This window comes from Mobula birostris, chromosome 13 (assembly GCF_030028105.1).
Source record: "Mobula birostris isolate sMobBir1 chromosome 13, sMobBir1.hap1, whole genome shotgun sequence".
Lineage (NCBI taxonomy): Eukaryota > Metazoa > Chordata > Chondrichthyes > Myliobatiformes > Myliobatidae > Mobula > Mobula birostris.
The window spans coordinates 110,755,784-111,009,692 of record NC_092382.1 but is presented as its reverse complement, the minus strand read 5'-3'; the positions used below and the strand labels follow the sequence as shown (position 1 = coordinate 111,009,692).

Sequence of the window (253,909 nt, the reverse complement as noted above, 5' to 3'; positions counted from 1 at the left end):
ATGGATAGATAGACAGATAGATAGATATTAGATAGATAGATAGATAGATAAAACAAAAGATAACAGGGACGTCAGCCCAAAAGACGTTCAGAAGCTCTTTCAAAAATCCTGCATCAACTTGTGAATACCCATTAGTCTCTCTGCGTCCCTAACTACTTCCCTCTTTGTCCCCCATGAATGCTTCTATCCCGTTTCAATTTTTACTCCTCCAGCTCTCTTACTCTCTCTATCCCTTCTCTCCTTATGTCTTACTATCTGATTGTCCTCCTCACAGAGCCTCCTCTTTTTGTCCACCCAAATTCCCACTCTCCCCGGCTCACAATGAACCTTCACCTGGCGGAAATTCGCCTGGGCCCATGTTCCGTTCCCAGGAAAGGCGCCGCCTGCTGGACCGCCGTTCGGCTTCATGCTCCACAATAAGTCAGGACGAAGGAGAAAGGAGCAGGGGAATTCGGGAATGGGGAAGGGTTGAGAGAGAGATACGGAGAGGGGGTAGAGAGAGAGCCCACAAATGCAGTGCAGGTCCAACCACACCGTCCCATTAACATTGACGGGGTACCAGCCACAGACTGAAGTTCCTTCCAAGCCATCCCGCAATAGTCCGGAGGTCAGACAGAGTGAATCTGCATCCGCACCGTCCCATCACACACTCCCGGGGTCAGACACAGAGTGAATCTCCCTCCACACCGTCCCATCACACACTCCCGGGGTCAGACACAGAGTGAATCTCTCTGCACACCGTCCCATCACACACTCCCTGGGTCAGACACAGAGTGAATCTCCCTGCACACCGTCCCATCACCCACTTCCGGCGTTAGACACAGAGTGAATCTCCCTCCACACCGTCCAATCACACACGCCCGTGTGTCGGACACATGGTGAAGCTCCTTCCATACCACCTCACCACACAGTTGGGAGACAGGCGCAGAGTGAAGCGCTCCAGACTGCGTCATCACACATCCCCAAGGTCACGTACCGTCCAATACCACTCTAGTGGAGTCTTAAACTGAGCAAATCACCCTGTCTGCCCACTCTCAGCTCTCAACAATCCCCAGCATGTGGGAGTTCCAGTCGTCTCGAATTCAGTCTGTTTCAAATCTAGTACGTGTGTGTGACTGGATGAAACAGAGAAGAAAGAGAAAGAGAGAGAGAGAGAGAGAGAGAGAGAGAGAGTGGGAGGGAGGGAGAGAGGGGGAGAGGGATAAAGGGATAGAGGCTAATAGCGGGGAGAGGGAGATTGAAGGTAGAAACGGAAGGAGAGGGCGGGATAGAGAGACAGTGGTTGTTGAGAGAGGAGTAGAGGGAGAGGGGGAGTGGTGGAGAGAGAGAGAATGGGTGTACAGAGAAAGAGAAGGATTAGAGAAAGTATGAGACGGAGAGATAAGGTAGAATGAAGTGTAGAGAGAGAGCATAGAGAGCGTGTGTGGGTCTAGAGAGACAGAGTGAGGCAGAAAGAGAGAGAGGGGTTGTAGAGCGGTAGAGAGGGGACAGCAGGACAGAGGAAGAGAGTGCCGGTGGAGCGAGAGGGAGAGTGGGATACAGAAAGATTCTGTGTGGGAGTAGAGAGAGAAAGAGAGAATATTCGAGAGAATATGTGTTTAGAGCGAGGGATATTGAGGGGAGAGAGAGAATGGGCAACGATAGAGAGAAAGGGAGAAAGTTTGGGTAGCGGGAGAGAGAGTGGCACAGGGAGAGAGAGAATGGGGATAGAGATAAAGGAAGAGAGGTGAGAGAGTTTAGAGAGAGACGTGGGAGTAGAGAGTGTGGGGCAGAGAGAGAAAGAGAGGTTAGTGTGGCGGGAAAAAAATAATGGGGGTACAGAGAGAGAAAATGAGGCGGGGTAGATAGAGACGGTAGAGTGAAAGTGAGAGTAGGTGTAGAGCAGGAGAGAGTGGGGCAGTCAGAGATAGTGGCGTAGAGAGACGGACTAGGGAGAGAGGGAGAGAGTGAGGATAGAGAGAGTGTGGTTGTAGAGAGAGAGTGAGTGGTACTGAGGGACATAGAGAGGAAGAGACAGGGGTAGACAGAAAGTGGGGTAGAGCAAGAGGAGGGATGGTAATTATGGAGACAGAGAGAGGGTTAGAGAGAGGGGGATAGAGGGATTGGGAGTAGAGAGAGGGTCAAAGAGAGAGACGGTGGAGATAAAGAGAGCGAGAGTTCGGGGAGAGAGGCAGTGTGTGGATAGAGAGAGATAGAGTGGGATTCGAGTGTGACAGAGAGGGGTACAGCGAAGGAGTACGCAGAGATAGAGAGAGAGTTAGAGACGTTACAGATAAAGGGAGAGTGGAGGAAAGAGAGGTAATATCTGGGTAGATAGAGAGTAAGGGATGAGAGAGAGAAAGTGGGGGTAGAGAGAGAGGGAGGGTAGAGAGGGAGAGGAAGGGTAGAGAGAGGGACAGAGAGTGTGTGTGGAAAGAGACAGTGGGGGTATAGCAACCTTGAGGGAGTAGAGAGAGTGAGAGAGACGGTAGAGTGAAAGAGAGAGAGAGTCAACGAACAACTGCAGAGAGAAAGGGAAAGAGTGCGGGTAGAGAAAAAGATGGATAGAGGAAGGGGGTTGACAGAAAGAGTGGAGCAAGGGAGAGCTAGATGGATTGTGTGGGGTGTAGAAACAGAGAGAGAGAGAGAGTTGTGGTCAAGAGAGCGACAGAGGTGAGTTAGAATGAGAGGGAGAGAGACGGTGTGCTTGGAGAGAGATTGAGGGTAGAGAGAGGGAAAGGAAAACGATAGGCAGGAAGGCACAGCTTGTGGTTAGAGAGGGAGAGATGCAGAGAGGTAGAGTGAGACAGAGAGATAGAGAGTGGGGATGAAAAGAGAGGGAGAAAGAGTGGGGGTAGAGAGAGTCGGCGTTGGGATAAGGTGGGTTATAGCTAGAGAGTGGGGTAGAACGAGTCGGGGTAGAGAGAGTGGGGATAGATAGAGAGTGTGTGGGATAGAGAGCCAGATGTTGCAGAGGGACAGAGGTAGAGCCGAGATACAGAGAGACAGATATACAGGCCGGGGAGAAATGGGAGTGAAAGAGAGAGAGAGTGGTATAGAGCGAGAAAAGATAAGGAGAGGGGGCAGAGCAAAGAAAAAGAAATAGAGGGGATAGAGTGAGAGTGACGGTAGTGAGGGAGAGGGTTCAGTGAGGTAGAGAGAGTGGGGGTAGTGAGGGAGAGGAGTTAGTGAGGAAGGGAGAGTGGGGTAGAGAGATAGGTTAGATATTGAGTGAGGTAGAGAGAGTGCGGGAAAGGAGAGAGAGTATGGGGAGTGGAGAGACAGAGAGGGTGGGGTCACAGCGAAATGGAGAGTATAGAGAGAGACGGTAGGCACAAAGAGATTGTGGTTAGACAGATATTAAGGGCAGGGTGATAGAAAATGAGCAAGCGTAGCACAGAGAGTTAGTGCGGGTAGAGAGGGAGAGATAGAGAGAGGTGGGGATAGAGATAAAGTAGGTGTAGAGAGAAAGGGAGTCAGGGGTGAAGGGGTAGAGGAGGAGAGGGAGGATGGTGGTAGAGGGAGAGAGAAAGAGGGAATAGAATAAGAGAGAGCGACGGTGTCGTTAGAAATAGAGTGAGAGTAGAGATAGGGAACTGGCAATAAGAGAGAGGAAGAGAGACGGTGTGGATAGAGAGGGTGAGAGAGTATGGTGGAAAGACAGAGATAGTGGAGTTAGAGAGAGATGGGGAGAGGGTAGGGCAGAGACAGAGTGGTGTAGAAAGAGAATGGTAGAGGAAGAGAGAATGAGTGGGAGTCCAGTTATAGCGAGAGAGGCGGGGTACGGAGGGCGGGAGGGAGAGAGGTGGGGGAGAGCGTGAGGCAGAGAGAGTGAGTGTGCTAGTACAGTGGGTGATCTGCGGAAAGGAGAGAAAGTTGGTTGTAGAAGGAGATAGAGGGAGAGGTGAGATAATCAGGGAGTGGGGTGTACAGAGATTGGGCAGAGAGAGAGAAAGTGTGGGATTAGACACTGGGAGAAACGTTAGAGAAAAGAAAGAATGGGGGCAGGAGAGAGAAGATGTGAGCGTAGAGAGGAGAGAGAACGAGGGCAGGTGGAGAGAGTGGGAACAGGAAGAGAGAGAGTGGGGGAGAGAAAGAGCAGGTAAATGGAGCGAGTTGGTGTACAGAGAGAGAGGGGGGAGAGAGGGAGTTAGAGAGATGGCAGAGAACGAATAAGCAAGAGTGCGGGAAGAGAGAGATAATGGGAGTAGAGCGAGAGAGAGAGAGACAGACAGACAGAGAGAAAGAGAGAGCAGGGTAGCGAGAGTGTGTGTGGATAGAGAGAGGAGGAGAGTGGGGTGAACAGACAGCGGGGGCACAGAGAAAGGGAGGGAGTAGAAATAGTGCCAGGATACGGTAGAGATAGAGGAAAATAGGGGATAGAAAGAGAGTGGAGAGGAATTAGTAGGGGCGGAGAGAGGAAGAGTGGTGGTAGAGGGAATGTGTGGGGGTAAATACTGAGACTGGGGTTAGGGAGACGGGGTCACAGACATAGTGGTGGCACAGTGTGTGAGGCAGAGTGAGAGCGCATGAGTGGGGGTTACAGAGAGTGCATGTGAGTGGCACAGAGAGAGTGACAGAGCGATAGATAGAGAGAGAAAGAGAGATAGAGATATAGAGGGGGTGCGGTTTACAGTAAGAGACAGATAGACTGGGATACTAGGAGACAAGAACTGTGCACAGTGCCTGAAATGGAGTCTGACCAGGGTCCAATAGAGCTACATCATTACATCTCGGCTACTAAAGTGAATCACACGGTTGGTGAAGGCCAATACATTGTATGGTTTCATAAGCAAGAGTCAACGCGTAGCTGCTTTAAGTGTCGTCTGCACTGGGACCTATGATCACTCTGATCCTCCACACTGCCAAGTCTTACCAGTAATACTATATTCTGCCATCATATTTGATCTACCAAAATGACCCACCTGAAAGTTAACTCGTTTCAACTCCATCAGCCAATTCTCAACCCAGTTAAGAGAGAGAGAGAGAGGCAGCGAGAGAGATTTAATAGGCATGGAAAGAGAGAGGAGAGAGAGAGCGATGGTGTGTGTTTTGCAAGAGCAAGTGAGTGGGGATAGAGTGAGAGGAAGTATGGTTTTAGACAGAGAGTACGTGTGAGAGCAGAGATAATGGGTGAAATAGAGGCCGTCGAGCAAAAGATTGGGAGGGTTTGAATAGATAGAGACGGTGTACTTGTGTTTAGAGAGAGACAGAGTGTATATGTGTCGGCGTAGGAAGAGAGGGACAGAACAAATGTAAAATATAGCCTCTGGACCCTCCAAACAAACACGACGGGGTCAGACACAGAGCAAAACACCCAACAGACTGTCCCAAAACAGAATCCCTGGGTCAGACACAGAGTGAATCTCCCTCCGCAGCGTCCCATCACACTTTCCCGGGGTCAGACACAGAATGAACCTCCCTCCACACCGTCCCATCACACACTCCCGTGGTCTGACACAGAGTGAACCTCCTTCCACACCGTCCCATCACACACTCCTGGGGTCAGACACAGAGTGAATCTCCCTCCACACCGTCCCATCACACACTCCCCTTGTCAGACACAGAGTGAATCTCCTTCCACACCGTCCCATCACTCTCCCCCGTGGTCAGACACAGACTGAATCTCCCTCCACACCATCCCATCACACACTGCCGGGGTCAGACACAGACTGAATCTCCCTCCACACCGTCCCATCACACACTCCCGTGGTCAGACGCAGAGAGAATCTCCCTCCACATCATCCCATCACACACTGCCGGCGTCAGACACAGAGTGCATCTCCCTCCACACCGTCCCATCATACCCTAAGAGAATCAGAAACTGAACGAAGCTTACTCTGTGCATATTCTCCCCTCTCACCAGTCCCCAGAACATCGGCTTTGCTCTGGTCTTTCATTGTGGGTCTGTCTCATAGATAGTAATGTGTGACCGGATGTAGTGTAGAGTTAAGAAGAGGGTAGGGGAGGATAGGGAGAGCTGGTGAGATTGCAGTGACTGGCAGGAAGTTGTGAGGAACCGCACGATCGGCCTGCCTGAACAAAGATGTAGAGAGGCTAAGATCTGAGAGATCAATATCTGGTGGAAAGCAGATGTAACACCAGACGTCAACTCTCCCCTCTCCCCCATTCTCCCGACAATTCCGTGTAAACACAGAGGGGGAGGAGCTTGCGGAGGGGTCGGAGACGTGGGGGCTCCAGTGTAATAGACTGCTCACGGGAAATGATCGTCGTGGAGGGAGGGGATGACGGAGAAGGGGAGGGGTGTGGGTGACGAGGGTGTTGACGGAGACGGGGAGGGTTGTCGATGAAGGATAAGGTGACAGAGGTGGGGGGGACTGTAGCTGACGTTCCAGTGTCCGGGGACATCTAGAATCTCTCACCGCTGCAGTAGGGATGTTTCACCTGCTTCTAAAGGGCGACAGTCACAACAGTGTCCGCGAAAGGTAGGGTGAGCTACCTCAACAACAATCACCCGAGACACTCATTATCATTCAGTGCTTTGAGAGACTGGTCCAATCCAAAGTCAAACCCTACTTTAGCGAAGACGTGGCCCCGCTGCAATTTTGTGAACTCCACAAAAGGTCGACAGCGGTTACCATCTCATTTACTCTCCACTAGACCCTGATCAGCTGGACAATACAACACCAACGAGCCAAGTTTCACTTTGTGTCTGACACCAGGTGTATGTGATCGGACGGTGTAGAGGGATCCTCAATCCGTGTCTGGTCCCGGAAGTGTGAGATGTAATGAAGTGGACGGAGTCACTGATCTGGATATATATTCTGTGTTTCTGACACATACCTCTTCCTGTTTTGGATTTATTTCAAGACGCATTGAATCATAATTGGAACAATGATGCTTCGCTGAATCGTAATATTTTGGAAATAGATATGAAATAACAACGGTCATCACTTCTGATCCAGACTTGGGGACACGCGTGCTCTGGAAATTAGAAAAAAAAGGTGCAGTGGGTCTCTCTCCGTGCCATTCATTATATCCGCCGGAAGTCAGACACAGAATGAATCTCCCTCCACACCGTCCCATCACACTGTCCCGGGGTCAGACACAGAGTGAAGCTCCCTCCACACCGTCCCATCACACACTTCTGGGTGGGTCAGACACAGAGTGTAGCTCCCTCCACAACGTCCCATCACACACTCCCTGAGGAGGGGGGGGGGACGGATGTGTCACACAGGGTCAAACTAAGTCCACAACTGCCCAGCATAAACTGCCTGTGTGGGACACAGAGTGAAGCTCCTTAAACAGTGCTCGATTCTAACCTTTAATCTCCTCCGCATGTGCCATCTGAAATGCCAGGTGTCAAAGGCCCTCTCTTCACGCTGCCAGGATCATACACTGTGAACACCATAGCATAGAAACTATTGAAAAACTACAGCACAGAAACAGGCCTTTTGGCCCTTCTTGGCTGTACCGAACCATTTTCTGCCTAGTCCCACTGACCTGCACACAGACCATATTCGTACCTATATATGGTGTCTATAACGACCGCATAGCATCGAGAAATCTTGTTCTCGTCCACAGTACATCTTTTCTGTTCCCCAGCTAAAGAAAACCCCATCAATACAGCTCGCCACATCTCACCCACTTTGCTTTTGAGCCACAAACCATGCTCAGTGCCAGAGACATGACCGATGAGACTTTGCTCTGCTTGGCCATTTGCACATCTCTCCTCCTAGCCAAAGTTGTATACCTGTTATTAAGCGGGTAGGCAACAAGAGATCTCTACACTGCCTCTACCTTGTTAGCCACTTCCACATTCTGAATGACACCCAATTCACTGTGTCCTGCACTTCGCGTGTAAATACTTCTTTGTATGTCATCCCTATAACCCCCTCTGTTACTCGAACGATCATAAGTTCATCTAGTTCCATTTCCAACTCTGTAAAGTAGAGTAAGGGGCAGCTCTATTGCCTTCTTACACGGGAAGTTGTCAGGAACCCTGAAGGACCCCCGCCTCCCCACATCCAGCAAGAGGAGCATTCAACTCTCCTGCCAGGCATTGCTACCGCTCCAACTGTGCAATTATAAAGAAAGAAATAACAAATAAACTGAAAACAAATAAACCAACAGTTTTGTGCCTTCTCTCACTCGGGACTCTCCTCCCTGAAGATTCAAAGTTGCAAACCGTGCAATTTCCACTCAAATCCGATTACACACCGCTCTTTCTCTCTACTCCGGCTCATCACACACACACATACAGATACAAAAACTCAGTGCGAATCTCTCCATATCGCCTCATCGTACACTCCAGGGGTCAGACGCAGAGTGCATTTTCCTCCACACAGTTATATCACATACTTGCGGGGTCAGAAAAGTACTGAAACTCCCTCCACACCGTCCCATCACATACTCATCGGGTTAGACATGGAGTGAATGTCCCTCCACACCGTCCCATCACACACTCCCCGGGTCAGATACAGAGTGAAGCCTCTTCCCCACCGTTCTAACGCGCAGTCCCGAAGTGTGACGCTTTCTCCGGACGATCCCATCGCACACTACCGAGGTCAGACACAGAGTTAAACTCTGTCCACACCGTCCCATCACACACTCCCGGCGTCAGACACACAATTAACCTCTCTCCACACCATCTGATGACGCAGTCCTGAAGTTAGACACTGTGTGACGCTATCTCCGGCCGATCCCATCGCACACTCCCGGGTTCAGACACAAACTGCAGCTTATTCCTCGGGTCCGTTCAGAAATTCCCAGGTTCAAAAGCTCCTTCCCTCTCACCAAACCCCAGCATTCCGCCGGTCCAGTAGTCCTAAATTGTGATTCTGTCTCGGAGAATGTGCGCATGTTTGTGTTCAGATGATGTACAGGGAAGAGCAGACAACTTTAAGGGGGATATGATGTCGGGAGAGCATGGACGTGGCCATGAGATAGCAGTCACTGGGAGGGAGTGTTGTCGAAACAAACAGTTGGCCTGTTCACACAGAATAGTGCAGAGGCTCTGAACCGAGAGATCGATATCCAGTGGTGGGGGCCGCGGTGGCGTAATACCAGACGTCACCGCTCCCCATTCCGCCCCACGGTTCCATATGAACAGACAACGGGAGACGGGGAAAGAAGAGATAATGGAGACGGCAAAGAGTGAAGGGGACGAAGTGCTGATGGAGACGGTGTGTGTAGAAGACGATGACGGTGGCGGAAACGGGTAGGGCTTTAGGGGAAGTCGTGGCTGACCGTGACGAGGATGGTTGCCTGGGAAGGAGAGTTGACGACGAAGTGGGTCGTAGGGGAGGAAGGAGAACAAGGAAGGCTGCAGGGACTGCTGTTGTTGGCAGAGACTGGCGGGGTGTAGAAGAGCGAAGGGATCATGAAGACGGGCAGGGGTGAAGGGAAGGGATAGAGTGACTAGACCGGGAGGTGGTACAGAGGATGCAGGGAGTCACGGAAACAGGGAGGATTTTATGGGAGGGTGTAAAGGACGCGCACGTTGAGTAGGTAGACGAGTTGGAAAGCCACGTTGCAGTTGAACAAGGCGTTTGAGAGGGGCACATTGCTCGACTCTGCTCGTCTCTTCTCTTCTATGACCAATGTCTCGACGGCCTCCGTATGAGTCATCTTTCAGATGGGTGAACCCTCGCAAGTCATGAGTTTCCGATGGTTCACCTGGAAGGACACTAAAAACCTTTGCCGAGAAACAGGCTGGATTGCCTAAGAAGTCGGTGATGTGGAAGGCAAATACAAGGTAGGCATTCATTTCCAGAGCAAGGATTTAATTTTAAGCCACTGTGAGGCCTTATTTGGTCTATTGTGAGCAGTTTTAGGCCTCTTACATAATTCAACCAGATGTCCTTACATTAGAGAGGGTTGAAAGAAGGTTCACGACAAGGATGTCCGCAGCTCAGTGGATGTATCCTAGGTCCAAAACATTCATGCAGACACTAAGGTGCCATGTTCCCGATTGAAGAGCGGGAGTCATCCAAGTTTTGGCACGGCCAATCCCTTGGGTGTGTTTAGCTGCCGCGTCCACTTTAAGCATTAGACTGCCAATTACTGCCTGTAACATGCCTTCACGGAATGTCTGCAGTTAAAGGCCTCGAGCTGACACTCTGTGCTCAACCGGAGGATTAGTTTCTTGTCCTGCAGCTTGTGATGTTACCACTGGATTTGGTTTGTGTCGTCTTGTTTATTTCCAGTCTGAGCCTCAGCAATTGTCTTCACCACCATTCCAACCATCCATACCTCTCTCGTTACGGAAGGGAGTACGACGTCAGGAGTTTGTGAAGATTTGGTCTTTCATTGAAGACCAGCAAATGATCGCTGGGAGCATTCCGACTTGTCGCATCGCCGCCTGGTGTGGAAGCAGCAACGCACAAAGTCGCCAGAGGCGGCAGTGGAGAGTAAACTCAACCAGCTCCATCACGTGAACAAAACTTCCCAGCATCGAGGACATCCTCAAGATGCGATACCAGGAGACGGCGGCGTCCATCACAGAGGCCACTCACCCCAGGACACACTCCCTGTTCATTGCTACCATCGTGGAGGAGGCACAAGTGTCTGAAAACTCAACGATTCAGGAAGACCTTCTCCCCCCCCCACCCCCCACATCATATTCCTGAAAGCATGAGCACCACCTCACATTTTGCGGTCTTTATTATCTTTTGGCATTTCACAATAATTTTACATATTTGCGACCTACCGATTCTTCAAAAGAACATATCGAGGATGCTGCCGGGACACGAGGGACTGAATTATGGAGCGAGGTCAGGAATTTTTAGGCTTTATTCTGTGACCTTACAGAGGTGAATAAAGCCTCGGGTGGCAAAGATAAGGCACTCTGTTTCTCCAAGGCTGGGGAATCGAGAACACTAAGACACATGATTTAGGTGATAGTGGTGAAAAGAGAAAAGACAAGTGGAGTGGGATTATATAAATGAAAGAGTGCGATGGGGAGAGAGGATAGAGAGGGAGTAGAGAATCGAGGGAGACAAGAGAGAGGAGTTGGGGAAGAAAGCGAGTGGAAGGGAAATATTGGCATGTAATAGGTGAGGTGGGAGGGGAGAAGGATGAGAGAGAGAGTAAGTTTGAAGGAGCGAGGGTAAAGAGAAGGCGAGATGGCAAGTAAGAGAGCGATATAAGGGGAGAGGAAAATAAGGCAGGGGGCTGGAGAACATGTGTTGGTCAGATGCGGGGGAGAAAGAGGGTGTTGTCATCTGATTCCAGTCTGCCCCGCGAGCTTTTGACACAGATCCTGGATCTTTTCACGAATACCTGGGCACGAAGGTGCTGACTTCTCACAGATGAAACGGTGCTGACCGTTTTCACAATTGCCACGTTTACATTCACTGCATTCGAACTTTCCAGCTTTCGTCTTGTGCACCACAGAAGAGGCCACTTGCCTGTCAAGGAGAAGTAAACAAGTTCAAAAGGCACAACGCTAATGCAACAGACAGCCCCGTGTCAGACCCCAAACTCACTGACACACTCCCTCACCATTGACCTGTGGCACACCGCAGAATTTCCCACAAACCCACTTTGCCAGCACATCCTTGTGTCAGGCTCCAGAATACTCCCACTGACACAGTCTGCCCTGCAGCCCTACGTCAGTCCGCAAAAGTAATCCCTTGCACGACCCTCTACCCAGAGACCGGTGTGAGACTCCAGAATAATCACAGTACACCACTGCACCCCACAGGCCTCAAAATACGTCCACTACTTCACTGTCTCCCCACAGGCCTGCTTTATAACTCAAAATACTCTCACTTCCCCTCTCACCGCACAGATCAGTGTCATTCCAAAGTCCACACTCTGCCTCACTCTATCCGCACGGCCCCGTGTCGGTCCCCAAAATACTCGCACTTCGCACTCTCTCCCTATAGCTCCGTGCCAGTCCCGGGTATAATCCGACTGCCCAACCTTCTTGTTCCAGACCTGTGTTAGTAACCAAAACACTTACACTTCCCACTATCTTCCCACAGACCTCTGTCAATGTCCAAACTAATCCCACTGACAAATTCTCTATCAACTGCTCTGTGTCATTCCCCAAAGAACTCCCACTGTCTCACTCTCTACCACAACCCGTATCAGTTCCCCAAAAAAAACACCACAACTCTACTCTCTTCCCACGCCTCGTGTCTGTCCCCAAAACACTTACATTTCCCATTCTCTCCTTACAGCCCCAAGTCGGTCTCCAAAATAATTCCACTGCCCAACCTGCTCCCTGCAGACCTGTGCCAATAATCAAAACACTCCCACTTCACACTCTCTTCCCACAATCCACGTTAGTCCCCAAATAAATTGAACGACACTCGTTCTACCAACAGCCCGTGTTGGTTCCCAGGCTAATCCAATTGCCCACTCTATCCACACAGATCTGTGTGTCCCAAATTAATCCCAGTGCCGCACTCCCTCCCCACAGTGTCCGTCCCCAAAATACTCCCACTGCAACATTTCCTTCCCACAGACCAGTGTCAGTCACTGAACAAATTCAAACGCCCAACTCTCTCCCCGCAGACCTTTCCTTGTCCCCAAAATGCTGCCAATCCTGCACTCTGCCCACCGAAATCATCAGTCCGCAAACTAATTCTCCTGCCCGCTCCCTCTCGCAACCCGTGTCAGTTCCCAAACTAATCCTACTGCCCATTCATTTCTCGCAGCCTGTGTCAATCCCCAGACTAATCCCACGGCAAACTCATCCTCAACAACATGCATATCCCAAATCTCACCCGGCTTTGCACTTTCCAATCCAGTATGAACTGCGCTGTTCGTTAACATCTTTCTCGACAAGATTCTGAAAAATTAAATTGCGCTCATTAATGATTGAATTTTAACACAATGTAAGCTTCGTCACGTTAATTCTGACCCGCGAGCGTCTGATGGGATGGTGTGGAGAGAGCTTCACTCTGCGTCTGACCCCGGGAGTGTGTGATGAGGCCGTGTGGTGGAAGCTTCGCTTATCTCACCCCGGTGATATGTGAAGGGATGGTGTCGAGGGATATCCACTCTCTCTGACTTCAGGAGTGTGTGATGGGATGGTGTCGAGATAGATTCACTCTGTGTCTGACCTCGGGAGTGTGTGATGGGACGGTGTGGAGGGAGATTCACTCTGTGTCTGACCCCGGGAGAGTGTGATGGGACGGTCGGGAGGGAGCTTCGCTCTGGTGTAGGTGCATCTTACATCGATCTGATACATACCTCTTCCGCTGCAGAATTTATTTCAAGAAGATTTGAAGCAGAATTCGCACAATGCAGCTTTGCTTCATCGTAGGATCTTTCAATCGTGGATATAAAATAACAGCCGTCTTCATTTCTGAACCAATCTTGGGAAACGCTTTCTCTGGAAATTCCGAACAAGTAACAGTGAATCTCCCTGCGTGCCCATTGCATTCGCCGGGAGACAAACATAGAATAGATATCTTTCCACACCGTCCTATCACAGACTCCCGGAGTCAGACACAAAATGATGCTTCCACCAGACCGTCCATTCACACTCTCCTGGGCCGGACACAGAGTGAAGCTCCCACCAGACCGTCCCATCACACATTTCTGGGGCCGGACACAGAGTGAAGCTCCCACCAGACTGTCCCATCACACATTTCTGGGATCAGTTGTAAAGTGAAGATCCCTCCGAACCGTCCAATCACACAGACTCGCCAGATCAAGGACAGAGTGAAGCTCCCGCTGCCATGTCCAATTCACTGGGAAGTTCCCAAAACCAACTCTGGGGATCAGACAGAGAGTGAAGATTGAAAAACACAGCCACAGCACATACACATTGCGTTAGAGTCAGAGTAAAGTTGCTTCCACATCGTCCCATCACACAATTCCGGGGTCAGACACAAAGTGATGCTCCCTCCACTCCGTCCCATCTCACACTTTCACTAGCAGTCAGGGAGTGATGCTCCTTGCACGACATCCCAACACACAACACCGTGTCAGACACAGAGTGAATCTCCCTCCACACCGTCCCATCACACACTCCAAAGATCATATATAGAGTGATGATCCCTCCGTTTGCATTCCATCACACGAACTCTGTGTCAGCCACATTGTGAAGCTCCTTCCATAACATCATTTCACAGCCTAAAGAGGTCAGATGCAGAGTGACACTCTGTCCATACAACCATATCACACTCCCAGGCGTTGAACACGTTGTGAGCATCGCATTGCACTGTCCCATCAGACACTCCCGGTATAAGACACAAAGTGAATCCCCTTCCGCACTCTCCCAAGACAGATTCCTGGGATCAGACACAGAGCATAGCATCCCATCGCAAATGCACTGTATCAGGCACCGAGTGAAGCTGCCTCCACACCTCACCTCATACAGGCTCTGGGTCAGAGAATAGAATATAGATCCCTCCACAAAGTCCAATCACACAGAGCCTTCGTCAGACACAGTGTGAATCTCTCTCGCCATGACTCCACCACACACTCGAACCGTCAGACACAGAAAGAAACTATTTTAGAACACGCGACAAATGTCAGAGGGAGACTGATTCTCCCTCTACAGCTTTTCAACACACCACAGAGCAAAGTGTCAGACACAGAAGGAGGCTGCCTCCACACCGTACCATCACACACTCCCGGGATCAGACACAGAATGAAGCTCCCTAGACTCCGTCCCATCACGCACTCCCGGGATCACACACAGAGTGAAGCTCCCTAGACTCCGTCCCATCACGCACTCCCGGGGTCAGACACAGAGTGAAGCTCCCTTCCCACCTCCCATCACACACTCCCGGGATCAGACACAGAGTGAAGCTCCCGACACACCGTCCCATCACACACACCCGTGGTCCGACACAGAGTGAATCTCCCTCCTTACGTTCCACCAGTCAATCTCGGGGTCACACACAGAATGAATCTCCCTGCTTACGTTCCATCACACGCTCCCGTGTCCAACACATTTTGAATCTCCCCCCCTTACGTCCCATCACACACTCCCTGGCTAGTCACAGAGTGAATCTGTCTCTGAACTGTCCCATCAAACCCCACTGTGTTCACACACAAACTGTAGCTCCGCCAGCACCCTACCATCGCACCCTCACGGTGTCAGACTCCCTCCACAACATCCAATCACGCAATCCGTTGTCACATACTGTGAACGCCCCTCTGCACTGTCCCATCACACTCTCTTGGAGTCAGACACAGACCGCTCTCCCTACGATGCCATTGCATACTCCGGGAGTCCGACACAGGAGCTGCCAGATGTTCTTTATACAGCAACTCTTTCATTCGGGGAATCATTCTCGTGAATCTTCTCTGAGTCTTCCCTTTGTTAGTGCATATAAGGCGCCCAAAACTGCACACAATACTCTAAGTGTGGTCTCACGTGTGCCTTTTGGTGCCTCAACATCACGTCCCTGCTCTTATATTCTATACCTCCAGAAATGAATGTCAACATTTCTTTCGCTTTCTTCACTGCCGACTGACCCTGGAGGTTAACCTTTAGAGTATCTTGCACAATTGCTCCCAATTCTCTTTGCATCTCTGCATTTTTAATTCTCTTATTTAAATAATAGTCTCTGTGCTTATTTCATCCACCAATGCATGACCATACACTTTACAACATTCCATTTAATTTGCCACTTCTTTGCCCATTCCCCTAAACTAACTAAGTCTCTCTGCAGGCTATCTTTTTCCTCAACACTGCCCGCTCCTCCACATTAACTTCGTATTATTCGTGACGCAGAGGCAGAAATAGACAGGAGTTTCAGGGAGGTAGTGACCCCTAAAAGTCAGGAGGCTGGTAGCTGGGTGACTGTCAGGAGAGGGAATGTCCTAGACAGAATGAGCAGAGCACACTCCTGTGTGTCCCCATCAATAATAAATATAACATTTTTGGAAACTGTTGGTGGGTCGACCTACCAGGGACAAGTTGCAGTGGTCGCGTCTCTGGTACCGAGACCGGACCATCAACTCAAAAGGGAAGGATGGAAAATTGGAGAGCAGTAGTATTAGGGGATTCGATATTTAGGGGGACAGTTAAGAGGTTCTGTGGGAGATATCGAGAATCCCGGATGGTTTGCTGCCTCCCTGGTGCCAGGGTCCGCGATATCTCCGATGGAGTTCTCAGTATTCTCAAGCGGGAGGTTGGGGAGCCAGATGCCGTGATCCATGTAGGGAGCAATGACGAGGATAGGAAGAAGGAAGAGCTCATGCAAAGAGATTTTAGGGAGTTAGGTGCAAAGATGAAGGACAGGACCTCTAGGGTTGCAATTTCAGGATTGCTACCCGTGTCACGTGCCAGTGAGGCTAGAAGTAGGAAGATGATGCAGCGAAATACGTGGCTAAGGAGATGGTGTACGAGGGAGGGCTTCATATTTCTGAACAATTGGGACCTGTTCTGACCGGACGGGTTGCACATGAACAGGAAGGGGACTGACATCTTTGCTTGAAGGTTTGCTAGTGCTGCTCCGGGGGGTGTAAAGTAGATTTGCGGGGTGGGGGAGACCAGAGTGTTAGAGCTGATAGTGGGGTGGAGGAGGATAAAAGTCATGCGAAAACAGCAAGTATAGTGCATGGTGTAATGCCAAATCTAACATATAAACGGGCTTTGAGGAAAGAGAAGCTGAATAAAGGGAGTAAAGGTAGTCAGGTAGAAGGGCTAAACAGCGTGTACTTCAATGCAAGAAGCATTAGGAACAATGGTTCCTCCCGCCGAGATTTAGGTGAGAGTAGCTGAAAAGATGACTCAAGGCAGTAAGATAAGATGAATGAAAGAGTGGGGTGGGGAGAGAGGGGTAGAACGGGAGTAGGTAATCAGGGGAAAGTGTGTGAAGAGAAGGGAGAAGAGTTGGGAGAGAAAGATGCAAGAAATCAAGGGGAAGACCGATGGGGATATAATAGGTGAGGTGGGAGGGGAGGCGGATGAGAGAGAGAGAGGGTAGAGGGACATGGGTAAAGAGAGGACGGAATGACGAGTATGACTGCGATAGAAAGAAAGAAGAGAATAGGGTAGGGGCGAGGGACGGAAACGATGGAGTACTGAGAGTCGAGAAGAGATACAGTCGACGTTTCGGGCCGAGACCGTTCGTCAGGACTAACTGAAGCCACAGGGCAGAAATGAACAAAAACTCAAATGTGAAAATAGTCACTGTAGAAGACACCAGCAGGATTCCTGATGCTATGATCTGTTGAAGCTCAGAAGTTACTGTTACAAGACAGAAGGTGCGCAAAAGGCAGAAAGATCTAAGGGTATATAGGTCGCCCGGACCCAAGGGCTCTGAAAGAGGGAGCGTTAGAGTTAGAAATAAACTTGGACTCTGGCATAGCATAGTGCCATAGGACTGGAAAACTGCAAATGATACCCCAGGATTTGAGAAAGGAGGCCGGCAGCACAAAGGAAATTATAGACCAGTTAGCCTGTCCTCAGTGGTTGGGAAGATATTGGAGTCAATTGTTAAGGATGAAGTGATGGAGTACTTGGTGACACATAACACGATATTACAAAGTCAGCATCGTTTCCTTCAGCGTAATCCTGCCTGGCGAACCTGCTGATATTCTTTGAGGAGTTTAAAAGTACGATAGATAAGGGGGATGCAGTGGATGTTGTATTTTTGGACTATCAGAAGGCCTTTGAAAAGGTGCCACACATGAGACTGTTTAGAAGTAGGATAGATAAGAGGGTTAAAATGCCTTTGACAAGGTGCCACACATGAGGTTGCGTATCAGGTTAAGAGCCCATGGAATTACTGGAACGTTAGATACGTGGATTGAGCGTTGGCTGTTTGGCAGGAGGCAACAAGTGGGAATAAAAAGATCCTTTTCTAGTTGGCTCCAAGTATATAGTGGTGTTCCGCAGGTGTCGGTCTTGGCTTTATGAAACACTTGTGGTGCCTCACCTTGAGAATTATGAGCATTGTTGGGCCCCTCATCTGAGAAAAAAGATATGCTCGCATTTGAGAGGGTCCAGAGGAGGTTCAGAAGGATGATTCCAGGAATGAAAGAAATATCATGCAAGGAACGTGTGATCGTTCTGCGTCTGTGCTCGCTGGAATTCGGAAGGATGAGGGGAGGTCTCATTAAAACTTTTCTAATATTGGAAGGGTCAGAGCCGTCTCTATTCCCTGAGGTGCCTGAGGTCCTTTAACATCCGTCGGACGATGCTGAGGCTGTTCTAGGAGTCTGTGGTGGCCAGTGCGATCATGTTTGCTGTTGTGTGCTGGGGCATCAGGCTGAGGGTAGCAGACACCAACAGGATCAACAAACTCAGTCGTAAGGCCAGTGAGGTTGTGGGGATGGGCTCTCTGACTGTGGCGTCTGAAAAGAGGATGCTGCCCAAGATGCATGCCATCTTGGACAATGTCTCCCATCCACTACATAATGTACTGGTTGGGCACAGGAGTACATTCAGCCGGAGACTCATTCCACCGAGAGGCAACACAGAGCGTCATAGGAAATCATTCCTGCCTGTGGCCATCAAACTTTACAACTCCTCCCTTGGAGGGTCAGACACCCGAGCCAATCGGATGGTCCTGGACTTATTTCCTGGCATAATTTACATATTACTATTTAATTATTTATGGTTTTATATTGCTCTATTTATACTCTATTCTTGGTTGGGGCAACTGTAACAAAAAAAATCCCTCGGGATCAGTAGAGTATGACTATGACTAGCGTGCGAGCTATCATATTGCAATGAGACAACACAGGGTAGGTCTTCCACAGAGTTCCGGACAAACACTGAGGAGTGTTGTAGAATAGACGGACACACGGTACAGGAACACGGTTCCTAGAAAGTGGATCAGAGGTAGACAGGGCGGTGAAGAAGGCATCTGATTCTCAGTCCTTCATCTGTCAATTCAGGGAGTACAGGAGTCGGGAGGTGACGTTGCAGTTGTACAGGACGGAGGCGAGGCCGCACTTGGAGAAGCGTGTGCAGTTCTGGTCGCCCGGCTCCGGGAAAGAGGCCACTCAAATGGAAAGAGTGCAGATGGAGATCTGCGAGGATGTTGCTGGGACGAGAGGGACTGAGTTATGGAGAGAGCGCTATTCCTTGGAGCATTAGGATGACCTTTCAGGGTTATTTCAAGACACGAGGTGCACAGACAGAATTAATGCACACAGATATTTCCTCTAGACTTGGAGAAGAGCGCAGAGGTCTAAGGTGAGAGGGGAAAGATATTTAATTGGAGAGCAGAGTAACAACATTTTGTTACCTAGACTGTTGTCCGTCTACGGATTGAGGAGCCAGAGACGTGGTCGGGGCAGTAGACATTAAGGCACTTCGGTATATGACACGTGACCCTTGCAGAATGACGCCATTGTCGCGAACTCTGACCTGTTTGTGCAGTGATTGGCAACTCGCCGGGTGCCGAGGCAATGGGAGGATCCTGATAGTCATCGAGTCGGGGTTCGTCTGTCCCAATGTTCAGCTCTGAGTGGATGGAGATCAGTCCCTCTGCAAGCGACAGCGAGAGAAATGAGAGAGAGTGTTAGAGAGTGGGGGGGGGGAGTGGGGTGCAGTGAGAGGGGAAGAGCGAGTACGGACAGAGAGATGAGAGATGAGAAGAGAGGAGATGAGAAGGGGCCAACGAGTAGTACAGGGGTTAACAGAGTGGGAAGTAAAAGAATAGAGTGGGTGATAGAAATCGAGAGAAGTGAGGAAGGAAGAGATAATACATGAGTGTGGAGAGAGAGAGGAGGGAAAGTTGAGAGAAGTGAGAGCGATTGTGGGGTTTGATACGGGAGAGAGTGGGATTTAAATGCAACACAACGCTCAATAATCTCCTCCTATCCACACAATTCCACCCCCCACCCCGCGTCACTTATTCACCTCCCGTACCACAGCGCTCCCACCGTTTGCCGCCTCAGTGACCCACCCGCACCACCGCCCTGACCACAACATCGCATGCAATTCCGTTCTCCCTCAGCACTCTCCACCCCATTCCACAGGGCTCCTTCTATAGCGCCCTCCCATGGCGCTGCCCAAGGTGCAACCTCCTCTCTGACGCCCCACCTCGACAAAGTGAACACAACCCTCCAGTCACCTATCCCACCAAATCCTTCTGAGGTATCCACCAGCAGGGAATCGTTCGGGTGAACTGTGCGCTTGCCCTGAGATCATTCGACAAGATTGGGCACATTACCTAAACACATTCAAACCAATAAAAATGAAACTGACCTCCATCTGTCCCGGGCACTTTAGGTTCCACGTCCGATGCAGCTGGTTCAGCTGGGAGAAAAACGGTGAGCGTCAGAAACTGGCTGGGGCTCCCTCCGCACCGTCGCATCATACACTCCCGGGGTCAGACACAGAGTGAACCTCCTTCCACACTGTCCCATCACACACTCCCGGGGTCAGACACAGACAGAATCTCTTTCCACACTGTCCCATCACACACTCCAAGGTCAGGCACAGAGTGATTCTGTTCTACACCGTTCCCATCATACAATCTCTGGGTCAGACACAGAGTGAAACTCCTTCCACAGCGTCACATCACAGACCCCCGGGGTCAGACACAGAGAGAATCTCCTTCCACAGTGTCCCATCACAGACTCCCGGGGTCAGGCACAGAGTGATTCTCACTCCAGACGTTCCCATCATAGAAACATAGAAACATAGAAAATGGGTGCAGGAGTAGGCCATTAGGAACAATCTTCCTGCATCTAGCCTGTCCAATCCCTTTAGGATCTTATACGTTTCAATCAGATCCCCCCTCAATCTTCTAAATTCCAACGAGTACAAGCCCAGTTCATCCAGTCTTTCTTCATATGAAAGTCCTGCCATCCCAGGAATCAATCTGGTGAACCTTCTTTGTACTTCCTCTATGGCAAGGATGTCTTTCCTCAGATTAGGGGACCAAAACTGCACACAAAACTCCAGGTGTGGTCTCACCAAGGACTTGTACAACTGCAGTAGTACCTCCCTGCTCCTGTACTCGAATCCTCTCGCTATAAATGCCAGCATACCATTCGCCTTTTTCACCGCCTGCTGTACCTGCATGCCCACTTTCAATGACTGGTGTATAATGACACCCAGGTCTCGTTGCACCTCCCCTTTTCCTAATCGGCCACCATTCAGATAATAATCTGTTTTCCTATTTTTGCCACCAAAGTGGATAATTTCACATTTATCCACATTAAATTGCATCTGCCATGAATTTGCCCACTCAGCCAACCTATCCAAGTCACCCTGCATCCTCTTAGCATCCTCCTCACAGCTAACACTGCCACCCAGCTTCGTGTCATCCGCAAACTTGGAGATGCTGCATTTAATTCCCTCATCCAAGTCATTAATATATATTGTAAACAACTGGGGTCCCAGCACTGAGCCTTGCGGTACCCCACTAGTCACCGCCTGCCATTCTGAAAAGGTCCCGTTTATTCCCACTCTTTGCTTCCTGTCTGCTAACCAACTCTCCACCCACACCAATACCTTACCACCAATACCGTGTGCTTTAAGTTTGCACACGAATCTCCTGTGTGGGACCTTGTCAAAAGCCTTCTGAAAATCCAAATATACCACATCTAATGGTTCTCTCCTATCCACTCTACTAGTTACATCCTCAAAAAATTCTATGAGATTCGTCAGACATGATTTTCCTTTCACAAATCCATGCTGACTTTGTCGGATCATTTCACCGCTTTCCAAATGTGCTGTTATCACATCCTTGATAACTGACTCCAGCAGTTTCCCCACCACCGACGTTAGGCTAACCGGTCTATAATTCCCCGGTTTCTCTCTCCCTCCTTTTTTAAAAAGTGGAGTTACATTAGCCACCCTCCAATCCTCAGGAACTAGTCCAGAATCTAACGAGTTTTGAAAAATTATCACTAATGCAACCACTATTTCTTGGGCTACTTCCTTAAGCACCCTGGGATGCAGACCATCTGGCCCTGGGGATTTATCTGCCTTCAATCCCTTCAATTTACCTAACACCACTTCCCTACTAACATGTATTTCGCTCCGTTCCTCCATCTCACTGGACCCTCTGTCACCTACTATTTCTGGAAGATTATTTATGTCCTCCTTAGTGAAGACAGAACAAAAGTAATTATTCAATTGGTCTGCCATGTCCTTGCTCCCCATAATCAATTCACCTGTTTCTGTCTGCAGCGGACCTACATTTGTCTTCACCAGTCTTTTCCTTTTTACATATCTGTAAAAGCTTTTACAGTCCATTTTTATGTTCCCTGCCAGTTTTCTCTCATAATCTTTTTTCCCCTTCCTAATTAAGCCCTTTGTCCTCCTCTGCTGAACTCTGAATTTCTCCCAGTCCTCAGGTGAGCCACTTTCTCTGGCTAATTTGTATGCTTCTTCTTTGGAATTGATACTATCCTTAATTTCTCTTGTCAGCCACGGGTGCACTACCTTCCTTGATTTATTCTTTTGCCAAACTGGGATGAACAATTGTTGTAGTTCATCCTTGCAACCTTTAAATGCTTGCCATTGCATATCCACCGTCAACCCTTTAAGTGTCATTTGCCAGTCTATCTTAGCTAATTCACGTCTCATACCTTCAAAGTTACCCCTCTTTAAGTTCAGAACCTTTGTTTCTGAATTAACTATGTCACTCTCCATCTTAATGAAGAATTCCACCATATTATGGTCACTCTTACCCAAGGGGCCTCTCACGATAAGATTGCTAATTAACCCTTCCTCAACTGTACACAACTCCCACCAGCGTCTTACACTCTCTGGGTCAGACACAGAAAGAATCTCCTTCCTCACTTTCCCATCACAGACTCCCGGGGTTAGGCACAGTGTGAATCTCACTCCAGACGTTCCCATCATACACTCCCTGGGTCAGACACAGAGTGGAGCTACCTCCACACCATCTCATCACACACTCCCGGTTTCAGACACAGAGTGAATCTCCTTCCACAGCGTCACATCACACACTCCCGGGGTCAGACACAGAGTGAATCTCCCTCCTCACCGTCCCATCACACACTCCCGGGGTCAGACACAGAGTGAATCTCCCTCCGCACCGTCCCATCACACACTCCCGGTTTCAGACACAGAGTGAATCTCCTTCCACAGCGTCACATCACAGACTCACGGGGTAAGACACAGGGTGAATCTCCCTCCACACCGTCCCATCTCAAACTCCCAGGGTCAGACACAGATTGAAGCTCCCTCCAAACCGCCCAATCACACATTCCTTGGGTCAGAAACACAGTGAATGTCCCTCCACACCGTCCCATCACAGACTGCCGCCGTCAGACTCAAAGTGAAGCTCCCTCTCCAGGGTCATATATATGCTGAAGCACCATTCACTCTCTGGTTCAGGAAAGTCTGAAGCTCCACGCAGACCGTCTCTTCACAGAATGCCGGAGTCAGATATGGAGTGAAGCTTCTCCGCACTGAACAAATGATAAGCCCCCAGGGTCAGACCCTGAGGGACACTACTTCCACATTTCCCCTCACAAGCCCTCGGGGTCAGAGATTGATTGAAACTCCCTCCCTCTGTTCCTCAGCCTCACTCACCTCGGGAAAGAGACCGGAGTCCGTTTTTGTGGATTTCATGTTCATGTAAGTACCGCTTTCGTCCATCGTGTCGCCGATTCTCTGTGTCTCTAAACACAGACAGGGGAAGCAACAGAGGTCAGAAGAACCCCGTGTTGACGAGTGAGTCAGACCGACACCAGCAAACAGGAGATGAACAGCTGATACAAAGAGGAACCGAGTGCAGGGTGTTGCGGGAAGTGTGGCTGGAGTTTGTGCGAGAGGGTTGTCGAGAAAGACAAGAGTGGCGGGGGTAACCGTAGTGAGAGTCGGGTGAAAGAGGGGGACATTGGGGATCGGTGGAGAGATTTAAGTTGGTGGCGGTGGACTGAGTAGGTAGAGGGCATGAGAGAAGAGGGAGTGTTGTGAGAGGGGTAGGGCAGAAGGGAGTGATGAAGATGGGAAATCGGGAGGGGCCGAGGGAGATGGACCGAACAATAGAGGGGGAGGATATTGGGAGAGAGAGCAAGAAAGGTGCGGCGTTGATAGGGAGGAGAGAACATGGGAGAGATATAGAATAGGAGGGAGCGGAGAGGAGGAGAGGGAGGATAGAGAGTGTGGTATGGAGAAGAAAGAGAAGTGCAGGAAGAAGGAGTGAGGGACAAGGAATGTAGACGTTGGAGGGAAGGTAGTCGGAAGAGGTTGAGATAGGAACCGATCGGAAGGAGGGAAGTACAGACGGAGGGCGGGGTAAGGAATATCGACGGGATTTGTGTCACTCACACAGAGCCTCTGTTGTCCTGGAGATTTGCATCCCCCTGGCCGGATTCTGTTTTGCGCGTCGGACGCTGAACACTGCTCTTGTTCATCACCGGGCTACAGACGCCTTGTTTGAGAGAAACCACGGTCCCAGAACAAACACTTAGCTCACCTAGTAGCGGGAGGGACCTCTCTACACGTAGATTCAAACTCGTTCCCTCCACTGGGTTTCCTCCTCCTCTTCTTCCAGTGACGCACTCTGTCTTCCTTTCTTTCTCCCACAGCTCTCTCTCTCTCTTTCTCACTGTACCTTCCCTGTTGCAGAGCAGCAATAGCGTGCGTTTCTGACACAGAAAATGAGGAAGGTGCAGGACACATGCAGTGGTATGCAAAAGTTTGGGCTCCCCTGGTCAAAATTTCTATTACTGAGAATAGTTAAGTGAGTAGAGGATTAAATTATCTCCAAAAGTCATACAGATAAAGATGCAACCTTCGTTACAACATTTTAAGCAAGATTAGCGTTGTATAATTTTTGTGTTGTACAATTTTAGAGCGAGAAAAGGAAAGGATCACCAAGCAAATTGATGGCACACTGAGAGAATTGAGCTCCCAGATAACTTTTACCAAGGTCTCAGACATTAAAAACTTGCTAGGGCTATGGCTTGTCACAGTCATCGTTAGGAAAGGCAAGGTGATGCAAATTTCAAAACTTTATAAATACCTTTACTTTGCATACTTTGTCCCAGCAATCAGCAGCCATGGGGTGTTGTAAGCAGCTGGCTTGCACACTGAAATTTAAAATAAACCATGCCCACACAGCAGGAGAAGGCTCTGAGTAGATAGCAAAGCGTTTTCAGGTAGCCATTTCCGCAGTTCGTAATGTAATTAAGAAATGACTGTTGATAGGAACGGTGGAGGTCAAGTTGAGGTCTGGAAGACGAAAAACACTTTCTGAGAGAACTGCACATAGGATTGCTAGGAAGGAAATCAAAACCCCTGTTTGACTGCAAAAGACCTTCGGGAAGATTTAGCAGACTCTGGAGTGGTGGTGCACTGTCCTATTGTGCAGCCACACCTGCCCAAATATGAACTTCATGGAAGAGTCATCAGAAGAGATTCTTTCCTGTGTCCTCACCACAAGATTTAGCGTCGGAAGTTTGCAAAGAATATCCAATCAAGCCTGATGCATTTTGGACACAAGTCCTGTGGACTGATAACGTTAAAATAGAACGTTTTGGGCGCGATGATCAAAGGTATGTTTGGAGGAAAAAAAAAAGTACAGAATTTCAGGAAAAAGAACACCTGCCCAGCTGCTAAGCACGGGGCTGCAACGATCATGATTTGGGCTTATTTTGCTCCCAGCAGCACAGGGAACATTTCACTGGTAGAAGGAACAATGAATTCAGTTAAATAGCAGCAGATTCTGGAAGCAAACATCACACCGTTTGTCAAAAAGCTGAAAGTGAATAGGAGATGGATTCTACGACAGGATAATAATCCAAAACATCCCTCAAAATACACAATGGGCTACCTCAGGAGGCGCAAGCTGAAGACCTTGCAATGGCCCTCGCAGTCCCCTGACCTAATGTGAAGTTATCCACTTTGGTAGAAAAATAGGAAAACAGATTATTATCTGAATGGTAGCCGATTGGGAAAAGGGGAGGTGCAACGAGACCTGGGTGTCATTATACACCAGTCATTGAAAGTGGGCATGCAGGTACAGCAGGCGGTGAAAAAGGCGAATGGTATGCTGGCATTTATAGCGAGAGGATTCGAGTACAGGAGCAGGGAGGTACTACTGCAGTTGTACAAGGCCTTGGTGAGACCACACCTGGAATATTGTGTGCAGTTTTGGTCCCCTAATCTGAGGAAAGACATCCTTACCATAGAGGGAGTACAAAGAAGGTTCACCAGATTGATTCCTGGGATGGCAGGACTTTCATATGAAGAAAGAGTGGATGAACTGGGCTTGTACTCGTTGGAATTTAGAAAATTGAGGGGGGATCTGATTGAAACGTATAAAATCCTAAAGGGATTGGACAGGCTAGATGCAGGAATATTGTTCCCGATGTTGGGGAAGTCCAGAACAAGGGGTCACAGTTTGAGGATAAAGGGGAAGCCTTTTAGGACCGAGATTAGGAAAAACTTCTTCACTCAGAGAGTGGTGAATCTGTGGAATTCTCTGCCACAGCAAGCAGTTGAGGCCAGTACATTGGCTACATTTAAGAGGGAGTTAGATATGGCCCTTGTGGCTACGGGGATCAGGGGGTATGGAGCGAAGGCTGGGGCGGGGTTCTGAGTTGGATGATCAGCCATGATCATAATAAATGGCGTTGCAGGCTCGAAGGGCCGAATGGCCTACTCCTGCACCTATTTTCTATGTTTCTATGTCTCTAATCATCATTGAAAATCTGTGGATAGATCTCAAAAGAGCAGTGCATGCAAGATGGATCTGACAGAACTAGATGCCTTTTGAAAGGAAGAATGGGCGAAAATCCAAAACACAAGAATTGAAAGACTCTTAGCTGGTTACAGAAAACGTTTAAAAGCTGTGATAATTGCCAATGCGGTTGTTACTAAGTACCGAACATGTAGGGTGCCCAAACTTTTGCTTCCGGCCCCTTTCGGTTTTTGTTATTTTGAAGCTGTAAAAGATGGTAATAAAAACGTAACCTTGCTTAAATTATTAAAGAAATGTGTCATCTTTAACTTTATGCCTTTTGTAAATCAGGTCATCTTTATTCGCTTAGCTATTCACAGTAACAGAGATTTTGTACAGGGCTGCCCAAACTTTTGCCTGCCACTCTATATTCGAAAAATGAACAAATTCTCAAATGTGCAATCAGTCACCGCGGAAGACACCAGGAGTATGCCTGATGCTGTAATGTGTAGAAGAAGATAACCTATTGTAACTGGAGAGAAGGTGCACGAAAGGCAGAAAGTCCTAAAGGTACATAATTCACACGAACCAGAGGAACCACACCCTATGGTGCTGATAGAGGGACAGTTAGAATTTGTGGTGGCACTGGATATAAACTTGGACTTTGGCGTGATGCCAGAGGACTGAAAATTTGCAAATGCTCCACGATTTGAGAAAGGAGGAAGACAGCATAAAGGAAATTATTTGACCAGTTATCCCGGCCTCAGTGGTTGCGAAGATGTTGGACTCAATTGTGAGAGGACGAGGTGATGGAGTACTTGGTGACACAGGACGAGATAGTGCAAAGTCAGTATTTCTACTTTCTGGGAAAATCCTTTCTGACGAACCTGTTGAAATTATTTGAGGAGATTACAATAGGACAGATAAAGGGCTGCAGTGGATGCTGCATTTTTGGACTTTCAGAAGTCATTTGACAAGGTGCCACACATGAAGCTGCTTACCAAGTTTAGAGCCAATGGTATTGCAGGAAAGGCATTAATATGGTTCGAGCTTCGGCTGATTGTTAGGACAGAGCGAGTGGGAATAAAAACGACCCTTTTCTGGCTGGTTGCCAGTGACTAGTGGTGTTCGGAAGTCGTCGGTCGTGGCTTTCTAAGCGATTGTGGCCCTTACCTTGAGAATTGTGAGCATTGTTGGGCCCCTCATCTGAGAAAAGATATGTTCGCATTTAAGACGGTCCAAAGGAGGTCCACAAGGATGATTCCAGTAATGAAAGGGTTATCATACGGGAAACGTTTCATGGCTCTGGGTCTGTACTCGCTGGAATTCAGAAGGATGAGGGGGGATCTAATTGAAACGTTTCGAATATTGAAAGGTCTAGAGAGAGTAGATGTGGAAAAGTTGTTTCCCATGGTGGGATAGTGTATGACAGTAGGCCACAGTCTTAGGACAGAGGAGCGCCATTTCAATACAGAGATGCAGAGAAATGTCTTTGGCCAGAGCGTGGTGAATTTGTGGAATTTGTTGCCACATGCAGCTTCGGAGGACAAATCGTTGGGTGTATTTGAGCAGAATTTAAAATGTTCTTGATTGGACATGGCATCAAACGTCACGGGGAGAAGGCCGGAAATCACTGTGCCTTACATCTGCCAATCGGAACAAATTAGTCAGTAAAATCCCCTTGGATCCCACGCTATTATACAGAGTAGCCGACAAAGTGGAAAAATGCTAATGAATTTCCCAATGCATCCCTTCGACTGTCCTGCTTGCATGAACCGTCTTGGTTCCTCACTGAAATGTTGAAGCTGCTCCGCCCTTGACCGCATGAAACTGCAAAATGTTGTGGAAAGAGCTGAGCTCATCTCTGAAACGAGCCTCCCCTCCATGAACTTTGTCTGCACTTCCTCATTCCTCGGTAAAGCAGTCATCATCATCAAACCAACCCGGACGTTCTCTCTTCTGCACCCCCCAATCGAAATGAAGAAGCGTACGGAGACCTATGCAAGGCTATTGACAAGGGCTCAGATGACGAACCTCTCTGGAGGGTGATGTGGAACCAAAGGAAATCTCCCCTGACTAAATTGACTGAGGCATGACGGATCCACGACCGTGCTTAACAGTTGGACAAGGATTTTTTAATGAAATTTTGCGCCCTTTTTTCTACTAACTTTCCTTTGCTCATTGCCACCAAAAGGTTCTATTCAAAAGTTTCAAAGTAACATCTAAGCAAGCCTGATGCATTTTGGAAACAATTCCTGTGGACTGATGAAGTTAAAATAAAAAAAAATTTGGGCCGCAATGAGCAAAGGCATGTTTGGAGAAAAAAAAGGTGCAGAATGTCATGAAAGGAATCCCTCCCCAGCTGTTAAGCACGGGGGTGTATTCATCATGCTTTGGGCTTGTGTTGTAGCCAGTAGCATGGGGGACATTTATTGGTCGAGGGAAGAATGAATTCAATTAAATACCAGCAAATTCTGGAAGCAAACATCACATCGTCTGTTAATCAGCCGAAGATGAAAAGAGGATGGCTTCTACAACACGATAATGAACCGAAACACACCTCAAAATCCAGAATGGACTATCAGAAGAGGCTCAAGATGATGATTTTGTTATGGTCCTCACAGTTCCCTTACCTAAACATCATCGAGAATCCGTGGATAAACCTCAAAATAGCAGAGCATGCAGCACGGCCCAAGAATCTCACAGAACTAGCAGCCTTTTGCAAGGAAGAATGGGCGAAAATCCCCCGAACACGAATTGAAAGACTCCCAGCTGGCTACAAAAAGCGTTTACAAGCTCTGATACTTACCAAAGGGGGTGTTGCTAAGTACTGACCATGCAGGGTGCCCACATTTTGCTTTCGGCTCTTTTCTTTTTTTGTTCTTTTGAAACTGTAAAAGATGAAAATGAAAAAAAGTTTTCTTGCTTAAAATATTAAAGCAATGTGTCATCTTTAACTTTCTGCCTTTTGTAAATCAGTTTCTCTTTGGCTCGCTTCGCTATTCACAGTAATAGAAACTTTAACCTGGGGTGCCCAGGCGTTTGCATGTCACTGTGTACAAGGCTGTTAACAAGGTGTCAGATGGTAGACTACACTGGAGGGTGATGTGGAACCCACGGAGATCTGTCTGACTAATTTTAGTGCGGCTCACTGATCAGATCGAGATGGTAGATGTAATGCAGATGTAATGTACACAGATTTTAACAAGGTCCCACAGGAATGAGTGACTGGATGTACAATTGGCTCGGCGTGAGGAGCTCACTTTCAGTGTTGAAGTTCTTTTCTCAGACTGGAAGCCCGTCACTAGCGGTGTTCACCAGGAGGTCGGCGGTGGGACCAATGATCCTTGTCAACTGTATCTACCATTTCTAGCAGATTATACAAAACATGGTTGGTCAGTTGCAGACGACAGTCACGTTGGCGGTGGGGTAAACAGTGTAGACAGTTTCCTCTTACAGTGGGATCTCGATGAGCTGCTGAAGTGGGCCGAATGCATTTTAGATCGATACATGCGAGCTATCGTATTGCAATAAGACAACCCAGGGTGGTCTTCCACAGCGATCCGGAGGAACACTGAGGAGTGTTGTAGAACAGACGGACACACGGTACAGGAACATGGTTCCCCAGAAAGTGGATCACAGGCAGACAGGGGGGTGAAGAAGGCGTCTGACGGTCAGGCCATCATCAGTCAGTTCACTGAGCGCAGGAGCTGGCAGGTGACGTTGCAGTTGTACAGGACGTAGGTGAGGCCGCACTTGGAGATGCGTGTGCCGTTCCGCTCGCCCTGCACGAGGAGAGATGCCACCCAAATGGAAAGAGCGAAGGTGGAGATTTGCGAGGCTGTTGCCGGGACGAGACGGACTGAAAAGGGAGACTCCGTCTGAAAATTTATTCCTTGGAGAATTGGGATGACCTTTCAGGGTATATAAATGCACCAGAGGCAGAAGCAGAATGAATGCACATAATTATTTCCCCTAGACTTGGAGAATTGAAGAAAAAGAGCGGAGAGGTCTAAGGTGAGAGGGGAAAGCCATTTAATTGGGGAGCTTCTACAACAGGATAATGAACCGAAACACACCTCAGTGTCCACAATGGACTGCCGGAAGAGGCGCAAGCTGAAGGATTTGCCATGGTCCTCACAGTTCCCCGACCTAAACAGTATCGAGAATCCGTGGATAGACCTGAATATGGCAGTGCATGCAAAACGGCCCAAGAATCTCACAGAACTAGAAGCCTCTTGATAGATAGATAGATAGATAGATATACTTTATTAATCCCGAGGGTAATTGGGTTTCGTTACCGCCGCAAGGAAGATTAGGCGAAAATCCCCCGAACAAGAATTGAAAGACTCCCAGCTGGCTACAAAAAACGTTTACAAGCTCCAGTACTTACCAAAGGGGGTGTAAATAAGTACTGACTATGCAGTGTGCCCAAATTTTGCTTTCGGCCCTTTACTTTTTTTGTTCTTTTGAAATTGTAAAAGATGGAAATAAAAAAAAGTTTTCTTGCTTGGAATATTAAAGTAATGTAAATTCATGGCAGATGCAATTTGATGCAATTCAATGTGGATAAATGTGAAGTTATCCACATTGGTGGCAAAAATAGGAAAACAGATTATTATCTGAATGGTGGCCGATTAGGAAAAGGGGAGGTGCAACGAGACCTGGGTGTCATTATACACCAGTCATTGAAAGTGGGCATGCAGGTACAGCAGGCGGTGAAAAAGGCGAATGGTATGCTGGAATTTATAGCAAGAGGATTCGAGTACAGGAGCAGGGAGGAACTACTGCAGTTGTACAAGGCCTTGGTGAGACCACACCTGGAGTATTGTGTGCAGTTTTGGTCCCCTAACCTGAGGAAAGACATCCTTGCCATAGAGGGAGTACAAAGAAGGTTCACCAGATTGATTCATGGGATGGCAGGACTTTCATATGAAGAAAGACTGGATGAACTGGGCTTGTACTCGTTGGAATTTAGAAGATTGAGGGGGGATCTGATTGAAACGTATAAAATCCTAAAGGGATTGGACGGGCTAGATGCAGGAAGATTGTTCCTGATGTTGGGGAAGTCCAGAACGAGGGGTCACAGTTTGAGGATAAAGGCGAAGCCTTTTAGGACTGAGATTAGGAAAGACTTCTTCAAACAGAAAGTGGTGAATCTGTGGAATTCTCTGCCACAGGAAACAGTTGAGGCCAGTTCATTGGCTATATTTAATAGAGAGTTAGATATGGCCCTTGTGGCTACGGGGATCAGGGGGTATGGAGGGAAGGCTGGTGCAGGGTTCTGAGTTGGATGATCAGCCATGATCATAATAAATGACGGTGCAGGCTCGAAGGGCCGAATGGCCTACTCCTGCACCTATTTTCTATGTTTCTATGTTTCTATGTTTAATGTGACATCTTTAACTTTATGCCTTTTGCAAATCAGTTTCTCTTGGACTCGCTTCGCTATTCACAGTAACAGAATCTTTGACCTGGGGTGCCCAGACGTTTGCATGCCACTGTGTACAAGGCTGTTAACAAGGTGTCAGATGGTAGACTATACTAGAGGGTGATGTGAAACCCACGGAGATCTCTCTGACTAATTTGAATGCGGCTCACTGATCAGGTCGAGATGGTAGATGTAATGCAAGTGTAGTGTACACAGATTTTAAGAAGGTCCGAGAGGAATGGCTGACTGGATGTACAATTGGCTCGGCGTGAAGAGCAACCTTTTAGGGTTGAAGTTTGTTTTTTTTCTCAGACTGGAAGCCCGTCACTAGCGGTGTTCACCAGGAGGTCGGCGGTGGGACCATTGATCCTTGTCAACTGTATCTACCATTTCTAGGAGATTATACAAAACATGGTTGGTCAGTTGCAGACGACAGTAACGTTAGTGACGTGGTAAACAATGAAGAAGGTTACCTCTTACAGTGGGATCTCGATGAGCTGCGGAAGTGGGCCGAATGCAGTTTAGATCGGATACGTGCGAGCTATCGTACTGTAGTAAGACAACCCAGGTTAGGTCTTCCACGGCGTTCCGGCGGAAAACTGAGGAGTGTTGTAGAACAGACGGACACACGGTACAGGAACATGGTTCCCCAGAAAGTGGATCACAGGTAGACAGGGGGGTGAAGAAGGCGTCTGACGGTCAGGCCATCATCTGTCAATTCACTGAGCGCAGGAGTCGCGAGGTGACGTTGCAGTTCTACAGGACGTAGGCGAGGCCGCACTTGGAGATGCGTGTGCGGTTCTGGTCGCCCTGCTCTAGGAGAGATACCACCCAAATGGAAAGAGTACAGATGGAGATTTGCGAGGATGTCACCGGGTCGAGACGGACTGAAAATGGAGAGTGGTTTATTCCTTGGAGCATTGAGATGACCTTTCAGAGTATATAAAGGCACGAGAGGCACAGATAGAATGGATTGCCACGATTATTTCCCCTAGTCTTGGACAATCGAGAAAAAAACAACGCAAAGGTCTAAGTTGAGAGGGGAAAGACATTTAATTGGGGAGCAGAGTGACAACCTTTTGTTACACAGACTGTTGTCCGTCTACGGATTGAGGACCCAGAGACGTGGTCGGGGCATTAGGCATTAAGGCACTTGGGAATATGGCGCGTGACCCCTGGCGAATGACGCCATTGTCGCGAACTCTGACCTGTTTGTGCAGTGATTTGCAACTCGCCGGGTCCCGAAGCAATGGGAGGATCCTGATAGTCATCGAGTCGGGGTTCGTCTGTCCCAATGTTCAGCTCTGAGTAGATGGAGATCAGACGGTCTGCGAGCGACAGCGACAGAAATGAGAGCGAGTGTAAGAGAATGGAGGATAGTGAGGTACAGTGAGAGGGGAAGAGGGAGTACGGAGAAAATGAGGTAAATGACGAGGTTGGAAGAAGAGGAGACGGTGAGGGGGTGAAGCGCGGGGAAATTGAGTGAATAGGGATGGACAGTTGAAGGACAGAGAGAGAGAGAAATAGAGGAATTAGCAAACAGAGTGGAAAAAAGAAAGGAAATGGATGCCATTTACTTGATTTACAGAAGGAATTTGATCAGGCGCAATATGTGAGACTCCTTAACAAGACAAAATCCCATGGCGTTCAAGGAAGGATACTGCAATGGATAGAGGAATATCTGGCAGGCAGGAGGCAGCGAGAGCGAATAACAATGGCCTTTTCTGCATGGCTGCCAGTGAGTAGTGGTGCTCCTGATTTGTCAGTATTTAGTCCTCTATTTCAGCATTGTTTGACGATTATCTGGCTAATGACTTCAACGATATCGTACCAAAATCTGCGGATGATACGAAGATAAGTGGAAGGGTTGGTCGTGCTGAGGAAGCAATGCGATTGCAACAGGAGTTAGACAAATTGGAAAATGGCAAGAAACTGCCATATTCAATACAGTGTTGTGAAATGTATGATAATGTGTTTCGGCAAAAAGGAACAATAGGGTAGACCATTATTTAAATGTGGAGAAATTTCAAACATCATAGGTGCAGAGGGACTTAGAATCCCTTGTGCAAGACTCCCAGAAGATTAATGTACAAGTTGAGTCTGGGGTTAATAATAAAATAAAAAGGAAACAATGGCGTGGCTTTATCAGGGGACAGCAGGTGTAAAATGGAATCTCATTCTGGCACGGCGAATTTCCTGTCTATTCCCCTATATAACGAATCCCTTATCACCACAGCGTGTCTTTTCCTCCCCGCTTCCCTTCTGAGTCAGGAGGCAGACCCACTGTCAAACAACCGACTACTGGGACTTTTCTCTGTTAGGTCGTCCCGCGACAGTATCTGAAGTGGTATCCCTGCTACTGAGGGAGATGTCCACAGAGGCACTGTCCACAAGCTCCTTAACCGATTTCCCATCCTGGCTTTCACCCAGTTTCCTGGAACAACAGCTCGAGTGTGACTACATCTCTATACGACTTATCTATCACCACGTAAGCCTCTCTAATTATTTGAGCTTCCCCGATGTTATCATCTCAGAGAATCTAGACTGGGGAAGAAGGGGTTAACATATAAGCAGCGTTCGCAGCCTTGTACCTGTACTCACTGGAATTTAGAATAACGCGTGGTGATCTTGCTGAACCTACTGAATGTTGAAACGACAAGATACGGTGGACGTGGAGAGGATGTTTGCGATGGTGGGGATATCCAGAACTAGAGGGCACAGCCTTAGAATCGCCTGGCGAGCTTTTCGATTAGAAGCAAAGAGGAGATTTTTGTTGCCAGAGCGAAACGAATATGCGGAATTCTCTGCCACAAACCATGATGGAGGCCAAGCCCGTGGGTACATTTAGGCGAAATTTGACAGTTTTATGATATGTCAGGGAATCAAATGATATGGCGAGAAGGCAGGAGTATGAGGTTTAGTGGGATCCGGCAGCAGCCATGAATGCAATGGCAAAGCAGTTTTGATGGGCTGAATGGTCTATTTCATCGCATGTGTTTTCTGGTCGTATAATCTCCCAAGTCAGCAAATCCATCTATATATTAGGGGACCAACATCGCTCATAATACTACAAATGAGACCTCGCCAGTGTCGTGTAAAGCCTAAAACTTAAACCTTTTCTCTTATATTCCAGTAATCTGGAAATGCATGCGAACATTGAATTTCTCTTCCTCAGCACCGAATCCACCTGTAAATTAATCCTGAGGGAATCCTGCACCAAGACTCCCAAATCCTGCTGCCCCGGTTATTATTATATTTTCTCTCGATTTGGAAAATAGTCTGCACTTTTATTTCTTCCAGCAAATTGCATGACCATACACTTCCCTGCACTGTATTTCCTCTGCCAGTACAAGACCCTCTGCAGCCTCTCTGCTACCGCAACACTACCTGTAGATCGGGAATGTCATCACCGGTCTACACTGACCGTGGTTTCCCGGATGAGGAAGACAAACGTGCTGTTGCAGAGGGAGATGCACCAGCCCAGGATCTGCAGTTTGCTGATTCGAACTGAGGAAACGATTGTGCTGAACGCTGAGCTGTTGCCAGGTAACCGCAGCCTGACGTAAGTTCTGCTATTGTCCAGATGGTCCCGGGCCCAGAGGAGAGCAAGTGAGATGACAACAGCAGTAGAACTATTGTGGAGACAGACACATCGCAGAGGGTCCTTCTGCATGGAGGCCAGAGACCTGCTGTACAACAGAGGGATCTGTTCTGGGACCCCTCGTCGCTGTGAAAGGTGGAAGGTGGCTTACTGTCTTTCTCAATGTCACAAAAGTTGCGGGTGTTGTGGATAGTGTGGAGGGCTGTCAGAGGTTACTGCGCGATATCGATAGGATGCAGAACTGGGCTGACAACTGGCGAAAGCAGTTCGACCCCTATAAGTGTGTAGTGGTTCATTTCGGCAGGTCACATCTGAAGACATAACTTAATATTATTAGCGATCCCTTGCAGTGTGGAGGATCATAGAGATCTTCGGGTCCGTGTTAAGAAGGCATATGGTGTATTGACCTTCATCAACCGTGGGAGGTAATGCTAAACCTATATAAGAACTTGGTCAGACCGCACTTGGAATAGTGTGTTCATTTCAGGTCACCTCAGTACAGGAAGTATGTGTATACTATAGAGAGGGTGCAGAGGATATTGACAATGAGGTTGCCTGGATTGGGGAGCAAGGCTTATGAGAATAATTTGAATGAACTTGGCCTTTTCTCCTGAGAGCGACGGAGGATGAGAGGTGACTTGATAGAGGTGTATCAGAGGCATTGGTCGTGTGGATAGTCAGAAGCTTTTATCCCCAGGACTGGAATGGCTAACACGGGAAGACACAGTTTTAAGGTGCTTGGAAGTAGGTACACAGGAGATGTCGGGGGCAAGGTTTTCACACAGGGAATGGTGAGTGCGGGGAACGCACTGACAGCGACGGTGGTGGAGGCCGATACAAACGGGTCTTTTAAAGACTCTTGGATAGTCCATGGAGCTCAGTAAAATAGAGGGCTATGTAATAGGGAAATTCTTGGCAGCTTCTGGAGAAGGTTACTTGGATGGCACAACGTTGTGGGCCGAAGGGCAGGCAATGTACTGCAGATTTCTATGTTCCAGCCAATAAACACTAACGCGTTATTTTACACTCCATAGTCGCCGAAGCAGCTCACCCCGCCCTCCCGGAATACTGGTATGATCGTCGCCCTTTTGAAGCGGATGGGATGCTTCCAATGCAGAAGTGAGAGACTAAGGAAGAGGCTCCGGCAATCCGGTCTGCTGGTCGACACAGGTCTGCAGGGCCCACTCCAGGTACACCATCGGGGCCCGACACCTGGTGAGCGTTCACCCACCTCAAGGGCGTTCTGACCCTGTGCCCCGAAACAGAGAGCGCAGAAAATCTCTCACCCTTCACCACTGACCAGCTCCATGCGCTCCTGACACCTCTGGAGTATCCGGCCCCTCCATTATCCCTTGCACCGACTCTCTGTCACCGACTACCCCTTTCTACCTCAGAGTAATCCCCCGTCTCCATCACCCCCTCCTTTCCCTAAACACCTATTAAATCCTTCACCTCCTTACTCGACTATACCGATCTCCCACATCCCAAACTCCCCGAAGCTACTCCCTGTTTACGTGGACCACTCCATCCCCAGCAGACCTCCAGATCTCTGGGTCCAACCCAAGCCCCTCCTCTACAATTCACCCTCTCTGTGTTCACCGGGATTTCTGAGAACGATAGGGTTTTACTCCCCTTATATCGTATACCGGTCTCTCGGTTCTGAGCATAGAACAAAACATAGAATAGTACAGCACAGAACAGGCCCATCGGTCAACAATGCAGTGCCGACCCTCAAACCCTGCCTCCCATATAAGCCCCACCTTAAATTCTTCCATATACCTGTCTAGTAGTCTCTTAAACTTCACTAGTGTATCTGCCTCCACCACTGACTCAGGCAGTGCATTCCACGCACCAACCACTCTCTGAGTAAAAAACCTTCCTCTAATATCCCCCTTGAACTTCCCACCCCTTACCTTAAAGCCATGTCCTCTTGTATTGAGCAGTGGTGCCTTGGTGAAGAGGCGCTGGCTATCCACTCTATCAATTCCTCTTACTATCTTGTACACCTCTATCATGTCTCCTCTCATCCTCCTTCTCTCCAAAGAGTAAAGCCCTAGCTCCCTAAGGCTTCCGAGCCTGTCCACAGTTCTGTGTGGATAAACCTACCATGTGATTCCTTTCCTATGTGCAATCTCACCACCCCGTCCCCGCCCACTCCACGCCTCCGCTTCCTTCCTCTTTCCTCTGCATCATAACGGCTCTCAGACACACACACACACGCAATCTTAGAGGCAGACACACAATTCAAGACTTCAGGAACGGCTGGAGGTAGGGAGGTGGTGGGGAAGGTGGAATGACGAGAGGGTGAAAAGGAGCGGGTGGGGGTGAGGGTGGGAGTGAGGGAGAGGGGTGGGGGAAGGGCACACGGAGGGACGAGTAGTGCAGAGGGAAAGAGGAACAGTGTGGGGGAGGGAAAGGAGAAGCGAAGGAGGATGTGGAAAGAAGGGACAGAAACAGGAAGAAGTGAGTCGGAGTGAACGAGGGGGGAGGGGGGAATTGGACTGGAGAATGTGAGAGAGGGATGGGTATCCCGAGGCAAAAATAACACCCAACGCCTTCCCCACCTTCGTCAAGTCGGAAGCGATAAATATGGTGGGAGATGTGGAAGGAGACAGAGAGGGAATGCAAGAGAAATGAGGAATGGGACATAGGAGAAAGAAGGGGAAGGAGGGAGAAAGAGAAAGAGAGAGAGAGAGAGAGGGAATGAGAGAGAGAGAGAGAGAGAGAGAGAGAGAGAGAGAGAGAGAGAGAGAGAGACTGCCGTGCGATAAGGAAGGGAAGACAGAAAAGACAGAGGACGAGGAAGAGAGAGAGTGGGTTGGGTTTGCGTCCTGTGTCCAGTCACTCTCCATATCACTCTTCTCCCTCTATTTCACACTACCCTGCCCCCACCACATTCATCCCACACACACTCAATCACTCTCCTATCCCTTTCAGGAGATCAAGAACTCGATACGATGGATGAGAGCGAGACCTACGCGAACATGCGTTTCACAGGAGCGGACACACAATCTCCTTCGAGAGGTGAGTGATGCAGAGAGAGGGAGAGAACTAAACACTGTGTCTGACACCCTGGAAATATGAGATGGGACAGCGTGTACGGAGCTCCACACTGTGCCTGACACCGGGGAGGAGGGTTGGTCGGTCAGTGCTGAGGGCGCTTTACTCGGTGCCTGACACCAGGAGCTTATGACGAGTCGCTGTGAAGGGAGATTTGCTCAGTGACTGACTCTGGAATCTGTGAAGGGACAGTGTGGAGAGAGATCACTGTGTTTCTCTCCAGGAAATAGGTGATTGGACTGCGTGGAGGAAGTTTTACTCTGTGCCTGCCCCAGGAGGGTGTTATGGACAGTGTGGAGGGAGCTTCAGTCTGTGTCTGACCCGGGGAGTGTGTCATGTGAAGTTGTGGAGGGAGTTTTACTCTGTGTCTGAACCCGGGAGTGTATCATGCGACGGTGCGGAGGGATCTTCAACCTGATTCTCACCCTTACTGTTGTGTTCCCAGCTGAACCTGATGTATCGTACGTGGAACTTAACGTCACGGCCCTCTCCGCTCCTCGGGTCCGGAGAGATGGAGGTCAGTATCATTTTTGTTGAATTGACTGTGTTTCGGTAACGTGTCCACTCCTGTCGAGAGATCTCAGCGCATGCGCACAGTTGACCCTAATGATAAGCTGCTGTAGAATAAGACGGAGGGAACCGGTGGCTTTGGCCATGATGTGGGAGGTCTGTGGGAGTGTCGGTGTGGAGGGTGCGCTCTGTGAGGTACGGTGGGTATTCAGCACCATGGCAGCAGGGAGCTGTGTTTGGTGGGGACGGTGCATTCTGCGAGGGGATGTGTGGACGGAGCGTTGTGGGATCGGGAACGGGGCAGTGCTGTGGAAGGCGTCGGAAAGGAGGGGTGCTCTGGGAGGCGTGGAGTGGTGGGTGTTACATGGAATTGGGTGAGGAGGGATTGCCGTGTGAATCATCGGTGAGGATAAAGAGAGATTGAGGATGGGGAGCTGTGTGGGGCACGGAGCAGAAGGAGCACCGTTGGAGCGGTCGGTGAGGAAAGGAGGGACATCTGTGGGAGGGGTTGGTAAGTCGGGAACACCATTGGAGGGGTGCTGAGGACGAGGGGGGACATGGAGGAGGCGGAGAGGAGACAGCGTTGCAGAATTTGAACGGTTCTCCGAAAATTCTAACCATCTTTCTCTCTCTTCTGATCACCCTGTCAACCTCTTTCTCTTCTCCTATACCTCCTCTCTCCCTACTTCCCCTCCCTTCTCCCCTCTCCTTTGCCCCCTGCTCCTCACACCTCATTCCCTCCACTCTCCCTTCCCTTCTAAACCGCTCCATCTTTTCTACCACTTTCTCCCACTACCCCTCTCTCCATTCCCCTTCTTTTGCCCACTCTCTCTAAACTCGCTCGTCTATCAACACCCTTCTCTCTCTCCCCATCCCTCTCTCCCTTCCCACTAAACTCTCCCCTCCTCTTTCCCGCCCTTCTTCCACCCACTCCCCCTTTTCCCCCAATATCAACCACTCTCCCTTCCCTCACTTGCCCGACTCTCCGTATTGGCCCCTCTATCACACTCCACCATTCTCCCTTCCTCACTCTCGCTCTCTCCTTCGCACTCTTTCCCTCATTCTGTGCTCATTCTCTGACCTTCTGCAATTTGCCCCGTTTCTCCTTCCTTCATTTTCTCCTTGTTCTCTCCCCTTCGCCCCATTTTCCGCTTATCTCCCGCTCCGCAACATCATCTCTTTGATGATCCCTTCCCCTTCTTCCCTCTCGCTCATGCTTTCCCTCCTCTCCCTTCCCCTCTCTCACATTCTCTCTCTTCTCCTGCCTCTTACCCCCTCGCACTCCCAATTTTCTCCTTCCATCTGTCTCCTATCTTCCTCCGCTCTCTTTGCTTTCTCTCGCCCCTCTCCCTCTCCCTTCCGTTCCTCCCTCTGCCACTCTCTCCGTATCTCATACCCATACTCTCTCCCCATTCACTCACTCCCAATTCGTCGTCCATTGCCCTTATCGTTCATCATTGTCTCCTCTTTTCCATCCATCTCTCATCCTTTTTCTCCCCCGTCTTCACCCGTTCCTTCAACTTCTTTCTCTTTGTTTTTCATCCTTTCTCCGCTTCACTTAACATACTCTCTCTCCCTGGTCTCCCTTCGCCTCTAACTGCTCGCTGTCGCTGTCCTCCCTCCTCTTTCTCTTCCCTTCTCTCTCATCCTCCCTCGCTCGACGCCCCAGCTGGTCTGAGCTCCACCTACGCAGAGGTGAACTGTCCGAAAGACGAGCCCGTCATCGATGAGGACGAGGCCCCTCCCATTGCCGCAGGATCCCGCAAGCAGACAACCAATGCCCAAACAGGTCAGAGTTCACCATTATGACGTCATTATGTCATATGCGGAAGTGTGTGTATTTTTAAGTGCTTAACATTTCTCTCCTTCAGCTACATTTCTTGCATCTCGTTCCACATACGGACCGCCAATTGGTTACAAACTTTTGTCACAAGGGTACCCAATTATTTTTTTACTCTCTCACTTTCTGCGTGTGCACTCTCTTCCGCGATTCTCCTTGATATGCGCATTCAGCCTGTCTGTGCCCCTCGTGGTTTTATACACCTCTGTAAGGTCACCAGTGCACTCCAAGGAAGAATGTCCCTCTGTAAGGTCAGTCCTACGCTCCAAGGATTAAAGTTCAGAACTGCACGACATCTCCTAACTAGGTCCCTCGAGTCCCCGCAACATCCTCGTAAATTTCCCTCTGCACTTTTTCCAGCTGAGTGACATTTTTCCTACAGCACGACCAACAAAGCTCAACACCCAGCTCCGATTCCGGCCTCACCGGCATCTTGTACAACTGCAAAGTGACCTCCCAACTCCCGAACTCAGTGCCCTGACTGGTGAACGCGAGCGCGCCAAACACCTTCTTCACCGCCCTGTCCACCTGTGACTCCTGTCCTTCTACGGCCCCTTCCTTCCTCAAGGCTGCCTGTCCTCCACCAATCTCCACACAGCGCATTAATTCAATCATCCAAGTCTTTGACATAAAATAAAAAGAATCGGTCACAACTCAGAAACCCTGTGGAACATCACAAGTCAGCGGCAGCCAACCAGGAAAAACACCTTTTATCCCCACACTTTGCCTCCTGTTCATTGCTGGTCGCCCCATTACAGAAAGGAGCCGAGGCTTTGGAGAGGCTGCAGAAGTGGTTCACCAGGATACTGCCTGGATGAGAGGGCACAAGCTGTGCGGAGAGGATGTACAGAATCGAGTTGTCATCACCGGCTCTGAGGATGACGAGAGGAGATCGGATAGAGTTTTGTTAGATTACGAGAGGAAGAGATAGACAGACAAACAGTATTTTTTTTTCCCTGGGGCTGAAATATCAGATCCCAGAGTGCATGCAACCGAAGTGAATTGGTGAGGTTTGAATAGAGGTGTAAAGAGGCTGTTGTTTGGACACAGAGAGTGGTGCCTGGATTTGCGCTTCCTGGGTTGGGGTTGGAGACAGACACAGTAGGGAGTTTCACGAGATATTTAGGTAAGCCAATGAATGTGAAGGAAACAGAAGAGATATGGATATTGTGTAGGCAAAAGAGATGAGGATGGTTATCCATTTGATGAGGAATTCATGTATCGGGGACAACTTTGTGGGCCGAGGGGCTGTGCTGGTCAGTCTGTGTTCTGTGTGTGCAAATACTTTACGGTATCTGCGAGGCAGCATGTCCTAAACGCACAAAGCCGTGTTGAACACGAAGCTTCCGTCCAAGTCTTTGCCACAGGCGGCACCGATCCGTGCGGAACACAACCAGTCACGGGCGGCCAACCTGCGACCACCGCCCACTCTGTTCGGTGGGCAAGTCAATTTCGAATCCAAATGGCCCATTCACCGTGAATCCCATGCATCGCAATCTTGTGAATGAAACTCCCACCAGAAGATTTATATAAAAGGCCCGTCTGCAGTCAACTCTGTAACACCCCATTGACCTGCGTAATAAAGCCCAAATCTCTTTCGAATGCACAGTTAAGCGCCTTGCCGTTACAGGTGTCCTGTCCCTATACAACTGAATTTCCAGAGCGCAAAACCTCACACTAACCCAGGATAAACTCATCTACCATTTTTGACTCAGATCTTTAACAGCTCAAACGGCACTGAATGTATTGGCGATCTTCTACACTGTCCACCATACCACGAATCTGCATGTCGTCTGCAATTTTACCAACCCACTCATATTCAGTTTCTCTGAAGTCGGTCCTAATGCATCATATACAACCTTGAGATTCAGAGCTTTAAAATTGTCCTTGGATTAACATATTTATTAAATAACTGGTGTGGGATCGGCTGTTCCGGCACTTCAAGCCGCGCTGCCCGGCAATTTCCCAAATTATTCCTAGCCTAATGACGGGACAATTGACATTGACCGATGTATGTCCCAGCTGGAGCGTCTTTGGAATGTGGGAGGAAACTGGGGCACCCTGAAAAATCCTACTGAGTCACGGGATAAGGTGCAAACTCAATGCTGGCGGCGGCGGGAGCTGAACCTGGCTCGCTGGTACTGTAAAGCGTTTGCTGACCACGACGTTAACATATCGCCCACAACATGTTAATCCCTACAAGACCGTTATATATCCCACGTGTAAGGAAAGAACAAAGCTGGCAAACAACAATTCAACGATGAAAAATAATAAACTCTGAATCTGGACGGCCAATTCCCCGTGGATCCCAGGTTTCCTAATCGCCTGGATAAGCCTCCCCTGAGGGTCCCAGTCAAATGCCCAATTGAAGTTCACGGTCACAACGTCCTCGACTCTAACTTCACAGTTCAGCTCAGATGCAGAAACAGAAACAGCCAGACATTAGACAGCCTTTGCCGAGTACAGGATTTAGCACTCTCAGCGATGATGGATAAAAATAGATGGGATTGAGAGAACGAAGGGATGACAGAACATAGTACATAGAATAGTACTTCATAGTTCAGGCCTTTCGGCCCACAATGACGTGCCGACCCTTAAACCCTGCCTCCCATTAAAAAAAAACATCTTAAACTCCACCATATACCTGTCTAGTAGTCTGTTAAATTTCACTAGTGTATCTCCTTCCACCACTGACTCAGGCAGTGAATTCCACGCACCAACCACTCTCTGAGTAAAAAAAAAACTTCCTCTAATATCCCCCTTGAAGTTCGCACCCCTTCCCTTAAAGCCATGTCCTCTTGTGTTGAGCAATGGTTTCCTGGGGAAGAGGCGCTGGCTGTCCGCTCTATCTATTCCTCTTAATACCTTGAACATCTATCATGCCTCCTCTCATCCTCCTTCTCTCCAAAGAGTAAATCCCTAGCTCCCTTAATCTCTGATCATAATGCATACTCTCTAAACCAGGCAGCATCCTGGTAAATTTCCTCTGTATCCTTTCTAATGCTTCCACATCCTTCCTATGGTGATGTGGCCATATCCTTCTTCTCGTGATCGTGGTGGAAGGAGAGAGCGTGAACGGTGGGTGGAAGGGAGTCGCAGTAGGGGACACGGCTGAACTCACACACACACACTAAATGGACTATCTACAGGTGCGCATGAACAGGAGCCGAAACAGAACATCGGAAATAGGCCATACAGGAAGATCTGCCTACTCTACCTATTGACGTCCGTCCTCATCGCTATAGTGGCCGGACTCTCGATCTATGGTGAGTCTGGATGGAGTCAGAAAGTGAACAAACTGAGTGGAATGAAATGTCCGCGTGAAATCTCACAGTGATGACGACACGCCCCTGAACATGACACCAACACACCCCTCACCGTAACACCGACACACCTCTCGCCGTAACACTGACACATTTCTCACTGTGCCAATGACACGGCCGTTACCGTTACATAATCAAAACTCAGCTTGACACCGACACGTCATTCACCATAACAGCAACAATCCTGTCAGCGCAGTACTGACACGCCCCTGTACGTGACAGGCTTATGTCCCTCACCGTGACGCAGACATAGCACTCACAGTGATTGCAACGTACTCCTCGCTGTGACATCGACATGCCTCGAACTGACACACTTCTCAAGGCGATAGCGAAACACATCTCAACGTGTCACCCACACGTCCCTCACTGCAACACCAACATGACCCTCACTGTACGCAGCCCCCATCGTTACCCCAACAAAACCCTTATCGCGACACTGATATACCCTGCAGCGTGACAAAGACAGCACCTCACGGTGGCACGGACGCCCCTCACTGTGAGTCCAACAAAACCATCTACTTGTCAGCAACACGCCGTTCACTCCTGGCATTAGCAAGGTCCACAATATGGCACATACACGATCTCCACCGCGATAGAAGTGCGCCTCTCGCCGTAGCACGAAACTAACACACCTTCACTTTAACACTCGTCACCATGACACTTCTAACCTGCTCAACATGAACCGCACCGCACCGTGACACTGACACACCGCCACTGCGTCCCGCCGAGACCCATGACGCCGACTCACATGATAGTGTAAACTCTAAACGTACTTCACCATCTCTCTCAGTATCACAGACTTGTCAGTCTCAGATCACCTCCGACATAAAGTACCAGCAACTTTGGGAACAGTATCAGGAGATGAACAGAACACAGATCCAATATCGACAACTGGTCTATGAGTTGAACTCAACTTTTGAATCCAAGACATCCGAGAATTTCCGCCTGAATCTCTCCCACAGCGCCTGTGTCCAGAACCTTTCTGTCCTCAACAACAGCATCTCCATCTTTAGAACGAAGATCAGTTCTTTCAAATGGACGAAGGCCGAAATTTGCCATTTTCTGACCAGTGTAAGAGGTGGGACGGCATCGCCATTAACCTTACTCCGTTCCTCATGTGTGAGAGAGAGAGAGAGAGAGCGAGAAAGAGAGAGAGAAGGGGAGAGAGAGAGAGAGAGAGAGAGGGGGAGAGAGAGAGACAGAGAGAGAGAGAGAGAAAGGGAGAGAGAGAGAGAGAGAGAGGGAGAGAGAGGGGGGGAGAGAGAGAGACAGAGAGAGAGAGAGAGAGAGAGAGACAGAGAGAGAGAGAGAGAGAGAGATGGAGAGAGAGAGAGGGTGGTTGTGGAACAGTCTGGAGGGAGATTCCGTTTGCATCTGACGATGAGAGAGTGCAAAGGGACAGTGCAATATTGCGACGGGAGTTTCCTTCTGTGTCAGACACCGAGATGTGTAATGGGTCGGTGTAGAATGAGCTTAATTCTGCGTCTCACCCTGGTGTGTGCCATGGGAGAGTGTGGAAAGAGATTCAGTACTCACTCTTCCTGGTTTCCAGAGCAAACCTGTCCCACGGACTGGATCACAAATAAAGAGCGGTGTTATTACGTATCCAGGTTTGAAACATCCTTCTACAGAGCGAAGCGAGAATGTTCAAACCGTGATTCAAGGCTGTTCGAAATCAATTCAGAAGCTGAAACGTTAGGAGTCATACCGTAACACAGGACTCATCACAAACCCCTGGTGTCAGACACAGAGAGATACACCGTCCACAACATCCCATCACACAATCCCGGGGTCAGACACAGAGTCAGCCTGCCTCCACAACGTCTCATCACACTGCTCCAGGGTCATACACAGTGAATCTCCCTCCACACCGTCCCATCACACACTCCCGGGGTCAGACACAGAGTGAATCTCCCTCCACACCGTCCCATCACACACTCCCGGGGTCAGACACAGAGTGAATCTCCCTCCACACTGTCCCATCACACACTCCCGGGGTCAGACACAGAGTGAATCTCCCTCCACACCGTCCCATCACACACTCCCGGGGTCAGACACTGAGTGAATCTCCCTCCGCACCGTCCCATCACGCACTCCCGGGGTCAGACACACAGTGAATCTCCCTCCACACCGTCCCATCACACACTCCCGGGGTCAGACACACAGTGAATCTCCGTCCACACCGTCCCATCACATACTCCCGGGGTCAGACACAGAGAGAATCTCCCTCCACACTGTCCCATCACGCACTCCCAGGCTCAGACACACAGTGGATCTCGCTCCACACCGTCCGATCACGCACTCGCAGGGTCAGGCACAGAGTGAACCTCCGTCTACACAGTCCCATCACACATTCCCTGGGTCAGACACAGAGTGAAACTTCGTCCACACCGTCCCATCACAATATCCCGGAGTCAGACACAGAGTGAATTTCCCTCCACCCGTCCCATCACACACTCCCGGGGTCAGACAGTGAGTGAACCTCCCTCCACACCGTCCCATTACGCACACCAGGCGTCAATCATAGTGAAATTCCCACCACGACGTCGCATTACACACCCCCGGGGTGAAAGGTGAGTGAATCTGCCTCGAAACCGTCCCAGCAGAACACCCTCCGCACCTTGGGCACAGAATGAAATTATCCTCAGCGTCCCGTTACACACTTACGGGGTTAGATACAGTTTGATGCTCCCTCCCAACGGTCCCATCAGGCACTTCTGTGGTCAGAGAAAGAGAGATTCTCCCTCCACACCGTCCTGTCGCACTCCCGTGTTCAGACACAGAGTGAATCTCCCACCACACCGTCCTGTCACACACACCCGTGGTTAGACACTGAGTGAAGATCCCTACACACCGTCCAATCACACACTCCCGGGGTCAGACACTGAGTGAAGATCCCTCCACGCCGTCTCATCGCACATTTCCGGTATCAGACAGAGAGTGAAGCTCCCTCCACACAGTTGTATTACACACTCCTGTTGTAATAAACTGAGAGATGCTAAGTAATTAGTTTTCGATTTCCGGCATTAAGTGAAGGAATTTAATTTTACAGAGCTTTGTTTCCCGAACTCTGTACTACCGAAACGGTGCATACTGGATTGGAAAATGCGAGGACGGGTGAGATTCGGAATGATGTGTTGGGTGAGATTTCGGGAATGAAATGCTCCACACCGGAGAAAATGGGATTAGTTTACGAATGAACTAGGTTTGTGGGAAGAGGGAGAGGGATTGGGATTTGTTTGAAGACTGTACGAGGTGGTCGGGAGGGTGTGGCACAATAGGAATATTTTCGGGAGCCATACTTGACTGCCGGGGAAGGACAGGGCAGTGAGAATATTTTGACGATGGGCAGTGGCCTCCCGCGATTATTTAACTGGGATTATTTTGGTGACTGGGGCAGAGCTGTGAGGAGTGCGAGATGCAGTGGAATTTGTTTGGAGTCAGACACGTATCTGGACGCAGAGTCGGAATAGTTTGGCGACAGGCGTTGCTCTGTGAGAAAAGAGCTATGCAGCAGGATTAGTTTGGGGGTAACACTGATCTGAGGGGTGAGAGTGGGGCAACTGGATTAGTTTGGAGACCGATACAAGGATGTCGGCACAGAGTCGGTCAGTGGGTCTAATTTGCAGTCTGACGCAGGGCTGAGGAAACAGTGAGGTGCAATGGGATTAACTTGGAGACTGACATGAACTGTGGGGATAAGGAGGAACAGTGGGATTGATTTGGCAACAGACACAGGGCTGCAGGAAGAAAGTGTGCATCTGGGTTTAACTTCGGGACTCCGTGAGTCGGTGGAAAGTGTGCGGGATAGTGGGATTTGTTTGGGGACTGAAATACATCTGAGGGGAAAAAGTGGGTGCGTTCGATTCGCCTTGGGACGGCCACAGGACTGTCGAGACAGCGGGACGACGGACCGGAGGCTGTGGGGGAGGTGGTGTAGTTGGAGTAATTTGGCGACTGGCACAAAGCACTGGCGAGACGTTGGGACAGTGGGATTATGTTGCGGACGTCACAGGGTTGCGGAGATGACGCGGGTTTAATGGGATTATTTTGGAGACGGTCTTGGGTTGTCTGCTGGATCTGTTTTGTCTCTGTTCAAACTTTTTAACCATTTTTGATAGGAATGCTGCGAATGGTCTCCTGTACAAGGTGTCCTCTGGAACGGCCACCTGCAGTGAATGCAAATGGAATAGAAGGCGTGACAATTGTATTTATGATAAACACCATTTCATCTGCGAGAAGTCTGCACCCTGCTGCCCGGATATTCCTGAAAGGATCCAGAATCTCTGTCAACAGCCCGAAGAGCCGATTTGAATCAAGTGATTACCCCGTCCTCCCTTTCCTTGCCTCTCCTCCACTCTTACTCACCCCATCCTCTGAAATTACTCCCCACACTCTCTGCCCCATACCTTCTACTGTATTCTTCTCTTCTTGCAACCCCATTCTCCCCACCACACATGGACAAACCCCTCTCTCCATCTCTCCCCGTCTTTCTCGCCTTCCCTTCCCCATCCCGCTCTTCCTCAATCACTCTAACTCTCTCTCTACCCCCTCTCCTCACCCTGTTTCCTCGACCTTTCACCGCCCGCTGTTGCTCCGCTCCCTCTTCCAACCTCTTTTCTCTTTTCCTCCCTTTTACCCTCTCTCTACCCCACTCTCTCCTTCCCCTCTCCGTTCTCTTTAACACCTCCGACTCCCTGATCTCTCCCTCTTTCTACGTCCCACCCACTCTCAGCACAATCCTGTGCCGTCTGGATCTCGATACCCCGACCCTCGGTAAATGTTTATGCGGATTCACTCTGTCTCTGCTCCTCATGAGGTTATGCAACTCTGTAAGGCTACAACTACACTCCAAGGAATAAAGACTCCTTCCCCCCCTCTCTCCATCTCAATCTCCTGAGTCCCGGCAGTATCCTTGGAAATCTCCCTGTACATTATATCCGGCTCAATGGCATTTGTCCCAGAGCGGGGCGACCAAAACTGTTCGGCCACACAGACGTCTTGTACCGCTGCCGCGAGACCACCCGACTCCTGTACTCAAGGGGGATAATAGAGGAAGTTTTATTTTTTTTTTTACTCACAGAGTGGTTTGTGCATGGAATGCACTGCCTTAGCCAGTTGTGGAGGCAGATACACTAGTGAAATTTAAGTAATTACTAGACAGATATATGGATGAATTTAAGTTGGGGCTATTATGGGAGGCAGGGTTTGAGGGTCGGCACAAAATTGTAGGCCGAAGGGCTGTACTGTTCTGTGCTATTCTATGTTCTATGTTCTGTCACCCGCCCTCCTTTAGAAGCTGCCACGATTCCGCGAGGAATTCCGTCATCCCCGACCTTCCCAACCCCATCCCCGTGTCCGTTAACGGCTCCATCGGCTAAATCCCTCCCAGACTCCGTCGCCGCCCCACAGGCCTCCCGCTCTGTATTCACTGAGAGTTGTGGACAACATGAGGGGGAAATGACGTCTGGTGCTCCACCTCCCCACTTCCGCTGGATATCTATCACCGGGATCGGAGCCTCTCCACAGCTCTGCATGTACAGGCCAGTCGAGCGGTTCCACACCGCTTGCATCAGTGTCTGCAATGTTATCACCCTTTCCCTGGCCTCCTCTCCCTTCCTCTTACTTCATTTCCTCGCAGCACACCATCCGGTATCACACACACACACACACACACACACACACACACACACACACACACACACACACACACACACACACACACAGAGCATCTCCGAGAGACACACACAATTCGAGACAACTTGAACGCCGAAGTGCTGCGTATTGGTGAGTGGGGAGACCGTAGGAGGGAGAGAGTTTCACACTTCTTCTGATTCCAGTTGAGTGTGCTGCGATGATGTGGGAGATACTTCACATGTCTGACCCCGGCAGTGTGATGGGATAATATTTAGGGAGCTTCGCTGGTTGTTTATGACGCCGAGAGTGTGTGATGGGACGGTGTGGACGGAGCTTCGTTCTGTGTATGACCCAAAGAGTGTGTGATGGGACGGTCCGGAGGCAGATTCACTCTGTGTCTGACTCCAGGAGTGTGTGATGGGACGTGCGGAGGGAGATTCACTCTGTGTCTGACCGCGGGAGTGTGTGATGGGATAGTGTGGAGGGAGATTCACTCTGTGTCTGACCCCGGGAGTGTGTGATGGGACGGTGTGGAGGGAGATTCACTCTGTGTCTGACCGCGGGAGTGTGTGATGGGATAGTGTGGAGGGAGATTCACTCTGTGTCTAACCCCGGGAGTGTGTGATGGGACGGTGCGGAGGGAGATTCACTCTGTGTCTGACCCCGGGAGTGTGTGATGGACAGTATGGAAGGATCTTCACTCTGTGTCTGGCCCCGGGAGTGTGTGATGGGTTGTATGAAGGGAGGTTCGCTCTGTCTGTGACTCACAGTTGTATGTCAGAGGATTTCGACGTTTAAACAGACTCCAATCAGAGATAACGAGCTGGAAAATGGCAACTCAAAAGTTCTGCTGCAAAGGCTTCAATATGAGCACCCTTTCTGTGGCCCCACACTCTCCTCGCCTTTCTTCCTCTTCTCTCAGCACACCATTCCTTCCGTATGATTCACAAGAGAGTGAGCGAACAGCCGGAGGTCCGGGTCTATGTAGGTAGGAATAACATCAGTATGAACAGGGAGGTTTTTCTGCAAAATGAGATCAGGGCTTTGGCTATTTAATTAAAGGACAGGACGGTTACGCGTCCCAGTGAGGCCAGACAGTAGAATATCCTGTTGTTTATATCCAGTAGAATATCCTGAGCACGAGGCTCAGGAGTTGGTGTAGGTGGGAGGGCTTCAACATTTGGAATCCTAGTGTTTTTTTTTCCAAGGAAGGTGGGATCTTTACTGAGGGGATGAAAGGATGTTTACTCCTAAACTAGAGGGGAATTATTATCTGAGCGGGATGGTTTACCAGGACTGTGCATGAGAGTTTGGTGCAGTGATGCTGAACTCAGAGATGCAGGGGTTGGTATTCAAAGTTTCAGAGCAGATAGCGAATGCGTGTGGAGACAGATGTTGTAAAGACTCAGTCAAAAGCCTGAATCAAAAGATTGAATAATGATATTGTAGCGATTGTTGAGACTTGGTTGCAAAAGGAGAAAGCAGGACAGCAAAATATTTCGGGCTTCCTTATTTTTTGACGTGATTAAACGCAAGAAATGAAAGGAGCAGGGGTGATATTACTAGGCAGAGTAAATACTACCGCAGTGCACAATCAGAATAGACATGGAACTGGTATAAGTGAGGCATTATGGTTGCAAATGATGAATAAGGAATGGATGATGTTACATGCTCAAGGAGATCTGTTTTTTTTTTGAATGATGTGAAGGTCTGTTGGAGGTCACCTGCTGTGATTTTCCCGCCGATGTGAGGTCACGTGGTGGCATGTGCACCATGGGTATGTAAGGGTCGACCCAGATGACGCAGTAGGTTTTTAGTTTGTAGATTTCCAGGTAGAATTTGCTGTGTCTCCGTTTCTGTTGCGTGTCTGTTTTTGTGACGCAGTTTCATTTTTAAAACGGAGTGTGCGTTCTGTTGCAAGATACAATATTACACGACTGGAAATTTTGCTAGATGTGTTTATTTACTCAATTCCAACAGTAGAAGGGAGAGTGAAGAATTTATCGAAGTACAGTATCGAAGGAGCGAAAGGAGTCGCCATCGTTCGGCAGTTTAACAAAGGATCGACCTCATTGAGTCTTCGTTGGCGAAGTACCGATCAGCATCGCGGATAATTCTTGCCAAAATCAGCAAGGTGTTCATACAAATGTTTGCTCTCTCTCTAAAAGAACTTAAGGTCATTTTTGTTTTAAACTGTTTATTTTTGGCATCGTGAATCCTGTGGACAGAACCAGCAGTAAAGTCGAGCCTGTGAAGAAATCCTTCTCCAGAGAAGTCTCTCCCAATTGAACGTATAAATCTGTTGGACTTTAGAAAATTTATCGCTTTAAGAACTACATTTGACTTTATCGCTTTTAGAACTACTTTCGCATTTAACCCTTTAAGAACCAGTGCCAAGTGTCGATTTGTTGAGCGGCTGCATATCGGTTAACTTCCGCTTAAAGCATCCGTTTGTATTTTTTTACCTTGTCGTTTATCCGTGTTTAATAAATGTTTGGTTCTTTTTATATAACCTGTCTCTGTTGATATTCATGTTGCCGGTTACGTAACATAATCTGTGGGGGCTCGGGGGTGATGTTCCTATTTTGAGTTTAAGTACAGGTAATTACAATTTTGATTTGGAAAAGGGAAATACCCGTTTTTTTTTTTTTTGTTGTTGTTGCTGTTTGATTGGTGTGTGTGTTGTACTCGGCACCAATGGATATTAACGGGTTTTTGGAGACCCCGGACTCGGCATCTTTAGAGAATGCAAGAAAACATGAGGAATAGGAGATTGCTAGGAATTTGGATATTAAAGGAATGACGAGGAATTCCACCAAGGCTTTCATACAAAGAAAAATTGCTGAACATTATATGACTTTGAATTTATTTGATGAGGAGATGTCAGATAAGTCTCCAATGAGTAATCTGGAAATGCAGTTACATCTTGAAGAAATAAAGTTAAAGCAATTAGAAGCTGATTTGGAAAAAAAAAGTCGGTTAGAAGCTGTAAATAAACAGAAGAAATTCGAGGCTATGGTAGCTATTAATTTAAGGGAATTTAAAGAAAGAGAAGCTGAAAACCAGAGGAAATTCGAGTTAGAGATGCACGAATTAAAGTCCGGGGGTCAGTCTTCTGGTTCTACGAAACAGTTTATTGCTGGTCGTGAGGTTATTTTGGCTCCTCCATTTAGTGAAGCTGATGTGGACAATATTTCCAACATTTCGAACCAGTTGTACTGAGTTTGAAGTGGCCGAAAGACCAGTGACCAGTGATGTTACAAAGTATAAATAAAGTCAAGGCACATCAAGTTTATACAGCTTTAGATGCTGAGCAAACACTGGATTATGATATTGCTCAGCAGCACATATTAAAAGCATATGAGATGGTTCTGGAAGCCTATAGAGAAAGATTCAGAAGTTTGAAGATATCAGTGGAAAAAATCGTATGTGGAATTTGCCTATGAGAAATCTGTGTGTTTTGAGGGATGGGTTCCCTCTAAAAATATGAATGGGGAGTATAATAAACTTAAAGAGTTGATTCTGCATGAACAATTTAAAAGAAGCATTCCTGTTGAAGTGAGAACATACTCAAATGAACGGGACACGGCTACATTGCAGGAGATTGCTAAAATGGCTGATGAGTATGTTTTAATTCCCAAGAATAAATTTTCTCCAGGTAATTTTTTTTAAACGAAAAACAGCACAGAGAGTCAAGGTATATCAGAAAGTAAATCTGAAGTTAGTGAGAGAAGTGAGGATGAAGGGAGACATGTGAAGGAAAGACATTTTGTTATTATTATTAATTATTGTAAGAAACATGGACATGCAGTAGCTAATTGCTTCCAATTGAAAAGCAATGAGAAAGAAGTTCTCCCAGATGCATGTGTGCAGAATATGGAAAGGCCTGTAAAGCTACAGGCTTTAGTTAGTATTAATGAAAATTTATCAGAGTCTAACCAAGTTAAGAAGGGATATGAAACTTTTATAACAGAAGGATTTGTATACTTGAAAGAAGGATGCAATTCAGTGCCAATAAGGATGCTTAGAGACACTGGACCTTCGCACTGTCTAATATTAGACAGTGTGCTAAAGTTTAGTGATGAGTCTGACATTGGTGAGGGAAATTATATAAGAGGATTCGGGAGTGTCCTTATGCCAGTACACTTACATCGAGTAAGTTTAGGTTCAGGATTAGTTACAGGGGTTGTCAAAGAAGCACTACAATCCAGTTTACCTGTGAATGATGTTTCTCTTTTGTTAGGGAATGATTTAGCAGGTGGACAAGTTTTTCCTGAAGTGCATTTGACAATAAATTCAAGTTCTTGGAAACCACAGAGGGATTCTAACATAGATTCTTCCTCTGTTGTAACAAGAGCTATGGCTAAAATGACTGAGGTATAGGATTAGATTGTTACCCATGACAGTTCAAGTCAAGATTCGATTTTTGAGGATGTATCAGAAACTTTCTTACCTACATTATTTGATCAGGATTTTGGTGGTAAGTCTGACCAGGAGGATTTGTCTTTATCTCGGAAGGAGATGATAGCAGAGCAAGTCAGAGATCCTGAGATAGTCAAATTAAAAGAACAAGCTCTTCCCGATAGTGAAATTGAAACGGTACCAGTGGGATATTATTTTGAAAAGGGAGTATATTGAAAAAGTGGAGATGGCCTACAATTCCTGCCAGTGAGGAATGGGACGTTAATCATCAGGCAGTAGTTCCTAAAATTTATCGAAATGAGATTTTAACTACGGCTCATAGTATTCCTTCGGGTGGTCATTTAGGTGTAAAGAAAACTATGAACAAAGTTTCTAAATATTTTTAGTGGCCTAGTTTAAGACAAGATGTGGCGACATTTTGTAGAACGTGTCATATGTGTCTTACTCTGGGCAAGCCTAATCAGATTACTCCAGCCAAAACTGTGACAAAGTCTCTTATAAAATGCTTTACTTATTTTGGGTTGCCTGAGGAAATACAATCGGATCAAGGTAGTGATTTTATTTCGGGATTGTTTCAGCAAATAGTTTATAAACTGGGAGCAAACAGATTATTTCATCGGCCTATCATCCAGAATCACAAGGAGCCTTGGAGAGATTTCTTTCTACATTATAAACTTTGATTAGGACATATTGTGTGGAAAATGAAAAGGACTGGGATGAAGGTATACATTTACTACTTTTTGCAGTAGGGAGGCGGTACAGGAATCATTAGATTTTAGCCCTTTTGAACTTGTGTGTGGGCACAGAGTTCGAGGACTTTTGACCTTGTTGAAGGAACAGTGGTTTAATAAGGAGGTACACCCTAATTTGCTAGAATAAGTTTTAAAATTTAAATAAATATTATGTAAAGCATGTAGCGTGGCAAAGGAAAATTTAAAATTAGCTCAAGAGAAGATGAAGACTTGCTATGATAAGGAAGCTAGGATGACGTCTTTAAGCCTGGAGATAAGGTGTTGGTTCTCTTCCCAGTGCAAAGGAACACATTACAAGCTACATTTCATGGTCCTTTAGATTAAATCTAAGGTAAATGATGTGGATAACGTGATAAAAACTCCAGATCAGGGAAAGACAACACAGCTGTGTCATATAAATATGATAAAACGGTATTATGAGAGAGAAGCTGTTACTATAACTGTTGAAATCAACAATGAGTCTGATCTTCATAAAAACTTAATGGATGATTCATCCGAAACTCATTTTAAACCCAACATTATTCAGCTAGGTTGCCAAATGCAAAAAATTCTAGAAAATATTGATGAAAAGTTAGCTCATTTACAGCCAGAGGAGAGAGAGCAGATGGAGCAGTATTTTTTTTTTTTGTATAGAGATTTATTTCCAGACTTTCCTTGAATAACCACCGTAGCTACACATGATGTAGATGATGGAGATGCAAAAGACATAAAACAACATCCGTATCGAATGAACAAGGAAAAGCGTGTACTTGCTGAATGATAGAGAGTGATATTATTAGACATTATAATTCGAATTGGAGTTCACGTGTGTTATGGGGCCTAAGACAGACAATAGTATTAGGTTTTGTCCAGATTACAGGAAGTTAAATGCTGTGACAAAAACTGATGCATATCCAATCCCTAGGGTAGATGATTGTGTGGATAAAGTTGGACAAGCCAAATTCCTGACAAAAATTGATTTGTTAAAAGGTTATTGGTGTGTTCCATTGACGGATAGAGGGAGAGAGATTTCAGCATTTGTAACCCCATCTGGGTTATATGAATATAATGTTCTTCCATTTGGGATGAGGAATGCACCAGGTAGTTTTCAGAGGATGATTAATAGCGTGATTCAGGGATTAAAAGATACTGATGCCTATATTGATGATTTAGTTGCAGGAAATGCTCCGTGTAAAGCACATATTACTGTGGTGGAAAATCTATTTGAGAGACTTTGAAAAGCTAACTTAACTATGAACTCAGCTAAAAGTGAATTTGGTCATGCCACTGTGACCGTTAAGGAAAACACTTCAGGAAACTAAACTCCAATTTAATAACACAGTTTAATGTTACAGGAGTACAATATTTTGCTCATTCATATTAAGGGTAAAGATAATGTGATCGCTGATTGTCTATCTAGATGTTAAATGTACATTTTTTTATGGAGTGGTATTTTAACATTTGCAACACTCCTGCTGTATATTATTTTGTAAAGTGCTTAAAATTAAAGACTGTACATATTGTGCATGTTGTAAATTTTATACCTTTGTGGTTTTATATTTGTTTATATTGTTAATTGTTAAAATTTTGTTCTTTAAGAGACCATTTTTTTGGAGGGAGGTGTTACATACCTCAAGGAGATCTGTGTTTTTTTTTTTGTTAGAATGATGTAGTGGTCTTTTGGAGGTCACCTGATGTAATTTTCCCGCCGTTGTGAGGTCACGTGATAGCCTGTGCACCACGGGTATACAAGGGAGACCTCAGATGACGTAGTTAGTTTTTAAGTTTTAGTTTGTAGTTTTCCAGCTGGAACGCGCGGCTGTGCCTCCGTTTCTGTTGCGTATTTGTTATTATGACGCAGTTTCATTTTTTTAAACGGACTGTACGTTCTGTTGCAAGGTACAAGAGTGCTGGACTGGCAAATTTTGCTAGATGTGTTGCTGTACCTTTTTCCAATAGTACTGGAGAGTGAAGACTGTATCGAAGAACAGGACACGAAAGATTAAGAGCAATTGCTACCGTTCGGCAGTTTAACAAATGACCGACTATATAGAGTCTTTATTGAAGCAGTAGCGACTTACATCGTGTATAACTCATGTCAAAACAGCTAGGAAGTTCATGCGGAATTTGCTCTCTGCAAACTAAGGTCAGCTCCTTTAAGCCATTTATTTCCTGCATCGTGAATCCTTTGGACAAAACCAGCAGGAAAGTCGTGTCTATGAAGAAATCCTTCTACACAGAAGGCTCTCCCAATTGAACGTATAAATCTGTTGGATTATCGAATTTACCACTTTAAGAACTGTATTTCACTTTACCACTTTAAGAACTGTTTTCGTATTTAACGCTTTAAGAATCAGTAGCGAGTGACTATGGTTGAACGGCCGCATAGCTGTTAACTTCCGGTTAAGGTTTTCGTTTGTTTTTTTTTTATTGTTTATCCGTGTTTAATAAATGTTTGGTTGTTTTTTATATAACCTGTCTCGATTGATATTCATTGTTGCCGGTTACGTAACACTTTAAGCAAGTGTTATTATTTTTCAGCAAGTATTATTTTGTTTCTTTTTGTAAATTTTTCGAGTGAAAATAAAAGGAAAGGAGCACCATGTAAAAGTTTGGGCACCCAAGAGATGTGAGCTCTCTGATAAATTTTACCAAGGTCTCAGACGTTAATTAGCTTGTTAGGGCTATGACTCGTTCATAGTCATCGTTAGGAAAGGCCAGGTGATGCAAATTTCAAAGCTTTATAAATGCCTTGACTTCGCAAACTTCGTCCTAACAATCTGCAGCCATTAACTCCTTTAAGCAGCTGCCTGCACATAAAAAAAAAAAAAAGAAATGATGACCACAAAGCAGGAGAAGGCTATCAGAAGACAGCAAAGCGTTTTTAGGTCGCCGTTTTCTAAATTTGTAATGTAATTAAGAAATGCAGTTGTTCGGAACCCACAGGTTTCGTTCACTGTGGACTGTCACTTTAAGAGCGGCTAAGTGAGGCGGGACTATGACGTCAGTCACAGGCTGACACTACAGACCGTCAGCTTAACCAGAGGGAGAGAGAGAGACATTTTTCTTTCTCGCAGTGCAACAGCAGCACAGAGAGAGACAGAGAGAGAGCAAGAGAGAGAGAGAGAGAATATTTTACTTGGGATAACTTTTGGAAAGCTCTGTTGTGCTAACCCTTGCCTGGGTATGTTGTGTGGCAACCACTTGAAGACGATAACCCTGTGACAGGTCACTTTCGGTGATAGCTCCTATGTGGATTTGGAACGATACGACAGACAAGATCTTCGATGACGATACTTTCGTTTACCTGTGAAATTGGACGTAATCAGCTTTTCTCTACGTTTCACCCTGGATTACAAATATGTCTCTCATATCATTCATCCCGTGGATGAACTGAACTTTCCTACTTTACCATCTCAAGACTCTAAGCCTCTGTTTCCCCAAGCTCCACTTAGTTTGGAAGCTATATTTACATATATATGCACATAACACCGTTAACATTTGTTAGATTGGTTAAGTTACGACATTATAAGTAGATGCTAATAAAGACAGTGGTTTTACATTGAAACAAGACAGTGTGAAATCTCTTGCTGCTGGTTTATCTCTAAAACGTTACAGTTCGTAACAAATTGAGTGCTCGTCCGCGAAATGAACAGAAATTGGAGCTTCTTGTTCGATTGATTACCGATCTTATTGGCTACTTCTCTTTTGATTTGCTCAATGGATATTAATACAAATTCTGGAAGCACCAACCCCTGCGGCATGAGAACAAGCCAAAAAAAAAAAGCCATATGCTAATCTCTCAGACTCCTGCAAAGTGACTGCATCCTTTTCATCTAAATATACCTTTTATGTTATGAGGGGCGCACCTCTTAAATTCTTCAGTTAAGAACAACTCTTTCAAGCTGTTAAAATCATCATTCAGATTTTTAGATGTGCACCACCAGTCAAAACACACACACTTTTCATAAGCAAATTGCATGTGAGTGTAGTTAACAGGTTTTCACAAATTTCTAAACTTTGCCTATAGGCTTCTGGAACCAATTCATAGACTTTAAGTACAGTCCGTTTCATTGTCTCATAAATAACTGCATCTCCCATTGCTAAGGCAGAGTAAACTTGTTGAGCCTTACCCCGTAATTGCACTCGGTAACAAAAGAGACCAGCTTTCTTTCGGCCAGTTTTGACTCTGAGCCACTTTCTCAAGATTATCCTGTCTATTCACCTGACTGACCTTCTTGTCATCTTTGCTGCACAGTATCTTCGACTTATTTCTATTTTCCTCTTCCTCGACCCTAACACCCTGGTTTCCTTCCCCCTGCCAACTTAGTTTAAACCCTCCCTGACAGATCTATTAAACAATCCTTCCAGGATTATGGTACCCTTTGAGTTCAGGTGTTACCCATCGTTTTTCTATAAGTCATACCTCCCCCAAAATAGATCCCAATGATCCAAGAATTTTAAGTCTTGCCCCCTGCACCAGTTACTTTGTCACACATTCATCTGCTTAATTCTGATACTCATACCTTCATTAGCGCGTGGCTCAGTCAGTAACCCTGAGATTATTACTCTGGAGGTCCGGCTTTTCAATTTTCTTTCTGTCTCCCAGTAGCCTAATGAAGCGGTGAGGTGTGTGGAGAGAGGGGGTAAGGTTGAGGAAAGGTGGAAGGTAGGAGGGAAAGGGAGAGTGGGATATTGGGGGAAATGGGAGAGTGGGGGGAGGATGGAGAAGGAGAACGAGAAAGTGTGAGAGAGAGAGAGAGATGAGATTGCCATGGAACTGCTCAATCTCTCTGCTCCCCGCACTTCCTCTACCTGCTCTCGGTTCCTCTCGTTACCAGCTGTCCATCTGGTGTTTTCTGTTAGCGGTCAAACTGCCTTCTCAGCACGGGCTTCCTCTGCCAACGGCTCCTTCCCCTTCCTCAGCTCAGAGACGCAGAGAGCCCTGAACAAGATGGACGAGGACAACATTTACGTGAATGCGAAGTTCGCAGAAACGGGCCCACAGTCTCCTTCCAACGGTGAGTGGGGCAGAAAAAACGGGGAGGGGGGGAGAGGGCTCCATTCTGTGTTTGATCCCGGCTGTGTGCGATCGGACGGGTGGAGGGAGCCTCACTGACTCTCACTGTTCTGTCCTCAGCTGAACGGATGGGAGAGACGATGAGGAGGGAGCTCTGTTGCAGGGCTGGTGAGGAGACTGCACTCGGGGAAGGGGCGCGGAGGCAGCGCCGGGGAGGGGCGGTATACCGGGAGATCTATGGAATAGGGCGAAGAGAGAGTGTTGTGGCAGGTGTCAGTGAAGAGAGAATGTCTAAAGCAGGGCAGCGTGGAGGTAGTACCGTGGGAGGGGTGTTGAGCAGGGGCATTGAGAAAGGAGCTCTGTGGGGATGGGCGGAGAGTAGGAAACACCGATGGAGGACTGATGAGGACAGAGGACAGTGGGAGGGGCGCTGTGTAAAATGTTAACCTCATTCTACTCTTTCTTACCCCATTCTCTATTCTCTCTCGCCCTCTCCGCCTCTCTCTTCCCCTCTTCTCGCTCCCCTCTTTCTCCCACTACCTCCCCCTCTCTCTCCCCCACGTTCTCGCCCCTCGCTCTCTTTCATCCTCTCTTTCCACTTTCTCTCACGCCTTCTCTCCCTCTTTTCCTCTTCTGTCTCGACGTTTTCATTTCTTCCTGTTGTCTCCGTCCATCTTTCAACCCTTTCTCTCCTGTCTCTTTCCCTCCTCTCCATCCTTCTCCCCACACTACCATTCATTCGCTTTCACTCTCTCACTGCCCAAACGCTCTACCCTCTCCCCCTATCACACCACCCCTCTTCCCGCGCCCGCTTTCCTTTTGTGTCCGCACACTATTTGCTTCCTCTCACCCTCTCGCTCCCTGCTGTCACTCTCCATCTATCTCCCTGTTCATCCCCTCTCGCTGCGCCCCACCCCCCTTTTTTCCACTCATTCCACACTCCACACACTCTCAGACGGGAAGTAGGGTGGGGAAGATGAGGCGAGCTGTCGTGAAAGGGGCTTCGGGTATTTGAATCAATGGGTTCTCTTCCAAAGAAGCGGCAATCGGTGCAGAAAAGACGGTTTCAATTCAATACAAGTTGCATTGCAATTCAACCATACATGAATACTCATCAATACAGTCAAACGAGTCTGTGTTACTCCCGGGCACAGATGCCCAACACAAAACCAACGGCCACACAACGGCACAAAACACACATGACATGTTGAGGATAGAGAGATAACAAGCGGATTTACGATATCAGTAAAATACATTGATGCAATATGTATGCATTTCATACATTATTTCATGAGTACCTCAGACTGAGGGGAGAGTTGATACAGAGCCATATCATTACAAGAGACAGAGATAGACGAGGCAACCGGCGGATTTCCACCCCGAAGAGAAATGTCTAAAAGCACGGAGTGGAAGCTGAGAGGGGACATCTTTACAGGAGATAAGATGGCACGTTTTGTTTACACAGAGAGCATGGGTGATTGGAATATGCTGTCCGGGGTGGTGGTGAAGGCAAATCGATAGAGGCGTTTAATTGGCTCTTTGACGGCCACGTGGATGTGCGGGGATTTTAGGGAGATGAACATTATGTAGGTAAAAATGATTTAGGTATAAAGTATAATAGGTCTAACAAATATTTTGTGCCGAAGGGTCCGTTATGTTCTGCGATTTTCGCTCACTGCTCTGCATACGCGAAAGAGGGAGATTTGAACTCAGATGGTGGGAAGAGCAGGGGTGGGGTAGATCAGGGAATATGATGATGGATTGACAAAGACACGTAACAATTTTTTCCACAGACGACATGGGCAGTGAACGACCCACAAGGAGAGGCAGATTAGATTCAAGCAAATGGCTAATCTGCGTTTTAACAGCGACCCTCGTTATCACGGGTATCTGCTGAAGGATTCATGGAGAGTTGAGCACCCGTCGGAACGATCAAACCGCAGGGAATAAAAATGGCCACTGTAACAGCGACATATCCCAACATTTCCCAAAAGCACCCTTTACGGTGATATCAACACACCCCTCACTATGGTGCTAACGGGTCTCTCAGCAAGACCACGACTCACCCCTCACCGTGACACCGACACAACCCCCACCAACACATCTCTCAACATTATACCGTTATATCTCTCAACCTGATGCCAACACACAATTGTAATAACAATTCACGGTAACACTGTCACGCCCCTCGCCGTGGAACCGACACGTCACGCACTGTAATGTGGACACCTCCCTCACTGTGACACAGACACGTCCGTAACTTTGAAGCCGCCTCATCGCCTATCATGACAGTAACAGCCGCTCCACAGAAACACCGACATAACAGTCACGGTCACAAAGACACATCCCTCACCGAGACACCGACAAGCCCCTCAATGCGTCACCCACTCAGTCGTCACAGTGACAACGACACTTCTCATACTGTGACACGGGCGCATCCACCGTGACCACAACAGGTCCTTCTCCGTGACACAGACATAACCCTTACCGTGACATTGACATTTTTCCCACTGCAGCACCCATCCACCGCACACTATGTCACAGACACTACTCTCACTGCAACACCGACACACCTCGCACCGTGACCCTGACATATCTCTTACTGTGACACAGAGATACATCGCGATGTGACCCGCTACACCTCTCACATGGACCCAGAAACGCCTATCACAGTGACAGCTACACATCTCTCACTGAAACACCGACTGGCTGTGACAGGGAATCGATTATCATCGCGATACTGACGCAGCCTCCATCGTGACACCAATAAAAATCTCGCTGGTACCTTGATATACCCCTCAGCGTGTCGCAGACACGTACCTCACGGTGGCGTCGACGCCCCTCACTGTGCCACCAGCACATCCCTCACTGTGACACCTTCACCACGTCACTGACACACCACCCCTACCTTCATTCCGCCGCTCCGTATCCGTGTGACCTACTCCGTCCCTTAAACCGCAGCTCGTCTTGGTCAACATCTCCTTCTCCTATATTACTCCCTTTCTCTGTCTCACACACACCTTACACAACACCCATGCCCTTTCCGTCAGTCCCCCCTCCCTTACAGGCGATCCCGGTCACCGTGACTCATCCTCTCCGCGACACACTTCCCTTCTCCCTTATCCCCTGCCATCCTTGCGCCTCTCCCCATCTCCGTTACCTGCTCAATGCCCTTAAAATTTTCCTCATCTGCATTTCCACCCCATTCGTCTCCCTTTCTGCGTTGAGAAGCAATTGTGGGGACTGTGAGTGAGAGATGGCGTCTGGTGTTACACCTCTCCCCTTCCACCGGATATCTATCACCAGGTTCTGAGCCTCGCCAAGCTCTGCACGCACAGGGCGGTCACGTGGTGGAACAACACTTACATCAGTGACTGCAGTTTCACCACCCTTTACCTGGCCTCCTCTCTCCTCCCCTTCCTTCCTCTTCTCGCAGCACACCACCCGGTCACACACACACACCATCTCCGAGAAACACACACAACTCGAGAGTACTGGAACGCCGCAGTGCTGGGTATTGGTGAGTGGGGAGATCGGGAGACGGAGGGAGCTGCGCACTTTTTCTGACTCCGGTGCAGTGTGCTGCGATGGTGGGGGAGGTACTTCACATGTCTGACACCGGGGTTCGATGGGGTAATAATTAGGGAGCTTTCCGATTGTCTGACCAAGGGAGTGTGTTTTGGGACGGCGTGGAGGGAGCTTCACTCCGTGTCTTAACAGGGAGGTCTGTGATAGGACAGTGTGAAGGGAGCTGCACTCTCTGTCTATCCCCGAGAGTGTGTGAGGGACGGTGTGGAGGGAGATTCACTATCTGTCTGTCCCCGAGGGTGTGTGAGGGACGGTGTGGAAGGAAATTCACTCTCTGTCTGTCCGCGGGAGTATGTGATTGTTCATTGCGTAGGGAGCGTCACTCAGTGTCTGATGCTAGGAGTGTGTGATGGGATTATAAGGGGGTGTATTGTTCTGCCTGTGTCTCATAGTCATAGGTCAGAGGATTTCGGCGGTTAAATAGACTCTAAACACCGATAGGGAGCAAAAAGATGGTAACACACTCGTTCTGCTCTAGAGGCTGCAATCTGAACACCTTTTCGGTGGCCTCCACTCTCCTCCCCTTCTTTCCTCTTCCCTCAGCACATCATTCCTTCCCTATATATGTTAAGTGGGCGAGTGAGCAGCCGGAGATCCTGGTCCGTATCGGTAACAATGACATCGGTTTGAATAGAGAGGTGGTTCTTCAAACTGAGGTCAGGAATTTAGCCAATAAATTAAATGACTTGGCCACTGCCCGTCCCAGTGAGGCCACACATGGGAATACAATATTATTTAGCACGTGTGTCCTTTGGTGTAGGTGAGAGGGCTTCAAAATTTTAATTCATGGTGGGTTTTTTTTTCCAAGGAAGGTGGGATCAGTACAGAAGAGATGGAAGCCAGTTTACAGATAAACTGGTGGTGAACTAATATCCAGCGGGAAAGTTTGCCAGGACTGCGCATGAAAGTTTTGTGGAGACTTGTTAAACTCGAGTTGCACTCGGAGTTTCAGAGCAGATAGCGGAGTCGGTGTGGAGATAGATGTTGTAAAGACCTCAGACAAAGGCAGGAAACACAAGATTGAGCATGAGGCCACGAGTGTGCTGAGCTGCGTACATTGTTCCGGAGCATTAGAGGATCAGAGGAGAGACATGATCAAGGTCGATATCATGCAGATAAACACAGATCGACCAAACACCCGGTGTGTTTCTCCCCCAGGACTGGGATGTCTAATAGCAGAGTGTTTAAGATGACAGGGGGCAGGTTTATAGGTGATTTGAGGGGCAAGTCTTTGTTTACATATAGAGCCTGTTTGACTGGAATGTGCTGTCAGGGCTAGCGGCGGAGGCAGGTCAATAGAGGCGTTTAACGGTTGTTTGAAAGACAGGTGGGAGTGCAGGCGATGGACGGAGACGGACATTGTCGTGGAAGAGACCATTTAGTTTGATTGGTATAGGACAAGAACGAGAGCTGAAGGGTCTGTATTCCTCTGTAATTAACGTTCACTGCTCTGCAGTAGGGGAAGAAAGTGACCTGAACTCAGATGGTGGGAAGAGCAGGGGTGGTGTAGATCAGGGAATGTGACGATGGATTGACAAAGACAAGGAATGATCTTTTCCACAGACAACACGTGCAAGGAGAGACAGATTCAGACTCAAGAATATGGCTAATCTGCGTTTTAACAGCGATCCTCATTATCACCGGCAACGGCTGGAGGCTTCATGGTGAGTTTAACACCGGTCGGAACGACCAAATCGCACACGATAAAAATGGCAACTGTAACAGGGACATATTCCCGACATTACCCCGAAACACACATCACCGTGATACCAACACACCGCTCACTGTGGCCGTGACGGGCCGCTAAGCATGAAGACGACACCCCTCAACGTCATCCGACACAACCCCCACCAATACATGATACAGACATATCCCTTAACCCGATTCCACCACACAACCCAATGAAATAATGATTCGCAGTAAATGTGATCCTCCCTCCACACCGTCCCATCACACACTCCCGGGGTCAGACACAGAGTGAATCTCCCTCCGCACCGTCCCATCACACCCTCCCGGGGTCAGACACAGAGTGAATCTCCCTCCACTCCGTCCCGTCACATACTCCTGGGGTCAGACACAGACTGAATCTTCCTCCACATCGTCCCATCACACACTCCCGGGTCAGACACAGAGTAAATCTTCCTCCACATCGTCCCATCGCACGCTCCCGGGGTCACACACAGAGTGAATTCCCTGCACACTGTCCCATCACACACTCCCAGAATCAGACACAGAGTGAATCCCCTCCATAATGTCCCATCACACACTTCAGGGGTCAGACACAGAGTGAATCTCCCTCTCCGCCGTCCCATCAGAGTGAATCTCCCTCCGCACCGTCCCAGCACACATTCCCGGGGTCAGACACAGAGTAAATCACCTTCCGCATGGTCCCATTACACACCCCGGGGTCAGACACAAAGTGAATCTCCTTCCACAACGTCCCATCACACACTACCGGGTCAGGCACAGAGTGAATCTCCCTCCAAACCGTCCCATCACACACTCCCGGGGTCAGGCACAGAGTGAATCCCCTGCACACTGTGCCATCACACACTCCGGGAGTCAGATACCGAGTGAATCCCCTCCATACTGTCCCGTCACACACTTCCGGGATCAGACACAGAGTGAATCTCCCTCCCCGCTGTCCCATCACACACTACCGGGTCAGGCACAGAGTGAATCTCCCTCCACACCGTCCCAGCACACATTCCCGGGGTCAGACACAGAGTAAATCACCTTCCGCATCGTCCCATTACACACCCCGGGGTCAGACACAAAGTGAATCTCCTTCCACAACGTCCCATCACACACTACCGGGTCAGGCACAGAGTGAATCTCCCTCCAAACCGTCCCATCACACACTCCCGGGGTCAGGCACAGAGTGAATCCCCTGCACACTGTGCCATCACACACTCCGGGAGTCAGATACCGAGTGAATCCCCTCCATACTGTCCCGTCACACACTTCCGGGATCAGACACAGAGTGAATTTCCCTCCACACCGTCCCATCAGACACTCCCGGGGTCAGACACAGAGTGAATCTCCCTCCCCGCTGTCCCATCACACACTACCGGGTCAGGCACAGAGTGAATCTCCCTCCACACCGTCCCATCACACATTCCCGGCGTCAAACACAGAATGGAGCGCCCTACACACCGTCCCAGCACACACTCCCGGGGTCAGACACAGTGTGAATCTCCGCCCAAACCGCCCGATCACACACTCCCGGGGTGAGACACAGAGTGATTCTCCCTCCATACCGTCCCATCACACACTCGCGGGGTCAAACGCAGAGTGGAGCTGCATCCACACCGTCCCATCACACACTCCCGAAGTCAGGCACAGAGTGAATCCCCTGCACACTGAGCCACCACACACTCCCGGAGTCAGACACAGAGTGAATCCCCTCCATACTGTCCCGCAACACACCTCCGGGGTCAGACACAGAGTGAATCTCCCTCCACACCGTCCCATCACACACTCCCGGGGCAGACACAGAGTGAATCTCCCTCCATACCGTCCGATCACACACTCCCGGGATGAGACACAGAGTGATTTTCGCTCCACACCATCCCATCACACACTCCCGGTGTCAGGCACAGAGTGAATCTCCCTCCATACCGTCCCGTCACACACTCGCGGGGTAAAACACAAAGTGGAGCTCCATTCACACCGTCCCATCACACACTCTCGGGGTCAAACACAGAGAGGAACTACTGCGCATCTTCCTATCACACTCACCCGAGGTCAGAACCAGACTGAAGTTCCCTCCATGCTGTCCCATCACACACTCCCGGGGTCAGACACAGAGAGAATGTCCATCCGCACCGTCCCATCACACAATTCTGGAGTCAGTCACAGAGTGAATCTCCCTTCACACCGTCCCATCAAACACTTCTGGGGTCAGACACAGAGTGAATATCCCTCCACACCATCCCATCGCACACTCCCGGGGTCAGTCACAGAGTGAATCTCCCTCCGCACCGTCCCATCATACCACCCCCCCCACCCCCCCCCGGATCAGACACAGAATGAAGTTCCCTCCAGAGCGTCCCTTCGCACACTCACGGAGTTAGTCACAGAATGAAGCCCCTTACACACCGTCCCATCACACACTCTCGGGGTCAGACACAAGTGAATCGTCCATCCGCACCGTCCCATCACACACTCCCGTGGTCAGACATATCGTGAAGCCCCCTCCACAGCGCTGGTGTTCGGTCTGCTAATTTCCACCGGATATCGATTTCTCGGTTCTGCGTTTCTCTACCGCCTCTGTGTGTGCAGGCCGGTCGTGTGGTTTCACACCACTTCCTCCCAGTGCTCCAAACTCACCACCCCTTCTCAGCACACCCTGTCCTCCCCCAACCTCCTCAGTATTACAGCTGGTCACAAACACATTTTATCTCTGAGACAGAAAAATAATTAGAGACTAAAGAAACGCTAAACTGATGGTGAGTGTTGAGAGGGGAGAGAGGGAGTAAAGAGGGAAATATGTTCTGTTTCTGAATCCGTTGGTGTGTGATGGGACGGTGTGGAGGGAGATTCACTCTGTGTCTGACCCCGGGAGTGGTTGTTCAGACAGTGCTGTGGCGCTCTCTCTCTCTCTCTCTCTCTCTCTCTCTCTCTCTCTCTCCCCCTCTCCCTCTCTCTCTCTCTCTCTCTGTCACACACACACACACACACACACAGAAAGCCTCTCCAGCACATCGCGTCCCGCACCACCACCACTTTAGCCACTACCATCCCCCCCCGCCCCCCCGCCATTTCCTTTCACCTTCCCCCTTACGATCTGTGCAGAATGTAACTAATCCGTTTGTAGAGTGCGCGGCACCTTTCCGGGGAACGATCGGGTCACATTTCAGTCCAGTGAACGTTCATTCTGAACGGGGGAGAGTGGGAAGGGAGATAGTACGGTAGAGAGGGTGGAGAGACAAAAGAGAAGGTTTCATGAGGAGGGCAGTGAGATGGAAAATCATTGGTGGGAGAGGGATTGGAGGAAAGAAAAGAGAGCTGGACAGAGGAGCGAAATTGAAGCGGGTTGTCCCGGGGACGTATTTTCTAGAGCACAGAGGGTCTGAAGCCCCGGCGACAAGCAGAGCAGTGGGAGCGCTGACGCTCAAACCAGGAACCACCTGGAATTTGGGGTTGATCTGTGTGGAGGGAGTTTCACTGTGTGTCTGGTCCTGAGGAATGCGTGTTGGGACAGCGTGCAGGGAACGCTGACCCCGGGAGTGCGAGAGAATGGGAAGGGAGAAAGGAGGGTAGAGAGTGTGGAGAGATGGAAAGAGAAGGCTCAGTGAAGAGGGCAGTAAGAATGCAAGGCAAACCGAGAGAGGGCAGAGTGAGGGAGGGAGCTGGAGAGAGGAGCGAAATTGAAGCGGAGAAGGTACATTCATCAAAGCGGCCGTTGTCAGAGCCGATAAGGAGAGGACTCGTGAGCTATTGCAGTTGTTTTTAAAGGGCCGAACAATTGGAATCGGAGGAGCTGACGACAGCCGGTCAGTTAGACCACCATTAAACCAGTTTCGTCTGGCGAAGTGGCCATCGTCGGAGCGGCCATCGTCGGAGTGGACTGAGTCAGAGTTGGACGGATTTGGCTCAACAGGCTTCGGCGTAAACAAGCAGAGGCGATGGTAGGTTCCGGTAAGCTGTTGTTGTTGTTGTTGTTTTCTCATTAGATTTCTTTTTTAACTAGTAAGTTTAGAGAGACTGTCAGGCAGGATGTTGGAATGCTCCTCTTGCAGGATGTGGGAAGTCAGGGAGACCTCTGGTGCCCCTGAAAACGACACCTGCAAGAGGTGCATCCAGCTACAGCTCCTAAACAAACCGAGTTAGGGGACTGCAACGGGAACTGGATGACCTCCGGATCATTCGGCAGAATGAGGTGTTTATAGACAGTAGGTTCAGGGCGGTAGTCACGCCAAAGGAGCAGTACACAGGTAATTGGGTTACCGTCTGGAGTGGGAAGGGGAAAAGCCTGGCAGAGCAGGGTTCCCCTGTGGCCATTTCCCTCAACAACAAGTAGAAACGTTTGTATACTGATTTGGTGACTTACCTGGGAGAAGCAGCGGCAGCCGGATCTCTGGCATTGAGTCTGGTTCTGCAGTGCAGAAGAAAGGCTGGAAGAAGAAGAGAGTGGTACTGATAGGGGACCCGATAGTTAGAGGTACAGATAGGAGATTCTGTGGTAGTGACAGAGACTCCCGGATGCTTTGTTGCCTCCTGGGTGCCATGGTCAGGAATGTCTCTGATCGCCTGCACAGCATTCTCAAGTGGGAGGGTGATCAGCCACATGTCATGGTACACATCGGTACCAATGACGTATGAGGAAAAAGTGAGAGGGTCCTGAAGAGTGAATATAGAGAGTTTGGTAGGAAGGTAAAAAGCAGGACCTCGAGGGTGGTAATCTCAGGATTGCTACCTGTGCCACGGGCCAGTGAGGGTAAGAATAGGATGCTCTGGAGGATGAACACGTGGCTGAGGAAGGTCCTAAGACAAAAAGAGCAAAAGTCGGCCATTCAGCCCATCGAGCCTGATCCGACATTTTATCATGAACTGATCCATTCTCCCATTTAGACCAACTCCCCCGCCTTCTCACCATAACCTTTGATGCCCTGGCTACTCAGATACCTATCAATCTCTGCCTTAAAAACACCCAATGACTTCGCTTCCACTGCCGCCCGTGGCAACAAATTCCATAGATTCACCACCCTCTGGCTAAATATATATATATATTCGCATCTCTCTTCTGAATGAGTGTCCTTCAATCCTTAAGTCATGCCCTCTCGTACTAGACTCCCCCATCATGGGAAGCAATTTTGCCATATTCAGTCTGTCAATGCCTTTTAGCATTCGAAATGTTTCTGTGAGGTCTCCCCTCATTCTTCTAAACTACAACGAGTACAGTCCGAGAGCGGACAAACGTTCCTCATATGTTAACCTTCTCATTCCCGGAACCATTCCAGTGAATCTTCTCTGAACTCTCTCAAACTTCAGCACATCGTTTCTTAAATAAGGAGTCCAAAACTGCTCACAATACTCCAAGTGAGGACTTACCAGTGTCTTATAAAGCCTAAATATCACATCCCTGCTCCTATACTCTATTCCTCCGGAAATGAATGCCAAAATTGCATCCATTTTTTTCAACACCGACTCAACCTGGAGGTTAGCCTTAGGGGTATCCTGCACGAGGACTCCCAAGAGGAGAGACGGGTTACATCTGAACCACAAGTTGACCAATATCCTTGCAGGGAGGTTTGTCAGTGCCACTGGGGCGGGGGGGGGGGATTTAAATTAGATTTGCAGGGGGGCGGGAACCAGAGTTGCAGAACAGATAGTGCAGCAGGGATGAAAAGAAATTATGTGAAAAATTCATGCAAGGTCACAAATAGAAGCGTTGTGTATGGTGGTAATGATCTTCTGAGGTGTGTCTATTTCAATGCAAGGTGTATTGTGGGGATGGCTGACGAGCCGAGGGCATGCATTGATACATGGAATTACGACATTATAGCCGGGCTGGACTCCAAATTTTGAAGAAATGAGAAGGGATATAAAAACCGTGGATTAGCACAGATTGTTCACTGGCAAGGATGTGATTGGTAAGTGGGAGGCCTTCAAAGGAGAAATTTGGAGAGTGCAGAGTTTGTATGCTCCTGTCAGGATTAAAGTCAAAGTGAGGAAGAGTAAGGAACTTTGATTCCAGAGGGATATTGGAACTCTGATTAAGAGAAACGGAGAGATGTCTGCATGTATAGCAGACAGGGAGTAAATAAGGTGCTTGAGGAGTATAAAAAGTGCAAAAAATACCGAAGATAGAAAACAGGAGGGCTAAAAGAAGACGTGAGTTTGCTTTGGCAGTCAAGGTGGAGGATAATCCAAGGAACTTCTCCAGGTATACTAAGAGCAAAATGATAGTAAGGGATAAAATCCGTCCTCTTAAAGATCAGTGTAGACGGTTACGTGTGGAACCAAAAGAAATGGGCGACATCTGAAATGTTTTTTGCATCTGCATTTACTAACAAGACTGGTATGGAGTCAAAGGTAATAATGTAAACAGTAATGAAGACATGTAACCTGTATTGATTGAAGAAGAGCAGGTGCTTGCTATCCTGAGACAAATCAGAGTAGATAAATCCCCAGGAACTGATGGAGTATTCCCTCGGACCTTGAAGGAGACTGGTGTTTGAAATTGCAGGGGCCCTGGCAGATATATTTAAAATGTCGGTATCTATGGGTGAGCTGCCGGAGGATTGGAGGGTGGCTCATGTTGTTCCGTTGTTTAAAAATGACTCCGAAAGCAATCCGGGAAATTATAGGCCGGTAAGTTTGACGTCGGTATGAAGTAAGTTATTGGAGGCAGTACTAAGGGACAGAATCTACAAGCATTTGGGTAGACAGGGACTCATTAGGGAGAGTCAACATGGCTTTCTGCGTGGTATCTCATATTTAACAAATCTATTCGAGTTTTATGAGGAGGTTACCAGGGAAACGGATGAAGAGAAGGCAGTCGAATTTGTCTACATGGACTTCAGTAAGGCTTTTGGCAAGGTCCCGTATAGGCGGTTAGTTCGGAAGATTCAGTCGTTCGGTATACATGGAGAGGTAGTAAATTGTATTAGACATTGGCTCAATGGAAGAAGCCAGAGAGTAATCGTGGAAGATTGCTTCACTGAGTGGAGGCCTGTGACTAGTGGTGTGCCTCAGGGATCAGTGCTGGGTCAATTGTTATTTGTCATCTATATCAGTGATCTGGATGATAATGTGGTAAATTGGATCAGCAAATTTGCTGATAATAGTAAGAGTGGAGGTGTAGTAGACAGTGAGGAAGAATTTCAAAGCTTGCAGATGTATTTAGACCAGCTGGGAGAAAAAAACGACTGTTTAATACAGACAGGTATGAGGTATTGTACTTTGGAAGGTGATACCAGGGTAGGAAATACAAGGTAAATAGTCGGGCTCTGAGGAGTGCAGTAGAACAGAGGGATCTGGGAATACAGATACAAGACAAAAAACAGAGGACATGGGTTAAGTGTGATGTGGGAAATGTTTAAAAGGAACGTGGGGTGGGGTCTTCACACAGAGAGTGGCGGGAGTGTGGATGAAGTGTTAAATGCGGGGTCACTTTAAACATTTAAGAAAGACTTGGACAGGTACATGGACCGGATGTGCATGGACAGATATGGTAGAGGTGCAGGTCAGAAGGACTAGGCAGAAAAATGGTTCGGCACAGACAAGAAGGGTCAAAAGGCCTGTTTCTGTGCTGTAATGTTCTATGGTTCTATGGAGGGAGCTTCACTCTGCTTATGACGCCAGGAGTGTGTGATGGTCGGTGTAGAGGGAGCTTCGCTCTGTGTCTGACCCTGGGAGAGTGTAATCGGACGGTGTGGAAGGAGCTTAACTCTGCGTCTGACCCTGGGAGTGTGTGATGGGACGGTGTAGAGGGAGCTTCACTATGTGGCTGACCCCGGGAGTGTGTGATGGGGAAGTGAGGAGGGAGTTTCACTCTGTGGCTGTCGCAGGGATTGTGTGATGAGACTGTGTGGCGTGAGCTACCTCTGTGTCTGTTTCTGGAAGTGCGTGATAGGACAGTGTGGCGGGAACTTTACTCTGTGTCGGATCCCGACAATGTGTGATCTGACGGTGTAGAGGGAGCTTCGCTCTGTGTCTGACCCTGGGAGAGTGTAATCGGACGGTGTAGAAGGAGCTTCACTCTGCGTCTGACCCTGGGAGTGTGTGATGGGACGGTGTAGAGGGAGCTTCACTCTGTGTCTGACCCCGGGACTGTGTGATGGGACGGTGCGGAGGGAGATTCACTTTGTGTCTGACCCCGGGAGTGTGTGATGGGACGGTGCGGAGGGAGATTCACTCTGTGTCTGACCCCGGGATTGTGTGATGGGACGGTGTGGAGGGAGATTCACTCTGTGTCTGACCCCGGGAGTGTGTTGGGACGTTGTGGATGGAGCTTCACTCTGTGTCTGACCCCGGGAGTGTGTGATGGGACGGTGCGGAGGGAGACTCACTCTGTGTCTGACCCCGGGAGTTTGTGATGGGACGGAGTGGAGGGAGATTCACTCTGTGTCTGACCCCGGGAGTGTGTTGGAACGTTGTGGATGGCGCTTCACTCGGTATCTGACTCCAGGAGAGTTTGTTCTGCCGATGCCGAGGCTCCCTCCCTCCCTTTCTCTCTCTTCTCTCCGTCTCTCTCCCTCTCCCTCTCTCTCTCTCTCTGTCTCCCTCCCAGAACACACAGATACACACACACACAGATACACACACACACACACACACACACACACACACGCACACACACACAGACACACACACACACACACACACACACACACACATACATACACACACACATACACACACACACATACACACACACACACACACACACATACACACACACACACACACACACACACACACACACACACACACACACACACACAGGCGCCCCAGCACATCGCCACGCAAGCCACCACCATCTTCTCCAACCTTCCACCGTCAGTTCCAAACCCCGCTTCTCCTGTTGCCTCCGCCCTTACTGACTGTGGGGAATGTAACCGATCCCCGCTGTTCAGCAGGCGGCAACTTTCCTGGAAACGACCCTGTCACAGTTCCGTGAGGTGAAAGCTCAGTTCGCGGCGCAGGGAATGGGCAGAGAGAAGGTGGTGTTCAGAGTGTTTGGGGACAGAAAGAGAAGGCTTAGTAAGGAAGGAAGTGAGATGGAAAGGCACACGGCGAGAGAGTGTCCAGAGAGAGAGAGAGAGAGAGAGAGTGAGTTGCGAACCTCAAGCGGGATAGGTACATTCATGGGGATAGATAGGGAGACAGTGAAAGGGATAGGCTGAAGGTAATGGAGGGTGTTTGAGAGAGCTCCTGAACTCCCTCTTATGGGCTGACGTCCCAGCTATTTTTGTTTTCTCTGTTTTGATCAGGAACCAGTCAGTTTGCCGCACGCTTTGAAGACTTCTCGGAAATACTGATAACCATCAAAATATGTTCTAATTGGAGATAAGAGTCAAACCTTAGATACCGATCAGCGTGCGTTGGTTTCCTGTAAACTTCAATATCCACATACCTACTTTCTTTGTTAAACACTGCGTAGTCTAAAAATGGCAATCTGTTTTTAGCGAATTCTTCTGGTGTAAATTTGGTGCAGATTTGGGAGAGAGAGGGAGAGAGAGAGAGAGAGAGAGAGCGAGGGGGGAGGGGAGACTGTGAGGAGTTGTTCATTTCACTCGGAGGGAGGGTGCTGACATGCTTCGGTGGGTGTTGGGTGTTTATCCTGGGTCCGTGGTTTCTCACACACAGAGTGTCTGAATCCCCGGCGATGAGCAGAGCAGTGGGAGGGTCCAACGATCAAACAGGTAACCAAACGCGGGTGGGGAGAGGCTGGGTGGAGGGAATACACTTCTAACGTCAATAGCGGCTCTGCATGAGTGACACATATCGCCCCTTCTTCCAACCCTTCTTCACTCATTGCATCCCTCTCTAAACCAATCTTCCACACCTTTCTCCCTCCCTTCTCTTTCTACCCCCTCCATCGTCCCTCCCCTGCATCCCTCCTCCCTCTCTGTAGCACTCTCTCTCCTCCCACTCATACTCTTCGCCCCCTCCATGTCCCTTTCTCTCTCTCTTTTTTCTTCCCCCGTCAGCTCGCCCTCTGCTTGCTCCCTCTCTTTCCGAAATTCTCTTCAAATATGCCCCGCTGTTTCCATCTCTCTATACCCACTCTTTCCTACATCTGCCCCCCCTCCGATCCCCTCTCTCTGTCCTCTGTCACCCATTTCTCTCTCTCCGACCTCCCACAACTTTCCCTCATTCTCTCCTCCCCCTCTTTCTCCCCACTTTCACACCTCCTCCACCCACCACTCTCACCTCTCGAAAACACGCATTCTCACACAGTCTCCGTCCGGCCCGGTACTTCCTCCACTGCTCTCGACCTTTCTCTTTAACAGCCATTCATCTGGTGTTTGCTCGTGTCGGTCTGACCCCGTGTCAACACGGGCTTCCTCTGACAGCAGTTGCTTCCCCTTCTGAACCCAGAATGCAGAGAATTCGCGACAGGATGGACGACAGCGAGACTCACAGCAATATAAATTTCACAAACAGGGACTCACGGTGTCCTTCTCGAGGTGAGTGGGGAACGGAGACGGAGGGAGCGAGTTTTACTCTGTGTCTGGCCCCGGGAGTGTGTGATGGGTCGGTGTGGAAGGAGATTAAATTTGTGTCTGACCCCTGATGTATGTGATGGGACGTTGTGGAGGGAGACTCACTCTGTGTCTGACCCCGGGAGTGTGTGACGGGACGGTGTAGAGGGAGACTCACTCTGTGTCTGACGCCGGGAGTGTGTAATGGGACGGTGTGGAGGGAGATTCACTCTGTCTCTGATCCCGGGAGTTTGTGATGAGACGGTGTGGAGGGAGCTTCACTCTGTGTCTGACCCCGGGAGTGTCTGATGGGACAGTCTGGAGGGAGATTCACTCTGTGTATTATCCCGGGAGTATGTGATGGGACGGCATGGTGGGAGGTTCACTCTCTGTCTGACCGCGGGAGAGTGTGATGGGACGCTGTGGAGGGAGCAAATCTCTGTGTATGACCCCGCAAGTGTGTGGTGGGACGGTGTGGAGGGAGATTAACTCTGTGCCTGACCCCGAGAGTGTGCTATGTGAGCTTGTGAGAAAGCTTTATTCTGTGCCTCACCCCGGGAGTGTGTGCTTGAATGGTGTGCAGGGAGCTTCAATATTTGTTTTCGATCCCGGAAGTGTGTTCTGTGAAGTTGTGGAGGTAGCTTTTCTCTGTGTCAGACCACCTGGAGTGTGTGTTGGGATTGTGTGGAGGGAGCATCGATCTGTGTCTGATCCCGGGAGTGCGTGATGTAAAGGTGTTTAGTGGTTGATCTTGGGAGTGTGTGCTTGGATTGTGTAGAGGAAGCTTCACTCTATGTGAGATCCCGGGAATGTGTGATGGGACAGTGTGGAGGGATTTTCACTCTGTGTCTGATCCCGGGAGTGTGTGATGGGACGGTATGGTGGGAGGTTCACTTTGTGTCTTAAACCGGGACTGTGTGATGGGACGGTCTGGAGGGAGTGTATCTCGGTGTCTGACCCCCGGAGTGTGTGATGGTGCGGTGTGAAGGAGCTTCGTTCTGTGCCTAATCCCGGTAATATGTGATAAGACGGTGTGGAGGGAGCTTCACTCTGTGTCTGACCCCGAGAGTGTGTGATGGGACGGTATAGAGCGAGCTTCATTATGTACCTGAACACGGGAGTGAGTGATGGGACGGTGTGGAGAGTGGCTCATTATATATTGGACCAGGGGTATGTGTGAATACACGATGAGGATGTGTCTGACTCCGGGAGTGTGAGAAGGGATGGTATGTGCCAGATTCACACACTGAAGACCGTGGAGTGTGTGATTAGATGGAGTGGAGGGAGCTTCGCTCTGTGTCTGATCCCGTTAGTGTGTGATGGGACGGTATGGAGGGATATTCACTCTGTGTCTGACCCTGGCAGAATGTGATGGGACTGTGTGGAGGGAGACCCACTCTGTGCATGACCCCAGGAGTGTGTGATGGACAGTGTGGAGGGAGATTCACTCTGAGTCTGACCCCGGGAGTGTGTGATGGGACGGTGTGGAGGGAGACGCTCTCTGTGTCTGACCCCGGTAGTGTGTGATGGGACGGTGTGGAGGGAGATTCACTCTGTGTCTGGCCCCGGGAGTGTGTGATGGGACGGTGTGAAGGGAGATTCACTCTGTGTCTGACCCCGGGAGTGTGTGATGGGACGGTGTGGAGGGAGATTCACTCAGTGTCTGACCCCGGGAGTGTGTGATGGGACGGTGTGGAGGGAGATTCACTCTGTGTCAGACCCCGGGAGTGTGTGATGGGACGGTGTGGAGGGAGATTCACTATGTGTCTGACCCCGGGAGTGTGTGATGGGACGGTGTGGAGGGAGACTCACTCTGTTTCTGACCACGGGAGCGTGTGATGGGATGGTGTGGAGGGAGACGCACTCTGTGTCTGACCCCGGGAGTGTGTGATTTGACGGTGCGGAGGGATTTCACTCTGTGTCTGACCCCGGTAGTGTGTGATGGGACGGTGTGGAGGGAGATTCACTCTGTGTCTGGCCCCGGGAGTGTGTGATGGGACGGTGTGAAGGGAGATTCACTCTGTGTCTGACCCCGGGAGTGTGTGATGGGACGGTGTGGAGGGAGATTCACTCAGTGTCTGACCCCGGGAGTGTGTGATGGGACGGTGTGGAGGGAGATTCACTCTGTGTCAGACCCCGGGAGTGTGTGATGGGACGGTGTGGAGGGAGATTCACTATGTGTCTGACCCCGGGAGTGTGTGATGGGACGGTGTGGAGGGAGACTCACTCTGTTTCTGACCACGGGAGCGTGTGATGGGATGGTGTGGAGGGAGACGCACTCTGTGTCTGACTCCGGGAGTGTGTGATTTGACGGTGCGGAGGGATTTCACTCTGTGTCTGACCCCGGGAGTGTGTGATGGGACGGTGTGGAGGGAGACTCACTCTGTTTCTGACCACGGGAGCGTGTGATGGGATGGTGTGGAGGGAGACGCACTCTGTGTCTGACCCCGGGAGTGTGTGAAGGGACGGTGTGGAGGGAGATTAACTCTGTGTCTGACCCCGGGAGTGTGTGATGGGACGGTGTGGAAGGAGCTTCACTCTGTGTCTGACCCCGGGAGTGTGTGATGGGACGGTGTGGAGGGAGATTCACTCTGTGTCTGACCCCGGGAGTGTGTGATGGGATGGTGTGGAGGGAGATTCACTCTGTGTCTGACCCCGGGAGTGTGTGACGGGACGGTGTGGAAGGAGACGCACTCTGTTTCTGACCACGGGAGTATGTGATGGGATGATGTGGAGGGAGATTCACTCTGTGTCTGACCCCGGGAGCGTGTGATGGGATGGTGCGGAGGGAGATACACTCTGTGTCTGACCCCGGGAGCGTGTGATGGGATGGTGCGGAGGGAGATTCACTCTGTGTCTGACCCCGGGAGTGTGTGATGGGACGGTGTGGAGGGATTTCACTCTGTGTTTGACCCCGGGAGTGTGTGTTTGTCAGACCCTCACTGTTCTGTTGCAGCTGAACCTGATGTATCGTACGCTGAAATTAATTTCAAGACCGTGTCTGAGCCCCGGATCCGGACAGATCGAGGTGAGTTTCACGTTTGTTGGTTGTTCCTGTTTGGCTGATGTTTCCACTCTGTCGAGACATCTCAGGGTAAGCGCACAGTTAACCCTTGTGATTCCGTGTTTGGGATTCACATGGAGGGAACGAGTCAGAGATTTGACGAGGAGAGAACGGTCTTTCATGGTGTGCGGTGTGTTGCGCCGTGGGGTGGGGGCGGAATAAAGGGAGCGTCCGGGGATGGGGTGAGTAGCGTGTGCTTTGGGACCGATTGGCGGGTACAGATGGCTTAGCATGAGCCGTGTGGAGGCACGGGCAATGAGGAGGTAGCGCTGTGGGGCGGGGGTGGTGGAGATGCGTTAACACCGTGTCGGGTTGACGAGGAGGAACACTTGGGAGAGACGGTGAGGAGGGTGCGCGGTATATATCCTTAACCACTCTCTCCCTTTTCTAACCCCACTCGCTTTTCCCTCTTTCCCGTTCTCTAACCACCCTCCCCTTCTCTTACCCCGTCTCCTCTCACCCTCTCTCCCATCACTCTCTAACTGTTTCCCCGACTGTCTCCCACCGACCCGTTCTCTTCGCCCTTTCTCATTGCCCCCTCTCTCTCCCGTCTTTCCTTTATCACAGTCACCGTCTCTACCACTCTCGGACTCTCGGTCTCCCCCTCGCACTCGTTCCCTCTCTCTCTGCTCACTCTCACCATCCCCCCCCGCCCTATCGTCGCCCACTCCCCTCACTGTTCTCCCATCCGTTCTTTCCACCTCTCCCTGCCCCTAAGTTTGCCGCTCATCTCCTGTTCCTCCTGTATATCCACCCCTCTCTCCCGCTCTCCGCCGCTCTTCCCCCTCGCTCTTTCCCCTCTCTCTGAATTTCTCTTGTTCTCTCTTCCCCATCCCTCTCCCACTCTTCTACCCACACTCCCTCACCCTTCTCTTTCCACTCTCTTTCATCTCTCAGACCTCTCACTCCGCTCTCCCCCGACACAGTCTTCCCCCTATCCCTCTCTCCCACTGTCTCCCTTTTCTCTCTCCGTTCTCTCTCCCCATTCTTTCTCTCGCATTTCCCTGCCCAATTCCCACATCGCGCTCTCCCCTCTCTGTCCATCGTTCTCCACTTCTCTCTGTCTCCCTCTCTCTGAGCATCGCTCTCCCTTTCTGCCTCCTGGTGTCTCTCCTCTCTCTGCCCCTTCTCCCTCACCCTCTCTCTCGCTGTCTCAGCCCTTTTCTCCTTCTTACTTATTCCACTCTCTATTCCCTCACCTCCTCTCACCCCCGTCTCTCCCCGACGCCCTCCCTATTCCCTACCGCTCTCACTCTCTTCTTTATTAGACCAGAAGACAAAGGAGCAGAAACCGGCCATTCGGCCCATTAGACTGTTCCGCCATTTTCTCATGAGCTGATCCATTCTCCCATTTAGTCCCACTCCCCTCGCCTTCTTACCGTAACCTTTGGTGCCCTGGCTACTCAGATACCTATGAATCTCTGCCTTAAATACACCCAATGACTTGGACTCCACTGCCGCCCATGGCAACAAATTCCACAGATTCAGCACCCTCTGGCTAAAAAAAAATCTTCGCATCTCTGTCCTGAATGGTCGCCCCTCAATCCTTAAGTCATGTCCCGTCGTACTAGACTCCCCCACCATGTGCAACAATTTTGCCACATCCACTCTGTCCGTGGTTTCAATTTTTAAATGTTTATATGAGGTCCCCCTTCATTCTTCTGAACTCCAAGGAATACAGTCCAAGAGCGGACAAACGCTCCTCATATCTTAACCTTCTCATTCCCGGAAACATTCTAGTGAATTTTATCTGTATCCTTTCCAACGTCAGCGCATCCTTTCTTAAATAAGGAGCCCGAAACTGCCCACAGTACTCCAAGTGAAGTCTGACCAGTGTCTTATAGAGCCTCAACATCACATCCTTGCTCCTATACTCTATTCCTCTAGAAATGAATGCCAACATTGCGTTCCCCTTCTTCACCACCTTTAAGCTTTTAAAAACTTCCCAATCCTCTGTCTTCCCACTATGTTTTGCTTCCTTGTATGCCTTCTCCTTTGCTTTAACTTTAGCTTTGACTTCTCTTGTCAGCCACGGTTGCATTTTTTTTTTCCATTCGAAAATTTTGTCTTCACTTCTCGCATAAACTCCACCCACTGCTGCTCTGCCGTCCTTCCCTCAAGTGTCACTTTCCAGTTTACTTTGGCCAGTTCCGCTCGCATGCCACTGTAATTTCCTTTACTCCACTGAAATACCGACACATCAGATTTCGGCTTCTCTTTCTCAAATCTCACAGTGAACTCAATCCTGTTATCATCACTGCCTCTTTAGGGTTCCTTCACCTCAATCTCTCTAATCACTTCCGGTTCATTACACACTACCCAGTCTGGTACAGCCGATCCCCTAGTGGGCTCAACAACAAGCTGTTCTAAAAAGCCATCTCACAGACATTCTACAAACTTTCTCTCTCGAGATCCAGTGAGGACCTGATTTTCCGAATCCACTCGCGTGTTAGAATGCCCCATAATTATCATTATACTTCCCTTCTGAAAAGCTATTTCCTGTTGTAATTTGTAGTCCACATCATTGCAGCTGTTTGGAGGCCCGTATATAACTGGAATGAGGAGCCTTTTTATCCCTGCAATTTCTTAGCTCAACCCATAAAGGTTCTGCACCATCCGATCCTATGTCACCTCTTTCTAATGATTTAATATCATTTCTTACCAATAAAGCCACGCCACCCATCTGCCTACCTTCCTATCCTTCCGATACACCGTCTATCCTTGGATGTTCAGCTCCCAGAGACATGCATCCTTTAGCCAGGTCTCAGTGATGGCCACAGTATCATACCTGCCAATCTGTAGCTGTACGACAAGATCATCCACCTTATTCCTTATGCTGCGTGCGTTTAAGTATAACACCTTATGACCAATATTTGGTACTTTTTGCTTTGATTGCACGCAACTTTATTGCACGGCCGTCATCCCAATGGCGGGAAATTAGTCCCATCACCTGCCTGTCCTTCCTGACATCTTTACTGTTCTCTATCTTAGATCTATTTCGGTTTATCTCTCCTCCGCTCGATCATTCCGGTTCCGGTCCCCCTGCCAAATTAGTTTAAACCCTCCCTAACAGCTCTATTGAACCTTCCCGCCTGGACACTGGTCCACTTCGGGATCACGTGTAACCCGTCCTTTTTGAACAGGTCATACTTCCCTCAAAAGAGATCCCGATGATCCAATATCTGAAGCTCTGCCCCTTGCACCAATCTATCAGCCACGCATTCATTTGACTGATCCTACTATTCTTGTTCTCGCTAGCACGTGGCACAGGTAGAAATACCGAGATTACTACCCTGGAGGTCCTGCTTCTCAGCTTCCTCCCTAACTCCCGGAAATCACTCTTCAGGACCTCCTCCTTTGTCCTATCTATGTCATTGGTACCAACATGTACCAAGACAACTGGCTGCTCACCCTCCCCCTTCAGAATATTCTGGACCCGATCCGAGACATCCCGTACCCTGGCACCTGGGAGGCAACACACCATGTGGGGATCTCTATCGGGCTCACAGTATCTCCTGTCTGTTCTCCTGACTAAGGAATCCCCTTTGACTACCGCGTTCATCTTTCCCCTCCCTCCCCCCTGCACAACAGCGCCAGACTCAGTGCCAGAGACCCGGTCACTGTGGCTGTTCCCTGTCAGGTCATCCCCCTCAACAGCATCCAAAAAAAAAATACCTGTTGCTGAAGTGGGAAGCCACAGGGGTGCTCTTCACTATCCGGGCATTTTCCTTCCCTCTCCTGACAGTCACCCAGTTTTCTGACCCCTGTAGCCTAGGGATGACTACCTCCCTATTGCTCCTGTTTATGACCTCTTCACTTTCCCTGATAAGCAGTAGGTCATCAAGCTGCAGCTCCAGATCCCTAACACGGTCTCTGAGGAGCTGCATCTCGGTGCACCTGGCGCAGATGTGACCATCAGGGAGGCTGGAGGTCTTCCAGGATTCCCACATCTGACACCCTGAGCAAAACACTAACCATGCAGGCATGCTACCTAATTCTACAGGAATGAAACAGGAAAAATAAGTCTACTCACCCACTTACCTCGCCAAACACACGAACTTTTTAAACCGTTAGCTGTGTGAGCCCTGCTGTCCCTAGGTCTGTCTGGGCCGATTCGCCAAGGGGGAAAAAAAAAAAAGTTGGCGCTCGCTGTAACCTGTTCCCGTTACCGCCTAAGCCCATTGAGCCAAAGCGCTACACTCTGCTACCTCTGACTCCGCTGCCCGCCCCTACTTCTGCCCACGGTATAGGGTGGTCTTTTGTTTTTTTTTTTTAACTATCCGCGTGTCCGGACCATGTCACACGCCTGAGCAGTATCGTCCTTCTTGCACACGAAGAAGTTTTTTTTTTTTAATATCATCTTTCAGAACTCAGCTCTCACGCCCTTCGTCTTGTCCCGATCGAAAAGACAATCGTTAGAAGTACCCTTCCTTTTTAAACTCTGACTGTCCGACTCTCTTTCCCAGACGGTCTGATCTGCACCTACTCAGAGCTGTACTTTCGGAAAGAGGAACCTCGCATCGATGAGGACGAAGATCCCCCCATTGCCTCGGGACCCGGCGGGCTGCCAACCACTGCACAAACAGGTCAGAGTTCGCAGAAATAACGTCATTTTGGGGGTGGGGGGTCACTTGGTCACTCACGTAACCAAGGTTCTAATGCATCTGCTTTGACCACTTTCTCTGTCAGCTCATTCCACAGACTGGTCACCACCTGGATAACAAAAGTTTCTTACTCGGCTTCCCAATTAAATCCCTTTCCCCTGTCACGTTAGACCTGTGCGCTCTGGTCCTCGATTCTCCAGGTCTAGGGAAAATAACAGTACGCATTCACCGCTCGTGATTTTACACGTCCCTGTAAGGTCACCCTTACGCTCCAAGAATTAAGGACCCAACCTGCACGCCCTCACTCCACCGAGTCCAACATTTCCGTAAGCCTTCCAGCTCTGTGGCCTTTCCGATATCCGGGTGACCATCACTGAACAAGTGCTGCGTCATCGTAAGTGTAGCGTGACCTCCCGACTCCCAGAATAGTGTACCATCTGAGACCTTATTAAAGTCTAGGTACATTACCTCTACTATCCGTGCCTGATCCGTCCTTCCCGATCAAATTCGACCGACAACTGTCCCTGAGCCTCAGGCTATCCAGTATCTCTCTCTCTCCTCTATTTTCCACCCCTATCTATCCCCTCCCCCCCTCTCTCACCAGTCCGTTCTTTCTCCAGCTCTCCATAGAAACATAGACACATAGCAAGCATACAGTATAATATAGGCCCTTCGGCCCACAAAGCTGTGTCGAACATCTCCCTACCTTAGAACTACCTCATCTATATCCTTAGCCCACAATTTTTCTAAGCTCCGTGTTGGCATCGAGGAGTCTCTTGAAATAACCTATCGTTTCCGCCTGCAGCACCGCCGCAGGCAGCCCATTCCACGAATTCACCACTCTCTGCGTAAAAAAAAAATCTTACACCTGACAGCTCATCTACCCGACTTCCAACCACCTTTAAACTATGCCCTCCCGTGCTAGCTAATTCATGAAGAAAAGCCTATAACTATCCAGACGATCAATGCTTCTCATCACCTTGTACACCTCTATTAAGTCAACTGTCATCCTCCGTCGCTTCAAGGAGAAAAGGCCGAGTTCACACAACCTATTCTGATTAGGCATGCTCTCCATTCCAATCAACATCCTTATAATTCTCTCTCCCTCTCTCCCCTCCTCTATCACCCTGTCCCTCTCTCAAAACCTTTCCTCTATTGTCTTCCACTTCCCTTGTCTTCGCCCTCTCCGCACACTGTCATCTCTTCACGACCCCCACCCGTTCTTCCCACCTCTCTTTGTCCCCACGTTTTCCGCTGATCTCCACTCCACGTTTTCCCCTCCTCCCTATCCACCTCTATCTCCTTCTGCCCGACACTCTCTCCTCAGGCCCTTTACCCTCAGTAAAATTCTCCTCTCTCTTCCCCATCCCTCTCCCACTGTTCTCCGCACACTCTCCTTTCTCAATCACCCTCTCTTTCGCTCTAACTCGCACCTTTCACTCCCGTCTCACTGTTCCCGTCTTTCTGCAATCTCCCACAGCACACTCCCCCCACCTCTGTTTCTCACTCTCTCTCCCTTTGCTCACCTCGTTCTCATTTCCGCACTGCTCTCGCATTTTCCCGCCCATTGCCCTATCGCTCTGTCCCCGTCCCTGTCCATCGCTTTCACCGTCTCTTCTCTCTCTACTCTCTCTCCTCACTCTCCCAAACCTTCTGCCTCGCCGTCTCTCGGGCACTTTCTCCCCCTCGCTTACACTTCTCTCTCTTCTGTTGTCTCTTCACACTCTCCACGACTCTCTCTCTCTAATTCTCTACGGCTGTCTCATTCTCTCCCAAATCTGCCTTTCCAACTGTCTCTCCCAGCCGGTTTCACCTGCACCTACTCAGAGCTGACATTCCAGAAAGACGAACCCCTCATCGATGAGGATGCGGATCCTCGCATTGCCTCCGGAACCGGAGTGATGTCAAATACTTCACAACCATGTCAGGGTTCACCGTAGCGACGCCATTCTGGAAGCGTCACGTGTCATTCGCCCAAGATTTTCAAATTTCTAATTCATCTGCCTCCACCACTTCTCTCGGAGCTCATTCCACCTCCTGTCTGTAATGTAATACAAAAAAAAAAAAACCTGGGTGGAATTGCGGATGGGTGCCTTATTGAGTTGCACATGATGCGAAGATGGGTGGTCCAGTGGAAAATGTTGAAAATTGGCAACAAAAAAAAAAGCTCTGCGACGCAGGGGTCTGTGTTGGGGCCGCTTATTTTTTACATTGTACATCAATGATTTGGATTATGGAATAGATGGCTTTGTGGCTAAGTTTGCTGGCGATAGGAAGATAGGTGGACAGGCCGGTAGTGGTGAGGAAACGGAGAGTTTGCAGAGAGACTTGGATAGATTGGACGAATGGGCAGAGAAGTGGCAAATGAAGTACAATGTTGGAAAGTGTATGGCTATGCACTTTGGCAGAAGTAATAAATGGACAGACTATTATTTAAATGGGGAAAGAATTCAAAGTTCTGAGATGCAACGGGACTTGGGAGCCCTTGTGCAGGATTCCCTTAACGTTAACCTCCAGGTTGAGTCAGTAGTGAAGAAGGCGAATGCAATGTTGGCATTCATTTCTAGAGGAATAGAGTATAGGAGCAGGGATGTGATGTTGAAGGTCTATAAGGCGCTGGTGAGACCTCACTTGGAGTACTGTGGGCATTTTTGGTCTCCTTATTTAAGAAAGGATGTGCTCACTTTGGAGAGGGTACAGAGAAGATTCACTAGAATGATTCCGGGAATGAGAGGGTTAACATATGAGGAACGTATTCCTTGGAGTTTCGAAGAATGAGGGGAGACCTCAGAGAAACATTTGGAATGTTGAAAGGCATGGACAGAGTGGATGTGGCAAAGTTGTTTCCCATGATGGGGCGGGGGGGGCTCTTGTACGAGAGGGCATGACTTAAGAATTGAAGTGCGCCCATTCAGCACAGTAATGCGAAGAAATCTTTTTAGTCAGAGGGTGGTGAATCTATGGAATTTGTTGCCACGGGTAGCAGTGGAGGCCAAGTCATTGGATGTATTTAAGGCACAGATTGATAGGTATCTGAGTAGCCAGGGCATCAAAGGTTATGGTGAGAAGGCGGGGGATTTGGACTAAATAGGAGAATGGATCAGCTCATGATAAAATGGCGGAGTGGACTCGATGGGCCGAATGGCCTACATCTTGTCTTTGTCTTATGGTCTTATGGTCTTATGAATATCATGGAAACTTTCCGAATGTTAAGAGGCGTGAACAGATTAGATATGGCAGAGTTGGTTCCCGTGTTTTGGGAGGGCCCGACTACAAGAAGGAAGATCGTCCATGTGGAACAACGATGCGGAGAAATTCCTTTAGTTAGAGGGTGGTGAATCTGTGGACTTTGTTGTGGAGGCCAACTTACTGGTGCATTTAAGGCAGAGATAGATAGGTTCTTCTTTTGCCAGGATATCAAAGGGTATTGGGAGCATGAAGGAGAGTGGGAATGGCTGGATGAGTTGGTTCAGCCCATGATTGAATAGCGGGGCAGACCCGAATGACCGAATGGCCAACTTCTGCTACTGTATATGATGGTGTTATGGTCTTGTGGTCTCTCCACAGATGCGCATGGACAGGAGTCGAAACTGAAGATAGGAAATAGATCCAAACGTCAGATCTGCATCCTCCGCCTAGTTACGTCCGCCCTCATCGTGACAGTGATCGGACTCTCGATCCATGGTGAGTGGAACGGTCTCCGGGTGGAGTCAGACCATAAATAAAGAGAGCGGAACACACTGTTATCGTGAAACCGCACCGTGACACCGACACGCTCCTTACCGTAACACCGATTAAAACCTATCACCATAACACGGAGACTTCCCTAACCGTGATAAAGACACGGCCTTCGCCGTACACAATCAAGACTCATCTTGACACCGACACGTCATTCCCCACAACATGAACAATGCTGTCACCGTAGAACAGTCACGACCATCCACGAGACACAGATACACTGCTAACCGTGACACGGGTAGTGTAGAGGATTGTCAAAGATTGCAGAGAGACATTGATAGGATGCAGAAGTTGGCTGAGAAGTGGCAGATGGAGTTCAACCTGGAGAAGTGTGAGGTGGTACACTTTGGAAGGACAAACTCCAAGGCAGAGTACAAAGTAAATGGCAGGATACTTGGTAGTGTGGAGGAGCAGAGGGATCTGGGGGTACATGTCCACACATCCCTGAAAGTTGCCTCACAGGGGGATAGGGTAGTTAAGAAAGCTTATGGGGTGTTAGCTTCCATAAGTCGAGGGATAGAGTTTAAGAGTCGTGATGTAACGAAGCTGCTCTATAAAACTCTGGTTGGGCCACACTTGGAGTACTGTGTCCAGTTCTGGTCGCCTCACTGTAGGAAGGAAGTGGGTGCATTGGAAAGGGTACAGAGGAAATTTACCAGGATGCTGCCTGGTTTAGAGAGCATGCATTATGATCAGAGATTAAGGGAGCTAGGGCTTTACTATTTGGAGAGAAGGACGATGAGAGGAGACATGATAGAGGTGTACAAGATAATAAGAGGAATAAATAGAGTGGATAGCCAGCGCCTCTTCCCCAGGGTACCACTGCTCAATACATGGCTTTAAGGTAATGGGTGGGAAGTTCAAGGGGGATATTAGAGGAAGGTTTTTTACTCAGAGAGTGGTTGGTGCGTGGAATGCACTGCCTGAGTCAATGGTGGAGGCAGATACACTAGTGAAGATTAAGAGACTACTAGATAGGTATATGGAGGAATCTAAAGTCGGGGCTTATGTGGGAGGCAGGGTTTGAGGGTCGGCACAGCATTGTGGGCTGAAGGGCCTGTACTGTGTTGTACTATTCTATGTTCTATGTTATACCAAAACACGTCAGCGTGACACTGTCTCACCCAATGTGGCAATGACATGCCTCTCACCGTGTCACAGACACACCCCTCTCTGTGCCACCAGCACACCCCACACGATGACACAGATAATCCACTCACCATGACACCACCATTTCCCTTACTCTGACATTTCCCTCGCCGTGACATCGGGATACACTTCATTGTGACACAGCACAACTCTCGCCGCGGCACAGAAACACCTATCACAGTGACACCGACACGACCCTCACAGCAACTCGAACAGGCCCCGCACGATACTGACGCAGACACCCATTGTGACAACAACAAAGCCTGCACCGGGTCATTGATATACCCCGCAGCGTGTCAGGACAAGCCGACGCCTCTCACTATGACACCCTTCACCGTGACACTGACACAACACTCTGTGTGACCCGCTCGTACGGTGATGCTGACTCAACTGTCACTGTAATCGCTCACCATCCTTTACCATCTCTCTCAGTGTCACAGATTGCCAAGTCTAAGTTCACCCTCGACCGAAACTACCGTGCGTTAAACTCAACCCTTCAATCCAAGATCAACGAGATCGAAACGAAGTTCAGATCTGTCAACAAAACCAAGTCTCAAATCTGTGAACTTCTGTCCAGCAGAAGAGGTGAGGCATTATCCCCCTCTTTAACCCGTTCCGCATCACAGGGCAGGCATATGAGAGGAAACGTCACACTGTGCTTGACATCGGGAATGTGTGAAGAGATGGTATGGAGGGAGATTCCCTCTGTGTTGGACCGGTGAGTCTGAGATGGTGTTGCGTGGAGGAAGTTTCACCTTATCCCTGAACCCACTAGTGTGCGACGGGATGTTGTGGTGGTGGATTCACTCCGTGTCTAACCACGGGATCGGAAGTCATAACATTACAGCTTCACCCTATTTCTGACTCCGGGAATCTCTGATGTGACAGTATGGATCCCGCTTCACTCCGTGTCTGACAGGCGTTTGTGTGACTGAGCAGGGGCCAGAGAGCTTCCCCCCATGCTTGACTCCTGAATAGTGGTATGGCACCGTGGAGAGAGAGTTTCAGTCTGAAACCTGGAGTGTGTGACGGGACGGTGAGGCGGGGGGCTCACTCTGTGTCTGAATCCTGGAGTGAGTGATGGAACGTTGCAGCGGGGGCTTCACTCTGTGACTAAATCCGAGAGTGTGTGATGGGATCCTGCAGAGGCAGCTTCAGTCTGTGTCTGACTCCGGGCGTGTGTGATGGGACGGTGCAGAGGGAGCTTCACTTTGTGTCTGAATCCGGTAGTGTGTGATGGGACAGTGCGGATGGAGCTTCCCTCTGTGTCTTGACTCCGGGAGTAAGTGATGAGACTGTGCAGAGGGACGGCCATTTTATGTGAACAGGAGGAATTCTGCAGATGCTGGAAATTCACGCAACACACGTCACAGTTGCTGGTGAACGCAGCAGGCCAGGCAGCATCTCTAGGAAGAGGTACAGTCGACGTTTCGGGCGAGACCGTTCGTCAGGACTAACTGAAGGAAAAGCTAGTTAGAGATCAGAAAGTGGGAGGGCGAGGGGGACACCTTCCTTCCCTTTCTAAATCTTTCTGTCTCTATCTTTGGAAACTGATGTCTACTATAAGAGTACTGACTCTCACAGCTATCTGGACTATTCTTCTTCTCACCCTGTATCTTGCAAAAATTCCATCCCATTCTCGCAATTCCTCCGTCTCCACCGCATCTGCTCTCGGGATGAGGCTTTTCATTCCAGGACGAGGGAGATGTCTTCCTTTTTTAAAGAAAGGGGCTTCCCTTCCTCCATCATCAACTCTGTTCTCAAACGCATCTCTCCCATTTCACACACATCTGCTCTCACTCCATCTTCCCGCCACCCGACTAGGAATAGGATTCCCCTGGTCCTCACCTACCAGCCCACCAGTCTCCGGGTCCAACATATAATTCCCTGTAACTTCCGCCACCTCCAACGGGATCCCACCACTAAGCAGATCTCCGCCCCACCCCCGCCCCACTCCTGCTTTCCGCAGGGACGCTCCCTACACGACTCCCTTGTCCATTCGTCCCCCCATCCCTCCCCACTGATCTCCCTCCTGGCACTTATCCTTGTAAGCGTAACAAGTGCTACACATGCCCTTACACTTCCTCCCTTACCACCATTCAGGGCCCCAGACAGTCCTTCCAGATGAAGCGACACTTCACCTGTGAGTCGGCTGGGGTAATATACTGATTCCGGTGCTCCCGATGTGGCCTTCTATCTATCTGCTTTTTCTCCCTCCCCCTTTTCCTTCTCCCTGGGCTTCCTGTCCCATGATCCTCTCATATCCCTTTTGCTAATCACCTGTCCAGCTCTTGGCTCCATCCCACCCCCTCCTGTCTTCTCCCATCATTTTGGATCCCCCCTCCCCCTCCCACTTTCAAATCTCCTACTAGCTCTTCTTTCAGTTAGTCCTGACGAAGGGTCGCGGCCCGAAACGTAGACAGTACCTCTTCCTAGAGATGCTGCCTGGCCTGCTGCGTTCACCATCAACGTTGCTGCGTGTTGCTTGATTCTATGTGACAAGGATTGTGCGATTGGATGTTGTGGAGGAAGTCTGACCCCGTGAGTGTGCCATGGGAGGATGAGGCCGGAGCTTCGATTTATGTATGAACACAGTAGTGTGTGATGGGACTATTCAGAGAATGCTGCGCTCTGTGAGCCGCCAGGGAGTTTGTGATGGGACATAAGGGGGTAGATTTACACGTTGATAGTCTCGGGGGTGTGTGATGTGCGTTTGCTAGGGGAGTCATGTGTGTGTCTGACAGCGGGAACAGTGACGCGTGCCTAGATGGTGTTCCACTCCACTCCAGGTCTGACACATGCAGAGAGTGTGTGTGTGATAGTGTGTTGGAGAGAAAACCTCTGTCTGAAGCTGAATCCGTGTGTTTTCGATGGGACAGTGTGGAAGGAGCCTCACTCTGTATGTACACCCGGAGGATATGATGCGAACTGGAGACAAGAGCTTCATTCTTCCTCTGTTCCCAAGAATGAGTGACGGGACATTGTGGACAGAACCCCAATTTGTTTCTGACCCGTCAGAAAATGTGTGATTGGATGGCGTGCAGGGAGTTCTATTCTTTCACTGGACCGGGTGCTTGTGATGACGAAGTAGTTTCACTCTGTATCTGATTTCGGGAAGGTATGAATGGACTGTATGGAGGGAGCTTCACCCTGTGTCAGTTCCCGGGTGTGTGTGATGGGAAGGAGTGGAGGGAGACTCACTCTGTGTCTGAGCTCTGGTGTGAGTGATGGGTCCGTAGAGAGACAGATTTATGCTGCCGGTTCGAATGAGGATCAGCTGCTTCAATCAAGGAGCCAGGCAAAACACGGGGAAAAGGAAATCAACAGAAGCACGGCGTCAGCGGACCGGTGCGTGACACTTCTCTCATGTCGGGTGTGTATGATGGGGTGATGGAACTATGTGTTTGACGCTGTGTGCGTGTGATGGTAAGCTATGGCGATGGAGGGTGGGAGGTGAGTGCGTGGGGGTGGGGGTGGGTGTGTCTGCCAACGGGAATGGTGACGCTTGCCAGGATAGAATTCCGCTCTGTGTCTGGTACCGGGAGTGTGTGATAGGACGGTGCGGAGGGAGCTTCTTGTGTATCTGACCCCTGTGTTGTGTGAGGTGACGGGGAAGAAGGAGCATCAGACTGTGTCTGACCACGGTGAGATGGGGTTGAAAGTGTTTTATTTCATTTTACATCGGAGAAGTCCCTCCTGGATCGCTCCCAGAGAACCTGTCTGAAGAATCTTTCCGTCTTCAACAGCATTCGCTCCATCCTCGAAAACAACATCTCCGTCCTCAACTCCGATCTCTGAACCCTGAATGAAATACACACCGATCTCCATCATCAATTCAATCAGCTCTAAACGAACAACAGAACCATCACCAAAACCAATGCTCAGATTTGCCAAAATCTCACCAGGAGAAGAGGTGAGATGACATCGCCCGTTTCCCCTGCTCCATATCACAGGGGGTGAGAGAGGGGCAGGGAAGTAGGGGAGAGATTCACTCCATCTCTTACCCCGGGAGTGTGAGATAGAACAGTGTGGTGTGAGTTTCATTCTGTGTCTGATCCTGGGACGGTGTGATGGACAGTGTGTAGGAAGCTCCACTATGTATCTGACACTGGAAAGTGTGATGGGACCATGTGGTAGGAGCGACATCTACTGATTGACCCCGGGAGTGTGTGACGGGACGGAGTGGAAATAGTTTCCCTTTGTGTCTGACTTTGGAAAGTGTGATGGGACATTGTGGAAACAGTGACACCTACTGTCTAACCCCGGGAGTGCATGAGACTGCATGATGCTGCAAGACGGGTATAACTTCTTCGTGCGTCTGACGCTGACTGAGTGAAGAGCTCATGCAAAATGAGCTTCACTCTGCGTTTGACATCGAATCTCTGTGATAGCTCAGAAGAAGAGAGCTTCGCTCTCTGTCTGATCCCAGAAGTGTGTGATGAGCCGGTGTGGAGGGAGATTCACTTTGCGTGTCTGACCCTGGGAGTGTGTGATGGGACGGTGTGGAGAGAACTTCACTCTGTGTCTGGACCCAAGTGTGTGTGATGGGACGGTGTGAAAGGAGCTTCACTCTATGGCTGACGCCGGGAGTGTGTGATGGGACGATAGGGAGGGATCTTCATTCTGGGTCTGAACACGGCAGTGTGTTATGGGACGGTGTGGAGAAGATTCACTCTGTGTCTGACCCAGGGAGTGTATGATGGGACGGTGTGGAGGGAGATTCACCCTGTGTCTGACCCAGGGAGTGTATGATGGGACGGTGTGGAGGGAGCTTCACTCTGTGTCTCATCCCGGGAGTGTGTGATGGGACGGTGTGGAGGGAGCTTCACTCTGTGTCTGACCCAGGGAGTGTGTGATGGGACGGTGTGGAGGGAGATTCACTCTGTGTCTGACCCAGGGAGTGTATGATGGGACGGTGTAGAGGGAGCTTCACTGTGTGTCTGACCCAGGGAGTGTATGATGGGACGGTGTGGAGGGAGCTTCACTCTGTGTCTCATCCCGGTAGTGTGTGATGGGACGGTGTGGAGGGAGCTTCACTCTGTGTCTCATCCCGGTAGTGTGTGATGGGACGGTGTGGAGGGAGCTTCACTCTGTGTCTCATCCCGGGAGTTTGCATTTGAACGGTGTGGAGAGGGGTTGACTTTTTCTTATCCCAGTCAATGCAACGGGATCTATGGAGGGAGATTCACGGTTTCTTGTTCCTGAGTTGCAGATCAAACGTGTCTTCAGGACTGGAGCAAAAGTGAAGATCGGTGTTATTTTATATCCACGTTTATAAAATCTTATGCTGGTGCGAAAAAACATTGTTCAGAATTTGATGCAAGTCTGCTCGAAATAAATTCAAACGAGGAAAAGGTATGTCTTATCATGAGAAGAAATTTCAATAATCAAGATCTCCCGGGGTGAGACACACAGTTGTCCTCCCTGTACACCATCCCACCACACAGTCCTGGTGTGAGACACAGTGTGAAACTCCTTCCACATCGTCCCATCAGACATTCCCAGAGTCACACACCGTGAAGAACCCTTAACGCCGTTCCTTCGCACACCCCCTGGCTCACACACAGTTTGAAGCTCACTCCGCACGGTCACATCACATACTCCCGTGGTCCGACACAGATTGAAACTCCTTCCATATCGTCCCATCCCACACTCATGGGTTCAGGCATTGTGAGAGGCTCCTTTACTAACATTAATTAATTAAGTTTAATTTCGCAGAATGCTGTTTCCAAAGCTCTCGTCCTTGAATACGAAACATACTGGACTGGAAATTGCGAGGCCGGGTGAGATTCAGGTCGTTACTGGCCTGTGACTTGGGAAGTGGGCAGTGGGATTAGTTTGGTGACGCACCGGTGATGTGGGGAGTGAGCGATAGTAGATTGGATTCTGTTACATGGCTGTGGGGGAGAGCGTGGGGAAATGACAACAATTTGGGGAGTGATACGGGTCTGTGGGGAGAAACTGGGTCATGGGGATTAGTCTCGGGATAGATGCGGGGCTGTGTGGAAAGTGGGTCAGAGGATTAATTTTGTGGCGGTTTCGGGTGGTCTGCTTGAGCTGTTTTGACCCTGTTGAAATTGTTTAACCTCCTTTGACAGGGAAGAGGCTTCTCGTTTTATGTACAAGGATTACAATGGGACGCTCTTCTGTCGTAGCTGCGACTCGGAAGAATGGAGGGTCTATTGCAATCGTCAACACCGTTTCATCTGTGAGAAGAGTGCACATTCGTGCACGGATATTTCTGAAAAGATCCAGAATCTCTGTGAACAGTCCGTAGGGCCAACTTGAAACACATTGCAATCCGTTTTTTTTTTCTCCCCCGTCTCTCTTCCCCTCTCTTATCCACCTAATCCTCAAATTCCATCTTCCCCTAATCTGTCCGTCCCCAACCATTCTCCTCCACTACTCGCATCTCATTCCCCCAACACTCTCCTACATTCCTCTTTCCCCATCAATCTCCTTCTTTCTCGACATCTCTCCCACTCTTCTCCCCTCCCTGCACCGCTCTCCACCCCTCCTTCAGAGTTATCTCTCCCCCTCCTCTCCACCCACTCTCACCTCACTCCTGTGCACTCTGATTCACAGATACCCGACCCTGGGGTAAAGGACTGTGCGCGCTCACTCTATCTATGCCCCTCGGGGTTTTATCCACCTCTATAATGTCATGCGTGCTCTCCAAAGAATAATCTCCTCACGCCAGCCCAGTCTCCACAACTCAGCCACTCGAATCCTGGCAACATCCTCGTAAGTCTCCCTCTGCACTCTTTCCGGTTCATCTATCCTACACCAGGGCGACCAGAAGCAAACGCAGTACTCCAAGTGTGGCCTCACCAATGTCTTGTACAACTGCAATGTGACCTCCCGAATCCTATACTCAGTGACGAGCAGCGTGCCACATGTCCTGTCTGTCTGCAGCGCATATTTGTAACCGCAATCACGATCTGATCTATTGTCTGTGACTGATACCACCTGAGAGTTGATCATTTGCACAACTAGTTGTGCGGAAATATTCAAATTTAATGTAAGTTCCAAAAATTAATAAAAACAGCAAATAGCTGAATATCGAGGGTGATCATGGATTCAGGAAGCGTTTAGTAATCTGATGGTGGAAGGGAAGTAACTTGTTTTAAACCGTTTAGTGCGGGCCATCAGGCTCCTGTAGCTCCTCCCCGATAGTACTGATGATGACAGGGCATTTCCCGGGTGGTGAGGGTCCTCAGTAATGGATGCGGTTCCTCTTGAACATGTCCCCGATGGAGGGGAGGGTTGTGCCCGTGATGGAGCTGATTGATCTAGAAACGTCTTCAGCCTCTGGCGACCCTCTGCGTTGCAGCCTCCACACCAGGCGGCCATGTGACTGACCAGAATGCTCACCGCCGTACAACCTGAGACATTCGCGAGTTTTCAATGACAGACAACTACTGCTCAAACTCCTAACGTTTTAATCCCCTCTATAACGACAGAGATATGGACGCTGGTGAAGGTACCTGCAGAGTCAGACTCAGACTAGAAATAACCAGAGGACAATAAGGATATCCTAGAGGAATAGATCTCCTGCGATTGAGCACTGAGAGTTCAACAGAAGTCTTTTAACTACAGACATTGCACGAAGGAATGAGGGAGGCAATAATTGTCAGGCTGAGTCTCAAATGGAAAGTACTTAGCTCTCCATACTCCGGGGAAAGGGAGTCACGAACCTGGATGAACGTGCCCTTGTAGGTTAAATAACATGCTGTTCTAGAAAGCCATCACGGCTGCAGTCTATGATGTCCTTTCAGGACTGCCTCGAACAAATTGATTGTGCGAATTAAAGTCCCCCATGACATCTGCTGCTCCATTCTTACATGCCTCAGATGTTCCCCTGTTTCTTGTTTGTGACACTGTAATAATTCCGTGACCAAGTGACTACTCACACCAGTGAGTTTTCCCTTTACTATTCGTTATCTCTACCCAGATGGATTCAATATCCTGCCCCTTGGACCTTACACCGTCTCTCACAATCGCCCCGATCTCATCATTAATGAAGTGTGCTACCCGACCACCTTGACCTTCCTGCCTATCCTTCTGTATTACCTGATATACTTGGATATGTAATTTTCAATCCTCTTCACCCTGCAAACACGTCTCCATAATGGCGACTTAATCGCACCCTTTGTACTGATTTGTACCGCAACTTCACTGACGTTATTTGGAAAACTGCGGGCATTCAGATAAAGTTTTCTTACACTCAATGTGCTTTTAAAATCATGTCAACTTTCTCTCTTTATATTTAAATTTTATTCGCTTCACTTCACTCCACTATTACTTTTCTCCTTTATATCTTTCGATGGCTAAGGAGTTGGTGCAGGAGGGAGGGCTCCAAGTTTCCGTACAATTGGGCCTTGTTCCAGGGAAGGTGGGACCTTTTCAAACGGGACAGGGTGCACCTGAATTGGAGGGGGACTAATATCGTTGCGGAACAGTTTGCAAGTGTTGCTCCGGGGACTTTCAACTGGATTTACAGGGGGAGAGGAACCAGAGTGTTAGAGCAGATAGTCAGAGGGAGGATGATAAAGGTCATGCGAGAACTGCAAGTACAGTGCATTGTGTAAATCCAGATCTAATGTATGAAGAGGCTTTGAGGAAAGAGAAACAGAATAAAGGGTGGAAAGGTAGAAAGGTAGAAAGGCTAAAGTGCGTGTACTTCAATGCAAAAAGCATCAGGAACAAAGCTAATTCGCTGTGAGCTTGGATACATACATGGAAATATGATGTAGTGGCCATGACAGAGACCAGGCTGGCACCAAGGTAGAATGGATTCTCAATATTCCTGGATTTCAATGCTTTTAAAAAGATGGGGAGGAGGAGGGGTTGTATTACCGGTCATGGATACCATTACAGCTACAAAAAGGGTGGGTAATGTAGCAGGATCCGCTTTTGAGGCAGTATGGGTGGAAGTCAGGAACAGGAAGGGAGCAGTTACTCTATTGGAGGATTCTCTAGGCCCCCTGGTAGCAGCAGAGATACCGAGAAGCAGATTGGGAGGCAGATTTTCGAATTGTGCAAAAATGACAGCGTTGTTATCTTGGGTGACTTTAACTTCCCTAATATTGATTGACACCTGGTCAGTTCCAATGGCTTAGACCGGGCACAGCTTGTTAAGTGTGACCAGGACGGATTTATGTTACAGAATGTCGACAGGCCGACTAGAGGAAATGCCATTCTGGATCTCGTATTAGGTAAAGAACAGGGTGTGGTTACAGATCTCATTGGGTGAGCATCTGGGGGACAGTGACCACCGCTCCCTGGCCTTTAATATTATCTTGGAAAAGAATAGCATCAGAACGGACTGGAAAACATGTAATTGGGGAAGGGCAAATTAGTTGTCCATAAGACTAGAACTTGCGGATGTGAATTGGGATGATGTTTTTGCAGGGAATGGTACCATGGTACGATGTTTAGGAATACCTTGCAAAATGTTAGGGATAATTTTGTCCCGGTGAGGAAGATAAAGAATGGTAAGGTGAAGGAACCATGGGTGACAAGTGAGATGGAGAATCTAGTTAGGTGGAAGAAGGCAACATACTTGAGGTTTAGGAAGCAAGGCTCAGATGGTTCTATTGAGGAATAGAGGTTAGCAAGAAAGGAGCTTAATAAATGATTCTCCACCTCATTTCCAGCCTTCACGACTCCATTTCTTTTCATAACTGTACTCACGGGTGCCATCCTATCAAGCAAGTATTTCATTTTAATTTGAATATTCTGCAAACTTTCTGGGTAACGTCATAAACCTTATTAAATCTTTTCCAGAATTTTAGAACATAATCTAACACGTTGACACACACTTTTGTGTTAGACCATTGTCCCCTGCGCAAGGTCAAAAGTCTTTTGGGCCTACGGCCGAAAATGAAATCAAATGGATTGAACCCCGGGATACTTGAATTAATATTCTAACAGTAAATAAGAGTACGGGAGCCCCCTTATCCCAGTTTTCTTTTTACTCCAATTTTTCACACAATATGTTTTAATCATAGTCTTAAGCGTGGAGCTGTACTGTTCCAAGTCTCCCGCGGACTCTGTGTGATATGCAGATGACCCAGTGTGCTTAGCTCCCAGTTCTGCAAACATCCCCAGGAATGTTCTCGAAGTGAAGTTACTATGCTGCTCAAATTCAATTCCTTTGGACAGACCTACCAGTGTGAAAACCTTACAGAGTGCTTTTACCACAGTCTAGGCCTTCATGTTTCCGAGAGGCACGGCTTCAGGGAATCTAGACACAGCACACATAACAGTTAGCACTTGCTGATGGCCAGATGCAGTCGTTGACAATGGGCCAACACACTCCACCACGTCCCTAGAAAAAGGTTCAATAAATGTAGGTTTTAGGTATCGGTTTAAGTGTTGTTATTTGAATAACGTGACTATGGTTCCCCCGACCTGGCAGGTATAGAAAGTTCTGCAAAAACTCACAGCACACTTTCTTAAAGTAGGCCAGTAGAATTCCTACATAATCCTGTTTACTGTCTTTCTCACTCCAAAATGTCCACCTGAAGGCATACGATGGGCGAGCTTTAAAATTTCAGCCCTGTAAACCTTTGGAACTACTACCCGATGCACAATAGCCCAATCCTCACTTGCTGGTCCCCACTTCCTCATTAACGCCCCATCTTTGAGGCAATATTCCACTGAATCTCTCTGAACCTTCTGTTCTGTGAGAGCTGTCTCCTTTAAAACTACCATTTGAAAATCTTTATTCTGTTCCTCCATAAATTCCTTCCTCGATTAGGACAAGCCTTTCTCATCAGCCTTACTCTCATCAGCTTTACTACCCTCTAAGTCCCGCTGGAATGCGGAAGGTAGAAAAGTCTGTGACACATCATCGTACTTTACACCCCTGGTGTTGCTATCATGGGCCTCAGCAGACTTTCTAAACATGCTTTGAGTTACCACACGGGCAGGGTAAACATCAGTCCCTCTGTCTGGATCATTAGCAGCAGCTTGATCATTAGTTGAACTGTTAAATCAACCTTGTCTTGGAGAGCTGTCAACTTCCCCCCACTCTTTACTAAACTTTGCACGATCACCAGACTTATAACTACCATGTTTATGTTATGGAAGAGAGCAAATAATCCATCTATCTTATTCCTACGACTTTTCTTCATACCTGTCTCCATAGCAACATCTACCGATTGTTCCTCCTCGTCACAAAAACACTTCAAAATGTGTCTTTCCACACCCCAAACTTGAACAACATCATAACCTTGAAGGTGTTTACCTCCAAAGGTCGAAACAAAATTCAACAGAGTGGCACATACTTCCTCAGCAGGCCTTTGTCCTGCAAGCAGGGTCAAAGTTCGCAAAACCAATCCAAACCTCAGGAGTGGTTCATTTAAAAGTCCAGGAACAAAACTTTTACCAATATTTTCAGTAACATTGACTTCACCAATTTTTATCTCATTACTATGTTTTGTCATTACTATGTCAATTGTCCTCCCTCCTCACCACCCCAGCATATACATCAGAGACAGGAGAGGTCCCAGTGTATTACCATGGAAACAGATCACGTCACTGGAGTAGAGCAGGGGAAAACAGTCACAGAATGCGGAGTGAAGTGTCACAGTTACAGAGAAAGTGCAGTTCATGCAGTTAATAAGGCGCAAGGGCGACGGCTCGGTAAACGTTGTGGTGAAGAGTACATCTTATCGGAATAGTGGACTGTTCAATTGTCTGATAAAATGGAGCAACTCCTGCTCCATTTTAGTTTTTCCAGCTAAAACTGAAGCTAAGCCTCAGTAAGTACTTTACCTTCAGCAAACATTTTCAACACATCCTCAGTAAATTGCTTCGTCGAAATATAATATACAACAATTTATCTTTGAATTTCTACCTTAGTCATACCCCTCTTTACTGTCTTAAGTTCCAATTCCTCAACAATTGTCCGCAGCTCATCCTTTTACAGTTCTCTTCAAAACCACAGGGTTTGCCGATGCCAGGTATTTCCTAACATCCAGTTCTGCTCTTTTTCCACACGACCAAATCAAAAGGGATTTTCTCCAATCAATTTAAACAAGCCCCGCAACCAATTTGTTCATGTCCCGGACGCAGGCCCAATTTTGACACATAGCCCGTGACCGGTTAAATAACCAGCAGGAATGGAAAACACTTTGGGGTCCTGCATTGCTATAAACTAATGGTATTTATTAGTACGACGCAATACAGTCATGTAAATGCAGATATATCAAACAGGTATATGGAAGGCTGAGATAACAGACCTGCCCCTCCTGCACCCAAATCTTACAAATGGCTGGAAGATCGAGCTTCCAGACGTTGAGCCCTGCCCTGAGCTCATCTGCCTTTCGTGCTATACTTCTTGTATTGAAATGTACGCGGCGCAGAACTCGAATACTAGCAGGCCCAACTTCTTGCTTCCTGACTTTGTTAAGTTCTTACCAACAACTGTCCCATCTGATTCCGCTATCTGTTATGCCATTCTGGTTTTCATCCCCTGCAACTCCACACTGAGAGAGTGTTTGCTGGATCAGGAAATGATAGAGCTGCATAACGCGGGGGTAGTGTGTCGCGGGCTCCAGACCTGAGTCTGTGCTGCCCCCCAGAGTTCGTTCGGCAGAAGACAAGCTCTTTTGTGTCAATTGTCGATTTCGGAGGCATTCAAAGTACGTAGGATCGCACTGTTTTTTTTTCTATATTATTTGTGCTTTGTGTCGTGTGCGACTCTTGGTATTGTGTTTTGCAGCTTGGTCCTGGGTGTATTCATGGTTATGCATGTATGACGAAATTACAATTAAACATAAACTGAATTGAATGAAACCGTCTCGTCCTGTAGAGGTCGCTCCTTCCAGTGCGGAGAGCCCAATGATCCACGTATCTGAAGCCCTCGTTCCGATACCAACTCTTTAGCCTCATGTTAATTTGATTTTCTTTCTAGTTCTGCAACACCTGCACATGCACAACTTTACAGAACTGCCTCCCTCTTCCTACCGATATTACTGGTACCAATAACGACCACTTACCAGCGAGTAATCTCGTTGTCGTTTACAGAACCACTTTTCTGTTCCTGCAACAAAGAAAACCCTATCGCTGCAGCTTGTCACCTTTCCATCATCTCACCCCCTATTCCCTACTGAGCGACAGAACCACACTCAGTGCCGGAGACACCAATCCCCAGCACTCAGCCGTTCTGATAGTCTTGAACTGTGTGCCGGACTCGGCGATTATGCGTGTGTTTGTGTTCCGATGATGTGCAGGGAAGAGGAGAGAATTGAAAAACGGGCAGGATGGTGTTGATGGGAGCAGGGACGTAGCGGTGAGACAGCAATCACTGGGAGAATGTTGTATCGAAACAAACGAGCGACCTGTCCACACCGATCAGTGAAGAGGCACAGAACCGAGAGATCGATATGCGGAGCTGGGGTCGGGTAGGGTGGGGGTGTTTGACGTCACCTGCCCCACTTCCTTCCCACAATCATACGTACACAGAGAGGGAGCAGTGTGGAAGACGGAGAGGGTTGATGGACCCCTGTATGGCTGTAGGGAATGCAGTGGGTCAGGGAGACGGGGAAAATACGTTTGGGAAGGACACGATAACGTAGACAACGAGGGGTGTAGGGGACGAATCGCTGATGGAGACGGGTTTTATAGAAGAGGAATTTGGTGACGGAAACGGGGCGGGGTTTAGGGGATGACGTAGCTGCCGGTGACGAGGTTGGCCGCTGGGGGAAGGATGATTGACGACAAGGGGAGTTGTCGGGGATGAAGAGGCCGATGGAGACAGGGAAGGGTGCAGTGACTCCTGGTGGTGACAGAGACTGGCGGTGTGGAGAAGAGCGAGGGTGTCATGGAGACGGGCAAGGGTGAGGGGAAGGGATAGGTTGACTAGACCGGGGAGTTGTGAAGAGAGAGATGGATTTATAGGGCGAGTGTAGGGGATAAAGCAGTGTCTGACATGGGTAGCGGTGCAGAGGAGGGAGCGAGTCACGGAGATGGGGAGAATTTTACGGCAGGGATGGGGTGTCGTAAAACGTTTAAGGTGTCGGCGAGGGAGGAGATGGCGGAGACGTGGAGGGGTGCAGCTGCTTTTGTACGCTAGTTGGGATTTCACCTTGCATTTGAACAAGATGTCGGAGAGGGGCATATTGTTCCGCCCTGCTTGCCTACTTCTCTTTTTTGACCTCTGTCTTGAAGGCTGAATTTTCCTTCAGGCGGGTGAACCCTCGCGAGGCATCGGGTTCCGATGGTGTACCCGGTAGGGCACTGAAAAACTTTGTTGACCAACAGGCTGGATTGTCCAAAGAGTCAGTAGTGAGGAAGGCGGCACCCATCACAGAGGCCACTCACCCCAGGACAAGCTCCCCGTTCATTTCTACCAACGGGGAAGAGGCACAGGAGTCTGAAAACTCAAAGATTCAGGAACACCTCCTTCTCCTCCGCCATCATATTTTTGTATGAATGAGCACCAACTCGACATTTTAGCGTTTTGTGTTATCATTGCGCATTTTACATATTTGCTCCCCACTGTTGGTTCAAAAGGTCAAATCTCAGGTGGTAGAAGTCACAGCTTACAAAGCAGACGCTGATTCAGTGGAAAACACGAGGGACTGAGTTCTGGTGCGACAGAAAGCGAATACATGCACTCTGTTTCCACGGGGCTGGCGTCTAGAGAAGACTGAGTTGAGAGTAGCTGAAAGGAGAAGAGGTAGTGGGAGTGGGGGTAGATGCATGAACGGGTGGGTTGGGGAGAGAGGGGTGGAGAGGGAGTAGGGAAACGGGGGGCAGAGATTGTGAAGAGAAGGGAGAAGAGCTGGGGAGAACGGAGGCAAGAGAGCGAGGAGAAGGAAAATGGGGATGTAGTAGATGATGTGGGAGGGGATCAGGATGAGAGAGAGCGAGTGTTTAGATGGACAACGGTAAAGAGAAGGCGGAATAGAGAGTAAGAGTGCGATAGAAAGAAATAAGAGAATAGCGTGGAGCGAGGGACAGAGGGGATGCAGTACTGAGAGTTGGGAAGAAAGATGGGGGAAAAAGTGGGTGTTGTCATTTGATTGAAGTCGGCCCCTTGGTCTGTGGTCAGAGATCCTGCATCTTTTCAAAAATATCCGAGTACAAAGGTGCAGGCTTCTCACAGATGAAACGGTGCTGATCGTTACTGCGACTCTGAAGCTATCCGGACTTACATTCACTGCATTCGAACTTCCCAGAGTTCATTTTGTACAGGACATCAGAGGCCACTTTCCTGTCAATGAGGGGTAAGCAACTTCATAAGGGACAACCCTGTGTCAGTCCCCAAAATCACTGACACGCTCCCTTACCATTGACCTGTGGCAGGCCCCAAAACCTCCCACTAGCCCAACGTCCCAGCACAGTCCTGTGTCAGTCTCCAGAAAACTCTCACTGACCCACTCTCTCCTTGCAGCCCACAACGCCCCAGCACAGTCCTGTGTCAGTCTCCAGAATACTCCCACTGACCCAATTTCTCCTTGCATCCCTGCATCAGTCCCCAAATTAATCCCTTGTACCACCCTCTTCGCACCAACCTATTATTCAGACAATAGAATAATCACAGTACCCCACTTTCTTTCCACAGTCCCCTGCCATTCCCCAGAATACCCCCATAGCGGCACTATCTCCCCAAGGCCCCATGTCAGTCGCCAAAATACTCCCACTGTTTCACTGTCTGAACAGGCCTGATTTATACCCTAAAATACTCACACCCGCCACTCTCACCCCACAGATCACTGTAAATCCGCAATGTACACCTACTGCCTCACTCTCTCCGCTCAGTCCCGCGTCGGGCCCCAAAATATTCGCACTTCCCACTCTCACCCCACAGCCTCGTTCCAGTCCCCGAAATAATCCCACTGCCCAGCCATCTCCCTACAGACCTGTCAGAAACCAAAACACTCCCACTTCCTACCTTTATCCCACAGACCTCTGTCAATGCCCAAATTATTCCCACCGATACATTCCCTCTCCGCAAATCTGTGTCAATCCCCAAATAATTCCCATTTCCTCACTCTCTCCCGTAACCTGTGTCAGTTCCCAAAAGTGCCACACAGCTCCACTCTCTACCCACGGCCCCGTGTCCGTCCCCAAAATAATCTCACATTCAACCTTCTCCCTATAGATCTGTGTCATCACCAGCACACTTTCACTTCCCACTCTCTTCCCAGACACATGTCACTACCCACATTTAATCAACCGCATACTCTCCACCAACAGCCCGTGTCGGTTGCCAAATTAATCCAATGTCCAACACTCTTCCCATAGAAATGTTTTCTCCAAATTAGTCCCAGTGCTTCACTCTCTCCACATGTTGTCGCAGTGACACATTTCCTCCCCACAGTCCTGTGTGAGTCCCTAAACAAATTTAACTGTCCCACTCTCTCTCCCCGCACTCCTTGCTCTGTCCCGCAAATCCTCCCAATTTCCCCACTCTCCCCACAAAACTTGTCAGTCCTCAAAATAATCCCCCTGCTCACTCCCTCTCGCAACAGGTATCAGTCTCTAAATTAATCCCACTGTACGCAACGTTCCTACATCCTGCGCCAGTCCCCAAAGTAAACTCATTGCCTATTCCCTTCTTGCAGCCTTTATCAATCCCCAAACTAATCCCCCAACCGATTCTCTCCTCAAAAACTTTCATGACCCCAAATCTCACCCGGTCTTCTATTTTCCAATCCATGCCACCCCGTCCCATCACACACTCACTGGGCCAGAAACAGTGCAAAACTCCCTGTACAGCCTCCCATTCCACAGTCCTAGGGTCAGAGAGAGACAGAGAGTGAACCTCCTCCACACAGACGTATCATTCATTCCCGGGGTCAAAAACACAGTGAAGCTCTTTCCACACCGTTCCATCACGCACTCGCGGGGCCAGGCACAGAGCGAAACTCCCTCCACACCCTCCCATTACACACTCCCGGGGTCAGACACAGAGTGAACCTCCCTCCACACCGTCCCATCACACACTCCCGGGTCAGACACAGAGTGAAGCTCCCCCCGCACCGTCCCATCACACACTCCCGGGTCAGACACAAAGTGAAGCTCCCTCCGCACCGTCCCATCACACACTCCCGGGTCAGACACAGAGTGAAGCACTTTCCACATCGTCCCATCACACACTCGCTGTTCAGACATTATGTGTAGTTCCTCTTCACCTATTAATTACAATACAATATTAATTCAGGGGTGTAATTGTAAGTTTAATAAGGAACTGCGCGGCCACATTTGGAGAGTTGTGAGCAGGTTGGGATCAAAGTATGTGTGAATATTGTAAAGGAGGTTCACTAAAATGATTCCAGGATTGAATGGATGGTCATATGAAGACCGTTTGAAGACTCTGGTCAGTACCGCTGGAATTCAAAATAAAGAGGGGTGACCTTTTGGAAAGTTTTCGGATGGTGAAAGGTCATGACAGAGTTGGTGAGAAGAGAATGTTTCCTAATTTAGGGGAGTCTAGGATCAGAGGCACAGCCTGAAAGAGAGGCTTGATTTATAAAGGCGACGAGGAGGTATTTTCTTCGCCAGAGCTTGGTGAATCTGCGGAATTCCTAGCTACAGGCAGACGTGAGGATCATCCATTCGGTGCATTTATATAACCATATAACCATATAACAATTACAGCACGCAAACAGACCATCTGGGCCCTTCGAGTCCGTACCGAACTCTTACACTCACCTCGTCCCACTGACCTGCAGTCAGCCCATAACCCGCCATTCCTTTCCTGTCCATATCGCTGTCCAATGTAACTTTAAACCACAACATCGAACCTGCTTCAACCACTTCTGCTGGAAGCTCGTTCCACACAGCTACCACGGTCTGAGTAAAGAAGCCCCCATTTATGTTACCCCTAAACGTTTGCCCTTTAATTCACAACTCATGTCCTCTTGTTTGAATCTCTCCCACTATCAATGGAAAAAGCCTATCTACGTCAACTCTATCTAACCCCCTCAAAATTTTAAAAACCTCTATCAAGTCTCCCTCAGCCTTCTACGTTCCAAAGAATAAAGACCCACTTTGTTCAACCTTTCTCTGTAACTTAGGTGACGAAAGCCAGGTAACATTCTGGTTAATGTTAATTTAATAAAATTCACTTAATTTACTCTAGTAAATTTAAGACAGTTTGAATAATTATTCATGATTGAAGGCATGAAGGTATGCCGGCAGACGGCGGGAGATGGAGCTGAGAGGACAATCGAACAGAGATAAAATGGCCAGCAGACTCGATGGCGTAATTATGCTCTTATGTCGTATGGTTTTAATTGAGGTTCCTCTGTTACTGGTTGACAGCAACTCAGTGGATCTACAGTGGCCCAACACATTCATGCAAACACAAAGATGGTGCCATGTGCCCGACTGACTAGGACAGGTGTCCACGTTTCCGCAAGTCCATTTCCCGGAGTACAGTTAACTGTCACTTTTCTTTTCAGATTCAGAGATATAATTGTTCAATGCCACATTCCTTCATGGAAAGTCTACCGTTAAAGGACTCCAGCTGAGCACTCAGTGCTCAACCGTAAGAGTTCCGTCTCCAGTAAAAGTGCGTGTGATGTCGTCATTGGTTAGAGTTAGTGCCGTCTTGTTTACTTCGAGTCTGATCTCAATCAATTCTAGACATTGCTCTGCATTTGGGTTCAAAGACATCCATAGCTCTCTCCTACAGAAGGGGTCACAGATTTAGGAGATTGAGGAGGTGTGCTCTCTCAGTGAAGATGAGGAAAGTTCTATGGATGTTCGGTGGAGAACATTCTGACAAGCCGCATCGCCTCCTGGAGTGGATGCTGCAACGTACAGAATAATAACAGGATACAGAGGGTTCCATCCTCAGCCACCACTCTGACGTCACATCCCTCCCTACCATCGAGGACATTTTCGAGAGGCGATGCCTCGAGAAGGCGCCGTCCATCACTGAGGACCCTCCCCACTCGGGGAAACTGTCTGCTCGTTTCTACAGTCACCGAGGGGTCGCATGAGTCTAAACACCCACACACAACGATTCAGGAACCAGCTTCTGCCCCTGCGCCGTCCCATCTTTGAACGCTCGGACACTAACACGACATTTTTGCTGGGTTTATTAATATTTGTAATTTACATTAATTGGACATGTTTGTGGGATACTGACGCTGCAAAAGAACATATTTCTGGCTCTAAATATTTCAGATAATAAATCAAATTGCGATTCCGGTGGAAAACATCCGACACGAGTAGACAGGACACTTGGCACGCTGGTCTTCGCCAGTCAAAACAAAAACAGTGAAATGGATAGAGTGTACAGGGAGTTCTACGAGGATATTGCCGGGACTTGAACGACTGAGTTCTGGAGAGAGTTCGGGAACGCTGGGACTTTATTCGGTGGAGCGTAGTTGTAAATTTACAATGTTCTATAAACACAAGAGGGGCACAGACAGAGGGAATACGCATAGACTTTTTCGCGGGGTTCGGTTATGGAGAACCAGACGGCACAGGATTGAGGTGAGTGTGGGTGCTAAGGAGAATGAGAGAGAGATCAGAGGGAACGGGGAGAGGAGGGAGAGAGTGCCATACGTGGGGGGTGGGTGGAGGTGAAGAGAGGTGAAAGAAGTTGTCAGAAGGGGCAGAGAAAAAGCGGGCGGGGAAAGCTCGGGGAAATAAGGGGAGGTGAGGGGTAGAGAGAAAGGTGGAGCAAGCGTGGAAGAACCGGACGGGGAAAATGGCGAGAAAGAAGGGGATAGACTGCGAGAGAGGTTTGACGGTGTTTCGCGGGGAGAATATGATGGCGACAAGATGAGGTGTATGAGGAGGAGGGAGAGGCAGAGAATGTGAGGAGGGAATTTGAAAGGATCACGGAGTGAAAGTGAAGAGGAGAGAAGGACGAGAATTTGGGGTTAATCACTTGATTCACGACGCCTCCAGTGGCTGTCGACAGAGACCCTGGATCTTTTCAGGAATATCCGGGAACAAAGGTGCCGACTTCTTGCAGATGAAACGCCGATCTCGATCGCAACGGTTATTCCATCCGTTTGTTTTGCACTGACTGCAGGCGGGCGTTGCAGATTGTACCTTGTACAGGAGACCCCAGTCAACATACCTACCCAAGAGTGTTAAACAATTTCAATAGAGACAAAGCAGCCCCAGCAGAGAACCCGAGCCGAGACTGTTCACAAGCTAATCCCATGAAATCGCTCCCTCCTAACAGCCTGAGTCAGTACGCAAAATCATCCCATTCATACACTCTCTTCGTATAGCCCCGTGCCAGTACCCAGACAGATACCACGGTCCCAATGTCTCCCCACGGCCCTGTGTCAGTCCCCAAACTAATCGTACTGACCCAACGATACCCTAGAGCCACGTGTCTCCCCAAACTAATCCCACAGAACCGCTTTCTCACCACAGTCCTCTGTCAGTCCCCATACGAATCGAACAGGCCCACCCTCTCCCCTCAGATCTGTTTCAGTCCCCAAACAAACCCCACTGTCCCACCGTCTCCCCACACACTAATGGCTGTCCTGAAATCAATGCAACTGGTCCACACTTTTCCCTCAGCCCTGTGTCGGTCCAAGATCAATCCCGTTGCCCCTCCCTCTACCCAGACTTCGTGTCAGTTACCTAACATACCCCACTGCACTGCGATCTCTCCATAGTCTCTGGTCCGCCTCCAAACTTCCACTGGCACCCTCCCTCCCACATCCGTGCGTCAGTTCGCAAACTAATCCATTAACCCACTGTGTGTCCACCGCCCTGTATCGGACTCCAAACTAATCCAGTTGCCCTACCTTCGCCCCTCAGATCTATGCTATTCATCAAACAAATCCTGCTTTTGCTGCCTCTCCTCACAGCCCGGCAACTATCTCCAAAATAATCCTACAATAATCCGACATGCGTCAGTATAGAAATAATCCCTATGTGCTGAACTCTCCCCACTGCCCTCTGGCTGTTTCCGAAGTATTCCCACTGCCCTGTCATTCTCGGACAGACAGATGTCGGCCCCAGATTGTACCCTTTCTACCACACTCTCCAGAAAACCTCGTACAGTCTTATCGTAAACTAATCTCATTTTCTCCCGTCAGGATTATGTCAATGTCCAACTCTCACCCCACAGATCAGTCCAAATCTCACCCTTCTTCGCATTTTCCAATCCAGTATGCACGGTCCCGATGCACAAGTTTGTGCGTTACAAAGCTCTGGAACATTAAATTTATTTGATTAATGCCAAGAATCGAAAACAATGTACAGAGCTTCTCTCAACAGGAATCTGTGATGGGATGTTGCGGACCTGCCTCTGTCTCTGACCCCGGGTGTGTGCGCTGAACGGTGTGGAGGGAGATTCACTCTGTGTCTGACCCCGGGTGTGTGTGATGGGACGGTGTGGAGGGAGATTCACTCTGTGTCTGACCCCGGGAGTGCTTGATGGGACGGTGTGGAGGGAGCTTCACTCTGTGTCCGAGCCTGGGAGTGTGTGATGGGACCGTGGGGAAGGGGGTTCACTCTGTTTCAAATCCCGGGAGTGTATGATGGAATGGTGTGTAGAGAGTTTCACTCTGTGTCTGACCTCTGGTGTGTGTGATGGTACGGTGTGGAGGGAGATTCAATCTATGTCTGACCCTGGAAGTGTGCGATGGCACGGTGTGAAGGGACATAACTGTTTGTCTGACCCCGGAAGTGTGTGATGGTATGGTGTGGAGGGAACTTCACCCTGCATCAGACCTCGTGATGCACTTGGAGTGTATTTTGAGTTTTCACTCTGTCTCTGACACCGGGCGTGTGGGATGGGACGGAGTGGAGGTAGCTTCACTCTGTGCCTGACTCCAGGAGTGCGAAATGGGGCTGTGTGGAGGGAGCATCACTATCTGTCCGACTCCGGGAGTGTGTGATGGGACTGTATTCTGGGTGTTCACCCTCTGTCTGATCTCGCGGGTGTGTGATGATTCCTGTGTTACGGTGGGACCTTCTCTTGCTGTGATACATACCGCTTCATCCCTTGAATCGATTTCCAGCAGCCTTGAATCAAGGTTTGAACATTCTTGCATCGCTTCGTGGAAAGATGTTTCAATCGTGGATACGTAATAACACCGGTCTGTATTTGTGATCCATTTCTCGGAACACGGTTGCCCTTGAAATCAGGAACAAGAAAGAGTGAAAAACAGAGTGAATCATCCTTCCTACTTTCCCATCACACACACGAGGGCTTGACACACAGAGCGAATTTCCCTTCTCGCGTCACACACACCCGATGTCAGACACATCCCCACACCGTCCCATCGCACATTAGCAGGATCACAGAGTGAATTTCCCTCCACATTATCCATCACACACTCCCGAGGTCAGACACGGAGTGAATCTCTTACACACTGGCCCAACGCACACACGCCGCAAAGACACAGAATGAAGTTTCCTCCACAACGTCCCATCACAAATTCACAGGATCAGGCACCGAGTGAAGTTCAATCCACATCATCCATCACAGACTCTCCGGTTAACCACAGATTGAGCTACCTCTACCCCCTCCCTGATACAATCACGGAGTCAGAGACAAAGTGATGCTTGTTCCACACCGTCCCATCACAGACTCGGGATGTCAGACACAGAATGATGCTCCCTCCACACCGTACCATAATAGACTCCACAGCGCCTCATCACACAGCCTCTCCGTCAGACCCAGAGTGAAGTTCCCTCCACACACTCCCACAGCAATGGTGTCAAGCACAGAGTGATGATCCCTCGAAGCGTCATATCGGACACATTCACCGGGTCAGAGGCGCAGTGTCCTATCTAGACACTCACGGAATCAGATAGTGACTGATGTTCTCGTCCCACCACACGTTCCCGGGGTCAGATACATAGTGAAGCTCCCACCACACCCTCCCTTCACAGCGCACACTCCCGGGGTCAGGCGTGGAGGGATGCTTCACCTCTGCTACTCGTCGGAAATTGGCAAATTTCACCCTTCGTCCATTCGAAAGGTCTGAGCTCGTTTCGAAGATGGAGGGGCTGTTTTTGAGGACAAAAAAAAAATCTGGAGATATTCGTAGTTGGAGAGATTCAGCTCATAAACCTGTTGTCGATATTTGGTCTGTGTCCTGATCATCTCCAAATACTGTTCCCAAAGCAGCTGGTATTTTATGTCAGAGGTGATCTGAGACGGACGAATCTGTGATACTGAGAGAGATGGTGAAGGATATTTTGCGTTTATAGTGCGGTGTGACACAGCGTTACGGTGCTGGGCGGTTCTCGGTAATCGGTGTGTTAGTGTCACCTTGTGGTGCGATGAGATTCATACTGAGGAGCGTGTAGCTGTCACGGTGCGCTGTGCTGCGGTGGACGTTGAGAAGCGTGCAGTTGTCACGGTGCGCTGCCGTGCAGTGCACATTGAGGAGCGTGCAGTGTCACGGTGACGAGAATTACAGTGAGAGGCGTGCTTTTGTTACGGTACAGATCATGTGTGGAATGCTGAGGGCCCTGTCAGTGTCAGGAGAGAGGGGCGTGTTGATGACAAGGGGACGGGTGTATTGGTGTCACAGTGAGGGCAACTTTGCCACCGTGAGGTGACTGTCTGTGTCAAGCTGACAAGTATATCAGTGTCCCGCGAGGTTTTCATAGAAACATAGAAGCATAGAAAATAGGTGCAGGAGTAGGCCATTCGGCCCTTCGAGCCTGCACCGCCATATATTATGATCATGGCTGATCATCCAACTCAGAACCCTGCACGAGCCTTCCCTCCATACCCACTGATCCCCGTAGCCACAAGGGCCATATCTAACTCCCTCTTAAATATAGCCAATGAACTGGCCTCAACTGTTTCCTGTGGCAGAGAATTCTCTGTGTGAAGAAGTTTTTCCTAATCTCGGTCCTAAAAGGCTTCCCCTTTATCCTCAAACTGTGACCCCTCGTTCTGGACTTCCCCAACATCGGGAACAATCTTCCTGCATCTAGCCTGCCCAATCCCTTTAGGATTTTATACTTTTCAATCAGATCCCCCCTCAATCTTCTAAATTCCAATGAGTACAAGCCTCGTTCATCCAGTCTTTCTTCGTATGAAAGTCCTGCCATCCCAGGAATCAATCTGGTGAACCTTCTTTGTACTCCCTCTATGGCAAAGGTGTCTTTCCTCAGATTAGGGGACCAAAACTGCACACAATAATCCAAGTGTGGTCTCACCAAGGCCTTGTACAACTGCAGTAGTACCTCCCTGCTCCTGTATTCGAATCATCTCGCTATAAATGCCAGCATACCATTCGCCTTTTTCACCGCCTGCTGTACCTGCATGCCCACTTTCAATGACTGGTGTATAATGACACCCAGGTCTCGTTGCACCTCCCCTTTTCCTAATCGGTCACCATAAAGATAATAATCTGTTTTCCTAGTTTTGCCACCAAAGTGGATAACTTCACATTTATCCGCATTAAATTACATCTGCCATGAATTTGCCCACTCACCCAACCTATCCAATTCACCCTGCATCCTCTTAGCATCCTCCTCACAGCTAACACTGCCGCCCAGCTTCGTGTCATCCGCAAACTTGGAGATGCTACATTTAATTCCCTCATCCAAGTCATTAATATATATTGTAAACAACTGGAGTCCCAGCACTGAGCCTTGCGGTACCCCACTAGTCACTGCCTGCCATTCTGAAAAGGTCTCGTTTATTCCCACTCTTTGCTTCCTGTCTGCTAACCAATTCTCTATCCACATCAATACCTTACCCCCAATACCGTGTGCTTTAAGTTTGCACACTAATCTCCTGTGTGGGACCTTGTCAAAAACCTTTTGAAAATCCAAATGTACCACATCCACTGGTTCTCCCCTATCCACTCTATTAGTTACATCCTCAAAAAATTCTATGAGATTCGTCAGACATGATTTTCCTTCCACAAATCCATGCTGACTCTGTCCGATGATTTCACCGCTTTCCAAATGTGCTGTTATCACATCTTTGATAACTGACTCCAGCAGTTTCCTCACCACTGACGTTAGACTAACCGGTCTATAATTCCCCGGTTTCTCTCTCCCTCCTTTTTTAAAAAGTGCATGTAAAAGTTACATTAGCCACCCTCCAATCCTCAGGAACTAGTCCAGAATCTAACGAGTTTTGAAAAAGTATCACTAATGCATCCACTATTTCTTGGGCTACTTCCTTAAGTGCTCTGGGATGCAGACCATCTGGCCCTGGGGATTTATCTGCCTTCAATTCCTTCAATTTACCTAACACCACTTCCCTACTAACAAGTATTTCGCTCAGTTCCTCCATCTCACTGGACCCTTTGTCCCCTACTATTTCTGGAAGATTATTTATGTCCTCTTTAGTGAAGACAGAACCAAAATAATTATTCAATTGATCTGCCATGTCCTTGCTCCCCATAATCAATTCACCTGTTTCTGTCTGCAGGGGACCTACATTTGTCTTTACCAGTCTTTTCCTTTTTACATATCTATAAAAGCTTTTACAGTCAGTTTTTATGTTCCCTGCCAGTTTTCTCTCATAATCTTTTTTCCCCTTCCTAATTAAGCCCTTTGTCCTCCTCTGCTTAACTCTGAGTTTCTCCCAGTCCTCAGGTGAGCCACTTTTTCTGGCTAATTTGTATGCTTCTTCTTTGGAATTGATACTATCCCTAATTTCTCTTGTCAGCCACGGGTGCACTACCTTCCTTGATTTATTCTTTTGCCAAACTGGGATGAACAATTGTTGTAGTTCATGCATGCAATTCTTAAATGCTTACCATTGCATATCCACTGCCAATCCTTTAATTGTCATTTGTCAGTCTATCTTAGCTAATTCACGTCTCATACCTTCAAAGTTACCCCTCTTTAAGTTCAGAACTTTTGTTTCTGAATTAACTATGTCACTCTCCATGTTAATGAAGAATTCCACCATATTATGGTCACTCTTACCCAAGGGGCCTCTCACGACAAGATTGCTAATTAACCCTTCCTCATTGCTGAAAACCCAGTCCAGAATAGCCTGCTCTCTAGTTGGTTCCTCGACATGTTGGTTCAAAAAACCATCCCGCATACATTCCAAGAAATTCTCTTCCTCAGCACCTTTACCAATTTGATTCACCCAATCTACATGTAGATTGAAGTCACCCATTATAACTGCTGTTCCTTTATTGCACACATTTCTAATTTCCTGTTTAATACCATCTCCGACCTCACTACTACTGTTAGGTGGCCTGTACACAACTCCCACCAGCGTTTTCTGCCCCTTAGTGTCATGCAGCTCTACCCATATCGATTCCACATCTTCCCGGCTTATGTCCTTCCTTTCTATTGCGTTAATCGCCTCTTTAACCAGCAACGCCACCCCACCTCCTTTTCTTTCATGTCTATCCTCCCTGAATATTGAATATCCCTGAACGTTGAGCCCCCATCCTTGGTCAGCCTGGAGCCACGTCTCTGTGATCCCAACTATATCATAATCATTAATAACAATCTGCACTTTCAATTCATCCACCTTGTTACGAATGCTCCTTGCATTGACACACAAAGCCTTCAGGCGCTCTTTTACAGCTCTCTTAGCCCTGATACATTTATGTTGAAAAGTGGCCCTTTTTGATGCTTGCCCTGGATTTGTCGGCCTGCCACTTTTACTTTTCTCCTTAGTACTTTTTGCTTCTACCCTCACTTTACACCCCTCTGTCTCTCTGCACGGGTTCCCATCCCCGTGTTGTGAACTAACCTCCTCTCGCCTAGCCTCTTTAATTTGATTCCCACCCCCCAACCATTCTCGTTTAAAGCCATCTCAGTGGCCCTCGCTAATCTCCCTGCCAGGATATTGGTCCCCCTAGGATAATTGGTGTTACGATGGGGGTTCCGTCAGTATCACGGTGATGACTGACTCCGTGACACAGTGATGGATATGACAGGGTTGCGGTGAGGTACGTGTCGTTGTCACTGTGATAGGTGGTTCTGTGTCTCCATGAGAGGTGTGCCGTGTCACTGTGAGGTTCACCTCGATGTCACGGTGAGGGATATGTCGCAATCACAGTGAGGGGTCTCTCGGTATCACGGTGAGTGGAGTGTCTGTGCCATCGTGTTTGGTGCGCTGGTGTCACAGATGAAGGTGTCGCCCCTAGGAGCGTAACAGTAACACGACCAGGGCCATGTCGATGTTACAGTGAGGGGTACACTGCTGCCATGTCTGTGTAACTGTGAGGGTCGTGTTCGTGTCACCGTTAGGAGCATTTCCAAGGGTTTAGATCGGGCAGAGTTTTTTTAGTGTGTCCAGGACGGATTACTGTCACAGTATGCTGACAGGCCGACCAGGGGGAATGCCATACTAGATCCATAACCAGGTAATGAACCGGGTCAGGTCACAGATCTCTCAGTGGGTGAGCATCTGGGGGACAGTGACCACCGCTCTGTGGCCTTTAGCATTATCATAGAAAAGGATAAAATCAGAGAGAACAAGAACATTTTTAATTGGGGAAAGGCAAATTATGAGGCAACTTGCGGGTATGAATTGGGATGATGTTTTTGCAGGGAAATGTACTATGGGCATGTGGTCGATGTTTAGAGATCTCTTGCGGGATGTTAGGGATAATTTTGTCCCGGTGAGGAAGATAAAGAATGGTAGGGTGAAGGAACCATGGGTGACAAGTGAGGTGGAAAATCTAGTCAGGTGGAAGAAGGCAGCATACATGAGGTTTAGGAAGCAAGGATCAGATGGATCTATTGAGGAATATAGGGAAGCAAGAAAGGAGCTTAATAAGGGGCTGAGAAGAGTAAGAACTGGACATGAGAAGGCCTTGGCGAGTAGGGTAAAGGAAAACCCCAAGGCATTTCTCAATTATGTGAAGATAAAAAAGATGACAGGAGTGGAGGGAGGACCGATTAATGATAAATGTGGGAAGATGTGCCTGGAGGCTGTGGAAGTGAGCGAGGTCCCAAATGAATACTTCTCCTCGGTATTCACCAACGAGAGGGAACTTGATGATGGTTAGGACAATATGACTGAGATTGATGTTCTGGAGCATGTTGATATTAAGGGAGAAGAGGTGTTGGAGTTGTTAAAATACATTAGGACAGATAAGTCCCCGGGGCTTGACGGAATATTCCATAGGCTGCTCCACGAGGCGAGAGAAGAGATTGCTGAGCTTCTGGCTGGGATATTTGTGTCCTCGTTGTCCACGAGAATGGTACTGGAGGACTGGAGGGAGGCGAATGTGGTCCCCTTGTTCAAAAAAGGTAGTAGGGATAGTCCGTGTAATTATAGACCGGTGAGCCTTACGTCTGTGGTGGGAAAGCTGTTGGAAAAGATTCTTAGAGAGAGGATCGATAGGCATTTAGAGAATCATGGTCTGATCAGGAACAGTCAGCATGGCTTTGTGAAGGGCAGATCGTGTCTAACAAGCCTGATAGATTTCTTTGAGGAGGTAACCAGGCAAATGGATGAGGATAGTGCAGTGGATGCGATCTATATGGATTTTAGTAAGGAATTTGACAAGGTTCCACACGGTAGGTTTATTCTGAAAGTCAGAAGGCATGGGGTCCAGGGAAGTTTGGCCAGGTGAATTCAGAATTGGCTTACCTGCAGAAGGCAGAAGGTGGTGGTGGAGGGAGTACATTCATATTGGAGGATTGTGACTACTGGTATCCCACAACGATCCGTTCTGGGACCTCTACTTTTCGTGATTTTTATTAACGACCTGGATATGGGGGTAGAAGGGTGGGTTGGGAAGTTTGCAGATGACACAAAGGTTGGTGGTGTTGTAGATAGTGTAGAGGATTGTCAAAGATTGCAGAGAGACAGTGACAGGATGCAGAAGTGGGCTGAGAAGTGGCAGATGCAGTTCAACCCGGAGAAGTGTGAGGTGGTACACTTTGGAAGGACAAACTCCAAGGCAGAGTATAAAGTAAATGGTAGGATACTTGGTAGTGTGGAGGAGCAGAGGGATCTCGGGGTACATGTCCACAGATCCCTGAAAGCTGCCTCACAGGTGGATAGGGTAGTTAAGAAATCCTTATGGGGTGTTAGCTTTCCTAAGTCGAGGGATAAAGTTTAGGCGTCTCGATGTACTGATGCAGTTCTATAAAACACACGTTAGGCCACACTTGAACTATTGTGTCCAGTTCTGATGACCTCACTATAGGAAGGATGTGGAAGCATTGGAAAGGGTACAGAGGAGATTTACCAGAATGCTGCCTGGTTTAGAAAGTATGCATTATGATCAGAGAATAAAGGAGCTTGGGCTTTACTCTTTGGTGAGAAAGAGGATGAGAGGAGACATGATAGAGGTGTACAAGATAATAAAAGGAATAGGTAGAGTGGATAGCTAACGCCTCTTCCCCAGGGCACCACTGCTCAATACAAGAGGACATAGCTTTAAGGTAAGGGGTGGGATTTTCAAGGGGGATATTAGAGGAAAGTTTTTTTTTTAATCAGAGAGTCAGTGGTGTGGGCAGTTACACTAGTGAAGTTTAAGAGGCTAGTAGACAGGTATATGAAGGAACTTAAGTTGGGGGCTTATATGGGAGCCAGGGTTTGAGGGTCGGCAAAACATTGTGGGCCGAAGGGCCTGTACTGTGCTATATTATTCTATGTTCTATTTCTGTGTAGTGTACAAACGTCTGTCGGTGCTATGGTGACAGGGTTGTTAGTGTTATGGTGAATGGCGAGTCGGTGTGAGAAGGAATTCGAAGAAGGAAGACTGAGAATCGGAGCGTGGGTGCGGGGGAAGCCATTTTTGAATTTTTCTTTTTTTTATTCTTTCGGAGTTCAGAGAGGCGGGACTGCGCAGGCGTGTGAGGTCGGGGACTGAAGCGCGGAAATTTTAAAAGGAACAGAGCCTCATACAGCGGGCAGCGTAGATTGCGGGCTGTGGGGTGAGCCGGGAGCAGAGTGGAGGCTTAAGGGCTTCGGCTCAACGGGCTCAGTAGGAAACTGGCGAGGCGAGGGAGGTTTGCTATTCATTTCTTGTTGTTTGCAGAGGGGCAGTATGAGTGTGAGGGCAGTTTGTTGTTCTCGGTGCCGGATTTGGGAGGCCCTGGAGTCTCCAAGCCTCCCGGACTTCCACATCTGCGCCAGGTGCGCCGAGATGCAGCTCCTAAGGGACCGCGTTAGGGAACTAGAGCTGCAGCTCGATGACCTTCGTCTGGTCAGGGAGAGTGAGGAGGTGATAGAGAGGAGTTACAGGCAGGTGGTCACACCGAGGCCACGGGAGGCAGACCAGTAGGTCACGGTTAGGAGGGGGAAGAGGAAGAGTCAGGTAATAGAGAGTACCCTGGTGGTTGTGCCTCTTGACAATAGGTACTCCTGTTTGAGTACAGTTGCGGGGGGGACGGCTTACCTGGGGGAAGCGACAGTGGCCGTGCGTCCGGCACAGAGTCCGGCCCTGTAGCTCAGAAGGGTAGGGAAAGGAAGAGGAGGACAGTTGTAATAGGGGACTCGATAGTAAGGGGGTCAGATAGGCGATTCTGTGGACGCAGTCCAGAGACCCGGATGGTAGTTTGCCTCCCTGGTGCCAGGGTTCGGGATATTTCTGATCGCGTCCAAGATATCCTGAAGTGGGAGGGTGGGGAGCCAGAGGTCGTGGTATATATAGGTACCAACGACATAGGTAGGAAAAGGGAAGAGGACCTGAAAGGAGAATATAGGTAGTTAGGAAGGGAGTTGAGAAAAAGGACCTCAAAGGCAGTAATCTTGGGATTACTGCCTGTGCCATGCAATAGTGAGAGTAGGAATGCAATGAAATGGTTGGTAAATGCATGGCTGAGGGATTGGATTAGGGCGCTGGGATTCAAGTTTTTGGATCATTGGGACCTGTTTTGGCGTTGGTATGACCTGTTCAAAAAGGACGGGTTGCACTTGAATCCTAGGAGGACCAATATACTGGCGGGGAAATTTGCGAGGTCTACTGAGGTGATTTAAACTAGAATGGTTGTGGGGTGGGAATCAAATTAAAGAGACTAGGAGGGAGGAGGTTAGTTCACAACAGGGGGATGGGAACAAGTGCAGAGAGACAGAGGGGTGTAAAATGAGGGTAGAAGCAAAAAGTAGTAAGGTGAAAATTAAAAGTGGCAGGCCGACAAATCCAGGGCAAAAATCAAAAAGGGCCATTTTTCCACATAACTTTATAGGGGCTAATAGTGTTGAAAAAGAGCGCCTGAAGGCGTTGTGTGTCAATGCAAGGAGTATTCGTAACAAGGTGGATGAATTAAAAGTGCAGATTGTTATTAATGAATATGATATAGTTGGGATCACAGAGACATGGCTCCAGGGTGACCAAGGATGGGAGCTCAACAGTCAGGGATATTCAATATTCAGGAAGGATAGACATGAAATAAAATGAGGTGGGGTACCAAAGCTGGTTAGAGAGGAGATTAACGCAATAGAAAGGAAGGACATTAGCCGGGAGGGTGTGGAATCGATATGGGTAGAGCTGCATAACACTAAGGGGCAGAAAACGCTGGTGGGAGTTGTGTACAGGCCACCTAACAGTAGTAGTGAGGTTGGGGATGACATTAAACAGGAAGTCAGAAATGCGTGCAATAAATGAACAGCAGTTATAATGGGTGACTTCAATGTGCATATAGATTGGGTGAAGCAAATTGGTAAGGGTGCTGAGGAAGAGGATTTTTTGGAATGTATACGGGATGTTTTTTTTGAACTATCATGTCGAGGAACCAACTACAGAACAGACTATTCTAGACTGGGTATTGAGCAGTGAGGAAGAATTAATTAGTAATCGATCGTGAGACGCCCCTTGGGTAAGAGTGGCCATAATATGGTAGAGTTCTTCATTTAGATGGAGAGTGACATAGTTAATTCAGAAATAAAAGGTTCTGAACTTAAAGAAGGGTAACTTTGAAGGTACGAGCCGTGAATTAGCTAAGGTAGACTGGCAAATGATACTTAAAGGGTTAACGGTGGATATGCAATGGCAAGCATTTAAAGATCGCATGGATGAACTACAACAATTGTTCATCCCAGTTTGGCAATAGAATAATTCAGGGAAGGCAGTTCACCCGTGGCTGACAAGGGAAATTAGGGATAGTATCAATTCCAAAGAAGGAATGTATACGGGAAGAAGATTATGAGAGAAAACTGGCAGGGAATATAAATACTGACTGTAAAAGCTTTTTAGAGATGTGTAAAGAAAACGGTTGGTTACGACAAATGTAGGTCCCTTACAGATAGAAACAGGTGAATTGATTCTGGGGAACAAGGACATGACAGAACAATTGAATAACTATTTTGGTTCTGTCTTCACTAAGGAGGACATAAATAATCTTACGGATATAGTAAGGGACAGAGGGTCTAGTGAGATGGAGGAACTGAGGGAAATGCATGTTAGTAGGGAAGTGGTACTAGGTAAATTTAGAGATTCAAGCAGACAAATACCCAGGGCCAGATGGTCAGCATCCCAGAGTGCTTAAGGAAGTAGCCCAAAAATAGTGTATGCATTAGAGATAACTTTTTCAAAACTAGAGAAACCGGGGAATTATAGACCGGTTCGCCTGACATCGGTGGGGGGGGAAATGCTGGAGTCAGTTATCAAAGATGTGATAACAGCACATTTGGAAAGCGGTGAAATCATCGGACAAAGTCAACATTGATTTGTGAAAGGAAAATCAGGTCTGACGAATCTCATAGAATTTTTTGAGAATGTAACTACTATAGTGGATAGGGGAGAACCAGTGGATGTGGTATATTTGGATTTTCAAAGGGCTTTTGACAAGGTCCCACACAGGAGATTAGTATGCAAACTTAAAGCACACGGTATTGGGGGTAAGGTATTGATCTGGATAGAGAATTGGTTAGCAGACAGGAATCAAAGAGTGGGAATAAACAGGACCTTTTCAGAATGGCAGGCAGTGACTAGTGGGGTACCGCAAGGCTCAGTGCTGGGACCTCAGTTGTTTACAATATATATTAATGACTTAGACCAGGGAATTCAATGCAGCATCTGCAAGTTTGCGGATGACACGAAGCTGGGCGGCAGTGTTAACTGTGAGGAGGATGCTAAGGGAATGCAGGGTGACTTGGATAGTTTAGGTGAGTGGGCATATTAATGACAGATGCAGTTTAATGTGGATAAATGTGAGGTTATCCACTTTGGCAGCCAAAATAGGAAAACAGATTATTATCTGAATGGTGGCCGATTAGGAAAAGGGGAGGTGCAACGAGACCTGGGTGTTATTAGACACCAGTCATTGAAAATGGGCATACAGGTACAGCATGCGGAGAAAAAGGCGAATGGTATGCTGGCATTTATAGCAAGATGATTCGAGTACAGGAGCAGCGAGGTACTACTGCATTGTACAAGTCCTTGGGAGACCACACCTGGAGTATTGTGTGCAGCTTTGGTACACTAATCCACGGGTCCCTAACGTTTTACGCACTGAGGACCGGTTTAATATTCAGAATATTGCTGCGGACCGGCCGACCCGGGGTGAGGGGTAGGGGTGTAGGGTTGCCGACGGACAAGAGTAGCAGTCAAATACATTGTGTTTACCAATATATAGACTACAATGACCATGACGTTTTGCGCGGACACCAGAGCGCATGCGTGACCTGCGCATGCGTGTACAGGCCGATTTTCTTTTCTGTAAATCGTTTTCGGCGATTCTGTTCGCAGGGAGGGGTTAATCACGACCGGAATATAGGGGCATATGTGGCTAGTACACTCTATTTCGTTTCTGAAACGATTTAACTAACAAATTTAATATTAAACACACTGCACATATTTTCCTCGCACGAATACAGCGATGAGTTCAATTATCAGTGGGGGACAGGGGAGCCTGAAGTAAGTGTTGAACGAACTAACAGTAGAAGTGGTAGAGCCAGGTTCGACGTTATCATTTAAGGAAGGATTGGACAGCTATATGCACAGGAAAGGAATGGAGGGTTATGGGCTGAGTGCAGGTCGGTTGGACTCGGTGAGAGTAGCGTTCGGCACGGACTAGAAGTGGCGAGATCGCCTGTTTCCGTGCTGTAATTGTTATATGGTTATATAAGTAAGTTAATAGCATCGTGACATATTAAGTAACGTTTGGATATTAAACACACAGCGGATATTTTCCCCAAATGAATATATAAAATCATTGCAACACACCAATATCGCGGAATCAGTGGGAGCCCTGGGCTTGTTTTCCTGCAACAAGACGGTCCGATGCATAAAAATGTTGGAAATGGAAGCAACGTTCTCAGTGCTTTCGTGTCTATGTCAGGATATTTAGCCTTGACGTTGATCCAGATTGCCGGCAGAGATGTTATATCAAACATACTTTTCGGCCTGCCGTCATTTGAAAGATCGAGGAGTTGATCTCCTTCCCGCGCTGACATAGATGATGCGCGGGTAATGACCTCGCGTGCGTTCAAGTTCAGCACTAAGCGTGACAGGGAATGAGGAAAGGTCAGCTGACCCCTATCGCAAAATCATATCGTTTCCTCGCGGCCAGGTAGCGCATACTTTGCGGCCCGGTCGTTGGGGACCGCTGCGAGGAAAGACATTCTTGCCATAGAGCGAGTACAAAGAAGGTTCACCAGATTGATTCCTGGGATGGCAGGACTTTCATAAGATGAACGACTGGATCGGCTGAGCTTATGCACTTTGGAATTTAGAAGATTGATGGGGGATCTTATTGAATCGTATAAAATCCCAAAGGGATTTCACAGGCTAGATGCAGGAAGATTGTTCCCGATGTTGGGGAAGTCCAGAACGCGGGGTCACAGTTTGAGGATAAAGGGGAAGCCTTTTAGGACGAAGATTAGGAAAAACGTCTTCACACAGAAAGAGGTGAATCTGTGGAATTCTCTGCCACAGAAAACAGTTGAGGCCAGTTCATTGGATCTATTTAAGAGGGAGTTAGATATGGCCCTTGTGGCTACGGGGATCAGGGGGTATGGAGGGAAGGCTGGGGCGGGGTTCTGAGTTGGATGATCAGTCATGATCATACTGAATGGCGGTGTACGCTCGATGGGCCGAATGGCCTACTCTTGCACCTATTTTCTATGTTTCTATGTTTCAGTCATTTCATCCATCTTTTGCTTCACATAATTGAAGAATGCCTTGGGGTTCTCCTTTACCCTACTCGCCAAGGCCTTCTCAGGCCCCTTTCTTGCTCTCTCCGCCCCTTCTTAATCTCTTTTCTTGCTTCCCTATATTCCTCAATTGACCCATCTGATCGTTGCTTCCTAAACCACATGTATGCTGCCTTCTTCCACCTGACTAGATTTTCCACCTCACTTGTGACGCATGCTTCCTTCACCCTACCATTCTTTATCTTCATCACCGGGACAAATTTAACCCGAACATCCTGCAGGAGATCTCTAAACATCGACCACATGTCCATAGTACATTTCCGTCTACTCTGCCCCATCCCACTCTCCCGTGATAAGACAGGAAATGAAACACTTTCAGCCCTATCTCACCGTGATCAGACACAGTCCGATGCTCTTCTTCCCCGTCACATCACACAACACAGGGTTCAGATATGCAAATAGCTCCCTCCACACCATCCTATCAGACACTCCCGGCTGGAGAACACAGAGACGTCTTTTCCACACCCTCCCAGCATAAAATCGTGCGATCAGGCTTAGGGTTAAGCGCCTTTCATACTGTCCATTTGCAGCTTCCAGGGATCAGGCACAGTGTCGCTGTTTCAGCACCGTTTGATTACTGACACCCGGAGAAAGACCTGGAGTGAAGCTCTTTCTCACTCTCCCATGCCACGCGAACATGATCATAAACAGTCCCATCACAGACACCCGGAGTCAGTTATATAGCGTAGGTCTCCGCACGCCATTCAGTCACAGACTTCCTGATGGGTCAGACACAAATTTACGTTCCAACCACAATGACCCGTCACACACTCCCGGGAACAGACGAAGAATGACGCTCTTGTCTCACGGGCCCATCATACTCCCCCCGGTGTCAGACACAGAGTGATGCTCCTTCCACAATATCCCGGGTTCAGCCTCAGACTGAAGGTTTCTCTCCACCACACTATCACACACTCCTTGGGTCAGACATGGAGTGAAGCTCCCTGCACACTGTCACATCACACAGTCCTGCGGGCACACACAGAGTCAACCTCCGCCCACACTGCCCCATTACTCCCGCCCGTGATTAGACAGGCAATGAAACGCTGTCGGCACCATCCCACCGCATACTCCTGTGGTCAGACACAGTATGATGCTCCTTCTACCCCGTCACATCACACAACACAGGGTCGGGAAACTGGAGATGCTCCCTCCGCACCGTTCTATCACTCACCCCTGGTAACAGGCACAGAGCGGAACACCATCCAGGCACGCTTCACTGTTCCCGATGTCAGACAGACACATGCCCCCCTCCCAAACGCATTCACCCACTCCCCACCTCGGCTATTCCTTCCCTCATCACTGTGTCACAAACAGAATCCAATCATACACACACGGGATGAGACACAGATTTAAGCTTCCTGCACAAGGTCAGATCACACAATAAAATGGTCACACGCAGATGGAATCTCTCTCTCCGCGGTCTCATCACACACTACAGGCGTCAGACGTGTAGTGAAGCTCCCTTCCACATTGTCCCATCATACACTCCCGGAGTCAGACACCGAGTTTAGCTCCCTCTACAAAGTCCCGTCACATACTGCCTGGGTCAGAAACAGAGTGAACCTCTCTCTCCATGGGCTCATTACACATTCCAATGATCAGACGTGGAGTGATGTTTCCTGTACACCGTCCAATTACACTCTTCCCATGTTAGATTCTGAATGTTACTCCTTCCACACCGTTTCATTACACACTCTAGGGGTCAGACACAGAGTGAATCTACCTCCACACCGCCCCTCATACACTCCCTGAGAAAAAGATCAGAATTTAGATCCTTCCCCAAAGTCCAATCTCACAGAGCCTTGGTGAGACACACTGTGAATCTCTCTCTCCACAAACCCATCACACACTCCAGCGGTTAGACACGGAAAGAAACTCCTTTCGCTCACACGACAAATATCAGAGGGAGACAGATTCTCCTCTTCGTCTTCTCAACACACCACAGAGCAAACTGTGTGACACAGGAGAAACCTGCCTTCTCACCGTCCCATCACACACTCCCGAGAATAACACAGTGCGAATCTCTCTCCTCACGTCCCATCACACACTCCCGTGGTCAGACACAGAATGAATCTCCCTCCACACGGCCACATGGCACACTACCGAGTCTAACAAAGTGTAAATCTCCCTCCTTACGTTTGATCACACACTCCCTGGCGACGCACAGAGTGAAGCTCTCTCTGAACCGTCCCATCACACCCCCACTGTGTTCACACACAAAGCGAAGTTCCGCCCTTACCCTCCCATGGCACACTCACGGGGTCAGACTACCTTCACAACATCCAGTAACACAATCCGGTGTCACATAGAGTGAACGCCCTCTGCACTGTCCCATTACACACTCCCGGAGTCAGACACAGACGCTCTCTCTCCCTACGATCCCATTACACACTCCGGGAATCAGATACAGTGTGATGCTCCCTCCACACCGTCCCATCACACAGTCGCGGATTCAGTCACAGAGTGAAGCCCCCTCTGCAACGTCCCATCACTCACTCCTGGATTCAGACACAGGATGAAGCCCCCTCTGCACCTTCGCGTCACACACTCCCGGATTCAGAGTGAAACTCTCTTTCCGCCATGTCATAACACCATTCAGGGGTTAGACCTTGAGTGAAGCTCTCTGGGCCCTGTCCGATCACACAAGCCGCCTGTCAGACACAGAGTGAAGCTGGATCCATACCGTCCCATCAGAGATTTCCGGATTCAGACATAGAGTGAAGCTGTAAAAATACGTCTCACAATCCTTTGGGCAGGCGCAGAGTGAATCCACCTCCACAACGTCCCGTCACACTCTCGTTGGTTCAGTGATAAAGTGCAGCTTCCTGCACGCAGCACCATGACACACTCACAGGTCAAACACAGAGAGGGAATCTCCCGCCATACCGTCTCTTCACTACTCCCGATGTCAAACACAGAGTGACGCTTCCTCTCTCTGTGTCTGCCCTGTGATGAGGAGCGGGTTAAAGATGAGAATGATGCCTCACCTCTTCTGCTGGTCAACAATTCACAGATTTGAGCCTTGGTTTCGTTCACAGCTTTGTACTTCGCTTCCATCTCGTTGATCTTGGATTGAAGGGTTGAGTTTAACTCATCGTAATTTCGGTCCACGGTGAACTTGGACTGACGAATCTGTGACACTGAGAGAGATGGTGAAGGATGATTAACGTTTACAGTGACACGTGATTCAGCAACACGCTACCGAGCGGGCCACAGAGAGTGTTGTGTCAGTGTCACGGTGAAAGTTGTCACAGTGAGAGGTGTCGGCCTGTCGTGTCACGCTGAGGGGTATATTAATGTGTCGGTGAAGGTTATGTTGTTGTCACAATGGGGTCTGCATCAATATCATGCGGGTCACGATCGAGTTGTTTTGAAGGACGTGGCGGTGTCACCGTGATAGCTGATTCTGTGCCCCGGTGAGAGTTGTGCCGGGTCGCATTGAAGTGTACCTCGATGTCACGGCGAGGGAAATGTCAGAGTAAGGAGCCTGGTGCTGTCAAGGTGAGTGGAGTATCTCTGTCATGGTGTGGGGTGTGTTTGTATCATAGAGAGGAATGTTTTTGTGTCACGGTGAGAGACATGTCATTGCCACGGTGGTTGTAACAGTGTCAGGCTGAGGTGTTTTGGTATCACGCTAAGAGGTTTGCCCGTGTCAGAATGAGGCGTGGGTAATTGCCTCTGTGAGCGGTGCATCGGCGTTATGTTGAGCGGTGATACTGTCTCGGTAAGGGGTGTTACAGTGACTTCTAAGTCTTTGTCACGAGGCGGTGAGGATCACGACGAGGAGCGTGAAGGTGTCACAGTGTACGGTGCCTCAGAGTCACAGTGAAAAAGCGTGTCGGAGTCATTTTGAGGTGTGTTTCGCTGCTGCCTTGAGGAGTTTATCAGTAATACAGTCAGTGGGAATGTCGATGTTACAGTGAGGGGTACGTTGCGGTCAGTGTGACTGCCACGGGTGTGTAACGTCCATGGTCCGTGTCTGTGTTGCGGTTAGGAGTGTATCTGTGTCTCGTTGAAGGTCGTGACCGTGATACGGTGACTGAATTGTTCATGTTCTGGTGAATGGCGTGCCGGTGTCCGGATGAGTCTTGATTGTGTTACGGTGAATGCCGTGTCTTTATCATGCTTATAAGCCATATGACCAGAAGACAAAGGAGCAGAAGTCGGACATTCGACCCGTCGAGTCTGCTCCACCATGTTATGATGAGCTTATCCATTCCCCCACTTAGTCCCTCTCCCCCGCCTTCTCACCATAACCTTTGATGCCCTGGCTACTCAGATACCTATCAATCTCTGCCTTAAATACACCCAGTGACTTGGCCTCCACTGCCGCCCGTGGCAACAAACCCTGTTCTGAATGGTCGCCCTTCAATCCTTCAGTCATGCGCTCTCATACTAGACTTCCCCAACATGGGACACAACTTTGCCACATCCGCTTTGTCCATGCCTTTCAACATTCAAAATGTTTCTATGAGGTCCCCCCTCATTCTTCTAAACTCCAAGGAATACAGTCCAAGAGCGGACAAGCGTTCCTCATATGTTAACCCTCTCATTCCCAGAGTTATTCTAGTGAATCTTCTCTGCACCTTCTCCAACGCCAGCACATCCTTTCTCAAATAAGGAGTCCACAACTGCCCACTGTACTCAAATTAAGGTCTCACCAGCGCCTTATAGAGCCTCGACATCACATCCCTGCTCCTATACTCTGTTCCTCCAGAAATCAATGCCAACATCGCATTCGCCTTTTACACCACCGACTCAACCTGGAGGTTAACCTTAAGGGTATCCTGTACGAGGGCTCCCAAGTCCCGTTGCATCGCAGAACTTTGAATTCTTTCCCCATTTAAATAATAGTCTGCTCGCTTATTTCTTCTGCCAAAGTCCATAACCATACACTTTCCAACATTGTATTTCATTCGCCACTTCTTTGCCCATTTTTCCAATCTATCCAAGTCTCTCTGCAGACTCTCCATTTCCTCAGCACTACTGGCCCCTCCACCTATTTTAGTTTCGACAGCAAACTTAGCCACAAAGTCGTATATTCCATAATCCAAATCGTCGATGTACAATGTAAAAAGAAGCGGCCCCATCCCGGACCCCTGTGAACACCACTCGTAACCGGCAGCCAACCAGAATAGGATCCCTTTACTCCCACTCTCTGTTTCCTGCCAATCAGCCAACGCTCTATCCACGTATATAACTTTCCCGTAATTCCATGGGCGCTCATCTTGTTAAGTAGCCTCATGTGTGGCACCTTGTCAAAAGCCTTCTGAAAATCCAAATATACAACTTTCTCTGCATCTCCCTTGTCTACACTACCTGTAATTTCCTCAAAATATTTGAAATAGGTTTGTCAGGCAGGATTTTCCTTGAAGGAATCCATGCTGAGTTCTGCCTATCTTGTCATATGCCTCCAGGCACTCTGTAACCTCATCCTTGACAATCGACTCCAACAACTTCCCAAACACCGATGTCAAGCTAACAGGTCTATAATTTCCTTTTTGCTTCCTTGCCTCCTCCTTGAATAGCGGGGTGACATTTGCTATCTTCCAGTCCTCCGGAAGCATGCCAGAATCTATCGAGTTTTGAAAGATCATCGCTAGTGCCTCCGCAATCTCCACAGCTGCTTCCTTCAGAACACAAGGGTGTATTCCATCTGCTCCGGGAGATTTATCTACCTTTGGACTATTCAGCTTCCTGAGTATGTTCTCTGTCGTAATTGTGACTGCGCACACTTCTCTTCCCTGCCAGCCTTGAGTGTCCGTTATACTGCTGGTGTCTTCCTCAGTGAACACTGATGCAAAATACTCGTTCAGCTCCTCCGCCATCTCCTTATCTCCCATTACAATTTCACCAGCATCATTTTCTATCGGTCCTATGTCTACTCTCACCCGTATTTTGCTCTTTATATACTTGAAAAAGCTTTTAGTATACTCTTTGATATTATTTCCGAGTGTCCTTTCAGAGTTAATCGTTTCCCTCTTAATGACCTACTTCGTTTCCTTTTGGAAGCTTTTAAACATTTCCCAACCCTCTATCTTCCCACTGTTTTTTGCTTCCTTGTATGCCGTCTCCTTTGTTTTAACTTTGGCTTTGACTTCTCTTGTCAACCACGGTTGCATTCTTTTTCCATTCGAAAATTTCTTCTTTTTTGGAATATCCCTGTCTTACCCCTTCCTCACTTCTCGCATAAACTCCAGCCACTGTTGCTCTGCCGTCTTTTCCGCCAGTGTCTCTTTCCAGTCAACTTTGGCTCGTTCCTCTCTCATGCCGCTGTCATTTCCTTTACTCCACTGAAATACTGACACATCGGATTTCGGCTTCTCTTTCTCAAATCTCACAGTGAACTCAATCATGTTATGATCACTGCCTCCTAAGGGTTCCCTCACCTCAATCTCTCTAATCACCTCTGGTTCATTACACAATACCCAATCCAGTACAGCCGATTCCCGAGTGGGCTCAACAACAAGCTGTTCTAAAAAGCCATCTCGCAGACATTCTACAAATTCTCTCTCTTGAGATCCAGTGCCGACCTGATTTTCCCAATCCACCAGCATGTTAAAATCCCCCACAATTATCATAACACTGCCGTTCTGACAAGCCTTTTCTATTTCCAGTTGTAATTTGTGGTCCACATCACTACAGCTGTTTGGAGGCCTATAAATAACTGCCATCAGGGTCCTTTTACCCCTGAAATTTCTTAGCTCAACCCAAAAAAATTCTACACCTTTCGATCCTATGTCACCTCTTTCTAATGATTTAATATCATGCCTTACCAAGAAAGACACGCCTCCCCTTCTGCCTACCTTCCTAAACTTCCAACACACCGTGTTTCTTTGGACGTTCAGCTCAGATTTTATTTCCTTTCTTATACAAGGCTGCTTCTTCCTATACGTTCTGTCCTTGCTTTTAGCCAGAATATACTATTGTTGGGGACTCTAATGAGTCTCTTGGAAAATCTTCCACTGTTACTTACCCGTCGCACTATATTATATGTGTTCCCAGTTTAAATTCTCTCACATCCCATTTTTGTTTTACGTTGTGGGGTTTATCGGTGTCACAGAGACAGGACGATTTGTGTCAGGTTGAGGGCGATGTCGGTGTCACGGTGTGGGGCTTATCGTTACCAGGGTTTTGAGAGCATCGGTGTCAGAGTGCGGGGCGGGCGCGGCGTCACGTGGCGTGTCCCTGTCAGTGTGAGGGGAGTGAAGGTTCTCGGTGAGTGTGTGTCGCTCTGTGTCACGGCGAAGAACGTGTCGTCACAGTGGATGGCTCGTGTCAAAGTGAGTGGTGTGCTGTTATCACGATGAGGGGTAAGTAGGCGTGCTGTGAGGGGCGTGTCGGTGTCACGATGGGGGATGTATTGTTTTGACGGCGACCCTTATGTAGGTGATGCAGTGCGGTGAGTGTTGGTGTCACGATAAGGGACGAGTCGGCTTGAAAATGAGGAACGTGACTCTGTCATAGTGAGGGATGTGTCTGTGTCACAGTGCGGGACTTGCCAGTGCCACGGCGAGGTGCGTGTCGGTGTTAGAGTGAATCGTTATTACAGTGGGGGGTGTGTCGGTATCAGGTTGAGGGATTTGTGGTATTATGTTGACGGATGTGTTGGTAGGGTCGTGTCAGGGTCACGGTGAAGGATGTGTGGTAGTCATGGTAAGGGGCCCGTCAGTACCGCAGTGAGGGGTGTGTTGGTACCGCAGTGAAGGGTGTTTCCCGGTAATGTTCGGAGTGTATCGCTGTTATAGTGGCCATTTTCATTTTCTGCGGTTTGGTCGTTACGACCGGTGTTAAACTCACCATGAATCCTCCAGCAGATACCCGTGATAATGAGGGTCGCTGTTAAAACGCAGATTAGCCATATGCTTGAGTCTGATCTGTCTCTCCCTGTGGGTCGTTCACTGACCATGTCGTCTGTGGAAAAATCGTTCCTCGACATTGTTAATTGTCATTTTCCCTGATCTATTCCACCCCTGATCTTCCCACTCTCTGAGTTCAAATCAGTCTCTCCCCTCCTGAAGAGCAGTGGACATAAATCACAGAAAAATACAGGCCCTTCGCTCACAATTCTGTGCTATACTAGTGAAATCCTTTCTGCCTTCGCAATCTCCATATCCCTCCAATCCAATTAGATTCTCCCAGTCTACCTCTTGCCGTGGAGATTGGCCACAAGAATATTCTGTTCTGGCTCCACAACTCTTTTCAGCTTCCTGACTTTCACACTGTTTCCCCTTTCCTACACGATGCATCTAACTTCATCCCAATATGTCCTCCCGATCACCCCTCAGCTTTCCAAATGATCCTGTGTTCATCCAGTTCCAGTTCCAGCTCCTTAACGCCGAGTGTTGGAAGCTGTATCTGGATGCACTTCTCACAGGTGAAGACGTCAGAGACACTGGAGGTCTCCCTGCATTCCCATGTCCTACAAGAGGAACATTCAATTCTGCAGCCAGGCATGCCTACTGTTCTAAAAGAGCAATTATAAAAAAGGAAACAGTAAAATAACGGAAAATACATCTATGTACTTTCTCTCAACCGAGACTCTCCTGGCTGAATCATCGAAGAGCTAAAACCTCAAATCCCCACGATAGCACTGCCCACACCAATTATTGGCTCTCGGCTTGCACCGGTCCTTTCTAATAAATTCCGGACCCTGATTGGTTGCTCTTCAAACGCTGATACTTCCTCTAATCGCTGTTTTTTAATGGCCACTCGCCGACCAGTGTGAGTGACACTTACTTGGCTCCTGATCTCTGCTTGGAGACACTGAAATCAGATATCTGTCTGACTCAGACACAGAGGGAGTCTCTCTCCATACCGTCCCATCTCCCTCACGGAGTCAGACACAGAGTGAGCCCCACTCCCCCCAACCCCCCACAACGATCCAGTGCAAAAGATCGTGGTTAGGCAAGTAATTAAGCTTCATCCACATTGTTCTATCACACACGTCCGGCTATAGACACAAAGAGAATCTCCCTCTTTCCCGTCCCTAATACATTCCCGGGGTCAGACAAAAATACTGCACAACGTCCTAACACACACACCCTGAGTTAGACACTGAGTAATGTTCTCTCCACACAGTCGCAACACGCACTGTCAGGGTTCAGCCACAAAGGGGAGCTGCATCCACCGCGTCTCATAACACGCTATTCGGTTCAGTTATTTTATGAATTCGCCCCCTTCCTCCTGCTCCATCGAGGCCCACGCTACCGGATTCAGAAAAAAAAAAGAGTCGAAGCTCCCTCCCTCCCCTCTGCTCTGTGTGAGTGTGTGTGTGTGTGTGTGTTTGGGTGTGTGTAGTGTGTGTGTACGTGTGTGTGGGGGGGCTGCGTGTGTGTGTGTGTGTGTGTGTGTGTGTGTGTGTGTGTGTGTGTGTGTTTGTGTGTGCATGTGTGCGTGTGTTTGTGTGTGTCTGTGTCTGTCTGTGTGAACGGATGGGGTGTGGAGAACTATAGTAACGGCGATATCGAGGAGCAGATCGGGAAATAGGTCCTCGAAAGGTGTAATAATAAATTTGTCGTAAAGGAGTTTTAATTTCCCAAATATCGATTGCCATCCCCTCAGAGCAAGCGGTTTAGAAGAGGGGTGGAGCTTGTTAGGTGTTTTAGGAAGTTTTCTTCACACAATACGGAGATAAGCCTACAAGAGGAGAGGCTGTACTTGTTTGGTATTGGGAAACTAACTTGGTCAGGTGTCAGATATCTCAGTGGGAGAGTATTTTGGAGAGAGTCATCATAATTCCATCTCCTTTGCAATAGCATTGGAGAGAGATAGGAACAGACAAGTTAGAAAAGCGTTTAAAAAGTGTACGGGTAATTATGAGGCTATCATGCAGGAAAATGGAGGCTTAAATTGGAAACCGATGTTCTCAGGGAAAAGTCGGAGGCAATGTGGCAAATATCCAGGTGATATTTGTCTAGAGTTCTGCATATCTACGTTGCATTGAAACAGTGAAGTTATGGTAGGGTACAGGAACAGTGGCGTACAAAGGGTGCAATAATTCTCGAAAGAAGAAAAAAAAAAGTTTCTCAAGGTTCACTGAGGTAGGAAATGTTAGAGATCCAGAAGATTACAAGGCTAATCTTGTAATCTTGAAGGCAGCATACATGAGGTTTAGGAAGCAGGGATCAGATGGGTTTATTGAGGAATATAGGGAAGCAAGAAAAGAGCTTATGAAGGGGATGAGAAGAGCAAGAAGGGGGCATGGGAAGGCCTTGGCTCGCAGGGTAAAGGAAAACCCCAAGACATTTTTCAACTATGTGAAGAAAAAAAGAATGACAGGAGTGAAGGTAGGACCAATTAGAGATACAGGTGGGAAAACGTGCCTGATGGGTGTGGAAGTGAGCGAGGTCCTCAATGAATACTTCTCTTCGGTATTCACCAATGAGAGGGATCTTGTTGATGGTGAGGAGAATATGAGTGAGTTTGATGTTCTGCAGCATGTTGATAATAAAGGAGAGGAGGTGTTGGAGTTGCTAAAATACATTAGGTTGGAAAAGTCCCCGGGGCCTGACGGAATATTCCCCAGGCTGCTGCACGAGACGAGGGAAGAGACTGCTGAGCCTCTGGCTAGGATCATTATGTCCTCGTTGTCCACCGGAATGGTACCGGAAGATTGGAGGCAGGCGAATGTTGTCCTTTTGTTCAAAAAACGGCATAAGGGATAGTCCAGTAATTATACACCAGTGAGTCTTACGTCTGTGGTGGGAAACCTGTGGAAAAGATTCTTAGATACGGGATCTTTGGGCATTTAGAGAATCATGGTCTGATCAGGGACAGTCATCATGGCTTTGTGAAGGGCAGATCGTGTCTAACAAGCCTGATAATGTTCTTTGAGGAGGAGACCAGGCATATAGATGAGGGTAGTGCAGTGGATGTGATCCATATGGATTTTAGTAAGGCATTTGACATGGTTCCACACGGTAGGCTTATTCAGAACATCAGAAGGCATAGGATCCAGGGAGGTTTGGCCAGGAGGATTTAGAATTGCCATGTCTGCAGAAGACAGAGCGCCGGGGTGTAGGGAGTACATTCAGCTTGGAGGATTGTGACCAGTGGTGTCTCACAAGGATCTGTTCTCGGACCTCTACCTTTCATGATGTTTATTAACGACCTGGATGTAGGGGTAGAAGGGTGGGTTGGCAAGTTTGCAGACGGCACAAAAGTTGGTGGTGTTGTAGAGAGTGTAGAGAGTGTAGAGGATTGTCGAAGATTGCAGAGAGACATTGATAGGATGCACAAGTGAGCCGAGAAGTGCCAGATGGTGTTCAAACCGGAGAAGTGTGAGGTGGTACCATTTGGAAGGGCAAACTCCAAGGCAGAGTGCAAAGTAAATGGCAGGATACTTGGTAGTGTGGAGGAGCAGAGGGATCTCGGGGTACATGTCCACAGATTCCTGAAAGTTGCCTCACAGGTGGATAGGATAGTTAAGGAAGCTTATGGAGTGTTAGCTTTCATAAGTCGAGGGATAGAGTTTAAGAGTCGCGATGTAATGATGCAGCTCTATAAAACTCTGATTAGGCCACACTTGGAGCACTGTGTACAGTTCTGGTTACCTCACTAGAGGAAGGATGTGGAAGCATTGGAAAGGGTACAGAAGAGATTTACTAGGATGCTGCCTGGTGTAGAGAGTATGCATTGTGACCAGAGATTAAGGGAGCTAGGGCTTTACTTTTTGGAGAGCAGGATGAGAGGAGACATGATAGAGGTGTACAAGATAATAAAAGGAATAGATAGAGTGGATAGCCAGAGCCTCTACCCCAGGGCACCACTGCTCAATACAAGAGGACATGGTTTTAAGGTAAGGTGTGGGAAGTTCAAGGAGGATATAACACGAACGTTTTTTACTCAGTGGTGGTTGGTGCGTGGAATGCACTGCCTGAGTCAGTGGTGGAGGCAGATACACTAGTGAAGTTTAAGAGACTACTCCTCAGGTATATGTAGGAATTTAAGGTGGGGGCTTATACTGGAGGCAGGGTTTGAGGGTCGGCACAACATTGTGTTCCGAAGTGCCTATAATGTGCTGTAGTGTTCCATGTTCTATGTTCTGATAGGAAGCAGCTTAAGAAGGAAATTAGGAGAGCCAGAAGGGGCCATGAGAAGGTCTTGGCCTTCACGACTCAGGAAAACCCCAGGGCAATTCTACAAGTAGGTGAAGAGCAAGAGGGTAAGACGTGGAAGAATGGGGCCTATCAAGTATGACAGTGGGAAAGTGTGTATGAAACCGGAGGAAATAGCATAGGTACTTAATGAATACTGTATTCAGTATTCACTGTGCTTAAGATCTTGGTGATTGTCGTGATAAGTTACAGCAAACCGAAAAGCTTGTGCATTTATATATTAAGAAAGAGCGTGTGCTGGCGCGTTTTGAAAGCATTAAGTTGGTTAAGTCGCCGGGACCGGATGGGATGTACCCCAGGCTACTGTGGGAAGCGAGGGGGGAGATTTCTGAGTCTGTGGCGATGATCTTTGCATTAGCAATGGGCACGCGAGAGTTTCCAGAGGATTGGAGGGTTACAGATGTTGTTCCTTTATTCAGAAAGGGAGTATAGATAGTTCAGGAAATTATAGACCAGTGAGTCTTATCTAAGTGGTTGGTAAGTTAATGGAGAAGATCCTGAGAGGCAGGTTTTATGAATATTTGGAGTGGAATAATGTGATTAGGAGTGGTCAGCATGGCTTCATCAAGGGCAGGTCATACCTTACGAGCCTGATTGAATATTATGAAGATGTGACTAAACACATTGATGAAAGAACAACAGTAGATTTAGAGTATCTGGATTTCGGAAAGGCATTTGATAAGGTACACCATGCAAGGCATATTGAGAATGTAAGGAGGCATGGGATGCAAGGGGTCATTGCTTTGTGTCTACAGAACTGGCTTGCCCACAGAAGGCAAAGAGTGGTTGTACTCGAGTCATATTCTGCATGGAGGTCGGTTACCAGTGGAGTGCGTCAGGGATCTGTTCTGTGACCCTCAGTCTTCGTGATTTTTATAAATGTCGTTGATGAGAAAGTGGAGTAATATATTGGTAGGTTTCCTGATGACACAAATGTTGTTCTCTGGCAGAGGAAATGAAGGAGCTGCACAACGTGAGGGCGGTGTGGCGCGGCCTGCAGTCTGTGCTGCCCCCTAGTGTTCACACGGCAGAAGTCAAGATCTGCTGCGGTCGATTGAACATTATGGTAAATTCCATTGTCGCAGGGCCTCAGGTAGATTGGAGGTGTTGTGGATAGTGTGGAGGGCTGTCAGGAGTTACAGCGGGACACTGATAGGATGCAAAGCCGGACTGAGGTGTGGCAGATGGAGTTCAACCCAGAAAAGTGTGAAGTGGTTAATTTTGGTAGGTCAAATATGTGGCAGAATGTAGTATTAATGGCAAGACTCTTGGAATTGAATGTAGGCCCGAGAAGTAATACTGCAGCTTCATAGGACCCTGATCAGACCACACCTGGATAACTCTGCTCAGTTCTGGTCGCCTCAATACAGGAAGATGTGGAAGCCATATAAAAGAAACAGAGGAGATTTACAAGGATGTTGCCTGGATTGGGAAGCATGCCTTATGAGAATAGGTTGAGTGGACTCGGCTTTTTCCCCTTGGAGCGCCGGAGAATGAGAGGTGACCTGATAGAGGCCTATAAGATGATGAGAGACATTGATCGTGTGGATAGTCAAAGGCTTTTTCCCAGGGCTGAAATGGTTGCCACAAGAGGACACAGGTTAAAGCTGCTGGGGAGCAGGTATAGCGGAGATGTCAGGTGTAAATGTTTTACTCAGAGAGTGGTGAGTGCGTGGAATGGCCTGCCCGCTACAGTGGTGTTGGCGGACACGATACACTATTTTAAGAGACCTTTAGATAGGTACATGGAGCTCGGTAAAATAGAAGGCTGTTGGTAAGACTAGTATTTTCTAAGGTAGGGGCGTGTCCGGCACAACTCTGTGGGCCGAAGGTCCTGTATTGTGCTGCAGTTTTTGTATGTTTCTGTGACGGAATGTGTGGAGCGGGCTTTGCGGTGAAGGCGTGCAAGCCACTGGAGTAAGTTGGGGTGAACCCACACAATCGGTTCAACCACACCGAGCATTGGAGAGTTTGAGAACCGAGAGATCGATATTCGGTTGGAAAGAGGGAGGTGTGGCCACAGACGTTAACTCTTCCACTCCCTCATCGCACTTCGCTCTGAACACAAAGAGGGAGGGGTGGAGTGGAGTGGATCACAGAGGGATGTAGGGGTGTAGGGGAGGTGTGGGATTACAGAAACAGGCCGGGGTGCAGGAGAGGTCTGTGTGACGCATGCGTGGAAGGATAAAGGGGTGGAATTCGGCACGCAGATATGGAGGTTTGTTAGCGAGGAGACAGGCGATGGAGACGGGGAGGAGTGTGTCAGCATTACAATGCAGGCTGTGGCGGTGTATCGGTGACGCAATGAAGGACGCGTCGTTGTCACGGTAAGGGGTGTGTCGGTGTCGAGGTGACGCGTGTGTCAGTCCCTTGGCACACCTCACTATTCACAGTGTTTATACCCCGGACTTGTACACCTCTGTCCCTCCCTCCTTCAACACTTCCCACTATTCACAGTATAGGTCATTGCATTCCACACTGAGATTAGACTGCGATTTGGATCCCAGTTACCAGGTACACCTTTGCAAGAAAACAACTTGTCCAAATTCACTTTATCCAAATTCATTTTGATCCAAGGTAAAATTGGACGTGCTCCAATTTAGAATCCAAACCCGAGGGCCGGACCTCTCCTCTTTCATAACTACCTTGAAACTGATGGTATTTTGATCACCAGATTAAAGGTGTTCCCCTGCACAAACCTCTGACACTTGGCTTCTCTCATTTTGCAGTAGGAGATCAAGTATTGTCTTCCCTCTCGCTGGGATTTCTCCGTACCGTGTAAGTAATCTTCCCTGAATATTTTTGACAAAATCTCTCGCACTGGTGCTCTTGCAGAATGGGACTCAGTTGAAAAGCTAAAATTGCCTGCTATATCAGTCTTGTATTTCAGCAACAGTCGGTGATCTCATGCAGTTTTGTTTCTCCTAATCGAGTGGACTGTTGTCTGGTGTATAATGTAGCCCCATGAACATGGTCATACAACCCGTATTCCTCGTTTGCACCCATAATGCCTCACTTAGACGAGTTCTCTTGTCTGTTCTGACTGTGCATTGCGGCGACATGTTCTCTGCTCAGTAATGTCACACCTCCTCCTGTAAGTCCTTGGCTTTCTCACGTCTGAAAATAGGGAAACCCAAAATATTCTGCTGTCCTGCTTGCTCCCCCTACAACCAATTCTCAATAATTGCTGCAAAATCATAATTCACTGTGTCTATTCATGCCCTGATCTCACTGCCTTTTTTTTAAAGCTTCCTGCATTAAAATATGCGGAGCCCAGGGCAGCAGACAGATCATGCACAACCTTTTGATTCCTGATTTTTTTTTTTTTTTTGAGGTCTTAACAACATCTGTATCCATATCGACTTCGCTATCTGCTCTGGAACCCTGAATCCCATCCCCCTGCAACTCGAGTTCAACAATTCTCCCAAAAACTCCCATGCACGGTACCGGAAAAAAATCATCCCTCTGGGATGTCAGTTTCCCTCCAGTTGAGGTGTAAGCCGTCGTCTATCTCTTCTGTATAGATCCCACCTTCCTTGGAAAAAAAAACACAATTTTCCCAAATTCTGAAGCCCTCCCACCGACACCACACTTGAGTCACGTGGTAAACTGTATGGTCTGCCTGTGTCTGACACGCCGGGACGGGTAATGGTCCTGTCCTTTAATTTAGTAGCTAAATCCCTGACCTCACTTTGCAGAACCACCTCCCCATTCATACCGATGTTATTGGTACCTATATGGACTAGGAGCTGCGGCTGCTCACTCACACACTTCAGAATCATAAGGAAGGACTGGTGTGCTGAGAGAAGAGGAAGGAAGGGGAGGAGAGTGGAGGCCACAGAAAGGGTGATCTGATCGCAGCCTTTGGAGCAGAACTTGCGAGTCACCATTTTCTTGCTCTCTGTCTCTGATTGGAGACTGTTTCATGGCCGAAATGCACTGGCCAATGAGTAGGAGTCACAAACAAGCGAGAATCCTTCCATATAATCCAATCACACACTTCTGGAAACAGATACTGAGTGACGCTCCCTCACAACGGTCCATCACACACACCCTCGATCCGGTACAGCGGGCAACTCCCTCAACCCTGTCCCGACAGACACTCCGGGGTCATACAGAGAGTGGAACTCCATCCACACCGTCCCATCACACACTTCCAGGATCAGACAAACAGCGCAGCTCCCTATATATTATCCTATCACATTCCCGGGTCAGATATGTGAAGTACCTCCCGCCCCACCGGAGCTAACTCCACTGGAATCAGAAAAAAACTGCACAACGCTCCCCCTCCTCCAGTCTCCCCACTCACCAATATCCAGTCCTTCCGCTTTCCAGTAATCTCAAATTGAGTGTGTGTCTCTCGGAGATGGTGTGTGTGTGTGTGTGAGAGCGGACGGTGTGCTGCTGGAAGAGGAAGGAAGGGGAGGAGAGAGGAGGCCAGGGAAAGGGTGATGAGACTGCAGACACTGATGCAAGTGGTGTGGAACTACTGTGCATTCAGAGCTGTGGACTGGCTCAGAACCTGGTGATAGATGTCCGGTGGAATGGGGGAGGTGCAACACCAGACGTCATCTCCCCCTCATACTTCCCACAATTGCCTGTGACACAGAGGGAGGAGAGTGGAGGGACACGTAGCTGGGGAGAGTTTAGCGGGTTCAGTGTATCACGGAGACGGGGAGGGGTGCATGGGTACGTACGGGATGATAGGACCGGCGAAGTGTGCAGGGGAGGGTGTGTCACAGAGACGGGGTTGCTTATCGGTGAGGGATGGGTGACGGAGACGCGACTGGTGTAGTGGAGACTCTGACGGTGACGGCGAGTAGTATAGGAGAGGGAGAGTTTGTCGGAGTGGGGGAAGGGTTTTGGAGAGGGTGGGTGTTATCCATACGGGTAAGGGTGTTTCACAGCTACAGTGCAGGGCGCGACTCTGTGTTGGTATCGCTGAGTGGTGAGTTTCTGCTACGGTGCAGAGCCTGTCAGTGTGTCACTGTCACGATAAGGGCGTGTTCGTGTCATCTGTGGTTCGTGTCGGTGACGCCGAAACTCTTTCAGTGTCCCTTTGAAGAACATCTCTGTGTGACAGTGAGGGTAGTGTGTCTCGTTCACAGCTGATGCAAACTGTACTGTACAAACTGCAATAAAGTCTCACGATAAATTCCTTGGCCCCCACCCCTTTATTTTCACCATGGATATCCAGTCCCTGTATACTTCCATCCTCCACCAGGAAGGTCTCAAAGCTCTCCGCTTCTTTTTGGATTCTAGACCTAACCAGTTCCCCTCTACTAACACTCTGCTCTGTCTAGCGTCCTTACTCTTCAGAATATCTCCTTTGGCTCCTCCCACTACCTCCAATCTAAAGGTGCAGCCATGGACACACGTATGGATCGCAGATATGCCTGCCTTTTTGTTGTGTTTCTGGACAGAGTGCAGAGGGAGATTTACGAGGATGTTTCCAGGGCTCGCGGTATGAACAGACGTTATTCCTTGGAGCGTAGGGGTGGGTGCATAAAACCACAAGGTGCACAGATAGGTTGGGCACGCACAGTCCCCAGGTTCGGGGAATCGAGAATAAGAGGGCACAGGTTTCTGCTGATACGTGAGAGAGAGCAGAGAGATTGATTAGATGAGATTGGGGAGTGAGACGTTGGAGGGACGCGGGAAGTGTGGGCAAGATTGGGGGAAAGAGAGTGATAGAGCGAGAGGCGTTTAAAGCAGGGGAGAGGGGCAGGTGGGGGCTGACAGTGAATTTGAAAGACTAAGGAGAAAGAGGAGGTTGTCACGTGATTCATATCTCCTGCACTGGCTGTTTCAAGAGATCGTGGATCACCTCAGGAATATCCAGGCACACAGATGCAGCCGTCTCGCAAATGAAATGGTGCTTATCACGATTGCAATGGGAACGCTTACTGGACGATTTGCATTCAGTGCATTGGAACTTTCCAGAGTTCCACGTCTGTCCCCAAACTGTCCAAACTACACCGCTCTCTCTCCACAGCCTGGTGACAGTCTCCATACTATCTATTCCTCTTATTATCTTGTAGACCTCTATCATGTCTCCTCTCATCCTCCTTCTCTCCAAAGAGTAAAGGCCTAGCTCCCTTAATCTCTGACCATAATGCATACTCTCTAAACCAGCAGCATCCTGGTAAATCTCCTCTGTACCCTTTCCAATGCTTCCACATCCTTAATATAGTGAAGTGACCAGAACTGGACACAGTACTCCAAGTGTGTCGTAACCAGAGTTTTATAAAGCTGCATCATTACATCGCAACTCTTAAACTCCATCCCTCGAATTATCATGGCGGTAGAGGAGGCCATGTATGGACATATCCGAATTGGAATGGGAAGCAGATTTGAAGTGGGTGGCCACCGGGAGATTGGTCTGTTGTGCCGTATCTGTAATTTAATGTTGAGGGAACCTGCACGAGGATAACTAAATCACGTTCCTCCGTAGATTGTTGAACTTTCTCTCCATTTGGTAACTGGTCTACACCTTTATTTCTGCTACCAAATTGTATAACCATGCACCTCTAGACACGGTATTACATCAACCATTAGTTTGCCCATTTTCCGAATCTGTATAAACCCTTCTGTTGCCGCTCTGCTGCTTCCACACTGTTTGTTGATCGGAATTGTTATGACGGAGCTCCATTGACTGTGGTTTCCCGACGAGGAAGCAAAACATTCTGTTGTAGAGGGAGATGCACTGCCCAGGATTTGGAGCTTGTTGATAAGAACTGCGGAAATGATTGTGCTGAACTCTGAGCTGTTGTCAATAAACCGCAGCGTGATGTAGGTATTGCAATTGTCGAGATGGTCCAAGGCCTAGTGGGGAGCGAGTCAGAGAGTGCTCCATTTCGCTACCAGCGGCCTGGGTAGGACGAGTGAGGAGGGGCTACGGGGCGTTATGTTAAAGGGCAGGATCTCCAGGGTAGTCATCTCAGTATTGCTGCCCGTGCCCCGTGCTTTTGAGGCAAGAACCGGGAAGATTATACCGTTTACACTCCTAGGTTTCAGATAGTTCCAGAGAGATGGGAGCCAGAGTGCCAGAACAGTTATTGGAGAGGTTGTGGAGGTGGATAGTTGTAAGAACTCATAGAAAGGTTATAAACAGATGGTTCAGATCGGCGCAACTATTGTCCTGTGCTGCAGGAATTTCAATGCAGAAAGTCCTGCATTGGCTGAAAATAGTGCTAACGTTGAGGTAACTGGTTTACAAACGGAAGCAATGTGTACTGAATAGAGCATTTTGTGGGGGCAACATTGCAGTCAATCGGCTGAGTTGCATCGTAAAAGGTGGACACCATAAAAACGGATGAATACAGGACTGAGGGTGTTGAATTTTAATGTGGCGAGTATAATGGATGAAGCGGTGTTTCGGTGGCAGGAGGCAAAGAGTGGGAATAAACGGAGACTTTACTGGTTGGCTGCCGGTGATCGATCATTTTCCACAGGGGTACTGTGAATGGTTGTGGGACCTTTATCTTACAAAGAATGTGCTGAAGCTGAAGAGGGCTCTAAGGGGAGTCAAGAATTTGATTCCGAAAAGAGAGTTTGATGAATCTGGGCCTACACCGGAATTCAGTAAATGAGGGGTGACTTCATCGAAAACTTTCGAATGGCGAAAGGATTTCCCTGAGTGGATATGGAGAGGATTTCCAAGCTGGTGGGAGAGTGAAACACCAGAGGATAAATCTCAAACTAGAGAGGCGACCTTTATGCCCCACTTCCCCTCTGATTTCCGTGCGTACTGGCCCAGAGCCGCGAAGGATTCCCCGTACAACAAGTTTTCCAATCCCCGAATAATTATTGTGCACCTCATGTGAACCTTCTCCAGTGAAAGCAACTACTTTCCTCGATCAGCGGCCAGCAAATGCTCACAGCACTTAAACTGAACCTCACCTGTGCCTTATAAAGTCTTAAAATTACATCCTTGCTGATATATTCTATTTCTCCGAAATGAAAACTAACATCACATTTGCCTACATCGGGACCGACCTAAACTGCAAATACACCCTAAAGGAATACTGGACGAAGTTCCTTTGCACAGTAGATATCTCTCCATTTAGAAAATAGTCAACGCTTATATGTTTTTCTACCAAAGTGTATGACCATACACTCTCCAACACTGCAATATATCTGCTGCACATTCGCCTATTTCCCTTATCTGTCTGAGTCCTTATGTAGCCTGTCTGTTACCTCAACACTACCTGTAGATCGATAATGTTGTTATTGCTCTGCACTGACTGCGCGTCCCCCATGAGGAAATCAAACATTCTGTTGCAGAGGGAGATACCCTCCCCGAGGATAGGGAGGTTGTTGATTTGAACGGAGGAAATGATTGTGCTGAACGTTGAGCTGTTGCCGACAAACCGCAGCCTGACGTAAGTATTGCTATTGTCCAGATGGTCCAGACCCAGTGGAGAGCAAATCAGATTGCACCCGTTGTGGACCTATCGTGGAGCGAGACAAAGTGCAGCTGGTCAAAGTTTTGGGCCCAGTACAGATCCTCTGAGATGCTGACATTCGGGAGATTCAGATAATTCCATTGGTTTAGCGGGTGAAAGATAGGCCTTATCGAGAGGTACTTATACCCACAGTGCAGGACACAGGAAACTGAGTGACAGCCGGGTAGAAGAAAGCGATTAACGATCCAGTGCAGAATACCCCTGTGGTCATTTTCACCTTGAGCAGTTATAACGCTTTAGATACAGTCGGGCATGCCAACTAATAGAGGGAGGTGCCAGTGATCCACCAGGAGTTAAGGGCGCACACACTCACACACACCAGAGATCGGCTGTTTGGCAGTGGGTCAGACTCTAGAATAAGAAGGGAAAGGGGAAGAATAGGTCTTTTAAGAGCCTTTTAGATAGGTAGATGGAGCTTGGAAAAATAGAGGGTTATAGGTAACCCTAGTAATTTCTAAGATAGGGACATGTTCGTCACAACTTTGTGGGCCGAAGGACCTTTATTGTGCTGTAGGTTTTCTATGATACTATGTTTCTAATAGACACGCTGTGGTGATAGGGAATTCGTTAGTTAGGGGACCTGACAGGAGGTGAGCTGTGCAAGAATGAGATTCCCAGATAATATGTTGCCTCCCTCGTGCCAGGGTCCGGGATATTTCAAACCGAATCCTCAGCATTCGTAATTGCTACGGTCAAAAAACAGAAGTCTGTTTTCTACTGAGGTATGAGTAAGTTCATACTGCAGTTTGTGAGGGAGAAGCATAGGTCACATGTCTCACTATCACAATGGAGAATGGGATTTACAGAGGCATCAGAGAGGAGCTTGCCCAGGTGGAACGGCTGGGATACTGGCGGGGATGACGGCAGAGCAGACATGGCTGAAGTATCTGGTCATTGTACATAATGAGCAGGATAGATTTGTCCCAAAGAAGAAGAAGTTCTCAAATGGCAGGGGTGGGCAACCGTGTTTGACAAAGGAAGTTAAGGACGGCAGTTAAACCACGGAAAGGGCATGTATGGTAGCAAAAGTGAGTTAGAAGGTGGATGATTTGAAAGATTTTAAAATGCAACAAAAGGTTGGAAATTTGGGAAAAAAAGGATATGATGGCAAACTAAACAATAATATAAAGCAGGATACCATAGTTTTTTTTTCTCAGTCATACGAAGGTTAATAGGATGTTGAGAGTTGGGATTGGGTCACTGTAAAATAACGCTGTTGCGGAGGAATGGGTGACAACAAATGGCAGATCCACCTAATTTGTACTTTAAATATGTCTTCAGTGTCGAAGAAGCTAGCAGAGTGGCAGAGATCGTTGAGTGTCAGAGAGCAGGAGTGAGTGCCTTTGCGATTACAAAGGGCAATGCTCGAGTAAAACTCAATGCTCTTAAGGTGGGCAAGTCACCTGGACCAGATGGACCACATCTCAAAGTCCTGAGAGGTTACCGAAAAGTAAACGTACGCATTGGTCATAATCTTCAAGAGCCACCCGTTTCCAGGAGGACTGGAAGATTGCAAATGTCGCTCCACTCTTTGAGAAGGAAGGAAGGCTAAATAACTGAAATTATAGGCCAGTCAGCCTAACCTCAGTGGTTGAGAAAGTATTGGAGTCTATTATAAAGGATGAGTTGTTGGGGTTCATGGAGAGGAACAATAAAATAGGTCAAAGACAACATGGTTTCTGATGAGGAAAATCTTGTCTGACAAATATGTAAGAGTTCTTAGAGGAAGTAACAAGCAGAATGGACAAAGGCGAGGCAATGAATGCCATTTACTTGGATTTTCAGAAGGAATTTGATAAGGTGCCACACAAAAGGCTCATTAACAAGACAAAATCTTGTGGCATTACGGGAAGGATACTGCCATGGATAGAGGAATGTCGGGCAGGCAGGAAGCAGAGAGGTGGAATAACAGTGGCCTTTTCTGTTTGGCTGCCGTTGACTAGTGTTGTCCCTTAGTTGTCAATATTCCGCCCTCGATTGTCACATTGTTTGACAATTATTTGAAGAATGATTTTGGATGGTTTTGTGGCAAAATGTTCGGATAATACGAAGAATGATGACGGGGCTGGTAGTGCTGAGGAAGCAATGCGATTGCAACAGGACTGAGACAAATTGGAAAAAATGGCAAGAAAGTGGCATATGGAATACAATGTTGGGAAATGTATGATAATGCCTTTCGGTAAAAGGAACAATAGGGCAGACAATTATCTAAATGTGGAGAAGTTTCAAACATCATAGGTGGAGTGGGACTTAGGATCCCCTGTGCAAGAGACCCAGAAACTTTAATGTGCAGGTTGGATCTGGGGTATGAAGGCAAATACAAATGTTGTCATTTATTTCCAACGGAAACGATTAAAAAAAAAATACAAGGAGATAATGGCGAGGCTTTATAGGGCAACAGCAAGTGAAATGGCAACAGATTTTGGCCCCATATCTCAGAAACGATGATCTGTCATTGGAGAGAGTCCAGACGAGGTTCACAAGGATAAAATTGGCTCACATTGGCTTAAAATAGTGCTAACGATGAGGTAACTAGTTTACAAACGGAGGCACTGTGTACTGAGGAGAGGATTTTGAGGGGGCAACATTGCAGTCAATCGGCTGTGTTGCATCGTAAAAGGTGGACACCATCAAAAAGGATGAATACGGGACTGAAGGTGTTGAATTTTAATGTGGCGAGTATAATGCATGAAGCGGTGTTTCGGTGGCAGGAGGCAAAGAGTGGGAATAAACGGAGACTTTACTGGTTGGCTGCCGGTGATCCATCATTTTCCACAGGGGTACTGTGAATGGTTGTGGAACCTTTATCTTACAAAGAATGTGCTGAAGCTGAAGAGGGCTCTAAGGAAAGTCAAGAATTTGATTCCAAAAAGAGTGTTTGATAAATCTGGGCCTACACCGGAATTCAGTAAATGAGGGGTGACTTCATCGAAAACTTTCGAATGGCGAAAGGATTTCCCTGAGTGGATGTGGAGAGGATTTCTAAGCTGGTGGGAGAGCGAAACACCAGAGGATAAATCTCAAACTAGAGAGGCGACCTTTATGCCCCACTTATTGTGTGATTCCCGTGCGTACTGGCCCGGAGCGGCGAAGGATTACCCGGACAAGAAGTTTTCCAATCCCCGAATAATTATTGTGCACCTCCTGTGAACCTTCTCCAATGTAAGCAAATCTTTTCCTCGATCAGCGGCCAGCAATTGCTCACAGCACTTAAACTGAGCCTCACCTGTGCCTTATAAAGTCTTAAAATTACATCCTTGCTGATATATTCTATTTCTCCGAAATGAAAACTAACATCACATTTGCCTACATCGGGACCGACCTAAACTGCAAATACACCCTAAAGGAATACTGGACGAAGTTCCTTTGCACAGTAGATATCTCTCCATTCAGAAAATAGTCAACGCTTATATGTTTTTCTACCAAAGTGTATGACCATACACTCTCCAACACTGTAATATATCTGCTGCACATTCGCCTATTTCCCTTATCTGTCTAAGTCCTTATGTAGCCTGTCTGTTACCTCAACACTACCTGTATATCGATAATGTTGTTATTGCTCTGCACTGACTGCGCGTCCCCCATGAGGAAATCAAACATTCTGTTGCAGAGGGAGATACCCTCCCCGAGGATAGGGAGGTTGTTGATTTGAACTGAGGAAATGATTGTGCTGAATGTTGAGCTGTTGTCGATAAACCGCAGCCTGACGTAAGTATTGCTATTGTCCAGATGGTCCAGGCCCAGTGGAGAGCAAATCAGATTGCACCCGTTGTGGACCTATCGTGGAGCGAGACAAAGTGCAGCTGGCCAAAGTTTTGGGCCCAGTACAGATCCTCTGAGATGCTGACATTCGGGAGATTCAGATAATTCCATTGGTTTAGCGGGTGAAAGATAGGCCTTATCGAGAGGTATTTATACCCACGGTGCAGGACACAGGAAACGGAGTGACAGCCAGGCAGGGGAAAGCGGTTAACGAGCCAGTGCAGAGTACCCCTGGGGTCATTTTCATCTTGAGCAGGTAAAACGCTTTAGATACAGTCGGGCATAAGAACTAATAGAGGGAGGTGCCAGTGATCCACCAGGAGTTAAGGGCGCACACACTCACACACACCAGAGATCGGCTGTTTGGCAGTATGTCTGGTTGTTGGATCAGAAGGGAAGAGGGAAGAATAGGGTCTTTAAAGAGACTTCTAGATAGGTAGATGGAACTGGGAAAAATAGAGGGTTATAGGTAAGCCTAGTAATTTCTAAGATAGGGACACGTTCGTCACAACATTGTGGGCCGAAGGGCCTGTATGCTGCTGTAGGTTTTCTATGATACTATGTTTCTAATAAACACGCTGTGGTGATAGGGGATTCGTTAGTGAGGGGAACTGACAGGAGGTGCGCTGTGCCAGAATGAGATTCCTGGATGATATGTTGCCTCCCTCGTGCCAGGGTCCGGGATATTTCAAATCGAATCCTCAGCATTCGTAATTGCTAGGGTCAAAAACCAGAAGTCTGTTTACTGATGCGGTATGACTAACTTCATGTTGCAGTTTGTGAGGGAGAAGCATAAGTCACATGTCTCATATCACAATGGATTAATGGGCTTTACAGAGGCATCAGAGCGGAGATTGCCCAGGTGGAGCGGATGGGGATTCTGGTGGTAATGAAATCAGAGCAGACACGGCTGAAATATCTGGTGATTGTACACAATGAGCAGCATAGATATGCCCCACAGAAGAAGAAGTTCTCAAAAAGCAGGAGTGGGCAACGTGGCTGACAAAGAAATTTAAAGACTGCAGTTAACCCAAGGAAAGGACATGTATGGTGGCAAAAGGGAGTGGGAAGGTGGATGATTTGAAATATTTTAAAATCCAACAAAAGGTTGGAAAATTGAATAATAAAGAGGATATTATAGCAAACTAGCCAATAATATAATGCAGGATATTGTAAGTTTTTTCTCAGTCATACGAAGGTTAACAGGAAGTTGAGAGTTGGGATTGGGTCACTATAAAATAACGCTGTTGCGGAGGAATGGGTGACAACAAATGGCAGATCCACCTAATTTGTACTTTGCATATGTCTTCAGGGTAGAAGAAGCTAGCAGAGTGGCAGAGATCGTTGAATGTCAGAGAGCAGGAGTGAGTGCCTTTGCGATTACAAAGGGCAATGCTCGAGTAAAACTCAATGCTCTTAAGGTGGGCAAGTCACCTGGACCAGATGGACCACATCTCAAAGTCCTGAGAGGTTACCGAAAAGTAAACGTATGCATTGGTCATAATCTTCAAGAGCCACCCGATTCCAGGAGGACTGGAAGATTGCAAATGTCGCTCCACTCTTTGAGAAGGAAGGAAGGCTAAATAACTGAAATTATAGGCCAGTCAGCCTAACCTCAGTGGTTGAGAAAGTATTGGAGTCTATTATAAAGGATGAGTTGTTGGGGTTCATGGAGAGGAACAATAAAATAGGTCAAAGACAACATGGTTTCTGATGAGGAAAATCTTGTCTGACAAATATGTAAGAGTTCTTAGAGGAAGTAACAAGCAGAATGGACAAAGGCGAGGCAATGAATGCCATTTACTTGGATTTTCAGAAGGAATTTGATAAGGTGCCACACAAAAGGCTCATTAACAAGACAAAATCTTGTGGCGTTACGGGAAGGATACTGCCATGGATAGAGGAATGTCGGGCAGGCAGGAAGCAGAGAGGTGGAATAACAGTGGCCTTTTCTGTTTGGCTGCCGTTGACTAGTGTTGTCCCTTAGTTGTCAGTATTCGGACCTCGATTGTCACATTGTTTGACAATTATGTGAATAATGATTTTGGATGGTTTTGTGGCAAAATGTTCGGATAATACGAAGAATGATGACGGGGCTGGTAGTGCTGAGGAAGCAATGCGATTGCAGCAGGACTTAGACAAATTGGGAAAAATGGCAAGAAAGTGGCATATGGAATACAATGTTGGGAAATGTATGATAATGCCTTTCGGTGAAAGGAACAACCGGGCGGACAATTATCTAAATGTGGAGAAGTTTCAAACATCATAGGTGGAGTGGGACTTAGGATCCCCTGTGCAAGAGACCCAGAAACTTTAATGTACAGGTTGAGTCTGGAGTAAGAAGGCAAATACAAATGTTGACATTTATTTCCAGTGGAAACGATTAAAAAAAATACAAGGAGATAATGGCGAGGCTTTATAGGGCAACAGCAAGTGGACTGGCAACAGATTTGGGGCCCATATCTCAGAGAGGATGATCTGTCATTGGAGAGAGTCCAGACGAGGTTCACAAGGACAATTTTGGGAATGAAGGGGTAACATTTAAGGACCCTTTTGGCTGCTTGGGGTCTGTACTGACTGGAATTCGGAAAGATGCGGCGGGGTGTTGGGAGGGTGGTGGAGTTGCTGGGGAGAGATGTCATTGAAAGCTACTGAATGGTGAAGGAACTAGACTGGGTGGATACGAAGAGCATGCTTTCTTCGGTGGGGATATTATGAACTAAAGTAAGCAGCATCAAAATTGAAGGGCGCACTTTCAGAACAGATGTAGGGAGGCTTTTTTTTTCTAATCCAGTGAGTAGTATATCTGTGGAATGTCCTACCACAGACTTCAGTGGAGACCAAGTCCGAGGGGATATTTAGGTCAGAAGTTGATTGTTGCTTTTATATTCTACTAATCTGGAAATGAATGCTGACGTTGTATTTGCCTTCCTCACCATCTACTCCTCCTGTAACTTAATTTTGAACGAATCCTGCACGAGGATCCCCAAAGCCCTTTGAGCCGTAGATTGTTTAATTCTCTCTCCATTTAGAAAATAGTCTACACTTTTATTTCTTCTAACAAATTGTATGACCATGCACCCCCAGCACAGTATTCCATCAGCCAGTAGTCTGTCCATTTTCCTAATCTGTATAAACCCCTCTGTAGCCTCTCTGTTACTTCAACACTGTCTGTAGATGGGAAATGTTATGACCGACTGTTGTTTCCCGATGAGGAAGTCAAATATTCTGCTGCTGAGGGAGATGCTCTGCCTGGGATTTGCAGCTTGCTGATAAGAACAGAGGAAATGATTGTGCTGAACTCTGAGCTGTTGCCAATAAACCGCAGCCTGACGTAAGTATTGCAATTGCCCAGATGGTCCAAGGGCCGGTGGGGAGCAAGTGAGGTCGTGTTACATTTGGCTACCAATGGCATGGGTAGGAAAGTGACAAGGGAGTTAGGTTTAAGGACAAGATCTCCAGGGTAGTGATCTCAGTATTGCTACCCGTGCCTCGTGCTACTCAGGCAGGAACCTGTAAGATTATACAGTTTACACTCGTGTTTCAACTCGTTACAGAGGGATGGGAGCTGGAGTGCCAGAACACTTAGTGGACAGGTTGTGGAGGCGGATGTCGGTAGGAACTCACACAAAGGTAGCAATCAACTGGATGATATCAACTATTGTCCTAAGCTCAAACAACAGGAATTCTGCAGATGCTGGAAATTCAAGCAACACACATCAAAGTTGCTGGTGAACGCAGCAGGCCAGGCAGCATCTGTAGGAAGAGGTGCAGTCGACGTTTCAGGCCGAGACCCTTCGTCAGGACTAACTCTTCCTTCACTTAGTCCTGACGAAGGGTCTCGGCCTGAAACGTCGACTGCTATTTTCCTAAGCTGCTTCCATTTCAATGCAGAAGGATCTGAGGAAAGGCTGAACATAGAGCTGACGGCGAGGTAACTGGTTGACAAGCAGAGGCAATGTGTTCTGAGCAGAGGCTGTTGAGGGGGCAGTATTGAAGTCAATCAGCTGAGTTGCATCGTAAAAGGTGGACACCATCGAAGAGGATGAATACAGGACTGAAGGTGTTGAATTTTAATGTGCGGAGTAAAATGGATAAACGGTGTTTCGTTGGCAGGAGGCAAAGAGTGGGGAAAAAACGGAGGTTTTATTGGTTGTCTGCCAGTGACTCATCATTTTCCACAGGGGTCCATGTTGGCTGCGTGGGCACGTGGCCAAATGGTTAAGGCATTGGGCTAGCGATCAATTTTGGGACCAATACTTTTTACCTTGTGTGCCAATCATGTAGATGATCGAACTGATTAAATTGTTGCGAACTTTGCAGAGCTGTTAGCGAGGGTTTAAGCTAATTTGGCAGGGTGGTGGGACCCGGAATGGTAGAGCGGAGGAAGGGGGAACCAGAAATAAATCTAAAATAGTGAGCAGTAAAGATGTCAGGAAAGACAGGCAGGTGATGGGGCAAATTTGTAGACATTGGGATGAGTTGAAGTGCAATAAAGTTGCAGTGAAATCAAAGCAAAAAATATCAAATACTGGTCTTAAGGAGTTGTACTTAAATGCACGCAGCATAAGGAATAAGGTGGATGATCTTGTTGTACAGCTACAGATAGGCAGGTATGATATTGTGGCCATCACTGAGACCTGGCTAAAGGATGCATGTCTCTGGGAGCTGAACGTCCAAGGATACACGGTGCATCGGAAGGATAGGAAGGTAGGCAGAGGGGGAGGCGTGGCTTTATTGGTAAGAAATGATATTAAATCGTTAGAAAAAGGTGATATAGGATCGGAAGGTGCAGAATCTTTATGGGTTGAGCTAAGGAATAGCAGGGATAAAAAGACCCCGATGGCAGTTATTTATAGGCCTCCAAACAGCTGCAGGGATGTGGACTACAAATTAGAACTGGAAATAGAAAAGGCTTGTCAGAAGGGCAGTGTTATGATAATTGTGGGGGATTTTAACATGCGAGTAGATTGGAAAAATCAGGTCGGCACTGGATCTCAAGAAAGAGAATTTGTAGAATGTCTGCGAGATGGCTTTTTAGAACAACTTGTTGTTGAGCCCACTAGGGGATCGGCTGTACTGGATTGGGTATTGTGTAATGAACCGGAGGTGATTGGAGAGATTGAGCTGAAGGAACCCTTAGGAGGCAGTGATCATAACATGATTGAGTTCACTGTGAAATTAGAAAAAGAGAAGCCGAAATTTGATGTGTCGGTGTTTCAGTGGAGTAAAGGAAATTACAGTGGCATGAGAGAGGAACTGGCCAAAGTTGACTGGAAAGAGACACTGGCGGGAAAGACGGTAGAGCAGCAGTGGCTGGGGTTTATGCGAAAAATGAGGAATGTGCAAGACAGGTATATTCCAAAAAAGAAAAAAATTTCGAGTGGAAAAAAGATGCAACCGTGGTTGACAAGAGAAGTCAAAGCCAAAGTTAAAGCAAAGGAGAGGGCATACAAGGAAGAAAAAATAGTGGGAAGACAGAGGATTGGGACGTTTTTAAAACCTTACAAAAGGAAACCAAGGAGGTCATTAAGACAGAAAAGATTAACTATGAAAGGAAACTAACAAATAATAATCAAAGAGGATACTAAAAGCTTTTTCAAGTATATAAAGAGTAAAAGACAGATGAGAGTAGATATAGGACCGATAGAGAATGATACTGGGGAAATTGTAAGGGAGATGAGGAGATGGCAGAGGAACTGAACAAGTATTTTGCATCAGTCTTCACTGAGGAAGACAGCAGGATTCCGGACACTGAAGGGTGGCAGCGAAGAGAAGTCTGCGCAGTCACAATTACGACAGAGAAAGTACTCAGGAAGCTGAATAGGCTAAAGGTCGATAAATTTCCTGGACCAGATGGAATGCACCCTCGTGTTCTGAAGGAAGTAGCTGTGGAGATTGCGGAGGCATTAGCGATGATCTTTCAAAAGTCGATAGATTCTGGCATGGTTCCGGAAGACTGGAAGATTGCAAATGTCACTCCGCTATTTAAGAAGGGGGCAATGAAGCAAAAAGGAAATTATAGACCTGTTAGCTTGACGTCGGTGGTTGGGAAGTTGTTGGAGTCGATTGTCAAGGATGAGGTTACAGAGTACCTGTAGGCATATGACAAGATAGGCAGAACTCAGCATGGATTCCTTAAAGGAAAATCCTGCCTGACAAACCTATTACAATTTTTTGAGGAAATTACCAGTAGGCTAGACAAGGGAGATGCAGTGGATGTTGTATATTTGGATTTTCAGAAGGCGTTTGGCAAGGTGCCACACATGAGGCTACTTATCAAGATAAGAGCCCATGGAATTACGGGAAAGTTACATACGTGAATAGAGCGTTGGCTGATTGGCAGGAAACAGAGAGTGGGAATAAAGGGATCCTATTCTGGTTGGCTGCCGGTTACCAGTGGTGTTCACAGGGGTCCGTGTTGGGGCCGCTTCTTTTTACATTGTACATCAACGATCTGGATTATAGAATAGATGGCTTTGTGGCTAAGTTTGCTGACTATACGAAGATAGGTGGAGGGGCCGGTAGTGCTGAGGAAACGGAGAGTCTGCAGAGAGATTTAGATAGATTGGAAGAATGGGCAGAGAAGTGGCAAATGAAGTACAATGTTGGAAAGTGTATGGTTATGCACTTTGGCAGAAAAAATAAACGGGCAGAATATTATTTAAATGGGGAAAGAATTCAAAGTTCTGAGATGCAACGGGACTTGGGAGTCCTCGTACAGGATACCCTTAAAGTTAACCTCCAGGTTGACTCGGTGGTGAAAAAGGCGAATGCAATGTTGGCATTCATTTCTAGAGGAATAGAATATAGGAGCAGGGATGTGATGTTGAGGCTCTATAAGGCGCTGGTGAGACCTCACTTGGAGTACTGTAAGCAGTTTTGGTCTCCTTATTTAATAAAGGATGTGCTGACGTTGGAGAGAGTACAGAGAAGATTCACGAGAATGATTCCGGGAATGAGAAGGTTAACATATGAGGAACGTCTGTCCGCTCTTGGACTGTATTCCTTGGAGTTTAGAAGAATGAGTGGAGTTCCCATAGAAACATTTCGAATGTTAAAAGGCATGGACAGAGTGAATGTGGCAAAGTTGTTCCCCATGATTGGGGAGTCTAGTACGAGAGGGCATGACTTCAGGATTGAGGGGCGCCCTTTCAGAACAGAAATGCTAAGAATTTTTTTTAGTCAGAGGGTGGTAAATCTGTGGAATTTGTTGCCACGGGCAGCAGTGGAGGCCAAGTCATTGGGCGTATTTGAGGCAGAGATTGATAGGTATCTGAGTAGCCAGGGCATCAAAGGTTATGGTGAGAAAGCGGGGCAGTGGGACTAAATAGGATAAAATGGATCAGCTCATGATAAAATGGCGGAGCAGACTCGATGGGCCGAATGGCCTACTTCTGCTCCTTTGTCTTATGGTCTTATGGAAATAAAAATGGGCGGAGGGTAGGCAATTTTGAGGAAGTAGAGTGGATATAGACTATGTTGTAAATGGAGAGAAAATTCGGAAAAATAACACGAAGGCTGAATGGGAGTCCCTGAAGGTTAATTTGCAAGTTGAGGAAGGTAAATACAACATTAACCTCCAATTCAAGAGGGCGAGAAACTAGAAGCAAAGATTTACAATGAATTGTTGAGGCCTCACATGGAGTTCTGTGAACAGTTGTGGCTCCCTTACCTTCCGAAGGTTGTGCTGAAGTTGACGTGAGTTCAACGGAGGTTCATGAAAATGACTCCATGAGGAGCGTTGTGACGGTGAGGCTGGATACATTAAATGAGGGGTGACTTCATCGAAACCTCTGGAATGGTGAGCAGCTTTGCTTGAGTTGATGTGGGGAGAATTTGTCCGATGGTGGGAGAGTGAGGGACAAGAGGACGCACCTCAGAATAGAGCGGCGCCCTTTATGCTCCATTACTCTCTGAATAACAGGATACCGACCGAGATCCGTGAAAGGTTCCCGGTTTAACAAGCAATTCAATCACTGAATAATTCTTGTGACCCTCCTGTGAACCCTCTCCAATGTAAGCTCGTCCTCTCATCGATCATGGGCCGGAACCTGCTCACAGCACTTCGAGTGAGGCCTCACCAGTGCCTTATAAAACTTAAAAATTATATCCTTACTTAATTATTCCAGTCCTCCCGAAATGAAACCTAACATCACATTTGCCTTCCGCCGCACCGACTCAAACTGCAAATTAACCTTCAAAGAATCCAGTACGAGGTCTCCCAAATCCCTTTGCGTCATAGATATTTTATTTTCTCTCCATTTATAAAATAGTCAACTTTTATATTGTTCTACCAAAGCGCATGACCATACACTCTCCAACATTGTAATCTATCTGCTGCACCTTTGCCCATTTCCCTTATCTGTCTAAGTCTACTGTAGCCTCTCTGCTACCTCAACACTACCTGTAGATCGGTAATGTTTTTATTGGTCCACACTGACTTCCCCGATGAGGAAGTGAAACATTCTGTTGCAGAGGGAGATGCCCTAGTCCAGGATTTGGAGCTGGTTGATTACAAGTGAGGAAATGATTGTGCTGAATGTTGAGCTGCTTCAATAAACCGCAGCCTGATGTAAGCATTGCTATTGTCCAGATCGTCCAGGGCCCAGTGGTGAGAGGGTCAACGTTTTGTGCCCAGTCTAGATTCTCCGAGGTGCTAACATCGGGGAAATTCCAATAATTCCAGAGACTCAGATAGGACGTAGAGAGATGTAGTTACTCCCGAGGTGGAGCGCACAGCAAACTAGGTGACAAACAGGAAGGGAAATCGGTTAAGGTGCTAGCGGAGAGTACGTCTGTGGACATCGCCCTCAGTAGCAGGTATATCACTTTAGATACTGTCGGACGACGAGCTAACAGAGGAAAGTCCCAGTGGTCGAGTGAGTCTGCCTCTTCACTCAGAAGGGAGGTGGGGAGAAGAGACACGCTGTGGTGATAGGGGATTATTTAGTTAGGGGAACAGACAGGAGTTTCGCTGTGCCAGACTAAGATTCCAGAATTATATTTTGCCTCCTATGTGCCAGGGTCCGGGATATCTCAAACCGAATCCCAAGCATTCAGAAGTGCGTGGCTCAAAAGCCTGACGTCTGTTTACTGAGGAAGTATGATTAAATTCATACTGCAATTTGTGAGGGAGTAGCATAAGTCACAGGTATCAGTACCACAATGGAGTAATGGGATTTGCAGAGGCATCAGAGAGGAGCTTGCCCAGGTGGAACGGCTGGGATACTGGCGGGCATGACGGCAGAACAGACATGGCTGAAACTTCTGGTAATTGTACACAATGAGCAAGATAGATTAGTCTCACAAATGAAGATGTTCCCAAATGGTAGGGGTAGGCAACCGTGGCTGACACAGGAAGTTGACGACTGCAGTTAAGCCAAGGGAGGGACATACTGTATAACGTAGCAAAAATGAGTGGGAAGACTGATGATTTGGAAGCTTTTAAAATCCAACAAAAGGCAACTAAAAAGGCTATAAATGGAAGAAAATGAACATGACAACAAACTAGCTAATAATATAAAGCAGGATAACAAAAGTATTTTTTCTTTCAGTGGTACAAAGGATAATGGAAAGGTGAGAGTTGATACTGGGCCACATGAAAATAATGCTAGTGAGGTAGTAACGGTGACAAAGAGGTGGCAGATGGACGTAAGTTGTACTTTGCATAATTCTTCTCTGTGGAAGAAACCAGCAGCGTGCCAGAGATACCTGAGTGTAAATGTGCAGGAGAGAGTGCTATTACCATTACAAAGGACAATAAATTGGCAAATAGGATACAGTATTGGGAAATGTATGATAATTCCTTTTAGTGGAAGGAACAATAGGGTAGTCTGTTATCTCAATGCGGAGACTTTTCAAACATCATTGTGTAGAGGGGCTTTGGTCCCTTGTGCAAGACTTCCAGAAGTTTAATTTACAGGTTGAGTCTGGGGTAAGAAGGCAAATGACATGTTGACATTTATTGCAAGGGGAACGAATGAAAAAAAAAAAACAAGCAGATAATGGCGAGGCTTTATAAGACAACAGCACAGCCGCACTTGGAGTATTGGCAACAGATCTGGGCCCCATATCTCAGAAAGGATGTGTGTCATTGGAGAGAGTCTAGATGAAGTTCACAAGGATAATTCTGCAAAAGAAGAGGTTAACGTATGAACAGCGTTAGGCATCTTTGGGTCTGTACTCACTGGAATTGAGAAGAATGGGTCACGATCTAGTTGAAACTACCGAATGTTGAAAGGATGAGATGGGATGGATGTGGAGGGATGTTTCCTCTGGTGGGGATATCAAGAACTAGAGGGCACATACTCAAAATTGCGCGGCGATCGTTTAGAACAGAAGCAAAGAAGAGTTTTTGTAGCTAGAGAGAAGCAAATATGCGGAATTTTCTGCCACAAACCGTTGTGGAAGCCAAGCCCGTGGGTATATTTCTGCGAAATTTGACAGTTTTCTGATTGTTGAGGACATCAAATTACATGGCGAGAGGGCAGGTGTATAGGGTTGAGTGGGATCCGGGATCAACTATGATGAGAGTAGCAAAGCAGTTTTGATCGTTTGAATGGCCTAATTATTTGCATAGGTCTTCTGGTAGTATGATCTCCAATTTCAGCAATTCCACTTATATCTCAGGGGAACAACATTGCTCATAATACTACAAATGAGCCCTCTCCAGTGCCTTGCAAAGCCTAAACATTAAATCTTTACTCTTATATTCTGGTCATCTGGATATGAATGCGAACATTGCAATTATCTTCCTCACCACCGACGACACCTGTAAATTAACCTTCAGGGAATCCTTCACCAGGACTCCCAAACCTCAGTACGCCGTAGATTATTGATCTTTTTTTAAAAAAAAAACAGTGTACACTTTTATTTCTTCTATAAGATTGCATGACCATACACCTTTGGCCATTGTATTCCATCTGCCAGTACTTTATCCATTCTCCTCATCTGTATAAGGCATGCAGCGTCTCTGCTTCAACACTACCTGTATATCGGAAACGTTATGACCGATCTGCACGGACTGTGGTTTCAGAATGAGGAAGTCAAACAATATTTTGCAGAGGGAGATGCAACGGCTCAGGATTTGGAGCTTGTTGACGAGAGATGAGGAAATGATGGTGCTGAACGCCGAGCTGTTGCCAGTCACACCGCAACTTGACATGAGTATTGCTGTTGTCCAGATGGTCCAGGGCCTAGTGCAGAGTAAGTGAAATGGTGTTCCTTGTGGGTACGGATGGCATGGATATGACGTATGGCGAGGGAGTACAGGGAGTTAGGTGCTAAGTTAAAGGGCAGGATGTCCAGGGTAGTGATCTCAGGATTGCTGATCACGCCGCGTGCTAGTGAGCCCAGAACCAGGAAAACGATACAGTTCACAGTTCAGGGTTCGGACTAGTTGCAGAGGGATGGGAGCCTGAACACCAGAACAGTTCATGGAGAATATTTGGAGCCAGATGGCGGTAAGACCTCAAACAATGTTCGGAATCATACGGTTCAGCTCAGGGCAACTCGTGCCCTGCGCTGCTTACATTTCAATGCAGAAGGATCGTCAGAAAGGCCGGTAATTGTGCTGACGATAAGGTGACTGGTTTACAAAAGAGGCGATGTGTACTGAGGAGAGGTTGTTGACTGAGGGAAATCGCAGTCAATCCGCTGAGTTGCAACTTACTTATACTTACTTTATATTTTATACGTTATTGTCGCCAAACAATTGATACTAGAACGTACAAACATCACAGCGATATTTGATTCTGCCCTTCCCGCTCCCTGGATTTCCAATATTAAATATTAAAAACAATATTCAAATTGTAAAAATTAGCAAATGTTAAAAAAAAATATATAAATCTTAAATAGAAAATAGAAAAAATGGAAAGTAAGGTTGTGCAAAAAAAAAACCGAGAGGCAGGTCCGGATATTTGGAGGGTACGGCCTGATCCGGGTCAGGATCCGTTCAGTGGTCTTATCACAGTTGGAAAGTAGCTGTTCCCAGATCTTGTCGCACGAGTCTAAACTCCTGAGCCTTCAACCGGATGGTACAGGGGCGAAAAGTGTGCTGGCAGGGTGGGTCGTGTCCTTGATATCCTGGAAGCACTGCTCCGACAGCGTGCGGTGTAAAGCGAGTCCAAGGACAGCAGATTGGTTTGTGTGACGTGCTGCGCCGTGTTCACTATCTGCTGCAGCTTCTTTCGGTCTTGGACAGGACAACTTCCATACCAAGTTCTGATGCACCCTAGGAGAATGCTTTCTACGGTGCTTCTACAAATAAATAAATAAATAAATAAAATAGTGAGGCTTTTAGGGGACAGGACAAATTTCTGTAGTTTTCTCCGGAAGTAAAGGCGCTGGTGGGCCTTCTTGGCAGTGAGCTCTGCTTGGTTGGACAAAGTCAGATCATTTGTCATATTGACCACGAGGAACTTAAAGCTTTTGACCTGTTCCCCTTGCGCACCACCGATGTAAATTGGGTCGTGCGTTCCGCTACTCCTTCTGAAGTCAATAACCAATTCCTTCGTCTTGCTGAGGTTGAGGGATAGGTTATTGTCTTCGCACCATGCCGCTAGGTTCTTAATTTCGTCTCTGTACTCAAACTCAACATTACCAAAAATACGGCCTACAATTGTTGTGTAATCAGCAAACTTATATATTGAGTTTGATGGAAACTTGGCTACACAATTATGGGTGTACTGTAGGTACAGGAGGGGGCTGAGTACACAGCCTTCCGGGGCACCGGTGCTCAGAGTGATTGTAGAGGAGAGCTTATCCCCTATGTTTACAGCCTGTATCCTGTCTGTGAGGAAGTTGAGATCCAGCTGCAGATCTGAGTGCTGAGGCCCAGGTTCCGGAGCTTAGGAATTAGTTTATTTGCGATGATGGTATTAAAGGCAGAGCTGCAGTCAATGAGAAGGAGCCTTACGCATGCGTCTTTATTCTCCAGGTGTTTCAAGTAGGAATGTAGGGCCAGAGAGATGGCATCTTCCGTTGACCTGTTGCTCCGGTAGGCGAATTGCAAAGCATCGAGGTTGACCGGTAGGCTGTGGTTGATGTGTGCCATAACCAATCTCTCGAAGCATTTCATAGCAAATGATTTCAGAGCCACAGGTCGATAGCCATTCAGCCATGCCACCTTGCTCTTTTTCGGCCCTGGGGTTATCGTTTCCTTCTGAAAACACGAGGGGATCTTAGACTGAAGCAAGGAGCAGTAGTTGATGTCAGCAAACACTCCAGCTAGCTCACTTGCACACGCCCTGAGAAACCGTCCTGGGACGCCGTCTGAGCCCGTCGCCTTCCTTGGATTTATCTTCAGGAAGGCCCATCTAACGTCCTCCTCGGTGACGATGAATCTCGATGCCACCAGGTCCGGTTCATCCGGAGGGAGCGTGACGCTCCTCTTCTGATCGACCCTTGAGTAAAATACGTTAACTTCGTCATGAAGAGAAACGCCACAGTCATTGATGTAAAGAAAAGTTGGACATCATCGGAAAGGATAAATGCAGGCCTGAAGGTGTTGAATTTGAACGCACGCGGTAACACAAAGATGAACTTGCAGCACAGTTGCAGATTGGCATGCGTGATGTTGTAGGCGTCACTGAATCATGGAGGAAAGATTGCTGTGGGAGCTTCATGCCCAAGGATACACATTCTGTTGAAGGAACGGGCGGGGATGCAGAGAGGGTGTTTTTGCTTTGATGGCAAAAATGAAATCAAGTCGTCATAAAGAGATGACATCCAAGCAACTGACACAAAATGCTGGAACAACTCAGCAGGCCGGCCGGCATCTCTGGGAAAGAATACAGACGACGTTTCGGGCCGAGTCCTTTCAGCAGTAACCTAGGGTCGCTGGGTGTTGAATCACTGAGGTTAGGAATAAAGTAACGCTACGATATGATCAACTGGTCGGAATTCTATACACACACCCAAACAGTAGTAACGATCTGGCCTATAATTTACAAAGGGACATAGAAAATGCATGCCAAAAGGACAATGTTGCTATCGTCATGGGGGACTACAGTGTGCAGGTAGATTGGGAAAATCATGTTGGTGCTGGATTCTAGGAGGGGTACTTCTCGAGTGCATACGATTGTCATTTTAGAGCAACTCTGGATTGGATGTTGTTCAGTCAACCATAACTGATTAGATAGCTTGAGGTAAAAAAAGAAAACAACACTCGGGGGCGAGTGACCATAACATGAAAAGTTTCATCCTTCAGTTTGAAGAGAAGAAGCTCAAATCAAATGTATCAGTATTACAATAGGGGAGAAAAGAACTACAGAGGTATGAGGGAAGAGTTGTCCAGAATCGAATGGAGAAGAACACTGGCAGGGATGACGGCAGAGCAGCAATGGCTGGAATTTCTGTGAAAAATTCGGAAGGAACAGAATATGTAGACCCCAAAGAGGAAGATCTATTCTAAAGGAAAGCTGACACAATCGCGGTTAACAGATGATGACAAAGACGACATAAAAGCTAAAAAGAGGGCATATGATAGAGCAAAGATTGGTGGGAAGATGGACGTTTGAGAAGTGTTTAAAAACAAACCTAAAGTAATTTAAAAAGTAACTAAGGAGGTAAAGATGGAATATGGAATTAAACTAGCCGATAATATTAAAGAGGATGCCTAAAGTTTCTTCAGATAGTTGAACCGGAAAGAGATGCGAAAGTGGATATAGGACCGATGGAAAATAATGCTCGACCGGTAGCAATGGGGAGAAAGAAATGGCAGATGGAAGGAATAAGTATTTTACACCAGTCGTCAACGTGGAAGACACTACCCGTATGGTGTAAGTTTCAGGAGTCCGGGTGCCTGAAGTGTGAGAAGTTACCATGACGAGAGAGAAGTTTCCTGGGATACGGAAAGGTCTAAAGGTAGATGAGCCAAATCGACTTGTTGGTCTACACGCCTAGGCTCTGAAAAAAAGTGGCTGAAGAGATGTGGAGCCATTGGGAATGATCTTTCAAGCAACACTAGATTATGGAATGGTTCCGGAAGACTGAAAATTGTAAATGCCACCGCTTATTTCAAGAACAGAGAAATACAGAAGAAAGGAAACTATAGGCCAATTAGTCTAACTTCAGTGGCTGGGAAGATAGTGGAGTCCATTATTAAAGATGAGGTCGCAGGTTACTAGAAGGCCCCTGATAAGATAGGCCGGAGTTCCTTTGAGGGAAAATCTTGCCTGACAAATCTGTTGCAATTTTTGATGAGAAAACACGGAGATTCACAAAGGAGAATCGGTTGATGTCGTGTTCTTTGGATGTCAGAAGGCCTTTGACAAGGGGCTACACATGAGACTGCTCACAAGCTCAGAGCTCATGGCATTGCAGGAAAGGTTCTGGTACCATGGCTGCCGGTGACTCATCGTGTTCCACAGGGGTCTACGTTTGGAGCGATACGTTTTACATTATATTTCCATAACGGATTTGAAGGACTTTTGGCAAAGTTTGCAAAACATATGAAGATAGGCGGAGGGGCAGGCAGTTTTGAGGAAGTAGAATGTGTAGAGGACGACTTAGACAAATTAGGTGAATAGTCAAAGAAATGTCAGATGAATACAGTGTCGGGAATGGGAATGCCCCGCACCTTGGCGGAAGAAATAGTAGCGTAGCCCATTTTCGAACTGGAGAGAAAATTAAAAAAAACAATCTGAGACTGACACTGACGGGGACGTGTGAGTCCTTGTGCAGGATTCCCTGAAGGTTAATTTGCATGTTGAGTCTGTGATCAGGAAGTCCAATGCCATGTGACCATTTATTTCCAGGGAATATAAACACACGGATTTTACGTTCTGAAATCATTATGCACTGGTGAAGCCTCTCGTGGAGTACTGTGACCTGTGTTGGGCCGCTTAGCTTACAAAGGCTGTGCGGAATCTGGACAGGGCTTAAAGGAGTTTCACGGAAATAATTTGGGGTTTAAAACGATTGTCATATGAAGAGCGTATTTTGGCTCTGGCACAGTATTGATTGGAATTCAGAAGGAAGAGAGGTGACTTCATGGAAATCTTTCGAATGGTAAAAGATCTTGCTAAAGTGGATGTAGCGATAATTTATCCTGTACTGAGCGAGGCAGAGACCAGAGTGTACAGCCGCGGAAGAGAGGGACGTCCTATTTTCACGTCTTATCCCTCTGAATTCCAGTGAGTACAGGAACAGACCCATGAAATGTTCCCCATATGACAAGCCATTCAATCCCAGAGTCATTCGTGTGAACCGTCTTTGAACCTTGTCCAATGTAAGCTCATACTCTCCTCGATAAAGGGCCAGAAACCGCCCTCGACGCTCCGAATGAGGCCTCGCCAGTGCCTTATAAAGTCTCAAAATTACATCTGTATTTATATATTCTGGACCACCCGCAATGAATGCTATCACCACATCTGCCTTCGTCACCACTAATTCAACCTAAAATTTACCCTTAAAGGAATCCTGCACGTGATCTCCCAAACCCCTTTGTAACAAAGACATTGTAATTTTCCCTCCGTTTATTCTCCATTTCCTCCACTCTCTGTGTTCACCGGGATTTGTGAGGGGGATGGGGGAAAGTTGGCAACGGGTTTTACTCCTTTTCCCACCGGCTATCGGTCCCTCGGTTCTGGGCCTGTGCGCAAATGTGTGTGGATAAGCCAGTCATGTAGTTCCTGTCGTGTGCAATCTCTCCACCCCGCCCCCGCCCACTCCTCGCCCTCGCTTCCTTCCTCTTCCCTCCTCAACACAACGGCTCTCAGACACGCAGGAGCAACCTCTGAGGCAGACACACAATTCAAGCTTCTGGAACTGAGAGAGGTAGGGAGGTGGTGGGGAGGGGAGGAATGGGGAGAGGGAGAGCAGGAACGGGTTACCAGTGAGGGTGGTAGGTGAGGGAGATGGAGGGAGAGGGAGGGAAGGAGTGATGAGGGTGGGGAGTGGGGGAGAGGGTTGCAGTGAAGGGGCAAAGGGAGGGAGGGAGGGAGGGAGAAAAAGATGAACAGTGCTGTGGTAAAGAATGAGAAGCGAGGGAGGGGTCGAAGGAAGGGACAGAGAAAGGAAGTAAGGAAACGGGACGAGGGGAGTGCGGGGAATGGGGGAGTCGGAGAATGCGAGAGACGGCTGGGTGTCCCGAGCCAAAAAGCTTCTAAACCCCTTCTCCACCGTAGAAAAGTCGGAATTGACGTGAACAGTGTTCGGAGAAAATAGGCGCAATAACACATGGTCACGGCGGAAGGTCTGTTGGTGGTAGAGAGGCAAAAAAGAACGGGGCAGGCAGATGCGGGAAAGAGAAGGTTCAGATAATAGGGAAGGTGATACTGAACGGGAAAGTGGGGGAAGTCGGACAAAGGTGTGGGAGAGAGTTGGAGGGGAAAAGGAAGAGAAGTGGAAGGAGAGAGAGGGGAGCAGAGAGAAAAGGGGAAAGGGAGGGAGACGGGGAAGAGGGGGAGAGAGGATGGGAGGGTAAAAGGAGAGAAAGAAGGGGAAAGAGGGGAGAGGTGAGAGGAAAAGGAAGTAGTGAAGAGGAGAGAAGGGAGGAGAAGAGAAGGGAGAATGAGACAGCGGAGAGAGAAAAAAGGGAGAGATGGAGAGAGAAAAAAAGAGAGGGAAGAGAACCAGAGAGAGAGAGAACAAAGCGAGACAGAGAGAAGGAGCAAGGGAGAGAGAGAGAGAGAGAGAGAGAGAGAGAGAGAGAGAGGGAGGGAGGGAGAGAGAAGGAGGGTGGGAGGTTGGGGAGAGGGAGTGATAGAAATGGGACAGTGCCAGAGAGTTTTGTATCTGAACCTGAAGTGTATAATGTTGCATGTTAGAGTGTGCGAAGGGATGGTGTGGAGTTGCTGAGAGCGTCCCCTAGTGTCTTATCTCGGGATTGTGTGATTTGGCCAACAAATCTAGCTTCACTGTGAGGACCAGGAGAGAAGACCTGAGGCCCTGGCGATAGGAGGAGAAGTGGGACCGTCCGATGCGAAATCAAGGATCCAACAGAGGATGAGGCAATGGTGGAAATGCAAATTTCCAAGAGAATAGAGAGTCTATATGAAAGACACAATTATCTCCGTATTTCCCTCGTCCTCTCTATGCACCTCCTTGCATTCTTTTCCTCTTTCTGCCGCCTTCGATTCCCCTCTCCCTCCATTGTGTATATTCCCTCTTTTTCAATTACTTTCCAAATCTCTCCTCCCCTTCTATTTCCACTTTCCCTTAACTGCACTCTCATTGCTGTCGACCACCCCGACGCACACCATCAATCCCTCCCCAACCCGCACACCCCACCCCTTTTCTCGGTTCTTCTCTTTATCGGTTGTTGGTGGGCGACGGCCTGGCAGCGCGGGTTTCCTCTATTGACGGTAGCATTCCTTTGTCAGGATCGGAGACTCGACAGGATGGCCGAGAGCGAGACCTACGCGAACATGCAGCTCACAAGAACGGACTCCCGGGCTCCTTTGACAGGTGAGTGGGCGGAGAAAGGGAGAGAGCTTCACTCTGTGTCTGACCCCGGGAGTGTGTAATGGGATGGTGTGGAGGGAGCTTCTCTCTGGGTCTGACCCCGGGAGTGTGTGATGGGACGATGTGGAGAGAGCTTCTCTCTGTGTCTGTCCGCGGGAGTGGGTGATGGGACGGTGTGGAGCGAGTTTCTCTCTGTGTCCGTCTGCGGGACTGTGTGATGGGATGGTGTGGAGAGAGATTCACCCTGTGTCTGACCCCGGGAGTGTGTGATGGGATGGTGTGGAGGGAGATACACTGTGTGTCTGACCCCGGGAGTGTGTGATGGGACGGTTTGGAGGGAGCTTCACTCTGTGTGTGACCCTGGGAATGTGTGATGGGACGGTGTGCAGGGAGAATCATTCTGTGTCTGACCCTGGGAATGTGTGATGGGACGGTGTGCAGGGAGAATCATTCTGTGTCTGACCCTGGGAATGTGTGATGGGACGGTTTGGAGGGAGATTCACTCTGTGTGTGACCCCGGGAGTGTGTGATGGGACGGTTTGGAGGGAGATACACTGTGTGTCTGACCCTGGGAGTATGTGATGTGACTGTGCGGAGGGAGATTCACTCTGTGTCTGACCCTGGGAATGTGTGATGGGACGGTGTGCAGGGAGAATCATTCTGTGTCTGACCGTGGGAATGTGTGATGGGACGGTGCGGAGGGAGATTCACTCTGTGTCTGACCCTGGGAATGTGTGATGGGACGGTTTGGAGGGAGAATCATTCTGTGTCTGACCCTGGGAATGTGTGATGGGACGGTTTGGAGGGAGATACACTGTGTGTCTGACCCCGGGAGTGTGTGATGGGACGATGGGGAGGAAGCCTCACCCTGATTCTCACCCTCACTGTTCTGTCACCAGCTGAACCTGATGTATCATACGTGCAACTAGATGTCACGGCCCTCTCAGCACCCCGGGTCCGGAGAGATGGAGGTCAGTTTCATCTTTGTTGGTTTGAATCTGTTTAGCTGATGTGTCCAGTCTTGTCGAGATATCTCAGGACAAGCGCACAGTTGACCCCTGTGATTCCCTCTTTGAGACTATGTCAGAGGGAACGCGTGAAGAGGCGATGAGGAAGGAACTCTGTGGGAAGTTCGGTGTAGAAGGTACCGTGAGGATTGAACACGGTGGAAGCGGGAGCCAGTGATTGATGGGGATGGTGCCCTCTGTGATGGGAAGAATAGTGAACGGAACGCTGTTGGACTGGGTAGAGGGATTGCTCAGAAGGAAAAAAAAAACATTGAGGAAGGAGTACTATGTAGTGGAGGGAATGCCGAGGGAAGGGTCCGTGAGGAGGCAACCCTGTGGGAGGGTAGGTAATTTGGGAACACCATGGTAGAGGTGGAGAGGAGGGTTGACAGTGGAATCGGCGGAGAGCAGCGACAGAGCTATAAATTTTGAACGACTGTCTACTTTCTAACCCACCTGCTCTCTCCTCTCATCTCCCTTTCTCTCCTTTCCGCCCCTCTCTCCTTCTCTCCTTCCACTCCCCGTCCCCTCACCCCCTCACTGCCCCATCCCTTCACACTCCGCTTTCCTTCCCCTCGGTCAATCACTCCATCTTTTTCACCACTCTTTCCCACTCTCCCCTTCTCTTCTCTGCCTACTGTCTCTAAACTCGCCCAATTATCAATGTCCTTCTCTCTTTCTCGCTTTTTTCCATTTCTCTGTCCCTTTCCCTCTCTCCAAACCTCTCCTGCTTTCCCCCACTCTCTCGCAGTCTCTCAATCCCTCACAAACCCAGGATTTCCGCATTCTTCAAACTCGCCCCTCTATCACACTACCCCCCCTCTCTCTCTTACGCTGTCTCCCCTTGTCTTTGCTCACTCTCTCTCTTCTCTCCCCGTCGCCGTATCTTCCGTTCATTTCCCACTCCGCACCCTATTCTCACTATCGTGCCTTCCCTCCCCCCCACCCCACCTCGCTGATGATCTTCTGCCTCTCGCTTCCCCACTTCGCACTTCCTCGATCTCTTTCCCCGGGCCCTCCCACTTTTCTCCTTCCCTCGCTCTCCCATCTCCCTTCCCTCTCTTTGCTATCTCGCTCAACCCTCTCACTCTCCCCTCACTCTTACCCTCTACCACGCACTCTCTCCCTCTGCCACCCTCGCCCCGTTCCCTCTCTCACGTTTTCCCACCCATCGCCCTTATCGCTCACCACACTCTCCTCCTTTCTGTCTCTTTCTTTCACTCTCTGTCTCCACACTCTCCCCGTTCCCTCACCTTCTGTCCCCCTGCCTGTAAACTTTCTCCCTACACTTCACTTTACCCTCTCTCCCGACTCTATCTCCGTCTCCCTCTGCTCCCTCTCTCTTTCCGCACTCCCCCCATACTAAAACCCATCTCTCCTCCTGTTATTTCTTTCTACCTCTCACATTCTCTACCTTTCTTTCCCAGACGGCCTGACTTCCACCTACGCAGAGGTGAACTTTCCGAAAGACCAGCGTGTCATCGGTGAGGATGATGCTCCTCCCATTGTCCCGGGGCCCAGAAAGCTGCCAACCAATGCCCAGACAGGTCAGAGTTCACAATAATGACGCCATTGTCGAGAAGGTCACTTGTCAGATGCAGACCTGTGTGTGTGTGTGTGTGTGTGTGTGTGTGTGTTTGTGTGTGTGTGTGTGTGTGTGTGTGTGTGTGTGTGTGTGTGTGTGTCTGTGTTTCTGTGTGTGTGTGTGTGTGTGTGTGTGTGTGTGTGTGTGTGTCTGTGTTTCTGTGTGTGTGTGTGTGTGTGTGTGTGTGTGTCTGTGTGTGTGTTTGTGTGTGTGTGTGTGTGTTTGTGTGTGTGTGTTTGTGTTTGTGTGTGTGTGTGTGTGTGTGTGTTTGTGTGTGTGTGTTTCAAATGCTTCAAACTTATCTCCCTCAACCACATTTCAGCCTGCTCCACATGCGGTCCACACCTTCTGGGTGCCAATATTTGTCACTAGCGTACCCAAATAAATTTATTTTCTCTCTCTCTTTACACCTGTGAGCTCTCGTCCTCGATTCTGCTTGATGTGCACATTTACCCTACCTGTGCCACTCAAGGTTGGATAGCCCTACTCTCCAAGGTATAAAGTCCCAACCTGCCCTACCTCTCTCCGTTACTCAGTCCCCCGAGTCGCGGCAACACCCTTGCAAATCTCCCTCTGCACTCTTTCCAACTCAGTGGCACCTCAAGGGTGGCGTTCTCAGGATTGCTGCCAGTGCTACGTGATAGTGATGGTATGAATTGGAGGAGATGGCAGTTGAATGTGTGGCTAAGGAGTTGGTGCAGGGAGCAGGGTTTCAGATTTTCAGATCATCAGGATCTCTTCTGGGGAGCATGGGACCTGTACAGATTGGATGGGTTGCACCTGAACTCGAGGGGGGGAGCAATATCCTTGTAGGTAGGTTTGCTAGCATGGTTCGGGAGGGTTTAAACTAATTTGCGAGTGGGATGGGACCCCGAGTGATAGAGCAGTGAAAGAAGTGCATGCAGTAAAGCCAAATCTAACATACAGACAGGCTTTGAGGAAAGAGAATCAAAATAAACCGTGTAAAGACAGTAAGGTAGACGGGCTGAAATGTGTGTACCTCAATGCAAGAAGCGTCAGGAACAAAGGTGATGAACTGAGAGCTTGGATACATACATGGAATTATGATGTAGTGGTCATTACAGAAACTTGGCTGGCACCAGGGCAGGAATGGATTCTCAATATTCCTGGATTTCAGTGCTTTGAAAGGGACAGAGAGGGCGGAAAAAGGGGAGGAGGGGCGGCATTACTGGTCAGAGATAGTATTACAGATACAGAAAGTGTGGTCAATGTAGCAAGATTCTCTTTTGAGTCAATATGTGTGGAAGTCAGGAACAGAAAGGGAGCAGTTACTCTACTGGGGGTATTCTATAGGCCCCCTGGTAGCAGCAGAGATACAGCGGAGCAGATTGGGGGGCAGATTTTGGAAAGCTGCAAAAATAACAGGGTTGTTATCATGGGTGACTTTAACTTCCCTAATATTGATTGGCACCTGATTAGTTCCAAGGGTTCAGATGGGGCAGAGTTTGTTAAGTGTGTCCAAGAGTGATTCCTGTCACAGTATGTGGACAGGCCGACCAGGGGGAATACCAGACTAGACTTAGTACTAGGTAATGAACCGGGTCAGGTCACAGATCTCTCAGTGGGTGAGCGTCTGGGGGACAGTGACCACCGCTCCCTGGCCTTTAACATTATTTGGAAAAGGATAGAATCAGAGAGGACGGGACATTTTTTTAATTGGGGAAAGGCAAATTATGAGGCTATAAACCTGGAACTTGTGGGTGTGAATTGGGATGATGCTTTTGCACGGAAATGTACTATAGACATGTGGTCGATGTTTAGAGGTTTCTTGCGGGATTTTAGGGATACCATTGTCCCGGTGACGAACATAAAGAATGGTAGGGTGAAGGAACCATGGGTGACCAGTGAGGTGGAAAATCTAGTCAGCTGGAAGGCAGCATACATGAGGTTTAGGAAGCAAGGATCAGATGAGTCTATTGAGGAATATATGTTTCCAACGTCTATACATCATATGTCTGGAACAAAAAAACAACAACAAAGCGGGCAAAGAATAATACAACTGTGAAGACTAATAAACTCTGAATCGAAACGGCAAATACCCCCGTGGATCCCATATATCATAATCCTCTGGATAAATCTCCCTGCGGGACCTAGTCAAAAGCCAAAATTATGTTCCCATAGTCAAGATCCACGACTGTAACTTCATCGATTACCTTAGAGAGAGAAACGAAAATCTATAGAATCAGGCAGACGCTTTCAGCAATTACCGAGACAAGGAATTTGAACTCACAGCAATGACGGATAAAAGTAGATGGGAGTGAGAGAGGGAGGGGTTGATCGTGGTGGAAGGAGAGAGTGCGGATGGTGGCTGGAAGGAAGTACCACTGGGGGAGACGGCTGAATTCACGCACACGCTGAATGGTCTCTTTACAGGTACGCATAAACAGCAGCCGAAAGAGAACATCGGAAATAGATCGTACCTTAATATCTGCCTACTCTGCCCCGTTACGACCATTCTTGTCGCGATAGTGACCGGGCTCTTGATCTACGGTGAGTCGAACGGGCTCCGGGTAGAGTCCGGCAGTAAACAAGCAGAGTGCAATAACATGTTAGCGTAAAATCTCACAGTGATGACGACACGCCCCTGAACGTAACACAGACACACCCCTCGCCGTAACACCGAAGCACCTCTCGCCGTAAACCTGACACACCTCGAATCGTGACAATGACACGGCCGTTACCGTTACACAATCAGGACTCATCCTGACACCGACACGCCATTCACCTTAACAGCAACGATCCTGTCACCGTAACACGGACACGCCCCTGTACCCGACACGCTTACGGCCCTCACCGTGACACAGACATAGCACTCACAGTGATAGCAACGTAACCCTCACTGTGACATCGACATGCCCCTGACTGACTCACTTCTCAAGGCGATACCGAAACACACGTCACAGTGACACCGACACGTCTCTCACCGCAACACGGACAAGTCCCCCACTGTGAGAGGAAATCCAGAATCACCGTGATACTTACACAGCCCCCATCGTAACGCCAACAAATCTCTTATCGGGATACTGACGTGCCGGTCAGTGTGACACAGACACGCACGTCACGGTAGCGCAGACGTCCCTCGCTGTAAGTCCAACACACCTGCAACTATGATATATACACGATCTCCACCGCGATAGAATCACGCCTCTCGCTGTGACACGAAAGTAACACACTTTCACTGCAACACTCGTCACCGTGACACTTATACGCTGCTGGACATGAATAGCACCGTACCGTGTCACTGACACACCACCACTGCGTCCCGCCCAACACCGTGACGCCGACTCACGGGTCAGTGTAAACTCTAACCGTCCTTCACCATCTCTCTCAGTGTCACAGATTCATCAGTCTCAGATCACCTCCTACCGAGATTACCAGCTACTTTGGGAGCAGTATCAGGAGATGAACAGGACACAGATCCAATATCGACATCAGGTCCATGAGCTGAAGTTAAGACTTGAATCCAAGACATTCGAGAACTCCCGTCTGAATCTCTCCCATGGCGCCTGTCTCCAGAATCTTTCTGTCCTCAACAACCAGCTCTCCATCTTCGAAAGGAAGCTCAGAACTGTCAGCGGAAACAAGGTTCAAATCTGCCAATTCCTGACCAGTAGCAGAGGTGAGGCAACATCATCGCCCTCTCACCACCTCCTCATGAGAGAGAGAGAGAGTGAGTGAGAGAGAGAGAGAGAGAGAGAGAGAGAGAGAGAGAGGAGGGAGGGAGATAAAGGGGGAGAGATTGGGGGTAAGAAACAGAGAAAGGAACACACACAAACACACACACACACACACACACACGCACACACACACACACACACACACACACACTCCACTCACAGCGATCACGACAAACTCCTCACTGAGATCCCAATATATCCCTCAACGTAACATCCAGGTACATCTCACCGAGACCCGGTACACATCTCATCAGGACACAGAAACATCTATCACAGTGTCACAGACACGCCCCTCAAAACAAAACCTACATTTACCGCACTGTGACACTGAATGAATCATCACTGTGCCACTGAGGCCGACTCGCAACTCACAGTGGCTCTGACATCACTGCCTGTGACAGCAGCACACCCGTCACATGGAAATCGACACGTCCCAAACCGTGGTACGCCTCGCACTGTGACACGAATCAAACACACCGTCTCTCTGTAACAATCGTCAACGTGACACGGACACACCACTCACCGTAACACTACACCCTTCTCAACATGAACCGCACAGTACCTCAGGGTAACACAGATAAACCAAAAACCGCACCGTGACGATGACTGATGCATCAGGGTTAACTATGAACATCCTTCACCGCCTCTCTCATATCACAGATTCGTCAAAGAGATAGACCAATAAATAGGACCCTGGGTGTGTGTGATAAAAGAGAGTGGAAGGATTTTTGTTCTGTATATCTGACCATTGAAGTGTGTGATAAGACGGCATGGTGGGTGCGTCGCTCTGCGTCTGACCTCTGTGTGACGGGTCTGTGTTGAGGGAGAGTCACCCGGTGTCTGACCCCAGGAATGTGTGATGGGCCGATGTGGAGAGAGATTCACTCTGTGTCTTACCCCGGGAGTGTGTGATGGGACGGTGCGGAGGGAGATTCACTCTGTGTCTGACCCCGGGAGTGTGTGATGGGACGGTGCGGAGGGAGATTCACTCTGTGTCTGACCCCGGGAGTGTGTGATGGGACGGTGTGGAGGAAGATTCACTCTGTCTCCGACCCCGGGAGTGTGTGATGGGACGGTGTGGACGGAGATTCACTCTGTGCCTGACCCCGGGAGTGTGTGATGGGACGGTGCGGATGGAGATTCACTCTGTGTCTGACCCCGGGAGTGTGTGATGGGATGGTGTGGAGGGAGATTCACTCTGTGCCTGACCCCGGGAGTGTGTGATGGGACGGTGTGGAGGGAGATTCACACTGTGTCTGACCCCGGGAGTGTGTGATGGGACGGTGCGGAGGGAGATTCACTCTGTGTCTGACCCCGGGAGTGTGTGACGGGACGGTGCGGAGGGAGATTCACTCTGTGTCTGACCCCGGGAGTGTGTGATGGGACGGTGCGGAGGGAGATTCACTCTGTGTGTGACCCCGGGAGTGTGTGATGGGACGGTGCGGAGGGAGATTCACTCTGTGTGTGACCCCGGGAGTGTGTGATGGGACGGTGCGGAGGGAGATTCACTCTGTGTGTGACCCCGGGAGTGTGTGATGGGACGGTGCGGAGGGAGATTCACTCTGTGTGTGACCCCGGGAGTGTGTGACGGGACGGTGCGGAGGGAGATTCACTCTGTGTGTGACCCCGGGAGTGTGTGATGAGACGGTGTGGAGGGAGATTCACTCTGTGTGTGACCCCGGGAGTGTGTGACGGGACGGTGCGGAGGGAGATTCACTCTGTGTGTGACCCCGGGAGTGTGTGATGGGACGGTGCGGAGGGAGATTCACTCTGTGTGTGACCCCGGGAGTGTGTGATGGGACGGTGTGGAGGGAGATTCACTCTGTGTGTGACCCCGGGAGTGTGTGATGGGACGGTGCGGAGGGAGATTCACTCTGTGTGTGACCCCGGGAGTGTGTGATGGGACGGTGTGGAGGGAGATTCACTCTGTGTGTGACCCCGGGAGTGTGTGATGGGACGGTGCGGAGGGAGATTCACTCTGTGTGTGACCCCGGGAGTGTGTGATGGGACGGTGCGGAGGGAGATTCGCTCTGTGTGTGACTCCGGGAGTGTGTGATGGGACGGTGCGGAGAGAGATTCACTCTGTGTGTGACCCCGGGAGTGTGTGATGGGACGGTGCGGAGGGAGATTCACTCTGTGTGTGACCCCGGGAGTGTGTGACGGGACGGTGCGGAGGGAGATTCACTCTGTGTGTGACCCCGGGAGTGTGTGATGAGACGGTGTGGAGGGAGATTCACTCTGTGTGTGACCCCGGGAGTGTGTGACGGGACGGTGCGGAGGGAGATTCACTCTGTGTGTGACCCCGGGAGTGTGTGATGGGACGGTGCGGAGGGAGATTCACTCTGTGTGTGACCCCGGGAGTGTGTGATGGGACGGTGTGGAGGGGGATTCACTCTGTGTTTGACCCCGGGAATGTGTGATGGGTCAGTATGGAGGGAGATTCACTCTGTGTGTGACCCCGGGAGTGTGTGATGTGCCGGTGCGGAGGGGAATTCACTCTGTGTCTGACCCCGGGAATGTGTGATGGGTCAGTATGGAGGGAGATTCACTTTGTGTGTGACCCCGGGAGTGTGTGTTGGGACCGTGTGGAGGGAGATTCACTCTGTGTGTGACCCCGGGAGTGTGTGATGGGACGGTGTGGGGGGAGATTGATTTTTCTTTATTCCTACATTTCAGTGGAAAAATGTTCGAAGTATTGGTTCAGACATGAAGAACGGTGTTATTTCTTCTCCACGTTTGAAACATCTTACGATGAAGCTAGGCAAGAGTGTTCAAACTTTGATTCAAGGCTTCTCGAAATCAATTCACAGGTTGAAGCGGTAAGTGTCACACCACGAGAAGAGATATTCACACAGCTCCCAACGTTTACCAGGATGAGAAGAACAGTGGTGGTCCCTGTAAATAGTGAAGCTTCCTCCACTCCGTCTCATCGCACACTCCCGGGGTCAGACACAGAGTGAATCCGCCTGCGCACCTTCCCATCACACACTCCCGGGGTCAGACACAGAGAGAACCTCCCTCCGCAGTCTCCCTTCACACACTCATGTTGTAATAATCCGAGAGAGGCTCCGTAAATAGTTTCCTATTCTAGGCATTAATCAAATGAATTTAATTTCACAGAGTTTTGTTTTCCGCGCTCTTGCCTCCCGTATCCCTGTATACTGGATTGGAAAATGCGAAGAAGGGTAAGATTTGGACTGATCTGCGGGGTGAGAGTTTGGGGATGACACGGTACTGACGGGAGAAAATTGGGTCAGTTTACGGACTGAAATAGGTTTGTTGGAAGAAGCGGTGCCACTGGGATTGTTTCAAGTCTGTCCGAGGTTGTCAGGTGAGGGAGGCACAATGGGAATATTTTGAGGAATGATTCGTGTCTGTCGAGGAAGGGTAGGGCACTGGGGACATCTTGAGGACTGGCAGGAACTCTAGGGAGAGATCAGTACCCTGGCATTATTTTGCTGACTGACGCAGGGCTGTGGGGAGTGCGAGATGCACCGTAATTAATTTAGAGAGTGACACGAAGTTATGGGGAGATGGAGGAAGCTTGGGACTGAGCTGATTTGTGAAAGAACAGTTGGGCAGCGGGATTACTTTAAGGACTGACAGAGATCTGAGGGGAGAGAGTGGGACAATTGAATTAGTCTGGAGACTGTGTGCAAAGAGTGGGTCAGTGGGATTTGTTTGTGGAATAAAGCAGGGCTTTGGGAGAGGGTTTGTCAGTGGTACAAATTTTGCGACGGACCCGTGTCTGTGGGTTGAGGGCGGTGCAGTGGGATTAGTTTGGATGCTGACACGAAGCTGTTGGGAGAGGAAGGGTCCATGGGATTAATTTGGGAAACGCCAAAGTTTTGCGGGAAGAAAGCAGGCCCCAGGGGTTCATTTCGGGACTGGCATAAGTCTGTGTGGAGAGGGTTGGGCAGAGGGATTTGTTTGGGGACGGAAATAGATTTGGGGGCAAGGTAGAGTTCGTCTGCTGGATTCGTATGGAGACTGATACAGCACTGTGAAGAGAAGGTGGGTCAGTGGGATTAGTCTGGCGACGGAACGCAGGCTGTGAGGAGTCCGCGGTGTTGTAACATTAGTTTGGAGACTGACACAGGGCTGTCCGGACCGATTGGGTCAGTGTGATTAGTTTGGGGACGGTCTCATGGCTGTGAGGAGAGCGCTGTTTAACAAGATTAGTTTCGCGAAGGTCGGGTTTACTGCTGCGCTATTTTGTCTGTGTTGAATTTTTTTAACCTTCATTGATAGAAAAGTGGCCTCTGGTTTGCTGTACTACGTGTCCTCTGGAACACCCGTCTGCATTCAGTGCCAACCGAGAGGAAGGAACTACCCTTGCAATCGTGATCGTCGTTTCATCTGCGAGAAGTCTACACCTTTATACCCAGCTATTCCTGAAAACATCCAGGATCTGTGTCAACAACCATTGGGGGCTTCATGAATCACGGGACTACCCCCTGTTTCTCCTCCTTCTCTCTTTTCTACTCTTCCTCCATCCATCATCCGAAATTCCCTCCCCACCCTCACTGCCGCTCCCTCCTACTCTGTTCTCCCACTCATTTCGCACTCCCATTCTCAGACACCGTGAAACCTCTCTACCCATCTATCCACTTATTTCTCATCATTTCCCCACCCCGTCCCGCTCTTCCCCAGTCACGCTTGCTCTCTCTCTTTCTCTCTCTGTCGGCACTCTCTCGCACTTTCTTCGCCCGCTCTTTCGCCGCTCCCGCTACCCAATTCTTTACCCTCTCTCCCTCTTTCTGCACCCCTCTACCCAATTCTCTCTCTCCCCCTCCCCGTTCTGTCCACACCCTCCGCCTCCCAGATCAGTTTTTCTTTCTCCTGTTCACCCACTCTCACTTCCACCCTGAGCCGTCTGGTTTTCGATACCCCGACCCAGGGTAAAAAAGTCTGTGCGCCTGCACTCTGTCTCTGCCCGTCTTGGGTTTATGCAACTCTGTAAGATTACAACTACGCTCCCGGGAATAAAGTACCGCCCTTCCCTCCCTCTCTCCATGACTCAGTCCCCCAAGTCCCTGAAATATCGCCGTAAATCTCCCTCTGGAGTCTTTCCAGCTCTATGGCATCTTTCCTGGAGCAGGGCGACCAAAACTGTGTGCGGCCTCACCGTCGTCTTGTACACTGCAATGTGACCTCCCGACTCCGGTACTCAGTGCCCCGACTGGTGAAGGCCAGCGTGCCAAGTGTCCTGCCCACTCGTATCGGATGTTTCCCACCGAAATCGTTATTTCATTTATTATCTGAAACTTATACGGCCTGGATTTCTTTTCTTTTGCAGTATCAGTACGGTGCAAATATGTTAAAATAATGTAAATTACAAATATTAATAAATACCGCAAACATGTCGCTCAGTCAAATATGGCAAGTAATGTGTAATGCAACATATTAATAAATGTAGCAAAAATGTCGATTTTGGTGCTCATGCATTCAAATATGTGACGGCTCAGAGGAAGGAGCTGCCCCTGAATCGTTGTGTGTGGGTGTTCAGGCTCCTGTGACTCCTCCTCGTTAGCAGTAACGGGCAGATCTTCTCCGGGGTGGTGAGGGTCCTGAGTGATGGATGCGGCCTTCTCGAGGCATCGCCTTACGAAAATGTCCTCGGTTGTGGGGAGGGGTGAGACTGCCAGAGTGTTGGCTGAGCTTGGAACCCTCTGGAGCCTCTTGCGATTCTGTGCGTTTCAGCCTCCACACCAGGAGGCGATCCGACAAGACAGAATGACCTCCAACGTACATCCATTGAAATTTCCTCATCGTCAATGAGACCCCACATCTGCTCACACTCCTAAAGCTGTGATCCCTTCTGTAAGGAGACAGCTATGGATGCTGTTGTACACAAATACAGAGTGAGGTCTGGAATTAATTCTAACTCGAAATAAAGGAGACAGCAAGAAATGAATCGGACGGCATCACAAACAGTAGGACTGGAAACGTAACTCTTACGATTGAGCACCGAGTGCTCAGCAAGAGGCCTTTAAGTACAGACTTCCCCTGTAGGAATGTGGCAGGAAATAATTGTAAGTCTGAGTCTCAAAAATAAAGAGACTTCACCAAACTCTGGGAAAAGGAATTGCGGAAACCTGCATGTTTGTCCTGTACTGTCGGATACATGACAACCTTCGTGGTTGCATGAACGTTTGGGACCCATTATAGATTCTCCTAGTTGCTGACAGCCAGGAACTCAGGAACTGCAAATAAGTCCATACGACATAGGAGCAGAATTAGGCCATCGAGTCTGCTCGCCATTTCATCACGGCTGATCGATTTCCCTCTCAGCCCCAAATCTCCCGCATTATCGCTTTCATGCCCTGCCTAATCAAGAATCTATCGAACTCTGCCTTAAATATATGCAAATGACTGGGCCTCCACGGTTGCCTGAGAATTTGAATTCCGCAGTTTTCCCACGCTCTGGCTGAGGAAACATAGAAACATAGAAACATACAAAATAAGTGCAGTAATAGACCATTCGACCCTTCGAGCCTGCACCGCCATTCAGTACGATCATTACTGATCATCTAACTCAGAACCCCGTATCTGCCTTCTCTACATACCCCCTGATCACTTTAGCCACAAGGGCCATATCTAACTCCCTCTTAAATATAGGCAATGAACTGGCCTCAACTGATTCCTGTGGCAGAGAATTCCACAGATTCACCACTCTCTGTGTGAAGAAGTTTTTCCTCATCTCGGTCCTAAAAGGCTTTTCCTTTATCCTCAAGCTGTGACCCATAGTTCTGGACTTCCCTAACATCGGGAACAATCTTCCTGCATTAGTCTCTCCAATCCCTTTAGAATTTTATACGTTTCAGTCAGATCCCCCTCAGTCTTCTAAATTCCAGGGAGTATACGCCTAGTCGGTCCAGTCCTTCAGCATATGAAAGTCCTGCCATCCGAGAAATGATTCACATTCACCCCTCATTACTCTCAATTGCAGCGAGGTCAGGTCACAGTACTTACAATACCGCAAATATGGCATTATATTTGTATTGCACAATTTGAGAGCGAAAAAATGGAAGGAGTTCCATGTAATATTTTGGCACAGCAATACATTTGAGATCTGAGATAACTTTTACTAAGGCCTCAGACCTTAATAAGCGTTTTAGGGCTATGGCTTCCTCACAATCACCGTTAGGAAGGGCCAGGTTACGCAACTTTCAAAGCTGTATAAATACCCTGAATTCTCAAACCTTGTACCAATAATCTGCAGCCATGGGCTCCTTCAGCAGCTGCCCAGCGCTCTGGAAATTAAAAGAATTGATGCCCACAAAGCAGGAGAAGCCTAGAAGAAGATAGCAAAGTGTTTTGACGTAGCCGTTTCCTCATTTCGTTATGTAATTAAGAAATGGCAGTTAACAGTAACGGTGCAGGTCAAGTTGAGGTCTGGAAGACCAAGACATTTTTTCCGAGAGATCTACTCATATGATCGCTGGTGAGGCAAATCAAGATCCCCTTTTGAATGCAAAAGACCTTCAGGAAGATTTAGCTGACTCTGAAGTGGTGGTGCACTGTTCTACTCTGCAGCGACACCTGCACAAGTATGACCTTCATTGAAGAGTCATCAGCAGAATATATTTCCTGCGTCCTCACCACAAAATTCAGCGTCAGAGGTTTGCAAAGGAACATCGAAACAAGCCTGATGCATTTTGGAAACAAGTTCTGTGGACTGATGAAGTTAAAATAGAACTTTTTGGTCGCAATCGGCAACGATAGGCTTACAGAAAAAAAGGTGCAGAATTTCAAGAAGATAATACTTCTCCAACTGTTAAACACGGGGCTAGATCCATCATGCTTTGGGATTGTATTATATCTAGTGGCACGGGGAAAAATTCATTGGTAGAGGGAAGAATGAATTCAATTAAATACCAGTAAATTCTGGAAGCAAACATGTAAAAAAGCTGAAGATGAAAAGAGGATAACGTATAACAGGATAATGACCCTCATCATACCTCAAAATTCACAATGGACTATCTCAGGAGGCGGAAGCTGAAGGTTTTGCCATGGCACTCACAGTCCCCCAACCGAAACATCATTGCAAATCTGTGGATAGCCCAAGAATGTCAGAGAACTAGAAACCTTCTGTAAGGAAGAATGAGTGAAAATCCCCCGATCAAGAATTGAAAGACTGTTCGGTGGCTATAAAAAGCGTTTACAAACTCTGATGCTTGCTAAAGGGGGTGTTACTAAGTACTGACCATGCAGGGTGCCTAAACTTTAGCTTCGGGCCCTTTTGCTTTTTTGTTATTTTTTAACCTGAAAAAGGTGAACACAAAACAATAAAAGTAATATTGCTTAAAACATTAAAGAAATGTGTCATCTTTAAGGTTATGTCTTTTGGAAATCAGGTCATCTTTTACTCGCTTAGATATTCACAATAACAGAATTTTTAACCAGCTGAGCCCAACCTTTTGCATGCCCGTGTATCTGCATTAAAAAGCAGCGCCTTGCGATTCTTTTGAACAACAACCAATCGGTGAAGCGGATTCATGAGCAAGGGCAAATAAAGATAAGACTGGACCAAATGTTGGTAGGTGTGTTTTTAGATTATTTATTGTTTCCTTTTTTATAATTGCACAGTGAGTGCAGTAGGCATGCCTGGAAGGAGAGTTGAATGCTTCTCCTGCAGGACGTGGGACGGCAGGGAGACCGAGATGAGGGATTCATTTTACGGGACAGAAAAGAGGTTCTGTGGGCCGGTAGGCGACAACGCAGCTTGGGCTGTTGGTCCACTGACTGCCACTGAAATCCGCAGATGACCAGAACAGAGCTTGTCATCTGCCGAGCGAACAATAGGGGGCAGCACACACTCCTGCCTGGAGACCACGTCACACCACCCCACATTGCGCAGTTCCTTCATTTTCTCTGCCCCGAGCACTCTCTCAGTTCAGACCTGAACTGGACGGGAACTAATATCCCAGCGGGAAGTTTTCATATAAGAGGGGGAGTGAAACTGTTTATACTCCAGATGCAGAGGGATGAAAAGCACAATGTCAAAACTCATCGTGGAGTGGTTATTTGCACAGATGTTGTTAAGATCTCAGACAAACTCAGGAATTAAAAGTTTCAGCTTGGGTCTCATGTTCTGAGCTGAGTGCGTTTCCATGCAGGAAGTATTGTACGGAAGGCAGATGAGCTCAGGGCAGGGGTCAACGATCGGAATTGTGATATTGCCGACCTTAATGAGGCGAGTTTGCAGCACCGGCGGGACACTCAACATTCCGGGTTTCGATTGTATTAGTCGTGATGAAGCGGAAAGAATTCAAGGTGAGGGCCGGCTTTTCCAGTCATATTCCATTCACTGACAAACACAGGGAGAGTGGTGTTCAAATGGCTCTTTTACAGGGACGTGGATGTACAGGGAATGCAGGGAGATGGATGTTGTACAGACAGAAGTGATTCAGTTTAATTGGTATATCACAACTTTGTGGGTCTATGAGTCTGTTCTGTTCGGTGATTTTCGTCCTCTGCTCTGTACGAGGGGCAAAGAGTGAGTTAAGCTCATCGCGCGGGAAGATCAAGGGATGGAGTAGATCAAGAATTTTTAGTCTGTATTGTAAAACACATGACCGGGTCACTTCACAAATTGGCTGTGAACGAGCCACACAGCCTTCACCGTGACACGGCCACAACCCTCAACGGGATACTGAGAGACCCCTTATTGTTACAGTGACACGCACCTCACCGTGACACCGACAACCCTCGCCGTGACAAGAACGCGCCCCTCATCGTGGCACGTCAACATGGACGCCCTGCACCGTGACACGGACACATTCCTCCCCGTCTCCATAACCCACTTCAGATCCCCTGCCAATTTCCGTCAAAACGTCACTCTGCTACACTCCTCCCCGTCTCTCTCACACACTCCCTCTTTTACACAACTCATGTCTCCGTCACCCCCTCTCCCTTCCAAACTGCCCGTCTCCGTGACTCATTCCCTCCCCTGTAGACTTGCCCGTTGCGGTCACCCCTTAACTCCCGGGCGACCATCCCGTCTCCATGACCCATAGCATTTCCAACAGGCCTCCACATCTCACTCGTTTTCCCCCACTGTCAAATCTCTCTCTTTGTGTTCACGGTTAATTGCAGGGTAAATGGGATCGGGTTTAAATCTGTCCCCTTCCAGAGGTTATTAAATCTTTCGCTTTGGGCCCCTGCAGAGCTCTGAACGCACAGCCAGATCGTCTGGACCCACACCAGTTGTTCCAATGGCTGTAATCGCACCAGCCTTTCCCTGGACACGACTCTCCTCCCCGTCCTTCCTCTTCCGTCAGCAGGCCACCTGGTCACACACCCAGACACCATCTCCGAGACACACACACAATTCGAGATTACAGGAACGCCAGAGTGCTGGGAATTGGTGAAATGAGGGTGAGTGGTGTTGGAGGGAGGGAGCTTCGTACTCCTGTAGAATGTGATACGATCCTGCAGGGGTTACTTTACATTTCTGACGGCAGGGGTGAATGAACGGTTAATATTTAATGATCGCCACTGGTTGTCTGACCTAAGCAGTGGATGGTATTTCACCCAGGGTTTGGCCCCGGGGTTGGGTGAAGAAATGGTGTGGAGTGATCTTTATTATTGCTCTGACACTGGTGTGTGTTATTGGACAGTACGGAGGGAGCTTCACTCTTGACTTCACAAGGAATGATATGATGGATCTTTGCGGGGGGATAGTCGCTAAGTGATTCCAGAAGTGTGTGATGGGATTGTATGGAGCAAGCTTCTCTCTGTGTTTGAATCATAACCATAGGTCAGACAATCTCGGCGTTTGAACAGACACAAGTTAGAGACAAGGAATGAAAAATAAATGGTCACTCACTCGTTTGGCGAGTGTGCATTAAAAGCAGTACTTCGCCGAAATTTCGGCGTTTGATCAGCAGCCAATCAGGGAACCGGATACATTAGCAACTGCAAACAAATGGAAATCTGTTGCAAGCGGAGCGGCCATTGTTGGAGTGGACACTCTCGAAATGGTCATTCGCTGATTGATCTTTCATACGAGAAAGCGAGGAGAGGTTTGAGTGAGGGAAGGCGCAGAGCCGCAGAGAGATTTTCTGTCGTGTATTCATTGTTTCCTTCTCTATGACTCTTCAGTGGGTGAGTGAGCAACCGCAGGTCATGTTCCATATAGGTCCCAATGAGATCAGTATGAATGGGGAGGTCGATCTGTAAAGTGAGGTCACGGATTTAGATATTAAGTTTAATTCCTGGACCACCACCCGTCCCAGTGAGGCCACAATTTGGAAGACCATACAGTTTAGCACGTGGTCAAGTAGTTATTGTAAGTGGGAGGTCTTCAGAATTTGGAATCATGGCGCGTTTTCCAGGGAAGTTGGGATATGCACAGAAGAGAAGATTTACACCTAAAATGGTTGTGAACTAACATCCCCAGCGGGAAGGTTTGCAAGAACTGCCCATGAGGGTTTTTTTGGGACAGTTGTAGAACTCGAGTTGCAGGGGGAGCGGATTCAGGGTCCCTGAGCAGTTAGCAGAGTCGATATGGAGACAGATGTTGTAAAGACCTCAGACAAAGGCAGGAATCAAAAGTTTGAGCATGATGCGGCTGGTATGCTGAGCTGCGCATATTTCAGGACTGCAAGCGTTAAATAAAGACACATTCATTTTCCTTTTAGACTCACAAAGCTACTCATAAAATCCGGCCAACAGACGCAAAAAATGCTGGTGAGCGCAACAGGCCAGGCAGCATCTATACGAAGAGGTCCAGTCCACGAACCACTTCCTATAGATGCTGCCTGGCTTGCTGCGTTCACCAGCAGTTTCTGTGTCAGTTGCTTGAATTTCCAGCATCTGCAGATTTTCTTGTGTCTGCAGAATATCCCCAATTAGGCCTCACCAAAGTCTTTTAAACTCTTAAAATTAAATCCTTGCATTTATATTCAAGCCCTCTGGAAATGAATATCGATATTCGATTTGCCTTCGCCAAGACCGACTCCACCTAATATTTAACGACCCGAGAATCGCGCAGGACGATTCGCCATTGCGCCGCAGCGACAAATTTGTCTTCCCATTTAGAAAGTCTTCTGTACTCTCATTTCCTCAGCCAAAGTACATAAAAATACACTTCCCCACACTGTACTCTATCCGTTCATTTCTGAGGCAGACAATAATTGACATTCGGAATCTAAAAGGGAAAGAGACAGCTAACCACTCACCGGGTAGTGGGAGTGCCGAAACCTGGAAACCTGTAGCTGTCAGTCGGGACCATGATACCTATGTGTCTGCCTGAATATGTTGGGCCCAGTGTAGATCCTCAGAGATGCTGAAACCCAGATTCCCAGAAACTTCAAATCTGAGGATGGTGACACAATTAAGCCATTTGGCCCATCGGGTCTGCACCAGCATTTCATCTTTGCTGATCCACTTCAGTCTGAATCCCAATCAAACTCTGACTTAAATATGCCAGTAACTTCCCCTCCAAGGGCGCCAGTGGCAACGAATTCCACAGATTCACCTCTCTCTGGCAAAATAATGAGAATAGGTTGAGTGAATTATGAGAGAAAACTGGCAGGGAACATAAAAACTGACTGTAAAAGCTTTTATAGGTATGTAAAAAGGAAAAGACTGGTAAAGACAAATGTAGGTCCCCTACAGACAGAAACAGGTGAATTGATTATGGGGAGCAAGGACATGGCTGACCAATTGAATAATTACTTTGGTCTGTCTTCACTAAGGAGGACATAAATAATCTTCCAGAAATAGTAGGGGACAGAGGGTCCAGTGAGATGGAGGAACTGAGCGAAATACTTGTTAGTAGGGAAGTGGTGTTAGGTAAATTGAAGGGATTGAAGGGAGATAAATCCCCAGGGCCAGATGGTCTGCATCCTAGAGTGCTTAAGGAAGTAGGCCAAGAAACAGTGGATGCATTAGTGATAATTTTTCAAAACTGGTTAGATTCTGGACAAGTTCCTGAGGATTGGAGGGTGGCGAATGTAACCCCACTTTTTTAAAAAAGGAGGGAGAGAGAAACCGGGGAATTATAGACCGGTTAGCCTAACGTCGGTGGTGGGGAAACTGCTGGAGTCAGTTATCAAAGATGTGATAAGAGCACATTTGGAAAGCGATGAAATCATCGGACAAAGTCAACATGGATTTGTGAAGGGAAAATCATGTCTGAGGAATCTCATTGAATTTTTTGAGGATGTAACTAGTAGAGTGGATAGGGGAGAACCAGTGGATGTGGTATATTTGGATTTTCAAAAGGCTTTTGACAAGGTCCACACAGGAGATTAGTGTGCAAACTTAAAACACATGGTATTGGGGGTAAGGTATTGATGTGGATGGAGAATTGGTTAGCAGACAGGAAGCAAAGAGTGGGAATAAACGGGACCTTTTCAGAATGGCAGGCAGTGACTAGTGGGGTACCGCAAGGCTCAGTGCTGGGACCCCAGTTGTTTACAATATATATTAATGACTTGGATGCGGGAATTAAATGCAGCATCTCCAAGTTTGCGGATGACACGAAGCTGGGTGGCAGTGTTAGCTGTGAGGAGGATGCTAAGAGGATGCAGAGTGACTTGGATAGGTTGGGTGAGTGGACAAATTCATGGCAGATGGAATTTAATGTGGATAAATGTGAAGTTATCCACTTTGGCAGCAAAAATAGGAAAACAGATTATTATCTGAATGGTGGCCGACTAGGAAAAGGGGAGGTGCAACGTGACCTGGGTGTCATTATACACCAGTCATTGAAAGTGGGCATGCAGGTACAGCAGGCGGTGAAAAAGGCGAATGGTATGCTGGCATTTATAGCGAGAGGATTTGAGTACAGGAGCGGAGAGGTACAACTGCAGTTGTACAAGGCCTTGGTGAGACCACACCTGGAGTATCGTGTGCAGTTTTGGTCCCCTAATCTGAGGAAAGACATCCTTGCCATTGAGGGAGTACAGAGAAGGTTCACCAGATTGATTCCTGGGATGGCAGGGCTTTCATATGAAGAAAGACTGGAGGAACTGGGCTTGTATGCGTTGGAACTTAGAAGATTGAGGGGGGATCTGATTGAAACGTATAAAATCCTAAAGGGATTGGACAGGCTAGATGCAGGAAGATTGTTCCCGATGTTGGGGTAGTCCAGAACAAGGGGTCACAGTTTGAGGATAAAGGGGAAGCCTTTTAGGACCGAGATTAGGAAAAACCTTTTCACTCAGAGAGTGGTGAATCTGTGGAATTCTCTGCCACAGGAAGCAGTTGAGGCCAGTACATTGGCTATATTTAAGAGGGAGTTAGATATGGCCCTTGTGGCTACGGGGATCAGGGGGTATGGAGGGAAGGCTGGGGCGGGGTTCTGAGTTGGATGATCAGCCATGATTATAATAAATGGCGGTGCAGGCTCGAAGGGCCGAATGGCCTACTTCTGCACCAATTTTCTATGTTTCTATGTTTCTATGAATTCGGCCTTTTCTCCTTGGAACGACAGAGATGAGAGGTGACCTGTTAGAGGTGTATAAGATGATGAGAAGCAATGATCACGTGGATAGTCGGAAACTTTTTCCCAGGGATGTAATGGTTGCCACAAGAGGACACCGGTTTAAGGTGCTAGGGAGTAGGTACAGAGGTGTTGTCAGGGGTACATTTTTTTCACTCAGAGAGTGGTGAGTGCGTGGAATCTGCTGCCAGCAACGGTGGTGGCGGCGTTTAAAATAGGGTCCTTTTAAAAAAACTTTCGTATAAGTACATGGAGCATAGAAAAATAGAGGACTATAGGTAAGCCTAATAATTTCTAAGGTAGGGACATGTCCGGCGCAACATTGTGGGCGAATGGACTGTATTGTTCTATAGGTTTTCTATGTTTCTATGTTTCCAATCATTTTCATTCACCTCCATGGAACACAGTCGAAAGTTAGCACATCCTTTTTATCTAAGGGGCACAAATCGACTCACTATATAACCCAAATTAGGCCTCACCAGTGTCTTTTAAAATCTTACAATCAAACCTATGCATTTATATTCTCGCCCTCTGGAAAGGAATGCGAACATTCGCTTTGCCTTTCTCACCACCGACTCCACCTGTAAGTGAACCAGCAGGGAATCGTGCCACGGGATCCACAGATCCCTTTGCGCCTCAGCTCTTTTATTTTTCTCTCCACATAGAAAACAAAAACGTTTATACTTTATCCTTACCATGAAAGTACGTGACAATAGACTTCCCCACACTGCACTCCATCTGCTACTGCTTTGCTGAGTTCCCTAATCTGTCTTCAACACCACCTGCAGATTGGAAATGCTACGAGCGACCTGCACTGACTGCGGTTTCCCGATGAGGAAGTCAAACGTTCTGTTGCAGAGGGAGATAGCCTGTCCCAGGCTTTGCAGCCTGTTGGATAGAACTGAGGACGTGACTGTGCTGAGCGCTGAGCTGTTGTCAATAAACCGCAGCGTGACGTAGGTATTGTTTTTTCCCAGTTGGTCCAAAGCCCGGTGGAGAGCGAGTGAGTTAGCAGCCGCTGTAGTCCTATTGTGGACAGAGACAGAGCGCAGAGGGTCAATGTGTTGTCCAGTATAAATCCTCAGAGATGCTATCACCCAGGAAATGTAAGATACTTTATTAGAGAGGCATACAGAATCATGGTGGTCAGAACTAAGACGCAGTTAGCAATAGAATGTTTAAACATGTTCTCAATAGTGTGCTGAGCTGCATATATTTCAATAAATGAAGGCGGCAGGAGAGGCGGATAATTGTGTTGAAGATGAGGCAACTGTTTACAAACAGAGGCTTTGTGTCGTGAGGAGAGGCTATTGACGGCAAATTTGCAGTCAGTAGGATGAGTTACAATGTAGAAGGTGGACACAATCGCGGATGATTTCAGGACTGAAGGTGTTATATTTGAATGCACACGGTACACGGAATAAGAAGATGAACTTCGCGCAGTTGCAGACTGGGAAATATGATGTTGCATGCATTACTGAATGATGGCTGCAGGAGCGATTCCCATGGGTATCGAATTGCTTAACCAATAGAAAACAGAGAATGGGATACATGGGCGTCACTCTGTTTCGCAATCAGTGATGAGCCGTGTGCGCGGGGGTCGGTGCTGCGTACGCGACTGTTCACGATATACATCAATAGTCTGGAAGAGGGGATCCAGTGTCGTGAATCTGGGTTTTCTGATGATACTAAATTGATTGGAAAAGCAACGTGTGTAGAAGATACTGAGAGTCTGCAGAGAGATATAGATAGGTTGACAATAGACAATAGACAATAGGTGCAGGAGTAGGCCATTCGGCCCTTCGAGCCAACACCGCCATTCACTGTGATCATGGCTGATCAATCACAATCAGTATCCAGTTCCTGCCCTATCCCCATATACTTCGCCTCCGCTATCTTTAAGAGCTCTATCCATCTCTTTCTTAAAAGCATCCAGAGACTTGGCCTCCACAGCCTTCTGGGGCAGAGCATTCCATACATCCACCACTCTCTGGGTGAAAAAGTTTTTTCCTCAACTCCGTTCTAAATGGCTTATCCCTAATTCTTAAACTGTGGCCTCTGGTTCTGGACTCACCCATCAGCGGGAACATGCTTCCTGCCTCCAGCGTGTCCCATCCCTTAATGAGCTTATATGTTTCAATAAGATCCCCTCTCAGCCTTCTGAATTCCAGAGTATACAAGCCCAGTAGCTCCAATCTTTCGGCATATGACAGTCCCGCCATGCCGGGAATTAACATTGTGAACCTACGCTGCACTCCCTCAATAGCAAGAATGTCCTTCCTCAAATTTGGAGACCAAAACTGCACACAGTACTCCAAGTGTGGTCTCACCAGGGCCCTGTACAGCTGCAGAAGGACCTCTTTGCTCTTGTACTCAATTCCCCTTGCTATGAAGGCCAGCATGCCATTAGCTTTCTTCACTGCCTGCTGTACTTACATGCTTGCTTTCAGTGACTGATGTACAAGAACACGTACATCTCGTTGTACTTCCCCTTTTCCTAACTTGACTCAATTTAGATAATAATCTGACTTCTTGTTCTTACCACCAAAGTGGATAACTACACATTTATCCACATTAAATTGCATCTGCCACGCACCTGCCCACTCACCCAGCCTGTCCAACTACCCTGCATTCTCAGAACATCCTCCTCATATTTCACACTGCCACCCAGCTTGTGTCATCAGCAATTTTGCTAATGTTACTTTTAATCCCTTCATCTAAATCATTAGTATATATTGTAAACAGCTGCATGCCCAGCACTGAACCCTGCAGTACCCCGCTGGTAACCGCCTGCCATTCCGAAAGGGACCCATTAATCGCTAAGCTGCGTGAGTGAGGGTCTGGCAGATGGAGTACAACGTTGGTAAAAGGGATGTCACCCACTTTGGAAGGAAAAATGGGAGAGCAGTTTATTATTTAAATGGTAAAAATTGCAGCTTGCTACTGTGCAGAGGGACTCACAAGCTCCTGTACATGAATCACAAAGGGCTGGTTTGCAGGTGCAGCAGGCTGTCAGGAAGGCAGATAACCATATATAGTTATATGGTTATATGGAATGCTGGCATTCATAGCGAGAGGGGCTGAATTTAAGAGCAGGGACGTTATGCCGCAACTGTTCACGATACTACTGAGGACACACCTGTAGTATGCGTGCAGTACCAGTCGCCGTACTTGGGGAACAATGTAGCGGATATGGAGGCGGTGCAGATGAAGCTCACCAGGTTAATTCCAGAGATGAGGGGATAAGACAATAAGGGGAGACTGAGTCACCTGGGACTGTATTCACTGGAATTCAGAAGAATTGGAGGAGATCTTAGAGAAACATTAAAAAAAAATGAAATGAATATATAAGATAGAGGCAGGAAAAATGTTTCCACTGGGAGGTGAAACTAGACCTGAGGTTCGTTGCCTCCAGTTTCGGGCTAGTTGATTTAGGACGGAGATGAGGAGGTACTGATTTCCCCAGAGTGTGGTGAACCTACGGAATTCTCTGCCCAGTGAAGCAGTGGAGACTACCTTAGTAAATAAGGAGATAAAAGGAAGTGGAAGAGAAGCGATGGAAAGAAGGAATGTGTGGTGGGAGAAAACGGGAAGTGACGGAGTGTGGATGGGAGGAAGAGGTGAAGGGACGGAGGGAGATGGGCCGAAGTAGTTGGGGCTGGCGTAAAGGGGCAATGGATGTGAGGAAGGGGAAGGAGAGAGGAAAAGTGAGAGACGGCTGGACATCCCAGGCCAAATGGCACCTCATCCAGAAACCCAACCCTCGACAGGTTTAATGTGCAGGGAGAATGCAGGGAACTCCGTGGTCTGGTTGCAAGTGTGGGTGGGTGAGGATATCTCCAGTTCAGGGCGCCAGGGCTGTTGGTGGTGGGACGGAGGAAGAGAGCGGGACTGATGGAGAGAGAGTGAAATAATACAATGGGGAGGAGGAGAAGTTTGAAGGAAAATAAATGTAGAGAGTGCGTACTGAGGGAGGGAGAATGTTTGAGGAGGGGAGAGAGGTAGGAGGGAAAGAGAGAGGGAGGAATGCTGGGAAGGAAAGCGGAGAGTGAGGAGATGTTGGAGAAGAACAAGAGTGAGATACAGGAGAAGGAGAGAGAGGACAGAAAAAGAAGAGAGAGAGAGAGAGGGAGTGAGAGAGAGTGAGAGAGAGAGAGAGAGAGAGAGAGAGAGAGAGAGAGAGAGAGAGAGAGAGAGAATGCCATGGTATAAAGTAGGAAAGAGAGAGTGCGCCATTGGACAAGGAGGCGGAGAAAGTCTGTGGAGGGAATTAATTTCGAGAGGAGATGTTATCCCACTCGGAGGAGGAGGGCTTATTCACCACGGTGGGGGTTTGTCCTGGGGCCGTGCTTTCTCGCAGACTGCAGATCTGAAGGTCCGGCGATTAGCAGGAGCAGTGGCTGCGTCGGACGCGTAAACCAGGAACCAACGGTGGATGCACATCTCCCCGAAAATACAGGTTCGATATGAGTGACACAAGTCTCTCCTTCATTTCCTACTGCCCTTATTATCTTATCCCTCCTTTCCATTTCTTTTCTCCTTCCCTCCCCATTTTTTTTCCTCTCAACGTCCTTCGTCTACATTTCTCTCCTTCAACCCTCCCCACGCATCTCTCTGCCCTCTCTTTAGTGCTCCATTTGTCCCTCCCTCTGCTCCTCCCCGCTCCCTCTCATTCCGTTTCTCTCTCTCCCTCTCGTTCTCCAGTTCACCGCCATCTTTTCTCTCTCTCTCTCACAATCTATCCAAATCTCCTCACCCTCTATTTCTCTACCTCACTCCGTCCTCCTCCCGTTTACCATCTTCTACACACTTACTTTCCCTTCTTTCCCATCTTTCACTCCACAGTCTCCCTCCTCTCAGCTCCTGTAGCATCTGTACACTGCCGCCCACTTCTCTCTGTCTCTGCAGATTCCCAATCGGTCTCCTCCCTTCCCTCCCCTTACTCCACACTTTCAACACTCCCCACTCCCCTCCAGTCTAATATCGCTCGGCCTCCCTCTCCAACATCCTCTTTCTCTGTGCTCCCCGCACTTCCTCTCCCTGCTCTGCCTTCATCTCTGTGTCAGCTGTCCATCTGGTGTTTGCTGGAGTCGGACCGCCTTATCGACACGGACTTCCTCTAATAACGGCTCCTTCCCCTTCGTGAGCTCAGAGACACAGAGAGTCCTGAACAAGATGGACGTGAATGTGGAGCTCGCCGAAATGGGCCCGCAGTCTCCTTCAAACGGTGAGTGGGGCAGAAAAACGGAGGCGGGGGGGGGGGGTGTGGAGAGATAGATCCATTCTGTATTCATAGAAACACAGAAACATAGAGAATAGGTGCAGAAGTAGGTCACTCGGCCCTTCGAGCCTCATCGGCATTCAGTATGATCATGGCTGATCATCCAACTCAGAACCATGTACCAGCCTTCCCTCCATACCCCCTGATCCGTTTAGCCACAAGGGCCATATCTAACTCCCTCTTAAATATAGCCAATGAACTGGCCTCAACTGTTTCCTGTGGCAGAGAATTCCACAGATTCACCACTCTCTGTGTGAAGAAGTTTTTTCCTCATCTCAGCCCTAAAAGGCTTCCCCTTTATCCTCAAACTGTGACCCCTCGATCTGGACACTTCCAACATCGGGAACAATCTTCTTGCATCTAGCCTATCCAATCCCTCTAGGATTTTATACGTTTCGATAAGATCCCTCCTCAATCTTCTAAATTCCAACGAATATAAGCCTAGTCGATCCGGTCTTTCATCATATGAAAGTCCTAACATCCCAGGAATCAATCTGCTGAACCTTCTTTGTCCTCCCTCTATGGCAAGGATGTCTTTCCTCAGATTAGGGGACCAAATCTGCACACAATACTCCAAGTGTGGTCTCACCAAGGCCTTGTACAACTGCAGTAGTACCTCCCTGCTCCTGTACTCGAATCCTCTTGCTATAAATGCCAGCATACCATACGCCTTTTTCACCGCCTGCTGTACCTGCATGCCCACTTTCAATGACTGGTGTATAATGACACCCTCGTCTCGTTGCACCTCCCCTTTTCCTAATCGGCCACCATTCAAATAATAAACTGTTTTCCTGTTTTTGCCACCAAAGTGGATAACCTCACATTTATCCACATTAAATTGCATCTGCCATAAATTTGCCCACTCACCCAACCTATCCAAGTCACTCTGCATCCACTTAGCATCCTCCTCACAGCTAACACTGCCGCCGAGCTTCGTGTCATCCGCAAACTTGGAGATGCTGCATTTAATTCCCTCATCTGAGACATTAATATATATTGTAAACAACTGGGATCCCAGCACTGAGCCTTGCGGTACCCCACTAGTCGCTGCCTGCCATTCTGAAAAGGTCCCTTTTGTTCCCACTCTTCGCTTCATGTCTGCCAACCAATTCTCTATCCACATCAATACCCTACCCCCAATACCGTGTGTTTTAAGTTTGCACACTAACCTCCTGTGTGGGACCTTGTCAAAAGCCTTTTGAAAATCCAAATATACCACATCCACTGCTTCTGCTCTATCCACTCTACTAGTTACATCCTCAAAAAAATTCTATAAATTCGTCAGACACGATTTTCCTTTCACAAATCAATGCTGACTTTGTCCGATGATTTCACCGCTTTCCAACTGTGTTGTTATCACATCCTTGATAACTGACTCTAGCATTTTCCCCACCATCAATGTTAGGCGAACCGGTCTATAATTCCCCGGTTTCGAGGATCCTCCCACCGCCCCGGGGCCCGGCGAACTGTCAATCACTGCACAGACAGGTCAGAGGTCGCAGTAATGACGTCATTCTGGAGCGTTTCACGAGTCATGCACCCAAGTCTCCAATACCTAATGCTTCTGAACAGAGCACTCGTTCCATAGACGGACCACCATCTGGGTAACAAAAGGTTGTCACTCGGCTGCCCAAGTAAATCTGTTTCCCCTCTCATCTTCGCCCTGGACGCTGTGGTCCTCGATTCTCCAGGCCTGGAGAATGTGATTGTGCTCATTTACTCGATCTGTGCCCCTCGTGCTTTGTACACCTCAGTAAGGTCATCCTTGAGCTCAACATAAAGACCCAACCTGCCCGACTTCTCTCAGTAATTCAGTCCCTGGCGTCCAGTCAATATCTGCAACTCTTTCCAGCTCAAAGTGTTGCAAGACTCAGCTAATAATGATCAGGGATGCACAGGGCGATCTGTATTTGCCGTCAAGTACCCGTATTGTCTAATCTGACGAATAGATAAAGTACGAAATATTGCCTCCGCACCAGCTTATTTTTCAGCCAGCCATTCTTGTTTGGCAGTCAGCCATTCTTGTTTGGCGTGGTGTCAGGATTGGTCTCCTTTCAGATTAACCAGGCCTCGAGCCTTTTTTTTTCACCCTCAACCCGGCACGGATGGAAAGCGTGTCCGGGGGGTGGGGTGTTGGTGGATGTGGCCCGTCTTGGATTCGAACTCGGGAACTTTCGCTCCGGATCCGGCGCTGATGCTATTGCGTCACTAGCCGGCCTCCGTACCAGCGAAGTTATCCTGACCTTTCATGCTCGGTCAAAGTACAGAAAAGTTATTACTAGGTACAAAGGAGTTTTTGCTGCTGGCCACATGTTCTTCGTAGGCGTTTTGACTTTCCACATGTCCAAGATTTAGTTGTTCTGTTTCTCAGTGACCTCTGGCAGCAAACTTGAAACGTCTTTTTTTTCCGAAATCATGAATTGCATTCCAGTGTCATTGGCTAGTGGTCACGTGTCTGACTTTAACACATTTCCATTGGCCCTACTCCATTTAATCTCCATTTAGCAGCAAGTCACAATCTGTAATTTATGGCTCGCAGACCAACATTCACAATTCCGCGTGTTCTACCCAATCAAATAACGCCTCACAAATGACGTCTTATTTGGAAATGATCCCTTAGTTCAGGAGATTGCCTGTGACATCACTGTGTCTACTTTAAATTTCGCATCAACCAAGCGACTAACACACAAAATGGAGAACACAATCTCTTCTTGAAATGGCAGCCTCCCTCTGCTCCCTCGCGGCAGGAGCAAAGCCATCTGCATCTATTGTCCCTGATTCATTTGATATCACCAATCTTCAACTGCATTTCTTTCTGGCCAGCAAATAATATCCTTCCGACAGCAGGGTGAGCAAAACTGGACCCCGTCCTCGAAGTGCAGCCTCGCCGACACCATGTTCATCTGCAACGGGGCCTCCCCATTCCTCTACTCGGTGTCCTTACTGATGAAGATCGGCGTGTCAGACGCCCCATTCACCGCCCTGTGTACCTGTGACTCCACTTTCAGAGATCCATGTACCTGCAGACCCGTGTCTCTTTGCTCCTCAACTCTCTCCAGGGACCCTCCAGTTCAGTGTGAACCTTTACCTTTGTTTGTCTTCCTGGAATATGAAAACAAATTAGTCAGTCAAATCTCCCTGGGCTCCACACCATTATACAGAATAGCCTATCAAGAGGAGGAATTAGTTAGACTTACTAGAGTCCCTATACTTTATCTCCTCTGCCCTGCCCTCGTCAGCCTTCTTGGCTCCTCAGTCAGCTTGGTATGTTCCTGTAGGACCTCGCCCATCTTTCTCGAGGCACCACCGAAAGCATCCAATCACAATGCAGCTCGACTTGAGGGAAACTACTCCGTCCGTGACCGCAACTAAACTGCAGAGAGTCCAGGAAACAGCTCAGCAGATCAGGGGCACCAGTTTCAGCTCCACGGACTCTCTCGGCACTTCCCGCTGCGTCGCTACAGCAGACAGCCGAATAAAGATTCCCATCCACCCTGGATAATTGTATTACCCTATATCACCACCTATCGGTGGAAGATAGTAAAGCACGTTTCACCAGCCTCAAAGACAGTTTCTAACCTGCTTCATCAGACAATTTAATAGACCACTATTCTGATAAGTTGTATTCTTGACTTCAAAGTTTACCTCGCCGTCGCCCTTGCACCTTATTGACTGCATGAACTGAACTTCCTCTGTAACTGTGACACTTTACTCTGCATTCTGTTACTCTTTTACCCTGTTCTACTCCAATGAAGGGATCTATATCTGTGGCATTCCGCTGGGACCTCTTCTGTCTGTGATGTATATGCCGGGGTGGTGAGGAGTGAGGACAGTGGGAGAAACGGTGAGGAGGGAGCACAGTATAAATTAAAACACTCTCTCCCTTTTCAAACCTCATTCTCTTTCTCTCCTTCACTTGCCACGGTCCCTTTCTCTCACTCTTCACCTCTCTCTCTCTCTACCCTCTCTCCCTCCCTCCCTCTCCTCCTCCTTTATCACCCCGTCCCTCTCTCAAACTCTTTCCCCTACTGTCTCACACTGTTCCCTTATCTTCACCCTCTCCGCTCACTGTCATCCCTTCCTGAACCACAGTCGTTCTGCCCACTTCTCTGTGTGCCTGTATTCCGCTCATCTCCCCTCCACGCTTTCCGCTCCTCCCTATCCAGCTCTATCTCCCTCTCCCCGATGGTTTCTCCTCTCGCTCTTTCCCCTCTCTAATACTATCTTCTCTCTCTTCTCCATCCTTCTCCCACAGATCTCCGCACACTCTCCCTTCTCAATCACCCTCTCTTTCAGCCCCCATCCTCCTCGCTTACCCCCTCTCTCTTCTGCTGTCTCTTCTCTCTCTCCGCGACTCTCTCCCCCATTTTCTACCCCTTTCTCAATCTCTCCCTAATCTGCCTGTCTGACTTTCTCTCCCAGACGGCCTGACCGCCACCAGCCCAGAGTTGAACATTGGGGAAGACATCGATGAGCGCGAGGATCCTCCCATTGCCTCGGGATCCGGAGGGATGCCAACCACTGCACAAACAGGTCAGAGTTCACAGTAGTGATGTCATTCGCTCAAAATATTCAAATTTCTAATTAGAAACATAGATACATAGAACACCTACAGCGCAATGCAGAGCCTTCGGCCTACAGAGTTGTGCCGAACATGTCTCTACCTTAGAAATTACTACGCTTACCTATACCCCTCTAATTGACTAAGCTCCATGTACCTATCCAAAAGTCTCTAAAAATACCCTGTCGTATACTCCTCCACCACCGTTGCCGGCAGCCCAATCCACGCACTCACCACTCTCTGAGTAAAGAAGTTACCCCTGGCATCTCCTCTGTACCTACTCCCCAACACCTTGAACATGTGTCCTCTTGTGGCAACGATTTCAGCCCTGGGAAAAAGCCTCTGACTATCCACACGATCAATGCCTCTCATCATCCTATACACCTCTCTCAGATCACCGCTCATCCTCCGTCACTCCAAGGAGAAAAGGTCGTGTTCACTCAACCTATTCTCATACGGCATGCTTCCCAATCCCGGCCACATCCTTGTAAATTTCCTCTGCACCCTTTCTAGGGCTTCCACATCCTTCCTGTATTGAGGCGACCAGAACTGAGCACAGTACTCCAAGTTTGACCGGGGTCCAATACATGCTTCAACAACTCCTCGCAGCTACTAAATTAAATTTCACTATTGATGAAGGCCGATCCACCATACGCCTTCTTAACGACAGGGTCAACCCGCGCAGCTCATTGGAGTTTGTTATGGACCCGGACCCCAAAATCCCTCCGATCCTCCACACTGCCAAGCGTCATAACATTAATATCATATTCTGCCATCATATTTGACCTACCACAATGAACCACATCACACTTACCTGGGTTGAACTCAATCTGCCACTTCTAAGCCCAGTTTTGCAGCATATCAATGCTTCGCAGTAACTTCTGACAGCCGTCCACACTATCCACAACACCTCCAACCTTTGTGACATCAGCAAACTTTCTAACCCTTCCCTCCATTTCCTGATCCAGGTCATTTATATAATTCACCAATAGCAGGGGACCCAACACAGATCCCTGAGGCACGCGGCTGGTGACCGACCTACGTGCAAAATGTGACCCGTCTACAACCTGACTTCTCCTTCTGTGGGCAAGCCAGTTCTGGATCCACAAAACAATGCCCCCTTGGATACAATGCCTCCATACTATCTCAATAAGCCTTGCATGCGGTACCTTATCAAAGGCCTTGCTGAAATCCATTTCCGCTGCACCTACTGCTGTTCCTTCATCAATGTGTTTAGTCTCATCCTCAAAAATTTCAATCAGGCTCGTAAGGTATGAACTGCCTATGACAAATCCATGCTGACTACATCTAATCATGTTGTACGTTTCCAAATGTTCATAATTCCTGACTCTCAAGATCTTATCCATCAACTTACCAACTACTGAGGTCAAACTCTGTGGTCTATAATTTTTTTGAGCTATCTCAACTCAATTTCTTGAATAAATGAGCAATATACGCAACGCTCCAGTGCTCCGGAATCTCTCCCTCACCATTGATGATGCAAAGATCATCGGCAGAGGCTCAGCAATCTTCTCCCCCGCCTCACAGTAGCCTGGGGTACATCTCATCGGGTCCCGGCGATTTATCCAACTTAGTGTTTTCCAAAAGCTCCAACACATCCTCTTTCTTAATGCCTACATTCTCAAGCCTTTCAGCCTGTTGCAAGTCATCACTACAATCACCGAGGTCATTTTCCGTAGTGAATATTGAAATAAAGTTTTCAGTAACTTCCTTTGCTATTTCCTCCGGTTCCATACTCACTTTCCCACTGTCACATTTGATAGGTCCTTTTCTTTCGCGTCTTACCCCTTGCTCTTCACATGCTTGGACAATGCCTTTGGCGTTTCCTTGATCCTGCCCGCCAGCGCCTTCTCATGCCCCCTTCTGGGTCTCCTAATTTCCTTCTTAAGATTCTTCCTATCAGACTTATAATCTTCTCGAGCTCTAACATTACCGAGCTCTCTGAACCTTTTGTAATCGTTCCCTTTATTATCTTGTATATAAGATGACGAGAGGCATTGATGGTGTGGACAGTCAGTGGCTTTTTCCCCCAGGGCTGAAATGGTCGCCACAAGAGGACACAGTTTTAAGGTGCTGGGGAGTAAGTACGGGGGAGATGTCAGGGCTATGTTTTTCACTCAGAGAGTGGTGAGTGCGTGGAATGGGCTGCCGGCAACAGTGGTGGAGGCGGATACGATAGAGTCTTTTAAGAGACCTTTGGATTGCGACATGGAGCTCAGTAACATAGAGGGGTATAGGTAAGCCCAGAAATTTCTAAGGGAGGACATGTACGTCACAACTTGTAGGCCGAAGGGCCTGTATTGTGCTGTAGGTTTTCTATTCTATTCTGTTCTATTCTTTTCCCTTTGACTGGAATAATTCATCTGCCTCGACCACTTTCCTGGGAGCTCATTGCACCTCCAGACTGTGCTGTTTATAAATAATCGGGATGAATTTGCAGATGGGTGCGTTGCTCAGTTTCATGAGTTGCACGATGCGACGATTCAGTGATATGAAGAACAACAGGATGACAGGACCGTTTAGAGATAAAGTTGGGAAGATGTTCCTGGAGTCTGTGGAAGCGAGAGAGGTCCTCAATGAATGTTTCTCGACGGTATTCGCCAATGAGAGGGAACCTGATGACGGTGCGGACAACATGAGGGAGGTTGATGCTCTGAAGTATGTAGATATCAAGGCATAGGAGGTGTTGGAGTTGTTAAAATCCATTAGGACGGATAAGTCCCTGGGGCCTGACAGAATATTCCCCAGGCTGCTTAACGAGGCGAGGGAAGGGATTGCTGAGCCTTTAGCGAGGAACATTATGTCCTCGTTGTCTAAGGGAATGGCACCGGAGGATTGGAGGCAATGAGGTTTGTCCCCTTGTACAAAAAAGGTTGTATGGATAGTCCGGTTAATTGTAGACCAGTGAGCCTCACGTTGGTGGTGGGAAAACGATTGGAAATGATTCTTAGAGAAAGGATCTATGGGCATTTAGAGAATCATGGAACAGTCAGCATGGCTTTGTGAAGGATAGATCGTGTCTAACAATCCTGATAGAGTTCTTTGAAGAGGTGACCAGGCATATAGATGAGGGTAGTGCAGTGGACGTGATCTATATGGATTTTAGTGAGGCACTTAACAAGGATCCACACGGTAGGCTTATTCAGAAAGTCAGAAGACATGGGATCCAAGGACGTTTTACCAGGTGGATTCAGAATTGGTTTGCCTGCAGAAGGCACAGTGTCATAATGGAAGGAATACATTCTGTTTGGAGGGTTGTGACTAGTGGTGTCCCACAAGGATCGGTTCTGGGATCTCTACTTTTCGTGATAACGATATGGATGTTGGGGTAGAAGGGTGTGTTGGCAAGTTTGCAAACAAGACAAAGGTTGGAGGTGCTGTAGATAGTGTAGAGGATTGTCGAAGATTGCAGAGAGACATTTATGGGATGCAGAAGTCGGCTGAGAAGAGGCAGATGGAGTTCAGCCCGCAGAAGTGTGAGGTGATACACTTTGGAAGGACAAACAGCAAGGCAGAGTGCAAAGTAAATGGCAGGAAACTTGATAGTGTGGAGGAGCAGAGGGCTCTGGGGGTGCATGTCCACACATCCCTGAAAGTTGCTTCACAGGTAGATAGGGTAGTTAGGAAAGCGTATGAGGTGTTAGCTTTCATCAGTCGAGGGATAGAGTTTTAAGAGTCGTAAGGTAACCATGCAGTTCTCTAAAAGTTTGGCTAAGCCACACTTGGGGTACTGTGTCCAATTTTGGTCGTCTCACTACTGCAAGGACGTGGAAGCATTGGAAAGGGTACGGGCAAGATTTACCAGGATGCTGCCTGGTTCAGAGAGTATGGATTATGATCAGATATGAAGGGAGCTAAGGCTTTACTCTTTGGAGAGAAGGACTATTAGAGGAGATATGAAAGACGTATACAAGATATCAAGAAGAATAGATGGAGTGCCTCTTCCCCAGGGCCTCACTGCTCAATTGTAGAGGTCATGGATTTAATGTAAGGGGTGGGAAGTTCAAGGGGGATATTAGAGGAAGTATTTTTACTCAGAGAGTGGTTGGTGCGTGGAATACACTGCCTGAGTCAATGGTGGAGGCAGACAGTAGTGAAATTTAAGAGACTAGTGGACATGTATATGGCGGAATTTAATGTTTAGCGTTATGTGGAAGGCAGGGTTTGAGAGTCGCACAACATTGTGGGCCGAAGGGCCTGTACTGTGCTGTATTATTCTATGTTCTATGGGTGTCATTGTGGATCGTGTTGAAAACTGGCAAAAATATTCAATGGGACATAAATCAGTCACAGATACGGTTGGAGAAATGACAGAGTTAAGTCCGTCATGTATCCAAAGTGTGAAAAAAAGAACAAAGCGGGCAAACAATTATAGAACCGTGAACAATTAATAATCTCTGAATCCAGACGGCCAATAGTCCGTAGATCGCATGTATCATAATCTTATGGTCTCCTGGACCTGATGGAATACACCCTCGGGCTGTGAAGGAATTGGGCGGAGAGATTGCCGAGGCATCAGGAGTTCCACAGGGGTCGGTGTTGGGACGGCTGATCTTTACGATGTTTGTCAATGATTTGGACGATAGGATTCATAGATTTCTTGCATAAATTTCCGATGATAAAAAGATATGTGGATGAGCAAGTGGTGTTGAGGAAACAGAGAGACTTAGACAGTTTAGGGGAATGGACAAAGACGTGCCAAATGAAATGCGATGCTGGAAATTGTATGATCATGCACTATTGTGGATGAAATAAGCACGCAGATTACTATTTGAATGATAAGAGAATTCAAAATGCCGAAATGCAAAGGGACTTGGAAGTACTGGTGCAAGGTACCCTAAAGGGTAATCTCCAGGTTCACTGGGTGGTGAAAAAAGCGAAAGAAATGTTGACATTCATTTCTAAAGGTCTAGAATGTAAGAACTGCAATGTGATGTTCAGGTATCAAAAAGCACCCCCGAGACCATAATTAGAGTATTGTGTGCAGTTTTGGGCTCCTGATATACATTGATATAAGACATGGTTCAGAGATGATTCACGAGAATGATTCCTGAAGTGTAAGGCTTGCTCGATGAGGAACATCCGGCAGCTCTTGGGCTGCCTTCCCTGGAGCTGAGTAGAATGAGGGGGGACCTCACTGAAACTTTTCCAATGTTGAAAGGCCTGAACAGATTAGATATGGAAATGTTATTTCCCATGGTAGCGGGGTCTAGGACAAGAGGGCACGACTTCAGGATTGAAGGGCGTCCTTTTAGAACTTAGATGCGGTGAAATTCGTTTCGTCAGAGGGTGGTAAATCTGTGGATTTTCTTTACCACAAGCAGCTGTGGAAACCAAGTCATTGGGTGCATTTAAGGTAGAGATAGATACGTTCTTGATTAGCTAACGTTTCAAAGGGTAAGGGGAGAAGGCAGGCGATTGGGAAAGACTGGTAGAATTAGATCAGCCCATGATTCAACAACCGAGAAGTCTCGAAGGTCCGAATGTCCTACGTCTGCTCCCATATCATATGTCCTATGGCCGTATGGTCTCTCCACAGGTGCGCATGAACAGGAGTCGAAACTGAAGATCGGAAATAGACCGTTCCGTCTGATCTGCCTACTCTGCCTAGTCACGTCCGCCCTCATCGTGATAGTGATCGGACTCTCGATCCATGGTGAGTGGAACAGTCTCCGTGTGGAGTCAGACCATAAATAAAGAGAGTGGAATAAATTGTTATTGTAAAACACCACAGCGACACCGACACGTCCCTTACTGTAACACCGATTAAAACCGACCACCATATCACGGACACATCCCTAACCGTGATAAAGACACGGTCTTCACCTGAACGCAATGAAGAAACATCCTGACACCGACACGCCATTCACCATAACATGAACAATGTTGTCACCGTAGCACTGTCACGACCATCCACGAGACACAGATACACTGCTGACCGCAGCACGGATGCGGAACATCGCCGTGACAACACGTGGCAGTCACACTGACCGCAGCGTAACACTCACTGTAACATCGACATACCCCTGACCGTATCACTGATAAACTCCTCAAGGCGACACCGAAACACACCTCACAATGACACCGAAACGTTCTTCACTCTGACACTGAGGTACCGTACACCGTGGCACCTTCACATTCCTCAACGTGATCCTCTCAGCACCGCCTCATGACAAAGGCCCACACTTCACTGTAACGCCCCTTACCGAGACAGTATCACCGCTCAACATAACACCGATGCACCGCTCACTGAGGCAATTACACAGAACATAGAACATAGAACACAGACTAGTACAGCACAGTACAGGCTCTTCGGCCCACAATGTTGTGCCGAACCTCAAACCCTGCCTCCCATATAAGCCCCCACTTTAAATTTCCTCCAGATGCCTGTCTAGTAGTCTCTTAAACTTCACTAGTGTATCTGCTTCCACCACTGACTCAGGCAGTGCATTCCACGCACCAACCACTCTCTGAGTAAAAAACCTTCCTCTAATATCCCCCTTGAACTTCCCACCCCTTACCTTAAAGCCATGTTCTCTTGTATTGAGCAGTGGTGCCCTGGGGAAGAGGCGCTGGCTATCCACTCTATCTATTCCTCTTATTATCTTGTACACCTCTATCATGTCTCCTCTCATCCTCCTTCTCTCCAAAGAGTAAAGCCCTAGCTCCCTTAATCTCTTATCATAATGCATACTCTCTAAACCAGGCAGCATCCTGGTAAATGTCCTCTGTACCCTTTCCAATGTTTCCACATCCTTCCTATAGTGAGGTGACCAGAACTGGACACAGTTCCCACACCTCATTCTGACACTGTCACACGCACCGTGGCCATGACATGCCTCTCACCGTGACACAGACACACCCCTCTCTGTGAGACTAGCACACCCCACACCATGACACAGTTACTCCACTCACCGTGACGTCACAAGGTCCCTCACTCTGACATTTCCCTCGCCGTGCCATCGGGATTCACTTCATTGTGACCCGGCACAACTCTCGCCGGGGCTCAGAAACACCTATCACAGTGACACCGACACGTCCCTCACTGCAACTCGAATATGCACCTCACGATACTGCCGCAGACACCCAATATAACAACAAAACCTTCACTGGGGCATTGATAAACCCCTCAGCGTGAAACGACACGCCGACTCCTCTCACTGTGACACCATTCACCGTGACACTGGCATAACACTCTCTGTGACCCGCTCGGTAGCATGATGCTGACTCACGTGTCACTGTAAACGCTAAACATCCTTCACCATCTCTCTCAGTATCACAGATTCGTCAGTCTCAGACCGCCCTCGACCAAAACTGCCATGAGTTAAACTCAACCCTTCAAACCAAGGTCTCTGAGATATCCCACCTGAATCACTCCGAGAAAACCTGTCTCAAGAATCTTACTGCGCTCAAAACCAATCTGTCCGTTCTTGTACGAATGCACAACGATCTCCGGCACCAGATCACTGAGATAAAAACGAAGCTCAGATCCGTCAAGAACAGCATGGCTCAAATCTGTGAATTCTTGATCAGCAGAAGAGGTGAGGCGTCATCCCCTTCATTAACCCGCTCTTCACCACAGACCAGGCATAGAGAGAGGAAGCGTCACTCTGTGCTTGACATCGGGAGTGAGTGAAGAGATGTTATGGAAGGGGATTCACTCTGTGTTTGACCGGTGAGTGTGTGATGGTGTTGCGTGGAGGAAGTTTCACTTTATTACTGAACCCAGGAGAGTATGATTGGACGTTGTGGAGGTGGTGTCACTCTGTGTCTCCCCACGGGATTGTGAGACGTAACATTACTGCTTCACGCTATGTCTGGCTCCGGGAATCACTGATGTGACGGTATAGATCCAGCTTCACCCTGTTTCTGACAGGCGGGTTGTATGATATGACAGGATCCAGAGAGCTTCACCCCATGTCTGATCAATGAATGGTGTTGTGACACCGTGGAAAGAGAGTTTTACTCTGAATCCGGGAGTGTGCGACGGGACGGTGCAGAGGGGGCTTCACTCTGTGTCTGACCCCAGGAGTGTGTGATGGGACGGTGCAGAGGGAGATTCACTCTGTGTCTGACCACGGGAGTGTGTGATGGGACGGTGCAGAGGGAGCATCACTCTGTGTCTGACACCGGGAGTGTGTGATGGGACGGTGTGGAGGGAGCTTCTCTCCATGTCTGATCCCGGAAGTGTGTGATGGAAAGGTGTGGAGGGATCTTAATCTATGTCTGACCACGGTGGTGAGTGATGGGACGCAGTGGAGGGAGCTTCACTCTGTGCCTGACCCTGGCTGGGTATGATGTAACAGTGTAAGGGAGTTCTACTCTGTGTTTGTCCACTGGATTCTGTGATGGGACAGTGCTGAAGGAGACTCCTTCGGTGTCTGGCAACGAGTTGCATGATTGGAAGTTGCGGAGGGAGCTAAAGTCTGCTCTCACTCCGAGTGTGTGTGACCGGACGCTGTGGATTCAAATTCGATTTGTGTCTATCCCTCAGGAAATCTGTGACAGCATGGCGGGAAGGAGCACGTAACTGACTCCTGAAGTTTGTGATGGGAAGCAGTTGAGGGACCGACACCCTGTGACGGGTTCCGAGAGTGTGTAATTGGGTGTCGTGTAGGGAGATTTAATTTGAGTCTGACACCAGGAGAGTGTAATGGGAGATTGCGCATGAGCTTCAATTTCAGTCCGACCACGGGAATGCGTGATAGGAGGCTGTGCGGGGAGTTTGTATCAGACCCCGGGCACGTGTACTGGGGCAGTTCACTGGGAGCCTCAATCTGTGTGTGATCCTGGGAGTCTGTAATGGACGGTGTGGAGGAAGCTTCACTCCACCTCTGACTCCGGGAGTGTGCGATGGGAGCAATGGAGGGAGATTCACTGTTCTTCGTTCCTGATTTGCAGAGGAAAGGTGTCCTGGGAACTGGACCGAAAGCGCAGATCGGTGTTATTTCATATCCACCTTGGAGAAATCTTATGATGCAGCGAGGAATCATTGTTCAAACGTTGATGCAAGTCTCCTCGAAATCAATTCAAACAAGGAAAAGGTATGTGTCACACCGTGAGAAGCGATATGGAGAACAATCATACACTCCCGGGGTTTAACAAAGATTCAATCATTGCACACCGTCACTCACACATCCCGGGGATAGACACGGAGTGGAACTCCCTCCAGAATCAGAATCAGAATCAGGTTTATTTTCACCGGCATGTGACGTGAAACTTAACTTAGCAGCAGCAGTTCAATGCAACACATAATCCAGCAGAGAGAGAGAGAGAGAATAATAAAAATATAAAACATAATGAAAAAAACAACAACAAATCAATCACGTATATTAATTATTTAAATTGTGTAGAAAAAATGTTGTAAAAAGTGAAGTAATGTCCAAATCCTCAAAGTCCATTCAGGAATCGGATCGTGGAGGGGAAGAAGTTGCTCCTGAATTATTGAGTGTGTGCCTTCCGGCCTCTGTACCTCCTACCTGATGGTAACAGCCCAGGGTGGTAGAGGTCCTTAATAATGGACGCTGCCTTTCTGAGACAGTGCTCCCTGAAGATGTCCTGAGTACTTTGCAGGCTAATTCCCAAGATGGAGCTGACTAGAATTACGGACTTCTGCAGCTCCTCTTGCTCCTGTGCAGTAGCCCCTCCATACCAGACAGTGATACAGCCTGTCAGAATGCTCTACACGGTACAAATATAGAGCTTTTTGAGTCTGACAGAATTAAGTCCCTCCACACCGCCCCATCACACAGTACCGGGGTCAGACACAGAGTGAAGCTCCCTCCACAAAGTCCCATCACGCAGTCCAAGGATCAGACGCTGGGTCATTCCATCTGTGTCCCATCTCTTCACTTTTTCCTGCCGTCAGGCATAGAGAGAGGATAATTGTTACCCTCAGGTTCGACCAGCATGCGTTTGTCTGGGGGTCGGGGGGAACACTGCCTCCGGCCCGGCCAAACTGAGAAATCTCGTTTGTGTGGATGTACCGTGATGTGTTGCCCGGTTACAAATCAATCCCACGAAATAGCGAGCAGTGTACCGTATGCAATTAAACGATAGAGCTTCAGGGTTCTTAATTTAACTGTAGGGTTAACATCGAAAACAAAGAGAAAAAGCGCACATTTTAACGAAACAGTCTAAAGCGCTCGCTGTAGCTCACTCTTTTCCCGTCCGTTCGTTCTCCATCGATTTCCCACGGGCGTCGTCACCTCTCGACGCCATTCCAAGTCCGCTCAAGCCTGCAGTCTCCGACTTCCCCGTTCTGGCATCGTCTCTCGGCATCTTTTCTCGAACAAAAGCCATCGAACCCAGGCTCCCGGACACACAAGAAATTAAACCATCCCCATCGTCGGAGGCCACACATTCCCAAGGGCCGATTATCTCTAGTCAGAACAGCTCGAGAGAATCTATCTGTCAGCAGCTTCCAGCACAGACGACAGCCTGCTGCAGCTACTGTGTTATACAAAATGCAGACCAGCCACAGCCCTGCAGAACCTCGCGTCATGCTGTCTTCAGCTTCTGAGAGACGGCGCACCGCACGATCTAGTTTATCTATGCATGCTCATGCTCTTTCTATGCCTGATGCGAGACACTGGATAGAAGCTTCCTTCACTGTGCGATCTGAATGTGGAACAGCCTTCCAGATGCTGTGGTTGGAAACAACTGCGACGATGGTCCAAGCCTTCAAGAGCCGGGTGCACAAACTCCTATCCTCTCTGGGAGGGAAGTCACATGCTTCTTCATAAGCGATCATGAAAGGGACCCGGATGGCAATGCTTGGTTTTTCGCAGGTAGGGTTAATACCTGACTTTCAAGAGCGCTTGTGAGTTATGTTCCGGCTGGACTTAATCCTTAAACTGCCGGAAAAAAGTGCGGGGAAAAAAAACAAAAAAACAGGTGCTGTTTTCTCCCGATAGGGATTAGTTGTTAGTTCCAAGTGCTCCCGTCACGTTTTGTCGCCCTAAAAACTTATCCTCCAATTTCTTTGAATTATGGACGTGTCGGGTTTCGGTGGGACTCAAGTGTAGACCAATGAATACTTTTTCACCAGGATTTATTAGCGACCACAAAGGCAACAGTCTTTCAAAAACAGAATGCAGACACGAATCCGAAACGGCAGGCAGAGGTCTTAACCAGAAAAGGTAGTCAGGCGAGAGCAGACAAATCCAGAGCGCACAGGCAAAAATCAGGTCCAAGAACGGGCAAAATCCAAGACTCAGAATCAGGCAAAATCGGTTGGCAGAGGCCGTGATGACAGGCTGGAACGACACAGGTCAGAACTGGGACGAACTGGCAGAGAATGCTAGTCAAGGCGGGGTTGAAATGGTCGGGATAATGAGTGAAAATTAGAAACAGGTGGGCGAAAATGAGGAGACGAGCAGGTAATTGGAGGAATTCCAAAAAAAAGGAAAGGGGCTGGGCCAGAACCCACATGGCCAGGTGAAAGATAACAGAAGTTAAAGACTGGCGTGATCCAGAGCTACCAGCAGAGGCCCTTCAACCCAGTGTCCAGGCTGGATCCTTAACAGGAGGACAACATAATTCTCTCTGTCCAGCGGAGGCGATCATAATCATCATGGCTCCAGTATTTCTACTACTTTTTAATGTTTCTTCAGAGTATAGATGATATTTTTATGTTTCATCGCTGTGCAGCAGTGAACCACCTGTTTGGCCTTTCCGAGTTCTCTCTGGGAACTAGTTGACTTGAGCAGCATTTCTGATCTGGCTATTGTTCACGATCGCACTAAACAACAATAAAACCCCAAAACACTGCTGCTGCAGAGAAACCATTACATCAGCAGTAACATTTCCCAGGGCGTTACATGCACAGTAATCGAAGGGATTTTATTTCACAGGATTTTGTTTCCAATTCTATCGACAATGAACACGGAACCTACTGGATTGGAAAATGCGCAGACGGGTGAGGTTTGGACTGTTACGGGTCGTTGGTGTGGGAGTGACACGAGGCCGTTGGGAAAGAGTCGGACAGTGGGGTTAGTTTTCAGACTGACACGAGGCCGTGGGGAGAGAGTGGGTCAGTGGGATAAGTTTCGAGACTGACACAGGTCCGTGGGGAGAGAGTCGGGCACTGATATTAGTTTGAGTACTGACACAGGTCCGTGGGGAGAGAGTGGGTCAGTGGGATAAGTTTCGAGACTGACACAGGTCCGTGGGGAGAGAGTCGGGCACTGATATTAGTTTGAGTACTGACACAGATCTGTGGGGAGAGAGTGGGTCAGTGAGAGAAGTTTGGAGACTGATGCAGGGTTTTAGGGAGAGTGCGACAGTGGGATTAGTCTGTTGACTGATGCAAGGTGGGCGGGAGAGGGTGGTAGAGTTGGATTAGTTTGGAAACTGACTCGGTGCTGTCGGAGAGAGTGATGCAGTGGAATTCGCACGGCGATGTAGTCGGGGCTGTGGGGAGAGCGCGGTGTTATGGAATTAGTTTAGAGACTGACATGGGGCAGTGGGGGTAGCGCAAATTAGTGGGATTAGTTTGGCGACGGTCTCCGGTTGTCTGCTAGATCTGTTTTGTCTCTGTTGAAACTGTCTAACTCTCTTTGATAGGAATGTGACCTCTTATCTTCTCTACGAGATGTCCCATGGATCGCCCAACTGCAGTAAGTCCCACTCGTACCAACAGAGTATCATTTTCGAAAGGAAACACAGATTCATCTGCGAGAAGTCTGCACTTTTCTACCCGGATATTCCTGAAGAGATCCAACGTCTCTGTCCAGAACCTGACTGGCCGACTTCAACCATGTGACGACACTCCACGTCTCCGCATTCAATCTACCCCATTCTCACTCCCCCATAATTCCATCCATTCCCTCCCTCTCTACCCTCCCTCCTATCCTATTCTCCTCCTCTACTCGCATCGCCATTCTCCCCCACTACTCACACTCTCCCCATCTACTCCACACTTCTCCCCTCCCTGTGCCGCTCTTCCCCGCTCCCGCCCAGTTACACCCCCTTTCTACTCCTCTTCTCTTCTTCCCCTTCTTCTCTCTAACTCATTCCCTTTCTCCCTCTTCCTCTCCTCCTCGGACCCCATTCTCCGCCTCTCCTCTCTCGGTTCCCTCCACCCGCTCTCGCCTCAATTCTGTGCGCACTGGCCCTCAGTTCACCAACACAAAGGAAAAAGACTGTGCACATTCACACTGTCTGTGCCTCTCCTGGCTTCATACCAACGCTTCAAGGAACGAAGTCCCATCCTTCTTGCTCTCTCTCCATAACTCAGACCCTGGAGTCCCGGCACCATCCTCGTAAATCTCCCTCTGCACTCTTTCCAGCTCAGTGACATCTTTCCTACAGCAGCGCGACCAGAACTGAACACCGTACTCCCAGCGCGGCCTCACCGACCTTTTGTACAACCACAACGTGGCTTCAGCGCGGTACAAAGATATAAAATTCACGACAATTGGGAAAATTAATAAATACTGCAAAAAGGTGAATACCGAGGGAGTGTTTAAGTGTTCAGGGAGCGTTCGCTATCTGATGTCGGAGGGGAAGCAACTGCTTGTAAATTGTTGAGTTTCCCGGCTCCTGTACCCCTCCCCGATGGTACCGATCAGCACAGGGCATTTCCCGGCGGGAGGTGGTCCTCGCTGATGGATGCGGTCTTCCCAAGTCATTCCTTCTTCAACATGTCCACGATGGAGGAGAGGGTTGTGTCCGTGATGGAGCTGGCTGAGTCTAGAACCTTCTATGGTCCATGGCGACCCTCTGCGTTGCAGCCTCCACACCAGGCGACCATGCGACAAGACAAAATGCTCGACACCGTACATCCCTAGAAATGTGCGAGTCCGGTTTTGATGTTAAAACCACTATCTTTATTAGTAGCTACCTATAATATAGTAACTTTAACAAGATGAACAAAAGTTAACGATGTTATGTGTAGGTGTGTGTGTAAATATAACTATTCAGCTTGGAAGGAGCGTGGGGCGTGGGAAGTCTTAATGTCTTGAGGTGTTAAAGTAGGAATGTTCAGTAATCTACGAAATAAATTATGGGAGAGAGTACAAAATATTCCACAGGGTTCACGCTGGTAAAACGAGATGACAGTCGCCGTAGGTCTTGTCTGACATGACGTTCCAAATGCACATACGAATTATCACCGAAAGTGACCTGTCAAGGGAATATCGTCTTCCAGAGGTTACCACACAGCATACCCAGGCAACCTAAAATCCACTCCTATGGATCCGACAAAGTGACGGTCACACATTCGTTGTGCACCGTGTTCCGATGTTTAACCCCCTCTTGTGGGCAGAGGAAAGTTCAAAGTCTTATCTGCGACAAGCTGAGGAATCGGCTTCCAGTGTTTCCCCCCGCCTCTCTCTCTCTCTCTCTCTCTCTCTCTCTCTCTCTCTCTCTCTCTCTCTCTCTCTCTCTCTCTCTCTCTCCCTCTTTCTCTCTCCCTCTCTCTCTCACTGTGTTTAATCTTCACAAACCACGGCAGCCAGTGACTGACGTCATTGCCCCGCCTCCCTCTGGCGCTCTTAAAGCGACAGTCCACAGTAAACGAAACCTGCGGGTTCGTAACAACACCGACCCACCACACACTCCCGTGGTCAGACACAGAGTGAATCTCCGCCCACAACGTCCCAGCACACACTCCCGGGGTCAGACATCGAGTGAAGCTGCCTCCGCACCTTCCCATCAAACACTACCGGAGTCAGACACAGAGTGAAGCTTCCTCCACCCCGTCTGAACACACAGTCCCGCCGTCAGACACAGAATGAAGCCCTCTCCAGACCGTCCTATCACAGAATTTGGTGGTCAGACAGAGAGTGCAGCTATCTCCGCACTCTGCCTTCACACATTCCTGTTGTAAATGTCCAACAGAGGCTCCGTAGATTGTTTTCCATTTTAGTCATTTAACAAAGGAATTTAACTTCACAGAATTTTGTTTACCACGCTCATGTCACGCATATCCCTGCATACTAGATATCTTGCGGGCTGGCAGGATCAGAGCCCAGGGATTATTTTACTGATGACACAGGCTGTGGGGAGAGTGCTGTTTAATGGGATTATTTTTGCGGATTGACTACTAGAGCTGTTTTGTCTCTGTTGAAATTAGTTAACACTCTTTGACAGGAAAGTGGCCTCTGGTCTCCCGGACGTGGTGTATGATCGAATGTACGCCTGCAGTGACTGCGGCTCGCACGTAGAGAATGACATTTGCAATCGATATCACGGTTTCATCTGCGAGAAGTCGGTATCTTTGTTCCCGAATGCTCCTGGAAAGATCCAGGGTCTCTGTCAACAGACAGTGGGGCCGATTTGAAACAGGAGACCACCCCTCTTTCTCCCCATTCTCCCTTCGTCCACTCTCACTCCTCCATCCTCTCAAATTCCATCCTCACCCTCTCTGACCCTCCTCCTACTCCATACCTCTCCTCCTGTTCACCCCAATACTCCCAACTACACATCTACAGAGCTCTCCCCAGCTACCAATTCTTTCTCGTCATTCCACCGACCCGGTCCCGCTCCTCTCCTCTCCCTCTACCTCTCTCTCCACACCTCTCCCACTGTTTCCTCGCCCTTTTTAATCCGGCTGTCTTTCTCCGTTCCCTCTGTCTAGCCCTTTCCCCTCTCTCCCCCTTTCTCCCCACTCTCTACCCCACTCTCTTACTCCGCTCTCCGTTTTCCTTCACCCCTCCGTCTCCCTGAATTCCCTATCTTTACGCAAATCTGTGAGGTTACAAATACGCTCCAGGTGTCGTTCTCGATCGGAGCCGATGCAATACCAATTGTACCACAAATACACTGACACACCTAATTCTTTTCAAACCTTCATTCTCTACTCATAACATGCCATAGGGCAAGTTGCAGACTGATCTCCCAAAAGAACCAGTCCAGACACTGCCCCCGAATTACACAATTCCCCACAATTTATAACACTGATCAGGTAGAAGAAAATCTTACGATTGCAAGATTAGACTATATTAGAATCATTTCAATCACATGCTAAGATACAACTAGATGTAAAATAATCATTGGTCAGTTAGTTATAATTATTCTAAGCCAAAGCTAGCTCATCAGTTCCTCATTCGGACCCTTCCCCTTTTCTCCAGAACATTCTAGCCCTTACAGTATACTTCCCATATTTAGCTACACCGTCAGCTGCTTCTGAAGAGAGGATAGTTCCTTATTTGAGCCCTTGCCGAGCTTTAGACAATAATGACTGGTACGTCACCCGTTGCAGAGTGAAGCTTCTTTCTGACTTGTCCAAACTTGTCCAAAGCAGTAAGCTAAGACGCTTACAAGTTGATCGATTATAAGTTAATCGTTGTCCTCTGTTTTTCCCCCCTATTTACTTATCCCTTCATTCCATCACAGGGGGTTCAGTCCCAAACTTCCTTCCCTCTCTTTATACCTCAGTCCCCGGAGTCCCGACAACATCCTCGTAAATCTCCCTCTGCACTCTTTCCAGCTCAGTGGCCTCTTTCACACAGCAGGGCGACCAAAACTGAACACCGTACTCCAAAGTGTGGCCGCACCGACGTCTCGTACAACTGCAACGTGACCTCCCGGCTCCCGTGCTGAGTGTCCTGACTGATGTAGGCCAGCGAGTCGATGTACGATCCCCCTTGTCGCATGTTTTCTACCGGAATCACGATCCGATTTATTATCCTTGATTTATACGGCCTGAAATGCTTTCTTTTACAGCATCAGTATGGCGCAAATATGTAAAATTAAGGTGCTTTACTAAAAATAATAAATAGCTAGAAATGTGTTGAAAGATGTGATATCCCAGGATTTGGAGTTGGTGATTAGGACTGACAGCATGTGTGTGCTGAGTCATCACATCCAGTCCACGCACACAAAATATTGAGGCAAAAATCGTGCTGAGGATTGGTGGAAGCGGAGAGCCGGGGAGGGAGAGGGTTTTGCTCTGATTTTGACGAGGGTAGCCTGTCATGCGCTTGGGCCTCGTGGTGGAAGGGGACGGGGTGTGGAGAATACAGATAATATCTGAACCGGGATTGTGTGATTGGACGGACAAGAGGGAATTCACTCCATGCCCGTCCCCAGGATTGTTTCATGGGACGGTGGGCAGGGAGGTTCACTCTGTGTCTGATCGCAGGAGTGTGTACTGAGACGGTGTTGAAGGAAGATTCACTCTGTGTCTGACCCCGAAAGTGTGTGATGGGACGGTGTGCAGGGAGGTTCACTCAGTGTCTGACCCTGGGTGTGTGTGATGGGACTTTGGGGAGGGAAATTCACTCTGTATTTGACTATGGGATTTTGTAATGGGACGGTCTGGAGGGAGCTTCACTCTGTGTCTGATCGCGGTATTGTGTGATGGGAAAATGTATTGGGAGCTTCAATCTCTATCTGACCGCGATAGCATGTGATGGGACAGTGTGAAGGGAGTTTCAGTCAGTGTCTTACTCCCGAAATGCGTGCCTAACACCTTCTGCGAAACTTACTGTGTGGGATGAGAGCGCGGAGGGAACTTCACACCTTTTCTTTCCCCGACTTTGCATGATTATCGTTGCTTAGGAAGTGTCACTCAGTGTCTCACTCCAGGAGCGTGCGATGGGATGGTTTGTATGTTGCCTCACTGTGTGGCTGACTGACGGAGTCATAGATCCATATAATTAAGGCTTTGGCACAACTTCCAATCAGAGATCGGGAGCGACATCCAATCAGCAAGGCTGGTTCATCAGCAAGGGAAAATTAAGATAAGACAGGGGTTACTGCTGGTGGATTTGTTTTCAGTTTATGTGTTGTTTTCTTCTTTACAATTGCACAGTTAGAGCAGTAGACATGCCTGGAAGGAGAGTTGAATGCTCCTCTTGGAGGACGTGGGACGGGAGGGAGTCCTCCAGAGTCTCTGACAACCTCACCTGTGAGAAGGTCATCCGGCTGCAGCTCCTAACACTGGGCATTAAGGAGTTGGAGCTGGAATTGGATCATTCGGGAAGCTGAGGGGTGATAGGGAAGACATATCGGGAGGAAGTTAGACCCAATGTGCAGTCTACAGCAAACTTGGTGACAGTCAGGGGGATCAAAGGGGTTAAACAGCCCAGCTCAGTGCAGAGTGCCCCCTGTGGCCAACCCCCTCAATAACAGGTACAACACTTTGCGTACGTCTGGGTGGGGTGGGGGAGGGTTTTAATGACCAAGAGGAGGACAATCTCCCAGGTCAGGTCTCTAGCAATGATTTCGGCTCTGTGGTTTCAGAAGGGGAGTGGAGGGCCAGCTGAGGCGAGCTGTGGTGATAGACGATTATTTATTCGGGGAACAGAAAAGAGTTTCTGTGAGCGAGAGATTCCAGGATGGTATTTTGCCTCCCGGGTGTCAGGGACGCTACCACTTGGATCGGATCCTCAGCAATCTTAAGTGGGAGGGTGAGCAGGCAAAGTGTGACACGTGCTGGTGTGGCCAGAAATAGATAGGCAGCACCCATTAAGAGGTGGTTAAGTGTTCGAGGTAGGATTGAGGGCTTCTGATAGTTAGAGCAGTAGACATGCCTGGCAGGAGAGTTGAGTGCTCCTCTTGCAGGACTCGGGACGGGAGGGAGTCCTCCAGGGTGTCTGACAACTTCACCTGTAAGTATGTCATCCGGCTGTAGCGTTTAACACCGGGCGTTCGGGAGTTGGAGCTGGAATTGGATCATTCGGTAAACTGAGGGGTGATAGGGAGGACATATTGGGAGGAGGCCTGGAGGCCGCGCCACACCGACCCACATTGCGCCGCCCTTTCATTTACTCCGTCACCGAGCAAATCTCACAGTTTCCACCTGAACTGGACTGGAACTAACATCCCAGCGGGTGGTTTTGGCATTAAAAAAGGAGGAGGGGTGGGGTTTGAACTAGAGATGGAGGGGGATGAAAAACAGAATGCCAAACAGATAGTGGAGCGGTTGTTGGGACAGATGTTGGGAAGACCAGAGACAAAGTCAGGAAGCAAAAGTTTGAGTCTGCTGGGACTTGTGTTCTGAGATGCCTACATTTCAATGCAGGAAGTATTGTACGAAAGACAGATGAGCTCAGAGCAGGGATCAAGGCTGGAATTATGATATTGTAGATATCAGTGAGACGTCGGCACAGGGCGAGCATGACCGTCAGCTCAACATTCCCGGTTTTGGGTTTATTCGTCGTGATGCAGCAGGAAGAATTCAAAGTTGAGAAGCTGCTCTGCTAGTCACTTTCGATTCATTGACAGACTCATGGAGAGAGAGATGCAAGTGGCTCTTTGCCAGGGATGTTAATGTGCAGGGAATACAGGGAGATGATTGCTGCGCAGTCAGAAGCGATTTAGCTCAATTGGTATATCACAACATTGTGGACCGAAGGGTCTGTTCGGTTTGGTGATTTACGTTCACTGCTCTGCAGTAGGTTCAAAAACACAGATTTGAACTCATCAGGTGGGAAGAGCAGGGATTGAGTAGATGAAGGAATGTAACGACGTTTTGTGAAACACAGGGAATGACACTGCAGACTGCATAGGCAGTGAGCGATCCACACAGCCCTCACCGTGACACCGACACACCACTCACCGTGACACCGACACAACCCTCACCGTGACACCGACACAACTCTCACCGTGACACCGACACACCCCTCACCGTGACACCGACACGACCCTCACCGTGACACCGACACACCACTCACCGTGACACCGACACACCCCTCACCGTGACACCGACACAACTCTCACCGTGACAACGACACACCCCTCACCATGACACCGACACACCCCTCACCGTGACACCGACACACCACTCACCGTGACACCGACACACCACTCACCATGACACCGACACACCACTCACCGTGACAACGACACACCCCTCACCGTGACACCGACACATTGTCACCATGACACTGACATAAGCCTCACCATTACACGACATAACTCTCGAACGGACACTGATCAACCAAGTACCGTGACACCGACAGGCATCTCACCGTGACCCCGACACATCGTCCGCCGTGACAAGAACGCGCCGTTCATCGTGGCGTCTGTACACCGACAGGAGCTGCACTGTAACAAAACCACACAGCTCAACAATAACAACATACCGACACGGCCTGCACAGTAACACGGACTCGCACCTCAACGATACCGACATAACGACACGCCTTGCTCTTTAATACGGACACGCTCCTCCTTGTCTCCATAACTTACCCCCACTCTAAAACACGTCCCCGTTTCCGCCAACCCGTCACTCTCCTGCAATCCGCCTTCTCTCTCCACTTCACCACTCCCGTCTCCGTCACCCCGTTCCCTTACAAGCTACCCCGTGTCCGTGACGCACTCCCTCTTCTACGCACTTCTCATCTCCGTCATCTTCACCTCCACCGCCCCTCTCTATTTCCGGGACCCGTTCGCTCCCATGCACACCTCACCGTATCCGTCATCTCCTGAACCCCCGAAGCCCCTCCCGGCTCCGTCAGCGTCTCGATCCCCGACGCACCTCCACCCCCACCCCCAACTTCTCCGTCGCTTCCCCGCACCCGTCAAATCTCTCTTCCGGTGTTCTGAGGGAATTGTGCAGAGAATGAGGTAGTGTTTACAACTGCCCCTTTCCACAAGTTATCCATCTTTCGCTTCAAAGCCTCTCCACAGCCGTGAGTTCTCAGGCCGGTTGTGTGAGGCCACAGCAGTTGCTCCCAATGGCTGCAACCGCCCCACCCGTTCCCTGGCCACGACTTTCCTCTTCTTCCTTCCTCTTCCCTCAGCACACCATCCGGTTGCACACACACCATCTCCGGGAGAAGCGCACGACCTGAGACTCCTGGGCACCGAAGTGCTCGGTATTGGTGAGAATGGGGAGTGGGGGACGGAAGGAGCTTCACACTCAGGTGGAGTGTCGTTCAGTACTGCGGGGCTGGGGATAATTCAGATAACAAACTCCGGGAATGAGTGATGGGATAACCTATAGTGAGCATCCTTGGTTGACTGACTAAGCGTGTGTGTTTTGAGGAGGTCTGGAGGTTGTTTCGCCCAGGGTTTCCCTCAGCGAGTGTGTGACGGGACGGTGTGGAAGGAGCTTCAATTAGTGTCTGACTCCGTGTAGGTATGATGCGACTGTGTGGAGGGAACTTGCTTCTGTGTCTGTTACCGGGAGTGTGTGATGGGACAGTGTGGGGGAGCGTTACTCTGTGCCCGACCCAGGGTGTTTGTGTGATGGGACGGCGTGGAGGGTGATTCACTCTGTGTGTGACCCCAGGTGTGTGTGATGGGACGGTGTGGAGGGAGATTCACTCTGTGTCTGACCCCGGGAGTCTGTGATGGTACGGTGTGGAGGGAGTTTCACTCTGTGCCTGACCCCGGGAGTGTGTGATGGGATGGTGTGGAGGAAAACCCACTCTGTGTCTGACCCCGAGTGTGTGTAATAGGACGGTGTGGAGGGAGATTCACTCTGTGTCTGACCCCGAGTGTGTGTGATAGGACGGTGAGGAGGGAGATTCACTCTGTGTGTGACCCCGGGTGTGTGTGATGGGACGGTGTGGAGGGAGATTCACTCTGTGTGTGACCCCGGGTGTGTGTGATGGGACGGTGTGGAGGGAGATTCACTCTGTGTCTGACCCCGGGAGTGTGTGATGGGACGGTGTGGAGGGAGTTTCACTCTGTGCCTGACCCCGGGAGTGTGTAATAGGACGGTGAGGAGGGACGTTCACTATGTGACTGACCCCGGGTGTGTGTGATGGGAAGGTGGGGAGGGAGCTTCACTCTGTGTCTGACCCCAGGAACGTGTGATGCGACTGTGCGGAGGGAGTTCAGTCTGCGTCCGACCCCGCGAGTTTGTGATGGGACGGTGACGAGGGAGTTTCACTGTGTATTGCCCTTATGGAGTGCATTATTCGATGATGTGTACGGAGCATCACTGATTGCGTGACCCTAGGTGTTTATTTTTGTTGCTGTTGTGTGTGTTTCACTCCTGATCTCACACTGGAGTGATCGATGTGCAGGAAGCTTCTCTCTTATCGAAACCTTAAATTATGTTTTGGATTGTTGTGGAGGGAGCGTCACTCAGTGTCTGTTTCCAGTAGTGCGAGATCGGATTACATGGAGCAAGCCTTGCTCTGTCTCTGACTCGCAGTCAGTGGTCAGATGATTTCGGGTTTTGAAAAGACTCCAATCAGAGGTCGGGAGAGAGAAAATGGTATTTCACACGTTTGGCGACTGTGCATTAAAATGCAATACTTCACTAAAGTTTCGGCGTTTGATCAGCAACCAATCACGGAGCCGGAATCATTAGCATGTTCAAAAAAACAAAGTAGTTGCAAGCGGAGCGGCCATTGTTGGACTGGGCACTGCCTGACTGGTCATTCGATGATTTATCGATTCCATACGTTAGCGAGGAGAGGTTTGAGTGTTTGTGCAGGGGACCGCGTTGCATCTAGTGATGGTAATACCATTGGATACGAGGTTATTACAGAAAAGCATAGGTATTACCTTGGGTTTAGTTTCTTACTGAGGTTTACATCACAATCGGATGCAAATAGACCAGAAGGCGTGTATCTCTTAACTCTAGGGTGGAAATGTCTAATGCCAGAGGGCCCGGGCTAAGGCGAGAGAGGGTATGCTCAATGGAGATGAGTTTGATAAGTTTTTTTTTTTTTTTTTTCGGAGAGATGGGTTGGTGATTGGAAAGTACTCCCAGCCCTGGTGGTGGAGGGAGATTCATAGAGGCGTTTAATTGGCTCTTTAACGGTCACGTTGGTATGCAGGGATTGGAGGGAGACGGACGTTGTGTCAACAGAAGGAATTCAGTTAAATTGGTATATCACAATCTTTGGGCCTAAGGTTCTGTTCTGTACTGCGATTAAGGTTTTCTGCTCTGCATAAAAGATCAGACAGAGATTTGCGCTCACCTGACGGGAAAAGCAGGCGGTTGGGGAGATCAGGGAAATTGACGATGCATTGTCAAGCAGAGGAAAGTACCACTTCACAGACGGCAAAGGCTGTGAATGAGACACACGGACCTCACTGTGGCACGGTCACCGACTTCAGGGTGATGCTGAAAGACCCCTCACAGTGTTTCGTTTTCATAGAGCATAGAACATGGAATAGTGCAGCACAGTACAGGCCCTTCGGACCACAATGTCGTGCCGACCCTTGAACCTTGCTTCCCATATACCCCGCCTCATCTTGAATTCCTCCATATACCGGTCTAATAGTCTCTTAATTTTCACTAGTGTATCCGCCTCCACCACTGACTCAGGCAGTGCATTCCACGCACCAACCACTCTCTGAGTAAAAAACCTTCCTCTAATATACCTCTTGAACTTCCCAGCCCTCACCTTAAAGCCATGTCCTCCTGTATTGAGCAGTGGTACCCTGGGGAAGAGGCGCTGGCTATCCACTCTATCTATTCCTCTTAACAGCTTGTATACATCGATCATATCTCCTGTCATCCTCCTTCTCTCCAAAGAGTAAAGCCCTCGCTCGCTTAATCTCTGATCATAATGCATATTGTCTAAACCAGGCAGCATCCTGGTAAATCTCCTCTGTTCCTTTTCCGATGCTTCCACATCCTTCCGATAGTGAGGCGACCAGAACTGGACACAGTACTCCAAGTGTGGCCTAACCTGAGATTTATAGAGCTGCATCATTACATCGCAACTCTTAAACTCTATCCCTCCACTTATGAAAGCTAACACGCCATAAGCTTTCTTAACTACCCTTTCCACCTGTGAGGCAACTTTCAGGGATCTGTGGACATGTACCCCGAGATCCCTCTGCTCCTCCACACTACCAAGTATCCTGTCATTTACTTTGTACTCTGCCTTGGAGTTTGTCTTTCCAAAGTGTACCACCTCACACTTCTCCGGGTTGAACTCCATCTGTCACTTCTCAGCCAAATTCTGCATTGTATTAATGTCGTTTGCAATGTTAGACAATCCTCTGCACTATCCACAGCACCACCAAACTTTGTGTAGTCTGTAAGCTTGCCAACCCACCTTCTACCGAGACATCCAGGTCATTAATAAAAATCACGAAAAGTAGAGGTCCCAAAAACTATCCTTGTGGGACAACACTAGTCATAATCCTCCAATCCAAATGCGCTTCCTCCACCATGACTCTCTGCTTTCTGCAGCTGAGCCAAATCTGAATTCATCTGGCCAAACAGCCCTGGAGCCCATGCCTTCTGACTTTCTGAATAAGCCTACTGTGTGGAAACCTGTCAAATGCTTTCCTAAAATCCATATATATCACATCCACAGCACTACGCTCATCTACATGCCTGGTCACCTCCTCAAAGAACTCTATCAGGCTTGTTAGACACGATCTGCCCTTCAGAAAGCCATGCTGACTGTCTCTGATCAGACCATGATTCTCTAAATGCCTATTGATCCTATTTCTAAGAATATTTTCCAACAGCTTTCCCACCACAGACGTAAGGCTCACTGGTCTATAATTACCCGTACTCTCCCTACTACCTTTTTTGAACAAGGGGACCATATTCGCCTCCCTCCAATCCTCCGGTATCATTCCCGTGGACAACGAGGACATGAAGATCCTAGGCTCAGCAATCTCCTCTCTCACCTCTTGGAGCAGACTGGGGAATATTCCGTCAGGCCCCGGGGACTTAGCTGTCCTAATGTATTTTAACAACTCCAACACCTCCTCTCCCTTAATATCAGCATGTTCCAGAACATAAACCTCAGTCATATTGTCCTCACCATCATCAACTTCCCTCTCGTTGGTGAATACCGAAGAGAAGTATTCATTGAGGACCTCGCTCACTTCCACAGCCTCCAGGCATATCTTCCCACTTTTATCTCTAATCGGTCCTGTCTGCACTGCTGTCATCCTATTGTTCTTCACATAATGGAAGAATGGCTTGGAGTTTTCCTTTACCTTACTCGCCAAGGCCTTTTCATGCCCCCTTCTTGCTCTCCTCAGCCCCTTCTGAAGCTCCGTTCTTGCTATCCCTATATTCCTCAATAGACCCATCTGCTCTTTGCTTCCTAAACCTCATGTATGCTGCCTTCTTCCACCTGACTAGATTCTCCATCTCACTTGTCACCCATGGTTCCTTCACCCTACCATTCTTTATCTTCCTCACCGGGACAAATTTGTCGCTAACATCCTGAAAGGTATCCCTAATCATCGACCAAATGTCCATAGTACATTTCCCAATTCACATCCACATCTCTAGCCTTATAGCCTCATATTTTGCCCTTCCCCAATTAAAAACATTTTTGTCCTCTCTGATTCTATCCCTTTCCACGATAACTTTAAAGGCCTCGGACCGATGGTCGCTGTCCGCCAGATGCACACCCACTGAGAGATCTGTGAGCAAATCCGGTTCGTCACTTACTTCTACATCTAATATGTCATTCACCCTCGTCGGCCGGTCGACATACTGTTACAGGAATCCGTCCTGGACACACTTAACAGACTCTGTCCCGTCTGAACCATTGGAACTTACCAGGTGCCAAACAATATTCGCGAATTTAAAGTCTCCCAAGGTAACAGCCTTATTATTTTTGCACCTTTCCAAAATATGCCTCCCAATCTGCTCCTCGGTATCTCTGCTGCGAGCAGAGGTGCTATAGAATTAACCAAATGGAGTAACTGCTCCCTTCCTGTTCCTGAATTCGTCCCATACTGACTCAAATGCTGATTCTGCTACATCACCAACCCTTTCTGTAGCTGTAATAGTATCCACAACCAGTAAAGCTACCCCTCTCCATCTTTTCCCACCCCCATTCTTTTTCGAGCACTGAAATCCTGGAATATTGAGAGTCCATTCCTGCCCTGGTGCCAGCCAAGTCTCGGTAATAGCCTCTAAATCACAATTCCATCTATGTATCCAAGCTCTGAGATCACTGACACAACCCCTGTCGTGACAGGAACACGCCCCGCATCGTGACACCGATACAACGAGACGTTGTTCCGTAGCAGAACCTCACCACCAAAAGATAGCGACGCAGAGTCAGGCCTTTCACAGTAACATGGAAACACCCCTTCCTGTATGCACTGTACCCTCCCTCGCTAAAATCCCTCCCCAAATCCGTCAAACTCTCCCTCTCCTGCACTACTCCTCGTCCCCGTCCCATACTCCCTCCACTACACCTCTTTCGTCTCCGTCACGCCTCCCTTCCTTTGATCCTACCATTCTTCGTGACCCATTGCCTCACCTGCACACATTCCCTAACTTCCTTACCGCCCAGCCCTTCACCGTGACAAGCTCCATCCAGTAAAACTCTTCAAATCTCGGCCACCGCCCCTCGCGCCTGCCTCTCTGTGCTCAGCGGCAATTGTGGGAAGTCTGAGGGAGAAATGATGTGTGTTGCTGCACCTACCCCTTCCACCGAATATCTATCGCCAGGCTCTGAGCCTCTCCAAGCTCTGCATGCACAGGCCGGTCAGGTGTTTCCACACCATTTGCATCAGTATGTGCAATCTCACAACCCCTTCCCTGGCCTCCTCTCTCCTCCCCTTCCTTCCCCTTCCCCTTCACGCAGCACACCATCCGGTCACACACACACAGACACCATCTCCGAGGCACACACAGTTCGAGACTACTGGAACGCCGAAGTGCTGGGTATTGGTGAGTGGGGAGAGCGGCAGAGGGTGGGGACTGTGCACATTTTCTAACTCCAGTAGAGTTTGCTGCGATGGTGCGGGTGTACTTCAAATATTTGACCGCGGGTGAAGGATGGGATAATATGTTGTGAGTTTCACAGTTTGTCTGAACAAGGGAGTGGGTTTTGGGATGGTGAGGAGGGAGCTGCATTCTGTGTCCGACCACTGGGAGTGTGTGATGGTACACTGTGGAGGGAGCTTCACACTGTGTCTGACCCCGGGAGTGTGTGATGGGACGGTGTGGAGGGAGCTTAATTCTGTGCCTTACCCCAGGTGTGTGCAATGGGTCGGTGTGGAGGGAGATATACTCTGTGTCTGATTCAAAGTCATAGTTAGGGGATTTTGGTGTTAAAACAGCTTCCAGTCAGAAACAGGGTGGAAGAAAATGGCGACTCACACGTTCTGCTCCAACGGCTGCAAGCTGAACACCCGTTCTGTCGCCTCCACTCTCCTCCCCTTCCTTCCTCTTCTCTCAGCACACCATTCCTTCTCAATGATTCTTAAGTGGGTGAGTGAGCAGCCGGAGGTCCTGATGCATATACAGCGGCATGCAAAAGTTTGGGCACCCCTGCTCAAAATTCCTGTTACTGTGAATAGATAAGCGAGTAAAAGATGACCTGATTTCCAAAAGGCATCATGTTAAAGATGCCACATTTCTTTAATATTTTAAGCAAGATTACTTTTTTAATTCCATATTTTAATGTTTCAAAATAACAGAAAGGAAGAGGGCCCGAAGCAAACGTTTGGGCACCCTGTATGGTCAGTACTTTGTAACAGGCGCTTTAGCGAGTGTGGTAGCGTGTAAACGCTTTCTGCAGGCAGCTAAACGTTTTTCAATTCTTGTTTGGGGGATTTTCGCCCATTCTACATTGCAAAATGTTTCTAGTTCTGTGACATCCTTGGGCCGTGTTGCATGCATTGCTCTTTTGAGGTCTATCCACATATTTTGGATGATGTTGAGTTCGGTGGACTGTGAAAGCCACGGTAAATCCTTCATCGTGCGCCTCTTGAAGTAGTCCGTTGCGGATTTTGAGGTGTGTTTAGGATCATCCTCCTGTTGTAGAACCCATTCTTTTTTCATCTTCAGCATTTTTTGTATTTTTTACAAAAGTTCATCATCAAACATTTCCATAAGATGTATTTCAAATACTGTATGCAAACCCTATCTCCAGAAAAGTTTGGATATTTTCCAAGATGCAATAACATTGAACATAGAACATAGAATAGTACAGCACAGTACAGGCCCTTCGTCCCACAATGTTGTGCCGACCCTCAAACTCTGCCTCCCATATAAGCCCCCACCATAGATTCCTCCATATACCTGTCTTGTAGTCTCTTAAACTTCGCTAGTGTATCTGCCTCCACCACTGATCAGGCAGTGTATTCCACGCACCAACCACTCTCTGAGTAAAAGACCTTCCTCTAATATCCCCCTTCAACTTCCCAGCCCTTACCTTAAAGCCATGTCCTCTTGTATTGAGCAGTGGTGCCCTGGGGAAGAGGCGCTGGCTATCCACTCTATCTATTCCTCTTATTATCTTGTACACCTCTATCATGTCTCCTCTCATCCTCCTTTTCTCCAAAGAGTAAAGCCCTAGCTCTCTTAATCTCTGATCATAATGCATACTTTCTAAACCAGGCAGCATCCTGGTAAATCTCCTCTGTACCCTTTCCAATGCTTCCACATCCTTCCTGCAGTGAGGCGACCAGAACTGGACACAGTACTCCAAGTGTGGATAAACCAGAGTTTTATAGAGCTGCATCATTACACCGCGACTCTTAAACTCTATCCCTCGACTTATGAAAGCTAACACTCCATAAGATTTCTTAACTAACCTATCCACCTGTGAGGCAACTTTCAGGGATCTGTGGACACGTACCCCGAGATCCCTCTGCTCCTCCACACTATGAAGTATCCTGCCTAAAAGCAAACATCTGTGATATGTTAATTCGCGTGAACCTTTATTTAACTGACAAAAGTACAAAGAAAATATTTTCAATAGTTTTACTGACGAAGTTAATTGTATTTTGTAAATATACACAGATTTAGAATTTGATGGTTGCAACACACTCAAAAGAAGTTGGGACAGAGTTAAAAAAAGATTGAAAAGTGCACAGACTATTCAAGTAACACCGGATTGGAGGACTCCGCATTAAGCAGGCTAATTGGTAGCAGGTGAGGTATCATGACTGGGTATAAAGGTAGCGTCCATCAAAGGCTCAGTCTTTGTAAGCAAGGATGGGTCGTGGCTCACCCCTTTGTGCCAAAATTCCCGAGTGAATGGTTATTTAGTTCAAAAGGAACATTTCTCAACGTATGCTTGCGGAGAATTTAGGTCTTTCAACATCTACAGTACATAATATTGTGAAAAGATGCAGAGAATTCAGAGACATCTCAGTGTGTAAGGGGCAAGGTCGGAAACCACTGTTGAATGCGCGTGATCTCCGAGCCCTCAGGCGGCACTGCCTAAGAAACCGTCATGCTACTGTGACAATTATAGCCACCTGGGCTCCGGAGTACTTCAGAAAACCATTGTCACTCAACACAGTCCGTCGCTGCACCCAGAAATACAACTTCAATCTGTATTACGCAAGGAGGAAGCCATACCTCGACTCTATGCAGAAACACCGGTGAGTTCTCTGGGCCGAGCTCATCTTAGATGGGCCGAAAGACTGTGGAACCGTGTGCTGTGGTCAGATGAGTCCACAATTCAGCTAGTTTTCAGGAAAAAAAAACGGGCGTCGAGTTCTCCGTGCCAAAGATGAAAACGACCATCCAGATTATTATCAGCGAAAGGTGCAAAAGCCAGCATCTGTGATGGTATGTGGTGTAACAGTGCCCAGGGCATGGGTGAGTTGCATGTATGTGAAGGTACCATCGAGTCTGAGGCGTATATTAGGATTTTAGAGACATATGTTGCCATCAAGGCGACGTATCATCCGGGACGTCCATGCTTATTTCACCAGGACAATGCCAGAGCACATTCGGCACGGGCTATAACAGCGTGGTTTTGTAGACAAGAGTGCGTGTGCTTGACCGGCCTGCTGTCAGTCCAGATCTATCTCCTCTTGAAAATGTATGGCGCATCATGAAGAGGAGAATCAGACAACGGAGACCACGGACTGTTGAGCTGCTGAAGTCTTATATCAAGCAAGAATGGACAAAATTTCCAATTGCAAATCTACTACAATTAGTATCATCAGTTCCAAAACGATTAAAAAGTGTTATTAAAAGGAAAATGATGTAACACAATGGTAAACATGCCTCTGTCCCAACTTTTGTTGAGTGTGTTGCAGCCATTAAATTCGAAATTTGTGTATGTTTATAAATTAAAAGTAAGTTGGTCAGTAAAACTATTGGAAATCTTTTCTTTGTACTTTTTTCAGTTAAATAAAGGTTCGCGTGAATTAACATATCACAGATTTTTTTTTAATTGCAGTTCGGAAAATACTCCAACTTTTCTGGAAATGGGGTTTGTATATCATGTAATCATATTTGTCACAAATCCCCGAATAATATTTATCTGAGTTATACACTTATCGAAATGAAAGGAGAGAAAGACGAAGCGAAAGAAGAAAACTAACTGCAAGTACGGAGTGATCTTTTTTATTCAAACATATTCATTGACTTGTGAGAATAAAATCAGGCTTATGCGGTGTTATTTGGTTAAACCATTTTCCCCAGTATGAATCAAAATGTTCCAGCTTATGATTAACAGATTCTGTTATCTTCTCCATTTTGTAAATGCCCATTGTAATTTCCATCCATGCATTTAAAGTTGGGCTTCCTGTGATAACCATTTCCTGGTAATGGTCTTCTGTCCCAGCCACCAGCAGTCTATTCATTAAATATTTATCTCTTTTCCCCTTCTTGAGGTACACACCCAAAATATATGCTCTTACTTTCTATGTATTTATTTATTTTAAGTCTTTTTATTAATTATTATTGAAAATCAATAAAAAACATTAATATAGTCAGATCAACATATCAAATAACTGATTAACCAAGCTAAACAGTGTACCATTAATAAGAGGAAAAAAGATGTTAAAAATATATTTTTTTTTGGAAAAAAGAAAGATGGTAAAAAGAACCTCTACTAACTAAACCAAATATAACAAAAAAACACTAACCGAAAAAAAAAAAAACCACACATTAAAAAAATCATTGGTAGCACAATCCCGGAGCTGTACGCCATACACGCTTCCATAAAAGAAAACAAAGAATCAATCCGCCAACAGAATCCGATTACACAAGAAACAGAAGGGTACCATCTTAATTAACTCAAATCAAATGATAGTAACGGGCCCCACCTTTTCTTACAGTCAAATTGTGGATCAAAAGTTCGAATTCTACTTTTCTCCAAACTAAGACAACCGGCAGTTGTCCATGCTGCAAGCCTCCCCTCTCCACGCCACCGATGTTGTCCAAGGGAAGGGCAATAGGGCCGATACAGCTTGGCAGCGGTGTTACCGCAGAGCACCGTGTGGTTAAGTGCCTTGCTCAAGGACACGACACGCTGCCACAGCTGAGGCTCGAACCAGCGACCTTCAGCTCACTAGACCGACACCTCAACCACTTGGCCACGCACTGACACATTAAGTAGTCTATTTTTGTATATACAGAAAGTGGGACAGAATAATGAATGTAATCCCTTTTGTCGGGGAAAAGGTCCCTCCATATATCTATTAAACTAACTTTCTCAAAAAGTGCATTAACTCTCTTATGTAACGATTTTGTTTCATAGAGTTTTCGATCGGAAGTGCTAACTTTGGTTGTAATTGTAGATTTAAGTCTCCTCCACATATTAGGAGACCCTCTGTTTCCGTTCCAATATATTAGTAATTTTATGAAAGAAATTAATTATAACTTCCTGGGTGCGCTTTATTTTCAACGGGGTATCTGAATTTCCATCTATATTCCCCCTTACCAGAATATATCTCACCTCCCTATCTCCCATTTCGAATACTTTTTCGAAATTTAGCTTGCTTCAGATAAGTATAACAACTCCTCTCTCATGTCCTGATTTATATGAGGAGAAAAACAAATTAGTGAAGCCCATTCTCTTTAGTTTTCCATGCTCTTTATTACTGATGTGAGTTTTCTGTAACGTATACTATATGGGCTTGTTTTTTTTTTGATTCATTTTACAGCGTTTGATTGGATTTAACAGCCTAGTGACTTTAAAACAAATGAATTTTACTTCGACCTTAGCCATGTGTATTTATCTGACAATATATCATTGAAATTAGCAGAATACAACTTAATCGATCTACTCCCTGAACAAATACAAACCAAGAATCGCGAATAACAAAAAAAAAAAAAAGCCAACGAAGGTGTGTTTCCAAGCTGGGGTCTCTAGATGAACCTGGGTTCAGTTAGAGGAAACACCAGGCCGTGGGGGATAGTCCCTCCTCCCTGTGAGTTGGTGGCCCCCATTACAGTACCCATAAAAATAAGTGGACATGTACCCCAGATCCCTCTGCTCCGAAGCTAAGCAGGGTCAGGCCTGGTCAGTACTTGGATGGGTGACCGCCTGAGACCTCGGCCTTCTTTACCTCCTTCATGATGGTTCAGAGGTAGGAACCGTTAATAAAAGTTGGATGTGTGAGTGCTGAGGCTCCTAGACTCCCATCCTGATGGTTGAGTGGTAATAATTTTCCTGAACCTGGTGGTGTGGGTCCTAAGGCTCCTGTACCTTCTTCCTGATATTGGGTGGGTAATAACTGTCCCTGAACTTGGGAGTGTGGGTCCTGAGGCTCCTGTACAGCCTTTCTGTTGGTTGAGGGTTAATAACTGTCCCTGATCACGGTGGTGTGGGTCCTGAAGCTCCTGTACCTCCTTCCTGCTGGTTGAGCATTAATGACTGTCCCTGAACCCGGTGGTGTGAGTCTTGAGGCTCCTGTACCTCCTTTCAGATCGTTGAGGAGTAGTATCTCTACTTGAACCTGGTTGTGAGACACGTGAGGCTCCTGGACCTTCTTGCTGATGGTTGAGGGGTAATAGCTGTCCCATAACATTGAGTGTAAATCATGAGGCCAGTTATCTACAGTGAGCCAGTCTGCGATAAAGGGATGGTTGCAGGGTAATTTGCCTTCAGCGAGTGCACTCGTGACTATTTATATCAGAAAAGACATGAAGTCTCCCTGTAGCTTCAGAGTTTCTCGGTCAGCAAAACCCAATACCGTCACTCGCTGTTCTCTGTTCCCCATTTACAGAACAGACGAGTTGCCAGGGATGGGTCAACAGGAGAGGAGCTTGTTATTTCATATCAACGGTGGCAAAATCTCACACTGGAGCGAAGCTAAACTGTTCAAACAGTGGTTGAAGGTTACTAGAAATGAGCTCACTCGAGGAAAAGGTATGTGCCAATTCATGTGAGGATGGCCACAAATTGCCCGGGGCCTGACAGAGCGAAACTCCCTCCAAAACGTCCCTTCACACGCTCCCGAGGCCAGACATAGAGCCCAGCTCCCTCAACACCCTCATATCACACACTCCCAGGGACAGACAAAGAGTGAAACTTTTTTCCACACAGTCCGATAGCACAATCACAGAATCAGACACCGAGTGAAGCTGCCCCCACACCAACTCATCACACACTCCGGGGGTCAGACAAATTGTGAAGCTCCCTTCACACAGTCCCACCACACCATCCCGGGTAAAAGACACGGAGTGGAAATCCCTCCATACTGTCCCATCACACACTTCCGTTATCAGACACAGAGTAAAGGCCCCTGCACACCGCCCCATCACACATTCCCGGAGTAATACAGAATGAATCTCCCTCCACACCGTCCCATCACACACTCCCAGTGTCATAAAGAGTGAAACTCCGTCCACAGCGTCCCATCAAACATCCCGGGATCAAACACAGAAAGAAGCTACTCCACGTCGTGTCATCAAACACTGTCGGTGTCTGACAGTGAGTGAAGCTCCCTCCACATGGTCCCATAACACACTCGGGGGTCAAACAAGTAGTCAAGCTCCCTCCCCACAGTCCCATCACACCATCCCGGGAAAAAAGACAGAGTGGAAATCCCTCCACAATGTCCCATCGCAATATAAGGGGATCAGACACAGAGTGAATCTACTCCACATCACATACTGCCGGTGTCAGACAGTGACTGAAGCTCCCTCCCCACCGTCCCATTACACACTCACCGGGTCATACGGAGTGAAGCTCCCTCCCCACCGTCCCATTACACACTCACCGGGTCATACGGAGTGAAGCTCCCTCCACGCCGTCTCATGACACATCGCCGGACTCAGCCGCAGAGTGAAGCTCCCTGCACACCATCACATCACCTTCTCAATTCGATTCTCGGGCACCGCTATTTTTTGATTGACGGTGTCAAGCTGTGACTTGATATCATTGAGTTGCTCGTTTATATCTCTTTGTAATCCCCGTATCTCTTCCAGAGGATTTATCATGATCGCCGCTTCACCTGAACGAGACCCATCGTCAGCCTGGCGAGCACGCGTTCGAGTAGTAGAGACACGTCTTGTACCTCTCCCGTCCATAGGCTCCGCACTGATTCCTTTTTTATCTCCATTTCTTTTCCCCATTCTTGCCCCCCTTATCAATTCAGATATTTTCGGAAGATCTTATATTTGATGAATGAACGCGGCAATTTTTGCGTTTTTTTTCCGGAGCAGCTGTTGATTCAAGCTGCCATTTTGGACGATGACGTCACCGGAACCCCCTCGCTGGTGTCTTTAATTGACGGAACCCATCTTGAGTCTGAGCGTGTGTTTCTCTGTGTCTGTAACTGTCCTTGTAAAAAAGTAAACACGCTGCAGAGAAAACATAACACGAGCTGGTCACCAGAGCAACGAGGCAATTCTGCAGACAGTAGAACTTAACACAGAGCCAAACAGTCAGTCTCGGTTCCCTCTTTCTTCTTAAAGTGACAGTCCACAGACAATATGAACAGTAGTGGTACAAAACGCTCCACAACCTGAAATGCCCCTCTTCCCCCGTCAACACGGTGCCACTGACACGCCCCCTGACCGTCACTCTCAGTGTTACAGACTCGTCAGCCTACGATCATCTGTGAATGAAACTTTGCGAACAACGTCAGGAGGTGAACAGGACCCAGTGCCTACATCGTCAACAGATTCATAAGGTGAACTCTACCCTGGAATCCAGGACTTCCTAGAACTTCCTCCCGAATCTCTCCCAGTAACTGTTCCTGAGCATGGTGGTGTGAGTCCTGGGGCTCCTGTACCTCCTTCCTGACTGTTGAGTTGTAATAACTGTTCCTGAACTTGATGGTGTGTGTCCTGAGGGTCCTGTACCTTCTTCCTGATGGTTGAGAGGTAATAACTGTTCCTGAACCTGGTGGTGTAGGTCCTGAGACTCCTGTACCTCCTACCTGTTGGTTGAGGGTTGGTAGCTGTCCCTGAACCTGGTGGTGTGAGTCTGAGACTACTGTACCTTCTTCATGATGGTTGAGGGGAGTAACTGTTCCTGAGCCTGGTAGTGTGGGTCCTAAGGCTCCTGTACCTTCTTCCTGATGCTTTAGGGTTGATAACTATCCCTAGTCCCGGAGGTGTGAGTCCTGACGACCCTTTACCTTCTTCCTGATGGCTGAGGTGTAGTATCTCTTCCTGAACCTGGTTGTGAGACCCCTGAGGCTCCGGTATCTTCTTCCTCATGGTTGAGGGGTAGTAACTGTTCCTGAACATGGTGGTGTGCGTCCTGAGTGTCCCGTTGTTCCTTCCTGATGGATGAGATGTAGTATGTCTTTCTGAACCTGGTTGTGAGACACCTGAGGCTCCTGTACCTCCTTCCTGATGGCTGAGGGGTAATGACTGTTCCTGAACCTGGTGGTGTGGGTCCTGAGGCTCCTGTACCTTCTTCCTGATGGTTGAGGGGTAATAACTGTTCCTGAACCTGGTGGTGTGGGTCCTGAGGCTCCTGTACCTCCTTCCTGATGGTTGAGGGGTGATAACTGTTCCTGAACCTGGTGGTGTGGGTCCTGAGGCTCCTGTACCTTCTTCCTGATGGTTGAGGGGTGATAACTGTTCCTGAACCTGGTGGTGTGGGTCCTGAGGCTCCTGTACCTCCTTCCTGATGGTTGAGGGGTGATAACTGTCCCTGAACCTGGTGGTGTGGGTCCTGAGGCTCCTGTACCTCCTTCCTGATGGTTGAGGGGTGATAACTGTTCCTGAACCTGGTGGTGTGGGTCCTGAGGCTCCTGTACCTCCTTCCTGATGGTTGAGGGGTGATAACTGCTCCTGAACCTGGTGGTGTGGGTCCTGAGGCTCCTGTACCTCCTTCCTGATGGTTGAGGGGTGATAACTATCCCTGAACCTGGTGGTGTGGGTCCTGAGGCTCCTGTACCTCCTTCCTGATGGTTGAGGGGTAATAACTGTCCCTGAACCTGGTGGTGTGGGTCCTGAGGCTCCTGTACCTCCTTCCTGATGGTTGAGGGGTGATAACTGTCCCTGAACCTGGTGGTGTGGGTCCTGAGACTCCTGTACCTCCTTCCTGATGGTTGAGGGGTGATAACTGTTCCTGAACCTGGTGGTGTGGGTCCTGAGGCTCCTGTACCTCCTTCCTGATGGTTGAGGGGTGATAACTGTTCCTGAACCCGGTGGTGTGGGTCCTGAGGCTCCTGTACCTCCTTCCTGATGATTGAGGGGGTGATAACTGTCCCTGAACCTGGTGGTGTGGGTCCTGAGGCTCCTGTACCTCCTTCCTGATGATTGAGGGGGTGATAACTGTCCTTGAACCTGGTGGTGTGGGTCCTGAGGCTCCTGTACCTCCTTCCTGATGGTTGAGAGGTGATAACTGTCCTTGAACCTGGTGGTGTGGGTCCTGAGGCTCCTGTACCTCCTTCCTGATGGTTGAGGGGTGATAACTGTCCCTGAACCTGGTGCTGTGGGTCCTGAGGCTCCTGTCCCTCCTTCCTGATGGTTGAGGGGTGATAACTGTCCCTGAACCTGGTGGTGTGGGTCCTGAGGCTCCTGTACCTCCTTCCTGATGGTTGAGGGGTGATAACTGTCCCTGAACCTGGTGGTGTGGGTCCTGAGGCTCCTGTACCTCCTTCCTGATGGTTGAGGGGTGATAACTGTCCTTGAACCTGGTGGTGTGGGTCCTGAGGCTCCTGTACCTCCTTCCTGATGGTTGAGGGGTGATAACTGTCCCTGAACCTGGTGGTGTGGGTCCTGAGGCTACTGTACCTCCTTCCTGATGGTTGAGGGGTGATAACTGTCCCTGAACCTGGTGGTGTGGGTCCTGAGGCTCCTGTACCTCCTTCCTGATGGTTGAGGGGTGATAACTGTCCCTGAACCTGGTGGTGTGGGTCCTGAGGCTCCTGTACCTCCTTCCTGATGGTTGAGGGGTGATAACTGTCCCTGAACCTGGTGGTGTGGGTCCTGAGGCTCCTGTACCTCCTTCCTGATGGTTGAGGGGTGATAACTGTCCCTGAACCTGGTGGTGTGGGTCCTGAGGCTCCTGTACCTCCTTCCTGATGGTTGAGAGGTGATAACTGTCCCTGAACCTGGTGGTGTGGGTCCTGAGGCTCCTGTCCCTCCTTCCTGATGGTTGAGAGGTGCTAACTGTTCCTGAACCTGGTGGTGTGGGTCCTGAGGCTCCTGTACCTCCTTCCTGATGGTTGAGGGGTGATAACTGTTCCTGAACCTGGTGGTGTGGGTCCTGAGGCTCCTGTACCTCCTTCCTGATGGTTGAGGGGTGATAACTGTCCCTGAACCTGGTGGTGTGGGTCCTGAGGCTCCTGTACCTCCTTCCTGATGGTTGAGGGGTGATAACTGTTCCTGAACCTGGTGGTGTGGGTCCTGAGGCTCCTGTACTTCCTTCCTGATGGTTGAGGGGTGATAACTGTCCCTGAACCTGGTGGTGTGGGTCCTGAGGCTCCTGTACCTCCTTCCTGATGGTTGAGGGGTGATAACTGTCCCTGAACCTGGTGGTGTGTGTCCTGAGGCTCCTGTACCTCCTTCCTGATGGTTGAGGGGTGATAACTGTCCCTGAACCTGGCGGTGTGGGTCCTGAGGCTCCTGTACCTCCTTCCTGATGGTTGAGGGGTGATAACTGTCCCTGAACCTGGCGGTGTGGGTCCTGAAGTTCCTTTACCTCCTTCCTGATGATTGAGTGCTAATAACTGTCCCTGAACCTGGTGGTGTGGGTCCTGAAGTTTCTTTACCTCCTTCCTGATGATTGAGTGCGAATAACTGTCCCTGAACCTGGTGGTGTGACTCCTGGGTGTACTGTTGTTTCTTCCTGATGGTTGAGGTGTAGTATTTCTTCCTGAGCCTGGTTGTGAGACTCCTGATGCTCCTGTACCTCCTTCCTGATTGTTGAGGGCTTATAGTTTTTCCTGATCTTAGAGTGTAAATCATGAGATCAGTTATCTATAGTGAGCGATTCTGCGAATAATTGATGTTTGCAGGGAAATCTCCCTTTAGTGAGTAAACCCATGACTGTTTATATCAGAAACGACATGAAGTCTCCCTGTGGTTCAGAGTTTCTCGGTCAGCAAAACCCAATACCGTCACTCACTGTTCTCTGTTCCCCATTTACAGAACAGACGTGTTGCCAGGGATGGGTCAACCGGAGAGGCGCTTGTTATTTCATATCAACGGTGGCAAAATCTCACGCTGCAGTGAAGCAAAAATGTTCAAACAGTGGTTGAAGGCTACTGGAAATGAGCTCACTCGAGGAAAAGGTATGTGCCAATCCATGTGAGGATGCCCGCAAACTGCCCGGGACGTGACATAGCGAAGGTACCTCAACACCGTCTGATCACACACCCACGAGGCGTGACAGACAGTGAATCTCCCTCCACACTGTCCTGTCACACTCTCCCGGGGTCATATAGAGTAAATCTCCCTCCACACCATCCCATCACACACTGCCGGTGTCAGACAGTGACTCAAGGTCCAGCCACACCCTCTCATGACACATTCCCGGACTCAGACGCAGAGTGAAGCTCTCTCCACACCATCCCATCACCTTCTGAATTCGAGTCTCTGCCACCGCTATTTCTTGATTGACGGTGTCAAGCTCTGACTTAATATCACTGAGTTGGTCTTTTATATATTTTTGTAATCTCCGTATCTCTTCCAGAAGTGTTATCGTGTTCGCCGCTTCACCTGAACGAGACCCATCGTCAGCCTGGCGAGCACGCGTTCGAGTAGTAGAGACACGTGTTGTACCTCTCCCGTCCATAGGCTGCGCACTGATTCCTTCTGTACCGCCACTCTTTTTCTCCATTATCAATTCAGATATTTGCGGCAGATCTTATAATTGATGAACGAGCGGGGCAATATATGCGTTTTTCCGGAGCAGCTGCTGACTCAAGCTGCCATTTTGGACGATGGCGTCACCGGAACCCCCTCGCTGTTGCCTTTAATTAATGGAACCCATCTTGTGTCTGAGTGTGTGTTTCTCTGTGTCTGTAACTGTCCTTGTAAAAAAAGTAAACACGCTGCAGAGAAAACATAAAACGAGCTGGTCACCACAGTAACGAGGCAATTCTGCAGACAGTAGAAATTCACACAGAGCCAAAAAGTCAGTTTCATTTCCCCCTCTTTCTCCTTAAAGTGACAGACCACAGACAATATGAACCCTAGGGGTGGATAACACACCGCAATCTGAAATGACCCCCTCCCCCCACCCCAACACGGTGCCACTGACACGCCCCCTGACCGTCACTCTCAGTGTTACAGACTCGTCAGTCTATGATCATCTGTGAATGAAACTTTGCGAACAACGTCAGGAGGTGAACAGGACCCAGCGCCTATATCGTCAACAGCATCTCCCATCTGAATCTCTCCCAGTAACTGTTCCTGAACACGTTGGTGTTGGGTCCTGAGGCTCCTCACCTCCTTCCTGATGGTTGAGGGTTAATAACTGTCCCTGAACACGTTTATGTGCGTCCTGAAGGTCCTGTTGCTCCTTCCTGATGGTTCGGGTGCAGTATGTCTTCCTGAACCTGGTTGTGAGGTTCCTGTATTTCCTTTCAAATCGTTGAAGGTTCCATAACATTGAGTGTAAATCATGAGGCCCGTTATCTATAGTGAGCGATTCTGCGAAAAATGGATGACTGAAGGTTAAAATCCCTTCCGTGAGCGTACTCGTGACTATTTATATCAGAAACGACATGAAGGCTCCCTGTGGGTCAACAGGAGAGGCGCGTGTTATTTCATATCAACGGTGGCAAAATCTCACGCTGGGGCGAAGCAAAAATGTTTAAAGGGCGGTTCAAAGCTGCTGAAATAAGCTCAATCGAGGAAGAGGTATGTTCCACACCACGTGAGGATGCCCGCGAACTGCCCGGGGCCTGACAGAGCGAAGCTCCCTCCACACCGTCCCATCACACACTCCCGGGTTGAGACAGAAAGTGACACACGCTCCACACCGTCCCATCAAACACTCCCACGGTCAGACACAGAGTGAATCTCCCTCCACGCCGTCCCATGACACACTCCCGGGGTCAGACACAGAGTGAATCTCCCTCCGCACCGTCCCATCACACACTCCCGGGGTCAGACACAGAGTGAATATCCCTCCACACCGTCCCATCACACACTCCCGGGGTCAGAGACAGAATGAAGCTGCATCCACACCTTCCCATCCCACACTCCCGGGGTCAGACAGAGATTAAAGTTTCCAACACACCGTACCATCACACATTCCTGGGGTCAGACACAGAGTGAATCTCCCTCCACACTGTCCCATCACACACTCCCCGGGTCAGACACACAGTGAATCTCGCTCCACACTGTCCCATCACAGAAGGAAGGGTTCAGACGCACCCTGAACCTCTCTCCACACAATCCCAGGGTCATACAGAGTGAATGTCCCACACACCATCCCATGGCACAATCCTGGGCTCAGACGCAGAGTGAATCGCCCCCTACAAAGGGTTCAGACGCAGGGTGAAACTCCCTCCACACCGTCGAATTAAACAACCCCGGGGTCATACACAGAGTGATGCTCCCTACACAGCGTCTGATCGTACACTTCCGGGACAGACACAGGGTGAAACTCCCTCCACACCGTCCCATCACACACTGCCGGGGTCACAAACAGTGTGAAATTTCCTCCGCCCTATCGCATTATACACTCCAGAGTCCAACGATAACGTTACATGCAGAATGGTAACGAAAGAAATTGTATTTAACAGGATTTTGTTTCCAAAATTTAGATGGAAGCAGACATTACTGGATTGGAAAATGCCGAGGCATGTGAGGTTTGGAATGACTGGTGGCTGTGGGGAGAGCGGCGCAGTGGGTTCATTTTGGATACCTACAGGTCCTGTGGTGAGGGCGTGGCAGTGCGATTGGGTTGGGGACCGACATCGGGCTGGACCGGGCAGTGGGCACGGTGATTAGCATGGGGACTGATAGAGGGCTCTGGGGAGAGAGTGGAACAGTGCAATTTGCTTGGGGACTGACATGAGGCTGCGGGGAGATAGTGGGACAGTGGGATTAGTCTTGTGACGGATACAGGGTGGGAGGTGGAGAGTGGGACTGTGGTACTAGTTTGGCGACTGACTCTGCACTGCGGAGAAAGAACGGGCCAGTGCGCGTAGTGTGGTGTCCGACACGGAGCTGTAGTGAGACAGTGGACGGTGGGATTAGTTTGGGAACAGACACGGGGCTGTGGTGAGGGAGTGGGGCAGTGGCATTATTTTGGGGACTGAGAGGCAGCTCGGTGGGTTGAAAGAGGATCAGTAGGATTAGTCTGGAGTCGAGAAGTGGCTGCGAGGGAGAGAGGGGAGTGTGGGATCGGATTGGGTCTGATGCAGGGTTGCAGGGGACAGACTTTGGGCTGTGAGGAGAAAATGGTGTATCCAAAGTAGAACTGTTAACAGCCCCGACTGTGAATCTCGCCGATCAGTGATTGACTGCGGGCAAATGCAACCCCTGTTTCCTTTCCTGTTCCATGTTACAGTGGGCCAGCAGAAAACAATTTGCTGTCCAAGGCGCTGGGATCAGTCTGCAAGAGCTGTGCCTCCTAACCCGGCGGTGCCGGTTGTTCCAGGGAGAATTATTTCGTCTGCAAGACTACTGCTATTTCCTGCCCCGTTTACAAAGATCGACGACCTGGCATGTATTTGGAATGTGGGAGGAAACCGGAGCAGCCGGAGGAAACCCAAGCGTTTACGGGGAGAACTCATTATAGGCAGCGGCAGGAATTGAACCCGAGTCACCAGAACTGTAAAGCGTCATGCTAAACACTACGCCTCCCTCCCGCCCTCCACCACCACCTTTTTTTAAAAAGTTTAATTGACCTGTAAGAGGACTGGAAGGGTCGGTTAGTGAGTTTGCAGATGACATCAAAAATTGCTGGTGTTGGACACAGTATGTTGGGTTGTCGTGGGACATTGACGGGATGCAGAGATGGGCAGGGACGTGGCAGATAGCGTTCAATCCGGTAACGTGTGAGGGGGTTCACCTTGAGAGGACGATCTGGAAGGCAGAGATCAGGGTTAAGGTCAAGGTTCTTAGGAGTGAGGTGGAACAGAGGGATCGGTAGATTCACGTCCATAGGGGATGAGAGACGCTGGAGTGAGGGATTAGAGAGGGACTGAGAGGCAAGAAAGTGGACGACAGGCAGGGAGAGGGGGATGGAGAGAGAGGAGATGGGAGAGGGGAGAGGGAGGAGGAGCGGAAGGGGAAAGAGAGGCAGAGAGGGGGGCAGTGGAAGCGGGAGGGGGAAAGAATGGATGGAGTGGGAGGGGGGACAGAGTGGGAGGGAGTGGGGTGGAAATGACGCACTCCCTGCATCACACGCTGATTAAATCTCCCTCCACACCATGCTAGAATATTCCAGGAAGAGCATTGGCTCGTAGCTTGTTAAGCAGCCTCATGTGTGGCACCACATCAAAGGCCTTCTGAAAATTCAAGTACCAAGAGCAACCGATTCTCCCTTGTCTATCCTGCTTGTTATTTCTTCAAATAATTGCAACAGATTTTTCAGTCGAGAATATTCCTTGAGGAAACCACGCTGACTACAGCCTATTGTATCATTTGCCTCAAAGTCACCCGAAACCTCACCCTTAACCATTGATTCCAACATCTTCCCAACCGCTGAGGACAAGCCAACTTCCCTTCTTCTGCGTACTCTCCCTTCTTGAAGAGTAGAGTGACACTTGCAATTTTCCCGTCTTCCGGAATCGTCCCAGAATTATCCTGAGAAAAGGGTGACATAGGGTCAGAGAATCAGAGAATGTTGAATCTTTGTGGGTGGAGTTAAGGAACTGCAAGGGTAGGAAAAAAGCATGATGGGAATCACACGTAGGCATCCAAATTGTAGCCAAGATTTGGGGTTGAGACTGCAAAGGGAGCTGAAAAGGGAAAGTCAGGAGGGTAATGACACAACTGTAATGGGCGGGGAGACTTCAATATGCAAGGAATTGGGAAAATCAGGTTGGTGCCATATCGTAAGAGAGCGAATTTGGTCAATGCCCAGGAGAAGGCTTTTTTGAGCAGCTCGTGCTTGAGACTACTTGGGAAAGGCTATCGTAGATTGGGTGTTGAGTAGTAACCCATATCTAATTAGGGAGCTTAATACAAAGGAACCCTTAAGAGGCAGTGATCACAATATGATTGAATTCGTACTACAACTTGAGAGGGAGAAGCGTTAGTCACGAGTATCTATATCGCAATGGAATAAACGGATTTCAGAAGCATGAGAGAGGAGCTTGCCCAGGCGGATTGGAGGAGGATACTGGCGGGGATGGTGGCCGAGCAGAGATGGCTGAAGTTTGGGGAATAGTTCATAAGGCGCAGGGACAGAAGCAGTTGTTCTCATACCGCTGGTGTAGGCAACCGTGGCTGACAAAGGAAGTTAAGGAAAGCATCAAAGCCAAGGAAAAGGCATAGAAGGTAGCGAAAGTAAATGGGAAGTTGGATGATTGTTGCGCTTTTAAAATCCAACAAAAGGCAGCTAAAAAACAATAAGAAGGGAAAAGATGCAATGTGAGGGCAAACAAGCCAATAACATAAAGCAGGATACTAACACTGTATAAAAAATATATAACGAGTAATGGGGAGTTCCGAGTTAATATTGAACCTCTGGAAAATGAGAATGGTGAGGTAGTAATGGGCGACAAAGAAATGACAGATGAACTTAATGGGTACTCTCCATCAGTCGTCACCGTGGAAGATACTAGCAGTGTGCCAGTGGTCCGCGAGTGTCAGGGTGCAGGAGTGAGTGCCGTTGCGACTATAAAGTTAAAAAGTGCCAGGCAAACTCAAAGGTCTTCAGGTGGATAAGTCACCTGAGCCAGATGGACTGGATCCCAGAGTCCTGAGACAGGTTGCTGAAGAGATAACGGATGCATTGGTCATGATCTTTCAAAGATCACTTGATTCTGGCATGGTCCCGGAGGAATAGAAAATTGCAAATTTTCACTGTACATTTTATGTAATGAGGAAGGCCAAAGGGAAGGAATTATAAAGCAGTTAGCCTAACCTCAGTGGTTTGGAATGTGTTGGAGTCTATTAATAAACTTGAGGTTGTCTGGCACCTGTTGACTAATGATTAAATAAGTCAAAATCAGCTTGGTTTCTGTCAAGAGTATTCTTGTCTGACAAATCTGTAGAGGAAGTAACCAGCAGAGTGGACAAAGGACAGGCAGTGTATGTCATTTACGGGACTTCCAGAAGACATTTGATAAAGTGCCATGCATGAAGCAGTTTAACAAGATAAAATCCTCTGGCGTTACAGGAAAGACACAGGCTTGGCTAGAGGAATGGCTGACAGGTAGGAGACAGCCAGTGGGAATCAAAGGAGCCTTCTCTAGTTGGCTGCCAGTGACTAGTGAGACTCGTCAGGGGGTCAGAATTGGGACCGCTACTTTCCACATTGTTTATCATTGATTTCGTGGAATACATGGCTTTGTGACAAAGTTTGCGGATTAACCGAAAGTAAAGGTAGGGGTCAATTTCATTATCAAAATCGCAGAACAAAGTTTCTTAAGAGACACCAATCAATCCGTCTCGACCACCATCGCTGGAAATGCATTCCCGCTCTGTGGCAACCCACCACTTTCTGGTGAAAAACACCCCTCCAACAACCCCTTGTACCGTCTTCCAACCACCTTAAAACTATGACCCTACCCGCCCGAGAACAGTTTACTTTTCATTGACAAATAACATGAAACAACGGACTGTGTGGAGGGAGCTTCACTGTGTGTCTGACCACGGGAGTGTGTGATGGGACGGTGTGCAGGGAATTTCACTCTGTGCCTGACCCGGGGAGTGTGTGATGGGACGGTGTGGAAGGAGCTTCACTCTGTGTCTGACCACGGAAGTGTGTGATGAGACAGTGTGGAGGGAGATTCATTCCGTGTCTGACCCTGGGAGTGTGTGATGGAACTGTGTGGAGGGAGATTCACTCTGTATCGGACGCCAGAACTATGCAATGGGACGGTGTGGAAGGATCTTCACTCTGTGTCTGACCCAGGGAGTGTGTGATGGGACGGGGCGGAGGGAGATTCACTCTGTGCCTGAACCCGCGAGAGAGAGAGAGAGAGAGGGGTAGAGAGAGAGAGAGAGAGAGAGAGAGTATACCACGGAACAACGAAGGAGAGAGATAGTGCGCCACTGGACTCTCCTCACCTCTATCCGAGAGAGTGGTCTCATTCACACGTCGGATGCTGGGGCTCTGTCCCGGGGCCGTGGTTTCTCGCAGACAGAGCGTCTGAAGCCCCGGCGATTCTCAGGAGCTGTAGGAGCGTCCGACGCGTTATCAGCAACCAACCACGGCGCGCAAATCTCCAGGACAAAGGAAGCTCTGTATGAGTGACACAAATCCCTCCGACATTCCGTCCTTCCTCATACCTGCCCTCCTTCTCTACTTCCCTCCTTCCTTTCCTTTTTCCTCTCTCCCCTTCATCGTCTGGGTTCCTTCTCCCTCATCCCTCCCCTTCCTGCACTCTCTTCTTTCTAGATCGCTCACTCTCTCCTCCCTTTCCTCCTATCCGTTCCCTCTCATTCTATCTCTATCTCCCTCTCTTCACCCCGTTTGCTCGCCCTCACTTTTCTCCTTCTCCCTCCCAATCTCTCTCCGAATCTCCCCCTCTCTATTTCTCTCCTTTCTCCCTCCCTCCTTTCCCCGTCTCTATCGCTCTCAGTTCGCTCTCTCCCAACACTCCCTGTCACCCTCTTCACTCTCTCCACTAAACACCAAACTTCCCCTCACTCTCTCCCTTCCCCCTCTTTCTACCCACTTTCACTACTCCTCCCCGCCGCTCTAAACACTTTCTCTAACGGTCCCATCCTCTCTCCTACCCGCACTTCCTCCGCCTGTTCTCGGTTCCTCTCCTTAGCAGCTGCACATAGTTGTTTGTTGGTGTTCGGTCGGACACACTTGTCAACACGGGCTTCCTCTGCCAACGGTTGCTTCCCCTTTCTGAGCTCAGAGACGCCGAGGACGCTCGACAGCATGGACGACAGCGAGACTTACATGAATGTGAAGTTTACAAAGACGGACGCACAGTCTCTTTCCCCAGGTGAGAGGGGCAGAGAGACGGAGGGAGGGAGCTTCGCTCTGTGTCTAACCCCCGGGAGTGTGTGATGGGATGGTGTGGAGGGAGGTTCACTTTGTGTCTGACCCCGGGGGTGTGTGATGGGACTGTGTGGAGGGAGATTCACTCTGTATCTGACCCCGAGAGTGTGTGATAGGACTGTGTGGAGGGAGATTCACTCTGTTTCTGACCCCGGGGGTGTGTGATGGGACGGTGTGGAGGGAGATTCACTCTGTATCTGACCCCGAGAGTGTGTGATAGGACGGTGTGGAGGGAGATTCACTCTGTGTGTCTGACCCCGGGAGTGTGCGATGGGACGGTGTGGAGGGAGATTTACTCTGTGTCTGACTCCAGGTGTGTGCGATGGGACGGTGTGGAGGGAGCCTCACCCTGTTTCAGACTCTCACTGTTCCGTCCCCAGCTGAACCTGATGTATCGTACGCGGAACTTAATGTCAAGACCCTCTCAGCGCCCCGGGTCCGGACAGATGGAGGTCAGTTTTATCTTTGTTGGTTTGACTGTGTCCAGCTGATGTGTCCAAACCTGTCGAGAGATCTCAGGGCAAGCGCACAGTTGACCCTAACGATTCCCTGTTTGAGCACAAGACGGAGGGAACGCGTGGGAGAGAATATGGTGTGTGTATGTGGAAGGGGATCTGTGTGGGAGAGGCGGTAGGGAGGGTGCAGGGAGGAGTGAGCGCCCTGGGAGAGGCGGTTTAGAGGGAGTGCCGTGGGATGGTTTGAAGAGATAGTGCTGTGGGAAGGATCAGTGAGGAGAGATAACATGGGATGTGCCGTGTGGAGGAAGGGGCAATCAGAAGAAAACGCTCTTGAGTGTGGAGGGGGTGGAGGCGGAGATGAGTGAGCGCCATGTCGGGGTGGTGAGACGTGACACAGTGGGAGAGACGGTTTGGATGGAGCGCGGTTTAAATACTTTAGCACTCTCTCCCTTTTCCTACACCATTCTCTTATCCCTCTTTCCCCTTCAATCCCTTCCCGACTTCCACCCACACTCTCCTTTCTCCCTCTCTCTCCCTCTCTCCCCTCCTCTCTCCCTGTTTTGCCTGCTGTCTCCCACTGCCCCCTTCTGTTCGTCCTCTCTCATTGTCCCCTCTGCCTCCCATATCTCTTCTATCACAGACACCGTCTCTACCACTCTCGGTCTCACCCTCTCGCCCTTTACCTCTCTCTTCGTTCCCTCTCATCCTTTCCCGTTCACTCCCCCCGGTCTTCTCACCTCTCTCTGTCCCCAACTTTGCCGGTTATCTTCCCTGCGCCTTCTCTTCCTCTCTGTACACGCCTCTCTTCCTTTCCCCGACCCTCTCTCCCCTCGCTCTTTCCTCTCACTCTTAAAGTTTCTTCCACATCCCTGTCGCACTTTTCTCCTCTCCTCCTCTCCAATCTCAATCCCCCTCTCTTTCACTCTCTCTCACACCTCTCCCTGTCCTCTCAATGTCTCCGTCTCTCTCCCCTCTCTCTCCCCCTCTGTGTCCGCCTTTCTCTCCACGTTCTCTCTCCCTATTCTTTCTCTCGCATCTCCCGCCCAACGCCGCTATCGCTGTCTCCCCCTCTCTGTCCATCGCTCTCACTTTCTGCCTCACTGTGTGTCTGTTCTCTTCCCCCCTCCACCTCACCCTCTTTCTCGCTGTCTCATCACCTCTCCCCCACCTCACTTAACCCCCTCTCTGTTCTCTCTCTCCCCGACACCCTCCTCCATTCTCTACCGCTCTCACTGTCTTCCTTATCTGCCGGTCCGAATCTCTCCCCCAGACTGTCTGAACTGCACCTACTCAGAGCTGAACTTTCGGAAAGAGGAACCCCGCATCGATGAGGACGAGGATCCTCCCATTGCCTCGGGACCCGGCGGTCTACCAACCACTGCACAAACAGGTCAGAGTTCGCAGAGATGACGTCATTCCGCAAGGATCACGTGTCGTAGTCCCACGTGACTAAGTTTCTGCCTCGACCACTTCCTCTGTCAGCTCGTTCCATAGACTGACCACCATCTGGGTAACAAATGGTTGTCACTCGGCTCCCCATTAAATCCCTGTCTGTGATCTACATAAATGATCTGGACGAAAGTGTAGGTGGCTGGGGTTAGAAACATAGAAATATAGAAAGAAAACATCACAATACAGGCCCTCCAGCCCACAAAGCTCTGTCGAACATGTCCCTACTTTAGAACTACCTGGGCTTTACCCATAGCCCTCTATTTTTCTAAGCTCCCTGTAGCCATCCAGGAGTCTCTTCAAAGACCCTATCGTTTCCGTCTCCACCACCGCCGCCTGCAGCCCATTCCACGCACTCACCATTCTCTGCGTAAAAATCTCACGCCTGACATCTCCTCCGTAGCAACTTCCAACCACTTTAAAACAGGCCTTTCGTGTTAGCGATTTCAGCCCTGGGAAAAAGCCTTTGACTCTCCACACGACCCAATGCCTCTCATTATCTTGTACACCTCTATCAAGTTACCACTCATCCTCCGTCGCTCCAAGGAGAGAAGGCCGAGTTCACTCAACCTATTCTCTTAAGGCGTACTCCCCAATACAGGCAGCATCCTTGTATATCTCCTCTGCACCCTTTCTATTGTTTCCACGTCTTTCCAAGAGTGAGGCGACCAGATTTGAGCACAGTACTCCAAGTGGGGTCTGACCGGGATCCTATACAGCTGCAACATTACAACTCGGCTCCTAAATGTATATAAACGACCTTAATGAGATGGTAGATGCGTCGGTTAGTAGGTTTGCAGATGATACGGCGAAAGGCGGTGCTCTGGAGAGCGGAGAAGACTGGCAAAGAATTCATGCGGTCGTAGATTAGTTAGAGATATTGTTTGGAGACCGGGCAGATGGAGTTTAATCCGGACAAGTGTAAAATGTTGCACCTTTGTAAGTCAATTGAAAGAAATGACACACTGTCCAAGCCAAGAACCTAAAGAGTGTTGAAACATGTGAACATAGAAACATCGAAAACCTCAGCACAACACAGGCCCTTTGGCCCACAATGCTGTGCCTTACTCTAGATGGGCATCGGAACTTGAGGTTCATGTTCATAGCTCCCTGATCGCGGCTGCGCAGTTTGAAAGGATGGTGATAGAACATAGAACGTAGAATAGAACAGCACAGTACAGGCCCTTCGGCCCACAATGTTGTCCCGACTCTCAAAACCTGCCTCCAATGTAACCCCCCACCTTAAATTGCTCCATACACCTATCTAGTAGTTTCTTAAATTTCAGTAGTGCATCTAACTTCACCACTGACTCAGGCAGTACATTCCACTCACCACCCAGTGTCTGAGTAAAAAACCTTCCTCTAATATCCCCCTTGAACTTCCCACCCTTACCTTAAAGCCAAGTCCTCTTGTACTGAGCAGTGGCTCCCAGAGGAAGAGGCGCTGGCTGTTCACTGTATCTATTCGTCTTAATATTTTGTATACCTCCATAATGTCTCCTCTCATCCTTCTTCTCTCCAAAGAGTAAAACCCTAGCTCCTTTAATCTCTGATCATAATGCATACTCTCTAAACCAGGCAGCATCCTGGTAGATCTCCTCTGTACCCTTTCCAATGCTTCCACATCCTTCCTATAGTGAGGCGACCAGAAATGGACACAGTACTCCAAGTGTGGCCTAACCAGAGTTTTATAGAGATGCATCATTACCCCGAGACTCTTAAGCTCTTATCCCTCGACTTATGAAAGCTAACACCCCATAAGCTTTCTTAACTACCCTATCCACCTGTGAGACAACTTTCAGGGATCTGTGGACATGTACCCCAAGATCCCTCTGCTCCTCCACACTACCAAGTATCCTACCATTTACTTTGTACTCTGCCTTGGAGTTTGTCCTTCCAAAGTGTACCACCTCAAACTTCTCCGGGTTGAAATCCATCTGTCACTTCTCAGCCCACTTCTGCATCCTATCAATGTCTGTCTGCAATCTTTGACAATCCTCTGCACTATCTACAACACCACCAACCTTTGTGTCGTCTGCAAACTTGCAGCCCACCCTTCTACACCCACATCCAGTTGGTTAATAAAAGTCACGAAAAGTAGAGGTCCCAGAACTGATCCTTGTGGGACACCACTAGTCACAACCCTCCAATCTGAATGTACTCCCTCCACCACGACCCTCTGCCTTCTGTAGACAAGCCAATTGAACATCCACCTGGCCAAACCTCCCTGGATCCCATGCCTTCTGACTTTCTCAATAAGCCTGCCGTGTGGAACCTTGTCAAATGTCTTACTAAATTCCATGTAGATCACCTCCACATCGCTACCCTCATCTATACGCCCGGTCACCTTCTCAAAGAACTCTATCAGGCTTGTTAGATACGATCTGCCCTTCAAGAAGGCCTAAGGCATTCTTATCATTATTAATCGGGGCATTGAATATAAATGTCAAGGAGTTATGTTGCAACTTTATGAACAAAATCACCAGTCAGTGTGAATCAGGCGTTCCGTATACTGTTCTGGTCACCACATCATCGGAAGGATATCAAGGTGTTGGGTAGCTCCCGAAGGGTTTAACAGAATGCTGCCTGGTTTCCATGGCATGAGTTACAACGAGAGGTCGGTCACTTGGGTTGCTTTCTCTAGAGCGGAGGAGACTCAGGGGAGATCTGACTGATCTCTGAAATCCGTGAGACACCTGTCAGTCTCTGCCAAGTCAAGGAATTTGGACTCTCAGCGACAACGGCTGAAAGTAGATGAGATTGAGAGAGGGGGAGTTGATTGTGGTGGAAGGAGAGAGCGCGTTTTGTGGGTGGAAGGGAGTCCCAGTGGGAGTCACGGCTGAATTCACGCACTCTGAAGGTTCTCCCTACAGGTCTGCAGAAACAGGAGTCGAAAGAGAAAATCGGAAACGGATCGTACCGAAAGATCTGCCTACTCTGCCTCGTTATGGCCATCCTCGTCGCGATAGTGGCCGGGCTCTCGATTCACGGTGAGTCTAACGGGCTCCGGGTGCAGTCGGACCGTAAACAAACAGAGTGGAATAAAATGTTAGCGCATAACCTCACCGTGACACCGACACGCCCCGCACCATAAGACCGAGTCTCCCCTCACAGAGACACAGTAACACCCCTCACCGTGACGCAGACAGTCCCCACACCGTGAAATCGTCAAGGCCCTCACCGTGTCACGGACACTCCCCCTGACTGTGATACGAACACTTCTCTCACTGTGACACCGCCGCTCTCCTCACCGTGACACTTACACACCCCACACAGAAACACTGACACGCCCTCCACCGTGGCACCGACACTCAATTCACTGTGACACCGACACAACCCTTTCCGTAACACTGATGCACCGCTCATTGTCACACCGACACACCGTTCACTGTAACAGTGACAGACCAATCTGCGTGACACCGACACTCAGATCACTGTGACACCGGCAATCCTCTTTCCGTGAACCAATACATCGCTCACTGTGACATTGACACCTCCAACACCGTGATCCCTAAACTCTCCGCACCGTGACATTGACTGTTCCCTCACTGTGACACCGATACTCCCCACAACTTGACACTGAGACTGCGAGCACAGTGACACCGATACATTACTCACCGTGAAACCGACACATATCCATCACCGTGACACCGACACATTACCTCACCGTGACACTGTCAAGCTCACACTATTACACCGGCACTTCCCTTACCGTGACACTTACACACCCCACACTGTCACTGACACTGCTCTCAGAGTGACAACGTCACGCCTCTCACTGTGACTCATGCACGCTCCACACTGTGACATCATTACGCCCCTGACTGTAACACCGACAGTCCCGTCACCGTGACACCGACACTCTCCTCACTGTGACTCTTACACACTCCAGACCGTAATATTTGCCGTCCCTTCACCGTGACACGGACACTTCACTCACTGTGACACTGACACAACTCTCTCTGTGACACTGATTCTCCCACTGCGTCACGCCGACATTCCTCACACCGTGTCAGAGTGAGCCCCATCACTGTGACTGACACACCCCTCACTCTGACACAGACACACCTCACACCGTGTCACTGACACACCCCTTACTATCACCCTCAGTATCACGGACTCGTCAGTCTCTGATCACCTCCGACCGAAACTACCGGAGACTTTGGGAACAACATCAGGAGATGAACTGGACCCAACGCCAATGTCAGCAGCAAGTCCGTGAGTTGAACTCAACCCTTAAATCCAGGACATCTGAGAATTCCCGCCTGGATCTCTCCCAGAGAAACTGTCTGAAAAATATTTCCGTCCTCGGCAACAACCTCTCCAAACTCGAAAACAACATTACCGTCCTCAACTCCGATCTCTCAGAGCTGAATCGAACGCAAATCGATCTCCGTCATCAATTCCAGCAGCTCAAAACGAAGTACAGAACCATCTCCGAAAACAAAACTCAGATTTGCCAATACTTCACCAGCAGAAGAGGTGAGATAACGTCCCCCGCTTCCCCTTGCTCCTCATCCGCGGCGGTGAGAGACGGGGAGGGAGGAGGCGGAGAGCTGTGTGATGGGACGGTGTGCGGGGTGATTCCCTCTGTGTCTGTCCCAGAAATCAGTGATGTTACCGTTTCTAAGGATCTACACTGTGTTTTACCATGGGATTGCGCAATGGGACGGCGTAGAGTAACATGACACTATGTCTGATCCAGGAAGTTTGTGATGGAACGGCGTGGAGGAAGATCCACTCTATGTCTGACCCTGGGAGTGCGGGATCGGACGGTGTAGAGGGAAATTCACACCATGTCCGATGCCCGGAGTGTGTGATGAAACAGTGTAGAGGGAGCTTCACTCAGTGTCTGATACGGGAGTGTGTGATGGGACGGTGTGGAGGGAACTTCACTCAGTGTCTGATACCGGGAGTGTGTGATGGGACGGTGTGGAGGGAACTTCACTCAGTGTCTGATGCCGGGAGTGTGTGATGGGACGGTGTGGAGGGAACTTCACTCAGTGTCTGATGCCCGGAGTGTGTGATGAAACAGTGTAGAGGGAGCTTCACTCTGTGTCTGATACCGGGAGTGTGTGATGGGACCGTATGACAGCAGCGCCACCTGCTGTGCTTACTGCGACATTTGGAGGGAGATTCTCTCCCTGCCTGACCCGGAAATCCTTTGATGTTACGGTTTCTAGGAATCTACACTTTTTTTAAAAACCATGGGATTGTACAATGGCACAGTATGGAGTAAGCATGCCGCTGTAATTGACCACGGGAGTGTGTGATGCGACGGTGTGGAGGCAGCTTCACTCTGTTACTGACACCGGGACTGTGTGAAAAGACGTTGCGGAGGGTACTTCACTGTGTGTCTGATTCCGGGATCTGTAATGTGACGGAGTAGAGGGAGGTTGCCTTTCTCCGAACCCTGCTGGTGAAATGAGCGTTCTAGCAAATGATTCACTATTTCCTGATTTGCAGGGCAAACGTGTCCCCAGTTCTGGCAGAGAAATAAAGACCGGTGTTATTTCATATCCACGTTGGAGAAATCCTATGATGAAGCGAGGGAATATTGCTCAGACCTTCATGCAACACTCCTCGAAATAAATTCAAAGGAGGAAAAGGTATGTGTCACATCGTGAGAAGAGATATCAATAACAATCACATATTCCCGGGGTCTAACGTGCAGTAAATCAGTCCACAGCGTACCATCACACACTCCCGTGGAAGATTCAGTGAATCTCCTTCCACACTGTCCCATCACACACACTCGCGGTCAGCCAGAGAGTGAAGCTCTCTCCACATCGTCCCATCACACACTCCCGGGGTCCGACACAGAGTGAAGCTCCCTCCACACCGTCCCTTCACACACTCTCGAGGTCAGACACAGAGCGAAGTTCCCTCCACACCGTCCCATCACACACTCCCGAGGTCAGACACAATGTGAAGCTCCCTCCACATCGTCCCATTACACACAGCCGAAGTCCGACACAGAGTTAAGCTCCCACGACACTGTCCCATTAGAGACTCCTGGGATCAGACACAGAGTGATGCTCCCTCGACATCGTCAAATCACACATTCCAGGAGTCAGACACAGAGTGAATTTCCCTCCACACCGTCCCATCACCCACTCCCGGGATGAGACACTCAGCGAATTTCCCTTCACACCGTCCCATCACACAGTCCCAGGGTCAGTCACAAGTGAAGCTCTCTCCAAACGGTCCCACAACACACTCCCGAGGTCAGACGTCGAGTGTAACGCCCTCGACACCGTCGCTTCACACATTCCCGGAGGCAGACACAGAGTGAGGCTCCGACCACAATTTCCCATCACACACTCCTGGGGTCAGACAGAGAGTGAAGCTCCTTCCACACTGTCCCATCACACACTCCCGGGGGTAGACATAGAATGGGACTTCCTCGACACCGTCCCTTCACACACTCCCGGGGGCAGACACAGAGTGAGGCTCCGACCACAATTTCCCATCACACACTCCTGGGGTCAGACAGAGAGTGAAGCTCCTTCCACACTGTCCCATCACATACTCCGGAGATCAGACGTAGAGTGAAATTCCCTGCACACCGTCCCACCACACACTCCCGGGGTTGGACATAGAATGGAACTTCCTCGACACCGTCCCTTCACACATCCCGGGGTCAGACACAGAGTGAAGCTCCCTCCACAACGGTCCCATCGCACACTCACGGGGTCCGAGACTGGGCAATTCTCTCTTTGTACCAACACTTCACATGCTCCCCTGTTCAGGCATGGAGAGAGGCCAAATTTAACCTTCAGGTTCGACCATCATGCGTTTGTCTGGGCGGGGTCGAGGCGAGACTGTCCACGGCCCGTCCATGCTGTGAAATATCATTTGTATGGATGCTGCGTGATGAGTTCCCCGGTTACAAATTGCTCGCACAAAATAACGAGAAGTACACCATATGCAATTTAACCATTGAGCTTTATGTTTCTTCATTTGACTGTAGAGTTAGTGCAGAAAACAAGGAGAAAAAAGGCCCATTTTAACTAATCTGTCTAAAACGCTTGTTGTATCTTACTGCCTTCCCGTCCGTTCGTTCTCTATCGATTTCCCCCGGGGTGTCGTCGACTCCCGACACCATTCCAAGTCCGCTCAGGCCTGCAGTCTACGACTTCCCCGTTGTGGCATTTCCTATCTGTATCTTTTCTTGAAATAAAGCCCGAGGAACCCTCGCTGTCGGACACACAAGAAAGAAACCTCCTCCCATCATGGGACGCCGCACATTCCCAAGGCCCCCGTTATCTCTGGTCATAACCCAAACACACTGCTGCTGCAGAGAAACCATTACATTAGCAGTGGAACATTTCCCGGCGCGTTACATGCACATTAATCGAAGGGATTTAATTTCACAGGATTTTGTTTCCAGCTCTATCGGCTATGCAGACAGATCTTACTGGATTGGAAAATGCAGAGACGGGTGAGGTTTGGACTCTTGCAGGTCGGTGGTGTGCGAGTGACACGAGGATGTGGGGAGAGAGTTTGAAATTGAGATTAGTTTGTTGACTGATACTGGCTTGTCGGGAGAGGCTGGTGCGGTGGGATTAATTTAGGAACTGACTCAGGATTGTATGGGACAGAACTGTAGTGGGATTCGTACGGTGTTGGACCTGGCTCTGTACGGAGAGCGCGGTATCATGGGATTAGTTCAGAGTCTGACAAGGGGCTGTGGGGAGAGCGCAGGTTAGTGGGATGAGCTTGGCCACGTTCTCCGGTTGTCTGCTGGGTCTGCTGGGTTTCTGTTGAAATTGTCTAACCCTCTTTGATAGGAATGTGGCCTCTTATCTTGTGTACGAGATGTCCCATGGATACACCAAATGCATTAAGTGCGAATCGTACGGATGGATTTCCAATTGCAAAAGTAAATATAGATTCATCTGCGAGAAGTCTGCATATTTATACCCGGATATTCCTGAAGCGATCCAGGATATTTGTCAACAGCCTGACGGGACGACTTCAATCAAGTGACTACACCCCACTTCTCCCCATTCAATCTACCTCACTTTCACTCTTCCATCCCTTCAATCCCCTCCCACCCTCTCTGCCCCTCCCTTCTACCCCATTCTCCTCCTCTTCTCGCATCCACATTCTCCCCAAATACTCTCCCTCTCCCCATCTGGAGCACTCGTCTCACTTCCCGGCCCCTCTCGCCCCATTTATTCCCCCTTTCCACCCCTCTTCTCTCTCCGCCCTTCTTATCCCCAACTCATTCCGCTTCTCCCCCTTACTCACCCCCTCGGACCCCATTCTCTGCCTCTCCTCTCTCTGTTCCCTCCACCTACTCTCGCCTCAGTTCTGTGCGCACTGGTCCTCAGTTCACAACGGCGGTGGGGCGGGGTGGGGGGGGGGGAGAATATTCACGTTCACCAAAACTGTGCCTCTCCTGGCTTCATACCAACGCTCCAAGTAACAAAGTTCCATCCTTCTTGCCTTCTCTCCATAACTCAGACCCTCGAGTCCCGGCAACATCCTCGTAAATCTCCCCCTGTGCTCTTTCCAGCTCAGTGGCATCTTTCCTACAGCAGCGCGACCAGAACTGAACACCGTACTCCTCGCCGACGTTTTGTACAACTACAACGTGACCTCAGTGCGGTGCAAAGATGTAAAATTAACGCAAATAAGGAAAATTAATAAATACTGAAAAATAGGTGAGCACCATGGGAACGTTCGCAAACTGATACTGACAACATCCTGGAGAAACGCAGCAGGTCGGGCAGCATCCGTGGAAAAGATCGGTCGACGTTTCGGGCCGGACAGTGAAGGGGCAGATGCCCTATAGAGAAGGTGGGGGAGGGTGGGAAGGAGAAGGCTGGTAGGTTCCAGGTGAAAAACCAGTAAGGGGAAAGATAAAGAGTTGGGGGAAGAGAGGCAGGGAGGTGATAGGCCGAAAAGGTGAAGAAGGAATAGGGGAAAACACAATGGGTAGTAGAAGGAGGCGGAACCATGAGAAAGGTGATAGGCAGCTGAGGGAGGGGGGAGAGTGACATAGGCCTAGGGGAAGGGAGGGGGAGGGTATTACCGGAAGTTGGTGAATTCTATGTTCATACCAAGGGGCTGGAAACTACCTAAACTGTATATGAGGTGCTGCACCTCCAACTTGAGTTTAGCCTCATCATGGCAGT

The 253,909-nt window shown here is 48.5% G+C and overlaps 5 protein-coding genes across 15 annotated transcripts; 4 read left to right on the top strand and 1 right to left on the bottom strand.

Annotated features, from left to right (window-relative positions):
• Positions 1-37,690: 37,690 nt before the first annotated feature.
• Positions 37,691-210,222, top strand: LOC140207344 (oxidized low-density lipoprotein receptor 1-like). Of its 2 annotated transcripts, XM_072275887.1 has the most exons (9): positions 37,691-37,786; positions 38,456-38,542; positions 39,024-39,095; positions 40,758-40,877; positions 202,290-202,406; positions 204,025-204,291; positions 205,652-205,794; positions 208,606-208,670; positions 209,318-210,216. In XM_072275887.1, the coding sequence occupies exons 2-9, from the start codon at positions 38,476-38,478 to the stop codon at positions 209,514-209,516; spliced, it is 1,050 nt and encodes a 349-aa protein (XP_072131988.1). In that variant the 5' UTR covers positions 37,691-37,786; positions 38,456-38,475; the 3' UTR covers positions 209,517-210,216. The 2 variants fall into 2 exon arrangements, with proteins under 2 accessions (XP_072131988.1, XP_072131989.1); XM_072275888.1 differs by lacking the exons at positions 37,691-37,786; positions 38,456-38,542; positions 39,024-39,095; positions 40,758-40,877 and adding exons at positions 191,765-192,114; positions 196,591-196,701 and having other exon boundaries at positions 209,318-210,222.
• Positions 59,977-95,409, top strand: LOC140207346 (C-type lectin domain family 12 member A-like). Of its 5 annotated transcripts, none has more exons than XM_072275893.1 (12): positions 59,977-60,062; positions 61,855-61,947; positions 65,213-65,313; positions 69,110-69,282; positions 75,704-75,792; positions 78,764-78,835; positions 83,338-83,457; positions 87,043-87,159; positions 88,795-88,947; positions 93,575-93,717; positions 94,081-94,145; positions 94,461-95,409. In XM_072275893.1, the coding sequence occupies exons 5-12, from the start codon at positions 75,705-75,707 to the stop codon at positions 94,648-94,650; spliced, it is 948 nt and encodes a 315-aa protein (XP_072131994.1). In that variant the 5' UTR covers positions 59,977-60,062; positions 61,855-61,947; positions 65,213-65,313; positions 69,110-69,282; position 75,704; the 3' UTR covers positions 94,651-95,409. The 5 variants fall into 5 exon arrangements, with proteins under 5 accessions (XP_072131994.1, XP_072131992.1, XP_072131996.1 ...); XM_072275891.1 differs by having other exon boundaries at positions 75,616-75,792; XM_072275895.1 differs by lacking the exons at positions 75,704-75,792; positions 78,764-78,835 and having other exon boundaries at positions 69,110-69,292.
• On the bottom strand, positions 107,212-139,885 carry LOC140207351 (C-type lectin domain family 9 member A-like). Of its 2 annotated transcripts, none has more exons than XM_072275900.1 (6): positions 139,808-139,885; positions 131,180-131,293; positions 126,367-126,519; positions 110,304-110,446; positions 109,453-109,517; positions 107,212-108,424 (listed from the first exon to the last, which is right to left on the bottom strand). In XM_072275900.1, exons 2-6 carry the CDS (start codon positions 131,286-131,288, stop codon positions 108,235-108,237), a joined length of 660 nt encoding a protein of 219 aa, XP_072132001.1. In that variant the 5' UTR covers positions 131,289-131,293; positions 139,808-139,885; the 3' UTR covers positions 107,212-108,234. The 2 variants fall into 2 exon arrangements, with proteins under 2 accessions (XP_072132001.1, XP_072132002.1); XM_072275901.1 differs by having other exon boundaries at positions 107,212-108,396.
• Positions 166,981-177,824, top strand: LOC140207420 (uncharacterized). The gene is made up of 7 exons (XM_072275946.1): positions 166,981-167,110; positions 168,574-168,693; positions 171,126-171,242; positions 172,084-172,371; positions 175,106-175,248; positions 175,550-175,614; positions 176,681-177,824. The coding sequence occupies exons 1-7, from the start codon at positions 166,981-166,983 to the stop codon at positions 176,868-176,870; spliced, it is 1,053 nt and encodes a 350-aa protein (XP_072132047.1). The 3' UTR covers positions 176,871-177,824.
• Positions 210,223-223,207: 12,985 nt separating the features above from the next.
• On the top strand, positions 223,208-253,518 carry LOC140207339 (uncharacterized). Of its 5 annotated transcripts, XM_072275877.1 has the most exons (12): positions 223,208-223,274; positions 229,526-229,668; positions 230,730-231,436; positions 234,858-235,000; positions 242,711-242,800; positions 243,237-243,308; positions 244,585-244,704; positions 247,637-247,753; positions 248,874-249,245; positions 250,230-250,372; positions 252,143-252,207; positions 252,557-253,518. In XM_072275877.1, the coding sequence occupies exons 4-12, from the start codon at positions 234,877-234,879 to the stop codon at positions 252,753-252,755; spliced, it is 1,302 nt and encodes a 433-aa protein (XP_072131978.1). In that variant the 5' UTR covers positions 223,208-223,274; positions 229,526-229,668; positions 230,730-231,436; positions 234,858-234,876; the 3' UTR covers positions 252,756-253,518. The 5 variants fall into 5 exon arrangements, with proteins under 5 accessions (XP_072131978.1, XP_072131979.1, XP_072131977.1 ...); XM_072275878.1 differs by lacking the exons at positions 223,208-223,274; positions 229,526-229,668; positions 230,730-231,436 and adding an exon at positions 226,785-226,899; XM_072275876.1 differs by lacking the exons at positions 223,208-223,274; positions 229,526-229,668; positions 230,730-231,436 and adding an exon at positions 231,484-231,516.
• The last annotated feature ends 391 nt before the right edge of the window (positions 253,519-253,909 follow it).

Excerpts from the sequence above, each read along its gene's own strand:
- LOC140207344 (XM_072275887.1), top strand. The coding sequence starts at position 38,476 with ATGGATGAGAGCGAGACCTACGCGAACATGCGTTTCACAGGAGCGGAC. Across the intron at positions 204,292-205,651 it reads ATTCTTGATCAGCAGAAGAG|AGGAAAGGTGTCCTGGGAAC; the intron begins GTGAGGCGTCAT and ends CCTGATTTGCAG. Across the intron at positions 205,795-208,605 it reads TCAATTCAAACAAGGAAAAG|GATTTTGTTTCCAATTCTAT; the intron begins GTATGTGTCACA and ends TTTATTTCACAG.
- LOC140207346 (XM_072275893.1), top strand. The coding sequence starts at position 75,705 with ATGCAGAGAATTCGCGACAGGATGGACGACAGCGAGACTCACAGCAAT. Across the intron at positions 83,458-87,042 it reads GCCAACCACTGCACAAACAG|ATGCGCATGGACAGGAGTCG; the intron begins GTCAGAGTTCGC and ends GTCTCTCCACAG. Across the intron at positions 87,160-88,794 it reads GATCGGACTCTCGATCCATG|TGTCACAGATTGCCAAGTCT; the intron begins GTGAGTGGAACG and ends CATCTCTCTCAG.
- LOC140207351 (XM_072275900.1), bottom strand. The coding sequence starts at position 131,288 with ATGGTCAGTGAACGACCCACAGGGAGAGACAGATCAGACTCAAGCATA. Across the intron at positions 126,520-131,179 it reads TATCTGCTGGAGGATTCATG|TGTCACAGATTCGTCAGTCC; the intron begins GTGAGTTTAACA and ends CATCTCTCTCAG. Across the intron at positions 109,518-110,303 it reads TCGATTCAAGGGATGAAGCG|AGCTTTGTAACGCACAAACT; the intron begins GTATGTATCACA and ends TTAATGTTCCAG.
- LOC140207420 (XM_072275946.1), top strand. The coding sequence starts at position 166,981 with ATGGGACGATGGGGAGGAAGCCTCACCCTGATTCTCACCCTCACTGTT. Across the intron at positions 167,111-168,573 it reads CCGGGTCCGGAGAGATGGAG|ACGGCCTGACTTCCACCTAC; the intron begins GTCAGTTTCATC and ends TTTCTTTCCCAG. Across the intron at positions 172,372-175,105 it reads ATTCCTGACCAGTAGCAGAG|TGGAAAAATGTTCGAAGTAT; the intron begins GTGAGGCAACAT and ends CCTACATTTCAG.
- LOC140207339 (XM_072275875.1), top strand. Across the intron at positions 247,754-248,873 it reads GGCCGGGCTCTCGATTCACG|TATCACGGACTCGTCAGTCT; the intron begins GTGAGTCTAACG and ends TATCACCCTCAG. Across the intron at positions 249,246-250,229 it reads ATACTTCACCAGCAGAAGAG|GGCAAACGTGTCCCCAGTTC; the intron begins GTGAGATAACGT and ends CCTGATTTGCAG.